General features: G+C 38.1%; 1 protein-coding gene and 1 non-coding gene across 2 annotated transcripts; one reads left to right on the top strand and one right to left on the bottom strand.

Moving 5' to 3' along the window:
* Positions 1-13,096: 13,096 nt before the first annotated feature.
* ASXL3 (ASXL transcriptional regulator 3) lies at positions 13,097-148,586 on the bottom strand. The gene is made up of 13 exons (XM_051611836.1): positions 148,508-148,586; positions 120,749-120,831; positions 120,123-120,125; positions 90,178-90,286; positions 88,744-88,855; positions 75,459-75,580; positions 62,892-63,009; positions 61,849-61,968; positions 56,684-56,847; positions 31,588-31,684; positions 30,998-31,103; positions 24,501-26,454; positions 13,097-21,813 (listed from the first exon to the last, which is right to left on the bottom strand). The coding sequence occupies exons 1-13, from the start codon at positions 148,559-148,561 to the stop codon at positions 18,124-18,126; spliced, it is 6,732 nt and encodes a 2,243-aa protein (XP_051467796.1). The 5' UTR covers positions 148,562-148,586; the 3' UTR covers positions 13,097-18,123.
* A 64,918-nt stretch (positions 148,587-213,504) lies between these two features.
* On the top strand, positions 213,505-213,575 carry TRNAG-CCC (transfer RNA glycine (anticodon CCC)). The gene has a single exon. It is a non-coding gene; the product is annotated as a tRNA-Gly (tRNA).
* The last annotated feature ends 18,911 nt before the right edge of the window (positions 213,576-232,486 follow it).

Raw genomic sequence — 232,486 nt, 5'->3', positions numbered from 1 at the left:
GTGTTACCTAAATATCCCATAAACTCCAACGGCTGCTGGCTACAAAGCCATCACAACAGCCCATTCTTGTGCTAGCACTGTGAACCCCTTGCAAGCCACAGGAGGGGCAGTGAGGACAGGTATGAAACACTGCCAACCAAGTCGGGGCTGCCTGGAGACAGGAGCTGTAGCTGGAGCTAGAAGTCTGAGAAAGGACAGTGCCCGAGATAAAGGGATTCTCTAGATACCAAAATACCTCTCTCTTACTTTGCTCTGTGTCACACTGAAGAAGCAGGCTCTCACCCTCCTTGCACAACTGATTAGAAAGAAAAAGTCAGATTATTTTTGGTTTCAAACTGAAAGAGGGTAGATTTACATTGGAGATTAGGAAGAAATTCTTTACTCTGAGGGTGGTGACACTGGCACAAGTTGCTCAGAGAAGTTGTGGCTGTCCCCTCCCTGGAAGTGTTCAAGGCCAGGTTGGATGGGGCTTTGAGCAACCTGGTCAAGTGGTAGGTGTCCCTGCCCATGGCAAGTAGGTTGGGACCTGACAATCTTAACCAGTCTACAATTCTATGATTACATGACATGGCCTAAATTTTTGTACAGCTTCACACTGTAATTGCCTTCTCACACTGCACAGGCTGGTTTTTGTGCAGATAATCCGAAGGAGTGCACCTCAGTTTGGGCAACTACAAGGTTCCAGTTCAAACAAGCGAAGTCTGAAGACCCAGGAAGACCTCAGTGTCCCCCCCTCTCTCTGAAGATCCCTTCTACCACCTTTGCTATTTCCTCCCTAGGCATCTCCTGCTGTCAATGCCTTTGTCCTTTGATCACTCCAAGGAGAGAAAGAAAAGTGCATGATCCCTTCTTTACTTATGAGCAACTGAGGAGCAGCAGTTGTCCAAACACACAGAGGAAAAACATGTCTGAGTGGTGCAGTCTGGAGTTACCTAAGGGACACAATGCTCCTTAATCACACATACATTTCTCAGCTCCTTGCTGTGCCTCCACTGTTCCAGGATTCACGGCTCACCCTTTGCAAGGCTTTGATGGTCTTGTCTCAGTAACTATGGCTGAAAAGAAAAACAACACCCAAAAGATATTTTTCCCACCAGTTTATATCCTTGGCTGTTAGACTGGAAGCCTCAAGTTATCTGTCCTGGCCCCCGCATTGCTTTATCCTTTCTCTGCTGCCCTGGCAGAGAGCTCCCCAACATCTGCATTCCCAAGGTGGCCCAACGAGGGATGTGGTAGAACTTATATGTAGAGGAAAAGAACCAAGACTAAGATACTACAAATTAACAGCTGGGAGGGAGGGTGAAAAATTCTCAATCTCTAGAGATAATCAAGTAGATGAAAATAAATCCTTCCCACAGGGGGTCACTTATTTGGTACAGAAGCACATTATGGATCACAGCACAGTCACGAAGAGCTGTAGGAAGAATAGCTTTTTTCCTAGTCCTGGAGAACAAAAAACAGTAATTAAAAATAGCAGGACAGTATTCAAATACTCTTCAAGTTTTCTGTCTCTTTTTGGGTACTAACAGAGAACCTCTGACAAGATTTTCCAGGTATTTTCTCACCTGGATATGTTTTCTTTTAAACAAAAAGGTCTATTACAAAAAAACAAACATGAAAGCAATGTCCCCAGCATGAACAAAAATATTCTAGGTTACTACTATAATGACAGCCTGAATGAAAAAAAAAAAATAATAATCCAAAAAGAACTAAGAGTTTTGTTTGAAAAAAGCTCAGAAGAAGAAAAGAAGAGAAAAAGGCCCTTTGACCGTCTTCTTGTCAAATCAGGACCTTGGTCCTGCAGCTCTCCAATTCCACAAATAAGTTTCACTGGCACTCTCCTCTGGTGATGAGAGGAACAGAATTTTAACTACCAGCACCCCGATGCTGTAAGATCTCTGTGCCCTATATTTTTATCTCTTGAGCACTCATCATGTTGTGTTTTCAAGGGAAAAATATGGAGCTCAATGATGAGAAGAAAAAGACACTATAGAGCAGCTGCAGCTGTAATTGGCTGAAGGGCTAACAAACGACCTAGTATTCTTCGAGTGAGGATTTATCCAGCTGCTCACTGTTCTGATTAAACAGGACTAATCCATCAGATGAAAATTGCTTTGCTGATTCAAGAAATAAACGTACCTATTTCTTATTTTTTCTTTAATTTTATTTTTAGAAAATAAAGCTCTGCTTCTCTAAGCCTAATGTTTGGTCTAAATTATTCATGGGCAATTTTGTAAATTACCACACAAACCTACTCCCATAGAGTTCTCCTATGAAGCTGCTGTGTCTGATCTTTACTTAAAGTTGTGAATTGAAACAAAGCACAAGATGAACCACTAAAACTCCCTAACTTCTCTTTCAATGAATATATTTCATACAACTTAGAGTTTTTTTCTGCTATTTGACCTCTGAAATAGGAAGCTTGATTAGCATTTGAATGATCACAAGATACACATATCATTGCTCCATTTCAGATAAATGCTTTGCATTCCAAAATAAATACACCCGATTAAATTGTAAGCAATATGACTTCTAAAGTAATTTTAGAAATAATCATTAGAAATAATGTAGAATGAATGTTAAAACTATTGAACCTTTGACAATCCTTACCTTATTCCAGTCCTCTCCTGATTCAGCATCTCAGCATCCTGCCCTTAAATCCTGGCTGGCAGGCAGGCTCCCTTTTCCCCTGAACTAATCAGTGTGAACACTCCAGCCACAGAGCAACACCTTTTGCTATTTTGCTACCACAATAGTGGGGCATTTTCCATCTCACCACCATCTTTGTCTTTGCCTTCCTCACTCCTGGAGTGAGGAAGACTCCTTGCCAGACTCAAACCTGGAGTGTGCTGCTATTAATATTTTCCAAAACTGCATGTTTTTTTGCACTGAAATACATGACAAATCTTCCCTCTCAAGTAATTTGAGAGCTTAACATGCATGCAAACAAACAAAAAAATCTACCAGGGCAGAATTTTCTTTCCCCCATTGCTCAGGCGACCTTCATCGATATCATGTTTTGCTTCTGCACATGAGGCTGAGGTCACTTTTCAGGATCCTGCTCCCTCCCCACCAAGGCAGAGATTGCTGTGGCTTCCCTTTTGGGACGTCTTTACTATTGAAATCAGTAAAGAAAATGGAAATGCAAGAAGGTTCTTCAGATGGGACTGTGGGAATGGACCCTTAAAACAAGAAAAAGACCAAAGATTCAAGACTTTGTGAATATAAAATCCAACTTCCAAGTCTCTCTTTATTTACAATAAATGGTGTAGTTTTGCTACCAGAGAAATGAAACGACAGAGTTGTAAACGTGACTAGTATTTCACCCGACAGCGGTATCAGAAGTAGCCTGCACAAGATCTAACTGGCCAGACAAAAGGACAGATTTTGGTGGAGAACTGCTTGCTGGATCTGACAGAATACCTGTTTCAAGTTGCACATCTCAGCATTAGAAGAGTTCACCGTTTTATTCTGTTCAAACCAATAATCGCAAACTCGCTACAAGATGGCTGTTTTTAAGTACACAAACAATCAAAAGAATAAAAGAGTATATAAATATTTGCTTTTGAATGTAATTAATATTCTTGTTAATGAATCAGGAGTGTGAGTTTTGAAATAAACTATAACCTTGTCTTAACAGCAAAAAATAGGAGATAACATTAGCAAAAGGTGCTATACATGTTAAGTGCAAGTGAACATTATTACAGAAAGAGCAGTGTATAGATATGGTCCTTTAGGAAGAAAACCAAACTTACGCAACCTGCTGTCTCACCTGAGGGACCCACTCCCCAGCCGCGGGTTCTTTTTGGCATTTCTGACATTTGTTTCTTGACTCTCTTTAACATCTCTGAGCCCCTCGGGACTGAGCCCTCCCGGCAGAACAGGAGAGATGGCAGCAGCTCCTGGGATCGGGTTTCACTGGGTAAAGTGCTAAAATTGGTGGTAGTCAGCTCCCTGCTAAGATCACTCCCGCCTCCCATTTTCATCTTGAAGCTTGGATGAAACCTGTGCTCTGTATAAGGTTCTAAAAAGCTGATCCAAAAAGAAAAGTCAAGGCTTTTACCATCATAAGAAACGCAGGCTCATAACATTGTGATTCTTCATCCTCCTCAGTCAAGTGAAGCAGAAAAAAAAACAACCTATGGGCTTTGGTAAACACATCTGAATTTGCCATCCTGGATAACTGAGTACTTGACTGAAGTGCCAAGTAGAGGCTAATACACACTTACAGGCTACTAATCACCTGGTTTCAATAAATCCAATATAATAAAATTGACAGATGCTGTTTTACCTACTCAAGTGATTCATGAAAGGCCCAAAACTGTGATCCTGCAACAAGATGTGCCATCTGTGCTAGGGTTTGGTTATTTGGTTTTTTTAAAATAAAAATAACTGACTGACAGCACATTATTTGCCTTGCACAAAATGAGAAGCTTGCCATCTTCACCTATAGAGATAAGGGAATTACTGGCCTGGGCAACTATTTTCCTATCCATTATCTACCCAGACTGTTATTTTGCAAATGCTGAAAAGAAAGAAAAATAAATCAAAGAAATAATTGAAATTTAAAGCAAAATTAGATGTTTTTTTCATGTCTCCTTTTAAAATGATGTTAATTGGCATGCATTTTTAATGACAACATTAGCAGCGAGTAATAAAAAGTCAGCAGGATCTACAATTGGATAAATAACAACACACTAATGATAATTACATAAACCTTCTGTGTAGTGACATGCGGGTCAGGAATTGAATTTGCACTCTCAGATTAAATCATCTATCAGATCCCCACATGATCAGTAACAAACGTCACTGGTAGGTCTCCTTCTCCCATGTTCAGAGTGCTCTCATAGGTCTCTTTGTTAACATCCAATAAAAGATGATTCAAGGCCAAATCTTGACACGTAAAAGTGCTCAGGGGGAGTGTTGATAGCAAAAGGGTAGCAACATTTGAGTTACAAAAACGAGCTTATTTCAGAAACTTAAATAATGTAATTTCTACTCCATAATTAGGCATTTAGAAGAGCCTTTCTAATAAAAAAGGGTTGACTTAAATACATGTGTTTATAGTTATATATTGGCATAACTGCCTTGCTGAAAAGGGACCCCTTTTGAGTGGTTGACTTCACAGGGAAGATTTAACGACTGAGCAAAGAGTTTCTGAATTACTGACATCAGGCCAAATAGGAAATGATTGAAGTCAAATTGAAAGGTTGCCTTTAGTTTCAGAGGAAACACACAACTTTACATCTACTTTTTTCCAAATAATGGGATATGCTTTCTTGTCATTATAGAACAAGCTGACAAAGCAGCTGTAAATAATTCTCATATGATCAGAAGAACATGGTGCTTCCCAACTGACTTTAACCTGTGGTATCAGAAAGCAATTGGCAGAATAAATCACATAACATGGGCTGTTTGGGAACCCTGAAAATGGCATCTGCTCTGCCTTGTGTTAGGCACAGGTAGGACAACTGTTTGCTTACAAATCCTGTGGTCCTGAGCTACACTGACATAGCAAAAATGGAAGCTAATCTAATAGCTGTTGTATTGAGCATAACTAGCATCATGTGAGCAGCTGGGAGCTGCAAGGGAGAAGGTCATCAGTTGCTCTGAGAAGATAACAGCTACTTTTAGCCAGCTCTAAAACTGGTGGAGCAACCCATTGCCTGCCAAAAATTCAGCGCTGAAGGAGGTGCATGGAGGAGCCACAGGGAAGGAGACATTTTAGGGTGTAGAGGTGACCGATGCCAGAGTGGGGACCACTTCAAGGGGCTCAGGATGACCCATGCTGGGCCAAGGGCACCCCTGAGGGACCATGGCCATGGATAGCATGAAAAATGAGGCAGAAAATGAGCAAGGAGCAACAGAAAGAAACCATGAGGCACATGACCTGTCTGTGGGCTCAAGGAATTAATAAGGAGGGACTGAGCGTGATTCGCAGCAAAAACAAGACAAGATGACACTAATAAGAGGAGAGCAGAGATGTGTGCCTTAGGATGAGCCATGGAAAGTGGAAAGAAAGTGGGTTTTCTCATTTATGTCCACCCCTCTCCACCCATACCCGCATCAGAAGATGGTGTTCATAGGCAGTAAACTAAATCAAGTAAAAATTCCCCCAGCTGTGACTGTTTTTGCCCATGACACCTGTGTCTTTTAAGTTGTAGTTGTTGAAATAGAAAAGATCTATCGAAATGTCCTGTCAAGACTGACTTCTAAATTTACAATGGATGATGAAGGATCCACCACAACTCTTGGTGCTGCAGGAATCATAGAATCATAGAATCCTAGGGGTTGGAAGGGACCTCGAAAGATCATCTAGTCCAACCCCCCTGCCAGAGCAGGGTCACCTAGAGTACATCACACAGGAAGGCGTCCAGGCGGGTTTTGAATGTCTCCAGCGAAGGAGACTCTACAACCTCTCTGGGCAGCCTGTTCCAGTGCTCTGTCACTCTTACAGTAAAAAAAATTTTCCTGATATTCATCTTAAACCTCCTATGCTCCAACTTGTATCCATTACTCCTTGTCCTATCACTGGTCATCACCGAAAAAAGCTTAACTCCATCGTCTTGACACTCACCCTTTACATATTTGTAAACATTGATGAGGTCCCCCCTCAGTCTCCTTTTCTCCAAACTAAAGAGACCCAGCTCCCTCAGCCTTTCCTCATAAGGGAGATGTTCCATTTATCATTTATCAGTTTACCATTTATCAGTTTCCTTGTTAAAAAGGTGTATTTTAAATTGTTCAGTTTAACTTCGAAGCAATACATTTTGTTACATCTTCAAAAACTAGAGCGAGCTATTAATAATCCTTGTTCATGCCACTTCTTTAACTACCTTAAGTATTCAGATTTATATAAATAATTAGTCTCTTTTGTTCAGATGTTCTAGTTTTTTAATAATTCTAGAGTTATTTGGTGATTTTTATCAAGTTTTCAATGTTATCCTTTAGTTACAGACACCTGAATTGGTGGGTTTTAGTAGTAGACGTACAAAAGTCAAAGAAAGAGGTAACACAATCACTACATTCCAATTTAAATCCAAATAGGATTGTCTGTTGCCAACAAAAGATACACTAATTTGTTCAACTCAGTCTATTAAAATTAAAGATTACACATGGAAGGGTAATGATTTTTTTCACTCAGCCTTTGTGCTTGCAAATTTACCTTGGACCAGTATTTGCTCTGTTAATTTGATATGCTGTTACTCAGTTTTCATGGAGAAAGCCATAGTTTCTTGGAAGCCAATTTGTATTTTTGAAAGTCTGGGATCATTCTCAGAAAGGATACATTAAAAAAAAAAAAAAAGCTTATAATGTATCAAAGTGCAATATGCATTGAAAGTTAAATAATGGGGAAATGTAGACAGGAAAATATTTCCAACAAAATGTTAAGAATTAGCATTTTCTTCCCAGAATAACTTGCCCAACTTTTTCCTAGCACAAAAAGCACAAAATCAGGTTTGACCAGTAAAGGACATTAAAAACAACACAAGAAGTCACTCAAAATACATCAACAGTGAGAGGAACATCAAGGTGCCAGTTGGTCAGCTACTCAATGGAGAGGAAAGGCCATCCCTAAAAATGTCGACTATAACCAGATAATTAACACAATTGGTACCAGAAACAAAAGGGTACCACCTCAGCCTTGAATAGGATAGACAGCACTTGTATGAGCTGTAGGTTTTAGACTTGGGCATAATGGACATCATTGGAAGGCACTTGAAGGGGTGGCTGAATCAGCCACAGGGCCATCAGGAGTTACCTTCCAGAACTCCTGAGAACAGGTGATGCAAGGAAGACTGGGGAAGGATAAACATAATAACCACCAAACTATAACCACCATAACCAGAAGAGGGGAAAGGAGGTGTGGAGGGAATTAGCTTTATTTCACTCTCAGAAAAATGCCAGCACAAGTAAATGGTTTATAAGCACCCTTGGAGATAAAAAGTAAACCAGCAAGAGTCAAGATGAATTTGTCAAGAAGCAGCTGGGTGAAGCCAGTCGAACTTCCTTCCATGACCGAATCCACACCATGGACTGAGGAACAGTAGATGTCACATCTTGACTATAGTTAATGTTTTAGCACTCCTCCCACCACATTTTCATAAGTAAATCAGAAAAATATGGTCTAGACACAACTGTTACTCAGTTAGTCAAATGTGGGTGGAAAACCACTCTCATACAGTCGCAGTGGCAACCACAGCAGAGTCAGTCCTGGCACAGCTCCAGTTCCTTCAAGCATTTTAGTTAGTGAGATGGTTGACGGGACAACCAGCTCTGAGTGGAGACTGAGCTCAGTGACCTACTGAGGGCCCTTCCACCTGAACCCTGTGATACTGTGGTCTTGTTCCCTGAATTTGCAGATTATACCTACCTGGGAAATACTGTTTGCTTGTTGGCAGGCAAGATTAGAATTTAAGATGATCTTAACAAGTTCAAGTTATTATTTAAAAGCTTATGATAGCACTAAGAGCTGATAAATAGAATATTCTGCACTTAGAAATATTTAAGTGTTCAGTGGGGAAGAAGCAGCTAGAAGCAGTTTTACTAGGAAGGATAGAGGGGCTATTGGGACCAACCTGAACTCCAGACAAACAGGCCATGGGCAAACCAAACACTGTTCTGGGGCACAGGAGCACAACTGTAGCCTCTAAGCCTCTCTGCTGTCTCAGCTGAGATAACATAGTCACTCTGAGGAACTGAACAGCAAAAGGATTTGAACTAACTGGAGACAGTCCACAGAAGATCAATGAAAATGGTAAGAGGTTGGAAAATATGACCTATAAAGAAAGGGTGAATATTAGGATTGTTAACTTAAACAGTGGAAAACTAAGAGAAGCAAATGAATAGCCTAGCTATCTAATAAACTGCTGGAAAGAGGAAAGGAAAAAGTTATTTCCAGTGTCCGTGAAGTGTAGATATGACTGAATGGGCCTAAACAGCAGTAAGGAAGATTTGGGTTAAACGTTAGGATAAGCTCTCTAATTGTAAGGACAGTGAAGTGCTGAAGCACACCGTGTGCCAGGAGGCCCTGCAGAGTGGGTGAGGCACATCACCTCCAGCAGCAGCCTGGGCCTGCTGCAGGGCAGGAAGGAGAAGTTAGTCTTCAGATTCTTGGCAATCCTATTTTTCAGTTTCTATAATATATGAATATCAGACTTCTTTTTGAAGCACAAGTACCCTAATATTTAATCCTGATTTAACTGCACTTCATAGCCCACTTTCCTAATGCCTTACTCTCCCTCAGTAGTCCTTAAATAGAATCTATTTTATTTTTTTTGTAACCATATCATAATCATCAGATGCCAGAGAGAACAATCTCTTGTGACTGACACCTCAAGCGTATTTCTTGCTGTTCCTCCAAAGCGTCATTTCATTTTCTGCCCAAGTCTCTATAAATCCTTTTTTATTAAATATGCAAGTACCATTGTCACTAGTGTACGCATCAATCCTCTTTGTCACCTACATACTTCATGGTCTTCATATTATTTCTCTGAAAATACAGAAGGTGTAGATGGCAAAGGTCTGTACCTCAAGTCCAGTGGTAGTCTAAGAAGTCTCTTGAATCACATGGCTATTTTCACTGACTTTTATTTCAATTATAAAGGAACAGAAAAGACAAATGCCTGTTTTCCCCACACAGACAAATTCTGTTCTAGGTACCATGACACTCTTGACACTGAATGTGTTTCTAGATTATTTTTTAAACTATTTTACACAGTGAAGACATACATCAGACGTGCTTGGCAATGCAAGCAAGGACTTTCTTGGAACAGGAAACTAAAGTAAGGCTCTGAAATTCCTATTTTAGGAAATAAAAACAAAGACCCTAATTATGTAAAATGCTGAGCACACAGTAACTTTTTAATTTCCTAACCAGAAGTATTGTAAAACACCACCAAACAGCCATTTTAAAGAACCTAGCCATCAAATTTTGTAATGTTATATTATCAGCTAGCTGTGAATCTATTTTTCCTTAAATACTTAGATTTCATTCCCAATTTAGAGGTATGAACAATGTTCTTAATATTCACAAGCCTACAGAGATGCTGAAATTTTAAGAGAATTGGCAGGATTCCTTGTTCCAAAAATATAACTCCACTTCTTTTCACTAGTCTTATGCTGACTCTCCCTACCAATACTTACTCTTAGTGACAGACTGTCTGCTTTGGCTGTGTTTTCCTAATACTCTGAGGCCATTTATTTGGACTTGTGGAACTGTAAATGCTCACTTCTGGATGAAATCCAAGATTATGGTCTATTCTGGCTGCTATGGGTCAGCTCCTGTTCACACTCATTAAAAAATTTGAGGCTTGGACTTTTCTACTCAATAACCTAAAGGAAATAAAGGAACATATGTTAGGATTATCACATTTTCAGAGCTAATTTTATTATTTTCCTCAAAGACCATGCTGCACATGAGTGAAGAGGGTGAGGAACTGTGTACAAGTCTCTCTCCCACTGCCCAGATTTGCTCCTTTAAAAGACAGAAATGCACACAGCAGTAGCAAAGATTCTGCACAATGAATGTAGTAGGGCTGAGAGTTCCCTATCAGGGAGCGTGAAAATGTAATTTGCAGGATAGATCTGAGCAGTTGGGAAAGAACTGGAAGCAAATAAGACTGTTTACAGCAAGGCCCAATATTTTAAAAAGATTTAAAAAAAATTAAAAAGGAACAGAAAAAAGTATCTACTCCTTTGTATTAATATCAACAGTCAGTTGCTTAGCATCACAACATTTCTTATTAATAGAAGGCAGTTATCCAATATATTCAGCTTATTTTCAGATGTGTTTTTCCACACAAGATCTTAAAACTGTCCTCTGCCCTGCTGGTCTGTGCATCAGGATGCTCAGCAATATTGGAAGAAAGCTCTCAACTTTTTTTTTTTTTTTTTAAAGACCTGGAAAGAAGGCTCTCAAGGCTGAACTAAGCTCTATGAAACCAGGACAAAAGACACAGAACAGAAGGGCTTTAGAGAGGTGACCTGTACACAGAAATTCACATTTATCCAGGGTGTCATTAGCATCCAAAAAATACACTCCAGGCATTTCTCCCCCATGGATATGTGAAACAACTGCAAAGCTCACCACTGCTGCTAAGTCAACAGGCACCTACCAGGCTGGGACCGTGAACTTTCAGTGCTGAAGTGGCTGTCATTTAAATGAGATACAGAAAAACGCCTTTCCTCAGTGTTTGTAATGTAATTGTATAGTACCAGTGTCCAGGTATCTGAATGATCTCAACAAGTGTTGCTTAATTTCAATGTCTAGCTCAGTTTCCATAAAAACCTGTAGTGCTAATAAGGTACTGTTTCCACAAGCAGGTACCAGCAGGTATCAGTGGCTGTGACCTTCCTTATCATGTAAAGCTGTCTCCAAGGTGGTGCTGCTCAAAGATACTGCTATTTGGTGGTCCTTCAACTGCAAGCCATGTCATCCAACAAAGGCCAGGCTTGGTAACGGCACACACCCTTTGCACACCAAGCAGTCACAATACCTTGGTATTTGTTTGTGAAGTGCCTTGATATAAAGAGCCATGTTGCTGCCTCTCTTCATCTACAAGCGGCAAAGGACACTGCAAGAAAAAAAATAAATTAAAATGCCCAGGCTCTGACCTGGGGAAGAATTTTTTCCAGTGTATCAGTACTTCACTTCCATAGACTGTACAACTCAGTGCTTTCAAAGGTTGCCAAAGTTGCCAAGTGTAGGAAAGGATGACGTGAGCCTCAGGGCATAATTTCTACTGAAAGCCAAGCTGCAGGACTGGGAGGGAAGGAGGGCTTGTTTCTCCACGCTCTGTGGTTTTGCTGAGGCAGGGGAAAGCTGAGGAGCGGGAGACCCCAGCGGCGTGTTTTCTTCAGATGCCATCTGCTGGCTGAACCGACTCCCTGAGGCTGGGCTGACCTACGGAGCACACGCCGACCGAAAGCGAATGATGAGGATTAACTTTCACATGCACAGCCCTTAGCAACACCACAGAAAAGCCAAACACTCATGTTTTAGGATTGAATAAAAACGGGCAGAAATATTTGCCAGGTTTTAAAAAGAAAAAAAAAAAACATAAGGAAAAGGATGAAAAATAATATTCAGCTAGTACAGATTTAAGAACTTGATTTCCATTAGTTGAAAAATTGTGAAATTAGCTTGCAAGTTCCTGAGTTCCTGATTTTGTACAGCCTCATGCAAAGGCAAACATCTAAGCAGAACTTAACAAGTTAAATAAACTGCATGGCAGTACTAACTGAGGGAGTTGGCCAGATGGGTATTGGGTATGAAAAAACAGGTCATTGGATTATAAACTACATGGGGTGGCACTGTGTTCCTTCTGGATGTGGACAGCTTTTGGCAGAACGGGCTGCCATGTGCTGCTAACAAGGCCCTCAGATGGTACCACATGTGAAATAATGATGACAGGAGGCTGGACAAAAGATGGTGTTTCAGAAGCAATGTTCTGGTTCTTCTGAGCAGGCCTACGAGAAACCCATTTGTTGCCCGCCCACTAACAGTTGCACCCTCCCTAACCATCAGTACTCCAAGCTCTCTTTGCAGGGGAAAATGCTGAAAACTTCTTTTACATTTATTTTTTTTGTACTGAATTTCCATTTCAGAAAGGCCTTCCAGAATTCAAAGGATAATGCCTTGAGGAACATAACCTGGACATTTAATTTCTTCTGCTCTGGGGATGAGAAATGATGGAGGTGTATGCCTGGGCATGGAGCTGTTAAACCTGCTCCAGACAGGGCTGCAGATGGAGGCAAAGTGCTAAAATATACCTGACATGAACTACTCAAAGTGACATAATCACTTGTGTCCACAATGTTACTTACAACAACTTAATGTACAACACCTACTTTATTTTACTAGTATAAGACGATTAATACTTGACTTACATCAGAAGTCATTCAGATTATGTCTTTCATCACTCTCATTCAAAAATCCTTTACAAAAGGACTGATTTTTCTCTCATATTTCTACTTCACCAACTTGTACATACAATGGATGTGCACAAGCAGGATCTCCTGCCTAAGGCACTAAACATAAAAGAAATAAACCAATGACAAATATTATTTTATCTCTTTATTTTTTTTTCCAGAATATTTTAATATTGAAGCCCAAGTTGGTATTTTCAAGGGATAGGAAAAGGAAAAAGGGAATAGAGAGAAGTTATGAAGACAAAATCATTTTATTTAAATTATGGTTTTGTGAATGGTCATTTCCGTAGGCAACAAAATGTTGTTTTCTTAAAAAAAAAAATTAAACAAACAGCACCATTAAAGAAAGCATGATCCCTGAATTCTAAACAAAACACTGTCTTGAAACAAAAACATTGCTAAAATGCTTGTTTCACCCAGTCACGTCTGGCGGGGTAATAAAGTGAAGCATAACAGCATTAAACTGTAGCAATCCGGCTGAAACCAACTACACCCCCTTCTGAAGATTCAGAGAACCACCTTCCAAGCTTGTCCTGTGGGAATAATATTTTCTTTGGTTAGAGGACTGAAGGAGGGTATTTACTTCACTGAATGTAGATAGAAAAAATACCTATGCACATTTGGGATCTCCCCAATAAATCTGTATTTCTCATGCATGTTACGTATGAGTGGATTTCACATTTGCTGTTATACTGCAGGAGTAATACTGCCCTATAAAGGCAAAGAATGGCTAATGTTGAACAGATGTAAACATTCAGAATACTGACAAAAAAACCCCAAAAACATACACACAAAAAACCCTGTACTGAAAATGTGAATCGAGTTAAGTTTCCGTAAAGCAGAAAAAATATTTTACAGCAATACAAGAGAATTATGGCAACAAAGTAAAGCACTTTTCTTGTAACATTCATGAACAGTACAAATACAACAAAGTTATTCTACGGACTAAATTATTCTTTAACTATCAAATATAGTACAAAGCGAAATATTATGTGCTATAAAAGAAGCAGCTCCTTAAATTAGACTAAAAAATGCCTTTTTTGTTCTGTTTTGTTGGTTTTACAGTGACAGAGCATGATGACCGAAGACAACAGGATTTCATAGATTCAGAAACATTTAGCTACACGGGTCCATGATAAATCCACTGAGTATTTTGTTGCTCCCCCCGCCGTGCTCTGCAGAGCCGCAGAAGACGAAGCGCTGCGCTGCTGCCAGGAGGCTGCAGAAGTCAGTCAGTGCTCAGAGCAGGGCCGCTCACCTGTGTCAGCTAAAATGATCCCTTTCGGTGGCACCTCCCAGCTCGTCTTGAGTGTTTGTCCTGGCATATACTTCACCACACCTTGGAGAAACTGCTAAACCAGAGGCTACAATAACAATTCTGAAATTGTGCGTGTGTTTATAAGGGGAAGGGGGTGCAGCATAAGGTAATTTTACTTCAGAAATTGCATTATAAAGCACCATATGCACTAGCTTAAAAACAGTGCGAGGAATTGCAGGGCCCTGAAAAACCATCTGCGCGACCTGTAGCTTACCCTGACAACATGCACCACCCTCAAGAAGAAAGACTATAGAACAGAGAATATACCTTTTGCTTTATGGCTCAACCTTGACTTTTGTCTTTTAAATGCTATTTCATGTACTAGACCTCAGCAGATAAATAAAATGCAAACAGGGAGCATCCAGTTCACCATTTCTTTTTTTTAATTTTTTTTTAAATTTTTTTTTTCCAAAACATTATTTCAAAGGGAATTTCTGCTTGGAAAATTATTTCAGAACAGGAACACACACACACACACACACACACACACACTGCAAATGCCCTAACATTATCTTGCATATCTCACAGGTATGCAACTAAATCAATAAAAGAGGGAGGAAAGAAAGAAAAAAAAAAAAAAAGAGTGTTTCTCCCTCTCACCCAAAAGTGCTGTTCCAGGGGTAGGAGTGGGGGAATAACTATGGAGATCTTTAAAAAGAAAAGGTAAATTACACATGCTAGACATCAGGACACATAGGTATGTACACACAAACATATGAGCAGTGTGTTCTTAAGTAATTATTTCACCGCTTTTCAGTGCATAAACTATTAACACCCTATGGTGCAAACTGAATGGCCATTAGAAAACAATGACATTGGGCCTGAAACCTGGACAATTAAACAAACAAACTAACAAAAGAAGCAATTGAAAATTAACCTCTAAACGTGATTGTTTTCTTATTGAAGACCAAGGATTGCTCTTCCCCAAGCATTTGTGTGGTACTAGAATCCAAGTAAATTTGTCAGTCACATTAGGATTCAGTCAGGCTCCTATATCACCACAGTTGCTTCTGAGTATTTCAATACCCATACATTATAAACAATTGTAACAACCCTTCATGACTGTTGCTAAGTAATTGGTCAAATTTATTCCTGGTGCAACTCCAATGACCCAAAAATTAAAGGAGTGGAAGATTTTGGTCAGTTGTGTAACACAACATAGCACCATCCAGTCTAATGCCATTCTAAATAACATTTTATCATGACCTCACACATGCAAGTTGCAATCCTGATACAAAAATGACAATATGACATGAATGAGTTGTCTACCACATTAGTCGCATTCTTATCTTTTGAACACAGTAAAACTATTTTGTGGCCAGAATTTATTTCTGAATTATGTCAGTCAATACAAGAAGTGTTTCAAGATGCAAATACAAACAAATACTGACTTATGTGCTGTGGACAGGAAAACCTGAGCTAGAAATGAGAATTCCCAGCAGGCTTAGAAACATTGGTCATTAGAAGTCCAAGACTGGTTGCTCTCTTTGTTTTAAATAGAAGTATCCTACCTCTACCACCTATAAATACAACACAATACAATTCCGATACAAAGGCTCCTCAAATATGAATTTGATATGCATTAACTGCCTACACTCATGCTTACTCATGAGTATTTTCCAGTCACTGTTTTGCCAGCAGCTGGAGTAGCACTGGATGCTAATTTTCATGTGATTACTTTAAGGTTTTTGCTTGTCTGGCTTATTTTCTTACCAGAAGACCTGAAAAAGCTGTTTCTTAACTCACATGTCCTATTAAGGAGCACTTTTGTATAGAAAAAATATATTATTGTATCAGCAACAAATTTGTTAGGGTAATTATAAATGGTCTTTGTACCACACAGTGTCAAAAATAAGATTGATATGTTACTAATTACAATAAGAGAGAAAATCAAGGTGCACCATAAAGCTTCCTATGACAGGAATGTACATTGTAGATATTCCAGCTCACTTTTAAGACAATAAATGGCATTTATCATGTTTGTGAAAATGGTGTCACAAGAAATAAATGTGGTTCCTCCATTTAGTAGACCCTCACTAATGTATATCCCTGTCAGGGAGACTGGTCACAGCTTATGAGTAAGTACGCAAACAAAGATCATATTTAAAAAGTAGAGTGTAAAATGTAGGATACTTCTTATTTCCTAAATGTAGTTCTATCATTCTCATTAATATTTCTGAATGCAACAGTATGCATCATAAAATCCAAGCAGTATTACATCTCACACATTCTTACTACACTGCTCTCCAAAAATTGTGGAAGGAAAATCATGAGCAGACTGTAAGGTCTTCAGATTAGTGAGGTTCTACTGTAATGGTAAAAATAACATTTCTCTCTGATGCTGACATTTGGGCAGACCCAACCACACACTAGCAGATGGATGACTTGCACTCCACATTTTGTGATCTTGAAGTGGGAGTAAAAAAAAAACCATCTCCCCAGCAAATGCATGTGCTTTATCCCTTTATATTATTTTCCTTTTAGGTGAATACGGCCTCCAAAATATCATTTTTCTTCTCTGCTGTTATGGTGGCTAGTGCATCTGGAATGCAGCTATAGTCCTAAATGTCAGTACAGTACTGGATAAATACTGAAGGTTAGCTTAAAGATGCAGTATCCCTTTTAAAAATGCCTTTTTGCTTCCAAATTTCTAAAAGGGGTCTGAATTCCTTTGAGAAAAACAAACAAACAAACAAACAGTCAGAGCTGTAAGTAATTCCAAGAATTACTTCAAATGGCAAAACTCTGAGATGTTATTTAAAGTAACTCACATAAGAGGTAAAACAAATGATAATCTAATATTCAAACAATATGCAATTAGAATCTTTCCTTATTCATTCATCGTAAGAACACCTCATTTTTAGGCCACAGAAAGGCAAAAACATCCAGAACCTATTACATAAGTCTGACATTCTCTCTATACATTTATATCTGGGATTGACAATTCAAGTGGACAGAGTAGGGAGACAAATACAAATAAAGATTATCTGTGTGGGAAACCAGAAGAGAAAACAGGTTTCTAATCCCCAGTAGATAAGTTACTTTCTCTGGACTCTAATGAAGCCAATGTGATTCCAGTGTTGGTCCCACTAACCCACCACATATACAAATCTTTCTGAAGGAATCAACAAGAAGAGATGAGTAAGACTTGAGTTCCACAGTCCCTGTCAGGCATGTAAGGAAACTCCTCTAACAATCTAAATTTCTCTTTTTTTATTTTATTTTTTCCTTTTTTCTAGGTGGAGTGACTATATTTTAGACCTAGATAGTGAAAGTCCTTAGAAGAAAACAATCCTATCAGCAGAAAAACTGCAAACCAACTTAGAAGCTACTACAGCTGCTACTCTGCACCTTTGTAGTACCCCACTCAAAATAGTCACTATTCAGTGTTATTCATTCTGCATAGTTACTCCACTTCTTGCAGAGTTAATTCTTCCACTGATATTTAACCTGCAGATTGCATCAGCCATCAAAAAGTGGAGAAAAAACGTGCTGCACTTTGTGCAAATAAATAGAAGCTATAAATGACATGCACTAATGCCTTTTTGTTTCTTTCTTTTTTTTAACACAGCAAGAGAGCTCATGGAAGGTCCAGTAACAAGGCTTTTTTTAAAAAAAAACAAAAACACAAAACCAACCCTACTTCTACAGGTTTCCTCTTCTCCCCAGAAAACGGCACTCAGGCAGGAATAACTAAATTCTGAAAGCACCACGGGGAAGAAAATAATAATAATTAAAATAAGAATAATAATAAAAAACCCCAAGTCAATTAACTAGTTGCAAACCATCAGTGGCCTAAAGGGTTCCAATTCTCCGTTCCTTTGTCCTGCACTCCCACGCTGATCAGGGATACTGCATCTTTGATTCAGTTCCTACCGCACAACCAGACAAGCTACACACAGTTTGGAAGGCCCTATGCAGTCATCATGACAAAAGGCTCCGCAGCCTTTGCACACGATCATGGCTTTCAGCCTGCAGGAGCATTTCAGTTCCAGTTCATCGGCATTGCTGCTGTCAGCAAATTTCTGAACCGGGATCTGGGCATTCTGATTAGGCAGACCTGTGGCAGTGTTTGAGCCACTTCCTAAAATCCCAATCGATTTCTCAATTGCAGATGCCGCCCTTTTGAAGCTTGTGCTACCGAAGTGTATTGTTGGGTAATTCCCACAGAGCTGCTGCTGCTGCTGCTGCTGCTGTTGCTGCTGTGGGTGCTGTGTCTGTATTTTCTGAGCAGCAAGTTGGGTAAAAGGCTTCTGTGGCTCAGAGAGTAAATAGGAAGAGAAATCTGCATTTTTTAATGCAAATGCTTTTAACTGTTCTTTCACTTCGTTCTGATCATAGGAAGCTTGCTTCATGCCCAGTTCGCAGCTGCTGCTTAAACCTTCCTCAAAAGAAATAGGTTCAGATTTTATATTGCTACAGATGCTTGCTGGCTGAGGCCAACTAAGTCTTTTAGTGGTTTCCATAGTAACTGTCGGTTGTTTTTGATCAGAGGGGACTTCTGCATTTGGGTGAGGGGGGGGAGGAGGTGGCAGGGGCGGAGGGGGTGGAGGGGGATGCACTAATGTTTTGCTCTGCAGAGTCTGAGAGGCACTGGCAATGTCATCACCTTCCTTAATTTGAATATTAGGGGAAAACACGCTTCCTAGCCTCAGCTGGTGAGCTGCTGTAGAAATATTCACATCTCCCAAGCCCTTCTGTTCCAGGTGTCTGCTAAAAGTAAATGCGTTGCAGCCAGGTGGGCCTTTTGAAGTAGTTTGCAACAAAGCTGCCGTAGGAATGGGGCCTCTTGCAGCCATGGACATTTGGTAAAAATGGTGTCTATGTGAGGTACTAGCATCTGCATGAAAGCTGCCATTTTTATCAATATGAAATAAGCTCTGCTGGAAACTGCATGAAGGCAGAGGCCTCTTCTGCTGCTTGATCTCTGGGCTGTGAGTGATTTGGTTCTGAATGGCATGTTTGCTCAGCCACTCCTGCTTAAATGACTGACCATGCCCTAGCTGATTCATGCTGGAACTAATTACACAAGGAGCCACTTTAACATCTGTGTCCATTGACACTTTCCCAGGCTCACATTTAATTTGAGCATGTTCCCCTACAGTCCTGGCCATCCTCTTTTTCGGATGGTTTTCACGCTTTCTGATTTGTAGAGGGGCTATGCTGCCTGTTGTAAACCCTTTACCATCTGGATTAGGAGAGTTGGAAGGATGTTCAACAATATTTCTCTCGGACACTGCTGTTTTACATACTGAGGTAGTTTGCAAAGGCAAGGGAAGCCTGTTAATTTCTAGTTTGGCTCCTGATCTGGGCTGCGGCAGCACTTTCTCTAGAGGCAGATTGCCTTGCAGTAACTGTGTCACTAAAGGATTGTTGGCCTCCACTGATGACAAGCGACAGCTAGAGCCGCCGGGACCGGTAACTCTCTTCAGGGTATCTGTTGTCAGGGACAGGGAGTCTTCCATGGAGTCCGCAATGGATGTCTTGGAGGTCTGTGGTGGCTGCACACTTGTGGCTATTTCTGCAGCCTGGGCAGGCATTTCAGGTCCTGTAAAATCCTCAGTGTCCATCCTGAAGCACTTGTCAGACTCGTTAGTTTCCGATTTCACAGGAACAGCAATGCTCGGCAACAGACTCCTGGATTGCAGTTCTGACATCTGTGTGTAACTGGAAGGTTCGGTTTTGACATTTTTTAAGCAGTTTTGCTCTGCGTATTCCTTATGCTTATTGGAGTTAAGATGGTTGACCACTGGCTGGTCTGTACTCATTGCCTCTTCATCATGCCAACAAATTCTACTGTTAGTGTTATACTGATTGGTACAGGCAGCATCTGCTTCATTTTTAAATGCTGAAGGACCTCTTAATTGCTCAGCAAAACCTTGGCTGGGAGTAACCACCTCATTTAATTTATCTTGAGGAGCAAGAGGCACTTCTCGAAGACTTGAACAACCTGCCTGCAAGTTCTTGCTGTCTTGCTTTGCTGTGATGGTGAGAAAGCTGGAACTGTGCTCAAGGCTTTCATTAGAGACCGCTTCAGGCCTGCTTATGACAGACACCTGAGGACAGGCTATACTTTGTAAGGCAGCTTCTGTCCTTACAGGTCTGCTCTGCAGGTCAATGCTGTTCTCTGCATTTTCAATAGAAGAAGAAAGGGACAGACTGGCATTCAGGTTTGTAGTGTGGTCAACAATGACTTTGCAAGGTATAGACCTATTCATGGCAGTTTGTGCAAAGCTCACTGGCTGAGGTTTACCAGAGAGATCCATTCGGTTTCGTGCTCCAGAGCTTTTTTCTAAGAGATCAGCATTTAATTTAGTAGCATTTTCATAAGAGCTTATTGTCACCATGTTACCAGTAAACATTGAAATGGGTGGCCTTGCAACAGAATCTGCTACTGCAAGCGCCTCGCTGCAACTTAGAGCTGACCTAGTGGTCGTGTGAATGGAGACAGTGCTTTGCTCGTTACACCCAGTTATGGCTATCTTATCAGAAGAAAACCTGTTGGTAGTCCCCACTGGGGGAATCAGTACGGAACTACCAGAGAGATGATTTGGCAACTTATTTGCAAGAGATGAAGCTGGCACCACGGTGGCATAATGACTGGAGACTGCGTTACTCGCATTGCTACTTGGTATCGGCAGCCTCTTCTCATCCATGGCGTTTGATAAGGCCGCACTGTCTATGGAGACTGGTACGTTACTGTTATCAACACATTTTGGTCCAACAGCTATGCATGGAGTATCAGCCCCTGGGATGGTTTTCAGCATATTGATATTACACGCTGAAACTGCTGTGTTTGCACTGTCAACAGACATTAAAACAGAGGATTTATCAACAGAACTTGCAAAAGAAAGTTCTTTAATTGCTCCAGACATAGCAGTGCTGCAAACAGACACAGAGACCGAACTTTTATTATAAAGCACTGGCACACTGTTACTTTCAGTAGAGGTAGATGAAATAATTTTCTCACACAATTGTGGCATAGGTATATTTTCATCAGAACTGTGCACAGGTATCTCAGTAGCAGTCTCTGGTAATGTGGCTGTGTTAAGTGACTGCTGCAACAAAGTGGTGGTCTCGCGGTGATGAGCAGACTTGTTGCTAGGGGACCTGCAGTTAGGATTAACTATAATGACACCAGTAGAACCTTCAATCTTTGTGTCAGTAGAAGCTGGTATCTCCAGAGATGAGGTACTTTCCTTTGAGCTGAACTGCGACTTGGATTCTTTATTAGTCTGGAGTAAATGAGCTCTGGCTTGATGCTTTGCAAATAGCTTGGCCTTTGTTTGCTCCTTGATGTGTGCCAGTGTTCTTGTCTTCCCACCTTCGCATGGGGTCCCCATTGCTCCAGAGACTATGCTCGCAGCTGCTGCCACGGCTGCTGCAGCTGCAGCTTCTCTTTGGGCTCTTGCTTGCTGAGCTCTTGCTTTGATATCTGCAAGAGTTCTAGCCCCAGTGTTTCTCCCGCTGCTGACCGATGTACTTGGGGAAACCCGAGGTTCTGGTTTAGAAACAGGTTGGCTCTTGATGATAAACGGTGGTCCAATTTTTGAAAGCTGAATCTAAAGGAAGAAAAAAAACAAGCCACAGTAATTTTAATGAGATCACTGACTTGCTAAAATCATCAGATGTCTTTCAAAGGGTCAGAGAAAGGTAATGAAGGGAATTATTGCTCAGTGCAGCTGGACAGAAAAATGCTACAAAATAATGCTAATAGACTCCAGTATTTTATCATCCTCCAGCATGAAAAACTGACACCATATTAGCCTACTCACATTGATCCTTTTGACAGGAAGAAAGATTGAATTGGATGACAACAGATGCTTATCTGACACAATTTGTCAGACCTGTTTTATATGCAGTGTATCTAACTGAGATCATCAACAAGCCTAGTGCAGTGATACTGGAAAAGAGCCTACAAATAAGCACTTGCTGAAAGCGTGTGAAAAAATAACAATCATGTAATGCATTCGCTCCTTGGTCTCCAATGACTAAGACATTAGGAACAGCTTGTCTTTTACTCATATACCAGACAACAAATCCTGCCTTTAAATAGGATGTAGCAGTGTCTCCACTGAGCCTGTTTTTCATGTTACACCACAGAGCACTTTAGAGTAGTGGTATAAAAGAAGTAAATCACCAAAGAATACACCTTTCCCTTCCTCACTCACAATTTTAAGAGTCTTGCTTTAGTACATCCCTGAGATATGTCCTACACTACGGCATTTCAAAAATTAAATACTCAAACCTAAAAATATAAAAAATGCAATAACTAAAGTTTTAAAGACCTAAACATTTAAGCAAAATGATAACCTGTAAAATGACTGGGATTATTATTATGTTTCCAATTAGGCACATCTGTTTTCAGGATTAGAGATTAAGAGTCCTGGGACCACTTTATAACTCATACATTCTCTCAGACTATGCAAAGGTTGGCAAAAGTAACTTAAATATCTTCAAAGCAATGTATGTTTATTGGCTGTCCACAGTAGTAGGACTTAGTGGTTAATGCTGTGATTACTCTTCAGAAACGGACTAGGAAGAAAATGAGGTGATATTTGTAGAAAAAGTAGTTGTTGGGTATGATGGGAAGTAAAACCCATGTATCAGAATGATGTAGAACTGGGGTTGTTTTTCAGGATAGTGGGTTTGTTGGTGACATAACCCAAGAGCCAAACATTTGTTACACAAAAAAATATACTAGAATTGATTGTCCAAAATTATTCTTTTAAATGCTTGCCAATTTTTCAGTATTCTCATTCACTGGCTGGAAGCTTCAGGGAGAATCAGTTCTTAAGACTGTGCAAGGCTGACAGCATCTGATTTTCCATAAGAGATGAGTGGAAATCAATATCTAGATGGTACTGAAATACATAACCATTTATATAACCATACATTTTTATGCTGGTCTGGAGGGCTGGAATACTTTAGTTTTCCCAGGAGCTAATTTTTTGCTTGTAAATAAACGCTCATGACTAATACTGTGAGGCTTTAACATTTACTTGAAAATATTTTTAAGAATATCACAAACTCAGAATACTTTAAAACATTTTGCTTTCAGTTTCAGTAGCACCTTTTCTCAGTATCCACTTTGCATCACACCAGAACCGCTAAAGGAGTGCTTGAATATTTTTATTATTATAGTTATGACCTTTTTCAGTTCCCTAGTGATCTATTTTCCTTTGTCCTTAGAGAGTGATTAGAATTTATTAGGCTAGATAGAGACCTTCCAAATATGAAAGCACATCACTAAACTTAAAATGGGCTAACATCCAATTGCATCACTGCTCATAAAAATAAATTAGTTGAAATTCGCTGCCACACTGGTGATTAAAACAGTTAGCCTATTTGCCCTCCTGGCCATATTAACAATGTTCACTGATTGCAGCAGTTAAAAACAAAAATGCAGAAAAGGGCAATTCTGAATATTCAGGAACTAGGATTGCAAAGTCAATGGCTTAAGTTCAGCAAATTGGATTGGCTGATGTCATAATGTACAAAATTAAAAGGGTCAAAACTCTGAGCCCCTATAGCCTAAATCTATAGACACCTCTGTTAGGAAAAAAAAACCCACAACAAAATGTTTTCAACTGGAATTAATTTTCTTACATAGCAGAATGATACACATAAAAGTGTTTGGTTAGTTGGTGTATCTTTTTTACCTTTTGCTTTGCCATTAACAAAGATACCTATACATATATCAATTAGATACTTCCCCCCGATAGCCAGGTCTTTGCTTTCAATTAATTATATGGGGGAATCTTCAGCCTGCCCCATGCTCTGGACTTGCAAAGGGGTCTCCAACTATTCTGACTATAGATTCTCTTCCTGGATTAAGGCTCTTGATGGTTTTTTTTAGTATTGGCTATGGTAACATTTACTATTCATGCTTGCTGGAGAAGTAATCTGCAGGAGAACAAGCAAATAATACAGCTCGGGAATTAGAAAAACAAGTAGCACTGTATAAACCATGGGGAAGCTCTTGAAATAGATTAAGCCATGGATCCTGGACAACCTTCCCTCCCACAAAAGCAATTTTGTAGCAAAGACCCTGAATGAACAACTATAAGTATACTCATATCAGAAGAAATCTGGCATGGTAGGAATTTAACAGGAAAGTGAGACCATCAGTACTAACACCCCTCACATCTCCACAAAAAATACACCACATGCTGGCTCTGCATGCAGTCAGCAAGAGGGAGATAATAAACCTTTAGTTTTCAAGTCAGCCCCTTGTTCCTTTCTTTACCTTAAGTGGTGGAACTCGGGGTTCTTCTCTGGGTGGCTGATCTTTATCAGACGGACTTGTTGATGAAGCACTACGGTTAGGCTGATCATCATCTATTCTAGCTCTCTTCTCTTTGAAGATTCCAAAACTGTGCTGTTCTGCTGTTTTCCTCTTTGGGATCTCTGGGTCTCTACTTTCATTCCTCACTTCAGGTGATTTTGTGGGTTCTAATGACTTGGAAGAATGTGAACTCTCTAGACGGCTTTGGTTGCTACCTGTCTGCTTGTGAGATTTACTCCTGCACACTTCAGAGAGTGTAGCTTTCTCTAGAGATGAGGTATATAGTTTATCATGTGGCTTTGTTGGAAGCAATTCAATATTTTTGCTGACTGGTCCTTCTGATAAGACAGCTACCTCTGATGGCAAGAGTGTTCCTTTCTTCTCACTTCTTTGCTGAACACTGTGATTTTTAATTTTGATCACCTCTGGAGGCGAGTGTTCTGGTATGGATGCAATGTAGGGTTTCTCAGTTTCAGAATGTGACTTACAAGGCTGATGACTGAGGTTTTTGCTTTGGGACTCTTCCAACACTGAAGTATCAGGTATAATTGCTAGTGGACCAACTTTCAGATTTGCAGGGGCACTCTGAAGTTGCTTTGGCTGAATAACAAGATTCTCTTCTGGAGCCACTTTAGGAATGGTAGAGCTTTCTTCATTCAAAGTGGGAAGGGAGTCTTCCAACAAACCAGGTGATTTCCTTTGTGGCAGAATTAGTCTTTCATTGCTTGGGGAATTAGAAACTGGAGATGTCTCTGATGGAAGAGGCAAACTATTTGCCACAAGTGTTTCAGAGGTTAGAAGAACAGAAGATACTGAAGATGTTTCTGATGCTAAAGGCAAATCAGACATTGGAGATGTTTCTGATGTTAAAGGTAAATTAGAAGCCGGTGATACCTCTGATGTTAAAGGTAAATTTGACATCAGAGATGCTTCTGAGGTTACAGGTGAAGTGGACATTGGCGAGATTTCTGACATTAAAGGTGTGTGCAAGTTTTCATCCCTGGCCTTTTGCTGAATATCGCCATCAATATTTTCAGTACTGGACACTTCAGATGAGCAAGCTGTTTCAAGAGATGCTGGAGTACAGGGTTCCTCTGAAGTCGACTGAGTGTCTCCTCCAGGAGAGGCAATACAAACACATGGTCCGTCTGGACTTCCAGAGGAAAAGGAAGTTTCAGAAATACAAGCATTCTCAGACAGCTGTTCCTCGGGGTCACTTTGAAGCTCCATATCCACTGCAATGCCTCCACCAGTGAACAAGGAACCTTCCAGAGCAGCATTTTGCATTTCTGGTGCAATTAGCTCTTTTGCAGACTCAGAATCCTTCTCTGCTGTATCACTGACAGAGTTTGTGGATGAAGCTGATCGTGCTGGTGATATGCAATCTTCCAGCTGATCTATCACAACTGACATCTCCTCCTGAGGGCTTTCTGACTTCAACTCCACCTTAATTTCAATGTGAGATACAGTATCAGTTACATCATTCATCATGACACAGGACTCAGTGCTGTCTGCAAGCTGTACTGCCTCTGTTTCTTCATTTGTGCCAGCTGGACTTACTGACTCCTCAGAAAACTCATGTTCTGTTTTATGGTTCTCCTCTTGGCATTCACAAATACTTGTCTCAACCTCTTCAGCAATCTCCTCCTGAATGAGTGATTCTTCAGGTATCAGTATATCCTCAGAGTCTGCTGTTGTATCCTTGACAGGAACCTGTTCCATACTACAAAGAGATGGACAATAATCTCCCTCTGGTAAAGGTGGAATTTTAGCACCTTTCTCTTCTTGGTCCTCAAAGGTTGCTTGCTTAGAAGGACCAGGTGTGCCAGAAGATCCACATGAAGAATTGCTTTCACTTTCATCATTATTCTGCACTGCAGTGAGTTTCATAGATTCCCCTCTTGACATTCCCAATCTAAAGAAAAGCACAAAAATTTAAAAGGTTTTTTCACCACAGGGATGACAATAGAATAGGGATTTAGGGTCAACACAACCAGTAATGTGACTTAAATGCTGCACATTAAAGAAAAACCTGCAACTAAACCTACTAAGGAGAAGCATGTGCTTCAATTTTGTAATTTGACCGTAATTTCAAATTTATGATGAAAATGAAAACAATTTCACTTCAGCCTCCTTTTGCAACTCAAGTCAATTATAAAGATCTCAACTGGCAGGTTGTGTGATTTTGCTCCGTTCTTTCAGCAAAGTAAATACTTCATTTAAGAGAAAACCATTTCTAAGTAAACAGATCTATATGTATAATATTAATTAGATTTCACTGTAATTAAAAAGAAGTTAAACATTCTTAAGGAGGTAAAAAGACACACATTTATCAACTATGCATTCATTATCAGGGATAAAGTACAAAGGAACCCTTCCTATGTATACTTCTGAAGATTTTCTTACCTTCTGAAATGTTAGTTTAAAAGAAGTTTTACTACTTTCTCAGAATAAAAAAAACTTCACAAAACACAACCCAAAGGCCGAAAAAGAAAGAAAAAAAAAAGATTATTTTAAAATATGTATGTGCTCTGACATCCTCCTTTCCTCCTAAGGACAGTGGGACGTACAACATCTGTAGTAAGATTTTTCAAGCAGACTTTGTGCCTCAGTAATTCCATAATTGTAGAAAAAACCACAAAAGCTGGGATTTAGGCCTTAAAAGACATTTCATGGTGTTTAAGGATTTCCTAATCTAATTAACAGATTTTTGTTCCCTGTTCTCTTTTTAACCAGACAACACAGAATAATATGGAAATAAGTGAGCAAAAAAGATATTCAGAAATGTTGTGAGATAACTCGCCAATGTGCACTTGGAGGATATAAAGACTATAAAGGCCCATGTATATTGAAGTACAGAATAAACATGTAAAAATCCAAAATCTGTGGTTGTACTCTCAGAGTAATACTGCCTACTACTAGTCACTTGATATGTATAAAGTCTCCCCACACCATCAATATGCTGAGAGCAATCCAGAACAGCAAATGTATACCTCCCACACTGAATGCATTTCAGATGATGTGTCTGTTTTCTATACAGACTATAGGTTCCATATATAGTCTAAGTTTAAGTTATAAGTTTAGTTTATCTAGGTTTAGGTGAGTAACTTCCTTCCTCTAAAATTCTTTGTGTAAATGAGCAAAAGTTATTTCAGGAAAATGAGGAGGGGAAAGTAATCCACTGCATTACTGAAAACCAAGTAAGTGGTCTATTTTCTCTAGCTGGCTTACATCACAAAAAGTAATTGCCTGATAGTTACCTTTATGGAATGAAAATCAACAAAGTAATGAAAGACAAGATAAAGGTGAATGCAAGTGTCACAAGGACACCACAAAAATATGCACATTCTAGTAACATACTGAAGAGGAAAAAGTGTAAGAAAAGTAAGATAATGAAGAAATAATGCCAGCAGAGCACATACAGAGTCTTAATAATTTCTTTGCAGTATAGAAAGTACTACTATCTTGAAGAAACTACTGCAGTGAAGAAAAAGCTTTCAAAAGGACAAGGCTTAAGATCACCATGCTTAAGGCAATCTCAGATTACAAGACGAGCAGCTGATGTGTCTTCTTCCTTAGAGAAAAGGACACCAGAAGTTTGCAAAACAGCACAAAAATAGGAGCACAGCAGTAAATGGCCATCAGTGAAAGTGCTAAGGACAGGATTCAACTGATAAAGTAAATGCAGTCATGAAATAAAAAAACTAGCTACTCAAGGATGTATGGATGCTGATATTTTGGTGCTGTGATAAGTCGTAGCAAGGGAAAAAAAAAAAAAAAAAAGAAGAGACTAAATTACTAAATCAGCAATAAAATTTGGAAGTCTACCCAAAATTAAAACTTTGATTTAGTGAGCTGGCAGCACTGTCCTGACACATAACTCCCTCAAGAGTGGGAAAAGAAATAATATATTGAGACAATATAGCACAACCCTTGCAATCCTGAGGCAACAAGCAAGAAGAATGTAGATTTCTGGCAACATGCATCACCTGATCCTAGATAAATGACTGCAGAATGAACTTTTTGTTTTTTAAAGACAGTCAGACAGAGGAAAAATGAATAACCCTGAGGAAGTGGAAAGAGAATATAAACAGATTGAAGTAAACTACAGCTGACAGTCCCATGATAAACAGTCTGGGTACAGATAAGAGTAAACACAAGAAACATAATGTGCAGAGTTAAGATGGAAGAAGCACTCTCTGAATGGCATAATCTGTGGAGTGTGTAAAAATGTTTACAAAGGTTCTGCATCTATTAATGGTCCTTCTCTAAATATAAGGTGAAACTTGAGTTTATTTATGGAATATTAAAATATTGAAGTAGCTGAAGTCAGAGCAATAATACCATTGACTGTAAAGTGAGCAAGGTAGACTGCAGGAGACACCCATTTTGCAGACAGTGCATGTGAGAAACAGCTCAGGAAGGCTTCAAAATTTGCTATTTCAGATGAATCAACATAGCTGAAAAGAGACAAATCCAAATCATACTCAAATCAAGTTTAAAAACCAAAGTGAAAAAAGGTGAGAGAACTTACACAAGGTGGAAACTATAGCAAAAAGCTAACACTCAGTCAGAAAATACTGATAAAAAGTACTTGAATCTGGCCTAGCAGCAAAGCAGAATCTGCCTACATAACAGCCAGGAAGAAGAATGCAAGTGAAACAACACAGGCTGGGGAAAGGGCAGGAGGGCCCTGATTCAGTACTGTAGTCAAAATGGAAATTATATGCAATGTGACATTTTGCATAACAATGTTGATGTCAGGAACCTATCAACCCAGATGACACGTATCATTGCAGACCAAGTAATTAATTATCTGCCAACCATTACAGTGTCCAGCATTCAGCCAGCACAGCAGGACTGCTGGCTCTGTAAAATTTTTAGTATAATTCTCTGTGCGTGTGACAGTCATTTGTGACTGAGGAACAGGCTTCAGCTAGAGCGAGGTGCTCATGCTTTGCTGGTACAAAACTTCTACTTCTTGCAGAAGGCCCTATGGCAATACCTTACATGGCCCTTTCCTGTAACTGACTCTTCTCTTGACATGCATAATGAAGAGCTATTATGTTGCTTACCTAAAAAACTAATTGATATTTTTTTATACTACAAGGGATCAACACATGGACTATGCTGAGGTCTCAAAGCTGTTAAGTAAGACATTAAGCACTTAACAATAAGAAAGTCTGCCATACTAAGACCCTATATACCTTTTATATGTAAAGCATAGAAATAGTATTCACATTGGGAGAAAGGACCTAACAAGGATATGCAAAATAAAAAATTAAAAAGGATCTGTCCATTTGCTGCTGTTTTCACTATATTTCCCAGTGGTCCAAGGCCGTGGATTGTGAGAAGTAGCAATGCTACTGCAGAAAGCCTTTAGTTAATGCCTCAGTCTTTAAATTAATCACTTATATGAAGTGTTCCCCATGCCCTGGATTTCCTCAGTAAAAAACATCTAACAACAAAACTAAGACATCTCATGCGGTGACATTCCCATGGCAAATTTTTATCTGCTGATTATTATGCATAAATTCCATTTAAAAAATACCTGAAAATAATATTTTTTAAAAAAGCACTAACTTTTAAAGAATTTGTTTATACTTTATAGTAATTAATGCTTTTAATACTTTATATATTTAAAAACAAAGATGCAGTTTACAAAGATGTAAAGGATTAAATTTTTTAAGCAATTTTTTAAAGGAAGGCTCATTAATTTTAAAAATATGTGAATCTCCTTAAATTTTGGTTTTTAAGAAAACCGAATATAAGAACTGAATCTTCAGCTGCTGCAGATTGCCATCTCTGTATCATCACCAATGAAATTGTGCTGACTTGCCCCAGTTGTGCACCTGGAGTGGTATTATCTAATCAATTCTAGTTAGTTAAAGGGAATTTATATCTTCTTTGCATCTTACTTCTATAATCAGACTAGTAATTGTCACTTTCTTTTGTCGCTAGCCAATATTTCTTCTATGTCCTGTATTCTACTCCAGCAAAGGGCCAACTCAGTCTAACAATAAAAAACTATTTGAATTTAGAAACTCTGCAACTAGCTTAGAAAAAAATGAAATAAAAACACAGTACAGAAATATTTTTACTGGTCTTCTAGTCTGTAGAAGCTGTATTTATATTCTGCAAGAGGAGTGAATTGCCCTAATGTTATCTTTTAAAAGGTAATTAGAAAATACTCACGTGCTTGAGCCTTGTGTCTTAAGCTTTTCTAGGAATGAATTTTTCTGGATGACTTATGAACCTTTTAAAAGGCAATTGCAATTCAAGTGCAGACACACCACTGTAATTCTCCCCACAACTTCTTGTACTGGAGAATTACTGCCTTTGATAACCGCTTTATTAACTTTTACAGCATATGTTCGTGATATGTGAAGCAGGGAATTATATTTTTATTTCCTCCTAAAAGAAAATAAAAAATTGCTTTTATTTGCTTCAATACTTACTTTTCACCATAAAACCTTTCAAAGAATTTTTCTTTCCAAGGTTCTGTTTTCTTTTCCTTTTCAATCTCTTGTCTGATGCGCAACTGCATTTCTGGTGTAAATTCTCCTAAAAAACAAATACTAACATATTGAATAAAAGTTGTCAAGTATTAGCTTAATATGGGAAATTATAAATTACAGATACAAAGATGACATACAGTGATTTCTGTTACAGTCATCCAAGGATTCCAAATGAAAATACTGGAAACCAGAAATGAGTGTGACAGAGAGAGATTTTATTTACCACATAACTTCACTATTTCAAAAGTATATTGGTAGGATTTAGTTGCATGCATTATGTTTCCAAGACTGGGTGTGCTGAAAAAGCTTGTGGTGTGTTTTTTTTTTTTTTTTCAACTGTCAAAATAAGCTTCCACAGCAAGCTGTGAAAATGTACACCAAATTCAAAATGGAATCAGCAATTTTTCTTCTGCTGAATTACCGGTGTATTACACTTTCCATTCTAAAAGTATTTATCAGATGTAGGAACAGAGACATTCTTCATAAAAACAATTAACCTTCAGTAAATCTGAGAACAAGTAGAGAGTTACCTTCTGCCAATCGCTGTTTCCACCCCTGCGCTGCATACGCGAAGAACTCATTATTCAGAGCAGAACTACTGAGGCGCAAAACTCCATCACTTCCCATCTAGAAAATAAGCCGATGGTGGCAGAAGATACTGTCAGAAATAGTGTCAGCTGAGACCATGAAGAAACAGAGTTCCAATTAAGGGAATAGAGAGAGGGAGTGGGAATAACAAAGACAATTACTTACTATTACTAAACCAGAACTTTCATTATAGCTGTTACTGTAAATGCAAGTGGGCTAATCCAGCATCAGTGTGCTCTCCTCAGTCACCAGCATTACTGACAACTCAGTTTACAACTGATTGATGTGTTGTAATCACAGCCCTCTATCTTGAGCCTATGTCTAGTGCTATTGTACACAATCAAAAATCAAGATCATTATTGTGCTTGTGCATCTGCCTGGAGTTAAATGTAATGAAGACAGTGTCTTTGCTGATTTTAAATAAGCCTAATAGTCATGTTAGCTAACATGCTGTACTGGCATAACAGTGGATGACAGGTAATCTTAACAAAATAACTGGTGTAAACTCAGCTTTTAAAACTAAAACTACTTTCAACATCTGTCAAGAATTAATTGATAAAACACCATTAAAGGTTTAATCACAGTATTTTCTACAATATTTTTTAAAAGAAATCCAACAATTACACTTTGTTTTTTCCTAATAAAACTTAATGCTTATTGGCAGGTTGTCTGAGGGTATGTCTTATTATTGAAGGACTCCTAATAACTAGAAAAAGTAATTACATAAAACAAATTAGTACTGGGTATCACCTCTAGCATAATAAATGAACACAATAAAAAAAACCAAACAAACTGGCAAATGAATAGAAAGAGGAAACAGCAGAAGAGGTAACATTGCTAGAACAAACAGCCTTAGTATTTTACACCTTTAAGATAACTAAGAGATAAATGTTTGACAATACTATTTGTGATCTAGCAGTAAAATCCATCACATTTTCCAGAATATTAACATATGTTTTAGCTACATAATATCCCCTAATTCTCAGTGCTTGTTCTGAATTGGAACCAGAAAGAAGCAGATGTGTCAGAAACATGAAATGATATTTAGCTGTATCTCCCTTGCTGAGCTCTGTATTTCACTGACAATAGTGGCTCTACTTTCAAAACAGTCTTTGCTACTTTAATCATTCCCTAGGTGACATCCTGTCCCACAATAATCTCAAGGGAGTAAGCCAGAAAGATGGAAAGTAGTAAAAAGAGAGATAGATTGATAAGCATGAACTCTGCAAAATAGGCAATGCTGAAGGCATTTGGTTACAGCAAGAAAACAGCAGACAGAAGCAGGGTCCCTCAGCAGGATATGAACCTATGGCACTGCTGCCTGGGATTTCTGGGTACATGGCATTGTTTTACCAACAAGTCAGGATTTGCATTCAAGTAGGGTGGATATATAAGGCTTCCACGTTTCTCATGATGTGGGTTGGGGAATACATGCATATTAATTACAGATAAGCTATGACTAATTGGAAATAAACAGTGAAATATGCAGGAGAATCAGCAAGAAAATAAAATTAGTGAGACAAGAGAAGGACCATAAAGAACTTGTACTTATTGTTTAAATCAAACTGGTATGACACATTATTTTATTTCACTTTTCACATGATGCACAAATGAACTTTTCAGTAAGTATTTAATTTCAGAAATTATAAAGTGATATTTTTAGATACCAGTCCCTCTTACATCTGGAGAAACCAACCAGTGTATGGCCGAAAATAGCACTTAGACAAAATCCTAAAAAGGTGATGCAAGAAGTTACAAAGAAAAGAATCACAGGTTACTAAATAAACAATTATTGGTTACTCAAAGGCAAGCGCTGAAGTGACCTTTATTTTCAACATAAAAGGAGACGAAATAGTAACACCCACTTCCATCAATGTAGATTCTACTCCAAACTTTAGTAGACTCAAGATTTTATCCCTAAGCCTGACAGTGTTTTGCAGTAAAGAGTAGTATGGAGATGACATTGTTATTATCATCTTTAACTTCATTTAACTGTCGGCTGTCTCTGAAAGGCATGGTCCTCCTGAAACTCCGTTGTTCAGCTGATGGCAAGTAGTGTAGCCAAACAACTAGCCAGATTAACAAATCTGTAGCTGTAGCCAAGTGTGATTGAGCTATTGCACTAGGCTGCATAAATCAAAAACATTATGAAGACCACCAAATTATATTACCATGTGAATACAAGAACGGTATTAACTTCATTGTAACCCTGTTAGTGATAAGGACATGAGAAAAGAAAGCTTTGTAGGAAGAGTTATCGCATCTTTTATTTTACTGGCTAATATATTTTGGAAAAAAAAGTGCCAAGTTTTTGGGTGCACAATTTCTTAGAAGGTACGAAAAAGAAAGTGCAAATCCGAAGCTAAATGCTAGTAAGAGGTTCAACCAAATTCAAATGTTAACTAATCTACCTGAGATAAAAGCACAGGCTGGAACTCAAGAACAGAAAGCAAGTATCTGCAAGGCCACAGGCAAAGTTCATTAGTTCTTGTGGACAGGAAAAAAAGCCAAGTAGTAAGTAAAATGCCAAATGGAAGTAAAAACACAAAACTAGAAGAATAGCAAAAAGGGAGAATGAGAAGACTGACCTAAGAAAAACAATAGTACAGGTCAACTAGCAGTGGAACAACAGATCATTTATGGACTTCACTGGAAAACAGATGCACACTACACTAACAACCTTAGTTACGAATTGTTGGAGCTTACAAGTACCAGGGAACTATGTTCACAAGATTGCAAATACAATGTTAAGATGCTTAGGTTACAAAATCTATAAAGAACAGACTCAAGAAGTCACTGCTGAGTTCATGATAGTCACTACCTTTGCTGAATGGGCAGAGAAGGACCTTCCCTGAGACCTGTGTTCATGGACCACAAAACTCATGGAAGATTTAAATAGCTAGAACAGCTGAATTCCAGACTTGGAAGGTCTAAGATGTCTTCCTCCTACAATATTAGCTAACCACCTCTACTGAAATCTTGTATTACCTCATCCAGAGAACACACTTCCATGTAACTCAAAAAGTTGAAGTGGAAATGGAAAATCTTGAAGCCAAATGGTGTATTTCCTTCTCTATGCTCTGATGATAGAATCAGCATAATTAACCACTAGATGTAAATTAGAATTTCAAGAAACATCTCAATAAAGCAGTTTTTAAATACACTATTAATTTTTATGATATCTAAAAGATGCTGTCCAACAGAGTGTGTTAATGATCTGGAACAACAAACATGTCTTACAAAGTTTATGTTTTATTCTGTTTTTCTGATCAAGCACAATGGTAGAATGTTGTTTTCTAATTAATACTTCTGTGCAGAATTCACAATGGCTTTTAAAAGTTTTTCCTTTTACTGAAAGCAAACAAAAACACCCACCCAACCCCAAAACATTATCTGCTAAAACTGAACATCGGTTTGCACTACAAAGCCAATGGCAAACACTTATCAAAGCAACAGAGTAATCTTTCTAAGAACAACTACTTCAATTATTTTCCTCCAAGTTCCACTGAAATTATCTTCTAACAAGGCAGGGATTATTTTTGTAGCTCAACCTGAAGATGTACACTGATGGTTTATTAGGAATATAGCAATTACTGCATAGATGTATACTGGTAAGTTTTCTGGCTAGAATGTTTGAAGACAATTTCTCTCTCAAATTATTCAGTTATCCTAATGTATTTATAAAACTTCTAATGATCTAATGACCTAATAATTAGGTCCTGTGTAGTATAACATTTTTTACATTAAAGCTTATGTGTAAACATCTCACCATTTGACCATAATACCCCAAAATACAAATAAAATTAAAAAAATCAGAGAGAGGAGTGAAGATTCAGCCAGTGCTTAGTACCACTCAAGCAATAATACACTTTCTACAAACTGCTACTAACCCTCATTTTATATTTTATCTTGGGTGAAGTACAGTCCTATAATTCAGATTTTCCCAAAGGCATGTGAAAGGAATTATGAGCAAAAGACAGAAGGTATAAGAAAATACATTATGACACTTCCACATTAAAGCCTCCAACATATTGAAAATGAAAAATTTAGCAGCATTTATATCACACACAGGAAATACTTCGTTTTATTTATGTATGTGGAGAGACAAGACTGCCATTTTATAACACGGAACAAATGTTGGGGACCAGCATCAAACTGACCTGTGATGTCTGTACTGTGCAAATACAGCATCTGAAGGTGCGACAGCCTTAGTGACTGACTTTCTAAAGGCAAAGACTTCAGAGAGCTGGCTAGACAATATACCAGGCATAGCTCATTTTACACCTGATGGTCTTAGAGCAAAAGTTCACAGGTGACAGGGAAGACCAATATCTGTATTTCCTCCCCGAAATCTCTAATACTAAGGGGAACTCTCTCCAATAAACAGAACTGTTTGTGTTCCACTACAGAGAAACAAACACTTAATTTAGATACCCTGCGTCATCACTCTGGAAGAGCTCCTGTTTCCACTAACAGTAGAGGATGCATGAAGAATATTAGGCTTGTTAATTAGGGCCTCTATATTTGCTATCTAAGCTAGTCAGCATGAAACACCTGCTCACAACCCGAATTCAAAGGGAACATCAATAGTTATGTTGTGTACCAGATGTTCTCTAGCTCCACAAAATCCCTGAAGGATTAAAAATTGCTATCAAATATAATAAAAAGTGAGAGTAAGTTTTAGAAGAGATTGAAACAACCCAATGCATGTCTCAACATGCACAAGTTTCTACCAATTTGACATCCTCTGAATGCAAATGACTGTAAAAAAGGTGAGCACTTTGGAACACACACCTTGGTGATTAATTTTGTGCTTTTCTTCCACATCATTATATTGGGTAGGCCAATCACATCCAGATTCATATTTTTTGATCCTATAAATTTCCTCCACTTCCTACTGGTGACCACAAAGTCAGATGCATTAATTGTTTCTTCCTGCCACAGTGTCTTTGTCAGTACGAAACAGATCTCATAGTGCTTATGACCAAGCTTGGTGGTTCATGTTGTAACAGGATGAATTGCCTTCTCTTTAAAGTCCCTGTGTTTTAAAATGGGCTACCTACTCAGACTACATTAGCCACCCAAATACATCTGTAAGCAGTAACTATTTATGGCTACCAACTATCTTATTAGCAAATATTGATCTTAGGCCTGAGACTTTACTGCTTGTGAAACAGTATATGTAACGGAGGATAAAAAGTGTAAAAGTAAGTTTGGCCCAATTGTGCCTGTTTTGCCTGGGAAACAGTTTATTTTCTCCATAGTAGGTAGTATGTTTTGGATTTGTGGTGAAAACAGTATTGGTAATTCAGGGATGTTCTCATTACTGCTGAGCAGTGCTCACACTGTATCCAACCCCTTTCTGCTTCTCACCCCACCCCACCAGCGAGCAGCCTGGGGGTGCACAAGGGATTAGAAGGGGACACAGCTGGGACAGCTGACCCCAACTGACCAAAGGGATATTCCATGCCATATGATGTCATGCTCAGCATATAAAGCTGGGGAAGAAGTAGTAAGTGGGATGGACTTCTGGAGTGGTGGCATTTGTCTTTCCAAATCACTGTTACCTGTGATGGAGCCCTGCTCCCCTGGAGATGGCTGAACTCCTGCCTGCCCTTGGGAAGTGGTGAATGAATTCCCTGTTTTGCTTTACTTGTGTCTGTGGCTTTTGATTTACATATTAAACTGCCTTTACCTCAACCCATGAGTTTTCTCACTTTAACCCTTCCACTAATTCTCTCCTCCATTCCACCAGGGAGCAGTGATCTAACAGCTGTGTGGTGCTGACTTCTACAGTGTTACTGTCAAAGGCACACAAGGCTAGACCTTACAGCATTATACAAACATCACTTAAAAAGTAATGGAGGGTGGTGGCATTTTTGGCTGAAATTCAGTTTAAGATTAAAACAACTAATGTAAATGTCTAGATGTGGCCTAGGCTTCCAGTCTCCTATTACAATCAACAGAGGTCCAGCTGATGCAGTCAGTGGAGCCTAGAGGACTACTCAGCTGACCAGCAAGTTGGCATCTACTTTACAGTGAGTCAAATAGCTCTTCAGGCTCTTTGTTCGTGTATTGACTTGATCTGCATCATCTGTTATGGGAGTTTAGACACTTGCAGACACACTAATTTACATGTCTTCATTTGGAAGTGAATCAATACCAACCTTCTGTGTGCCAAACTGCTGAGAAACTGGATACAGGAAAGCTACAAAGTGGTAATACACTGCAAGAACAGAAAGGTGTAACAAGAAAAGCACTGACCAAATGAATTCCTGCTAATGCTAATAAAGCTCAATATAAAACGCAAGGCAATGCATTTCTAAAGGCCATCTACCTTGTAATAAACTACTGAAAACTTAAAAAAAACCCCTCCCTTTGCCACACAGAGTAGAATTACACACAAGCACTGTGGATAAGTTTGTTCTTTAATGTGAAGGTGGTGGATCACTGGAACAGGTTGCCTAGTGAGGTGTTGGAGGCCCTATCCCTGGAGACATTCAAGATGAGGTTTGATGGTGCTCTGAGCAAACTGTTATAGTTGGAGATGTCCCTGCTTGTTGTAGGGAGGTTGGAGTAGATGACCTTTAGAGGTCCTTTCCAAATGAAGGCATCTCTGATTATTACTACTTCATTAAACCTATTCTAGTTTTGGTGGGGTTTTTTTATTCCAATTTAAAATCTCTCTTCCTTATTCTCCTCTTTAGCTTACCCTGGGAGGGTAGTGGGGGAATAACAGAGTACATATGTTATTGTTATCACCTGGTTATCGGCTAAAACTGTGACACTTTCATAAATGCAGAATTAGTTGGGAGAATCCACAAGAACTTGATGCTAGTGAAAAAGGAGTTAAAGAAATCTCATCGGTTTTAAAATAAACAATACCGAACACATGGAGTGCAAAGCCTCCTGCAAAGGAATAATGGGGATTGTACAATGAGACCACATTGTCTTAGTTAGGATCTCACTGTTGATCTCACAGCATGAAGGAAATGAAAATGAGGTCAACTTACTAAGCAAGAATACCAGCAGAACATGGCATAATGGGCCAATATTAGACACAGTTGGCAAGGGACTCATCAAATTCCAAAAGAAATAATGCTCTAAGTGCATTAGGAGCAAGAAGATGATGAAAGAAGTCCACTGTGCAACACAGGGGAAAAACTAGAGGGATACAGAGACAAAGCTAATGTTGATATTGTCCTTTTTTTTTATCCATCTTCAGCACAAATCTGCTGCATTGAGGTGCTTAATGCAATTAATAACAGCAACAAAAGGCAAAAGGGTAAGATCTCACCTTTGACTGTACAAGCAAGGAGCCTAAGAAATAATGGATTCAAATAATCTGTTAAGTGTCCAGTTATGAATTTATTTCAGAACCGTTAAAGGCTGGATTTCAGAGCAGTGAAAAGGAAAACTGCAGAACTATACGTGCTAGCTAAAGGTATACAGCATATATGTCTAAAGAAGAGGATAAGCACTGCTAAGGACTCACAGACTAAGCCAGCTTCAGAAGAACTCTGTAGTCTACACATAGACAACCAGTTATTTTTTGAGATGCCCTGGGGTGTCCTAAAGATATTAATATAAACACATTCTGGGCACATACAACCCAGAACCTACAGGGGACTTACAACCTTTTGAAGAAGTTGGGTACGAGACTACATACCAGAATGCATCTCAGTTGACACAAGAAGCCTGTGTTTAAATATCTTTTTTGCTCTCCATGTCTTGAAGCTCCTGAGAACATGTGTGTTCTGGTTTGGTTTGGTGCGTTTTTTGGTAGCGGGGGAAGGGCGCCAGGAGTGGCTCTGGTAAGAAGCTGAGAAGCTCCCCCTGCTCCAAAACCAGCCAAGGAGCCATTAGAGGGACAATAGATATGTTTCAGCAATTAACATACGAAAGAACATCTATAACACCTGAGCAGAGAAGGACTTGGGGGGAGAAGAGCTGTGCTAGAGGAGGAGAGTGGTGCTGGTGGTTGGTGAGGAAGAGGGGGAAGAAGGTGCCTGAGCAGAAGTTTCCCTGCAACCCATGGCGAGATGGCAGCTGTCCCCCTGCAGTCATGGAGGAACGTGGTGGAACATTCCCTGAAGGCTCCAGGAGGGGTGAACTTGGCCACTGGATTTGGATTTTGTGGCCAGAGGATTTGCTGCCAGTGGACTCTGGTTGTGCAGATTTGGAAAACACCAGTGCAAGGGAAGTTTGTTCCTGAAGGAGCCCGTGACTCTGTGGGAAGCCCAGGCTGGAGCAGCTTGCTCTGGACCTCGTGGGAAGGACTCATGAAAGAGAAGTTAGTGGAGGACTCTCTCCCATGGGAGGGACCCCATGGGGAAGCAGGGAAGGACTGTAAGGAATCCTTCTTCCTGAGAAAGGAGCGGCAAGAAGCACCAGCCCATGAACTGACTCTAAACCCCATCCCCTGTCCCCCTGTGCCCTGGGGAGAAGGAGGGAGAGAAACCGGGAACAAAGTGATTTGGGCCCAGGAAGAAGGGAGGGGTGGGGGTAACATACGTAAGAACTGCTCTCTGTGTTTTCTGTATCCTGTGTGTGTTTGATTCGTGTGAAATTAAATCACCATTTTTTCCCCAAGTTGAGTCGGTTTTGCCTGGGACCTTAATCGGTGAAGAACCCTCCTTGTCCTTTGTCTCAACCCATGAGCTTTGTCCTCATCCCAGAGTGTGTGTATGTGGAGTTGAGTGAGAGGCCATGTGGCTGTTCCTTTTGTTGTCGTGTTGGGCCCAGACCACGACAATGTGCAATGATTAAAGCAGAAGATGTCACACTATACACAACTGCCTGGAAGTTAACACTGAGTTGAGCAACAGCCAACACAGATTTGTCAAGAATAGGTCACGTCAAGTCAGCCTGTTTTCTTTCTGACAGCATAAAAGGCCTTGTAACAGAAAAGAAACAGCACAAGTTTTATATCTTAACAATGCTGTGTCATATGACATTTTATTAAGCAAAGCTAGGATATATAAATTGTAATTGGGTGGCAGAACTCTTTGATTAGGTAACTATTGTTCATTTATTATCAACTGGAAGGCTGTGTTTCAGAGGCATGATAAAAACAAGGAAGGAATTTGCAAATAACCTCAGAGAGGGACAGAGTACACTGGAATCTACAACTGCAACTGAATTATCTTGATGGATTTCAGTTACTTTGGAAACAACAGGGGTAAGTATAGCATTGCAATACTGGCAAATGCAAAGTTTCAGACTCTTGTAGTAATACATATAAAGAGAAATAAAAAATGAAGAAACAAAGTGGGTATGCGATGCTTCTGTAGAAAAGTATTTGTGGTTTATGAACACACAGGCTGATCACAAACTGAATATAAGTCAATCTTGCTATTAAATTGCAAAGGTGAGCACAACACCAGAAGTTATAAATGGGAGCACTGTGTAGAAACACAGAAGTCACTTCTGCTCTCCTTGGCGTTACTTAGCACTTGAGCTGGAGTAATACGCTCAATTTTGATTGTTGCAACTCAGAACTGGTATAAAGACAAAAGGAGAGAAATGAGGCTGAGCATAGATTTTAGGTCCTAGATCTGCAAAAATGCATTACTAATGGCTGCTTCTCAAAAGAAAGAAACAAGGAGATGCAGAATGGTTACTACCATCAGGTTTGAGGGCTATTGCAAAATAAGCACAGTAATCTCCATGCTTGCCATGGAGATGCAGAACTTAACAAAGAATAACAGAATTGCAGCAAGAGTGTGGGGAACAGGTTCAGATTAGACAGAGAAGAGGAAATGTTCTAACAGTGAAAACAATCACTAAACTTACTTGGAGAAGCTGTGAATTCTCCCATCACTGAACAGCCAGAAAACCTTTTAGACAGTATCTACCAAGAAAAACAGACACTGTTGATTCTGCCTTAGTGTAGAGAAGACTAGATAGATTGTCCTTTCTTTGTGTATTTTCCATGTCAAGATATAAAAGATGCTAAAGCAATTTTAAAATGAATTTGTAACAGAGTTTCAACATTTACTAAGCTAAAGGATAGTTATATTGCCAGCTATTACACCACCACTAAAAAGAAAACTTTAAAAGGGCTCTTGCATGCATTTATTTCTCCTCTGACCAACTGCCAACCTCCTTTTTTTAAAATAAAGGTGCTAAAGTCAGTCCTGGCATTATGTCTTCAAGGCAGAGGCCTCTAGCCTCTTAATGCCCTTCCAATGGAGTGCTCTATGTGCTCTAGTGTAACTGACCACAGCTCATGATTCATATCTGAACCAACTGTTTATTTGGAGTGAATGACCTTCATAAACACTGTGATTTCTCAGCTAATGGCTCAGCATTTCCAGCATGTGATTTGAACCTTAGATTGCAATTAGTTCCAAACAATCTTAAATGGATGTCATAGAATGGAGCATTGCACTGTCCTCTGGTTCTGCTTGTATTGCAGACACTCAGTTTTCTTTCTCAAGGGCAAACATGTGGTGTCAGCCACCACAATTATGCTTCATGATGGCTGGAATGAGCCTTACTCACTCATCATCAACTCCTTTGCTAGCAGTTGATAGCTTGAGGCATAATCTGGCCTGCATCAGAAGTAGTGTGGCCAGCAGGAGTAGAGAAGTGATCATCCCCCTGTACTGGGCACTAGTGAGGCTGCACCTCAAGTACTGTGTTCAGTTTTGGGCACAGAAGAGACATTTTGGTGCTGGAGCGGGTCCAAAGAAGGGCAACAAAGCTGGTGAAGGGTCTGAAAAACAAACCCAACAAGGAGCAGCCCAGAGAACTGGGGATGTTTAGTCTGAAGAAGAGGAGGCTGAAGGGAGATCTTATTGGTCTCTACAGCTACCTGAAAGACGGTTGTAGCCAGGTGAGGGTCAGTCTCTTCTCACTAGTAACTAGTGATAACACAAGAGGAAATGGCTTCAAGTTATGCCAGGGGAGGTTTAGGTTGGATGTCAGGAAAAACTTCTTTACAGAGAGGGTTATTAAGCCCCGGAACAGGATGACCAGGGAAGTGTTTGAATCATCATCCCTGAATGTGTTAAAAAATCATACAGATACGGTGCTTAGGGACAAGGTTTAGCAGTGGGCTGGTAGGTTAGCAGAGTTAGGTTAAAGGTTGGACTGGATGATCTTACAGGTCTTTTCCAACCTGAACGATTCTATGAAAAGACAAATTACTTTCTGCTCTTGAGGCTCAGTGTGACATCCCTGTCAAACAGACTTCTCATTAGCCCAAGAACCAGATAATATCACTGGGAAATACAGAATGGCTGAAGAGTAGTGTTTTAAGGCCATACAAATTTTTTACAGAAAAATAAAATGTTACCATCACAAATTGGACCAGGCACTAAAAAGGGGAACAGACCTTATTACTGTATGTGCTCTTGTCAGTCTCTGGACTGTTTAATGTCTGACTGACACATTCTTCAGACATTCTAACAAGATCTTCTTGCGCTTATATAAGCCTGAATTCTACATAATAAAGCAAAACAATGATTCTCCTGTTCATTACTTTGGCTAATGACCTGGGAACCAATTATGTCAAGGAGTTCTCCACAGCTACAGCTCTCCCTGTCAAGTAATATTAGGCAATTATAAAACTTAAATTTTATCCATTTGAAAAATACATTTAAGTGAATTTGCATGCATTTCTAGCATGAAAATCATTGAGGGACTTTCTCCATTTCCTACAGAATACTGCTGACTGTTCAAGTATGCCATTACCTAAGTAAAAGTCATTTTTACACTTATACAACTACCACTCAAAGAGATTGTGATAAATGGGACCAAACTAACAGGATGCTCTAAGAGTTGGCAAGTCTATAATAGAGAATGAGTGTGAATGTGCTTGGGTAAGAAAAGGAAAAGCAGCTGTAGTTGTCACAAAACTCCCTCTAAGTTCTGTTAAACAATGGCTACCTTTCTCATGATAGTGTTTCTGCTACACAATTCAACATAAAGCAAAGGTACTATATTTTTCAGCAGTCAGTAAATAGGAGAGTGGTACCACAGGGTAACAGTATCAGGTTGAATTAACCCGTGATAATTGCAAGGAAGAGATCACAGATAAAGCTTATGAAAGATCCCATAAAAGCCAATTACAAGGAAAGCTATCCAATAAAACATTTCTATTTCTGTTTAGCTTAGCTGGCATAAGACTGAAAAAGGGGATTATTGTTATCCATAAAAATTTCAGTCCATTTAATACATCTGCCAGCAACCAATACTAACTTTTAGTATATAAAAGACTTCCATGGGTTAGTTGCCTATGTTATGAAATACAGCACTTGACTGTTATTAAAGTTGCTGGTCTTTCCATTTAGTTTGGTTTTGGTAGATTAAAAAGCCCAAATCCAGGTATTTTTATTTGGATTTTTTTTTATGGCTCATGTACATTTTGGTGCCCTTCTCTGGATTCTTCCCACAGCTTTTAAAGTGAACTGGCCCTGCTTAATATTCAAGGTGATGACTTAGTATTACTTATTTAATGAAAGGGTATTTTCATTAAAGCAGATGTTTCCACTGAGCTGTCCCTGATCATGACCATATAAAATCTCAGTTAGAAACTAGCAGTGGAATAACCCACATTGTTATTTCCAGTGCAAAATGGTGTGTGTTTTCCTACACTAAAGCCCCACTGCCACCATTAAGCTTCAATTTCTAGCTTAGACTGCCTCATTACAGAACTCCTCAGTACTAGATTACCTCTGGACTTTTGCATAAACCTCACATGGTTAGGGAATGGCCAGAAAAAGGCAGAGCTCAAGAATCCACAGGAAGTACCTGTAGGTGTGACAGATAATTTATAATTCCCTCAGAACTTGCAGGCAGCCACAATCTGAAGATCCAGAATCAGGAACTATATGGGGACAAACTAGTGGCACCATCAGGTCCTGAAAAAGAACTTTGTGAGGGGCCCAAGCAGGAAAGCTGAGAACAGCAAAATAAGAACATCCCTAAAGGAAGCTGCCACATAGTCAACAGAAAAATAAAACCAGCGGATTTCAATACATTATTATATTATTAGCTGCTCAGGTTTGATTCAAGAAATTAAGAATCCTGTAAATTGGATGCTAGGGCAAAGTAGAGCCTTGCATATTATGTCAATGTAGGGGAAAAAAAAAAAAAAAGAGACAGGAACCTATCATCTTAAAGTACAAGCTTTTCATTAATCTGCAGAACCAGAATGAACCATATTGAAAGCCTGTGCCTCTGTGGACAACTTCTTCCAGTGCTTACCCACTCTTGCTGAGGAAATATTTTTCTTGATAATAAAATCAGAATTTCCATTTTTCAGCTTCCATCACTTCTAATGCTATTACCATGTGCCTCCAAGAAGAGATCTGTCTTTCTACAATCTCCCAGTACCTAGATGTAATCCACCCTTTAGAAGGCCTTCAAACACATATCTTGCTCCCCTTAAGGGCAACCATGACCCTTGTCTTCTCTGCCTATCTTTTCTCAACTGAAGCAAATTTTTGTCAGTGCTTTTCATATACATAAAAAAAGGGAAAATAAACACATGCAGAGAAACACACAGTATCATGTTGGAGAGAAGCACAAAAAGTGAGGGTAATATATAGTAAAGGAGTTGGTAATTACCAAGTGTAATATAAAATGTTGATTTCAGGTCTTCAGGACACAGATGGTAGGAATGTGGAAGCAGTGCAGTTGGGAAGCTAAAGAACATTTAAAAAAACAGACAGGGCTTGCCAAAAAACACAGGGACAAAAGGATAGCAACTGTTTCTTTTCCTGAAGGAATACTTAGAGGCTCATCTCAAACACAAAAAAACTCATGCCCACATTTACTAACAGGGCTATGATTTTGTGGAAAAAAAACCCTATCCTTTCTCAAAACAGTTTCCATGTATTTAAAGACAACAATGGAAGACGTTCAGGGTTTGAAGTAGGTAAACAGGAGTATAAGAAAATTGCTTCTGACAAGATGCAACTATCAGGACCTTTGTGCTGTTGTGACCACAAAACAGTTACAGTAAAGCTGAGAAGTACATGAATAATAAGACAGACACATTGAACACAAAGGAACAGAGTAGACAGCAATACATGGGTCTGATTTAAGAGCTTCTCTCACTACAGCAAACTCAGCCATCCCAACTTCACGTTTTAGGCAGGTGACATGGAAAGCTTAAACAGTCTCTCACAGCAATTCTTTTGTAACACAACTCAAAGGCTCATGTTCACTCTGTATAATCTCTCTTCTATGGGTCTCACCTTTTCTCAGTAGAGTGTAACTTGACCTAGAATACGGCTGAATTTTACTTAGTCCTGATTACAAAGTTATCAAACCTTATAAGAAAAACTCTTGTCAACACCAGCTGATCATCAACATAACATGAACAGTTTGTCCTTGAATACAAAATGAAAAAGACAGACTCTAAAGACAGATGGTGAAAGTAATTCTAAATATTACTTGATCCTTTAAAAAATAACCAGACTAAACTTAGATGTAAAGCATCAAAGGATGAAAAAGAAAATATCTACTACTATAAGAATAATTGCTTCAGTCAAGAGGAGAAAAGGAAGAAGAGGCTTTTAAAGAAAGAAACAAAGACATTTTCCATCTTCACTAAAGTGGGAAATACGCCGAGTAAGACTGAAGAATTGCAAACATATGTTTTCAAAATGAAATGTGACTTGTTAATTTAGACCTTGTCTAAATCAAGAAGACAAGTAGGATAGCTATATTCATTCTGATACACTGTAGTGTCAAAAAAAGACAATAGAATCCAATCTGGTTGAGTTTAGATGCAAAAAATTGAATGAAGAATTTAAGAGCAATAAATCTGACAAAATGAAAAGATAAAGTATCTTTTAAAATGAAGGAAAAAACAAGTAAAATATAAGGAAAACCAGAATATGTAGAAAAAAGTACCTTCTAAGTCCATTCAAGTTGCAGAAATTACAATTAAAATTTATTTTTCCATTACATCCATCATACAAGTACCAATCCCAAGCATGTCAGAACATGTGACAGTATTTATAAAGGTACTAGAAGAGGCACATGAGTGTAGAAATAAAAGGTAAAACAGAAAACATATATAGACTGTGATCAAGGCAGGCACATATGAAAATAATTTTAAAAAATGATACTTGGAGACTGTGAGAAAGTAAAACATTATTAAATTATCCAACAATGCTTTTATGTTGAAGAAGGTGCAGAAAGAGAGGTTTAAACAGCCAGGGTCTATTAATCTAGTTTTTGATAAAAATATGGCATATGCCTTTGACCCCAATAAGCAGAATGTGAGGGGATGTCACATATGAACATCTAAAATTAGTCAGTCATTTTTGATGAGTATCATAAATGAAAACCCTGTATCCAGTTCCTTTTCTCTAGGCATTAAACATTGCACCCACATGCAAAAAAAAAACACACCCCAAAGACTGTGTGTCCTTAACACAAAAGAGAGCAAGCTAAAGGAAAGTCGAGTTTAAATAATTCAAAGAATAGCAATATTCTCAAATAATTAGGAAAAGAACTCTCAACCTCATTTTCCTTTCCATTTAAGCAAAACAAATATACTGAAAAGAGAGGGAGAAAGGGGGAGAAAGAGAGGAAAGAGAGGGAGGAAGAAGGTGGAAGAAAGTGTGAAGAGAGGGAGAGAGATTGTAGCAGAAACTTAGATGAATCACTTCTGCTTGCTCTTTTTTTTTTTTTTTTTTTTTTTACTGCACCTGCATCCAACATCTTTTTTCAAGCCCTTGGCTGTCTTCAGATACAGAATTGCAAGGAATGTTCTGTTCTGCATCTAATTCCAAGGCAGCCCTACAGTGGCAACACTGGAGGCACTGCAGACCAACTCATATAATTTAATTATTAGTACTTTGCAGCAGCTGAAACACTGCACACTGCAGTAGTGCAATGCATCCTTAATAGCCACATAATTTGAAGCATGGCAGTCACTTGTGTCCATATGTTACCATTTTTGTCCACATATTATACTCTCCTAACACAGCTCCTAGCACAAAATCTTTTAAAAAGGCACTGGAAGGGAGGTGTTTTATCAATTTAACTTTTTAAAGTACTAATAATTCTGTCAAATGTAAATGGAACCGGTGTTGCATACAAGAGCCTCTTTTTTAAAGCACTAACAGCTGTGCACTGTGCTTTATAAACCTTGCTTGGAAGGAAGGAGAGTGGAACAAAAGTTTCACTAGTCTGTATCACTCAAACAACCATGAGTGCAGGGCTCATCGCACTGCAGAAGGAATTATGGAAAATTATGCTGCAGCTTTGGCTCTTGTATTTTCAGTTTTCAGCAGGCTCAGCACCATTGCTGTGTCCTATTAGATGTTCTAACGGAGTTGAGCCTTGCTAGAGACATAAGGAATTGCAATAGTTCTACTAACATCTCGACAACATTTGTTTGTAAAAGTGAGGCATGTTTTAAGCATGACAAGAGCTTGTAGCCAGGGCTTTAGAAATGAAACGAGCTTACTCAACATGGATACAACACGGTGGAAAACACTGATTCACACTTCTGAAATACAGTGACCAGGCCTGCAGAAAAACAAAAACCTGACACTTAATAAAAAATGTAAAGCTTCTTATTCACATATATCGAAGTCCTGACATTGAGGAGGACCTCTATGGATTACTGCAAACAAACAAGAATCAGTCACAGCAGCCAGACTGCAATCCAACTGCAGCAAGCCTTACTGGACTGCCCTAGGGAACCTAAAAGAATATTCCTGTAGTTGAAGCCAACAGGGACTTTGAAGTAAAGTCTTTCAGTCTTCAACTCATGTAAAGTGAAACTGATGTTTGTTATTAATACATGACTGTGAAATGTGCAGATACATCATCCCCACAGCTGCATTTGGTAAAAAAGGTATTAACTTGCAGCACAAGAGGGGCCAGTCGCAAGCAGTAACCTCTCTGAACACCCCTGGCTAGCTGAGCTCAGGAATCTGAGCCCCAGAACCTTATTGAAAAGCCAGCTGAAATGCTTTGGAATTTCTTCATCCATCTAGTCTATAATGCACCTACATTAAAAGATGTACCTAACAAAGACGTACAAATAAAGCACATTATAACACCACCATGCTATCAGCATTAACCATTAAAACCAAAGAAAAAACGTCAGTTAAAGGGAGAAATGTGTCACAAAATGACCTTCAATTACTAAACACACAGGGGTGCCAATTTAACAGCTTTTTAAATATGCTTAGGAGCAGAGGACATATGTTATATTTAACATTCTATTAACATTCTGTTGCAAATGTTCTTGTCTGAACTAAGTGCTTTTGTCATCACCCTGAAACTATTTCAATGTAAAACTCAAACATTTAGAGGAACATAATAATAAATATTTGAAAGCTACTGATGATAGAGAACTGACAAGGACAGCTGAAAGGCTCCAGTATTAGCAGAAAAGGCAGCTAGTAACTTAACATAACCATTCAGCTACTACTATACAATAATTCCATGGAGAGAAATGTAAAATGAACCTGGGAGCAAATAGTACACACAGGACTAATTTCTGCAGTATGATGTCTAATAAAGAAAACACTGGAGAAGTCCAGCAAATGGCAAATATAATCCTCAAGTTCTGATGAAGTTAAGAAAGCAAACAGGAAGATGGTTCCACTGCTACAAGGAATGAACTGTGAAAATAAAGCCTTGCTTACTCTCTTTGAATATAAAACTAATAAACAGTAAGATACCTACTAAATAGTATTTATTTTATTCTTTTGATTACAAAGAATAAAATAAGTACTAAGTGTCAGAATGGCAGATTCCAAACCTCTCTCCTTGTCTTTTATAAGCATAAGACTTTTATTTACTATTCTTTACTTGCCCTCTACTACGGAACTCAAACTGATGTGCTTGAGAGTAGGAGTAATTTGTGCACATCAAACCAAAGTTACCTTTCTTTATCATTGCTCAAATCATAGGAACAGATATTAAAGCTGATTCATACCACATGAAAGCAAAGAGGTTTTGAAATGGAAGTCTGCATATAGCCTCCCCAAAATTACTTCCAACTATTTTAAACAGAACAGAGAAAATCACTAACTGAGATCAACCTGTGCTTTTTTCCAATGCAAGGTGAGAGGAAATCTATACAAGGTGCTATAATCAATCTGGATGTGTCAGCATCAAGCTAAATTGAGTAGGCCAAGACAGAACCACAGAACCTATGCTGACCTTAAAATGAGAGGATGCTGTAAAGTTATTACAGAACAAGAATACTGGCATGGACCAGAGAGATGGTTATTATTTTGGGATTCACTGATTTAAAAATGGAAAGAAAGAGATTAAGGTGTTTTTTGACAAATTTTAGAATCTTTTGACTTATACATCATGTTTTTCATTTTATTAGATTGGCTTACTCTAAACCTGAAATATTCACTACTGCACTTCTGCAATACTACATGGCTTAAGTATTTCCCTAAGAATATTTCAGTTTAGACTTTTGATTTTAAGTAATGACCTCAACTTTCTATAAACTGTAGATTGATTCAGAAAATAAGACTGCTAAATTTCTTTCATAAAACAAGTAAAGCTAAGACAAGATATAGTTTTTATTGCTTTAAATGCTCAGGTTTTGTCAGATAAAATGGCACTGCAGCCTAACACATGGGTCTGAGGAGGCTTTGAGGTCCTTTGTGTTTGTTTTGACAGAAGGAAATTCCCAGCCTATGTGAAAGGCCAGGGCAAACCACAAGAGGGCCAGAAGAACCCAATATTGCCAGAAGAGAAAACACAGGACAGGGAGTTAAGTTCTAAAAGATCAGAAAGTAGTTAAGCATTTGCAGTGTCTGGAAAGACACATTTTTTCAAAGCATTCAGGAAAGAACATTTCGTTCAGCTCTCTAAGGATGTGTAAAATCACTAAAGCTTTCTGCTCCTATTCAGACGAGGCACCGCTTTCTCTTCTTAGAACCTTACTACAATGGGTGTATTTCCCTTCCTTTTGCCCATATTCTAGGTGTTAATAGCAGGATTTGACTCCCCAGTAGCAGCAACAAGGAAAGCTGGTGTAGACAAGATATTGCCAGCTGCCATTCCTTTTCAACAACCTGTCATATAGATCAGTTACTCATCCTTGCACAACACATGTTTAATTAATATTTAAAGAGGCACTGATGCAGTATAGCAATCTAGATACAGAGAAACTTCCTGCTTTGAAGATGAGTATTTGCTGAGAGGTGGTCAGGAGGCCTTCTGTTACATGTAATCATCAGTTTGATGCACTAATACTAGAAGCAGGTATTTCTTTGATGAAAATTCCATTGTCCTTCAGCTGCAGAATGTTCTAATTAGAGCTGAAAAGAAAAATACTTTGCTAGTTTCTATATTCATATGTTTTTATTATTGTCAGCTTAGTTAGCTCAGTATCCTGGAGGATGACCCAACAGGCTTCTGTGTCAGCTGAGCTTTAAGGTTTCTGAGCCTTTGAGTTCATATAGATTAAGAAAGAGCTGAAAATCTGGACATTCACATTTCAGACATGAGTTTCCTAGCACTTAGTGATGCAACACTTTGCAGCAGGCTGCTAAACAGCCACATCAGGCTCACGGCTTTTTCCTTAAATAATGTCCACGTAAGTCACTCTGAACCTAGATGAAAGCAAATAAAATCCTTGATAAAATGTATCTACCACAACTGTCAACCTGCTCCAAATTTATAGGCATTTTAAATACAGAAAATTACACACAGCCTTCATTGCAACTGAAATAAAATGTAATATACAAGCTGAAATCAATTTCAAGTGTGAATAACTGATGACACAATTAATGTTTTCCTAAGGGAAAAAACCCAAACAGTGATGCTGCACTTCCACCTTGTCAAAAGTCTAGCTGGAGTAGGAAAAACGACAGCACCAACATCAGCAAAGTTGTTCTCAAATTCTTCCATTCAGGGACATCTCTCTAAAGCTCTTTGTTCCAGGGGATCCCATAGCTCTTGTTCCATAAGGAGCTCCCATGGCTCCCTGATAGCAACCGCAAAACTTGAAAACAGAAGAAAAATCAGAAAACACATTCCATGAACCTCTTGACTTGGCCCTGAACTATTTTGAACAGATTAGGCTAACCAGGGTTGAGAGATAAGTAATTTATTTAAAAAAAACAACTTGAATGCAAAAATAGAAAACCTCAACTCCCTTAACTAATGGTTTCTAAAACTGCTTATTCAAACTGACATATGCATGACGAGTTTCAGCTCAGTACGATTGAAGGAGGAGGAGCTATACCGCCCAGAAAAATGGTGTTTATGACAGAAATGACAAAAGATCATTCATCATAGGGCTTTCCTATGTGGAGCAGTTAATGCAGCCTAAATGAGACTGCACTTCATTAGTAATTTCTTTCACAGATCACTATATATACACAAATAGTGTAACTCTATTAGATTTTTATAGTGCCATTCATTACAGTACTTCACATACTGTAACCATACGACAACACAGCAATACAGAGTTCTCTGGAGAAGACAGCAGCAGCCAACTGCAGAGGAGCAGATAGGGAGGAAACACTTCAGAGCTAGAAGAGCAGGAGTAGGAATTTTCAGACAAAACAAGGAAAGGACAATATGAAACACCAAAACTGACCTCTCAGAGGTTGGCAGCTAACTCAAAGAATGGTCTTACACCATTTTTGCTTCTCTGATGCCTCATTTGATTTAGACTGTAGAAATAAAAGAGGAAGACTGAATACCCTTGCATTGTCCAGTCGGAACAAGACAACAGAGACTGGACACCAGAGACTCCCACGAAAGCTCCTTGGCTGGAATCCTCTCTCCTCTCACTTGATCCTTGAACACTACACTGGCATTTTCCAGTTGCCACAGGAAGGAAAATACCAGTTCAATTGCTTTCCTCAGTTCGTATCTGGGATGAAACTGTTAGGCATAGCCAAGGATGTAATCCTAGATATCAAGAAAAGGGATGCAATTCTTTTTCTACTAAGGCCCCTCAAGGTGAAGATTTGGGCCTATTTCATTCCCCACTCAAAGAGAATCCTCAAACTATCACACTTAAAGGACAAACATTTTCATTGGTCTTCCAGAGATGAATGGAGGCTTCTGCTTTCCAAATAGAATCATAGAATCATAGAACTATTCAGGTTGGAAAAGACTCTTGGGATCACCGAGTCCAACCATCATCCCTACTCTACAAAGTTCTCCCCTAAACCAGATCCACCAACACCACATCCAAACGACCCTTAAACACATCCAGGGAGGGTGACTCAACCATCTCCCTGGGCAGCCTATGCCAATGTCTAACCATTCTCTCTGTGAAGAATTTTTTCCTAATGTCCAATCTAAACCTACCCTGTTGCAGCTTGAAGCCGTTCCCTCTTGTTCTGTCACTGACTTCCTGTGAAAAAAGACCAGCATCAACCTCTCTACAATGACCTTTCAGGTAGTTGTAGAGACTGATGAGGTCTCCCCTCAGCCTCCTCTTTCTCAAACTAAACATTCCCAGCTCCTTCAAGCATTCTTCATAAGATTTATCCTCTAGGCCCTTCACCAGCTTCGTTGCTCTCCTCTGTACTTGCTCCAGCACCTTGATATGTCTTTTGAATTGAGGTGCCCAAAATTGGACGTAAAACTCCAGGTGTGGCCTCACCACCCCCTCACAGGGGGACAATCACCTCTCTCCTTCTGCTGGCCACACTATTTCTAATACAAGCCAGGATGCCATTGGCTTTCTTGGCCACCTGGGCACACTGCTGGCTCATATTCAGCCGCTTGTCAATTAGAACCCCCAGGTCCTTTTCTGCCAGACACTTTCCAGCCACACTTCCCCAAGCCTGGAGCGTTGCCTGGGGTTATTGTGGCCCAAGTGCAGGACCTGGCACTTGGCCTTGTTGAAGCCCAGACCATTAACATTAGCCCAACAATCCAATCTATCCAAGTCTCTCTGTAGAGCCTCCCTATCCTCATGCAGATCAACACTCCTGCCTAGCTTGGTGTCATCTGCAGATGCACACTAAATATGGTTTGCTACACAAACCAACAGAAAGCTGTAAGAAGACAACAGGTGGAAGGATAACTGTAAATATCTCATGATAAAACTGCTTTTCTGTGACTAGTTTACTTGCAAAGTATAAGTGTTCATATATGTAGTGCTGGGCCTTTCAAATAACACCTGCAATGTATGCACTATGTGAACACTTTCTGAAACAAAAATTTAAAAGAAAGGCACTGCTTTTAACTAGTGAGGTACGACTAAACTGAAAAAAAACATTGTCTTGATTTTCTTGCAAAAAACTGCTTTAAGAACCCTGATAAGAAAGTAAACGGCCTGTCAGTTCTAGAGCCTCCATTCTTAAAAATAATATCTAAAGTAAGAAACTCCTATAAAAGGCTCCTGTATTTGAAAAATAATGAATTAACACTGGGATCTTTGATAGCTGGAGAGAAAACATTATTTTACTTAGCAGATTTTATTTTTTTTTTTCATCTCTTCCGGTAAATTAACTAGAAGGAGAAAAAAAAACTATCAGGAAAATATTTGCTGGGCACTACATTAAAATCTGTTTTACAGCAGGGAAAAAGGGTCTCTTAAAATCTGTCAATACTGACTTTGCCTTGTGGGAGCTTAAGAATACATTTACATTGTTTCTCCTATGGCTCTGGTTTTAATTTCCTTTTTCAAATATTCCATTATCAGAGTGTATAATTCTAGTCCACAACATACAGTACCTAATTTCATAAGAGGATGAGTAAATGTACATCAACACAATTTTTTCTTTCTCTTTTTGTCTCAAATTAAATGCCACGGAGCCATGGCTTTTCACATACTGATCTAGGATGCAGGTTTTAATGAGCCACTGAAGTGACCTGCATTCTCCAGTTATTACATACAAAGAGGAATATTGACCATCTGCAACAAAATTATAATGCCTTATTTGGGCAAGTTAATTTGTCTGAACATTCCATATTGTAATTGGTAAGACTGTTTAAATTCAGAAGTGAGGCAAGTGTGTAAATGACATTAATTTGGGCTCTCTTTGCTATTTTAACTGCTAGACATGCTGGAAAGATCTTTTTTTTCTTGCTCTAAGAAGGCAGAAATCTAAGCAACAAATGCAGGAGGACCAAACATTGCAGGAAACAGCATGAAATTGAACTCTTATTTCTATCCTGTTACTCTCCAAATTATTCTCCTCAACAGAAGTGGTTAAAAACCCACATGAGCCTACATCCATGAGCTCTGAACAAGAACTTACAAAAGGTGTGAATGAATGGAGTCAGTGCACTGGAGCTGAGCAGCTCCATTTGTAGGCATGTGTAAAAGGTGGGGAGGAGAAGAAACTAACAGGACTGATATTGACCTGGACATTGCTGGCAGAGTGCCTAGGAGGAACACAGATGAAAAGAGACTCAAGGTAAATAAACTCTTGAAGTTTATCTTCATAACAGAATTGTCATAGTTGGAAAGGGCCTCTGAGATCACCAAGTCCAACCATCAGCACAAAAAAAACAAACCAAACCAACCAAACAAAAAGAACCAAGCAGTAGAAATCACACACACTCCACCAAAAAAGCACCCACAAAACCCCCCACAACCTTGGCCACTAGAGCATGCCCTGAAGTGCCACATCTACACATTTCTTGAACACCTCCAAGGATGGTGACTCAACCACCTCCCTGGGCAGGCTGTTCCAGTTCCTGACCACTCTTTCAGTATAGAAATTCTTCCTAATATCCAATCTAAACCTCCCGTTCAGGTCATTTCCTCTGGTCCTATCATTACTCACTTGGGAGAAGAGGCTAACACCCACCTCCCTACAATCTCCTTTTACGTAGTTGTAGAGGGCAATGAGGTCTCCCCTCAGCCTCCTTTTCTTCAAACTAAACACCCCCAAGTTCCCTCAGCCACTCCTTGTATGATTGTTCTCCGGACACACTCCAGCAACTCCATGTCCAGAACTGAACACAGTATTCAAGGCATGGCCTCACCAGTGCTGAGTACAGGGCATGACCACTTCCCTGCTCCTGCCGGTCACACTACTCCTGATACAGGCTAGGATGCTGTTGGCCTTCTTGGCCACACTGCTGGTTCATGTCCCTGTGCCTGTCCAACAGCATCCCCAGGTCCTTTTCTGCTGGGCAGCTCTCCAGCCACTCTTTCCCAGCCCTGTAGTGTTGCCTGGGGTTGTTGTGACCAAAATGCAGGACCCAGCACTTGGCCTTATTGAACCTCACACAACTGGCCTTGGCCCATCAATCCAGCCTGTCCAGGTCCCTCTGTAGAGCCTTCCTACCCTCTAGCAGATTAACACTCCCACCCCATTTGGTGTCATCTGCAAACTTACTGAGGGTGCACTCAATCCCCTCATCCAGATAATCAATAATGGCATTGAACAAAATTGGCTCCAAAACTGAGCCCTGAGGGACACCACTGGTGACCTGCCACCAACTAGATCTGACACCATTTACCACAACTCTCTGGGCCTGGCCATCCAGCCAGTTTTTTACTCAGTGAAGAGTACACTTGTCTGTGCCATGATTCACCAGCTTCTCCAGGAGAATGGTGTGGGAGATGGTGTCAAAGCCTTACCAATGTCTAGGTAGACAATGTCCAGAGCCTTCCCCACATCCAATAGGTGGGTCACATGGTCACAAAAAGAGTTCAGGTATGTCAAGCCAGATCTGCCTTTCATAAACCCATGCTGACTGCCCCTGATCCCCTGGATGCCCTGTGCTTACTGTGTGAGCTCACTCAAGATGAGCCTCTCCATGATCTGTCCCAGTATTGAGGTCAGACTGACCTACCATCAGAAGGAAAAGCTAAAAAAGAGATTTGGCAAGTTTGGAAGATCTGCTGGACAGTTTCCACTTAGACAAATCAGAAAGCTGCATAGTTTTTAGAAAAAAAAAATAAAGTAGGAGCTGGTTTATGCTTAGATAAACTTTACAGTAATTCTACAGCTAAGAATTTTACCTATGAAATTATGGAAAATTTTCTTCTTATTCTTTTCTGGAACAATTTCTAGTCAATCAAATCAGCCTCTGCAACACACTTTACGCATTGTAAAAAAATTCCATTAAAGAAAGAAACATTGCAATATTGCCACTTACCTGTCTGTCTACTTCTGGAAGCAAAAGCAAGAGGTATTGTTGAAAATGCTGAGGTAAAGAAGCAAATGTGTGTTTATTTATTAAAGCCCTCAGGTTAGTGTTGACTAGAATAGATCCTGGTGTTTCTATGTCAATATCCTCAGCTTTGGTCCATTTCAAATGTCCTGGAGTAAATAAGCAGAAACAACTTTAAACATAAGTAAGACAATAAAAGCAATTAGTTTTAAGTTTTTAGCTTTTATTTTATAATACAGTAAGCTCCAGAGAAACGGTGCTCTAAGAGAAACACAGCCTTTTCTAGGTGTCTTAACAGCTTTTTTTATATTCTCTTGAGCTCTTACAGGATCCATGTTTCAGTTAACATCACAGCTGTCTTACTTCCAGCTCAACAGACCAACTCAACACAGCAGCAGCAGAAAATTTTCCTGTCGTGTCATCAACATAATTACAAGCATCTATTTCCAAGCAAAAGACTGCTTGATGAGGATGATGTGAATCAATCACCATAGAGTGCTGCTCTTCCGCCATGTTCCACATCTGCAGTGCTCTATGGCCTATATAACTTGTCACACAGCACCTGCTAAAAACTACCTGTGTGAATAGACAGTGATCATAGAGATGAGAATATTTAATGTGCTAAATTAGTGTCTGAAAACATGCATTTTTCAAAAATTTTCTAAGAACCTATGATCTAAAATGATCAACACACAAAAGGCAGCAGCAGAAATTATCAGAAGTTTAGAAAACAGGGTCTATGAGCTAAAACACAAACCTGAGTACAAGTCAGATAAAGACTCAGCAGAGGGAAGGGGAAACACATAAATGGCTGATGCACAGGATTAAAGAACAATTTCTTCTTACTGTCCACAGTGGATAGCAAAGGTAACAGGTTTTAACTCTGGCACAGTAAGAAATATTTCTGTGAAAGTATTGAGAAAAGAGAGCTTTCAACCACCAAGGACAGGGAGACACTAGATTAGATCCATAGGGAGGCATTACAGTCTCCATCAGTAGAAATCTTTAGGAAAATGTTAGACATATACCTGTCAGGAATGACAGGGGTATAACTGATTTTGCCCTATTTGACGAACAAATTAGATGACCACTGGAGGGTCCTGCCTGGTCTCATTTTGTTATTATTTCTAGGATAATATTTAAAAGATACTTTTTAAAGCTCCTTGAAAAGCAATTACTGTTTCCTGTTTCAGGGTATATACACATTGCTACAGTCCTTTTTTTCCTCTCTATCTTAACATATGATACTCAATATAAAAATGGAAGAAGTGGGTAGTCCAGGTGGCTGGAAAAACTCAAAAGCTTCAACCCCTCCCACAAAACTCCTCCAGGTTTTGGTCTGTTGTACTTTCAAATATTTCCAAGATGCTACAGAAGGGGTATTAGCTAAATCATAGACAAACTCCAGCAGAATCTCTAAAAAAGAAATGGAAAAGAACATCTTACCGCAATAAGCAATGATGACTTATAGCATTTACAAGGTACCTCTCAGCAAGGATTATAACTGAATGTTAGGAAGAATAAACGTATTTTACAAATGGGGGAATTTGGGCATACTGATTACTAGGAACTTCTGAAACACTTCAAACTATTTAACAGTAACATTAATAAAAAAAATGCAATTACACTTTAAATTTCTTGGAAGGCCTATAGTGGTCTCCCCTGAAAAGCTAAAACCTCACCCACAAAATGTACAAATTAAAGAAAACGCAGCAGATTTGTACATTTTAAAAGCTGCCCTCAGCCACAGCCTACCACTAACATTCCTGCTATTTCCTTTTGCTTTTCAGCAGGCAATATGAACTGAATGAGACAAGGATTACTTTGCACTCAGCGCACGATAACCTTTTCCAACACATATTTCCACAATACTGTATTTCAGTACAGCAAAGACCCCATTACAAACAAATGAATGTCCTGTTATAAAGGACAATTGTATGGAAGAAGTCCCCATTTTCATGAATGCTTCACAATAAACTGTCTTCACCATCTGTTCCACCCACTAAATATAAATGCAAAAAGAACAAAGTCCCGAAGCGTAACACAAGTAGTATGATGTATCTGATTTTAATGCCTGTATATATACTCTTTTCTGTAATCAATACAGAATAAACATCCCCATCTTCTTAGTGACTCCAAATTGGAGTAATAATTTTCCCCAGCTAATGCATCATATCCTATGGACGGACATACACATAGAGATGATCCAAACTAAACGCAGATATATGACTTCAAAGTCAGTAACATTCTTCAGTGGCAGGTATTTTATAGTGTGAAAAGCTCCAGACAGTATCAGAAAATCAAACCTAATCCTTTGTGCCTTGGTCACACGTTTCCTGATTTATTTGACCTGCTGCTGCTTGCAGGCTACTATGGAGGTAGTATCAACTCATGGAAGAAATGTGTATATTATTCCTAGGACAACAGGCCAGTAGTTCACTGTGGATAGCCAACATAGCCCTACCATAAAAAACCAAAATCTGTTCAGAAGAACAAGTTATTTCTCTTGCACCATTCCTACAGCTAGTTTAGGACCTATACTGCAGCTCTCAAGTTTGTAATCAGTTTTAGCAAAGTATTTCAGAGTAATATGGAAAGCAGTAGTTCTGTGGAATATGACTAGAGTATGGCTCTGAGAAGAGTTATGACAAAATGTATGCCAATGGTTTTTACATTGTTTTCCACAGAAAAAGACATTTTGAATTCTTATATAGATGCTACCAGAGTTTTTGGGAGTCATTGCCCAGATCAGAAATATAACCTGAAAGATGAGAGACAAACTCAGGCTTACAGCCTTAGAAAGTAAGAGATTAGTCTCTTCTAAGAAACAAAAGGGAACACTATAGTTCTATATCACAGTATAAAACTCAGAATAAGAAAAGGACAGGAATCACATAGTTGGCAGAATCAGTTAACTAAAATGGGAAGAAGTCATCATAGTCAATGGGTGCTCAGAAATTCTACAAATCACAAGCAGTGAATGTTGGAGAGATCAGCACTTTTGGACAATCAGCAATGTCTGGAACTGCATAGTGCACTATATAGGACACTGGACCTCTTCTCAAAGGTGCTCAACAACTCTCCTATTAGTATCCCAAGTAATATTATAGGAGAAAAATTTCAGCAGGCACAAGAACAGAAACCCTTAAACCTTACACAAAGTTCCCTGCATTCCAAGTGTGGTATCCCAAAAGGCCAGAGGATTTTTTCTGAAATCCACAAAAAAATTTAATTAATTCATTTTACATTTGGTATCACTTGACAACAGTTGCTGAAATACCTGAGGATGGGGATGTATGTGTGTATGAAATTATGTATCTCGGTCCTATATAGAGAGAAAAGTTATGGGAAATAATCTAAAGTTGAACATATCTTAGCATAGCAGAAGTTGTAATACTAAAGAAATATTTTCATTTTGGAATAATGCTATTTGATTGACACAGAGAATTATCTATCCATGCGTGACTGATGAACAATCTGCAGAAAGATCATATAAGAAACCAAAAAACACTATAAAGGGGGCTTGTGACACAATAAGGCTTGTAGGAAACAACTTGCCAGGAACTTGCAATAGCATATTTAACAACAAATCTATGATATTTAAGAAGCATGTTCAAGCCATTTTACAGCTATTTTATGTAGTGCTGCATCCAGCTCTGGAGCCCCCTATGCTAGAAGGACAGGGACCTGTTGGAGCATGTCCAGAGGAGGGCAATGAAAATGATCAGAGGACTGAAGCACTTGTCTTATGAAGACAGGCTGAGGGAGTTGGGGCTGTTCAGCCTGGAGAAGAGAAGACTCCAGGGGGACCTCACAGCGACCTTCCAATACCTGAAAGGGACCTGTAAGAAGGCTGGGGAAGACCTGTTCACTAGGGCATGTAACGATAGCACAAGGGGAAATGGTTTCAAGCTAGAGAAGGATTTATTTAGGTTGGAGATTAGGAAAAAGTTATTTAGTATGAAGGTGGTGGATCACTGGAACAGGTTGTCTAGAGAGGTGTTGGAGGCCCTACCCATGGAGACATTCAAGGTCAGGCTTGAAGGGAATCTGAGCAATCTGTTCTAGTTGGAGATATTCCTGCTTACTGTAGGGGGGTTGGACTAGATGACCTTTAGAGGTCCAACCCAAGACATTCTATGATCCTATAAATATAATACTAGGCTGGATCATTAATAAAGAAGAATAATTTTATCATCACAAAGGCAGATATTTAATAATTTTTAGGATGATCCAGTCACAACAAAAAGCTTGTTTGTTAACTTTTCCACTATGGCCAAATTGCAAAATACTTCTCTAAATGATGCAGCACTATGCTGACTGCAAAAAGTCCTTTGTATAGATAAAGAAACATCTATGTAATTATTCTACTTTACTTTAGCCAAGACAAGAGTCTTATTGAACACTACATTTTCTGCTCCTTAGGGAACATTTCCAATTATATTTCATGCAGAGCAGGAAAATCTGCTGTCACATGGAGCTACTGAGAATTTACTCTTAGCATCTCTTCAGAGAAAATACTTCATTAATTACAGATCATCATCTATGAATCTTGCTAAAAAACCCAGAAAATAATACTACAAACTGTATCTACAACCTCAAGAGATGTAACTTCAAAATAATTAAGATTCCACTGAAGAAAAAATCAACCAAAGAAAGAAAATCAACCAAAGAAAGAGAATCAACTAAAGATGATGTGCCAAATCTCTATATGACATGGAATAACGCAAATGAAGAAAAGAGGGTTAACTTCTAATAGGGCAGCAATGTAAGCAAATACACTGTTATCTTTGGGAATAAATGCATATTAGATCATAAGCAAATTTATGAGGAAGAAATAGTATTTGCTACACTCTGCCCACAAAAAATCATAATGCAGCAATGATAAGCTAATTGCTAAATGACCTCTCTGCCTGCATCTGCTTAGGTCAGTCAAACTTTAAAAAGCAGCTACAGAAGACCACTCTGTGGGGGAAAAAATGTCCATGTATTTTCCAGGTACCCAGAAAGGGAGATCCCTTCTTGAGAAAGGGTCAGTTGCTGAGTTTGAAAAAGTGACATAAACTGGAGAAATAAAGCTTGTATAGAGAATACAGTTTAGAAAAATATCAGTATTACAATAACAAGGTATTTATTTTACTCCTACTCACCTAAACCAGATTTTTTTAACCTCTTTAAGTGCTGGCTTGTTTGTTTTCCAGTTGGAGACTTTTGCCCATGTTTCATCTCTTTATCAGAACCATCTGCTTCACCATTTTTAGATTCAGACCCTTAAGAAAAAAACAACCAAACATTCCAAACATGATACTGATGCACATGTACAAATAATCCCCCCGAGAACCTCTGACACTGTAAACAAAACAAAAACAGGATTTAAAAAAATTGACATCTGCTTGCTGAAAGGCAATACACCTTTCTGGTCACAATACAATTCCTCATCATCAGAGGAAATGGAAGAAAAAGCTCAATAAATCAATTAAGTGCTGAAACTGAAGTCTGCTGAACACTGCAGTCAATAAAAATGTTCACTGATCTAATAAAAAGAACGTTTTCCTATAATGCCCAAGAGATATCTTTAAAAGTATTTTAACCTCAAGTTATGGGGCAGTAAAGCAAGCTAAAGGTGAAAAAAAAATCATTTCTCTGTGAAGAAATGCTTATAGAAAAGATATGCCTGGAAATACAATTGTGAATTTGTGTTAAACATAGAAACCTCTTAAAATCAAGCAACTTAACCACCAGACTAAGGTCAAGGTTATGCTGCAGTGAGATGCATGGTACAAAAAGAAGAAAAGCTAACAAAAGGATCAGAGTATTGCAATGCAGAACTGACACGTAAATTCACATTCACAAAGAAGCTTGCCTTTCCTCCCCCCTCTCCTCTTTTTATGGCACTGAATGCCAGCATGTGGTCCTCCATTAGAGTTCCAGAGCTAAATAAAATGTTACTTTGCATTCTTTTAAAGCTGCTGCTATTACCAATTGTCATTTTACCATGTGCCTTCAGTTTTTTATTGAAGAAAAATCTCCATCCTTGAGACACCAGATTTGATAAGGAAATAAAGACATTAAAACAAAGCCACCAAGTGGAAATATTATTTCAGCAGTTTCAAATTCTGTATGCTACACAGCTGATTCAGAGGACTGCTCTGTGACTAGTGCTGACTTTGCGAATGGTTCTTTAGCTATTTACCTGAAGGTGAATCCGACTGCTCATCAGACACCTTTAATGGTGTCAAAACAACACGAGGAACAGTCTTGTTTACCATCATTGAGACTCCATTTCTTCTTTTCTGCTGTTGTCTTAAAGCCTACAAAAACGATAACAAAACATAGAATGTAACAAAAAATAATGCTTATAAGTTAATGACATGCGACATTTCTCTACCATTAAACTGAATGTCTTAAAATAAGCATAATTTACATAGCTACTGACTTGCCAGACTAAACACTCATCCCCTTTATGTAATTTTCCTTTAAAATAAAAAATCAGACTTCTGGTTATAAAGAGAAAGAAGATGCACCTTAGATCATTTTCCAATACAGTTTTGACAACAAAGAAGCACATAACTGTTTGCTCTACCTTAACAGCACAACATGATAACCCATGGAATGTGAAATTAAGACTTCCAAGTAAAAAAAATATAAAATAAATGTTTCAAAGCCAGAATAAAACTATATATGTCTGCACATCTCTTGCAGGTGCATCCTCTCCAGTATACTGCTCAGTCAATCAAGTTAACACAGAGTGTCATCAGTATGTACAGCATGTAAGGACTACAGTATTGATGCACTCACTCAGCCGTGAGTAGTGCTGCACAAAATCACTGAACATGGCAGGAATCATTTATTTTTGTGAAAGGAATCAGTCCTAATCTTGGAAACCTTGCAGCACTTGGCTTCTGTCTGCTTGACTTTGGGCATTAACCTTCAGAACACGAACATGATGGTGTTCTGGCAAATCTGGGGGAAAATGATACAAGAATAAATCTCTACAGTTGGGACTGCTTTGTGTTTCATAAATGGATCAAATACAGGGTTGATAATGTAATACAAAATATAGAAAGATTAGAAATAGCAAATACCTGTCAGACTGTTTTATATGGAAAATGAGGTATGATTAAAAACATCTTAAGACATACAAATATGAATACTTCCCAATTAATACATTTGCAAGCACTAAGATTCCAAAATTAATCAGAATGGGCTGGGCTTAATACAGATCTCTCCTATCCTTCTATTTTTCTTCAATCTTACTGTGCACTCTTTTTGTGACTGTGATTTGTGTTATGATCTTAAGGGGGATTTATTAAAGTAATCCTATATCAACAAGGAACATATTCGGTAGGAATGATCCCTGTAGGTTTGTGAGCATGAATGACTGATGCCTTATAAGGTTTAAGTCTGTAACTTCAGTTAATCTGTAATATCTTTCCAAAATGTTCACATAGCTAAATGATAATAATAAAAATATATCTGGAAAAAGAAGAAATCGGTATCACTCTATTCCTCTAAATAACACACTGCACAACATAAAATACATCAAGCCACACAAAAGCTATTCCATTGATTAACCCCTTTTATAGTACATTTCTTGAAAGACACACAAACACTGTGCAATAAAAAGCAAATTAGAACACTTGAAATCAAACAAAGAGAGGAAGCTGGTCAGATCTGCACTGAACCAAAGAAGCAAGCAGAAAGCCATGAAGAACATGAATACTTCACACATTTTTGAGACAGAAAATTCACAGTGGTATTGAGCAAGTACAGCCAGACTTGTGGACAGAAAATTCCAAAATATTAACATTTCTCAAAAATTCCCCCAAATTCCCAAAATTATCCTCAGTGCACAGTCCTGCCAAGCTAAGTGTCAAACCGGGTGATTCTTATTTAATACTATTACCACTGAGACAATAACAAATAGTCCAGTAAAAATTAACTGAAAAGACAGCCAACTTCTGTGCTAAAGGCATACCAATATAACCACAACCCAAACTTCGTATTGTTGTGCCCCACAGCCTGATTTGTCTGTTGAAGAGCAAAGAGAAGAAATATCCATTCTTGGTGTCATCCTCCCTAAACAAATGAGTAAAAGCCCAAATGATGCCCCACGTTCTCCTCCAGGTTCCTCCTGACCTTTCAAGACAATTTCCATCTCTACCAGGAACCCCAGCCTTGTTGCCAGCATTCATAAGGAAATACATTTTTAAAGATTTATACAGTCACTTTGACAGAGGTAGATTCTTTGCATAGCCTCACAGCTGATTTTCAGTGCTTTAGACTGAACTGCCATGAGTGAGAAAAAGTAAGCAGCAGAGTATCCTCCACCAATGACAGGCAGTCAGCGTTTGCACACCTGAGGTGACACATGTGCTGCTGGAGTGAGGGCAGCAGTACCCAATCTTTGTCAGGCATACTACTTACCTTCTTTCGTGTTACAGGTAGGCCACTTGTGGACCTTTAAGCACACTGATGTTGCACTTCCAAGAAGCACAGGCCACCCCATGCTCAAAGAGCATTAATGCAAGACAGTGTGGCTCATCCAGCACTCTCCAGACACTCAAGAGCCACAAAAGTGGGAAACACAGCTAGGAGCAGGCAAACATTGCTATCAGAACCATTTACTTTGAGGCGTAGCCCACTTCTGAGCTACGGACTAAACACCTCAGGATGTGAGGATTAAGGACAGATACCATTTCCCTTTGACACACATTTGCTTTTCAGACTTTCTTTTTCCTTAACATTCATTGTACCACTGCTGATCCCTCCCCCATCTCCCTCAGTTTCACAATGTCAGGAAGTGATCACCAAGCAGGACTCATTGATAAGTTTGAAAATCAGTCTATTCAGGATGACTCAACCTTACAGTAAAAGCTACACAAGAGGCCACCTGAAATACAAGTTGTAGAATATAAAAAAAACAACCAACAACAATAAACCATGTGGACATCAAAATACATGTCAAAGTTTTAACACAAAATGCCAATGAATTCCGCTGTGCCCAGAGAAGAGACAAATAATCATCCCTATCTTTCTATCTTTTCATTTGTCAAAGGAAAGATAAGAAGCAAGGCAGGAGGGTACAAAAGTATCCGGTAAATAATCCAATAATCAATTTGCAGAGTAGAGAGTTGGCTGAGATTTTGCCCAGTCATCCTATTTAGTGAGACATACTATTCCCAGCTAATCACAACAATTCTGTGTTAAATTCTGCTTTGAATTTAAGGCTGCAGGGTTTGAAATTTTGCATAGATAAGACTGCATGACAACACTAGGAGCAACACAGCAGAGGGAGACATTTCTGTCTGCTGCCTGGTTACTAGTAAAGCCAAACAGCAGAAGTGGTTAAATATACACCAAGGACACTCTATGCAGTCTCTGCTGAGGATGAATATGTAACTTCTCTACACTTAGCCTGAGGGATATTAATTTTAGGATACAAGACTACTGTAGGATAAAACACAAATCTTACATCCCAAGATTAATTCTACTTAGCTGGAAAGTCAATGGGATTACTCAAAGTGAAACATACACCAAACACCTTGCTATATTGAGCTTTTCATGCACAAAGCTAATTTACTGCTTTCCCGGTCATCAGGACCAAATAAAATTCTAGTTTTGGTTCTTCTGGTGAAGGGAATAAACACAAAGTAGATGAGTCAAATTTGCAGCTAGCACTGAAGAAAATGAGAAATTTTATAACTTATTCCAAAGAAGATTTTTTCCAGATCTCACCAACACAAACGACATTAGCATCTTTTACCAACACAGCCTTTTGCATCTCATCCATATTTAGAGATATATAACCTCCTAGCTGGGCTGCCTACAGATCTGCAAGAAAGAGCAGATGATTCTACCAAATGATAAGGTGTCATTTTCACTATGGAAAGTGAGAAACACATATAGCACATACGACAGCTTACATAAAGTATATTTTTCTTTAATGGGACTCTATGTTTACATTTCAGATGTATTAAATCACTTAGTCCTAAATGCTTGAGTGAAAAAAGCTTCAAGTTGTAAATTCCTAGAACTGGTAACAGTTGAAGTATTTTGGAAAATGGAACTACCATCCTATCTGTACAGCACATAAATAAAAAGGGAAGAAAATGAAAGTTCATGTGGTATAAAGGTTATATATTAAACACTCTCTTAAAATCACCACCAAAATATAATACTTACATCCAGCCCTTAAGAGCAGATTTGCAAAGAACATCTGTGAATCTCTTGCACGTAATAAGTAAGAAGAATTCCCAATATTCCCACTCATAAAAATGAACCTGTGACCATCTGTTGAGTAACACTGCCATGGTCATCATACAGGGCTTGGCATAATGATTTGTTTAATGAAATTACTTTTATTGCCAAAGTCTTTAAGTAACCTATTAATCAAAACTCAAAATAACTGAAAAGATGAGAAAACACAAACTCGGAAGATGGATGGCAAAAGAAAAACACCATGCAATTAACAGTGATCTTCTAATTCCAAGCAGTTTTTTATAAAGAGGTGACAAGACAAAGTCTCCTTCTCTTTTTTTTATTTATGAACCTGCTGGCATGTAGCAGTGACTTGGAGGCTTCATGAATGCCATTATCTGTTCTTAAGAATAATAATTTCATATTATTATTTCACAATTTCATCAACTAAATGTTGACCTTAACACAGGAAAGAGTTATTTTCCTGTGTGACAAAATGGTTGACTCTCTTCATTAAAAACTAAAAAAGAAGTCTTTAAAATAGGAATTATATAAACTAAAATGTAATAAGAAAAGGGAAAAATACTACCCCAAAAGAGCACCAGAAGCAAAATGTCAAGCTCTGTGCTCTGATTTTACTGCTGCTTGGGATATTTTTTTTATTTTTCTTTCCCATATCTTTTCAACTCAGAATGAAAAAATGCAGCGTACAGAGAAACCATTAATGAAGAAAACTACTTTCATTTGAGCTTCAATACATGACATGCTGAGAATGTTAAAAATTAAGTTATTAACAACAAAGACATGTAACACACTTCGTTGCATTAAGCAACATTGTCCCAGATTTCTATTTGTTCCATAAATGCCAAGGCTGCATTCTGAAACTCCCATCATGAAACATAACCTTTGAAATTTCACACATTATGGATCAGAAATGTAAAGCTATGAAATTCATCCGTTCTGCAATGTGAAAAACACGAGCTGTGACATTCAGAGAAAAGTCTGTTGCACAAAATAAATAACAACTCTACATCATGGTCAAGGATCCCAAATGGTCAAAGAAGAAAGAGATTTATAGTTTATCACTGATTCACTTAACGTCACCATAAAATTTTCTGTTTGTCCTCTCTCTCACCCTCATTTTGTTAGTAAAATTACCAGCCTTTAATTCCCATGTCTGTATTAAATTAAAATTTCTCAGTGGCAACCTGTTTCCTGGATACACACAGCAGTAAAAATAAAACACTAAGCACCACAAACCACAAAGAATAAACACATTGTTGTTTTTAGAATGCCACTACTTCTCATATTAAACATACATGAAAAGTACTTTGGTATAAACATGCAAATACAAGATCAAAACAATAATAAAGATGTCTTCTTAACACTCAGAGCCAGAGTTGCTGCAGATCATGACAGACTGCAAAGTAAACATTTTTGTTGCTCTCCCAATCACAGAAACAAGAGGACAAAAAAACGTGATGTGTTCAATGACTGTTCTGACTTGCATGTGAACAAGGATGATGATGTCATTATGCATTGACTCAGTGACTTTTTTTCTAAAGAGAAGAGTGTTGGATTTTTGAAAATTGTTTGTATAGCATTAAACCAGTACTATCTATAAGCTGGTAAGTACTGTGATTTATGAGGAAATCTGTTTTTTGGCACAACAAAACACATGAAGGTAAGGAAACAGTTTGTAGAAAGCAATTTTAAACCAAACTAAAATAAAGATAGCAATGTCAATACAGAATCTTAAAACAATAATCAATATCTTCCCTTAGGTCAAATTTGCAAACACACTCTGCGCAGGGTCCAAAGCATATTGGTGGGGCTTCAGGGCAAGGCTGCCATACTCCAGATAAAATACCCTGTCATATTACCTCTCGGAGAAACAGGTGCATCATTTTACATTGCACCAAGGTAAGAAGTTACAGTGCAATGCCTTTCTACATTGTTTCATCCTGGGTTCTACTAGGTGTCCACACACCCTGAGCATATAGCCTTGTGGGGAACTCACTCAACAGCTCCTGGAACAACATTTGCAGGTAGCTGCTCCTCAGCATTTTGTAGGAGGCTACCTAGAGCTCTGAAGAATTGTGAGCTGCTGCAGCTCCTGTCTTTCCCTGAAAAAGCCAACCATTTCTAGGGTGCAAGTCAAAATCAAGGCATGATTCATTTTCACCTGAGTATAATTTCATGTTATAAACTATTCAAATCAAAAGCTGTTCTTTTCATATGGCCCAGAAGAAGTCACTAACTTAGACACCCAACTGCCACTATATGGAAAAATCAAGTAAAATCACTGGAAAAGCTTGACCGCTACACACCAAATAAAATGAGAATTGCATCTCCAATTATGATCTTTTTCATTAATACAGTAGCAATGACTAACCCATCTTAAACAGTTCCCTGGGTTAGTTGAAGAAAGACATTGTCAGACAAGTGCAAGTCTTAGAACTAGGCCACTATCATCAGCCAGTCTGGGACTTGGGACAAGCAACTTTATCTATAGAATAGAACAAAGAGTGCTTTCGACCTATATTTGGGAAGGATATTCCACTATGTAGCAGTGGTAGATTTAAACAAAGGTAATGTTCATGCCAGGACATATTTCAGGTAAGGGACACTTGTCCTACAGTGAGGTGGTAGAGGGGCAACTACACTTCAACACAGTAATGTTCTAAAGTTGCTTCAAAATTCTTTTCTCAAGAGTAAGAAATTCTGGAAAACACATTTATTACAACAGAAAACATGCAGGAGAGCTGCACAGAGCATGCTATGCAAAAACCCCAGAGGAAAAACAAACAAGCAGAATGCTTCAGCAACAGGGAGCTAGTTATTAAAAATGGATACAAAAAAGATTACAGGGATTGTGTGGATTCCTGTCAAGGGCTGAGGACCAGAAGAAAGTCCCAAAAACACTGTCTTGTGTCTTACCAAAGTACTGTGTTGAGCAGCTGGTACATGCTGCCCATGCATAGGGACCTTTAGAGGGACATACCGTGCAGCCTGCCTTCGGGCAATGCATGTATTCCCTGAAGAGCTCCTGCTGGAACTCTTGCTCTTCCAGGTTGTTTTCCCCATTATGCAGTCTCCCTGCCATAGTTTCTCTGTCCTCTTCCCTAGACTTGTCTTGACAATCAGAAAATCAGTTTAGTTTATCATCTTCGAACTTCCATTTTCCTGAATGCATTTTGTAAATTCCACTGTCCCTTCCCATGTCTCTCTAGAAGTCAAAAAGCAACATGTTTTCCTTGTTTTCCATTTGTCGACAGGAAAATTTGTCAAGAAGCATCACTTATGTCACCAGACATCTGATCAAATGCTTCAGCTAGGGAGCCAGAATTCTCCAACTGTGGCCTTGGTAAATTTGTAGCATCTGAAATGAAACATAGGAAAATGGTTAACAGAGACACTGAGAAACTGCAGCAAATTCTCTATACCAAGGAATTCAGTACAAAAAATACCTCTCAGTTCACAGTGGATTTTCAGAGCCTTTCAGGAAGACACCCTGTGCTCAAATTCTAAGTGATAAGGACATAATCATAATGATCTCATCTGTCATCTTTGTTTCTTTGGGGGGCAAGGAAGGGAAAGGTGGGCAAGTAAATATATCAGGCTTAGATCAGAACGTGTGAGTGAACAATTGCTCAAATGAGTCAAAGGACAAGCACCACAAACAGACTCTGACTGGATTCATTTCTATAGACAGCAAAATGCTTCAAGATAACCTGCATCTGGCTGTAGTCAAGGAAAGAAGTCCTAACAGAATGCATGTGGAGGGAGTAGGACTGGTGAGTTTGCTCTTGTTCTTCTCTCAAAGCAAGATAAGCAGTGTGCCTGAGCTGAAGACAGGAAAGCAAATCCACACCAGCATCAAGGGAGATTAGGATTTTACTTTCAGTGCCAACCTAGGCACTTGGACACCTGTGTCCTTAACAAACAAACAGACAAAGAAATCTTGATAAACTAGTCCTGTGAATTTGGGTAAACCAGGGCTAAATTTCACTGTACACCATTCTGCTCTGAAATTTATTATCTTGTTGCTTCAGGTTGTAGGTTGTTTCTAATAATCATTACAGTTGTGCTTAAAAAGTCAGCTTGAAATGTTATTTGGAGCTGTACAGGTCTAATGTCCTATAATTCAGAAGCAACACATTGAGCCAAACCATAACTTCCCCACAGCCCTCTTACTGCTTGGGGCCTGACAGCATCCACTGGAAAAAGAGGGGTGTGGAGTTGCCACTTCTACTATAGGAACAAATCATATGGATGGGTGCCTTCCTTCTCCATAAAAAACCTGCATCTACCCACTTTATGACCAAAATAGTGGCACATATATGAACCCAGCCACCAAGCATGCAGACAAAGCCCAAAGTTAAGAAAAACAAAACAAACCAATGTCAGTAACATACCTTGTGTAGACTCCCTTATTTCCTGAGCTTCTCTCCTCCCAAACCCACTTGGCTGCTGTTTCTGGAGTTTCTGTCTCTACAAAGAGATCTGGATGCCCAGCACAGTCTCAGACATGTCCTGGTCTGTATTCAGATTCTGAGTCTGAACGGAGTATCCTTCTCTTCTCCCAACAGAAAATTTATGGGTACCCTTCTTGGTGCTGATTCCAAAGTGCCAAAAGTGAGGCAGGATTTTCTTCCACGTCTGGGAGTTCTACTATCATCCCAGACACTGTTATAGTTCATCTTCAAGTTCTTTATCCTCTCTTGGTACTGCCCCAGGAAACAACTGGTGCACTGATGGACAAGGAGCTCTTACACTTGGCTATCAGAGTCCAACAGACACTAATACCACCTCAATGTCCTGGATATTCACACATGCTCAGTGTTACCTACATGAGGTCAGTTTGCAGGTATGATCGTTTCTTCTGAGAAATGTTCCAAGAACATCCTGATAGATACAGACAGATCTGTACATAGCGAAGAATTAAAAAAAAAAAAGTATCACCTGAAGTCAATGGAACAGAAACTGGACCAGAGAGGAGCATGGTAGATACTATGCCATGACTTGATGTCCGTACTTGAGTTAGGTCCAGATTAAGAATAATTCACACAGTAGTGTGACCGTGTACCACTGCTAGCAGATGCAGATGTAGCTCAGTACTTTCCCAGGAAGAGATCCTTACATGGGTATGCTTGCCAAAACTCTTGAGTGTGAACATGAAGTAAATCAGTATGGACCTGATCAGTACTGACAGGAAATCAGCATGTGACAGCATGCCTTAAACTTTCTTTTCAAATGTACTAGATCAGCAACAGCTGGGCACACATACCCAAGCACTTCCAACAGCAAAAGGGAAACAGAAATCTGCAATATCTGCCATCAGAAAGCCAAGCATAAAAGGCAGCTCTACACCATAGATTCTTTTGTCTAAACCCTCATGAATGGGAACTATTTTGTTGGACATTACCCTCAGATACTACACAAGAGCGAAACTGAAACTCTTTCAGAAATGAAAAAGAAGCACATCCAGTGGTAAAATTCTCAAAAACTTTCTCCCAACAAGGACACTATGGAAAGCAGTGAAGTTTCCGGACCAAAATGGCAGCCCAGCCTTTGAAAGGTGAGGAGATAAGGTCTGAACTGTGACACAGACCTTGTGAGAGTCCACTGCAACTGCAAACCTTCCTAGCCTCTGCAAAGTAACGTAGATCCACTGCTACCTGAGAGAAGTCAAGACCAAGAGCCAGGGCTCAGAAAATGCCCTTTCCTTCGAGCTCTGAGCATAGCTCAAGAAACGCAGTGTTGTGACTAATTTAAGTCATGAGAAAATCCTAAAATGCAAGCCATTAAAAGAAAATGTGATATTGCTCTTTGCAATCTAAACCCAGGAATATACCTCTATAATTCATAAAAATCAAACCATATGTAAATCCAGCATATAATACCAAGGAGAATTAAATATGACCAGAGTTGTTAAAAACAGTGGACAAAATCTTCTAATTCTAGCTCAGATCTTCAAGCAGTACTGTACATTATCAACTTGCCTCTCACTTTTAATTGTTATGGATTACAAAACAAAGAGACACAAGACCGAGTGAATGTGAAGAAGCCACTATTTTAAAATCAGTTGAGTAGGAAACTGTTTGAAAGACTGTCTTGCATGTTCTCATTCTGTGAAGGCCATTTAGTAATAGAAAAAAAGCAATAGCTAGGGAAGACCCCATTACGACATCTATGTAGTATATCTATGTTTATTATACTATAAACACTTTCTGAGAGCACAATGATGGCTCATCTTCTGTTACTTCAGCATGTAAGTCAGTATTAGTTGGAGAAGCAGTGCATAAAACCATCTAAAAGGTACTACAGGTTCTTCTTTGTACAAATTTCAGGTATTACATATCCATAAAAGTAACAGAAAGACTGGAAAGTGGAAGAATAAATTTCCAACAGCAATTTTATAAATAAAATCACTGTTGAAGTTTTTCCATCTTTGCTACAATATCAAATTAAATCAAATCTGCAGAGTGCATATGGCAGTAGCCAACAGCTCAAACTTTCCAGAAAAAAAGCAAAAATCCTCTACTATTACACAATACAAATGTCCATTTGTCTAACTCGCAATCTAGATAAAACATTTTACTCATAGCTGTAACACTACTACTCTTATACTCTGAAGCACAGGACCTAATTACCATCAAGTTAATTAAAACTGATTTCTTCTTATCGATTACTTAACTTTCTGATGCTGCTTTACCTTACTGCCTTAGGGAATGTTTTCAAATATTTTCATCAATGCTATAATTTTTTACATTAATTAAGCTATTCTGATTGGTTTGCCCTTTTAAAAACTACTCTCAATGCTATATGCCTAGTAACTGACAAATAGTAGAGTTTGAACAGTTATACAAGTTCAAACATTTGTGGCTTCACTCTTCGCAGAGCTACTAAGATGATTAAGGGAGTGGAACATCTCCCTTATGAGGAAAGGTTGAGGGAGCTGGGTCTCTTTAGCTTGGAGAAAAGGAGGCTGAGGGGTGACCTCATCAATGTTTACAAATATGCAAGGGGTGAGTGTCAGGGAGATGGAGGTAGGCTCTTCTCAGTGATGACCAGTGATAGGACAAGGGGTAATGGGTGTAAATTGGAGCATAGGAGGTTCAAGGTGAATATCCGAAAAAATTTTTTTACTGTAAGAGTGACAGAGCACTGGACAGGCTGCCCAGGGAGGTTGTGGAGTCTCCTTCACTGGAGACATTCAAAACCCACCTGGATGCATTCCTATGTGATGTACTCTAGGTGACCCTGCTCTGGCAGGGGGGGGTTGGACTAGATGATCTTTCGAGGTCCATTCCAACCCCTAGGATTCTATGATTCTATGATTCTATGATTCTTTTTTCCCCCTTATTTCCCTCTGCCCATTCTGTTCACCCCTAAGAAGGTTCATGCACTGCAAAAGATCTTGACAGAAATTTCCAAAGAGTGTCTTTTTCACCAACTATCCACACAGTTAGTGAGCTGCATCGTGCCCACTGCTCAATTTTCCTGACTAAACAGATGTGAATCCCCAATCTAACAACCCTTTCCAGTCCTCAAAGCCTGTATGTACAAGATAAATCTATGTAAATTATAAAGGTCTATTAATTGTAGTGGATTTTATCTCAAGCGGCATGAAAAACTAAGCACAAATACGTGTTTTGAGAAGGTGATTGTGCATAGGCTTTCCTTAACTTAAGCCTAAATTTAAGCCTAAATCAACAACCCTGCAAAAAAGCACCCCATTAAATACTAGACTTCCATTAACCATAACTAAGAGAGCAGTTATGAGAAAAAATTAAAGCAATGTTGTCTCATTAAGCTAACACCTTATAAATGCTGTATTTCTGTTTTAAGGTTTTTACAAGACTGTAAGAATTCCTACCTACTTGAAATTGAGAGGAGATAATGATAAGTTTTTAGTTTTTCTTTTTCATTCACCCAGCTGTAAGCTGAACTAATTTGGCACTGTTGGAAAATATTTTTCATATTGTTATGCTTTCAGTTCATATCTGACTTTCAGTACCCAGTTTCTGTTGCCAAGCTTTACTATTTATCATGCAACCTAAATCATCCAAATAATGAGTTCTTCAAAACACAAAAACTACGCCACTTTTGTACTCTGTATAATACAGTAGAAAAGAAAAATTACTTAACAGACCATAAAGAAAAACTGAACAGCAAGTACATCCAGATTCTTACCTCTCTCTCTCTGCAGAATGTCTTTCAAATATATATATTTTTTTTTTCATTTTAAGCCTCACATAAAATTTCCAACACAAACGCTTACATAGGAAAAGCAGGGGTGTGATAATAGAAACAATTCTGCTTGGTTGAAAGGCACTTAAAAAACCACCAGTTTCACAATAAATAGCAGGACTGCACCATCAGTAAAAAAAAAAAAAAAAAAAAAAAAAGAAGGAAAAATCCTAGCAATACACCACTAAACAAAGCACTAAGAATCCTCAGAAACGCCTTGAAATTCTGTTGAGATCTTACTTGTATAAGACTGACACAAATGCTACAAGGGAAACCAATTGATTACCAGTCAATAGAAACTTACCTGCTTCAGTGCTTTCTTTGTGTGCTGCTGGAAGGAAGATACTAGCTTGCTTTGCACCGGTGTATTAGTAAGGCTTGAATCACGACTGGAAGACATTTCTTCAGATGTCTGCTTTGGGCAAACTTTATATAAAGAAAAAAAAGAAATAAAAAAGTTCACTCTAAGAAATGCGAATAATCCTGAGCTCCACAGGAGCTGGAAATCCAGCCATATTCTAAATAAATGTATTGCTTTACAAATATTTGTACCTCATCAGACCCTTTCTATGCAGTTCTGGAGGACTTGAATATTTTGCCTTTCAGGTCCTGAAAGGTAACTGAAATAGTTTAACTACGATTTTCACACAGAAGCTAGACAAAAATTATTTTCCTCACCAAGATGTTTTTAATGGATTAATATGTGTCTAATGTGAATTTATACAAGAGACACTGATGACCCCATGTTCCAGAAATATTTATAGATATGTGAGACACAGAATAAGCCTCCTGGTTAAAAAGAAAACAAAACATGATTAATTGTTTTAGAAAAACAGCTTTACTAAACAGATATGAAAGCTGTGAAAATAGCTGGAGGATCCTATTAGTCCTGGTTGTCAAAAAGTTGGACTAAAAGAGCTGTAAAAAGCTTTCCACTCTTTATGCCTTGCCTTACTATTACTCTCACTAGTGTCCTGATACAGCCCAGCTAAAACAGCATTAGCATGAACCCAGAAGGTAAGAATCCTTTTTCCCATTCTCCTCTGCTGACTCATTTCAAGTCTGTCTTCAAGTGCTGCTTGAAGCTGGTTTTCGTGCAGCTGTATATATTTTTCCAAGGCTTGCCATACCTTGCACACCTACCAGAAGAGCTTGAAGGCACTCAAAGCAGCCGCACAGGCACGTGTCAGAAATAATTTCAGCCCTATGTTTCTGTTTGCTTATAGTTTTCTCCTCCCATCCTTCAGTGGGATGAGCAGACACCTGAAGTAGCATTCTAACTCCCTTGCCTTTAGCAGTGTTTCACAGAAAAAAAATATTAGTTAATAATCATTTAGTTACCAAAAATTAATGGACACCATGAGATTCATGCGTTTTGGTTAAAATTTGCCTAAAACTGGTTTTCACAGTGAATGAATAAATAATTCTTTCTTCACAGAGAATGAACTCTGTGTTATGGCAATAGCACTATGTCAAGATAATTTTCATATTAGACAAAAAATTTTCATTAGCAGATAAGACATATCTGATTTTGTTGCAAGACTTATAACTGATACTTGTCACTTTTTCTCCCTATACTTGAAGAATTTATCAAAATATTTAAGGAAGCTGCAACACAAGACAGGTTCTTAGCTTACAGCATCACCTGGTTTGGATCAATCTTTTCCACATGATGAGCCAAGCCTACTATCAAAAACTTAAAGGAGCAGCAAGGTGTCAGCAGAAAACAAACAATAGCTGGTTTTTATAACTCAAATCACGCAATAGCTAACCTCCTGAGACAAAGAACACCTAAACCAAAATAAGAACCTGACATTTCAAATTACCCAGCTTTTGTCTATTCTTTCAAAGAGTATTTTTTGACTGTTTTCTGACAAAGTCTGACAGTCAAAGCTCTGAAGAAAAAACAGAAATAGTATGAGCACACAAACCTCAGAGTTAAAGAGAGGAGAAGAAAAAAAAAATTAAAACTGTTTAAAGAATGAAAACTGTTATATATACTTAACAGTCCCTCCTAAGAGAGAATACAACATGAACTGTCATGAAAAACCTGTTCCTTCTCTCCCGATGACTGCTACTCCTATTACCTTCTTTTTAAAATGGCAAATTCTGGTTTTCAATATTCTGATTAAGGACATTATCCAAGACTCTCCCCTGTTTATTTTGGTGCTATAGTTCATCCTGGAGATGTTTGGCAACATTAACTGATGATGTTCAACATTGCATCTGCTAATGTCACAGCCATGATAGAGTACAGGAATAAAACTAAACACAGTTCTATATCCATCTTGTTCTTTCATTAATTTTGCTCTTAACAGTAAACCCTGCTACTGTCACAGTGTCTAGTATAAGCCATACTTCTTATTTCTATCATTACTTCGATTTTACTTAAATATATTATCAGTCTATTGGCTTCTTTGGCTTCCGTTTCCTTAAAGCTTTGACAACAAAGTTAAACCAAGGAACAGGGATTGTTCTTGTGGGTGAAGCAACTGGAACTGAAACCCACTGAAACAATAAATAGTTTTCCATCACTGTGATCCCTTCTGCAGGTACAGAAGGACCTCACTCTAGGCTGGTTCAGTTTAGTGCAACCCAAAACTAGTTCCCTCAGAGTCCTGAAAGACCAATTTTTAGTGTATAATAAAATAAATGTGTTGATTGGAGAAAGTAAACTTAATTTATTAAAAACAAATTATACTTCCTTTCTAAAATATATTTTGTACATAATGAATATTTACCTGCATATATCCAGTAGCTTAAATAGTAAGAAGCTATTTTAAATATTGTTTTCCATGTTTTAAGTAAATTAGCATTAAAAACCAGTTTGACACAAATCATGGCTATAAACCTAACCATCCAGTAAATAAGAGATATCATTGCCTATTTTAAAAAAGTAGAAGATACAAAGATACAAAGATCAAAAATCTAAACACATTATCTTAATTTATTTAATTACTTAATAAGTTACACAGCCTATTCACCTTATTAGCAAAAAATAATGCTAAAATTGATACACAGGCTTTATTCAGAAGATAAAAATATATCATTTACAAACCATTATTAATTTGCTTTTCTGTAAGAAATGAAATAGAAACATGAGAAAATTAATAAATGCATTCTTTAAAACATGTTGTGCAACGTAGTAATTTAAATCAATCTGTGCCAAAATCTCACTATAACAGAATGCCTGAGACCACAGAAAATTGCATTTATTTCTTTGTTAATTTTTGAAGTCCAATTCTTTTTCTTGAATGAGTCAGAAGATGACAGAAAAATGTGTTTGAAGTGAACACTGATGGTCCTAATAATAATAATAATAAAAAAGCCTTAACAATAGTGCAGGCATTTCTGCTACGGAAATAAAAGAACACAGTAAAAGACAAACAAATTCAAGAAGAGCCAGTGATCTTTGTGCATACATCCAACTTTGAAAAGGTGCAACTTCTTTGTCCATAAGCACTGAAGATGCATGCATATTACCAGATCTATGTTGGCTTGAGAAGCTTTATCAGAAAAGAATGCTAAAAATAAAGTAGATGCTGGGGAAGAGAAAAAGAACCCTGGAAGAAAGTAACAGATGAAAGAAAAATATTTGGGTAGCAAATAGAGGATTCACCATTATTACTACAGTAGAAAAAGAGAACAACAGCAGTTTTAAGCCTACAGGAGGCATTTCCATTTTCATGGAGAATAATTAGGCTCCATTCTTTAAATTGGCTTCTTCAAGGGCCAGGGCTGACTGAAGGAATAAAGCAAAAACCAACTATTCAGCCATTAACTGTTAGGTTATGAGCTGGAAGAGCAGGTGGGTTTCTGAAGATAAGACCTCCTTAGTGAGTGTTCAGAGAGTGTTAACATGAATGATAGAATTTGACTTAGTTAGCAAAAAGAGCATATTAAAAATGTTTTTAACAACTTCCATTTTTCTAAGACCAATTTTGGTAATTCTTATGAAAGGCTATAATCTATAAAGTGCAGTAATGATATCTTTTAATTTCAGATTTTATAGGCTATCTCTGTAATTTTTTATCACCTTTTGCCTTCCCCACCCAAGAAACAGGACACCTATATAAGACATTAGATGATGTTTTTCTTCAAATAAAGTATTTTTATAGGAATACAACTTAAAATTATTCTGTCTTACTGCAATTGAAAGTTCTCAGGAATAATTATAAACAGATGTATAGATAGACAGAAAAATTCCTAGAGTGCTTTAAGCGGCTTATTTTACCAAAATAAATAGTACAATTAATTCCAATTTCAGACAGACTATACTGATTCAAAATCAAACCAGTAATACCAACAGCAGTTCATTTCTTTGTTACAGAAACCACAGCAGATGAGAAGGATTGTTTACTAATGGCCACATTACAAAACACAAACTAATATTGCTACCATATGCTAAAGACTAGAGTCTACTTCAAGCACAAAATATATACACACACTCTGGAGCTACGAAAATTAATGGAGAACTCCCTTAGGAAAACATGCACAGAAAATCTCTCTCTAAAATGTCCATAAAATTCAGTATTTTCTTTGGGTGACACAGATCTATACTTGTATTGACATAAGTGGTCACGCTTTGCCAACACAGATGTATCCAGTAATTCACCTCCATCACTCTTTGATCTCCAGAGCCCAACTCACAAAATTTGAACAATTCAGAACTCGACTGTTGCCATCAGCTCTTCAAAATGAAAACCAATTCAGGAGTGCGTTAATTGTGCAAGTATGCCAATGCAAGCAAAAGCAGATGCATATATCAAGGGCACTACTGTGACTATAATATTATTTTTGAAAAGCAATACTAGCAATGTGAAATGATAAGTAATATTCAATAGTATTTTTTGTCAAAAGACATCAAGTACCACATCAGCTTGATAGCTTACACTGAATCACATTATAATCTCGGCATGCTTTTGAGCCCAAACATTTCATATAGCTTTGAAAACTGTTCATTCTTATTCCAAAGGAAGTCAACATTTTCTACTAAAAATATACAACCTATCATCACTGAGCCACTGGTTTCCTAGGCCTCATTAACTCTACTGTACAGCAAAGAAATACAGATGAGAAAGATCTGTTCTTCAAACTCCACATCATATTCTCTTATTCTTATGATTCTTCTCCAGTGCCAATGAAACAAACATAAGTTAAACTTGATACTGGGTACAGTATTTTTATTTTATAGCTACTTGAGTGGAGATGAAAAAACACAACATATTAAACTAAAATGAAGTGTAAAACTGTCTCCTTCTGATGTGTCATCCAAAATCTGTATGTTTGAGCTACCCTGTTATCAGCCTTCTGCTTTAGAAGAGCCCGTCTCAAACGCTACTGTTGCCATGTGCAATGGACATATTCAGCAGAATCATCGAATATTATTCCCAAGAGAAAAGATGCTAAGGATAACAGGTTTCCCTGAATTGTCAGAAATTTCATTCCTGGAAAGGAACTGAAATGTGGACTCAGGTTTCAAACAGTAGTGAATATTCATTCTTCACTACAGGAGTTACCACAGTGGTGTCCTAGTCCAAAAAACACATGGTATTCAAGAGCACTGTAGCTACAAAGACAAAATTTCAGAATACAGCTTGACTCTGATCCTCTATCAGCCATCACTTCATCTACTATCTCTAAGAAAACTGCCTAAGAAATTAATTCTGCCCTTTCACATCTGCAATTGAAGAGCTTACAATTTCAGCAAGTGCTGAACACCAGAGTGTCTCAAGAGGAGTTGCACATTGCTTATATTTGGGCAAACGCCAGAACGGATGTTTGGGTTGGGATGCATGAGGGAAGTCACACTACTGTAGGAATTACTACCTCCTCTACAGTTACATCATTGTGACTTGCGACAATTCTTAATCAACAGTGCTCCAGGGCTGATGGATTAGCCCTGCCTTCAGAAACCCCAGGGACAAATGCTTTTTGTGAACAGAACATCCTATTGATGGGCAAAAGGATACTACAGTAATAATTTTCCTAAGCAACAGTAATTCATAGAATCATAGAATCATAGAATCCTAGGGGTTGGAAGGGACCTTGAAAGATCTAGTCCAACCCCCCCTGCCAGAGCAGGGTCACCTAGAGTACATCACACAGGAATGCGTCCAGGTGGGTTTTGAATGTCTCCAGTGAAGAAGACTCCACAACCTCTCTGGGCAGCCTGTTCCAGTGCTCTGTCACTCTCACAGTAAAAATTTTTTTTCTGATATTCATCTTAAACCTCCTAGGCTCCAATTTGTATCCATTACTCCTTGTCCTATCACTGGTCATCACTGAAAAAAGCTTAACTCCATCTTCTTGACACTCACCCTTTACGTATTTGTAAACATTGATGAGGTCACCCCTCAGTCTCCTTTTCTCCAAACTAAAGAGACCCAGCTCTCTCACCCTTTGCTCATAAGGGAGATGTTCCACTCCCTTAATCATCTTTGTGGCTCTGCGCTGGACTCTTTCAAGCACTTCCCTGTCCTTCTTGAACTGAGGGGCCCAGAACTGGACACAATACTCCAGATGCAGCCTCACCAATGCAGAATAGAGGGGGAGGAGAACCTCTCTTGACCTACTAACCACACCATTTCTAATGCACCCCAGGATGCCATTGACCTTCTTAGCCACAAGGGCACACTGCTGGCTCATGGTCATCCTCCTGTCTACCAGGACCCCCAGGTCCCTTTCTCCTACACTGCTCTCTAGCAGCTCAGCCCCCAACCTGTACTGGTATATGACATTTTTCTTCCCCAAATGCAAAACTCTACACTTGCCCTTGCTGAACTTCATCAGGTTTTTCCCCGCCCAAGTCTCCAGCCTGTCTAGGTCTCTCTGAATGGCAGCACAGCCTTCTGGTGTGTCAGCCACTCCTCCCAGCTTGGTGTCATCAGCAAACTTGCTGAGGGTACATTCTGTACCCTCATCCAGGTCATTGATGAAGATGTTGAACAACACCGGTCCCAGTACCGACCCCTGAGGGACTCCACTAGTCACAGACCTCCAACTAGATTCTGCCCCATTGACTACAACTCTCTGACTTCTTCCTTTCAACCAGTTCTTGATCCACCTCACTGCCTGATCATCAAACCCGTACTTGATCAACTTATTTACAAGGATGCTATGGGAGACGGTGTCAAATGCTTTACTGAAATCAAGATAGACCACATCCACCGCTCTACCATCATCTATCCACCTAGTAATTTCCTCATAGAAGGCTATGAGGTTAGTCAAACATGACTTACCCTTGGTAAAACCATGTTGACTGCTCTTGATGACCCCCATCTCCTTGATATGCCTAGAGATAGTGCCAAGGACAAGTTGTTACATCACCTTTCCAGGGATGGAGGTGAGGCTGACCGGTCTGTAGTTACCCGGGTCCTCCTTCTTACCCTCCTTGTAGACTGGAGTGACATTTGCTATCCTCCAGTCCTCAGGCACCTCTCCTGTTACCCATGACTTACTGAAGATGATGGAGAGTGGACTAGCAATGACCTCCGCCAGCTCCCTCAGCACCCTTGGATGCATTTCATCCGGACCCATCGATTTATGGATGTCCAGATTACTCAACTGATCCCTAACCCAATCCTCATCTACCTTGGCAAACTCCTCCTTTATCTTGACTTCATCTGGGGCTATATGAAACTGGGGCTCATGGGGAAAGCCTGCAGGAGTAAAGACAAAGGCAAAGAAGGCATTCAGCACCTCTGCCTTCCTTATATCCTCTGTCACCAGGGCACCCAACTCATTCAACAGTGGGCCCATATTGCCTCTGGTATTAGTTTTGTTGGCTATGTATTTGAAAAAGCCCTTTCTATTGTCCTTAACCTGACTTGCAAGGTTAAGTTCCAAGGAGGCCTTAGCTTTCCTAGTTGCCTCCCTACATTCTCTGACAACAGTCCTCTATTCCTCCCAAGTGACCAGCCCCTCCTTCCATGATCTATAGATTTTCCTTTTCCACTTGAGTTTGCCCAGTAGTTCCTTTTTTAACCACGCTGGTCTCCTAGCTCCCTTATTAGATTTTCTACCCATTCGGACACACTGATCCTGTGCTTGCAAGAAGTGGTCCTTGAATGTTGACCAGCTATCTTGAGCCCCTTTACCTTCTAGCACCCTGTCCCATGGGACTTCCCTTAACAATTGATTGAGGAGGCCGAAGTTTGCTCTGTGGAAGTCCGGGGTTCTGGTCCTGCTGGGTATTCTGTTCCTCCCACACAGGATCCTGAACTCCACCATCTCGTGGTCACTGCAGCCAAGGCTGCCATTGACCACCACTGCTTCAACAAGGCCCTCCTTGTTGGTGAGCACAAGATCCAGCAGTGCTCCTCTTCTAGTCAGCTTGTCCACCATTTGTATTAAGAAGTTGTCGTCAATGCACTGGAGGAACCTCCTAGACTGTGAAAGGCTGGCTGTATAAGTCTTCCAGCAGATATCGGGGTAGTTAAAATCTCCCATGAGGACCAAGGATTGTAGTTGTAAGGCTGCTTTCAGCTGCCTGTAGAAAGCCTCATCAACTTCCTCATCTTGATCAGGAGGTCTCTAGTAGACCCCCACAACTGTATCACCCATACCACCCTGCCCTTTAATTCTTACCCACAGACTTTCAACTTGCCCCTCATCAGTCCCTGCACAAAACTCAATACATTCTAGCTGCTCTCTCACATAAAGAGCAACTCCACCACCTCGCTTCGCCGACCGATCTTTCCTAAAAAGCACATAGCCATCCATGGCCACATTCCAGTCGTGTGAGCTGTCCCACCATGTCTCTGTTATTGCTACCAGATCATAACCCTTAGCCCGCACACAGACCTCTAACTCTTCCTGTTTATTCCCCATGCTGCGTGCATTGGTGTACAGGCATTTCAGGAAGCAAGTAGAGCACACTGGTAGGACCAAATCCTCCTCCTTAGACCACCTTCCTTCAGGCCATGGTATGTTCCTCTTGGGCTTGTCCCTAACAGACCCAGTTTTCTCCCCTTCCCCCTTCACATCTAGTTTAAAGCTCTCTCAATGAGCCCTGCTAAGTCCTGCCCCAAAAGCCTTTTCCCCCTCTGGGACAGGTGCATCTCACCTGCCACCATCAGGCCAGGTGTCTCATAGAGCAGCCCATGATCAAAAAAACCAAAGCCCTGCACCATTCATTCATCAGTAAATTCTTCCTGTTTACCGCTCCACCCATTCTTACAGGAGGGATGGAGGCAAACACGACTTGTGCTCCAGACCCCCTAACTAGCTGTCCCATGGCCCTGAAGTCTCTCTTCATTGCCCTTACATTTCTTGTAATAATTTTGTCACTGCCAACCTGAAAAATCAGCAGTGGGTAGTAATCAGAGGGATTTACAATACTAGAGAGTTTCCTTTTAACATCTCTAATGCGAGCCCCAGGGAGGCAGCGGACCTCCCTGTGGGATGGGTCTGGTCGACAGATGGGCCCTTCTGTTCCCCTCAGAAGGGAGTCACCCACCACAATTACCCTCCTTTCCTTCTTAGTTGAAGAAGTCCTAAGGCGTGGAGCTGAGCAACAAGTCCTAGGTGGTTCACTAGACAAATCTATCACTCCAACTTCATTTTCCTGTCCTTGAAGTACCAAGGCTTCATACCTATTCTTCAAGGGCAATTCGGAGGGCAGAGGGGGTTGGGAGGGTTTTTGCTTGCCTCTCCGAGGACAGACCTCCCTCCATTCCTCCATGTCCCTAAAGTTCTCTCCTTCTGTCTGATGACAGGCAGGGAGGGGATCCATCACTTGTTCAAGAACCTCTTCCTTCTGCCCTTGCCTCAGGGTTTGGCTCCACCAATCTATTTCGCTCTCACATTCTCTGATAGTTCTTAGTCTTTCAACCTCCTCTGTCAGTCTAACCACCTGCCTGAGGAGATCACTGATTTGCTCACACCGCACACACGCGGTGCCACTGGCTCCCTCTGGTACCAGTGCCAAGCTCAGGCATTCGCTGCAGTCAGAGACCTGCACAGCTGCGTGCCTGCTCAGAACCTCCGTCTGAGTTCCCATATCCTTTTTCAATACGGTTTTAGGGCGTGTTGTGACCATGCTTGAGAAAGCTACCGCGTGCCCTCGCGCTCTCTGCCCTCGCGCCGCTTCCTGTGAAGGCCGCTGCCGCTCTCCGCTCTGTGCTGCCGTGTGCTCAATTGGGATTTTAATTCTTTTACCAACTGCATCTTTTCACGTTGCCCGTGTATTTGAGGGAAACTGAATTTATAAAAGGATATGAGACTGCTAGAGAGCTTCCACAGAAACCCCACCTCAAACAAAATCAACTGTAGTCTGAAAAGTTTAAGATATGCCTTTAGACAAGGTGGGGAAAGAAACAATTCTCCACAGCATCTGAAAAATCCTGAGGTGTGGCCATTCTAGTTGTCAGTTTAGCAATACTGATGTGGAGTAACAGCTTTTGTCAACTGTGAGGAATTTTCATATTATTACACTAATAAAAGTGTTCAGTAGTCTGCATCTATACTGGGAAAAATGTGCCTGCTGGGGAATAATGTAATTCTTCTCTGTTTGAGTGTCAGTTGGTACTTTTTACTCTGAGAGCTGGAGACTAACATCTAAAAGCCCACAAACAGACTGAGGCTGCTGCTTAGGGTTTCATCCTCAGTTTCCAGCTAACTTTAAAGCAGCACTTTCTAAACTCTTGCTAAACAATTTCTGATCACTCTGACAGAACTGGGGCCTCTGGTCTCTACCATAGTGGAAAAAATAGCAAATAAAAATGCAATCAGATGGGCAATTAAGAATACAATGTGCAAACAGTGTCCATCCTCCTAGATACCACACATACTAGACTGAAGGGAGGAGACATTTTATCTATTGACCTTTTCTAAAACACAAGTCAGAGAATTTCATATTTTTTGTACTGAATCAGATGTTATTTTTTATGTGACAGAATACTTTTCTGGAAGGGTAAAAAAAATCCCAGCTTTAGTGTGAAAAGTTTAACTGATATTGTTAAATTTGGTCTGTTACACCAAATATTTTTTATAGAAATACCTTATTTAAAATATTTACAAACCAATGAAGTCACCACCTCAGCTCTCATAAACTAACTAGGCTTTCCCTCTTAAATTTCCCAGTGCAAAATTTGTTCACTCAGGGGTTCTTATATTTCTCTTCTAAATCCTTTCTTATTTTTCTTAATTATTTCTTACAGCTATAATGAAAGTCATACACTAGTAATCATTTAACTAGTGCTATACTCAAAGGAAACACTGTGCCTATATTCTTTAATCAATACTACCAGAATTATAGTTCAAGAACTGCATTGGACTAATTAGCAAAGGCATCTCAGTCATGGTCAGTTTTCTGTTGTGATCCTTAAATGCTTTTCAGAATCACTGATTTATTGAGTATATGTTTCCACTGCGCAAATATGACCTTTTCCTTAACTTTAAAGTGTTTAAAAAAATAAATCACACTGATGGACTGTAATAATTTACAAGACAAGCAAGAGGAGTCTCAATATTATTATTTATTATAAATTAATTTAATCAAGAGGATTTTAAAACGTATTGGCAAAGATACTGAATGAAGAGTGGTCTAATCCCATCCTCAATAGAAGAGCAAAAAGAGCTACTCTGGATGGTCATTCCCACGCCTTTGCAGACCTAGTAATTTGTAATTTTCAATCCACTTAAAACTGGTTGCATTTCTTGGACAAGGTGCTGTTTTTAACCAAGCATTCTAAACTGTAAATTAAATCACTTAGAGGATTCTACATATATATCAATATATCTTTAACAACAGAAATTTCAGCCTGAAGAAAAGCTATTATCAAACATGTTTGACAAAACTGTTCTGTATCAGCTGACCGATATAAGATGTGCTGTCTTCACTTCTTTATTGATGATATCCAGCACCAATCTCTCTCTACCCAATACTCACTCTTGCCATCATAGTTATTGTTTTTAAATATATCCACTGCATGACATAAAAAATTTAAAGTGTCTTGTTTTCAAAAAGTTAAATATATCACAGTTTTCCTGTATTTGTTAAAGATGAAATTACGAGGGAAAGATCTTAGCTTTAAAAACAAGCAATGTGTAATTTACTTCTCTACCCCAAATATTTAAAAATGCTTCATTTTAGCAGCTGCTCTTTTATGTCACTGTAAGTGCTAGAATTATTTTTATTACTGTAAACTGTGAAAATAGTATGCAGCCTCCTCCTAGTCAAAACCCAGCAATTTTCTACTTCTGGCATTCTGGCATCCTTATTTACATCCTACCACTCCTAAATAATTGCCAGGTTTTTGCCATGATTTTTGTTTGATTATAGCAAGTAACATTAACTTTTGCTTTCCTACCTGTAACTGTATTTACACTGCTTTTCACTGCTGTATTCTTCCTGCAACTTAGGGAAGTGTACATCAACAAACTGTCTGAGTATCAGACAAGAATTGTTGAAGAACTACAAATATGTGTGTTCACTTATACATGCAATACATACCACATAAGCACATAGATAGGCAGACTCTGTTAAGTTATAGACATAATATATCAAATAAAATTAAGAAGCAGAGCCAGTTAATAATTCTTGTTTTTCCAAGGAGCTTCAAAACTTCACCACTAGAACCGCAAAAACCTGTCTTAGGCTGTTCTGTTCTATCACTGAGCCAGTTGTGATTTTTCAGTGCTGCTTGCAAGCAACACTGAAACAGAAGTACCAGTCCTATACAGGTGCTGCATGAAGGCTAAGTACGTTGCTCAAGATCGAAAAGGAAGCCTGTAGCAAAACAACATGAGCTGGGCCTTTTCATGTCCTAGTTGTTAAAAGGGCACCCTCTCATATACAAAGACAGCTAAGACAGTAGGCTGCGGTCCAGCAGTGGGACAGGTTGTGAGGGAGCAGCAGAAAAGAACAACCAATCAAGGAAAGCCTTATTTCCAAGGTCCTGTGAGGGCTGATTTTTGTACAAAGTATTCACTTAATAAGCAATACATTAGTGTAGTTTTAATGAGAAGCGCATTCATTTCTATTACTTGCAAGTAATTGTAGATGACTGAAGAACTGAGTTTTCTTGATGAGCAATTATTACCTCTCAAAAAGAAAAGTTATTTCTAAGGCTGTCATTTCAAGTTCATGTAATGTTTCAGTTTGTCATTATCTCAGAGACACAAAAATGCACAGGATTTGCTACTTCAACATGTCTTTATATCAACACTGCACTCCAGTGAATCTCTACCTGAAAAAAACCAACAAAACAAACTTTTGTCCTGTGCCCAGAACTCTACTGAGGGATCAAGCCCACACTCCCACACTGAAATCAGTGAGATGTCTGTCCAACAACTGCAAGTCTGAAGCCCAGTAAAGCAAATTACTCTTTAGCTGTGGGGCTACTCAAAATACACCCAACAACCCAACTACTTACTCTTTGTCTTTTAATGGAAGTCAAATAAAGGCACTTGGTGTTCCTGATCTCTTTGAAAGGCCAGAAAAGAGAGGGGAGTGACTCAAAGCAGTTCCACTGAGTACAAAGCACTACTTATACTGTTTAGAAATCACACCGTGAAAATCTTAAGTGAACGTACTTTTTATTTTCCAAAAATATGCCCTCTAATATTGAAATTAAAACACCTACCACCATTTCCTTCTCCATTATTATTGTTTGTCTCAGCCATTTCAGTGCCATCTAACTCAGAATCACATCCTAAATCCAATGTTCCATCAGTAGGACATGTTGATTCTTCTTTCTAGTTAAAAAGAAAACTAAAATTAACAGGAAAAAAATCAACCATGATCCTCCTGCATCTCCAAAAATAGAATACTGCAGTGTACTCTCATGCTTGCATTTCAAAAAACAGAATAAAATTAAATACGCTTTGAGTTACTTCAGAGAAAGACATAAAAACAAACCATCATGAAACAACTTGCAAAGCAAAAGCAAACTATTTTGTGAAGTCATAACATACTATTTTTTTTTAAAGTCAAATAAAATGCCAGATCTTCCACTTTTTTCTTTTTTTTAACAGAAACAGACTTGTTTTGCTGTTAAAAATCCTAGTTTTCCACTTGAGTGTCCACAGCACTGCAGCAAAACACAAATCCTTTAATGTTTCTTTTCTGCCTTTGCCTGTTTCCTGAATTCAGATAGCTGAAGCAACCTGGAGCTTACAAGCATAGGAGTGATTCTGAATACCTGGATTTGTGCCAAGAATATCTCCCGTTTTAAAGAAATACAACCAGCATTTGTTTCAGTAAATTACGAAATGGATCTTCTGAAAACTGTTCATTCTACCTCAGATACACATTTTTTTTTTTTAGATAGTGGAAGCAGGCAATTTTATATAGTTCTATTTTTAACAAACTTTTACATCAAATTAATTACAAAAGACCCTTTCCCCCAGCCCAAAATTTTAACTGGCTACATTTAGACTGCCAAACACAATCTCACATTCATGTTTCTCACCTCTGCCTCACATTCCTCCACTCCTGTTGTGAAGCCCCTCTAAGTCTGATCAAGTACAGCAAAAAAAAATTTGCACCCACAGAAATCATCATATACATACCAAAAAAGAAAAATAAAGAGAAAAAGGAATAGAAACAGCATAAAGGTAAAATTCTATCTCTATAATTACATTCCTTCTCAAAAGGAATGATGCAACTTGTAAACTAAAAGCTGATATATATTAGATTTGCAAATAATTTTGCACTATTCAAAACTAAAACATTAATACAATTATTTAATAAGAAAGTCAGTGATCCTCTTGAGCTCACTGCTCATGAAACAAAGGCCTTTTTGTGAACAACTCTGACAAAAACAGCATTTTAGTTAAGCTACATGTTTTTTATACTGTATGCCAAATTCAGGAACATACATACGCTTTCTAGGATAAAACATTCAATGCTTACTTTCATTATAAATCCTTTTAAGAGACATCTGAAAGCAGTTAGAAGGACTATCAGGTCATTTCCTCTCCAAATAATCTAATCTGTTTACCTTTATATCTATTGAGACATTCATAAGATGAATTAATAGCACTATGTACTTTCCATATACAAAATTTTAACTTACTCTGAGAGCGTAGAGTCCCGACTTCCCAGGGATTTTGAAGAATGTTCCATCACCTACACGAGTGTTAGTATGAAGCATTGCATTCAGGCAAGCTAATGGAGAGGTTCCACTGAAAAATAAAATTGTGCAGTCCAAGATTGAGTGCCTCTTGTAAAACTACTCCCTTGGTCATTTTTTTTAAAAAGTCATGCTTGCCTGGCTTTTTTTTGCCTTTTTTTTTTTTTTTTTTTTTCTCTCGACCCTGAAAACATCTACATTACAATAACAGGCCAGTTTCAAACTTAATCATATGCATCTGTCCCTTAGGCTCGAGGCAAAAAGTCTGTGAATTATAATTATGTTTTTCTTCATATAGCAACCAGCTCCACATTCGAAGAGAAACAAAGTCCAAATATTTATGTGAAATTACTTCGTAAATAACACCATGAAGCCTCATTTTTAAAATCTTGCAGACAATGCGGCTGCTGCACACGAATGATCAAAACAGTACCAAGTTCAAGGGCAGCTGCATCCCATAGGATGAAAGGCAACAAAAGAATAATAAAGAGCCACATTTAAAATTAAAAGTGTTATATAGTTAAGCTTTCTTCTGGCTTAACATGGTCAACATGCATTACTATCCATAAATACAAGCACATTTGTACCTTCTATGAAGCACTATCTTTTCTAATTAGAGTGGTTTTAGAGATTAAGAGATTGACATAATCTAGGTAGTAATTATAACACCACTGTGGAGTGCATGTTAAGGGACTATTTAAGAAATACAACACATTAAGAAAAAAAAAAGAGCCCTTGTACAGATATGTCTTTGCAAAATATGCAGGCTTGCATCTGAAAAAGAAGCAAATGTTTCTACCCTAGCTACACTTACACTATTCTGACAAGATGATCTTAGAAACAGTGGGGAAGAAGGTAGTCATAAATGGATTTTATTTTAATTTAAAAATTAAAGTATAGGATTTATAGATGCACTATAAGATCCTGCCCCCATTTACTGACTAAGGTACATAGTGTACTCAGGGACTGAATCTGAAACTGTGCTTCTTCCCTGGGGTCCCCAGCCTGCACGCATGCTTATCTTTAGCCACGTAAATACATTCCACTTGGCTAAGTGGAACAATGCCTGTGCATTAAATTAAGTGTGTTGCTAAGTATATCAGAATTAATTATATACTCAACGATAAACCAGGAACAAGGCTTCAAAAGTCCATCAAAAATTACTGTTCTTTATTATGCTATTTTATAGTATAACATCCAATCTTTTTTGAAAAATGCAATTTTTTTATAAATTAATAAAACTGGACTTAAATTGTCATCTTTCATATGATGATGCTTTCTGTTGATTTCCATGGCTCTGTTACAATAAAATTAATCTTTATTGTACGTGTATTAAAATAATGGTAAGATGGATAGTATGGTAATTGCTCTTTCAGTAAAATTTAAACTTGAAAGTGTTCTCAGGACAGGAAGACCTATCCAAGATAGTTTATTTACTGTTGGTCACTTAATGCATCACATTACTACATTGAAAATAAAAAAGTACAAGTAAAAAAGCTGCTTGTTGATAAACACATCAGATACTAATTTTATTAATATTCTAAATGTAATCATGCAATATGAAAATTCTGACAAGTTTTTGTTGCTTCTTCTCCCCTCCTGCAAATAAAACCAATTCCACATTTGGTTTTGTTATAATACTATAAGAGCATAGAAAACTAAATATGCTAAAAATATAATGATACTGCAAGCAGTAGCAAGGAAAATATTAAAATATTCAATTGAATTTAACGATCACTTTAACTACTTTTGGAATAAGTGGGATACTTCTCTTTACACATTTTCCTTATTGTATTAATGTTTGACAAGCAAAGGCAGAAAGTGCTTAATAGAGCAATTCTGGTTTTGTAATTTCTTCCATATGTTAATATACATAACATAAAGCAATTTTGACTCTCAGTCTTGGATCTTTTCAGTGAAACATTATCACAGATTAAGACTTTTCTCTGCAAGACAGAAAGAACTTGCTGACTGTGCAATGGAAGACAAACTCAATATATCAAGAAAGAAAACTGTGTGCATGTATGAAAGATTTGCATCCTTTTCCTATACTGATGCAAATACTCTGACTCCACGCTTATTTTTAGATATTATTAACCAATTAAAATGATACAAGATGAATGAACCCAAAACAGAACATTTGGCAATATCTCATGATGACTACTGTGCTCATAGCAGATATCTTAATCTTCCAAGTCTAGCCAACTGGCAAGTGGACAATAGAATCTACTCTCTGACTTACAAAGCAATCCGTATCAGCTACTGAGCCAAGAAGTACTTTCACTACTGTTATGTTTCTTTCATACAGATATCTGCAATTCCTACATAATTTGGCATGCAAGCAAAGAGCTATATCCACCCTTCTTGAAAATTGGAATTGCGTATGTCTATAATGGGCACAAAACAAACCACACATACTTAAGTTGCAAATTAAATTATAATCTGGACACTGTAGGACAGGATTTATTTCAAGCTAGCAGCTCAAACTGAAATTTCACAGTGTCCTTTATCGCTGCAATTTTGATCCATGTTAACCAATGATTTGCCTATTCTTCTGTCAACACAGGAATCCTTAAAACACTGTATTGAAATTCCCAAACATTATCCACAAGGGATGCTGGAAAGACTTGAAATACATGCTATCACAACCCACGGGACTGCACTTAGAAAAGCCAGCAATCAAAGATCCCATGATGCAGACTGATGTCTGAATCATAGAGCAGTTTCTGAGGGATCCATACTACTTATTGCATGCTTTTTAAACTCTCCTGCAGCCTGAGGACATACTCATTCTCCTCAGAGCTGCTGGCATGTATTAATACAGCAGCCAAGGACTGACAAATATAAGGCTGAGTATCTTTGAATGTGAAAAATGGCACAGTTTGGCCCAAGTTCTTGAAACACTTGAAATTAGTTTAACTTTGACTCAGATAAATTAAACTGGATACAATAGCATTCTACTTCGTAACTTGATATCTGTGAATTTTTAGAGCTATAACATCTTTTAAACCAATATGCTGCAAGTTTTTTGCCATAGTCTACATGCTAGGAATATGTTTATCATTTACAGGTATCAGATGCAGAACTTTCATACTATTTATCATTTTTGGGGTGAAATTGGTTTAAATCATTGGGGTATTATAGAAGTTATTTATATACGGGAGTTACCCTCTGTAGCAGTATGTCTTTAAGACTGATCACCTTCTGCTTGTATGGTTATTATTATATGCATTTACATATATACATACCTACAAGTAGTATACCTACACCTATGCACTTTCAGAAAGATTTTAAAAAATTAAAAGTTACTTACTTTCTGTAAAGTTGATATGAAGTCACAACAACCAGCAATAAAGGAAAGAGAAAGAATTACTGATTAGCTTTCCAATATAAAAGTCGTTCATACAATTTGATCACTTAAAAGACATCAAACACTTTAATATTCCATAAATGTTACTCTCCAGAATCACTCTAAATTGGTAGTAATAAACATACCCTTCTAAATACAATCACAAAATTTCCATGCAAGCTTCTCACCCCAAGTCTCCCAGTCAGAGGTATCTCCAATATTTTGTGATTCTGGGCTCCCTCTACTGGTCATGCAGACCGTGTTACCTAAATCAAAATGCCGGACTACACAGTCCCTCTGTACACAAAGCTCTGCAAAAACTTGTAGGGGAAGGACAGATTTAAGTGACTTTCTCCCCTCCACCCTCCTCGCAATCCTACAAAGTGTGTACAGACACCAGTAAAAACTCAACTTATTTTTACATTGTAAATTTCTCAAACACAGTTTTGTTAGAAAAGCCCCCAAAACTTCTATGGTTATTCTTTTAATTCTAATGGTGTTTCAAGACTGCTTGCCAAGAGAAAACAATTATGATCTTGGCAAAAACATTGAAATGTTTTAAATATGGAAAATAAATTGGCTAAAGCCAACCTGTCCAGACAGTGAAAATTTCCCGACACTATACAGACAAGGCACCTCCGGTCCTGCAGCAGGCAGCATTTCAGCCACAGCCCCCTTACATTTGCTCGTAGCCCTCCCCCAGAGCTTATAAGGGTCCCTGATACATTCCCAAACTGAACAGCAACTGCTGTAAGAGGAGCACTTATCTGTCATAAATGTGATTGCCATTTATTTGTTTGAGATCATCTGCTTGTTTTATACAGATCCATAAATAGTCACAAGGGAGCAACAATTTTTACTCACTGCTGGAAACAAAGTAAAACCAAAAGGCTTCAAAAGGAATTTCTAGACTTGATACAAAGTCACATAGAATAAAATATGCTTATAATGCTTGCAAGTTACACCAACTTGGGGAGAGGTTTATTTAAGCTCTCTGGAAGAAAGGCCCTGAAGTAAAAAATACCGTGATGAATTGGAGACAGCATTTAAAATAAAAAATATGAAATTCAATCAAAAGAAATGCTAAGTGCAATACGATGGGACACAAAATCAAATCCAGAAAATGCATATTTTCCTGGTAAGTTGAAGGGACTGACACCAGCAGTGAAATGGATCAGAAGGTAACAGTATGTGTCAGCCAGATTGTTGGCCAAGAGATGTACAAGATGAATATTCTCTTAAGACCACTGCTAGTGCATATCTATCAAATTCTAGGCCTATTTAAAGAGAAATATAGGCAAAAAGTATAAAGAAGAACAAGAGTAATAATAGATAAAGAAACAAAAACTTATGAGGGAAGGCTGTAGAAAACACAGTGTGGTGCAGAAAACAGCACGCGTAATTGCAATTTTTCAGAAAAATGTAAAAGGCTGTTGGAAGACAATGGAGATAAATGTTCTTTGTGGCCACTGGGGGAACAAAAAGAAAGTTCACAGGTAGTCTAAAATTCTGAATGTAGCTGTTTTTTAATCAACACCAGAACAGAAGAGGGAAGTGTGTAAAATGACCTTCATCAGAAGATCAAACGTGCACCAGTACTGGCTGGTACATATACTGGAAACTGTCCCAATATCAGCGTTTGTATTGAATGACTTCTTCAGCATGCATACAGCACTGTACCCTAGGATTCTTTATCTCTTTAATTAAAAAAAAAAATAAAATTATTTAAGCCTGAGGTTAACCATATACCCTACAAATACTTTTCCCAATGTACAGAGCAGCCAGAAATGCTCAAGAATTGACTAGAGACGTCCAGATGCATGCTGCTTGCTGAAGTGTTGTTTCACAGAGCCATGCAGGCAGTCCTGGATGCCTGGTGTGATGCAGCCAAAGCAGCAGCTTTCCCATAGTTTCCATGGATCCGTGTGCCCATGGTCTTGCTATCGTATGCCAGCAAAATATCTAAACCTGCCTTACAAGATTGTAGCCATGACCAAGCTTGGGAATGACACACAAAAGCACCAGGAACCTAGGCAGCAATAGCAAGACAAGAAGATAGATGTCCTATGTATCAAGAAGATAGCTGTCCTATATATCAAGAAGACAGGCAAACTGCCACTGACCACCCTAGAGCCGCTCTTCCTCCCAGCCTTGCTTGACTGAGCTGGCAGTGCTGCAGCAGCACTGAGGCCAAGGAAAGCCCTTCCAACCCAGGTTCATGAGAAAGAAGCAGGAGAGGTTCAGTGAACAGAAGACAGGAAAAAACACAACCCAGATATTTTACTGTATTCAAATGGTACAGGCATAGAATCCTTCCCTTGGCACAGAGGGAAGCAGAGAGCACAGAGTAAATGGCTGAAAACAATGCTGATGAGTGCAAGATTTCCTGCCAACCATCAACAAGCTTTTCAGCAATAAAAGCTTCAAGTCAGTCTAAGCAAATCAAACCACATGCTGATGAAGTCCCCACTGTCCTCTCTTCCCTGGTTATTTTGTAGATCCCTTCAAAGGTAGACCACAAGCAGTATACTTGCTTTCTCATCCACTGTGTTCTAGGTAAAATTTCATTCAGAGCCATCCTTCTTTCAACAGACAGCAAAATCATGTACTAAACACATTATTACAAACAAAACCAATTTAACCAATTATCAAACTAAATTTTATTTGAACAATCAATTCAAATCTTCCTTCTGATTTTTCTTCATTTATTTTCCTATTGCAAAGTAAATTCATTCATTGCTTGAAATGATTAGTATAAACCCAAATAAGTAGAGATTTAATATAACAGTACTTTTTAATTGGGAGACTATAAATGCATTCAGCAATTATCTAACTAATAAAAATTAATCTAAGGCTTATTTTCTGATGTCAAAATAACCATGACATTTTATTTACTAAATCAGTACAAGTATGCTTACTTCTGTTAAGTCACCTTTTGAAAGAAAATGGAATTTTATTGAAAGAATCACTTTTAAATGCTGAACAAAAATACATGAGATGTGTTGGATAAAAAAAGAAAAAAGGAGAGTTTTGAAATATTACATATCCAACATAATTTATTAAATAATAAAAACATATTTTTTAAGTGGGTGGTAGGCAGCTAGGGAATAATCTACAATTTTTATATAAAGACTAGTGAAACTGTACAGCTGGTAGATCATAAAGACTCACACAAAGTTTTTATTCATCTTATTAAGTTTAAAGGGACTCCGAATAAGAACTACAAAAAACACTCCTGATACCTACAGCTGATGTGACTGTCAAAACTATGTTCTGAAGTCTTAATCACTTAAATAATAAAGTCATAATAAATAAAGTCTTTAAATGTTTGTTTGTTAAAGTTTTATATGAACTGAAGTGCATACAGGTAGAATAACATTTATGAAGTTTGAATAAATTATACTTAAGGTTTATTCCTAATAAAAGCTCCTGCAATTGGATCTTTAATTGTATTACAAAGATTAAAAGACAATTCTTAAAACAAATAAATCTGTATTTTAAGCTTGTTTTAAATAAATTTTATCCTCATTAGCCAAAATGACCATCAGTTTTGTTCTCATTTGGGCAGTAAATGTAAAGTAAATTTTACATCTCTGGTCATACTGATGCTCCACATGTAGCATCTGATTTTAAGCCTTCAAATACCACAGACACAACTACTATTCCTGGGCAGAGCAGGTAAGCCAGAAAACTCACAGCTATCAGACAAGATAGGCTGGTACAGCTGGTTTGACTGTAGTCTCCCAGACTGCAAACAAATCCCAGAAGACAACAGGGAAAAAGACCCATTATATACAATGCCAACATCACTTCATCCTCAACCCTCTTCTTGTTTTTCTAAACCAGATGAAGACAAAGGCTAGAATATTATTAGCAAGCATGATGGAAAGAACAAGGACCAGTACAGATGTGCTAAAATGTAACACATGCATCATAGATACCTTGAGTCTGTCTCACAAACTAGCAGAACTTACTTATCATCTTCCACTGAAGGTAAACAAAGTAGTCAATCTCAAGTATCTAAAGCAGAAGAAAACAGTGATGAACTTGAACCTTGCCCTTTGTAGTTTGTGAAGGCATTACATGCAGCTGGAATCACCAATGACTAAAGTTTCTGATACATTACCAAGAAACTGAATCTTTTTGTTGGCTGTCAAAGGTGAAATTATATGGAGAATTACAAGAGAGGAATTAAATTCAAGCCAGGTATCACGAAAGGGTATTTTTGCATTCCTTAGCAGGAAATCCCATTTACAAACTCAACTAGTTTGGTTTCACATTTTGAATTCACCAAACCTGGAATGAGGGAAGGAGATGGAAGTGAAGCTGCTTTCACAGAACTAACAGGTGTCCTCCATCTCTTGCCAGACTGCCTCTGAAGCATTAAACAACGCTGTCAAAGCAGCCACCCGAAGAGACACACAACGATTATTCAAGTCTTCTGTGAAAGGATATACATAATAAACAAATACTGGAGACTGTGCCACTACCCTTAAGACTATTTCTACCACTTCTAGGATCGTCTTACATGAACCAATCTCTCCATGAGCCTTTCCTACATCTATACCCAGCCATTGTACACACTGATTACGTGGTATTAGCACACACAATACAGCACAAGCACAATAAACCTCTAGCCACACATCATGATGTAAAAACCAGGGTGGACAAGTGGCGAAACTATTAGCTGAAGGCAAACATGACAAAACAACAGGGAACACCGGTAAGGAAAGACTGGTTTGTTTCTTTGAGAGTTCACCAGACTGGCTGCATTCACCCACAGTCAGACACAAGGGACTAACTGACCACACAATCTAAGATGATACTTAGTTTTCTTCGTAAAGGAAAACTCTCATGCATGACTACTCATAAAATTTTATCCCAATTCCCTTTCAGTAGCTAAGAATTTGGCTCACTTTTGCAAATGATGGCATAGATGTAGCTTTTTTTAATCTGTTAGCTGTATTGCAGCACCACAGTATACCTGATACTTTTTCCCTCTGCCCTGTACATTGGCCTTTGATAGACATTTCAATCAACTTCAGCACTTCCTCCCTTACCTCTAGAGTACTCAGCGGTCTAATGCCAGGGAAGTGGATTCCCCAACACGGGACATTTCTAAGATTCAGCTGAGCTGACCATTTTGTCTAGACTGGTTTTTCCAAGAAAGCTTGGACCGGATGATCCTTGTATTCCATGATTCTAGTACCCTATAACACTGAAAATGAATCTTCTTGATATCTAGAGCAAAGTGTACTGTATCTCCTAGTGCTAGAAGCCTGGAAAAACTGATGGTGTCAAACCTGGTGATGAACAGCAACAGTAGCTTTATTACAACTTGTCTAAAACAATAAAATTAAAATCCCCAGGAACTAAAGTTCATTGCAAATCTCAATACTCCTTAAGCCAGGGAGGACTATTTTTTTTTTTTTTGCTTTGTTTTGCCTTGGGTTTTGATTGCTTTTTTGTTTGTTTGTTTGTTTTTCTTTGGTTTTGATTGCTTGTTTGTTTGTTTGTTTTTCTTTGGTTTTGTTACTTTTTTGTTTGGTTGGATTTTTAACTATTTTCTCTCACAAGAAAGCACTTACATACTAAAGTTTCAGAACATGTGTAAAGCTTAAAAGTGTTCCTGAACAGAATTTTACGGAGTTATTGTCATGGATTTCCCCCTGAAAATATATAAAAATTAAAAGAAAAAACTTATCAAAGGAAAAATTTCCTGTGGAGATACAAGTTTACTCTTAACTTTATAATGTATTTGAAAACAAGATGCTACCAGTATAGCAGAAAAATTTGAGAAGAAAAAAAAAAGTGTACATATCATCATATCAATACCCCATTATAAACTGCAGACAGAAAGATACAAACATGCTTGCCTGAAATTTTAATATGACTTCCCCTTACTTTTGCTGATTATCCTTGCCCTTTTGTCGGTCACGCCTCTGAGTAGGTCTCTGAATATCTTGAATGTTCTGAAAAGTATGCTTGAAACACCATGACACCTCCTTAAATTATATTCACATATGGCAGCAAGCATTCCATGACCAGAAAGGAAATGAGAATACGAGTTTTATGGAGTATATTTACACTTTCCTGTGTTCCAAACACCTGGGGAAACCCCAGGTTTTTATTCTCCATGAAGAAAAATTTCAAATACAGGATATAGAGTAAAAGTATCGCTGTACCTTGAGTCCCTAGCATTTCGTTAGATGTAGTACAAATAATACAAGAAAAAAACAACACTAAAAAAACCAAATAAATAAAACCACATGCAAAAATAAACAAACAAAAACAAATGAACAAACCACATGAAAGACACATGTAAAGATTAAAGAATACTTTTTGAAATCATCCTAAAAGAAAAGTGTCCCAGGAAGAAAAACATCCCAGAAGAACAAGAAATCAGTATGCATCAGAGCTGGCCATGACAGCAAAGGTGTCATCTATACTGAGAACACCTTCCTCATTCAACACCACATGAAAGAAACTACTTGATTTCTTTCTGTAACAAATTCTTGTACTGGTCTAATAATACAGTTCTCTCTGACAGCTACTTCCTATTCAAGAACATATACTTTTTCTTTTCTCTTTTAATAAAATATTTCCTTTTACTAGTTTTAACTAATTTCATTAAAAAGCAGTAGTACATTTGTCATAGTTTGCTCTATTATTAATGATCACCATGAAGGATAAAATTATAAAGTAAAAAAATAATTCTTGCTACAAGAAAGGAACTCTAGAGTAGAGGTTAAAAAACTGCTGTCTGAAAGAAACGATGGTTTTGATACATATGTCTTATTTTAGTATCAGATTTCACAGGCCCTTGTGGGTTTTAAATACATATGTTTAGAAAAATGAAGTAATGAGTGTGCTACAATCAAAAATGTACTAAATCCAAGAAAAACATTGCCACAAAATATGCTATGTATAAAATAAATAAACCCACACCCCACCCTTCCAAATATTCTTGGCTTCAAGTTGGGTGAAGCTTACTCCTAAAAAAAAAAAAATTAAGGTGGAAAGTAAAGTGACTATGCTGAACAAGACAAAGTAATCACTGAGTGCCTTTTGGCCTCTAAAATACAATCATCCTACACTAGGGACCCTCTACGAAGTTATCCCAAGTTCTTTGGCTTTTTAATAGGCCAGTCTCCACAACTTTCTCTGTAGTGATTCAAGAGTATCTTGTGTGTTACTGAGATATAACTGGTTAGTCAAATGCAAAATAAAAATACACCCCCATCCCCCAAAAAATGTTACAGCTATTTGAAAGAACATTCACCTTCACCAAGGTTCACAGTCATATAATCGTAGCCTGATTTACACTGGAAGGAACTTCTAGAAGTCATCTAGTCCAACCTCCTGCTCAAAGCAGGGCCATCTGGATCTGGGCCTTGTCCAGTCAAGCTCTGTGCTGTCTCCAGGAACGGACACTTCATGGCCTCTCTGGACAACCTCCTCCCATGATTAACTGCTCTCATTGAGAAAGCATTTTCCTGAGTATCAAATCAGAATTTTCCATGTTCCAATTTGTGTCTGACGCCTCTCATTCTTGCTTCTTGTGCTGTCACTGTGCAACCTCCAAAAACAACAAAAAAAAAGCCTGGCTCTGTTTCTCTACACTCTCCCATTAGTGAACAGCAGACTGCCATGTGTCCCACATGAGCCTTCTCTTCTCCTGTGTGAACAAGTCCACCTCTCTGATCCTTTTCTCATACATCATATACTCTGCCCTCCAGTCATCTTGGTGAACCTTCACTGGACTTCACTTTGGCATATTAATCTCCTTCTTGTACTAGGAAATTCGAATTCCAGAAAGAATACTCTTCCCTGGTGACCAACAATAGGACCCAAGGGAATGGTAGGAAGATGTGCAGGGGGAGGTTTAGGTTGGACATTAGGAAAGGATTCTTCACCCAGAGGGTGGTGGAGCACTGGAACAGGGGAAGGGAAGCAGTAATGGCACCGAGCCTGACAATATTCAAGAAACATTTGGACAAAGCCTTCAGGGACATGGTGTGAACTTTGGGGTTGTCCTTTTCTGGGGCAGGAATTGGACTTGGTGATCCAGGCTGGCTGAGGAGGTGGTTGAGTCACCATCCCTGGAGACATCTAAAAAGACAGATGTGGTGACAGGTTTAGTAGTGGACATGGCAGAGTTAGGGTAGTGGTTGGACTCAATGATCTTGAATGATACTGTGACACTGTAACACCTTTGATTGAAACAGTTCAGGCAAATTTTCATCCACCTTATTGTCCACTTATTGAGTTACTATCTCACCAATTTGACTCTGAAGATACTATGGGAAATTATGCCAAATTTATGACTTCTGGCAATTTCCAAATTTCCAACTGCCCTATCTCAGGAGTCTCTATCCACAGCTCATTCCAATATCCTTTCTAGCCATCTCTTTTTCACATTGCAGAGCCTTGATTCTTGCCTCTGCAAAGATCCTGTTGATCTCCTGTTTGTCCCCTCTTGTGCTCCAAAGTCTGTTAATCCCTCCCAAAGCTCCTTCTCCTGGCAACTCCGCACCTTGACCAGAGTGCAATTCCCTAGGGTGAGGCCAAAACCCTGCCCAGTGCAAGTCCTAGACACAGGAGTACAGCCCAAGATCTGGAGTTCTCCCTGGCATAAGGCATCTGATGTGCCAGGAGCAGTTGCTGGTGACCCTGCACATCAGTACCATCACTGCACAGTCCTAAGCAGTCCCACATTGTCCTGAGCTAATTTTCTGCATCCCTTCCTCCTACTCTTGGACTAACTACTGTGATAACTGCTAGGTCCCTTAGCTCCCTCTGTGTCCTGGGCTCTGGGCTCTGCATTCTTGCCCACCAGTTATATAGCTTCTCCTTAAGTATTCATCAAACAGGTGCTTGACACTTTGATTAACAGTCAGTTGAAGACAAAATACATAGGAAGTCCACAACCAGCAACTATCCAACAAAAGCTGTCTGTAAGAGCTAACAGAGGCAAATGCCTACATAGGCTAGCCCAAACTTGCAGCAGCAAGACACTGCAGCTTCCAGAAGGAAGAACTCCCAGAATATTTTTTCTGAAGTTTCCTGAAGATGCCTGGAAACTGCTGCAACTGCTAGGTCCCCGATTAGCTGCCTCTACTGGAGATCTGGCAACAGAGTGACAAAACACACTGCAAACAACAGGACTTCTAAGCTGCTGCACCATCCACAGAAGCAGCCCATGTAGCATCTGACAGTGGCTTCATTAACTGTTGCACAGTGAAAAGGGAAAAAGAAAAGGGAACAAAGTGTTGCCAGCAAACCACTGCAGTCCAAGTCTAGTTCAGAAGACTGAGCAGGACTTCCACTTTATCATGCTATACCAGGAACATAATCCTGATGCAGTCACAGCTTCCAGCCACACTCCTCTGATTGATTAGAAGAATCTCCATCTTTTCTTATCCTCCACAGGAGGGACTTTTGTTACCAGAGCTGTGTCACTGACAAGACACCACTCTGCAGTTATGCCAGCAATAGTGCATCTGTGTAGCTGCATGGAAGACAATGGAGTGCTTTCTGCTTTCACCAGCAAGGTTTGCACCAAGATTAATACTGGGTTCACATCACTTTCAGCCAGCTCTGTCACTTAAAGCAGCAGCTTGAGTGGCTTCCCTATAAAACAGACCACATGTTCCTGCCTCTGTAACATGTTCTCCCTGCCCTCCTCCCCCTGCCTCTCTCTTTTTTTTTTTTTTTCTCTTTTTTCATTTTTTACTTTAAATCTTGATTATTTCCCCAAACAGCCATGTGAATGCTTGTGCCAGCACCCAGGGAGGTGGGCAGCCCAGAACAAGAAAAACAGCTTGGAGAGAGTGGGATTATTCTTTCGGTTGCCATATTGGTTTACAGTAACTGGAGAAGGATGGCCGCAGACTGACACAACTAGTTCCCATTTCAGACTTCTCAGAGCAAGGCCTGTATTTCACCTTTTGTTAGTAACACAACATGCTCCCTGCAGCCACTCCCAAACCTACACGCCAAATGCAGCTGGTTGGCCTGAGCTGCAACCCCTTGGGTTGCTACATCTGGCACCAGAAGACGCCAAGGAGGGGAGAAGCAGAGGTACCACCCCACTGAGCAAAAGCAGAATTACCAAGCTTGAAGGAGCCTCAAACCCCTACACGTTCTTCCATTTGAGCCTAATGTCATGTCCCTGCTCTCTCATGTGATTTCAATGCAGTTTTCCAGTTTCCATTAAAACCAACTGCAACTAAGTTTATAAAATCAGAATAGGTGCTTACATACCAACATCTCCTTCCACCTTCCCCCAGTAATGAAAAGGCCAGAGGCAAAACACAACATGCTGTTAAGACCTATTAGAATTAAATGTTAAAAGGTAAGCATATTTCAGAGAAAAGGTTTAAATTGTGACATATTTAACCATTCAAAGGAAATAAACAAGTATTGCTGAGCAAAGTGCACTAACTACTGCACAGTTTAAAACTATTGGTTATATTTTATGAGAATCAAGGATTTATTCTTTCACTTCAGAAATCTGTAAATCTTGAACATGCTACTCAATGTTGAGCTACCAGACTGTAATGAGAAGATTACTTTATTAAATAATATTTCTCCCTGATAGAAAGGCCAGCATTAAAGCAAATTGCTACGCTGAACTTAAAAGTGATTTATTTTTCCTTCCTTACCCTTGCTAGCAAGAATCATATTAATTTGAGTTATCCTAATTAAATTGTTTAATTAACTTTGCTCATTCTCAAAAATTGGCACACACCAACATGCTACCCTGACTGAGTTTGTTACATTGTGCCATTTCAGCCACACCATCCATCTGCTTAAGTAATCAGTTTTACAAATTAGTAAGAAAGTTTTTAATGCTTATAATTTCTATGGAAATTTTTACCTGGAAAGATTCTATCTATTCACTGAATGGCAATGCTAAAACCACCAAAGCTGAGTTATTTTAATATAAGGATTTTACAGTTTCACTTCACGGAAAGTAATTTCCAGGGTCTTGGTTACCACATGCCAGTACCACATGCAAGCTCTTCCAGTCAACTAAAATTTTTAACATTGCTGCTAACAGTATTCAGTTACAGATTCCTCAACCACAATGGACTTGCTTGGACTTGTTTCCTTTTGATTCTTTCTTTTTTTTTTTTTCATTTTCCTGTCTTCTTTCATTTTCCTTTCTGTCGTCTTTTCTTCCATTCTTCCCCTTTCTTTTCTTTCGCTCACTTCTCTTTCCCTTTTCTCTTCCTCTTTTTCTTTCTTTTTCTCTCTTCTTTCCTTTTAAACTTCATTCCCTCCCTCAGTTCTCCTCTCCCTCCTTTAATACTCTCTGTTCTTTCATTTCAGATTTTTTCTATTACTTTTCATTGTCTTCTCTCTTTTCTTTCCCTGTATTTATTTTCTCTCTTTTTTAACACTTCCTTTTTTCTTTCCTCTCTTTCTTGGTTTTCTCTTTCTTTTTTTCTCTTCTGTTTTGCTCTTCTCTCTTTTTTTTTTTCCTTTTATCTTATTTTCCTTTTTTTTCTTCCCTTTTCTCCTTCTTTCTCTTCTCTTACCTCTTTTCTTCCTCTCTCTTTCTTTCCTCTTGTGGTGGCCTAGCCTTGATCAGCAGCCAAATACCCACCCAGCCTCTCAATCCCCCTCTGAAATAGGTAACAGAGAGAAAAGGGGATTAGAAAGCTTGTGGGTTGAGATAGACAGGGAGATAGCCTACTAGTTACCATGAGAGACAAAATAGACTTGCCCTGAGGAAAACTGATTTACTAATTTTCTCAATTCCTCTACTTCACCCTCACTGAATGGTGCTGAGGGTTACAATCATTCCATAGCAGTCTGCTCCAGTCTGGGCTCTCCATGGGCAACAGCTCCTTCAAGAAATATCCAAATGCTCCAGCGCTGGGTCCTCCATGGCCTGCAGGGCAACCGCTGCTCTGGCCCTGGTGCAACTCCTCCTTTGATGACCTCGGTTTTCACACTACTGTTTCACACTCCCTTTTTTACCCTTCTCTTGTGCCTGAGTGCTGTTTTTCCCTCTCTTAAATATGTTACCACAGAACCATCAGCACTGCTGAGGGGCCCAGCTGTGCCCTGCGGGGGTCAGTTGGAATCGGCTGAAGCTGGCTGGCACAGCCCCAGGCTCTCCTCACAGAGGCCACCCTGCAGCACCCACGGCCAGTACCGTGTCAGGTACAACTCTTCCTTCTCTCTTTTCCTCTTCTTTCATGTCCCTTCCTTTCTCCTTTCTCTTTCTGCTCCTCTAAGTTTTATCTTCTCTCCCTGTATTGTTTTCTCTCTTCCTCTTCTCCCTTTCCTCATTCTCTTCTCATTCTCTCTTGCTCCCCCCCTCTCTCCATCCTATAATATCCTATTCTCACAAAAGAATCATACTTCTTCTAAAGCAGAAGCATAAAATAACAACCCTGTTTACAAAACAGGAACAACTGAAATCACTCAATTTAATTTTATTTTTGTTCATTTCTAATCAAAACAAACAAAATATATCATTCCTTATTCCTTCTCAAAAAAAATCAGGGAAATCTCCACAGCTTTTTTTCTTTGTTTCTTCTCCCTAATTTTCAATCAGGGCATGAATTCTAACTGTATGACTTTAGAATTTTGAAACTAAATGTCAAATTCTGCTATAATTACATAAAAATGTCATTATTATTTTTAGCATCCAAAACATTGCATCCAAACCAAATGGAGAAAAAGGAAGTTAAGAACCATGAGAACATCCCATTTCTGCATCTTCAGTTCACATCCAGTTGACACAAAAAGGACTTCTAAAATCTATTATATCATGTGAAAGACTGACTGAATTAAAAGAAACATTTCTTCCCTTACAAAAGCTTTTTCTCAATACATTTGTATTTGAAGAGTAATTCAGCACTTGAGAATGTTCTACTCAATCACCAATACAAGCAGAAAAATCAAACTGATACAAAGAGTATGGAAGCTGACAGAAATCGCAAATAAATACAGATGCAAAAGCAAATCATTGTTTTCTGGTAATATTTTTTCCAACAAAAAAACCTCCATAAGCCAGATAATACTTTCACACTTTATAATACATGTAACTACTACAGTTTTACTGACTAATACATGTGAATTGTGTCCTTAAAATACTTTTGTTAAGAGCTCTTACCTTTAAGGAAAGCCTGAAAATAAATACAGAATGAGCAATCACAGTATATCTTGTACCTTTAAAAATATAACAACATATGATCTATTGTATTGGGTCAAATTAAAATATTTGGGTGGACATGAAATGTCTAAGTTATTCTTGTTGCACATAAGGGAGTTTAACTTGGCAAAACAGCATAGCAAGATGTTCTTTCCTTTCCTCAAAGGCCTGAGCAGATACTTTTATTTTTGTGTTTTAACTTACTCCAGCTGTTGCAATTCATATTATTAGTAGATTTCCTTATTCTTTTTTTGACTTACACAGCTCACTAAGTCTGGAACCGAGAGACTTAAGTTTCTATTTAACTGATAACAAAATGTCGGTCTAATTTCAAAATGACAGAGATAATGTTTTAAAGTTGTAAAAGATTAAACATTGATTAATTTATAAAAACAAAGCACTGATAATTAAAACAGATTTTTAGACTGGCTGTTTTTGATGGGCACATAATTCCATCTGAAAGCAAGCTAGATTCTGCTGAAGTCATTAATAAAGTCTCTTTGAATGTAAGGGCCGAGACACACATTACATAGTGTAGCATTAGAAATATAATTTAGTCTTAACCAGAAATTGTTTTCTTTTAGTCATCCTGATCACTGTGTCTAAATATTTTTGTTAAATAATTAATTTGTAAGCATAATATGAAAAGAATTGACAGTACTAACAAAGACATGAATACCTGGACCATAAACCTGGGCACAGATAATCTTGTTTCACTACTATTTTACTGAATAAATGATATTCTGATGCAATTGTTTATAATAATATCCTTAAGGTACTGCTACAAACAGAGTAAGGCTAACGGTTGTGTTAGGTTTAGTGGTGTTAGTTTTGGATGAATGGAACAGGCAGTTTAGACTACACATACAGTTTGAAATTGCCCAATTTTCACTGGCCAAGAGAAGATTCCCTGACTGAAAGCAAGCATTCTGAAAGCAAGGCTCAGTTAGCTTGTTTTTTTCTTTACTAAGTACTACCTTCCAGCAAAAGAGCTACTAGATCCCGTTTTCCTTGTATCATATTTCCTTTTATCATTACAAATAAAATCAAAAGAAATTTTGCCTCTTATAGCTACTGAGAGCAAACAGCAAAACAGTTCTTAGGAATCTTTTGAGCTCTTTCCCATAGTCTCTGCTACTGGAATAACTGAGCAAAAGATGTATTTGAGTATAATTTTGTGATTTACCACTTTATGTCCATATAAGCGCATGTATATGTGTACAAAGGTGAATTTATGTCTGTAGATGTATTTACACATTCAAGCACATAAACACGGTTTCATAAATTCAGTATTTAAGTTATTTTCTTTATACTTTATTTGACATATAAGTTTCGGTTCTCAGCTCTCTATTGATACTGTAAATATTTGCCAGACACACTATTACTGGTTCTAGCATAGAGCTATCATAAATGATAGCTGATAAATGCAGGGTTTCTTTGAATTACAAACAGAAGACAGGAGCTTTCTATACCAGTGAAAGAGAAATCAGATCGTGAATAAGCATATTTTTCCTTCACATGATAGTATGTTAGCAAGCAAAAGATGTTTAGGCACTTTTAAAAATTGTGTTTTGAAATGAAGGAATCAAACATAATTTAATTTCACAGTAATTAAGATGACTTAACTATAAGTATCAATATATGAAGTGGAATTGCTAACAGCTAGCCTTAGATAGGAAAGAAATTCACATATGTAACAAATTTTCTGAAGTATTATGGTTGGATCTTTTTCACAGTCCTTGGACAGTGACATTCTGAGTCTTTTTGTGGTCTTGATTCTGTAAAAACCTACATGAAATATGCCAGTGCACGACTATAAGAGAACTAGCAAACTTTTCAGCTCATGCAATATGAAGAGAAAAAAAAGAGGAAAAAAAAATATTTCTATATTTTCACCTTCAGTTATGAAATGGTTTAGATTTTAGTAGACTGAAACACATACCCATATCTTCGCAGACACATAAAGACATCCACAGCAAACTGTTCCAGAAAATAAATTATCACTAGAAAATTATGCTTTCATAGAAAGCCTGACAATGTTTCCTCTTTTGACATTCAAGTAAAACACATTTAATTCAGTCTGCCAGAAATGGCTATGCTTCTGCTCTGTGAAAAATACACTAATGATGAAAATAAGGACTTGACAATTTACTGAATATGAAGAGGAAAATTTGTAATGAATTGCCTGCATTGTAGTGTTCAGTTTAGGCTCTTTTTTTTTTTTTCTTCTTTTTTTCTTTTTTTTTCCCCCAGTTGCTGTGAAATACTAGAAATAGCATAAAAAAAGTTTATTCCATTTTATGGGATGTTGCACATGTCACTCAAGACAGAGGGCTTAGAAATAAAGACAAAAGTCAGCTGTGGGATATATGAAATTCAAAACAGTAATAAATAATAGGTTTAAATACTAACTTTCCAATACAAGAAATAAATACAAAGAACAAAACAGAAATGCCAAAAAAAATCCAACCCAAACAAATAAACCTCAATTGGCAACTAGCAAGTTGAAACCTAGAATAATTCACCTTAGACTTATAAGAAAAGCAATTTCATAGGTTACTCAGATGTTGCAACAAAAGCTCGTAAATCCATTAAGCCAGGCATGTCTTCAAGTTCTGGGCCAGATTTCAATTTTCATTGCAGGTTTTAAACTCTCAACAGATTAAACTCTTTTACTCAGAATATTTTACCAGAGTGTTCACTCAAAAGGTGACTGCTTCTAGCTAAAGCCTCCATATCATTCTGTGTTTGAAAGTTTGACATAATGGCTGCTCCTGACAAGCTTATGTATTGAATCACATTTGCCCAAACACTTCTTAAAGGAAATACAGCAGATTATTCTTGCCTCTTCTAAGCACAAGAGAGCTGAATAAGGTTGCTGGCTACTCAGCAGCAGTTCTCACATTTTGCCCCTAACAAGCATACACCGATTCTAAGCTCTCCTGCAGATCTTATTTCTGAGTTTTATTTTTAAATATTAGTTTATTACCTATGTATTTTAATGTTAATACGTAACAGATCTCCATTTCAGAACAATGATGGAAAGAGAACACATTGTGTTAAATCTCAGTTTCTCAAAGATATTTTTTACAGTTGTGGCTCTGGACAACAATGGACAACTATTATTGGAAAAGCTCTACTATGTCTTTTCTCCTCTTAAAAAGATGCTGGCAAAGCAGGCTGATAAAGGTAGTAAAATGGAAGAACTTGCATCTACCTACCTTCCACATAGTCATGGTTCTGCTTACAGAACTGCAGGCAGACTTTGGATAAAAAAAGAAGGAAAACACTTTGTAGACTGTGGAAAGTTTAAACTCTTAATTCATTTAAAAAAAGAAATCAGGCTTAAAGCACTACACTAGCAGTAAACTTACTATACACACACATGCATAAAACCAAACTGAAACAAAAAAAACCCAACCACCAAAAAAAACCCAAACAACCCATCACAAACAAAACAAAAAACTTGCACTCTTGGGAGGCTGGATTAAAGATCTCCTGAATATTTCCTAACCTAGCTGTGTGAGTATCTGATTGTTTTGAATGTGTTTAGATCTCTTGGATATCTCCCTATTAATAGTAATTTCTCTTTCTGAAAAGGAGAAACAGACTTTAGCGTAGCATTACTTTTTGAAATACAGAAACATTAAAGAAAAAAGATCTGTAGCATAATTATTTCAATATTGCTAAAAGAGAAGTTACACTTTCAAGGAGAAATACAGGAAGGCAGTTATCATATAGTAAATGCTCTAGGATAATACTGTGCACATGGTAGCACCAATTTATAATGCAGGAGGCTTCTCTTTCCATCAGCCTGAACTACATTACCACTTTCCAGCCCCTTTCAACTAGTCGTCTACACTGAGAAACATAACATAGTAAAAAGAAAACACAAATTATTACAGCAAACATCAAAATACATTGATAAAGGAATTGTTACGCTATGCAAAAAAAGCCAACACTGAACTTGAGAAATTCACAGTCACAAGTGATGTCCATCTACTTCAAAATAAGATGTCTTTTAATAGGAAGTGCTTTCATTACTGCACAAAATAACTAGCAAATCTTATAAGATCATCAGCATCTGCACTGCTCTCCATTATTTGCTACATTTAAGTTGTAGGATGTCTGCTCGTATTAAAAAAGGAGTATCTTTTAATACAGTGTTAACATAGTACAAGGGTCTTAACTTCAGCAAATTGGGCTGTGATAAAGATGACTTGAGCATGCCTTCAAAGATAAAATATTTTTGCAGCATGGACCTTTAGAAGTTGAAGCATGTTTATGACATCACAAAATTCAACAACCATGATTTTCCCTATTACAGCTAAATAAATTAACTTTTAAAGTGTACTTATTTCCCCTTAATTATTATAACTTGAACATCTAATGAACATATGGGCCACTCTCCCTCACCAGTAAAGCATCAAACACATAAAAAGCTTTATACACTGCACTAGTGTAATGTTTTTTGAGAAAATATAGGTTAGGCTTTACTACCTAACTGCACAAGTAAATTAGAATACTTTAATAGTACCAAGGAAGCAAGTGCGTCATGAAGATTGGACTCCTGTTTTCCCAGTCTCTGCAGAACATTTTGCAGAGCTGCTAATAGATTGAAAGCAAACAACTTTATGGCAGATCTTTTAAAAAACTCTTTAAAAAATAAAAAAATCTAGCAGCACTATTTCCTATTACTTCTAAGAAAGGTGGAAAAGTGGTTAGAATATATGTTTTAGCATGAAGACAGAGAGAACTATTGCACCAAACAGAAAACTGAAGTACTGAACACTGTATGAGCAAAAAAGTATATGGAAAGGCAACAGCAACAAAATAACTTTTAAAAAGGTTATATTTAAAAAAATATAATAAACTGTTCTGAAATCTCTGCTCACCTGAACATACAAGAACAAGTTTCAAAACTATGAGAAATGAGGAGCAAAGTACAAAAGGAAAAGCCATATGAACTTTTCTGAACTGTTGTAAATTATCTATGGATGGTCCCAGATAAAATGATGGAACTGCAGGGGTTTTTTCCTCATAATTGGTCCTGGAACCAAACTAAAGAAGGGAAGTTGTTTGGTCGTGAGCCAGAATGTGAAACAAATACTGAAATCTGGAATGTCTACATTCTGTAAATTAAAAAACACCAGGCACATAGAATGGTCAAATGAATGGAGTTTCACATGTGGGAAGGAAAAAAGGAAGACAGCAGACTGGCATAACTGGAGACCACGGGATTGCTGATCCAATTTGAGAAAGAAGATCCATGTAGCAGAAACTCTTGGGATAAGAGATTGCATGCAGATGGGAACTAGTAGAGAGAGTGCAACAGCAATGCCATTTTAATGGACATGACACTTGAAGCAGTGAAGCAGAGGACGAGGCGATATTCTTAGCTTTCAAAAATACTATTTTGCCTTGGTTTCCACCCTCTTTTTACATATGCTTGAGTAATATTCTTAACAGTAAGAACAGTATTCTCCAAAGTATTCTGTGTCATCCTACAGAGATTCTTTCTACTTACATTGTACCATTTACCATCTGAAATATTTCCGGTATTAGATCCACATCTCAATAAAACTAAGAAAGGAACTTGCATCTACAACACAAGCAGTATTTCAGCCTACCTGTAACAGCTGGGGCACCTGCTACTACATGCATAATGCAAAAAAACCCACCCGAAACCAAACAAATAGGCAATTTTATTAAAAAAATGCATGCAGACTGATTTTATTGGACTGTTTGTTGAAGTTCCTAAACAGAGACTCCACTGTCCTGTGAAAGGAAGCATAGAAGCATTAAAACAAAATACCCTAGATAATTTCTAAAAACTGAAATGTGGAGCAAAAATTAAGATACTGGTGGTTCAGGCAAAAAGAAACATACATTCACAGTAAATGTCTTATACTGAAATGTATCTTTTATAGGTATATACAAAAGAAGAAGCAGCATCACTAATAAATAAAAATACTGTTGTCTTTGCAATTAGCTGAAGGAAAAAAAATGAGATTTTATTATTTTACATTTGTTCCATTAGCACCCAAACCCAGTCTTCCAAGTCCAAAGACAAGATTATCATTGGACAGACAAAAGCAAGCTGGCTTCTAACTAATCACAACACACCACCAACAACTCAAGAACAAAGAGCCCTGATCTTAGGCTTGAGTTAACACCATAGTTGTTCTAGGGCTACATCACAATCAAATATTGAAATAATTACCAAAGAGGTGACACGAATTATGCAAGTTACAGTTCCAATGCTGGAATGTACTAATGTAGGAAACACACCAGGTTTTTCCAGGTTAGACATCACTCTGGCATAACAATGCTGAGAATGCCTAGACAAGGAGTAAGCCTGAGATTTTAAGCTGGTGAATTGCTGCCATCACAACTGCCTACCAAATTAGGTGGTTTGATGTTACACTGGAAAGAAGAGCATTTTGAAGAGGTGTCTGAAGTGAATTTATGCAGAAAGACAAGTTGTACTGAAAGTTTGTTTCTTTCACTGCTCTACACTCAAAAGCATAAAAATAAAACTTAATAATGCCAGGCAAAAGAATGCAAATAGCTTTCTCTCTCTCTACCAGTCAAGGCTTCCTTTCAGCCCATTGCAGGGAATAACTACCTTCAAGACAAAACAATACACTCCTCACTCCTTCAGCTGAAGAAGCTCCTACATTCTTTCAGATGTATGCAATCACAGAAGACTCTTCAACTGTGCTCTTGTGTTAACAACCAAAGCCATAAGAGAAAAACTTTCTTTAAGTGAAATTTTTAAGAGCTTTTGGTTATTGGAGGCACTTGATTCTTTTTATTTTTTTTTTCAGAGAAAGGAAGTAAAATGTTCTCTGTCTACATGCATACACAATCAAACAGGAAACCTGAAAGTGATAAACAAGAGAAGACAGTTGCCAGTTCATTTAGCCTATTTACAGAAACAGCAGCATTGAGAATAGGTTTTATTTTTAAGTCAATAGCTCTACGGATGAAGTATGCAAGGGCTTACAGAGACATTGTCGAAAAGATCAAAGGATTCAGAAGTGACAGTAATATTTTCAGGAGCACTGTCTCACTTCAGAGCTAAAGACAGGCCCTGCAAGGATCATGTGTTTTATTCCATTGATGACTCTGCTCAGCAGTTCAAAGTGGGTTTAATTCTAGCAAACCCACTAGTTTAATATTCCTGCACAAAGACTGTGAATCTGTAAGTGTCTTGAGATTTATTAGGTTCATACTTCGCTACTTTCCTAAGCTCAGAGACTTCATATGTTATTATATCATTCATGATAGGTATTATCAACACTGTGGAGTGCAGAAGAAACAGCACTACTGCCAGGGGCAAGCATCTCTTCTTAAGTCTTCTGAAATACTGTCACAATAAATCAATAGATAGCTTAATCTTGTGTAACAAAAGACAAAATATGCAGAGAAAAAAAGAAGGAGCAGCTAGAACTGACGCCATGATTATTCTCATAGCTGAAATTAAGATCAACAAAGAAACATCAAGGGAAATAAGTTTAAGATTCCTACTAGAAAATGAAAAACAGAATGAGACGAACCTAAACAGAGTAATTAAAGTTCCTTGACAATACAGAGGTCAGTTACTTTAGCTGAACAGCAAAAATACCGCTGAATTCTCCATTCCAGTGTTCACAGTCCTGAGTCTAAGGGAGAAGGAAAGTAAACCGCCAGCATAATCTGTGGGCTAAAGCTGCACTCCAAAAAGTTAAAGGTTGCTTGTCCCATTTTGAAAGTTTATTGGTTTTTAACTTGTACTTAGAATCTTTGGCTTTAATCTTATCCAGACAACTCAATTTCCCAGCCTCATCAAGTAGAGGAGAAAGGGAACTACAAAAAGCCAAGACATAATCTAGAGTTATTAGCATTAAACATTTATCAGAATTTGGCTGGATATTCTCCCCTAGGACTCAAACAACATGCATGACCCAAGTACTGTAAACTGATCTAAAAAATTAATAGAAAAATATAGACCAAGGGACACATTAGTTTACTCTCCTAGTTCAAGGCAGGATCAACAAAAATGTAATTCCTGGTAGACATGTATCTAATTTGTTTTTAGAGAGATGTAGAGTTTCCTCTCATCTGCCCCACAGCTCATGACAGAAACCAACTGTACCTGTTAGAAAAAAAAATCCTTTTTTAAACTCAGGTCTTCTTTTCCTTAATCCAAACAGCTTTTTCATTCCAACTTCTCTTATTTTTTTCTCCCTGGTAATTTTAAGCAGTCTTCAATCAGTCCTATTCTTCATGAAGCTGCATGCCCCAAACAGTAAGGAACAGATAGGTTATTCCTGGTCATCATGCAAGCAATTTCTGAGTAATGGCAATAGAGAGCAAATCCAAGGATGGCATTACAGTCAGAGTCTAATATAGAAAGATATCAGCAGAATTAGAGAAAGAAGCTTTTTTTCTGTGATAATCAGCAAAAAAAATTAAAACACATGACCTATTTAAATACCATCATTATGACCATGCCGGCAGCTCTTTGGAAAAGACATAGGGACAGAAAAACATCTGGGTAGTTCCTGGAACTGTGCTGGGAACAAAAAACCTTGAACAGAAGATGTAAAGAGAAGATAGAAGGGAAGACAGTACTAGGTTTAACTTGAACCAGTGGAAAGAAGCTGCTGAAAACTTTGATAATTCATGAAGGGATGATTCTTCATTTTTAGGAAAATACAGGAGAATGCAAAAAGAAGAAAATGGGTTTCTGGAAATTAAACTTGCATGCACAAAGACTGTAAGCACACCAACAGATAGGCAACTGGCTTGCTCTTCCATGAAGGGGTGGCACTGAGCACTTATACCACAAGCACAGGAACACCATTTCTTTATTGACACCTAATTAGAAAGATGTCTATGATTATACAGCTACGAAAAATAACACAAAGAACAAACACGGAAAAACTGATTAGATTATAATTAAATAAATTAGATGTTGTTAGATCAGTTAAATCTGTTGAAATTCACGTAAGGTATTTAGAGCTGACTGGACTACTCTCAGAATTACCAATAGTAATTTTTGAGAATTTGTACAGGATAGCAGTGATTCCAAAATACTGGAAAACATCTAGTGAGTAGCTTTAAAAAAATGAAAAAAGGCAGGGTCAAGGAAGTAGAGATGCAGTAACTGAATTGAAGTTGAGTTGAGTAATACACAGACCTGTGAAGAAAACATTACTTCAAATCTCTGAAAATACTCTTTATGACATAATAGTAGACCCTGTAGTTAGAGAAGCAGCAGTAGGTATCATATAGCCTGATTTAATGAGTCTTCAGACCTTGTCTCTCATGGGGCTTTCATAAGCAGAGAAATATCATGCTGCAAAAGGAAACAAATTCTAATAAGCAGATGACAATAAACTCCGAAAGGCTGCATCCATGCTTAAAGATAAGACTATATGTTAAAGCAATCTTAATACATTGCCAGAAACCATCTGCAGAAGACATGAATACAATTCAGTAAGGGGAATTCCAGACTTTAACAGGAATAAGTAACAGCAGAAATACAAGATGGAGAACAACTAGCAAGGCAGCAGCACAGAAGGAAAGAAGCACTGAGAACAGAGTGGATCATACTCTGACTAGCAGTCTGTGTCTCACCAGCATAATCAGCAAAATCTCATGCTAGGATGTATAACCAAGTCTAGAAAATTACAATGGGATAGGGAATTGTTTTCAAAAGAATGGGACCGTGGATGCTAGGAAGGAAAATCCAGAGAGCACTGTGCACTGGGGTGAGCTGCTGTCTGTGCTCTTTGTAAAGAGATTTCAGTGTCCAGGACTGTTGACCTGACACTGTTCACTATCAGCATAGGCATGAATGTAAAAAAACTACTTCTCCCTCCTCCCCCACCTCCCCTGATTTTATACATCTCAAAAAAGTTTGCCTTAAAAGTTTTCACTTCTTCGGAGTAGCAGAACTGCCTACCTGCTGACCATTTTAACAACCAACCATCACAACAGGAAAGATACGTAAAAAAACAAAACTGAGCTGTACATCTCCAAGATAAAGGAAACATGTCTCATAGGACATGTCAGCAAGTTTTTATTTTAATTTCTAACATGCATCTGCTTTGTAGCATTGGAACTTTCCTCCTACTGTATTTAATTAGTTGAGTAATAAAAAAGTGCAACTTTGTATCTTTATTGCAAACAAAAGAAGCAGAATAATCTTAGTGTCCTTTTAAAATATTACACCTAATGACAATGAGATTACTGAAAATCATGTTATTCATTCAGATTTACTACCACAGCAAAAAGCTTTAGATTGATTAATACTGCAATATATTTGAAGAATTACTAAGCCAATTAATCTCATTCATCTATAAATGGAACAGAAGAGAGGAAAATTTTTTAAGAACTTACTTTAGGATTGCCAAGGTTCTACTGACAATGATAATCGATATAAAGGAATAAGTGAAGTATATTAAAGTAGTAACATATTGCTGGTGCAAGTTCAGACTTGAAGAAAACACAAATCAATACAGAATAAAATATGCCAGTGCTATTCTACTGCTTATAACCAGGTGACTGCACTTCATAAATCTACATCTCTTGCTCATCTTAGCTGGCTGTACCACAAAGAACAGGAAAGATCATCTCTAGTAACAGCATAGGTACCACACTGGTGTATAGTCCTGAAATGAGTCTTGGAACAGCCACCCTGACAAACTGGACACTGTGCTCTGTATTTGCGTGGGTCAGGCATCATTCGATAAGCCATCTGGACACTCTTCACAAGTGAAGTCCCCCCCGTTTGGTAGTCACCTTGATAAATGGGGCACTGTCCTTATTCGATAAGGAACAGTGGCTGGTGAGAGGAGCCATGCAGAGGCAGAATGCCTTCTTGCAAAAGACCATGCACAAAAATAAGGGTCATTGCTCAGTCAACCCTGTTGGGGGTAGAACAAATGAACACCAGGACCTCAATTTCCCACCAACTCATCTCCAGAACATTCTCGAACCCAGCACTGAGTCTGCGCAAAGCAGAGTCTCATCCAGGAGAGATTTGGCCAGGTAGCATAAAAGAGGCAGACTTAAAACACTTGGTGCACACACCCACCATCCAAGGACCACAATGTTATGCTAAGATTGTTGCTAGATCCGAGGGTGGTGACATCTTTTCTATCTCCTTTTTCTTCATCTGTCTCTCTTTCGATTTCTAACCCTACTCTTGGCACGTATGGGTAACATTGTTCACAATTTTGCTAAGTTTTGCTGCTTGTAACCTGCTGTTTTGAGAATAATATTATGTGTTTCTTGACAAGCTTTATAATCCTACTCAACTTTAAGTAAAGCTGTGTTTCGTATTACCTCCTGGGTAATGGTCATTACCCTTAGAGTACTGCACAGAGGATTATAGAGGTTAACCTCACTGAATGGGTTGTTAAAAGAGATTAACTAAGAGAAGGTTAACCTTGCCCCAGGGGCTGTTAGAAAAGGTTAACTCTACCTGTACCAAACAGGTGGGATGGGTCTGAACCTTACTCTAGCGTGACTTGAGTGTGACAGAACAACCGGCAGAAAGATACTGAAAGAAATTGCAGAGCTGAATGAAGTAAATGGCAGACTGTAAACTCAAAACAAAGTGAAAACAAAACATTACGTACACATGAGCCCAAATAACAAATATGTATATGAAGTAAAATACCTTGTTGGCTCCTATTAACAGATAGACACCGAGATAAGTTTCCAGGTTTGTGCCTAATCAATACTAATATGCAGCAGAAACACAGCTTTTACATGAAATTAGATGTTAAATGAATATCCAAATACTTGGAAAAAAAAAAAACAAACAACAAACCTAGAACCAACATTTTTTGTTTTTACAATTGCGGAATTTAGAATTTTTGGGCCAATCAGTTTAGGATGACCTAGCCTATAACATAGTACAACATTTCTAGTAAGGAGTAAAGAACATTGAATTTTATCCTTCTCAGTTATCTAGATACTCATGATCATGTGGCATCCTGCAATCTACTACACATTCACACATACCTGTGCATACCATGCCATGGATAAAAATCAGAACGAGACCTCATCAACCTCTACAACTACCTGAAAGGACATTGTAAAAAGGTAGGCGCTGGTCTCTTCTCACAAGTAAATCGAGATAGAACAAGAGGAAATGGCCTCAAGTTGCACCAGAGGAGTTTTCTTAGATTAGACATTAAGAACTTTTTCACTGAAAGGGTTGTCAGACATTGGAACATGCTGCCCATGGGGGTGGTTGAGTCACCATCTCTCTATGTGTTTAAATGTCATCTAGATGTGGCACTTGCGAATATGGTTAAGTGCTGGACTTGGTAGAGCAGGGTTAATGGTTGGACTCAATTATGTAATTGAAGGTCTCTTCCTATCTAAGTGATTCTATGATTCTATGAATTTCCTTCCTGTTCCCCTGCAATCCTCAGTTTCTCAGTAATTGAAGAGATGAAAGAAATCTAGCTTTGAACCTCTTTAAAAGAATATTTCTCCTATTCCTTCTGCAGCAACTAAAAGGGTTTTTTATATTTAAATCATAAACACTGCCTTCACTACCTTCCATAGGCTTTGCACGTAAAATGTTACTCACACACTTTTCAGGGAAACAAGAGTTTTTTAAATTACAAAGAGATGCTATTATCGGGCGTATAAGCCTTTTCTATATAGTTGTCTCACATCACAAGATGTTAGAAGAAGAAAGCAATCTATCCACTACGTGAGAAACAGTATCTTAATAAAAATAGATTTTCAAAGTTAGATTCTCTTGCTTTTTTTGTTCTTCTATGCAAATTCTTGCAGCATAACACACATTTGGACACTCACTTACAAAAGTTTTCATCCCCTTGTTTCTTCGGCATAATTGCCAAATATACTTAAAACAACTTATTCACAGGAACTAAAGCATTTATATCTTTAAAGGGTAGCAAATTCAACATAGTCTTGCATACCATCTCTTTTGGACTTTTACCAGAATACAGCTGTTATGAGGCTATCAACAAAGCAGAGCATAGTGATGCAATGCAAATGATCATGCAGTGTTGTTTTTTTTTACGAATAATAGTGAATTCGGTAAAAATGTGCCATGAATACTTCTGGTTCACCGGAAGAAGCTCAGGAGTAACACACATAATGTGTTACTGATCCTCACCATGGGCTTGTCCTAGATTTTAAGTTCCACAGTAAAAGAATTGAAATACAAGCAGACGTCTCCCTTCGCTTTGAAACAGCAAAAAGTATCAAACCAATCCATTAGAATACATTTTTTTTTACTTTTTTAACTGTTGCAGAAGTGGAAACTGCGTCTTGTAGGAGACCCCACCAACCAACCAACCAGTCTTCCTTAACTCATTTTACTTCCTTCCCAAGTTTCCATCTCCCAGTCACTAGGAGACCTACTAGGTATTCAGCCACCTCTGAGGAACAAGAAGCTGCATATTCATCTGAACCAGCACCATTACAAGCAATTCAGTATCCAACATCTGCAGCCACACAGACTAGCTCAGTGTTCAAACACCCCTCTCCTTCCATTCCAAATTCTTTATCAGCACAACCCTTGCTACCACAGGTAGCAGCAGCATGTCATAATGAAGATTTAAGTGCCATGCCACAAATCCAAGTGAGAGAAGGACTGTGTTTAGCTCCATCTCAAGCTTTCTCCATGTACATGGTGGCAGGGGCAACACAATCATCAAGCTTCAGTCCTTAAGCAAGAATGAGACGTAGCACTGGGCTGTCTGAGTAGATCACACTGTCTTTCTAAAGAAAGGCCACTGAACTGGAGCTGGCCCACAGATTCCTTTTGGAAGGAAGAAAAGTTAAGCCAGTCACTAACCATTTTAAAAGCCTTGAACTAACAAACAAAACCAACCATATATATATTTCTCATTTTGGCACTTAAAATTAGTTCAGCACTTTATGATTATATCTACTGTTTCTAGATGGTTTTAAAGAGCAAAACCACAAAACACGTAAAAACTGACCTTGTTTCTTTTAACCCTTCTTTCTGAATGACTTCCAGTATTTGTTTTGCAGTCATTGGTGAGTTGGGGTACTTTTCCAATGCCTGAAAAGAAAGAATAAATGTATAAGTGACAAGACACAGGAGTCCTATGAATCTGAAAGGTTACATGATTATTCAGTTTTTACTTAATCATTTGTCATAGGAAGGGAACAGTAGTGTTGAGACTGGAGTCCTCTTTCTGTTGGAAGGCCAGATACAATCAAAAAAACTGCAGCAAGGATAAAATTTACTTGCTGCTTTTGTGCATCACCTGCTACCTCTACCTAGGAAAAATTCTTACCAGGTTCCAAATAAAAGAGTTGAAATATGCAACCAATGTTATGATACAGCAACATAATTCCTTTCAGGCAGGAGGGAATAAAACCCCAAAACAAAACAAAAAGAGAGACAGCTAGTCTTCTTTTTTAAAATTTTTATTACTTCAAAACTATTTGAGGTAATTTCATTATTCTACACTTAGGTTTTGTTATGACCCCAGGAACAAAATTGGCTAAAACCTTCAATTTGTAGAGTAGGAGCTACAGTGAGAAACTACATAGATAAGTTTCAATTGTAAAATGCATTTTGTTTCTAAAAACAATGAAGAATGAAATAGTCACAACAGTCACAGCACACAAGATGCTACATGACAAGAGTGCATTGTGTTTTTCCAGTTCAGCTCATTTTTCTACTCCTTTGTTTTTTCCAATTGAGCCCAATATAACCCACTCCTCTTTTCAGATACAACCACCTTGCACATTTCTGATTTTCCACCTCTTTTTTGTCCCCATCAGTTCTAAGCTATTAAACAAACAGAGACTCTTTTGCTCACGTAAAGTGCCAGACTGACAGCCCTGGAAAATGAAACCTTTCAATCAGCAGTAAAAGGTGAAGCACATGCCACAGCAATCAAGCTTCCCAGAGTATCTTGCCAACATATCTCATCTAGAACTTGGCATTTCTGCCCCAGGTAAATAAGAAATCAGTTTGTTCTCCAAATTAATCCGATCCTGAGCTTCTCTTAGTAGTTACCAAATGATGGCAACTGTGAAAGTAGCTATTACTATGTGGATACCTGCCCACTAGGAACTACAGACATCATCACATTGCATCATGCAAGTCATCAAACTGTGAAGGGTGCTTGCCAAGGCTGTAATTCAAGTAGCTCAAGTAGTCTCTCTACTCACTACAACTTGACCAGCTCGGCTCTCTCCTGTCATTTTACAGTTCTAATCTACTACTGCCTGTTCTCTCCTTTTGCAGCCAAAACAGAGTTTACCAAATCCTTCAGTTCTTTGTTACAGATAAGCTTTGTATCCTTTACCTTTCAGTTCCACAAAGGAAAATGCAGAAGTGAGGGCTGTGCTAGAAAGGTGTGGGAGCTGAACTGAGCTTATCTCATGTACATCAATAGGCAAGATTCAAAAGGGACCCATCAGGAAGAGAAAACCAAAATGTGACTTGAAAGGAGAAAGAAGAGTGAGTAGGAAAGAGTACAGCAATGAGTAAGGACAAAAGGAGCTACACGGGTCTGGGAAAAGGGCCACTGAACAGCCAGGGAAGCTAAATGATACAATATGTTCGTGACCAAACCACAATGACACATTGGAAAAACGACAGATTAAAAGAAATAAAGTAAACAGAAGATTAATGGTGTGAAGAGACAAAAACTGAAACTTCGACATTCAGAAGGAAGCCAAAGACAAAGGATGAGATAAAGTCAGAATACACCAAAATAAAGGGGAAAGAAGAGACTTGAACTGGGAACATTCAAGAGGGCAAACCGTTAAGGACAGAAAAGGAAACTACACTGTACTGGACATGGCTATGAAGGTAACTGTGTGCACTTGAAAGCGGGGTTACTCACTGTGGAGGATTCCCTGTTTCTCTTCCTGAGTACAGGCCCCTCAGCACACCTGGGCAGCTCCTCCCTGCAATTGAGAAAATTTGGGTAGCCCTGTCCCCTTCTCTACGATATCACATCCTACTCTATAATAAAGTCAATAAAAGCGCCAAGTATAACCACATGAGTTTGACAGTAATGGGAAGGAAACAATAAAGCTACACAAACATCAGAATTCACCCTGTTCTGGACAATGGGAGAAGGGAGAAGAGTTTGTGCTGAGGAAGCTGCACTGAACTGGTTGGGGAAACAACAGCCAGACATATGGGTGGGGAAGATCATCTTCACCAAACAACAACAAAACCAACAAGCAGGATGTATAACACTACTACAGAAAGTTTAATCAAACCCACAAGGCAGATTTCAAATACCACAGTATGAAGTGAACATATTCAGGGTATAATGACAAACTGAAATGTACTGAATAACTGAAATGTTAGACAGGCTGAAAGTGCTGGAGCAAACAATTGCCCATTGTATGGACTTGTTTTATGCTGGACATGTAGCTTGGGCTGCAGTTCATATACTCCATGAATTTAATTCTGTTCATCTAACTCTTTAAATCCTGCTACTTAAAGAACTGCTCATATTCTAAATGAAAAACATTAATTCTCCAATTCAAACACTGCTTAAGTTTAAAATCCAGTTTTCTTTATCAAAATAAAGATTAATTTAGCAGAGAATCTGAGTAAGGATGTTTTTTTCTGCCCCTTCCACCAACGCTATCATCTGTTCCCCCCTCCCAATTTTAATCTAAACATTTATCACAGTAAGAAAATAAGTATTTGCAAAAAAATTTAATTATAATCTCATTTTCCTCCCCCAGTTATGGAAAACAGCATCAGAGTATTATTTAAGAGTCTGTGAAATAATGAATACACTGAACTGATAACTGCACTAGGGTCTTTTGCCAGGGTATCTAACCATTAAGACTACTAAAAGCCCACAACACCTTCTGCATTTCTAAGGCCTTTAAAAATAATATTAGAAATTCAAACTGAATTAATGACTGTGCCTTAAGCAAATAAAAAAAATTAAAATGCAGTAGCAGAGTTAAGTCATAGACTTCTTGGTCCGAAAAAGTAACGCAGAACAGAGGAGGAAGCCTTCATCTGTTTAAAATATCTTTCTCCTTCCTCCCACTCCATCCACCAACACTAGTATCGTGTAAGGGCAGTGACTAATAATGCTGAAATCAGAACACGACAAAGTACTGTCAGGAAGAGTATGATTCTTTTGATGTCTTTTGTTAAGGACAATGGCAGAAGAATGGTTTGCACTGACTGCAACCTCTATATCACAGAGGATCAAATATGCTCTATTTATTCCTGCCATTCAATCATAGCCTTAAAAAGGGACAGCTGCTAAATAACTGGGACAAATAATTTTATACCCATCAGGACAATCTGGAAGAGAACAGAAGTATTCATTGCACTGAACATATTCTTGGTGTTCATTCAAACCCTGCTAAATGCCTCAAAGAGAAGACAACTCAGATCCTACCCAGCACAATGGAAATTAAACCTTCCAGCAAACAGTTGCAGCCTGACAAAGTGTGATGTTTGTATCACCTACATGTATCAACCCACAACTTCAGAGACATCCAGTAATTACACAGATGCCACCAACACATACATTCCCAGTTTCACTGGAAAACTCATGTCAGTTCTATGGGACAAGAAGAATTCCAAATTTCTTTTCTCCTTATGGCATCTATCAGCTTCCGCACACTGACAACTGCTCAAAAAAAATCAGTTGCCACACTGGGGAAAGAACACTTTCCAGTGAACTGTTAACAAGAAAACTCTAGACTCTCAGCTTTGAATAAGAGACAAATCCCGAATACTCAGCTTACCTACAAAATAAGAAGAGCACCACTATATAATTGATGGAACAATTGTTAATTGTTCCAAGCTTAATTTATATTCACAGCTGCTTGTGAATACCTGAATCAGATCTGCTGAATAGTTTACATTTCAGCCACTAGAGGGAACACAAGCAGTAGGACAGCGTGAAGAAAGGCGAACTAAAAAGTCAGCTTTCTTGCCAACCATAAACGTTCCTGTAGAAAGTGGGAGGCTTTGCCAAAGAAGCCAATACTCCTGCAGCTATCAGTTATTACACTGACAGAAGAAGATTCTTCTAAACAAGAAGCAAGTGTGGTCGGACACTGTGCTGTGGTCCAAAAGCAGCAGGCAGAGCAGTCTAGGGGGCTTGTTGATGCTGATGGTGCAACCACAGTACAATTAGCTGGAACCGGCCGGAGCCTCTTCCATTTCTGGAAGCTGCCTGCAGGGATCTGAAGGTCAGGTAGCTGGCAAAAATCAGGATCATATTATCATATCTGTTTGGTCAAACTATAGACTGTGCCACTACTCATAAACTGAAGCAATCATCTTTAGAACATTATTTAAATAATTCCAGAGGAGAAAGAGGAATAGTACAATTATTGTCAGCTAAATACTCAACAGCTAAAATACAAGACAGGCTGAACTGCACAATAGACAGTCTTTACTGCCCAAGGACAGCATGGTGAATAAAATAACAGAAAAATAACTTTCCTTCTCCTAAGCAGAAAATATATGATATTTTCTAGCCACCCATTACTAAATTAATTAACTGAAAGATGGAAGCCAAAACAGGGTACAAGAACAGCATCCTGGAAAAGATCCAGCATTGTCTTTTCCAGCTGCTTGTGTGAGGTTGACAGGACTGAATTCTATTGTGGGAAATACCCCACTCAAATCCCTTGTATTCATTTTTGATTAACAGCTTCAGTCATTGGGGAATTATCAGTAGCCTGGTAAAAGTTCAAAGCCCTTTGTGTGTAGAAAGATGGTTAAATGGTTAGGGGAGGAGGGCAGGGTAGGCTACAGAATGGGAGAAGAAAAGAAGGGGATAGAGATGGATGAAGAGGAGGCAACTGTGAGAAGATCAAGAGGAGGGAAGGTACATGATATATGAAAAAGAAGAAAGAGGGATGGAAATAAGAAGGGAAGATGCACTACAATCTATTTTAACAAAGAGATATTCATGGACCTCTTAGTGATGGTAATCAGGAGAAAGCTAAAGAGTAGTTTCCGAGTACCAAAATATTAAAAGAACCTGAAACAGGAGTGATGATTCTCCTGGTAGGACTTTTGTCTTGAGAAGTTGCAGTTACAATATGGAAGTTATAAAATCTGAGTGGAGGAATGTGTATTTCATAAGATAGATATGTGTTTCAAGGTATGCTTCATATGAATTTATCTCTGTAAGCATTGCTACAGATAAGAAAAGTCAAGCAAGGAAAAGAAGTAACATGAAAAGAAAGCAACACATAAAAACAGAAATAAAAATACCTAATGCAGAAATACCTAAACTTGCTGAAATATGTTGGTTTAACATCAGTTATGCACATGCTTGTTGTTGGTTCACACTTTTTTACACCCAAGAAACATTGTTCCCAGCCCTCTTCCAGTCAAAACCTCTTTAAAGTTCCTTTGGCATGAACTACAGGGAATAACTGGGAGAGTGTTCCCTGCAAGAGAATTTCTACTATAGAACTTGCTTGCAAGTTGGTCTACACCACCTAGATTTGCTAAGCTGCCAGAGAGATTAGGCGTTATCTTCTCCCAAAATACTGAATGAAAAGAAAGAACAAGAAAGAAGCTAAATTATTTCATTTTTCATTCCATTGCTTTGACTGGCTGGTTTGAGGCTTGTTTTGAGATTTCTGGACCCTTTTATTGTCCTTTTTTTTTTTTTAGTTGATCTATAAAGTCATATTTTAAACTGATAGAAAGGCAGCATCAGTCCTTTAGAAATTCCAGATAAATTGTACACTTGACATTTTGAATTCAAAAGAAATTGGATTACAAATCAGTTAAAATTAAACATACAATTTTGCTATTCTTTTAAAAGGCACAAGCTCTATCAGCAACGACATCTTGCCATTGCTAGTGGCCTCACACACCACACTAGAAAACACAGGGTAAAGCTTTCAACCCGAAACAACTGACTTATAATAACTTATTGATCAGGTCTGTCATACTGAAACAAGGAAACCTTCGTATTTCTTTCTTCACTAATGCAATCAGCCTGTCTGAGCAACAATGAACTTTCACTTAAAGGCTCTGTCAGCACAGATCCATAAACACCTCGGTGACTATAAAAGGATGAACCCAGTGAGCACAGAGAATCCTATCAAATTTCTGTAAGACCAGGATCAAAGACACACACACCCTAGTGAGCAGGATGTCAAACTCGCTACCCCAGTATATGTTCCATTATTAGCAGCAGGATTACTAGCAATGACTTCAGTTCAAGTAATGAAGCATCCAGATTCTCAGAATGACTGCTCAATTCTCATAGTGCAGTCCAGCCTCCAGACTTCCGCTTAGCCATACAAGATGCACTTCCTCTTGCTCCCTACCACAGTATCCTATTGCCTCTCACTCTGTCCAGCCCTTCTCTACTCTTTTCTCAAAGTGATACCCTCATCTTGTGAGGTGCTGCAATTATTGCCAGCTTCCATATCTCGCACCCTTCTGCATCCTTACTAAAACACCTTTCTTCCCTTGTCTCTACCACAGTACACTCTCACAATACATTCCTATGTCCTCTACCTCCTGAAACATGAGCACACCCACATGGATGCAGTTCATTGCTATGGGTTCCATATGGGTACAAAAGTGCTACCTAGGTTGTCAGTACCGAATAGCTAGCTAGCAGCACATTATAGGTCCTAGGTGCCAACAAGAAAAATTGTATTGTGAACCTCCTGTGGCTTGTAGACCATATTATCTGCCTATTCAGTTTAGAGTAAAAGTTTTTACTTCGGTATCAGTGCACCTAGCTGAAAAACATGAGTCCAAGCTGTTCACAACTATGAATCATGATTTTACAGAGGAGACTAGAAGCAAAACACAGCTCTGCCACCACACATCTCTGCCACCCAAAACCATTACTGAAATCTGCACTCATTCGGTGATCATACACACCATAATTCTGGAATGCCTCTAATTCCAGTAGGGATAAAAGTTCCCCTTTGACACCCACTTCTCTACAAAAGGCAGAGAGGCCCTGCCTAGGTGACTAGAACTAATGGAGTGGAATGGATATGAGTGCCCTGTCAGCTGCCTCTATATTACTGCTAACAGAGGAAAGAACTACCACCAGTGTCAATACATTCATCACATTCATCTCCACTGAGGGAATAAGAAAAAAAAAATACTGAGAAGCCCCAAATCCCAAACATAGTCACTTCCATATATGCTGTTTTCTCCACTGAAAGTTGGTACACATTATTTTTTTCTGAGACACTGAAAGGTTTGCTGTATAACTCATGTTTCAACATAGTAAAATTAAAAAAAAATCTGAAGAGTAAAACTTCATAGAAAAATCAACAATGAGAATGTGTTTGTTTTAAAAGCCTTCATCACTTAATTTCCTCAGGCAAATGTAATGTGTAAGGGTTACTTTTAATGTGAGAACTAAAATTCCCACTGGCTACTCTCTGAATGCACCATATTTAACAGGAGATGACAGCTATGCCAGTTTTCCTGCCGCTGCTTTACTATCAGAGCTTATCTTGTTAGACAGTGTCCTAAGGATACAGATCTAAAACTTGGAAAAGGCAAAAAATAAAATGACAGAAAAGAAAAAAGGAAAAAAAAAAAAAAGGATGGCAGAATACAAATAACATATTTTTAACTGTGCACTCTATCTAAATATCCTTAGATATTAGTTACAGCCATTTTAAGTATTTCATCCAGGTAAAACTCATGCACTAAAAGGGTAAGACAAGCTTCATACTAATAATGCCACTGATTCCACAGTACCATGAATGTACTTGACCAACCAAAAAGCACTTCTATCCATGTTAATAAAATATGGTTAATGACAGCAAACATAAAAACTGTAAAATTATACTTCCATTTTAATTCTGTCAGATAGATGGCACAAAACTACCTCATTAAATTTACAGCACATTTTGATGTTGAAGTAAAAAGCCAGTGTAAGTCACATTTATACTCTTAACCTCACAAGGCAAGTCCATAAACTGCACAACTCAGTTGTTTGCCCTGTTCCTCAATCACAACAGTACACACAGCATCACGCACTTCAAATTAATAAGCAAGCAGACAGGCAGAAAATTACAAAGAACCTTTCCTAGTAATTTTATCCCATAAAGACCAGAATGTGTCTAATGCATGGAAAACCTGGAAAGAAATTCCTGAGAGATGTACAGCAAATGATAAAGCCGGAAAAATTAAAGCCCACCTTGAGTCCACCTGTTTAAGTACTGGAGGCAAAACAAAAAGAGAAATCTCCACAAAATGAAAAATTATGAAAACTTTGTGTTTGGGGGGTGCTCTTGCTTGTTTCTTTTAAATAGTAGAGTTATTCTTTCTTGTCAGAACAGATGATACAAAAGAGTAGTCTTAAGAGTCCTTGGGTATTATGCAGTATTTTCTTCCAAAGCTTACACAATTACTTCACATCTGTTTTCATTAGTCTGAATTATGACATCATTATGTACACAATAGAGTTCACTAGCACAATCCAGATCTACCGCTCTGAGAGCAGATATGATAAGCCATGTTTTTGAACTAAATAAATACAATCTTATAATAGAATGTGTAAAGAGAGACTTCTTTTGTTAGCTGTCAGTGGGATTTTGCTATCTCTGTTAAATATATAATGGTTAGTGTCATAACAAACATCAGCCATCGTGTTATGGCATTTATCTTCACAAGTGAAGAGAGGAAAGGCTACTGTGATTTATTCCATCTCTCCTCATGAGACGATTAATGTCATAAGAGATTAGTTTTCAGTACTGACCTGTACACAGAGCAAAAATACAGGGCTGGAGTGGGATGCTAGGCAGTTTTAATTGCCACAAATTTGGAAGCCCACATATCTTACAGATGGTACAGTTGACAATTACTCATCTAAGATTTTCAAAAATAGGAGAGTATTTTGCAGTACACTAACTCGTACCCATTTTATGTAATTTATTTGTTCAGTCCTTCTTATCAGTCTTTCCACATAGTCCTTTCCCCATCCACCCACACTTGGCCTGTTAAATATATCACTTACTGAAGAACTGAAGTCCATACTAGTGGTCTTTAGTGATATTTGGTAGCATCTGTTTAAAGGTTTGAAACATTTAACAACTATTGCTAAGAAATATTTGTCACAATACAGGCAGGTTAAAAAGAACATATAATGACTCTGTAACTGTGTGTGTATTTGTATATAAATGTATAAATAAGACTTGGGATAGAAGGAGCAGCTTTTCTCAAGTTTTGGGAAAAGTTACACGCTCACTTCTTCCTAAGGGCCTCATAAAATAATCTGACCATCCTAAATTTAAGCTAATAATCTTTCAAAGGCCTTTCACTTCAGAGAAATGAACATATAGTATTTTGTTTACATGCTCCCCACTTATTCTTGTGAAAGAAAATACTTCAGATTATACTGCAGGGGAAAAAAATGAAACAAAACATGACAAGCAACAGTTCTATTAACAGTTCTATTTTTCCCCAAAAATGGAATATGAATTGTCTGTGTTTTCTTTAATTCTCCTTTTTTGGATACTGCTAAATCATTCTAAGCTAGGTAAACTTTAATATTTGATACAAAAGCCTTTTCTGTTAAGACCAGCAAATGTTTACCATTGGTATCTATCAAATAGAACAGGTTATTAAAAAGCTCTCACCACAAAATGTTATCTTTACATAGGCTTCTCAAGTATTGACTTAAACAATTTTATCAGGCTGTTAATCACATTCACATATAATGTTATCAGCAGCTGAGACCAGTCCTGACAGTGAGACCAGCAAGGTAATAGGGCAACATTATGGCAGGGAAGAATTATCATGAAAGCCAAGGACATTTCTTATTGGTGGTAAGTGGACAGGAGAGAAAAATCAATGGGTCCTCATCAGTACAACTGCCTACCAGCCGGATGCTGATTTCCCTTAGAGAGTTAAGTCAACAGAAGAAATCACTTGGCATAAGTAAACAAATTCAATAGGACCTCCAGTCTACAAAGAAGAAAGCTGAACTGTGACTTCAAAACTGGAGTTTGTAAGGAGACAAGATGCTGATTGTTAAACCAATAGTTTGTAACCAGATCTCCAATCAAAATACAGAACATGTCTTCCCCCATGGAGGGAAAACCTGAAAATGTTCAGGATAATCACAGAATCAAAGAATGGTTTGGGTTGGAAGGGACCTTAAAGATCATCTAGTTCCAACCGCCTGCCATGGGCAGGAACACCTCCCCCTAGACCAGGTTGCTCAAAGCCCACCAGACCTGGCCTTGAAAATTTCCAGTGATGAGGCATCCACAACCTCTCTGAGAAACTTCTTCCAGTGTCTCACCACCCTCACACTAAAACATTTCTTCCTGATGTCTAGCCAAAATCTACCCACTTCCAATTTAATAATCTGCATTATTCCGAGCTACAAGGCTGGCTGATACCTCCCAAGTCAAGCTGGACAAGCATTGACCAGGTTACAGGGAGAAATGGCCATCAGCCATACACATCATGCAACTGCCATCACAGAATACCAGAATCTCCACAATTGGTCAACAGAGAGGAATCACAGAAGATTTTATAAAGCAATAGAAATACCAAGACTTCTTACAAAACCTGGCCTCCTGTTCAAGACAAGCTTTTATTTTTAAGGGTCCTTAACATCACAGCGTATATCCTAAGATGCCTCAGTATACACTGAACAGATACAACTGTTACCTGTCAGGATGGTACTGTAACCCAAGAAAAGCAAACAAAGACCAAATAAAAGATGCCAGGCCTACAGTATATTCAGTCATGGTTTTTGTTCTCTTTCTATGAGCACCAACATACATACATATGAGGATTTGAGTTTTCCCAAAGTCACATCTCAGCAAAGGTAGCAATAAAATTGTCAACTCCTAGGAAATGCTACTGGCAAATAAATTCAACATCTGTGGGGGTCTAGGCACATCATTTTAAAGTTAATGTTTTAGAAGTTGATAATATTACATGTTTTAGCTACATCTTCCATTTCCAAAAAATAGCTAGCAATAAATGAACAAAAAAATGAAAACTGTTCTACAGAAAAGTTAACTGCCTCAGCTTGGGCTTCTAGTGCAACTAGTGATGTCATACTCTACCACTGAAATGATGAGAATTAGTATGAGATTAGCTTTACAGTTCAAATACAGGAATGCAATCTTCCTTTAACTATGCCAGATTATCTCATCCAAAGACATAAAATTATACTTAGGAGATTTAGATGCTATGTCCTCTGAAGTTACAAAAAAAAATAAACCAAGATGTCCAGAATCACAAGATAACTACTACAGTCTCATACTCAAGCATCACATCAGACAGATTTTTGGATATGAGAGATTCTAGGAGATTGAATTTTTTCTTGCTGCTTTAGAGGTAACCTGGGATAGATAATTTGAAACCCATTCTGAAAATTCCATCAGAGATCTTACTACCAAATAGATGAAAGAATATTTCAGAAGATAAACTGGTCAGTTATTTCACAGGAATTACTTAGAATTCCAACAACACTCCTTTGGCAGAGATACAGGTAATGGACTTTGTTCTAAAAATAAAAAGCATGCAATGTAATCAAAACACAGTATTTCATTTCCAAGCCAAAGGTCTTGTCTTTTACAGAAAAGAGAAGACAGATTTTTTTTCATCTTGGTGTTTCATTGTGATCCTTACATTCCCAAAGTTTGAGAGGAATCCAAACCTTAAAAATGAAGGTCTGGAGACTTTAGCTGGTTATCTAAATAAGTGAAACACTAGCTAAACAAATAAATAACCAAATAAAATGCAATTTTGTCTTGAATCCAGAAGGGGTATTTTTTCCTCATTTCTTTCATTGTCAATCATAGATTTTCTTTCCTTTCCCTTCAGTATATTTGCTATTCTACTTCTCACTGATAAAAGAATTTCTCCCGCTCTTCTTCACTGCTTCCCAATATGGCACTACCATTTTTCTCCCCAGAATTACATCATTATTACCCAGACACACACTCTTTTTACCACGTGAGATGCCAATAGACATAAACCCAGTTTCATTCTCTTCTACTAACTGCAGAAAATATATGCAAGTACTAAAAGTAGTAAGCTTCGTAACTATTATTATGCATGCATATAGCACTGAAAACCTCATTTTTTTCAGAACATTCATCCTCAGAATGCCTTCCCCAGACCCCTTCCTTCCTCCTCTATGCCCATATTTTTCTATAAAATTAACGCAAAAATTTAACAACACTCTAACCAACACATGAAGCTTCTTCCTATAACAGTTTTAAGAATGCTGATAACAGCAAGCAGATGCAGTGATTTAAAAAAATTTAAAAACCTCTCATTCTCTTTGCAGCTTTTTCAGAAGCATTTCCCAACAACCATGCATATGTAACAACCCCAGTTATCTAGGCAGCCACTTTTGCAGATCTGGCTCGGAATAAAGACAGGAGAATTACTTTATTTAATGTTACTTGAAACATTCTCCTACAACTCAGACACTAATATAATGAGTTAGTGCATGAAAATCACAGAATCACAGAATCCTAGGGGTTGAAAGGAACCTCAAAAGATCATCTAGTCCAACCCACCTGCCAGAGCAGGGTCACCTAGAGTACATCACACAGGAACGTGTCCAGGCGGGTTTTGAATGTCTCCACCGAAGGAGACTCCAGAACCTCTCTGGGCAGCCTGTTCCAGTGCTCTGTCACTCTCCCAGTAAAGAAGTTTTACTGATGTTTAATTGGAATCTCCTATGTTCCAGTTTGCACCCATTGCCCTTTGTTCTATCACTGGTCATCACTGAAAAAAGCCTGGCTCCATCGTCCTGACACTCACCCCTTAACATATTTGTAAACACTGAGGAGGTCGCCTCTCAGTCTCCTTTTCTCCAAACTAAAGAGACCCAGCTCCCTCAGCCTTTCCTCATAAGGGAGATGTTCCATTCCCTTAATCATCTTTGTGGCTCTGCACTGGACTCTTTTGAGCAGTTCTCTGACCTTCTTGAACTGAGGGGCCCAGAACTGGACACAATATTCCAGATGCGGCCTCACCAAGGCAGAATAGAGGGGGAGGAGAACCTCTCTTGACCTACTAACCACACCCTTTCTAATGCACCCCAGGATGCCATTGGCCTTCTTAGCCACAAGGGCACATTGCTGGCTCATGGGCATCCTCCTGCCCACCAGAACCCCCAGGTCCCTTTTTCCTACACTGCTCTCCAGCAGGTCAGCCCCCAACCTGTACTGGTACATGGGGTTGTTCTTCCCCAGATGCAAGACTTTACACTTGCCCTTGTTGAATTTCATCAAGTGTCTCCCCACCCAACTCTCCAGGTCTTGCTGAATGGCAGCACAGCCTTCTGGTATGTCAGCCACTCCTCACAGTTTAGTGTCATCAGCAAACTTGCTGAGGGCACACTCTGTTCCCTTATCCAGGTCGCTGATGAAAATATTGAACAACACCGGTTCCAGTACTGACCCCTGAGGGACTCCACTAGTTACAGACCTCCAACCAGATTCTGTCCCATTGACTACAACTCTCTGACTTCTTCCTTTCAACCAGATCTTGATCCACTCAAATCACAGTATAAAACTGAGACTGTCCTCACTAAGGACAGATTTTCTTTTTGTTGTTGGTTTTTAATTTAATGGAAGTGTTAAAGATTTCATTATTTATAGTAAGATGAGAATGTTTTAATGTCAAACAGTCTATATCCAAGCAAAGTAGGTAATCCTACAAATTAATGGAGATGCAACGTAAGAATTATTTAATTAGACATTCATCTACAAAAAAAAATCTAACAGATCCCTGAATAAAAAAAAAACAGCCAAAACTCACCTAGGAAAACTCATTTGACAGACTAAGATATCTTAGGGTCTTTCTGGTTTGTTGTTTTGTGCTTTTTTTCTAAACAGATTAAAAGACACTAAGCCAATGCTTTTCTGATCTAACTTCCAAAATCCATACAAAACATTCTTGATCAACTGATTCTATTACTCCTTTTTTTTTTTTTCTTTTTTTCCCTAGTTTCCCATCTTCTATTGAAGTTTTCAATCCATAGCTCACATATCAGTTCAAAGACTACCCTTTTGGAGTCCATGAAACACAATAGTTCAAATGATTGCTCAGACACTGACTTTATCCTCAAGGTCTTTCACTCTGCCCACTTCTCTCATTGCTTATCTCTTGCCCTGTATCCTGCACCCCTTAGTCAATCAAGTATCCATATTTCCACTTCTCCCGCATTTATTATCTCTTTCAGTGGAAAACTCCCCAGACAGCTCTGTATGAGTTCTGCAGTCTCCTCATCAAGTGCTGTTGCTGCTACCAAGGGCCTGGAGGCTAAATTAACAACCCACAATGGTTACAGTGAACATCAAACATTTACTGTGAGGGGCTGTTCGAGGCACAGGTACTAAGTTCCCATGGAGGTACTTCGTAAATGCAACAATCATGAACTAAGCATTTATATAACATGCAGTAACTTGCACACCAGACTGATAAAAATCTCCACGTTTATATTGTGAAGCCACAAGCTTCTAGTCCTTAAGTGCTTTTACAACTCCAAAAAAGAGCATGTTTTAACATCATAAGCACTGAGTGGGGCTCACAGTTGTTGGAAGACTGTATCATAAAGAGCATGAAAGATCCTTCTTCATGAGATAACTGCAGTGTTCAAGTTAGCTTAAAGCATTTGTTCCAATTTCTTTCAGTATCTGCTCTTTGGGGGCCAATCCTATACTCTAGAAAACACAGCATTCACTAATAGACTTTTACTAAGCAGGAACATCAGTTGCAGACAAAGATAGAGGTTGGTTATAATTGACAAGATCCACTCAGATGGGTAGTTCTCATTCCAAAAGGGCCAGGGGAAATTGGCAGTGAGTCAGCTGATCCCTGAACACTGACTACATTTAAGCATGAAGAATTTAATTTGTAAGGCAGAACAACCACACAACTGGACCAACTCAAGAGCTGGGAGCAGTGTCCATTTCTTGCCACTGCTGTCCTCCTAAAGGATGCTGGAAACCAATATTTGACATTTATATATATATAAAAATATATATAACATTTGGGCTGCTAAATCAGGAATTTGAGGGATCACATTAAAACACGCAGTCCTTATTCTGTCCTTCCATCAAATATTTCATATTGGGATACCTGGCAAAAAGCATTTCAGCTATTTCCTGGGAGGCCACTGTTGTATTATGATCTATATTCTAAGTCTTCAGCTGCACAGATGTACTGGGCAAGGTGAAGTAAACCATCACAAGACTCTCCACCATTATTTTAAAATACTAGCAGCCTTATAAAAGACAGCTTACGCTCTATACTACCACTTCCCTTTTCTCTTCTGTGATCTGGCCTGATGGACCCAAACACTTGCTGAGCTGTCCAGCCATTCTGCTGACATGTGCTTAACAGGCAGGAGATGTTTAATAATGTAATACAACTTGACAGCACAGCATCCCAAGAACAGGGAAAAATGAAGACAACCAACCTGTTTGACAAGGATTGCTAGTGTAGCAAAATTGGCTACACAGATTTTTCTTATTCTTGGAAAAAAAAAATGTTTCAAACCAAGAGACCTCAGCACAAGAACAATCCAGGTAAATGTTTGGTAGTCCCTGAAATCTTCAAGAACATACACACTTGTGGAGCCCTAGCTCATACTGAAACCAGTAACAAAAAGGTATTAAAATGTCTTCAGCAGTCCCTTATTTGAAAATGTCTTAAAGAGAGATTTACTGAGCTTTTTCCACAGTTAGACAGCAAGTTCCAATAAGTTATTCTACTTTTTTTCTTTTTAAAACAGAAGACGAGTCCTCACAAGATGTCTCAAAAACCTGCATTACGAATGAAACAACTTATAAAATAGATTATAATGCATTAAGCACTACTGCTGTAAGTACAATCCTGCTGCAGCATTGCTACATCAAACTGCCAAAAAAATCCAGAGACTAAATCCAAAAAGGCCTTGAGAAATCAGGGAATGTGAATGAGCACCATTAAATGGATACATAATTCTTAATCTGTGCAAGAAAACTGATGTTTTCTGTCTTGTCACTGCCAGAAAAAAAAAAAAGTTAATGATGCATTTGAATTCTAAATCATGCCCATCAGACAACTTTTCATAATTATTTTATTCTCCTAGTTCTCCCATTTTTAAGTAGGATGTGAAATTCCATGAAAAGACAAGATTCTGCTAAAGGCCAGAAAAGCCCTTCCTCCTTGGTAATTAAAGTTACCAAGTGATTTTATTGATTTCGCAAAACCAAAGCTAATTTGGGGCATGCGACTTATTTTTAAGTCTAAACAGACAAGGTGACCTTGAGGACCTTTCCAACTTCATCTTCTGTGATTATCATTCTATCATTATCAAAGTAATGCTCTTATTAAGATGCTTTTCCCACTCTAAACACTGAATTACAAAGAGGTTCTTGTTGGTCTTACTTATATAGGATTTCTAAATGACAAAAATGTCAAATCAGATTAAACAAGCTGGTGGGATCAGAGAGTGTCATAATTTCAAGTCTGCTGGCACATCTTGGTCCAGAAGGACAGCAGGTTATGGCTAATAAGGGTCTATTTTCTCCCATTACCCTTGCAAGGAAATATTGGCAGATAAGCATAGTGACATGGAACATACCATGCTTCTCTGAAACAGCAATGCCAATATATAGCCTAGAAGCTGGTGGTTAACTGGGAATTTTGAGACTTAAAAATAATTAATATTTATCCACAACCAGACATCAATAGATGTACTGAAACATCTGGATGTGGAATTTGTTCAGTTAAAACTGATGGAACTGAAAAGAAAGAATAATGAACAGAAAGTGATCACTTAATGAAGGATGAAGTCAAGTACTTCAACAATACACTTATAATGGTAGATCCTCATCTTATACAAAGAAGGTTCAAGTTGCAAAGGCAAGAAATCATATGGGACATGAAAACTGACTGTCATTTATTACACTCTGTAGACATTTCACAGGGCATCTCACCAACTATAGTGAACCACTGTCTACAGTTAGGTAGGTTCTCCAAGCTGCTAAGAGTCAGTTGTGATTGAGCTAAAACTTTGACCTTCAAGTGGTTGATATATACTTTGGTTAAGGCTCTTTTTGCTCTCTAGAGATCAAGTTATACAGGAAGCTAACCAGAATAAAGCACTATAAATCCTGACTAGAACAGCTGCTTCTCTGAATTCCTGATTCTGTCTATATTTAACCAAGATCATGACAAGAAAGAGAGAAAATGGCTTCAGCATTAAGTTCTCCAAATGAAATAATCTACTAACTCAAGACACTTGACTGTCAAGTAACAGTTTTAAGGTTTAGAAAATGTTATCAGTAAGCCAGCCTGTGCTCTACAGGATGAGACTCCCACCCACAGGATAATGACCTTAAGCGTTGAGCCTCTATGAGCAGCGAAAAGATTCTCATCATCACATGTTCAACTAGACCAATCTAGGTACACAGGAGGACAAGTTTTAAAACAGAATATGTAATGTGTGCCTTCTAATGAAATTACTTTCTGATACTCCAAACCCACAAACAATAATCTAGGACATGACCTGGAATGTCTTCTACAAAGAACTATAGCCCAATTGTAGCAAGACTCTCCATCTCTCAATATGCCTGCCTCAGTTTCTCTCTCTGATTTGACTGCTTTTTTGTCTCTCAATTTTGCAGGCTCAGGCCCAGAGTGTAAAGATTCCCATGAGAAAGGAAGGTGCCTAGCAAGCTCTGACCTGGTAACAACCCTGAAAGGTACAAACAGAGGCCAAGCTGATGTTCATAACACCAGCTGCTCTCCAGTGTTGAAGAACACAGAGCCCAGCCCAGCCACAACTAGGCCCAAAATGGAGATAAACTAAGAATTAACAGATAAACAAAAGAGTTTGCTTGGTGAGAAGAGGGCCTTCTTGGATTTTTCCATAGTTCTCCTTTTGTTCTCCAATGAGAGATTCTGGAGTTATGGCTAAATAGGTAAATTACAACAGTCAATCTACTTTATTCTGTAAGAGCCTGGCCCCATCTCTGATTTGGAGACTTCCCATTCGCTTTCCCAGGAAGTGTGCTGTACCTTCTCCTCTCCAGCAGGGACAACTGCCAGAGAGATTAATTCTTAAGAATTAAGACCCACACAGGAACACCCAGCTGCAGCTGAGTGTGAGAGATATTAACTCCCTTGCTGTCTTTATTAGTTAACATTAAGCAATCTTTCATCATTATGTTTTACATTTTATGATTCTAGAATCCTTTCAAAGTCCATAATTAATGTTGTAGGCCTAGTATAAAACTTAGCAATAAGTAAGTTGCCAACATTTTAATGGTTAACCATTATTGTCTGATCTAACTCCTTCTAGTACATTTTGTTGTTAAGATACCTTTTGCATTCTAACCTCAATTCCTCTTTTGATCTCCCAATTTCCACACAATTTGACTGTGCTTGTGCCTTCTACTTCAAAACAGTTAAGACCCCAGTGTTATTTGCAGTAAATCTTTTTTCTGTGCATATACGTCTTGACTGCTATCTCGCTCCATTCGGGACACCAATCCTGATGATTCCAGAGTAACAGACTGAAGAGGGGCTGCCAAATCTTGCACAGGTTGTCAGAAACTAAACCCAGTGCTACCCTACAAAACAAGCTCCTCAGACACCAGGATACCACAGGATATCCAGGTACAGGATACCACATGAGACTTAGAACGTGTAATGTAACAGCTGGATCCCATGTTAAAAACCTCGTGTAAAAGTTGCCCTGATACTGAGGAAAGCTACACGCCAGGGTCCACACAGACTTAGGCCTGTGGATCTCAAACCATTAAGGAGAGTTGAATGTTTAAAGAATTAAAATATCAGATCCCCCCTGGTTTCCCGTTCCAATGTCAGAAACGTCAGAGCTTGCTTAGACCAAAACGAATGGTGATGTTCTAGGTCCCTCCAACACTACGTGTAACCTCCAACGCCAGTCAGTGCACTGACACCAAAGATGCTCTAGGAAGAAGGCATGAACTGCGTGATGGCTTATTAATTGTCTCCTGATACTGATGATGTCTGTGCTAAAGCACTATAGACATAAGCAGATATATTTAGGTAGTGGTCTGCTTAAACTACGACATTCAGAGAGATGTGGGTCATCCCTTCAAACCAAGATAAGAAGGCACCTCTCTACCCTTTGTACATTCCCAGCAGGTACACCTCTTCCCAATAAACTAAATCCAGCAACAGGGAACTATCTCACAGGACTTCTCAAAGAAAGAGCAGCCTCAGATGGCCAGTTCATCAATTATTTGGGTTTCTTTCAGGAGGGTGACTGTGATTCAAAGTTGGTAAGAAATTAAATGGGCTACCTATGGACAATCTGTTGTCCTTGAGCAGCATGGGGATTTGCGACCTGAACTAACAGGCTCAGCTCTATCCCGGGTTGTTCTTCTGCCTTTGCGTTGGAAGCTGACTGTTCCAAGGTGAAGGCTAAGAAACTTGACTTCTTCAGTCTGAAAGTTCTTCAAAAGGAGCCTTTGGTCAGTTTCAACAGGAACCCATGGAGTCATAATTAAATAATTTCCACTAATCACATCTCTCAGATCTTGAAAGCAGAAAAGAAGGCCACTATTTAGCTATTGCTATTTACAGGGAATGCCAAGATTATCATCATACCCAAGAAAAGGGGAAACATTTTGAAGCTTACAGCATTTTAAAAAAAAAACTATTACTTCAAACCCAAGAGGTCAGGTTCAGCAAATTACTCTCCACATGACTGTAATCTGCTGGTCACAGTATAAGGAACAAAGAAAGGCTCCATTAGGAAGTACAGTGCCTGGCTTTCCGTCTTGAGGACAGCACGGTACTTGGTCCAGACTATGATGCTGCAATGACATGGTTTGATCTGGGGAATTGGTGAACTGGGCTAGCAAATCTAAAGCAACCTAGCTGTGAGGGGTAGGTAGGGCTTTGGGTGTGGGCAGTGGAAACTATTTCACTGTGATTCCACCTGCAACTGACCAAATCTTGTTTCAGAGAAACTTGACAACTACTGGAACAAGAAAAAACAGGTCAGATATTTCAACAGAAGTATGTTGTATGACAAGAAAATATTGGTCCTTCTACAGAGGAAGGTAAGCCAGGTGCCACGGGAAGCATTTGCTTTAACAGTGAGAGTTAAGTGGTACTTTAAGGCACTGAGATCCCCGTCACATTGTTGAGGAATGCTCAGTTTTAGGTTCCTGTAAGGATTTTCTCCTGTATTACCCTGCTTTGATAGAAGTAATATGACATTACTGAGAACAGGCCCCATTCTCAAGCTGGGTTCCTGGGTTCCTGCCTTCCTTAAGGGAGTGGAACTTCTCCCTTATGAGCAAAGGCTGAGAGAGCTGGGTCTCTTTAGTTTGGAGAAAAGGAGACTGAGGGGTGACCTCATCAATGTTTACAAATACGTAAAGGGTGAGTGTCAAGAAGATGGAGTTAAGCTTTTTTCAGTGATGACCAGTGATAGGACAAGGAGTAATGGACACAAATTGGAGCATAGGAGGTTTAAGGTGAATATCAGAAATTTTTTTTTTACTGTGAGTGACAGAGCGCTGGAACAGGCTGCCCAGAGAGGTTGTGGAGTCTTCTTCACTGGAGACATTCAAAACCCACCTGGATGCATTCCTGTGTGATGTGCTCTAGATGACCCTGCTCTGGCAGGGGGGTTGGACTAGATGATCTTTCGAGGTCCCTTCCAACCCCTAGGATTCTATGATTCTATGATTCCTCCCAAAGGTCTGTGATGCCAAGGGTTAAAGGGCTGCCTTACAATAAGAGGTAAAAACTTGTTCTTCTCAATCTGCCCTAGAACAATGTAAAAGGTGAGCTGAAATAATTATTTTTTTATTTTATTTGTAGACCACCATTCAAAGTAAAAAAACATTAAAACACACTAATTTCTGTATTATTTAATACTAACAAAATAAATAATGACACTTAAAACACAATCATATAAGGTTAAAAAAAAAATAGTGCAGGTTCAGCCTTGTCTAACAAGTGCAAAAATTACTTTGAACATAACAAATTGGAGGAAACTTTGGAGCAAAGCAAAATAAAATACAGCTCTTCAAAGCAGCATTGATTGTGGATCAAAGGGAAAGGCCATCCCAAGGCACAATCTTTCTGCATATCTGAAATAGAATTAACTCAGAAAAAATATGGAAATAATAGCAGGTCTCTGTTAAGCCAACAACAAAGAAAACCTTAATGCCGTAAAACAAAGTTATGTCAAATCTCCAATTTTTAAAGACACACGAAGCTCCTTTCATACCATGCTTTAAAACATTATTTATAGTAACAAAAGCAAAGACTTAGGATAAAAGTCAAAGGGATTATCATCAATGGTCTAGCAACATAGACGTTTCCCTTCCAATTTTTTGTCTTTTATTTGTGGTCTTCAAATATGAAGACGTAACACAAAAATACTCCCATACCACTATACCATCTGTTTCAACTACACTATCTTAGCAGACCAGACAAACCAACAATCAGCCTTTGGACGGCCAGCCACATTAAACAGTAAAATGCAAGGTAACAATTCCAACAGGATTTTGTTGCTTTTCATGGGTTTTTTTTTTTAGCATTGGTTTCCTTATTTAATCAGTATAATTTTATTAAAGTTTACAGGACCAAGAGAACAACTCTTAATTAAGAGCTGGAGCCTGTCAGGGGACTAGTGCAAGAAATTCAAGAATTAAGGTATGAATACTACTCGCCCAATATGCACATGTCACCTGAACCATGAGGACTGTTCATAGCACTGTAAAGCATATAGTCTTCAGTAACATAAGAAAACCTTTCTTTCAGAACAGAATTTGGCAAAAAAAAAGCAAAAATAGTGGAGAGGAGATCCAACACATGAATAACCCAACAAGTACTTCTGCTCTCATTCCTGGAATTTTCTTCTGCTTTACTGTCAACTAGGTAGAGACTTAACTGAACTACGTTTCAAAACACCACTTACAGGAAAGAGACCAATAATACCTGCCTAGCGGATGAGGGAAAGGCTGTGGATGTTGCCTATCTGGACTTCCATAATGCCTTTGACACTGAGTCCCACAGCATTCTGATGGAAAAACCGGCTGCTCATGACTTGGACAGGCATGCTCTCTGTTGGATAAAACACTGGCTGGACAGCTGGGCCCAAAGAGTGGCGGTGAATGGAGCTAAATCCAGCTGGTGGCAGGTCACAAGTGGTGTTCTGCAGGGCTCCAATGTTGGGACCGTTTCTGTTTAACACCTTTATCAGGGACCTTGATGAGGAGACAGAATGCACCCTCAGGAAGTTTGCAGATGACACCAAACCGGGAGGGAGTGTTGATCTGCTTGAGGAGAGGGAGGTTCTACAGAGGGACTTAGACAGACTGGATGGATGGGCTGAGGCTAGTAGTATGAGCTTCAACAAGGCCAACTGCCAGATCCTGCACTGGGGCCACAACAACCCCATGCAACACTACAGGCTGCGGCAAGAGTAGCTGGGAAGCTACCCAGTGGAGAAGGACCCTGGGGTTCTAACTGATAGGCAGCTGAATATGAGCCAGCAGTGTGCCCAGGTGGCCAAGAAGGCCAATGGCATCCTGGTCTGTATTAGAAACAGGGTGGCAAGCAGGTCTAGGGAAGTGATACTCCCCCTGTACTTGATGAGGCCACACCTCGAATACTGTGTCATTTTTAGGCACCTCAATACAAGAAAGACATCGAGGTGCTGGAGGGTTTCTAGAGATGGGCAGCAAAGCTGATGAAGGGCCTTGAGAACAAGTCTTATGAGGAGTGGCTGAGGGAACTTGGGCTATTTAGTCTGAAGTAAAGGAGACTGAGGGGAGACCTCATTGGCCTCTTCAACTACCTGAAAGGACATTGTAGATAGGTAGGTGCTGGTCTCTTTTCACAGGTAAATAGGACAAGAGGAAATGGCCTAAAGCTACACCAGAAGTTTAGGCTCAACATTAGGAACTTTTTTTTCTCTGAAAGGGAATGGGCTGCCCAGAGGTAGCTGAGTCACTATCCCTGGATGTCTTTAAAGGTCTTCTAGATGTGGTGCTTGGGGATATGGTTTAGGGGTGAACACAGTAGAGTAGGGTTAAAGGTTGGACTTGATGATCTTAAAGGTCTTTTCCAACGTAAATGATTCTATGATTCTTTGAATAAGGGAAAGCTATTAATAAAAATAGTCCTTTATAAAGTGCTACCATAAACTACCACCCTTCATAGGCAGATATTCTATGCTTCTTAAATATGATGAGCTCTGCATCCCTGAAGTGAGCAGCCTCTTCTCATTTTGTTTAGGACTCTTCAACATTTCTATATAAAACAAAAATCAAAGGATCATATCTGACAGTCAAACGATAAAAGTTGGATCACTATTACCTACTTAAAACTTTTAACAGGTCTGTGTGGCAGAGTATCCTTGGACATGTTTTGTCCTCAATATTTTTCATTTAGCCTTTTTTTTAGCATTAAATTATTAAGAGGCAGAATTCACTATTTCAGGACTTCCGGCAACTGCTTAAGAGTCATTGTGAGTTTCAGAACTGCCGTAACTAAACAAATAAGAGTTTTGTCAACTGAAAGGAAACACTAAAAATTGGTTAAAGTACGCAAGTGTTTAACCTTTCTACGCGATTTTTATGAGTTCCATATATAATCAGAAAACAACAATATGGTTTAATCAAATGAGGATCAACTGAAAGACAGAGCACGTTTCTCCTCCTTGCTTTAAATATTTTCTTTTGTTCTCATTCTTTTAAGTGTTCTATCTTAGTCTATCAGGCACAAAAAGGAGAAAATTCATACGGAGCTAATGCCCAGGTTGTGCATTTGCATTGCAATAATGAGTTGACATACAGGTCTAGATCAAAGATACGTCTTTTGGCGGGTTGTAAAGACAGGCTGCAATTTTGTCCATAACAATGCATGTTCAACAAAATGGGTTCTGTAACATGAACTGTTAGTGGTATGCCACCATTCCACTGTTTCTGCACATGCGTTCATTTCTCAGGAATGCTTGTAAGCTGGGCTATGCCTTGCCCTAAGATAAGCAGACTTGTACGAGGAAAAAAGCAGTATGTCACCCACAGAAAGATTAAACTCTCTGCAGGAGACTTCTTCCACAAAACGTAAGTTCCAACACAGGGCACACCAGCAGCTCCTGTTTTACTGATTGTATCACATATGCAGTATTTACAGCAAGCACTGAATATAATGGGAGTTCTTTCCTGCTTGTGTTTTAAAAATTAAGGGAACAGCTTAAAAAAACCACAACACTGCATCGCAGGAACTTAAGTTTTCCAACATCCTTTAATCAAATACCAAGAAACAGCAAATGCATCACTGACTGTCAATTTTGAAGCCTAACCACTTAGACTTACACATTACAATGCATTTAAAGACTGTCATGTAATACATTTTTCTAAAGTACTTCTGCTTCTTGCTTTGTGAATGTGGGAAGTGGAGAGCTGTGTAATGATTTCAGGCTCCAGTCCAGTTCTTGTATTTCTTTTTATCCAGAACTATTACATGGTGCATTATGACTTTCAATATAGATTGAATATAGAGACATGACCATATCCGTTTCTCCCATAATTACTGTGAGAGAAACAGTATTAGAGAGTGAATGAGGCAAAAGTGTAGCCACAGAAGAAAGATGATTTTATGACTATGAAACAGAACCACTACTGAGACGCTATTGGTACTGCAACTGCCTCTCCCACAGATTTCCTTCACAGCTTAGAGTAAGGTATTTAATCTTTCCATGCCTCACTCTGCATGGGTAAAGCAGAGGTCAAAATACTTAACTTCACAGGCATGTTGTAAGTATAGAAATATTTTAGTTTTTGGAAAGCTACTGGGTGTTGCCAATAATAGCTATCTATGTATTATTGAAACCTAAAAAATATATAATAGCACTGAATGTGAAAGGTGTATAAAAGATGAAGCATAGCACCTCACATCAAAGAAAATAAAACAAAAAATCAGCAGCTCTAGTGAGCGAACTTAAAAGTATTTTGGAAACCAGCATGCGAGTACATCTTTTAAAGTCTAGATTGCAATACAAGGATGTGGACAACAGAGTGAAAAAGCAATGCCAGCAACATTACCTCTTTCATTTCAATACTTTTAGCACTTCACTTTGAAAGCCCTATATTGTTGTAATGTAAGGACTTTTGCAGAAAATTCAACACATAAAAATCCATACATTTTCTCTATGTATTAATTCAACCTCTTGTTCCTAAAAATAATTCAGCAGAGTACAATTTTACAACATATTGATTTAGGTAACTCATGAGTCGTTTTTTTGTGAGTGGGTATCAATCACTTCATTGTTTATGTGTCGTTGGAAAGAAATTGATTTAATCAAACCTTGCAGTAATACATTATTGATGTATCCCAAGAAAACGAAGGCATAATGAACCATCAGGGTCCTAACATAAAAACACGGTTAGGAGTGGCAATTTTGGCTTCAGTCTTTCACTATGATTTGCAAACATCTGTCACTATACAAGAAAACCCCACTGCAAGACTGTAGTTGGTCTGAGCAGCACTACATATTATCCGCTTTATAGACCTGGGACAAGTTGTCCATAACTTGGCAACCCCAGAGGCTGGACAAAACCACACTGTGGACTTTGTGTAACTCCACCACTTACATACTGCAGTGTATCATTTTTACTCAATTTTAGCAAATCATTACCCTTTCGGGGGGAGTGTAAACTGGTATGACATCATGAAAATAAGCAAGTCTTAGCCCTTCTCCTCAGCACTGGCTCAGCCTTTGTTCTCCAAAGGCTTTAAACTTTTCCATATATTGGACCACATGGGAATAGCAGTTTTACTTGATACACAATAAAATGTCTTTATGCGCATTTGTCAAATCAAATACAGCTTATAGTGGCAACTGCAGCAGCAACTTGAAAAAGTTAAAATAGCATGTGATGTATTTTATAGACTTTTGCATAAATATTGCCAGCTTAAACCATGGAGAAACTGTAGCAACACCCACTGCCAAAATTATTTTGGCTGAGATGAGTCTTTTACTGCAGTTAAACTTTTGTTAAAATGATGAGAAATAAGAGAAGACAGTAGTGACACTGTATCACAACATCTTCACTAAAGCCGCATTGTTACAAAATGTTGTAAGATGCACAATAAGCCATATCAGAATTTACCACTGACCAAGCATACGAGAATATCTCAGTACAGCTTACAGAGACATCTATAGGTAGTGTCTTCCTAATACCTTATATTTATTTATGTAGGAGAGGCTGAACTTTCTATGTAGCAATTCATATAACATGGTAAAAACATTTTTACAAGCAATGTGCTTCACAACCAAACAAATAACAGCAGTAAGATACCAATGCCCATTACCAAACACAGATGCACCATGATCACAGACACGTTACTTAAGCAATTAATTCTGTTTCAGTGATGGATAAAAGTTAGTGTAGATACAAAAAGCAATACAACCAGCAGCCTGTCTTTCTAGCTTTGTCATCTTTCTACGCAGTTAACTGAAGCTGAACCAGACCCAACTTTGCATTAAGACACACATACAAACGTGGAAAACCGCACACGCTGTATTGTGCTTAACTGTTTGTTGTAAGATTCCTAGAATGGACGGAACCCACACATGCTCTGAAACTGAAAAGCAACACAAACGATGTGCTCCATTACACTTAGCAAACAGTCATACAGAAAAATGGCAACAGATACAGTAGGGTAAGGGAGACAGTTTCTTAATGAAGTGGGAATGGAGTAGGTCTCCAGAGCCACAGAGTCGTTCCAGAAGTGGGTTTGATTGTCCTGGATACTTCCCTGCTCAGTGGGGGAAGTAGAGAGGGTGAGTGAAGGGAAATCTCAGGGCAGACTTCTCTCTAACGTCCTCGCCCCTCACCCCAGTCCTCCTGCCCGCACTAAAGGGACGAAAAGGCAACTCCCGGACATTTCACTTTCCTCTAGAATTAAAACGAGGGATTTTCTTGGGATATCTGATGCACGAACTTGCAGAGACGGAAACAATCCCAGGGTTACACACACGCATGCAAAAGAAGAAAAGAATAGGCATTTCCTCACACATACACCGAAGAAGGGACGTAGCTATTTCTCCTCTCCAGGCGGGGACGGGAGGAGAGCAGAGAGAGGGCCTCCCGTACCGCCAGGCTCGGAGCGGGCCGCCCCGGCCCCGCCGAGGGGAGGCTCCCCCGCACCGACACCCCGCACACGGAGGCACGCCCGAGCTCTCCTCACGCTGGGGGCACCCCGGCCTCTCCCGGCACACCCCAACTCACGCACAAGCTCCCTCGCACACTCCCTCCCTCCAACCCCCTCCGACGCACTGGCACCCTCCCTCTCTCACACACACGCACACACTCCCGCACGGGCGCTCCCTCACACTCACCGACACTCCCTCACACATCACGCTCCCTCACACACACACACACACACACCCGCGCTCTCCGTCACTCTCACACAGAGTCCCTCACACACACCCGCTCCCGAAGTCTGTACACACACACACACACACATATATATATATATATGTGCACACGCGCTCACACTCGTCCTTTCTCTCTCCCCTTCCCTCCCTCCCCCCCGCTCTCCCTCCCCTCACACGCACGCTCGCCCCAGCGGCCCCAGTCGCCGGCAACAAAGCGGCGGGCAGCGCGCCGGGCTGGCGGCGGCGGGACGCGCGCACAGACACACACACGCACACGCACACACACACACACGCGCGCACACACGCACACACACACAACGCTGCCGCGGCACCTACCAGGCGGGCAGCCTCGGCCCAGGTGCGGTCCTTCTTCTTCCTCTTGTCTTTCATGTTTGCATCTCATTGAGGTGGTTCGGGGGGGCGGGGGAGGGGGGGGGAGGGCGGACCGGGGGTTGGGGGTGGGGGGGGCGGCCCGGAGGGGTTCCGCACGGACAATGATACGGTGACACCGAGCTCTGGAGCCCCCGGGGCGGGAGGGGCGGGGGCGGAGGAGGAGGAGGAGGAGGAGGAGGAGGAGGAGGAGGAGGAGGAGGAGGAGGAGGAGGAGGAGGGGAGAGGGGCCGGGCGGGCTGGGCTCCCGGCGGCGGCGGCACAGCTGACAGCTTGAGGGATGCTCCGCTGCGCTCACAACAATGCGCTGTGACGTCACGCGGGGGAATGGCGCCCGCACCGAACATCCCCGCGGCGGCGGCGGCGGCGGCGGCCGCTCGGGCGCGCGCCCGCCCGCCGCCAAGCCTCGCGAGAGCCGCCGCGCGCCGCTCTCCCCGCGGGCCGGGGGCGGCGGGAGGGGAGGGGAGGGGGCCGCGCGGCGGGACTACAGCTCCCGTGGTGCAGCGCGGCGGGCGGCGCGGCGGGACTACAGCTCCCGTGGTGCAGCGCGGCGGGCGGCGCGCCTCCCCGGGGACGGGGCGCCGGCGGGGCGGGGAGGCGGGCGCGCGCGGGGGCCGGCGCCGCAGCCGCCTCGGGGCCGCTCATGCTCCCCCCCCCCCCCGCCCCGGGCCGCCCGCACGACGCTGCTCTCCTCTCTCCCTCTTTCGAGACCCAACGCGCGATCGGCAAACCCGGCCGAGGAGCGGGGGGGGGTTCAGGCCCTCCCCCGGCGTGCGGACCGCCCGGCTGGCGCGTACTTACGGCTGGGGCAGCCCGCGGCCCCGGCGCTGCGGGGCGCGCTGCGGGGCGGCGGCGGCGGCGGATCCCGCCCGTGGCCTCTGCGCGGCGTGCGGAGCGGGGTGCCGGAGCCAGCTGGGCGAAGCGGAGCCTCGGCAAATAGATGCCCCCTCGGAGGGACCCGGCCGCAGCGTTTTAGCTCCTTTTCGTGTCGGAACAGGAAAGGACATCTTGTTCCAGTGGAAACAAAGGACTTGGTGTGCTGCGGCTGTAAAGCTGATGGGGGGGTGGTTAATTTTGTCGGTGGACCTACGATTAAGAGACCCACGAAATGTGAGGCAAAGGACTTAGCACGCCTTCCTGAACAGAGGGATGTTGTGCGTTTTCTGCCCTTCTCCGCCCCTCCCCCAGCACGAAAGTGTATTTGGAATGCTATTGAAACACATGCGGCATTTGTTGTTCAGACTGAAATGAGATAGAAATCATTCAGACTTGTGTATCCATCTGTTCAAGCCTCTCCCAGCAGCACCCCTGCTCTCCCTTGCCTTGTTGCCTTCGTTAACATTAAACCTTATTTTCCCAGAAATGTACAATTTACTGGGGGGAGGGGGAAGGAATCACTCCCCGCTACCACAATGCTCAGGCTGTTTTACCTAGGAAAGGATTGAGGCAGTCCTGAAGGAAGCAGAGTTGGTGACCCGATAGCATTTCAAAAACACTCGGGAAGAGCACTCGGGTGGTGTATGCTGTTCCAATTGCAGAAGCATCCCCCTTCTCATCACAGAATCCTAGGGGTTGGAAGGGACCTCGAAAGATCATCTAGTCCAACCCCTCTGCCAGAGCAGGATCACCCAGAGCACATCACACAGGAACGTGTCCAGGCGGGTTTTGAATGTCTCCAGCAAAGGAGACTCCACAACCTCTCTGGGCAGCCTGTTCCAGGGCTCTGTCACTCTCACAGTAAAGAAGTTTTTTTTCTGATGTTTACGTGGAACCTCCTGTGTTCCACTTTGCACCCATTGCCCCTGCTCTATCACTAGACATCACTCATCTTTATGTTCTAACTGGAAATTATACATTGAAGATAGTTGTTCACCATGGCACCTATCCAGATTTCATAATTTGTTTCCATTTAAATGAAAATAAAAACATTAACATAACAACATTTGTTAAAACAGCTGCTTCTAAATTTAGTTTTGATTGCAGACAGTACAGTATCGATCAGGGATTTAAGTATGCCTCAGAAATGTTCTTGAGGAAAATCTTGTTGCAACTGGAATGTTTCAGGTTTGACAGTTAGGTTGTGTAAACATGTTTACAGTATCCAGTTGTCAAAACAGCTACATATTCCTTTATGATTTACTGAATGCCTTCCTTGTCACCTAAAGAACATTTAGACGTTAAATGCTTGCTATTATGATTATTTCTTTGTCTATGTTTTGTTTCTTTGACCTTGTTTTCTGCCTTTCATGTCTCTGTCCTAATTTTTTCTCCCTTTTGCATTTCGTTGCCTTAGTAACTTTCTATTCCTATACCATATAGGCTTCATTCATGTCTCATCCCCCGTGCTAAAAGTCAACATCCTTAGTACCTTAACACTGCCTTTGAAATACTCCCCTTGTTTTCAGTATTGAAACTACAATGAAACAAAACAAGCATAGGCAGGTTTACCAGTCGCTCCCATGGTAAGTGGCTGGTTTAAGAGTGAAAGATGTTCTGCATTACTTCCCCATCTATTCACAGCTAGATGATGATGCAGTTGTTGATCCAGTTGATTGACGTACATCAGCGGGCTGGAACACCTCCACTATGAAGGCAGGCTGAGGAAGTTGGGGTTGTTCAGCCTAGAGAAGAGGAGGGTCCATCGTGACCATATAGCAACTTTCCAATACTGAAGGGGGCCTTCAAGAAAACTGGGGTAGGGCTTTTTACACAGGTATGTACTGAGAGGACAAGGGGCAGTGGTTTGAAGCTTAAAGAGGGGAGAGATTCAGGTTGGAAATTAGGAAAAAGTTCTTTCCTATAAGGATGGTAAGGTGCTGGAACAGGTTGCCCAGGGAGGTTGTGGATGCCCCCTGGTCTTCAAGACCAGGTTGGATGGGGCCTTGAGCAACCTGATCTAGAGGGAGGTGTCCGTGCCCATGCAGGGAGGTTGGAACTAGATGATCTTTAAGGTGCCTTCCAACCCAAACCATTCCAGGATTCTATGATAACATGAACTGAACTTCCCTTAACTGTTGCAGTGTTGGATGCTGGATGGGGAGAACATTTTTTTAGGTAAAGAGAAGTTTCGGGGCCCGGTAAAGCTAGTCTGACTTTGTGGGGTTTTATGGTTTCTTTGGTTGGCTTGTACTGTTGCATATTGCAGTCAGAATCATGCTTTCATCTGGTATTTCTATGGACACATGGAATAATATTTTTAGATATGCATCCTGTCTACTCAGATAGTGAAAAAACTGGACCAGTGTCTGTGCTGTTATTGTTTTGGTTTGGTTTTGCATCATTCCTACCAAGTCCAGGTGCTCTTAAGTTCCTTCTGTTGATCACATGCAAATGGTTGGAAATCATATGCCTACAGTTATGACTACAGCACTGACTTTACTGCAGAAAGAAAATAATTTATGCTGTTTCTTCTATCAGAGCAGAGAGCCAGTGTGCATTTATTATGCTTTCATTATGAAAAAAAAAAAAAAAAATTAAAAAAATTAATAATAATGTGTGCTCCTGAAATGAAGGGGTTCGGGGTTTGGTTTGTTTTCTGCAAGAAAAGTTTTAGCTGAATCCTCTAAAGATTGCCCAGCATACACGGAAGCCAAGTAACTCAACAGAACAGCATACTGCTGCTTTAAGGAAGTTAAAAATAATGTCTAAGTCTGGAAGCACAGCAGAAAAAGGTCAAGTTCAGCTTATGGAATAGAGCTTTGCCTATTGATTGTAGATAGTATTTACTGGATGAATTGGACCTGACACTACAAGAGATCATCACCGTTGCTAGTCTAACTGAATCGACAATAGCAAAATTGAGAAATGGTGAACTACAGCCTAACTGCAGCTGCTGGAGCTATGGTAAAAAGCTCAACATACATAGCACGTCTATGTAATGTGTAAATACACTACTGCTGTCTCCACAGCACATTGTAAACCAGATTGGACAACCTGCAAATACTGCAAAAAGATGTTATATTAAAATAGATGGTTAATTTCTACCTAAGCAATATTTGTGTGAGTTACAGTGCTAGATGTTACTGTTATGATCACATATACAAGTAGTTATTTATTATGGATGCATTTGTGTCCAGTTACTTTCTGTTAGATCAGAAAAGAATGGCCATATACTACTAAAATAATATTGGACACTGGCTTCTGAGTTTCAGTACTCAGTGAATGCATTTACTTGAAATGCTATGGAAGTTTGACACTTGACAGATCTAGTGAGCTACGTGAAGAATATTGTTCTTGTTGTTTCCTGCATATAAAGGTGGCTTTTGATACATACTGCTGAGTTCTTTATTCACCAAAATTCCTGTTAAGCAGAAATCTGTGACCCACACTGCACATACAAATATGTATGTGCATTGCTTCAATACAACAAAACACTGCTGCAATACAAATTCCAGTTTCAGCTGTTACAAAAGAAATAGTATCAGCTATTACATGGAAATGCCATATCTGTGCAGAAGGATTTATTCACAGCATGACAATTCAATCTAATGTGCCACTTCTACAATGGAAATTATATTCTCTGCAATTGAATGAGAGATGCTGAGTCACAAGATAATTTAAAAAATAGTCCAGAATTATAGTAATGGAGACACTGCATTTTCTGAATTAGTTTCAGCATAGTGGTGACAAAATGCAAACCAGAATACTTGTTTTTGTGTGGATTTAGGGAAGCCAAACAAAGCCCCAGTGAGTGGCAGTTAACCATGTACAAATACTGATGTCATAGTTGCAAAGTATGTTTTCTACACTTGATTTAAAAAATACATATTACTAAGTATTCAGACAGTGTTAGTTTCACAGCATTTATTATACTTAATGGACTTTTCTCTTTTAATCATATGCCATATGGACCTGAATCAACATCGAGAGTTTTAAAAATATGTTAATAACTCTTGATAAGAAGCTGTCGTGGCTTGTGCCGAACCCGATAACAAAGAACTATGGCCCTTTACTCTCCCCCTCCCCGCCCCACAGACACTGTGGGATCGGGAGGACAAAGGCCAACTAGAAGCTTGTGGATCAAGACAAAGGACAAGGAGGGTTCTTCACCGATTAAGGTCCCGGGCAAAACAGACTCAACTTGGGGGGAAAAAAATATTAAAAATTCACACTAATCAAACACGCACAGGACACAGACAACACAAAGGGCAGGGCTTGCATATGTTACTCCCACCCCTCCCTTCTTCCCTGGCCCAAATCACTTTGTTCCCAGTTTCTCTCCCTCCTTCCCCCCAGCAGCACAGGGGGACAGGGGATGGGGTTTAGAGTCAGTTCACAGGCTGGTGGTTCCTGCTGCTCCTTCCTCCTCAGGAAGAAGGATTCCTTACAGTCTTTCCCTGCTTCCCCACGGGGTCCCTCCCATGGGAGAGAGTCCTTCACAAACCTCCCTTTCTTGAGTCCTTCCCATGAGGTACAGTCCCTCAGGAGCAAGCTGCTCCAGCCTGGGCTTCCCACAGAGTCACGGGCTGCTTCGGGTACAGTCAACTCCCCTGGCGCAGGGTCCTCCACAGCTGCAGATCCAAGTCCATGGGCTGCAGGTCCACTTTTGCCCCTCTTGGCGCCTTCAGAGGATGCTCCGCCGTAATTCTTCTCCATGGGATACAGGGGTACAGCTACCACCTCGCCATGGGCTGCAGGGGAACTTCTGCTTGGGCACCTACTTCCCCTTCTTTGTCACTAACCTCAGGATCTCCACTCTGGCGCTGCTTTGCTCTTCTCTCCAGCTCACCTCTTCTTCTGCTTTCAGGTCTTACAGCAGTTCGCTCATATGTAAATCGCAGAGGCACATCTATTGTCTCTCTAATGCTTCTGGCATTGGACACCTGAACTCGGGGAGCTTTTAGTAATTTCTTACAGAAGCCACCCCTGGGGCCCCTCTCCTGCTACCAACTATGCCGGAACCAAGCCAGCACAGAAGGTCAGAATCTAGTATTACAGGGTTGATGTTACTGTATATGGAAAGGCTGCTGAAGCTCATGAAAAAAACCCTACAGGCTGTACTTCAACGTGTCAATACAGAAGAGCTGAAGCTGAATTTTAGTAAATACTAAATCAGATGCACAGAGTGGTCTTTTCTTCAGCATGTCGTCCTTGTCTATCTGGACTGGAAAAGGTTGTAGGACATGTAGAAAAGCTCACCCTTCCCAGAAAACAAAACAAAACAAACAAAACAAAAACAAACAAACAAAAAGGGAAAATAATTACAACCATATTTTTCAGGCCTCAAATCAAGGTATACATTGTCTGTTCCTAACTGCAGTATTTGTAGAACCATTAAGAAGAATTAGTTTTAAAATCTAAAATTTACCCAAGACATACCTCATCATAGCAGATTTTCAAACAGTAAAATCTTTGATTGTGAATAGTCAATGTTTATGCTGTTGTCTTCAGCGTTCAACACAGTTGTCATTAGTTCTGTTTCAGGCCACAAACAGCTACTACTGTGAATGCTGAGCTATTTCTTTTTACTCCCTCCTGGCCCTTTAGAAGTTAGATTAAAATTCAGGTCTTTTTTATGGAATCATAGCTGAACTCATAAACCTGATTCCAGCTAACCTAGGGTCTAGTTTGCCCTCCCAACAGTTAAGCAGTGGTACTCCCAGTGTGGAGAGCCTACCCAGCAGTCACTGTCCAGACAAACTATCTCCAGGCAGCACTTCCCTTGTCTATGCTGGCCATCACATTTTCATACTACAGTTGTGGAGCTACTTATACCCAAATCCGTGGGGATAATTTCTACAAGAAGACCATTGTATTTGAACCAAGAACAGTTGACAAAATACCATAAAAGTCTTGGAAAGAAAACATTTATTTGTGCGTATACTACAAAAGAGTAGGGAGCCTGCTTCTAAGGCACTACTCTCCAACTGCATACAGATCACACCTCCTGGCAGTTCTGCTAATGACAGGAAGATTCAGAGGAGAAGGAAATGTCTGCAGATGGTTAGCAAGATTACCCTCATTTTTATTTGACACAGTTCAGTCAAATAAAAAACATAGCAGCTGATAGTTTTCTCATCTGCTCGTTTTTAGATGCTTATCTAGTTGATTATATGGAAGTTGTTGCATGGATTATAAATGCTTGCTGCAATTACAGGAGAAACAGTTAAAGCTGCTTATAGAGTTTGATTGAACAAAAATTGCATATCTTCTAGAAGGTGATTCAGGAATTCCAGATGTGTGGATGTTATTCCAATACCATGTTTCAGCCTACAGAATGAATTTCACCCATGAGAGAGAGAAGTAATAAAATGTTACATAAAGTCACATGGCATTTTAAGGAATTGTGAATGTGTCCTGGAGCAATTAGAAGCAAAATTTATACATCGTGCTCATGGTAAGTCTCAAGTTGTCAGAACAAACCAAGAATTACAGAGCAGGTTTTGAGGGCCAGAACTTGGTATGAAGGACTGAAGCTTCCTTAAAATCACTTAGCAAAATTAAGACAAGTGACTCATGCAGTACCATTACAGCCTATCATTTTATTCCATGAAAGACTGGCATCAGAGCCACTTGGGGCAGTTACTCAAGCTATCTAGCTGTCTTTCTGTGATAGACAACATAATAAAATGATCAGAGAGCATTTAGGTTGTGTGACATCTGCTGCTATAATCGCTTTCTTGTCTGTTTGCATTCAAGAAGAAAAGCTGTAGAATTAGTCCCATTTAACTTTTTAGAATGTGTAGTGTTTTCTGGGAATACATGTAAACCTTAAAGCTGATGAAGAGCTAGAATGTGAAGGAGAATTTTGAAAGTGACTTTATAGCTAAGTGGACAAAAATCTTGGAAGACCTTCTCGATGCACTAATTGCAAATTTAAGGAGTAATACACAATGTAATCACATAAATCACTTCCTAAACTAGTATCTGGAGAGCTACACACACTGAGTTAAATGTTGCTAGGCTGAGGATCTCTAAATGGATCATAGTAGCACAGATACAAAACACACAGTCTAACAGCATGGAGAATAATAAAGACAATCTAACAGCAAGAAAAGTAATAAAGATGGGATCTGCTCTTGTACTTGGGACCTACAATTAAAATCTGGGTTTGTAACTACAAAACCCTGGAATCCTCTGAAAGGGGAGTCAGAGTTTTATCTTGTCTCTAAAGCTCATTGGAGGAAAAGGACTACATGCATATAAGCTACCTGAGATAAGTACACACCTGCTCACACCTGCTTGCCAAGGGCAACTTCCAAATATTTTGAATTGTTTGTGCATAATAGATGACTTTACCTTACCTTCTCTGCTTTACAAGACAAATGAACAAGACAATCTGGCCAGCCTTCTGGTAGCTGCAGCTGTCTGTACACATCAGAAACTTTTAGATAATAATGAAAAAATAGCACTGAGATAAAATGTTAGCTTATTAACACCACAAACTTCGTAAAGAGGATGCGGTGATGCAGTATTGTTGATAAACAGCAGAGGGCATTTCTCAGATGTGCTGATGCAAGATCAGCAAATTCAGTCTGGGGAATCTCTTTGTGGGTGTAGTCTAGGCTCTTGCTGCAGACCTGGTGGTAGTTTTTCTCTTTCGCTGTTCCTCCATGGCTATGGAAGCAACCATCAGTTATACCACACAAGATACTATACTTCAGCACAGGTCAATAAATAACTCTGGTTAGGTGTACTATATTACGTTTCTCTAATTGAGGTGTGCTGACTCTGCAGGAACAAGAACCACCTTCTCTCCTGAAGTTAAGAGAAATCTACGTGGGCTTGGAGCAACTCTGCTGACTAAGGCCTCAGCTCTACAAGAGAGTCCATTCACACCAATACTTGCAGCATCAGTGCCATTTTGCAGAACGACTTCTATTAGCTATTTAAATCTAAAAATTGTAAAAGCCAGATAAAGAGCAAATAAAATAAGTATTAAAATGACAATATTTTCTTATTATCAGTAAAATATAGGTTTTGTAATCTGGGGCAGGGACTGATCATCGGCAGTGTGTTTGTAGTGTGGCTACCATGTCAAACACTGTTCTGTAGATTTCACAATAATATCAATACATATGTATTTAAGATAAAATTATGCTCATTTACATGCTCTTTTAAAACTGCTAAATAATAAGTTTAAAAATCCTGTGACTATCACTCAAGAAACAAAGACTTAATTAAAAGCATACCAGTGGGAACAATGAGGTTAAAATTTCCATGTCAGAGTATTTGTTGGTTGCTTCTTCGGTTGTTCTTCTGGTTTAGTCCTTAGCTACCCTCTGCTACATCTCTCAGATGAACTTATGCCCAAAATAGGGCATTCCAAATGCTGTTCCTGTGAGCCCTCCATTTTCTACAGTCCAGCCATTCAACCACAGATCACTTATATAAAGATATTTAATAAATATATTAAATTAATAATTTATATAATCTTTTTATATTTTCTAAGAGTTTTCCACTGTACCTAAGAAGTAAATCTTTTATTTCTATTCTGTATATACAGTTCACCTTGTTCATTATAGGCTACAAAACCAAATTAAAATGTATTATCAATACTGAACATACGACATGTCACAGTTTAGTTGGCATGTATTGGCTCAATGACATTTCAAAGTTTAAAGCAAGATGAAGTCTAAAGCCCTTGGTATTCCCTGATCTTTACCTTTTTCATTTTAAATATGTGAGTAGCCCAATGAAGTTCAGGAGACTAGTTGTGTTAAGAAAATGGTTAAACATTAGTAGAAGCAGGCTTCCAGCATGGGAGGATGTAGTACATGTATTGAAAACTACTTGGCTGGATTGCTGTGGGCACATGGAGGAGACACATGCCTGTGATGTCTGGATCTGCTGTTTCTTTGTAAGTTATTAAAAAATCAAAAGCTTGTGTAGCACTTCCCTAGTATGCCTAGCAGATCTTGTAGTAAGATATAGTTAAACCTGAGTAAATTTAAATTTGAATTTTCTAATATCTCTTTAAAATATCCTTTTAAAAATGTGAACTTATAAAGTTAATTCTGCCTTAAGAAATTTTCTTTTAAATAACCACTTGAAAATGAATCAAACACTCCCTCAGATTGTTTTCTATATTCTTCTGGAATTAGCACCCTTGGATATTCATTTTCAGTACTGAAAGTTACCTGTGTAACTACACCGTGTTTTATATGGCCATTGTGAACTTTATGGATTGGAAACACTTTCACTACATTATGACCAGTTACTGGAAGGCTAATTTGGAACATTTAAGGATTTGCATGGCAGATAACTCATTTTTTTAGAACCTGAGGTTAGTGCAGGGACAGGAAGTAAGGGTTACAAGGCAGATTATAAGTGTGCAATTCATAATAAAGGTTTGTGGACTGTGAGCTTTTTAGAACGATTGCTTCAAATAGCTAGTTTTCAGGTTATACTCAAAAATTATAAAGAGCAGAGCCTGTAGGGAAGTTATTTTGGGAAAAGAAAAAATCTAACACGTTATTAACAAGAGAATATCACTTATGATCAACTGCTTTTATAGTTGGTCTATTCAATTTGCATTTAAGAGATGATTAAAATAATATTATAATTTTCTGCATTCATACTGCTAGAATTTATGGAAAAGGAAAGAAAATAGTTATGCATAATTACTGAAAATGGTTGCAAAGGAATAATATGCTGCACGCACAGCATCTACCCTGCCTTTGTAAAGGCCACTTACATATATGTGGGAGAAGTAACTGAAAGAAAAGACTTTTTATACAAAAACTGAGAAATTGCCTTTCTTGATTTGATTTACAAGATCAAAATTGGTTATTTATAAAAAACAAAGTAACTGGTAAAAGGAGTGCATTATAAGCAGTTTTTCAGAGCATACAACAATGTTCTGTATTAATAAGCATTGCGGGAATGAAAACATCACTTATACCAATCCAGATATAATGATATTTCAGGTAGAAAAATTGGAGTGTTACAGCTCAGCAGCAAAAGGCCTGCTGTAAACCTTCCTTAAACAAAACACTACATATGCTGGCTAAATTCTTAGATGGAAATTTGGCATTGAGCAAGGGGCCAGCTCACAACCTATACATCATTTACATGGCATGGCAGTATACATTAGCTGCCATGCAATAGAATCCTACAGCAAAAGCACAAAGATGTATTTTTAATCCACCAACTGACAGAGATTATGCCATTTTTCAGATGATTGCTATTCACTAAGCAGCTCAACAACATACACTGCAGCTGCATCCAGTCCCAGGTCCATTCAGCCTATAATTCCATGCGTCCTTGCCATTTTAAACAAAAATGGTTCCTTTTCAGTTTTCCAAATTGGGAGTAGTCTAAAGTTACTATGAAGTATACAATGCTGATCCTCTAATTAACTCTTTCAAATACGAGCTCTGTAAACATTTACACGGAGGATTCATTGCATGCATCCATGAGGTGATCATAAGAAATGCTTCTCATGCTTACAGGCCAAAAATTAGAATTAGACTCAGGCAGAAATGCCTTTATCCAAAGTCACAAATCCCGGAGCTTTTCCCCAAAATTTTCATTGCATGGAAATGCCTGGAAAGTCCTGTGGAGCCTGCCTGGTGTGCTGCCCATTCCATGCATGCTTGCTACCACACTGCTTTTGTGCATACCTTCTGTGAGCAGTCAGGCAAGGCACCTAAAACTACCTTAAAGATGATAAACATGGTATGATGGGACTTCTGGTTACAAGTTGTGCATGTACATTAATATATTGAAAGAAAATGGTCTACTTGTAATAAAAAGGGTTAGCGAGGTGCCTAGTACGCCATCACTGCTTGTGAAAAATAGGAATGTGTTCTCATTTATTTACTGTAATGTTGTTTTTATACTTTTTAAAGAGTGTATAAGCTAGTTAGAATATAGAGATTTTCTTTGATAAGATTAAGTTTCACTTAAAATTACTCTAGCTTTGCTCTTGTGGTTTATCCGTACGTTATTAAAGCATTTTATTTTTCTTTTGGCATTTCCTCTGTGGGAAGAGATTGGAACGAGAGTTTCAAGTTCCAAAATAAATGAAGGATGGTTATTCTGGTATGCACAAGAAAAACTGTGGTCAGTGTAGTCAGGACGGCAAGCCAGATTTGATTTAAAAAAAAATCATATGTGAAATCCCATGAGGCACAGAAGAAGGATAATGTTCAAATTGAGATGCTGCACCATCACAGAAATTCAGCACTCAGATCCTGGCTCCACTCCCTCTTTGAATCCCTGGAAATCAGTTGCTTTTTCTCTAGCACAGTTCTCTGTCTCCAACTAGAGATATTAATATTTCATTTCTTCCTCTATTTGTCTTCCTTGCTTATTCAAATTGAAAGCTTGTCAGAACAGGGACTGAAAATCTCTTGGTATGTATAGATCATAAAATAAAGTGGAAACCTGATCTTGGTTTGGTCTATTAGGTTACCATATGAAAGAATTTCTAGGTATTTTTAATATATATTGAAGTAAATGGCAGTTGCATGATATTTGAAAAAGACAGTCTTCTCAGTATAAAATTATTACCTCATCTTTTTTTTTTTCCACACATAGGGAAAGCCAAATGTTGAGATGTGGCATGTGAATAGTCCACTCTGTCAGACAGTGGGAGAAGATTGTCAGCCGGCCAATGTCAGCAGTTTTCTAGATATTTTGCACAACTGGAGCACTGCAAAGATATGAACCAGCAATAATTTTATCAGGCTGCAGAACTGAGTGAATGTGGCAATTCTGTACAACACAGTTTTCAGCACAAATGCAAGCATAAGAATAAATTCTTGTATTAGTAGCTGTATATCCTTTCTAAGGAGAAATCTCTTCCTTTCTTTATTTTTAAATAAGAAAGACTAATTTTATAGCTGGATTTTTAATTTTCTAATAATTCAATTTTCTGAGCAATTCAAGACTTTGAGAACATTGTTACTCCTCTGCTGAGTTTCAAAGGGCTCCTTAAACTCAATTCTTCCCAGCTGTCACAATTCTGTGACTGAAAACCACAAACCCAAACATTGTTAAATACAGTCAAAAGGTTTAAATTCAGGTGAAGCTGGTCAGGTTTAACTTGAGGAAAATTACTCTTCAAAAAGGTTTAAATATGAGATCCCGAAGAGAAATTCAGCTGTAGATTTGATTATACTTTCATTACCAGGATCTGTGGAACCAGCATGGTTTGCCTTCCTTATAAACCTCTGCTTTCCATTATTGAGGTCACACAAGCTGATTTCAAAGTCTAGAGGTATTTAATAGGTCTAAATTATTTGTATATTATGCCAGGGAGAGGTACACAACACTGTTCATGCTCTTCACTGTCCCCAAATAAATATATGCACTTTTCCATTAAGAGAGGTGGGGTTTTTTCATCAGCAGTTGAGAGGGAAAGGGTAAGAGGATGCTTGCCAGATTAAATAACTTTTTGTGATCAAAAAGGGCAGCATAAAAAATTATGTGTAAAATGCAGTTTTTTGACTCTCTTAGCTGCCAGCGTTTAATTTTTTTTCCAGATTGTTGTTCTTTGAAAATGTAAATCCTCAGTACTCTTTGAACACTAGCAGTAGTGTTCTACCCTCTACATTTGGGGATTTCAGCTTTCAGAATATTATTCCATCTGGAACTTATAGGTTTTGACCTCTTTTTCCTAAAGGTCAGATTTCAATAGTTTTCCAGAGTTCAATTATCCACATGTATATTTCTTCCATATTTTAACAGTCTTAGTGTATTCCATAATTGGTTGATTAAAAATGTAAAAAGGTTGACAAGCAGAACAGTTTGCATTTATGCATCTATGATATTTATACTTCAAATGGTTCCCTGACATTTTATTTGGAAACTGGTATGTTCTTCTTCCAAATAAATAATTCAGATAGCATATTACATTTTTTGTGACTCAGGAATGAAAGTCAATACTATTCATAGTGCTATTGACATGCCTTCTAGTCATTTATGGAATAATTATGACCATATTTGGGATATGCCTATTCCCTACATTTCTGATTTGTCCTCCTCCAATACATCTTGACAATGTTGTTGTAATTAATGTATATTGTACAGACTGAATATATTTAAGACAGACAATTTGATCCAGGCAAATACATTGAAAAGATAGCACAGCTGTTTGGAGCTCACTTTCTCTGAGAGACTTTTACAGTAGACATTTGGTTCATAATGAAGGAATTCTGCAGTTTTGCCCCTTATTCTTAGTCCATGAGACCATGAATGGTAATTTGTACTGAATCATTATCTAAATCTGTTTAAGCCTCTAAAGAATTCAGATGATACATATATGAAGCGCTTTATTTCAGGATGTGGGTGGTAGGCAGTGTTGTACATATATGGAAATAATTCTTCAATAGCTTAGCCAAACTTTATACAAATGTCTAGCCTTATTTATCAGAATTTTCTCAGATTTTAATTTTCTTGGTTAAAGGAATTACACAAAGATATAAACTTATTTCCTCCTTGGTGTTTTTATAATTCTTATGAACTTATTTCCTTGGTGTTCTGTATAATTTATAAACACCTCCTTGATGTTCTGTATAAGTGTGTTAATAAAAAAGAAGTGTTACTCATGTTGAAAGAGAAAATATTTCAAAGAAAACTAACTTCGAACTGACTTCCATGCTAATTTAAAAATGGGGCATTAGATTCAGGGGAAGAAAATCAATGGGAATTTTGCCCATTGACCTCATGATGTCAGAATTTTTTTTCCGCACCTACTATATATATAAGCTGGGAATGTTGATTTTACACATCTTGTTGAAATTCACATTTCTGTAGTACATAGCTCATGGCTGTAATTCCATGAGCCTTAGCATTTGTGAGGGCAGTGATATTATCAAGTAAAAAACACAATTAATGCTTGTCAGCACATGTAACATTTTATAAATCTACAAGCATGTTGTGATTCATTATCATCTAAAAGCAGAGTTCCATCAGAAATGACATGGCTATTCACTTTGTGAAAGCAGCTAATTTAAAAACATCATTAGAAAATAACAGATTGGTCATGTTCTGTGAACTGAGTAACTGAAAATATAATTAAAATATCACTATTTGGTTTATTGAGAGCAATAAACTTAATTAGCAGACTCTTTTTTAAATTGACAGTTTTCTTCAGGACAGCATGGATAATTTATTTAAACTAATTCCTCAAGAAAATTAAGTATTAATTATGAAATTACTGTTTCATAATGGTACCATAAAAATGCAGATCAGATACAGATAAAGATTGGCATTTTTAATTGTTTTTGTGTGCCGCTAATTTTCTTTCATCATAAATGAACACTGGATGACTTTCAGTCATTAACAAGAATACTCCAATAATATTAGAGGATTTAAAAACCTTGACTATTGCTAAAATGTATCTTGTTACAGTTACCTGATTATTCACAGAATTAAGAGACTAATCAGTCTCTGAATATTGATCAAAAAATCAGCCCAGAGAAAACACATATAAAAGAATCCATGGTAGACTACCATAATTACACGCCATTTGGTAGGTAGAACTGTTATTAAATCCAGAGTGGGAATTCCACGGGGAATTTTGACTAATTTTGTTGTAATTATTTAACATAATTTTTATATGGTAGGAATTGGTTTTCTTTCTTTTTATCTCTGGTCAGAACTTTCTCTTGTGGGAAGGCATAGAAGAGACTCTCTGATTTGGGAGGATGTTCATGATTTGAATGTAATAGAAATATAGGCAGTACAGAAATATATGTGAGCTCCATGCACCAAATATATAAATATATAAGCTTCCTGTACCAGTGAACATTTTAGCTTATTTCCACATATATAACAGCTCTAAAAACTGCCAGGGACAGATTTATTATGGGAACACTAGCCTTTTTTAGAAAGAAACTGCAGAACAAATATTACTAGTACATTGTGAGACCCACAAATGAAGATGTGATAGGTAATGTATTTCTTTCTGAATGCCCACATAACCAACAGAACGTTACTTTGTGTAGATTTTGATTTTGTGCTCTGAGAAGTCATTACAGAAGAGCTATTCAGAGAAATGAAAAGGTAAATCTGGAATGGGATATTTTTTATTTTTCAAAATACCATTTTGGTGTCAAAGCAAATAATGTCTACATCATCAACAGGAAATAACTGACTTTATTTAAGGAAAAGGTTTCAATTTGATACTGTACATGTTTTTTAAATACATTGTTGCTGGAAGTATTAGCAGTGCATTTGTAGGTTCTGATTTAGAATTACCTTCCTCCACCTCTAATTTGCATTTTATTTGAAGTAAATTTTCAAATTCCAGCTGCATGTACTTTCACATTTTATTTCAGATAACTCCTTTGTCAGCCAAGCACTTCTTCCCAAGACTCCGCTGTGCTTCCTGTAGGCTGAATCTCCAGTATGTCTCTTGGTTCTCTCTTGTGCTCCAACAAAGTAGGTAAAAATCCAGATGATAAAATAGGGAATCTTAATGGAATTGGAATTCTAGCTAGATGGCTACCACTCTTCCACTGTCAAGGTCTAGGTGATGTTAGCACTTTCTGAACACTCCTAATAATATATCAGTTCTATTTTATCCAATCTACAACAGCTTTTATTTAATCTGTATTTGCTGCAGTATTTTTAAAACTAAAGGTCCTGGCAGGATCTTGCTATGGAACCTTTTAGTCTGGAAAAGGAATTGTGTTTTAAATAGGCAGAAAGTACAAAGCCACAGCAGTGGTATATCCAAATTATTAAGTACATTTTTAATTACCATAAATAAAGTAAATATTTATTTAAAGTTTAATATGATCTTTCTTGAGATGTTCACATGGCTCATTTTCAGCTTTAAAATAAAAATATTTTAATACTTTGGAATATATTTAACAAGTATAGCAAGTACTAAAAGTAGGATTAAAAAGGTAGCAGTTTACATGCTTTCACAGAAGGATATGAATAGGGAATCAATTTTTTTCTTTCTCTTTCAGTCTTTTGTCACATATACTTCTAGTCAACTTGGATAGTGGGTAAAATAATTCATGAGCATAACAGTCAAAATAAATCAAAGAAAATTCTGCTTCTGTTTCTCCACAATGTAATTAAAACCTTCAGAACATTTGCTCAAAATCTGTTGCATATATATTATTTAGTCTTTTGCTCTCACTGGATACTGTATCATGAAAATGTACTGCAAATATAAAAATATAATTTTAATGTTAAGTAATATCCATAGTAAATAATGGTGTGAAATAAGAGTGCCACGTTCTCCAACTAAAACAGATGACCTGCGGTTTAGACTTGCATGAAATGTTCACTATATTAAAAATTCATTATATTCATTGTAGAGATTTCTGAAATTCAGAAAAAAAAAAAAAGTCTGTTTCATTATTAGATTCCTTCAAAGTTTTCCTATGAGGCCTCTTTTAATAAGAGTTCAAACTATAAAGTATAATTAAGGTTGTTAGAACATCGCTGCTGTGAGTACCTCGGCCATTGTCAGTGTGCATGATATAAGTCTGCATTATCTAGAAAACATGCTGATAGTTAGAAAACATAATTGCTTTCTTATAAGTTACTAAAGTGAAAGAGGTTTGATCTGCTTTTTTCTTGAAAGTCAATCAAAATTATGTGATTTAAAGACCTTAGACCTTCTGTGACATAAGTTTTGAATTACAATTCAGACAGGGGAGATGTAGATTTGAGTATATCAGCTTCAGCCTGAAAAAAAATTAAGACTGTTATAAAAAACGATTATTCTTTTTATCTATCTTTAAGTATTTTCCTGAATTTTCATTTAAGCTATTTAATAAATAATTTAAAATATTATTGCTTGCCATATGTGAGAGATAAGATTAAATTATTGGCAAGAATTCAGCTTTTAGACAGCTTCCAAGTTATTAAACACTTTTTGTTGCCAGGAGTGCACTTTAGAAAGTATTTATACTGGCTGTTTTTCTCATTGTTAAGTTTATTGTAAATTCTGTTTAAAAACATGAAAATGCATCTCAAGTTTACACTATTGTTTTCTCCTCCTGTTACTATTATATTGTGTATAAATATAGTGGCAATCTAGGATATATTCAGGAGCCTGTCCTGGTTCAGTATCATCTCAGGATTGCTTAGGTAAGGAAGGGATCTTAGGGAAAAAATCTGGAAAGAATACTTATGTTTTCTGCATTAATTGTAATAAAGTCTTCTAGGTTCAAGGTTTGTTTGATGAATATGTGTTCTTTTTTGTGTGTGGAGGTGTGAATACATTAATTGAGATGTTAGTCTCAATTTAGTACTGTGAAAGGTTTGTCTTTGCCCTTGGTGAGCTTTGTATGTCTTTTTAGATAAAGATTCATGATACTATATTGTTGAAAAGAAAGAATTTTAAAAAGGGAAGTAATGGCACTGAATCAATGGAATAGCAACTGGTAGTGGCTTCCTAATAGGTAATTTCTAGTTAGGAGTGCTGACAATCTAGTATTAATGTACATATTTCTGGATTATGTAAAAACACAAATCCATATTTTAATATTTCATAGGCACAGATGTATTTCTTGGTAAGAAACCGTGGTTGCTGCTGTCTATTTTAAATTACTTTGTATATATTATGCCTGTAGCATGTGTTTGTGTGCATTATCTTCACATGCCTCATCTTGTTTTCCTGCTCTGATCTGAGCAGGGAATTTTCCTATTTAAATTCACAGCAGCAGCTTCTGAGCTATTAACAGCTCACAATTCTGTCCCAAGAATTTGCATATCCCACTTCATAGTGGTAGGAAGAAAGTATCTGTCTCCTGTACTGTGTATTTTGATACCGGATATGGTCTTCATCAGTTGTTCAACACAAACTAACTTGACCCAAGTGAGAAACTATATTCCTTTAGTGACAGCTTCTTTTTGACTTAGAGGAATCAACAAAAATTGGCTAGAAAAGTTTCTGCAGCTTACACAGCCTGAATTTCAGCACATAGGAAGTCACAGTGACAGTGAGAGGCCATGAAAACTGTCATGTGTAAGGGTATGTGTTTAGACAACCAAGATACCATCTCTAAGCATAATATTTGGCTTTTCAGCATTGCCATAGCTTTAGTCTGTTCTGAAGAGCTGCATGAATAATTGAATATTTGCCTTCTCAGCTAAAGCTAAAAAATATGTGGAATTAAGTCATAAAGAACCAAATTTGTGGCTTTTCACACTAGAAACCAAAGTTCTAAGCTAAATTAAACTTCCTGTTTCTAACACAATTTTTATTTTCAGGCATAAGTGACCAACCCAGATGCAAGAAACCCATATCTAGAGTTTCTTTCTACCTTGAAGAGCTCTAACTCACATTTTCAATCCCACGAGGAATTAAAACTACGCTTCGCAAAGTCTGACTCAAATACTTCAGCATTTCACACAGAATCACAGAATAATTGAGGCTGAAACTGACCTCAGGAGATCATCTGGTCCAACCCCCCCGCCTAAGCAGGGCTAGGTAGAGCATTTTGAGACCATAATAAAAAATGTGAGATTTATAAATTTCTGAAAAATCCTCTCCCTCCAGTTTTCATATGAAGCTATTTTCCGTTGCTCGAGTATCAATCTGAAGTGTATTGTTTTGACTGCAATTGACTAGTCTTTTTCAGTTATTAATGTGATTTGAATAATTACAGCACAGCATTAATGATCTGCTTCTGCACCTAGACACACACAAGTCTATGGGGCCAGATGGGATTTGGCAGCAGAGCTCGCTCAGCCTCTCTCTATCTTTTATCAACAATCTTGCTCAAGAGGGGAGGTCCCAGATGACTGGAGCTGGCTAACGTGATGCCCATCTACAAGAAGGGCTGGAAGGGCGATCCCAGGAATTACAGGCCTGTCAGCCTGACCTCGGTACCAGGAAAGATCATGGAAAGGCTCACTTTGAGTGAGCTCACACGGCAAGTGCAGAGCAGCCAGGAGATGAGAGGCAGCCAGCATGGGTTTATGAAAAGGAGGTCTTGCTTGATCAACCTGATCTCTTTCTCTGACTGTGTGACCCACCTATTAGATGAGGGGAAGGCTGTACATGTTGTCTACCTAGACTTTGGTAAGGCCTTTGACGCCATCTCCCACACCATTCTCCCGGAGAAGCTGGTGAATCATGGCACAGACAAGTGTACTCTTCACTGGGTAAAAAACTGGCTGGATGGCTGGACCCAGAGAGTTGTGGTAAATGGGGTCAAATCTAGTTGGTGGCAGGTCACCAATGGTGTCCCTCAGGGCTCAGTTTTGGGGCCAGTTTTGTTCAACGTCTTTATCAATGATCTGAATGAGATGATTGAATGCACCCTCAGTAAGTTTGCAGATGACACCAAATGGGGTGGGAGTGTTGATCTGCTAGAGGGTAGGAAGGCTCTACAGAGGGACCTGGACAGGCTGGATTGATGGGCTAAGGCCAATTGCATGAGGTTCAATAAGGCCAAGTGCTAGGTCCTGCATTTCGGTCACAACAACCCAGGCAAAACTACAGGCTTGGGGAAGAGTGGCTGGAGAGCTGCCCAGCAGAAAAGGACCTGGGGATGCTGGGTGACAGCTGGATGAATACGACCCAGCAGTGTGCCCGGGGTGGCCAAGAAGGCCAACAGCATCCTGGGCTGCATCAGTTCTGAGCCCCTCACTATAAGAAGAACATTGAGGTGCTGGAGTGTGTCTGGAGGAGAACTACCAAGCTGGTGATGGTTCTAGAGAACAAGTCATACGAAGAGTGGCTGAGGGAACTGGGAATGTTTAGTTTGGAAAAGAGGAGGCTGAGGGGAGACCTCATTGCTCTCTCCAACTACATGAAAGGAGGTTGGAGTGAGGTGGATGTTGGCCTCTTCTCCAAAGTGAATAATGACAGGACCAAAGAAAACGGTTCTTCAGAAAGTTGTGACAGGGGAGGTTTAGATTGGACTTTAGGAAGAATTTCTTCACTGAAAGCATGGTCAGGCACTGGAACAGTCTGCCCAGGAAGGTGGTGGAGTCACCATCCTTGGAGGCATTCAAGAAACATGTCAATGTGGCACTTCAGGGCATGCTCTAATGGCCGAGGTTGCAGGGTTTTTTGTGGGTGTTTGGTTTTGTAGTGGGGTGAGGATTTTTTTGTTTGTTTGCTCTGTTTGGGATATTTTTGTTGGTTGATTGGGTTTTTTTGTGTTGATGGTTGGACTTGATTATCTCAGAGGTCCTTTCCAACGATGACAATTCTGTGATTCTGTGATTATAAAATTGACAAATACTTTTCATAGAATAATATATAAGATCCAATTAAAAATCCTTCAAAAAAATATCTCTTTTGTGTCCTTCTGTGATTTATTATAGAACACTTGCTGATTAATGCTCTTTCCAATGATACAGCTGCTTTGAGGTTTCATTCATACTTTGCCCTGAAATGTAACTGCAAAAACTGGGGATGTGACAGCAGTACTATATCCTGCAGTACACTTTGTTTTCCCCCACCCTAATGTATTACACAGTGGCTATAAGTGTGACACAGGAAGAACCTCAACCTTCCTCCATCACACTAGGAGTTTCTGAAAGTTTCAGAATGGGCAGCTCATTATGCTAAATATAGTAAATTTTGCACTGCTTAATTTGTAGAAAGCAGTCATTTTTAAGTGAACCTGGGACACAGATTCTATATTCCCACATAAGACAATACTGTATTATGAACATTTTGCATAAAGGCTGAAAATACAAAACCTCTTTAAAAGGCAGCCTCAGGGACTGATTTTGTTCTGAAAATGTACTTAATGAAGATGGTTTGCTGCTAAATTAGTAAATTTTCTCCTTAAATCCGCTTAAACATTCATAGTGCATATAACAAGCAATTGGAGGGAGGGATCAGCTTTCTGTATTCCTATTAGTATGGCAGGGTGAGTAGGAGTATCTTGCTTCTTAAACATTGCCAAAATTTGTGTTAAGGTATAGTCAGTTACACTTTGCATATATGTAATTAGAGACACAAGTTTTTCATCTAACAATTTATTGGTGATGAAGCATGACAAGGAAGGAAAAAAGAGAGGAATAAATGCTGTTCTAGGTTAACAGCATTTTGGTTCAAGGCAGTTCCAGCCACTTACACAAATCAGACTGGGCGATTCCATCCCATCTCTTAAGAGACAGCCCAGAGAGGTAGCACAGGAGAAAGGAGCTTGTTCAGTGTAAATTCGGGTTATATATGTTATATATGAGTTATATATGATTTTAGGTACCTCATTCTGAATGAAAGCATTGGGTTAAGTTCCTAATTACCAGTTAGGTGTAGGAATACTGCTATGGATTCTGGCTTGGTGTCTTTTCTGATGTGGCTTAATATGTCTCCAATATTTGTTCTTTCATCTTCTCCATTAGTGAAGAAGATACATAATGCTGTGCTTGCTTTTGTCATTTTTTATTGTGTGTACAAATTTCTCATGCTGCAGAAGGGCAGATTAAAGAAGTGGATCTTGAATTTCATTATCACAATTCAGCATTCAGCTAACAGCTTGGCTTCTTACAGCTTCTGTATGCCCTAGCAAAGCGTATGTAGGCTGCAAGAAATGGCACAATTGGTCCACAAGTGGAAGAAGCCTACAGAAGAGTAAAATAATCCATATGTCACCGTTTGACTCAGGTCCAACAACAATGCTCTTGATCCCCTCCCCCTCCCACCCAGGTAGGGAAGGAGAGAGAGAAAAAGAGAGAGACTCAGCTGGATTGAAAACTAATGAATGATATAAGAGAATATATACAAGTACATACAGGTGTGGGCAAAAGCCTCTCACCTCCCCCCACCCCCGGCAACTCCCACAGCACTTCCCTCAGATGGGACAGTCCCAAGGAATCCCGGAGCGGCTGCTGGAGAAAGCATAGAGTGATGAGGGTCAGGAGAGCTCGAGGTCGAGGGTTGACGATGATGGATGGATGGAGTCCTTCCCAGACGCCGGCCATGGACGGAAGAGAAGGGAAGAAGAAGAAGGAAGGAAGTTGTCTTCTGTGATCTCCAACCTTCCCCTGAGCCTACGTAGATACATGGAATGGAATATCTCTGGCCCATTTTGCTGTCCGTCTAACCCAGCCTCCCATGGGGGGGCCACAGCTCTCCCCGCAGTGTCTGAGCCGGCAGAGCAAAGGCACCGCCTTGAAGGCCCAGCAATTACAAAAACATTCCAGTGTCTTATCAACCTAGCAGAACACACAGTTGCTAGTTAAAAGAAAGCTCACTGAAAGAAAAAAAAAAAAATCAGCAAAAGAAAAACTGGCTTAATCCTGGCTCAAACCGGGATGCCATACTTTACAGTATAGTGCCTTTTTGCTATATTCCCTATTGTGTCATTTTACATTCTCTGACTTGTAAGATAAATGTGTATAAAAAATCCTGGAACAGTGACATAGAGTGAATCAACAGGATTTTTCTTAAGTTCTTAATTAGTCTTTAATGAGAGTTAAAGGTTATGAGAGAGGTGTAAAGAGATGTTCACTGCAAATAGTTGGTATCACACTAATTAGCAGTTGATGATCTCCATGTGGCTTTTTACCCATCTTATATATGCCTGTAATTCCACAGTTGTAAAATTTAAAACAGCTTCTCAATATACCTATACATGAGTAAAATATTATGTACTTAGTCCTGCTTCTTTTAAGCAACTTTGAAATCCTAACTTTTAAAGTGTTTCTCTGTAAAAATAATCTTCATGTTCTTCTAAGGAAAAAAAAGCACCAGGCAATGCTTTCTATGAGATGAATGAATATATTAATACATTCTTAAGGCTTTATTCCCCTTTATGAATAAATTATGCAGCTAACTACAAAGACACTCAACTTTTGGGTAAATCTAGATTTTATTAACACCATGTACATTTTTCAAATGTATCATATAGCTGGCAGCTATCTAAATGATTTTTTCTTTATTTGTTTAAGAAATCTATAACTAAAGATGACCACAGTAATTTTATAACAAATATCAAAAGATTAGACAACATTTTCTTTGTCTCACAGTACATACCAAGATCAGTAACTATTCCACAAGATCAAACACAATAAGGCTAAAACTTGTCAGACATTTGTGACTCAAAAGAGCTCCTTTTGTTGCTTCTAGAGTGGTTTCCTTTTTTCCTTGGAAAAGCCTAGAAGAAGGCAGAAACTGTGTATTGCCAGATAAGTTGTTATAAATCAAAATGCAAGAAGTATGTGCAACAGCTTGGGGGTCTGAAGCCCTGATTTTAGCTTGGAAAAATAAAAATGCAGTATCTGTCATATTTACCTATCTCTTTTCTTCAGTCCTGGTAAAGGTAATTACCTTAAGGTTAAAATTGTAATTTCAAACCCTATAAAAATATAGGAACATGATATTTCTTCTCCTGATAATTTCTGTCCCACAGCATTCTTGAGTACTGAAGGGTATTTTTTTGTGCTCTGTAAAAGAGTATTTATTTTAAGATATCTACCTCAATGCAATATTATTAGAGAGATAAGGGTAGTTTTGAATTTCAAAATGCCAATGGTGTTAATTCCATTCATTGCATGAATCACAGAATGGTTAAGGTTGGAAGGGAGCTGTGTATATCATCTGGTTCAGCCTTCCTCCTCAATCTAGAGCAGGTTGCCCAGGACTGTTTCCAAACAGATTCTGAGTATCTCCAAGGATGGAGAAACCACAGCTTTCCTGGGCAACCTTCACAACAAAGTGTTTCCTGATGTTCAGAGGGAACGACCTATGTTTCAGTTTGTGCCCATTGACTCTGGTCCTGTCACTGGGCACCACTGCAAAAGCCTGACTCTACCCTCCTTTTCTTCCCTTCAGGTATTCATATACATTGAGGAGTTGTCCCCAAGCCTTCTCTTCTCCTTGCTGAAGTCCCAGCTCTCAGTCTTTCCTCATAGGACTGGTGCTGTAGTCCTTTCATCATATTCGTGGCTCTTTGCTGGGCTCTTCAGTACATCCGTGTCACTCTTGTACCGAGGAGTCCAGAACGGGACACAGTCAGTACTCCAGGTGTGGCCTCACCAGTGCTGAGTAGAAGGGAAGGATCCCCTCCCTCATCTTGCTGACAACAATCCTCCTAATGCAGCTCAGGATGCCATTGGCTTCCCTTGCTGCAAAGACACACTGGTTTACCTGGCCCAGTTCTATTAAAACAAGAACTACTTACATCTTGTCTTCACTGAGATTATATTGAGGAAGTAAGAGGAGGTAAACACTTCACCACCCTTCTGTTTTTTTGTGGTTTTTTTTTGTTGTTGTTGTTGCTGTTGTGTTTTTTTTTTCTCATAAAAATTATATAGGCTGAACTTGAACATACTAGAATGCACATAAAAACAAGACAAAGAAGTGATGAGGACACAACACAGGGAAAATGTCCTAAATTCCTCAGACTTTTTTCTTCTGACATGGTACGTGTTGAAAGATAAAACAATGGGTAATCTAGGAATAAATATAAGTGTGCTTCAGTTCCAAGGTACCCTTTGCCTATTTGCCTAACTTAAGCTTCCTACCTTTAAAATAAGGAAAAACAGAAAGCTGAACAAATACTTCTCAGGAGGAAAACCTCAATTTAATTAAATCCCATTTGAGCCCTCTATGAGTTCAAGTCTCTACTTAAATTTGAGTGAAATAGCTTTTCACATCATTATACTATTATGCAAGAATTTCTAGGATTGGATTTTAATAATATGTCCTGGCAGCAACCATGGGAACTGGTCTGGACCAAGTGGGTTAGTAGCTAATAATTTATATAGGAAAGAATTAAACAGGGAACGATTTGCTTTATTCTTCGAGACATTACTTCTCAAATTATGGACTGCGGAGCATTGTCAACCATTATAAATATTCATTACACAATCAACCTCAGCAGCAAATCTTTCATTGGAAAAAGCAAGATGACTGGTGAGGCCTCACCTCAAGTACTGTGTACAGTTCTGGGCCCCTCACTTCAAGAAAGATATTGAGGTGCAGGAGCAGGTCCAGAGGAGAGCAACAAGGCTGGTGAAAGGACTAGAGGGAAAGTCTTATAGGGAGAGGCTGAGGGAGCTGGGGTTATTTAGCCTGGAAAAGAGGAGACTCAGGGAGGACCTTACCACTCTCTTCAACTACCTGAAGGGAGGTTGTAATCACATGGGGACTGGGCTTTTTTTCCAGGCAACTAGCAACAAGATGAGAGGGCATGGCCTCAAGCTGCTCCAGGGGAGGTTTAGGTTCGATATTAAGAAGTCCTTCCTCACGGGGAGGGTGATTAGACATTGGAATGGACTTCCCAGGGAAGTGGTGGAGGCACTGTCCCTGGATGTGCTCAAGGAAAGGCTTAGTGCCATGTGGTGGTGTCAGGTCATAGGCTGGACTTGATGATCTTAAAGGTCTTTTCCAGCCTTGGTGATTGTGTGATTTCACGGCCTCACACATCCCCTCGCCCACTGCCCCAGGCCCCAGCTGCCCCCTTTAGGCAGTCAGCAGAGGCTCATAGAATCACAGAATGGTTTGGGTTGGAAGAGACCTGAAAGATCCTCTAGTTCCAACCCCCCCCTGCCACGGGCAGGGACACCTCCCACCAGACCAGCTTGCTCCAAGCCCCATCCAACCTGCCCTTGAACACTTCCAGGCAATGGGCATCTGCTGCCTTCCCCTCCTCCTGCCGCCCCGCGGCGGCCCGGCCGGAGCCGCGAGTACCGACAGGCGGGGCTGGGGCCGCCAGACAGCGGGGGCTCGGGCGGCGGGTGCGTCTGGGGGTGCGGCGGGTGCGTCTGGGGGTGCGGCGGGTCCTCGGGCGGCCCGGCTCTGGGCTGCCGGCTCCGCAGGGAGGGAGGACGTTGCCGCCTCCTGCTCAGAGGGGCTCCGGGCGGGGGGCTCCGGGCTGTCGGGCTCGATGCGGGGCGCTCGTAGCCGGACAAAAGCCCCGAGGTTGTATTTTATTGCCGCCCAAGCGAGGGGCTGGTCGGGTGCTGCTGGCCCCGGGCCGGCGTGGGAGGGAGCGGGGGGCCGCGGCTGCGCTGCCCGTGCCTGCGGGCTCCGCGGCCGCGGAGGGTGCGCGGGGCCTCGGACCCTCGGCGGTGGCACCGCGCCTTCGTCGCTGCCGTGGAGCCCCGCTGGTGGCCGCCAGCGGCTCCCGGCCCCCCGAGGGATCCCGAGCCGCGTTCACCCGCACCGGGCGGCGTTCGCACTTCACGCTCTCTTCCTTCACCGCGTTGTCGTGGCAGAAAAAGTTACGGTGACGGTCTTGGTCTTCAGGAGATTTCACTTCGGAAGGTGGCTGACGGAAGCGAAAGTCAGGCGGAGCACTGAAGTGGAGGCTGCATCCCCCGCTGCCGAAACGTTCGGGCTTTTCTGCTCTGGGAAGAGGTTCGGTCGGAACGGCTTGTGGGGGCTTCCAGGATTAATCCCGTTTTAGCGTTGCAATGCTTGATGCAGCAGCTAAAGCATCTTTGGGAGATGTGATTTTTCAGCTTGTATGCCTAAATGAGATCTGCCCTCTTACTGCTGAGTTCTTTACTGATTGGAAGAATACAGTAATTTTTATGATACGTCACTTAAAACAGTTTTAAGCCTTCCTTTTCCAAGTTTCAAATACGTAACATTTTGCACTGCCTCAAGAACATAATTAATCACTGCTGAAGAGGAGACTGATTAAAACCTAGATTTTTATTTCCCTTTCAGAGGCAATTAGTAATTATCCTGTCTACTAGGTTTTTTCCCCTCCTTAGAAAGCAAGATGCATAAGGCTAGAAAGTATGGAAGGGTTTGATGTGGGCATTATTCCAGAATTTCATTGCCTTCCAAAAGCTATTGTATTGTTTTTTGAAGCATGGACTCTCTTGGTTTCCCTCCATCATAACACCATATCAAAGTAGAATAGACTTTAAAAACCTTATGGAAGGAAGTGGTGGCTGTTATTACAATGGTAATGACTGACCTTTGATATCTGTTTTGGTATTTCTTTGGGAAAATAATTATTGAGGAATGGGGGAATTAATGACAGAGAAAATTTAGTCGACGTGTTCTAACAGCTCATAAGGTTGTAAAGTTTGGTTACACTCCAGTCACGAGTGCCTACCTAATATATTGAGGAAATATATATAAAAAAATTATAAAGCACTTTAGGCTTTACTGTTATGCCTCAGCAGAACATAACCCAGACAGCAATCCCTTCTTGTGTTCCTGTATTGACCATGGTGAGATGTATATTGGAAGCTGAGGAGCTGGTCGTGATCCCAAAGGAAAACGTAGTATGTGGTCGTTTTGGGACTGATCATGTTGTTTCAAATTGCCCCAGTTGGAAAATCGAGTATGTTCTCTAACACAATGAGATCTTTTTTGAATATGCTTTTGGCAATTCAGAGATTTAGTAAGGTGTTGGAGGTATTTGATTTGCAGTCCTTTAAGTTTATTCCTCAGCAGCTGCAGTGTGACTGTCTCTAGTGGGACAGTGCCACTATTAGAGAAATCAACAAAGTGGATCCATGTGTCTCTTAAGTCTCTACCCTACTGAGGGGCTTTACATTTTTGTAAATGCTCTCAACTTTTCAGAGCATACAGCTATGTGAGATTAGAGGTTTATGCTGGTAAATTATATGAACATCTGTTCTTTTGATGTATATTTGATGGTCTGCTTTATAGGTAGCCGTTTGTAAGCCTTTTTGTAAAGATCTTTCAGATGGAGTTAAATAAAAAGAGGGCATGGTAGGATTAACTGCACTCTAGATGATTGTTTCAAATTTCATACCTTGCATAGTAGGGACAGGTAGGTCTGAAACTGTCGACATGAAGACAGCAGGAGGGAAAGGGTCCTCTTTGGAAGAGCCATGTTAGAACTTTATTTCGATTTGGTCATGAGACATAAATACCCTATTCCTCTTCAAGTGCTTGATGCAGTTTTGGATGAAATTACTATGTGAAAGATTGTCATCCACAGTAACATCAAAAGTTAATCCTGCAATAGTGGCCAAAAATATTTGCTATCATATTTTAAGATTACACAGAAGTTTTAGTGAAATCAACCTAAATGTAAGATTGTTTTCCCTGGTATTTACAAGTTGCCTGCTGAAATTTTACACTTGATGTTAGAAGATCATTTAGAGTAGGAATAGAAATCAAGTTGGTTAAAAATGGTAATTATTTGTAAGGTGATAAAACCTTCTAATGTAGAGATGCCTACTTACCTCTTCAAACTTTCTGTGGGGTTCCGGATTTTGATGAGGTAGATCGTAGTAATTCTTCTAATACTAGGGTAAATACATGCATTTTAAAAGACCTTTGTACAGACATAGTTGATCCGTCCCATTAAGAAGAATGAAGACACTAAGGATTATGCCAATCTGTGAATACGGATAAGAAATTAAACTCTCTGTCTTGTAAAGAAAGGGTGTTTATATGACCTTTGAGCTGTGTATATGGTGTGAACTATTACATATTTGTGAACAATTCTGTGGTGAAGAATAAATTTAGAGACAAAATAAATCCAGGAAAAAAAACCCTAAAGTTTCCTGTGTTCTTTTTGCTGAAATATGTAATAATTCTCAAATAAAGTGGTTTGTTTGGATTTTTTAAATATTTATTTTTTCATTTTACTGTGTGTTTTTAGCTTTGTTTGAAAATTTAAGTTGAATTACTAAATCATGGAGCACAAACATTGAGTAAAGGTAATGATCTCATTTTGGAAGGTAGGTGATGAGAAAGAATTAGTTTGATCAAGGAGCAACTCCAGTCAGCTTGGAGATGTTGTTGATATCTTAATTGACCCTAATTGTCTCAGACCTGTCATCTTCTAAAGTTATATTGCTGGACACGTACAAGAATATACTCTTAATGTAAGCTGCATTGAATTCTGTAAGTTAATATTTCCTTTAATGTTGAATCCTTATTAAAAAGCAGTCTGAAGGGGTATAATTTCAAAATATTATTCTATTAATTTTATTTTTAAAAGAGATTTCTCTATAGCATCAAGAACTAATTAGTTTCTAGGATCTGAGCAGTGCCACAAAATAAGTCTTGGTCCAACTGAGGAAGAGATTGTTTGTAGTTATGCAGTCCTCGATTTGGAATTTGGCAAGATCTTCTCTTCAAATTAGAAAACACACAGATGCAATTTCATATTATTTAGTAGTGTGTTGTGTTCCCTTCTTAATTTTAAATAGATTGCATGATCCTGCCAAATTTTCAACTCGTTTTGTTTCTCTGATCTTTGCAACTAAACTATTTATATAATAGGCATAATGGCTAGAATTACTATTTAACTTCAAGTCCCTCTGAAACATAAAGTAATAAAATACATACAGGTTAAAATGGAAAATCAAATAGAAATAGATCAGCATTTTAAAATGCTTATTTCTCCTTTTTTTTTTTTTTTTTTTTTTTTTTCTTTGAAAGAGCACAGTATTGTCATGTTAGGCACAAACTGTGTTTTATTCATGGCACTGTAGAACAATTAATATACCTGGTGAATAATACTGAGAGCGAGGCCTTACTACATAATTCTTTCTCAATTTGGACATAATGTCTTGCTGAGAGGAGGTGCAAGCACTCTGGAGGACAAGATCATTGAGAACAGGATGTAAATCAGTAAGAACAAGGACAAAGGACTATCCATAAGCAAAAATAACATTTACAGAGAAGAAAATGCTAGGTAAGGTAGAAGAAGACCTGTTGGTTGAAGCACTGAACATGTAAACAAGTGTCATGCTGGTGTGACAGAAGCCAAGGGTTATATCAGCATATGAAACCAAAAGCATTGCATAATACTTCCATTCTTGGTACTGGTGAGGCATCAGCTGGGACCTCTTTAGGATACATGTCTGGAAAGACCTGAACTGGCTGGGGAGAACTTGAAGGAAGAGAGTGGAAAAATAGTTGGAAAGTATAATCTCTAGGCAGGCATGTGTGTGTAAAAAATTAGAAGAATTTGGTCTGTTTAGTATAGAGAAGGAAAGAGATAGCCTTTATCAAATGTTTAAGAAGTTGTTTATAATATGAAGGAAATTATTATTTTCCATGTCTACACAGATATGACAAGGAGATTATATTATACATTAGGATGGCTAACTAATGACGAGGAAGTTAAGTCTGGTTTAAGTTTTGCCTAGACATCTGGTAGAAACTGTCACTAAAATATTTTAAAGGAGATTTGACAAGAATCCACCAGAAATAGTCTAGATTCCTTGGACTTTGGATCTTTCGATCCATGGAGGCATTATTTTGCAAATGGAATCACATTGACATTCTGCTACACTTCTGTCATTACTGAAGAGAAAATAAAGTTTCTATCTAGTTGGACCCTTTCTGTTCTATCATGGAACTTTCTAAGTGCTCAATTAAATAATACATTTCTTTCATTCATCTATTATTCCTGGTTTCTCTTTTTTACAGAACCTGTAATATCCCTCAAAATTTGGGCGGATAAGTTCATTAAGACCTTGACCCATTCGTGCCAGGAAAGTCTGAAGAGATAAGGTAAACTGAAAATTCTAGAAGCATGATATAGTATGCTAATAAAATTCTTGGACTTTTCTTTTGTATTTCTTTGTTGCAGTGTTTTGGCTGATTAGAATTTTGTGCAGCTTAAGAAAACACTTTTAGTTTTCCCAGACTGAAAGCTTTCAAGTAGAGATGATCTTCCTGGGTTGTTTTTAACTATTATTTGTTTGTTTATCTGTTCTGTATTACCAAATTATTTCTAAAATCGTTTGCTTGTATTTCTGAATATGAAAATGAAAGGTACTGATGTTAATTAACATGATAAGTATAAGGTAGATCTGAAACAACAAAATCAGAACTAAATTACTGAGCAAACAAAGCTAGACAAGGAAAAGGATGAAAGAATTCTAGTGTTGAAGCAAAACCATAGAGAACCAACTTTGCTACTGTTCATCTGACCTGTAGGGTTGTGGTTTTGTTTTGAGGTTGAGAGTTTTTTTGAGACATTTATTATTCTTTCTTGGAGCTGATAAGGAAGTGAAGAGGAGTTTGTAGCTAATTCACAGGCTGGTTGAATTGAGTTAATTTGTTCCTGTTGAGCGCTTGTTTTATAATTCTGCTGAGAAAATTATGCTGTTGTAAGACTAAGTGTCAGCATGCCTGGAGTGCTTTTTTGCTTTCCTACTATTTCTTGAAGCTAAAGAATTAAATAAATTTATCCTTATTCTATGTGAACCTCATTGCATGTGAAAAAAAGTAAGTTTGTCACAGGCTGTTGGGGATGCTTATTTTTGCTGAAGTTTCTTTATCCATTTCTGGATGTTTGACTAATACAAATTATTATTATAAACATTTTGAATTTAATAACAACAACAGAACCAGCTTAATTATCAATAAGTAAAAAGATAACTTAAACAGTACTTAATTAAATGGTTTAATAGAATGCAAGAAAATATACTCTAATTATAAAAGAAAAGTGAATAAGTGAATTGAACAAGAATATGTTGCATTATGTCTATAAATACTTGATCTATTTTTTTGTTTCTTCATTACTCTATTTTTAAAAAATCGAGTTAAAAAGTGTCTTCATTTCTAAGGCTCAGAATAAGAGATGTGATTTGTTTGAACATATGCAGCAATTATGCCAAAAGTAAATTTCTTCAGTTCTGTGGTTACTATGGTAACCAATATTCACTGTATTTCATTTAGACATATACAACAGAATGGAAGATGGTGGGTTTAAGATTGCAAAATATTGTGCTATAGTACGTGATATTTTAATTTTTTGTAAGGGGACAGATCAAATAACTAACATGCTTAGTTGCATGAACGTTGGTAGTAATCACTTTTAAAACGTATTTGAATGATTCTTGTGGTAATAGAATTTCAGATTCAATTCAATTCTAACAAATTAATTGAATTAAATTTTTGTTTGAGCAGGGAGAGTGTTCCTACCACTGACGGTTCTCTTTGACCTCCCAGGAATAAGGAAGAGAGTAGTAAATCTATGTTTTGTTTCTGGCCTTGGAATGTGTGAGGAGGCACTGAAGTAGTAGATTAGGTAGCACCTTTAGTGAGGGATAGTTACATTTTATATGAAACCGTGTCTCAGAATGTGAGCAGCTCTGAAGGTATTTATTGTCTCAATACTGCTTGGGATTCATGTCATGAAGGCAGAACTCAGGAACAGATAAATACAAAGTGTACATTCATGACTATGGCACAGAATCCCTGGATTGAATTCCCTTACCTAGCACAGATTTCCAGTGTCCTTGTTCTTCATCCATTTCCTGTGTTTTTTTGTTTGTTTGTTTAGAATTAGTATTTTCACTAATATCTGAGTAGAAAGAATAAGGATTAAGTTTATTTGATTTGCAGACAACCTAGCTGGAATAAGCCACATGAATAGTGGAATATTGGGAAAAAAAAAATTGAATTGATTTTGATACAGAACAATTTCAGGGATTTATATAATAATAGTGAGATCTCAGCTTTCATATTTTTAGGTTAGGATACCATTGGAAGTTTGTGAGAATATGATTTGATCTTAACTCCCTTCTTAAAGTGGCTGTTACAATGGACTAGTTTTTGGAATCTTATTCCTGTAAAAGGAATAAAATACAATAAAGAAGCTAAAGATTTTGTCCTGTCTTTGGTTGCTTTTAAAAATAATTCTCATGTTTTTGTAAAAGTTGGTGGTTATACTAGCCAGCCTATAAAGTTCTACATGGAGCGTTGTTTTTAAGTGTGAAACCTGGCTATCACTCTAACACATTTTGATGCTGGAAACTGCTATTTAAACAACACTGTGTACTGTTTTGAAATATCTGAACTAACTGTAGTTTTGAGAAATGATCTCAGCAATGTTAATCCCTTTCTGAATCTTCTGAAATAAACCCAGGCTGCATTTCAGTGATTAAAAGCATTCACAGAATGACTGGAGAACCAACAGAAATTGTGCAAAAAATTCTAGGACCCTAAAATTGAATGGCAAAATGCTGTGTTTGCAGAAAGTGAACACTTGAAGGTCAGGAAATTATACAGCAGAATGAAGATTGTTCATGGAATGCTAGCTTCTTTTAACAATGAATTAGTTTATAATTTTTGTTTATGCTGATTGCATATTGGAGGAGGAACTATCCCAACACAAAAGGCATAGTCAATATCAACTGACAAATTATTTCTGTTAAAGTACCAAGAAAGTAATTATAATGCTGTATGTGTTTACTTCAGCTTTAGTTGTATTTAATGATATATACAGTGTACACACGGGTGTATATATATATTTATATACACATGCCTGATGAAACATTCACATCTTTTCTCCTGCTTTATGGACTAGCATACAATGTCTTTTAAAAGGTATACTGTAATTATATGACTAACATAGTGGTTAACTTTGTCAGACTGAGAAAGTTAGTTTGAATTCTGTGGAACACACTGTGCAGAATACTACTTCCTAAGGCCAGAGGTGTGTATTGCAGAATTGTAAGTGCTAACTCACTGAATTTAACTTCTTTTTTTTCTGGATAGGATAATCTGAAATAAATTTTTTTTCATTTGTTTTTTGAGAGCAAAACTGTGAGCATAAATAATTAATATTTTAATGTATCGGAGCTAAGATTTTTAACAGGTACTAGATTAACTACATCCTGACTAGTTTTTTTCCAAGCCTCAGTTTGAAATGATACCTTTCTCGTCAAATTTGTCTAATGTATTTTATTTTCCAGTGGGTTGTTATTTACAGTTAAATGTTTTGCGTTGTATATATGATTCCTTTGTCAGGCAAGTGATGTTCTCACAGTTTTCTTAACACATGCTTACATATCAGGTGATGGTCTATTCATATCTCATTCCATATGTATCACCAGCTATATAAGCAACAACAAATTGAAGTTGTTACACTTTTTTTTTGTATTTCATACTTTTCTATGTAGCATTTTTGTCATCTTTCCTCTTTCCTCTAGGGGTATTCTGTCTGTCAATACTTTTTTTTTTTGACTTACTAAGAGTTTTGGATTCTTTTGTACTCCTCGTTGGAGCTGATATGGTCCATCTGGTCTGATTGTCAGGATGAGCCTGTAGTAGAGTAGCATATTGCTTTGCAGAGTCCAAGAAGCTGACATCCTGTCACAGATACAGTTAAAAATTCCTGCTTGCCAAATGGGCATATTTATTTGAACAACATTGAGTCCTGCCATTGGAAAGAATTGATTCATAAAATTGAAAAAGCCATCAAACTTGAAAAAAAAACTTATTGAAGTGCAAATGACATGCAATAACGGCTCATATAATGTATTTTCCTAAGGGGAGCTGCATAGTTATAAATGTGGTGACTTGAAATTTTGTTGTATGTATTATGAACTTGATTTTTTTAAAAAAATCTTTTCATAGCTTTAGTTTCAAAGGTTCTGTTCAGTTTCCAAGCCAATTGGTTTGTTACAATAACAGAGCAGTAACACTGTCTGCATTGCAGGGCATGGAAGTTCAAGTAGAAGATCAAGCATTTCTTTTGGCAAGCTTGGTACTCTTACATTCTTCTAACATCACTTTGGAATAAGCTTGAGTTTGGTGGATCAATAATCTGAGATGTGGATAGTGTGAAAAGCATCTTTTGGTCTTGCTCTTTATTTTTTCTGTCAATCCAGTTGGACTCTTAGGCAACTATTTTCCATTTCAGAAAATTTTGAATAAACATATATCTATTTTTAATAGTACTATTTGCAAGAATATGGAATGCTAAAATTTATGATCTATGCAGAATTTCTTACCAGTATTTTATATTGATGAAGACTGTAATATTGGTTTGCCCACCTGGATCTCTTTGTTATGGTACAGTTATTTGTCAAATTATGAATTTTAAAGGTGATAAAGTATTCTGGTAAATCACCTCAACTTGATTCCCTAACTGAGTGTTCAGACAGTGTTAGTTTCCTGAATTATGCAAATTAAAAATAAAAAATGTTTGCTTTGTTTGTTGTAGTAAATCTGAGTTATAAACTTCTATGCAATAAGTAGATTATTTTCCTTTCTTACATGCCTTCTATTCATTGAGAGAACAGTGTTTCAAACTACAGGTTTATGGACTTTCATTCTATTGAACTAAAAGTCATCTCCTAGGTTATCCATTTTGGTTTTCACATTTTTCCAGTTACTGTTGGTTATCACTGTCATGATAGAATGAAAATAACCTTTATAATTTTAAAAGCCAGGCCACATAGGTTGAAATTTTGCTGTCATTTTTATATTTTGCTTTTTAACTATAATTTCATTACTTAAACAGGACCCACTGTGTGATTTGTAGTTCCATCAACCATTTAATTCTTGCTTTGTCTTACAAGTAAAAGTGAGAATGGATTTGACAACCTTTAAAAATACTATGTGAATATCACTGATGGAATACATTTTTATTGATGAAAATAAGAGTTTTAAAAATGTGCATGTGTGTATATATGTATCTGTATTATTATTTTTCTAATTATTAGGCTGAAAAGTGCTACCAGCAATAATGTTTGAAATACAGTCATTTTCCTGTTCTTCTAAGGACAACAATGAGCCATTGTTGTATGTCTGATATGTCTCCTATTATGCAGTTCATAAATAGTTTAATGAAGGGCTTACATTTAATGCATAATAAATTAATTATATTTTGTATTTGTAATATTATATAACACTAGTCCTCTTTCTTCATTCTTATCTGTCATGCTGCTTGAAAAACATTCATACAAATTATGCATTTGTAGACTATGAGTGTCAGTCATTGACTTACTCATGTCACTTCATCCTTTAATGATAGTTCAGTTTTCTATCTGAAACCACAGTTGGCTGCATTTCAGTTGTCCTTTAAATTTAAATTTTAGATTTTAAGAAAATGGTAAATAGTTCCACTTTCTCACTGCATTATATTTCCAGTTTGTTTTTATAAAGGGATCTGAAGACTTGCATGTAAAAATGTTTGCATTTACCAAGGAAGACCAAACCAGTAAGAGAGTACCTTTTTTTACTAAAACTGTTCAAAAATTTCAAATTTTTCTAAAATGATGGTATTGTTAGTTGCATTAGTGATGTAAATAAAATAAACATAATTTTTACAAAAACAATAGTGTTCATTTAATAAAATATAAAAATAACAGCAAAAGCAACAAAATGAAGTTAATGTTGGTCTCAAATTTCGAACTTCTGTATTATGCTTCAGAGTACAACAAAGATACAAAGTCTAATCTTTGTTGAGGTTGTGTCATGTAGGCATCCTGTGAAGGTTTCTGGATCTAGAAAAAGGTAGAGCAACATCCAATGAAATAGGTCTTGATACTGACTTTAGTGGGCTGTCTTTTCAAACAAAATCTTGGAAGCCATCTTCTCCATTCCAGTAAGCTTGTTTAAGATGAACTAAAGTTAAAAGAGCCTTATGTGACCTACTGACTTTTAATGTTTTAGGCAGATGTTTTAATTAAGACACTAAGATTATTCTTTTTTTAAAAAAACAAACCAAACCAAACAAAAAAACCCCACAACTCCACAGACTGTATATAAAGGTTGTCCGGTTGTATTTTACTGTTTAATCCCTATTACTGTTATTGTTATTTTTGGTTCATCTCCAAGGCACATGAAAGTGTTGTATCCCCCTGGACATAATTAGGTTAATGTTTCATGTTTGTAGGACAGCTTCTTAGACTTTCTAATAGCTCTGCTGAGAGGTTTCAGTGTCTTGTTCTGGTTCCTGACACCTTTCATTAGTGACCCTCTGCAGTCACATTCCCATTATTGGGAATAAATAAATAGTTAACATTCAATATTAAATAAATAAATAAATAGTTAACATTCAATAACATGCCACAGTATCATTTATTTAGGCTAACAGAGGCTAAGAGAGTTTAAAGAAGATATAATCGTGAAATCTTCATGTTCTCACAAAACTGTTCGTTTATGTCATGTAGCTTTAAATTCCCAGCACGGGAACTACTGTTCTGAAACTTCACCCCTTCATAAGGTTGGAGCAAGGATTTGCTGGAACTAAGCATTGTATATGTAAGAGTCGAAGCTTGTCTCTCAGGTCCTTTGACCTTTTCTCTCTTGCTCTGGGCATTTCTACAGGAGCTGCCACCTTTGCCTTTTTGGGTTCTGATATTGTTTTTTCTGTATCAACAAAATTCTTGCTGAGGACTAGTGTAAAATCATCAAACTCGATTAGTTTGGAGTTAATTATCTAAAATGAGTAATAGCAAATTATATTTTGACCCTAGTCCTATTATCTCATCTCTTTGAAATTACTCCTTCAAGTGTTTTCAAATGTCTTTCATGTTTGTATGACATTGTATCAAAAAGGAATAACATTTTGTGCACAAAGTTTGCATCATAATAGTTGTAGCTGTTGCATTCTCTTAGTTTCAGGGCCAAAGATTACCCAATTCCAAATTTAAGGAAGAAAATCAGGTATGAGAAAATCTTGTATCAGCCCACATGTGAAGTTTAGCAGCCTCCTGAATTCTCTTCCTTTCTCCAGATAAGAAGGAGGGGATCATCACAAGGCAACATAGCTGTGCTTCTGTAAATACTCCATTACCCTGTATTAACAAAGCTATTCATCACCTTCAAGAATTAGAATTCCAGATGGAGAAAGGTATTAAACAGGTATATTTACGGCTGAAAATGGCTGGATGCTTTTTATCTTTATAGAAACAAGTATATTTTTAAATAAGAATACCCTGCTGATCTTTATAAAATTTAACTTCATGTTGTATGTACTCTCCAAAATAGTGCCCAGGAGATTAATTTACTAGTCATGATGTGTTTTTCATCTTCTTAACAGTTTTGGCAAATCAAACTATCTTATTAAAATCCATATACGACAATATCATAACATACTGTCAATATATCATAAAGATTAGTAAATTTGTATATGATGACTCAGATGCACACAGAGTCAAGTTACTTCAATATTAACTGTCTGCAAAATAGTTTTTGATTATAATCTTGAGTAGATAGTCAAATTGAACTGTTTGCCATTTTCTGTCACTTATAGTAAGCAATCTTTTTTCCTGAACAGTACTTAACAATTCCTTGATTAAAAATTTCTTTACCCTGGTATTGAAATACATGTATTTATAAATGTTACAGTTCTTTCTCTAGCAGTGCATGATGTTTTCCTAGCCTATATAGATTTTGTGTGAATAGAAACAAGAATAAGTGGAAACTGAAAAAAGGGGTAGGTAGATGAAGAAAGAATGCAATATGTACTGTTTTAAAGTATAATAAATCTTCCCATTAAATTACTTGAGAACATTATTAGTATTATTTAAATAATTCACTTTTACTGGAGAAGTGTTTTCCAAATGTTAATAGATTTTGCATATTTCTACATGGCAGTAAGAAGGTCTGACTGCTGCTTGTACAGATAAGTTACATTTAAATAATTTATGTCCAGTACTGACAGTAATGTCATAGCAGCACATCACTAAAACTCTCTTAGATTAGTATTCCACAAATGCTGTTAAATTGCAGTAACCTCTGCAGGGAAATTACTGCAACTGCAACACAGATATTAGAAGAATCCAAAGTGCATGAACTATAGTCATATCTTGATTTACAGTCTAGACATTGATTTTGTAGGAAATTTTATATCGCTTCATTCACCTTTATTTAAAATAATGTGAGAACAGTGAAATTATTTTTATGTCATAATTTTGTCATCAATACACATTAATTAGATGGATAAGTATTGATATGTCCAAATGTTTATTCCTTTTAATGTTAGCTTAAATTGTTTCTATAAATATTGCACCTATTTTTCACATCTCTTTTAAGTTGTTGTTGCTTAATATACAGAGATTCAATATAGTCCGAAGCCTCTACATAGTGACATCATTATAACTATGAGATGAGAAAAGGTGAGTTTCCTATATGTCATGTCCCATAAGTTGGTTTTGGCACTGGAATGTCCCACAAAGTGGGCATGGCTCCCCAGAGGTGGGGGCCCAAACTAAATATCATGTTCCACAAAGGGGGTATGGCGTTATATCTCATGGGTAGAGCTCTCCAGAGGTGGGGATCAACCCAGGGAGATTTGGATCCAAACCTCCTCTCAATCTCTTTTTCCAACCCAGTCAGCGAGATTAACCTCTAGAATTCTCTGTGCAGTATTCTAAGAGTAAGACCGTTAACCAGGAGGCTCAAACAAAACATAATTTCATTTAAATTGAGTAAAATTATAAAGCTTGTCAAAAGGAGAACATACAAAAATATCACTCTCAAAGCAACAGATTGCAACTAGCAGAACTCCGCAAAATCGTGCTCTCAAGACAGCAGGTTACAACTGGAAAAACTTAGCAAAATTAGAAATTATGTTACCCTTATGTGCTGAGGATAAGATTAGAGACAGAGAGAAAGGAGAGAGGAGAGAGAGAGATGAAGAAAGAGGGGATAGGAAAGATACCATCCTTGGTTCCAGCGATGATCTCAGCATGACGCTGTGGTCCTTGGGTGGCGGGCGTGCACCCCGAGCATTTTGAGTCTACTTCTTTTAGGGCACCTGGCCCTGCCTCCCCTGGTGGGGCTTGACCTACTTTGTGCAGATTCAGTATTGGATTTGGGAGTGTTCTGGAAAAGAGTCAGTGGGGTACAAGGGTCCAGATGATCACTTGGCCACCCCCAGCCAGGTTGACTGAGCAATGACCTTTATTTTCATGCATGCACTCTGTCCTTAAACAGGACATTTGCCTTTCACAAGGTGGCCCTGTGCCTCCGTAGGGCTTCTCTTGCCGGCCACTGTTCCTTATCAAGTAAGGACAGTGTCCCATTTATCACAGAGGCTGCCAAAGGAGGAGCTCCCTTTTCAAGGACAGTGTCTAGTTTATCAGAGTGGTTGCCAAATGAGGGGCTCTCCTGATGAGAACACAGTCGTCCAGGTGGTTATCGAATGAAGCCCCCACCCCAGCACAATGTCCAGCTCATCAGGGTGGCTGACAATTATTATTTTGGGGACTCTACACTGTAGTATGAGTATTTCGTTAATGGTCTTAAAAATCAAAATTAGACACATATACTGAAATTGCTATACTACAAATACAGCAAGTTTGGATTTTACTTGTCTATATATGAATTATTTACACCTCTGCTAGTAAGTTAAGTATTACCAGCAATGTGTTCAGTTGACACGGAAAACCTCATAAATTCTTACCCTTCTAAAGAGGAGAGACAGTATTTTCACTGCTTTTGAGGAATGGTCCCTGACTCTTTCTGGTTCCTGAACTGTGCTTGGAAACTGTTTGGGAATGTGGTAATGTCCCTTACCACAGGTAGCACCAGTAAGATTTAGTAATGATTTAACATCATGGTGCGAGTGATCAAGTTGCTAGGCCCAGAAAACTTCACTGGCCATTCTTAATTTACTGTTGTAGACGTAGCCCTAATGAAGAAAAAGCAAATGAAGTTTAAAAAGAAGCTCTGCTGTTGTTGTGAGATGAAAAACAAATTACAGAGGTTGAGTTAAAAAAGAATTAAACATCTTAATAGATTTTTAAAAAACATTCTACAAAATTGAGCAATATGTAACATGCATGTACAGAAACTGCATTTTATTACCAACCATTTGGAGATGCACAGCTTTTAGGAATTCAAGAACAGTGTAATTATTTAAAAATGTTAAAAAGCATTGATCTCTATGTCTACTAATTAGATCCTATTATTATACAAAATTCAGTGGCCTACTATGTTTTTTGTTAGAAAGCAGAAAAATGTCTAACATCTGAGATGTATAATTGACCTTATGTTTTCTTATTGCAGTATGATTACATGTTTAAGAAGGACAAAATACCATGGTAAGAATCTTACATACAAAATAATGCATTTGTTTTAATTTCAGGGTCCTCATTTTAAGCTCTCATTGCTTTAGGTTTTGGATTGGCATGTGGTATATAAGTATTCTGAATGTTTCTGGATGCTTACTCTGATATTTGTGAAGTTCTCTGAGTGCTGTGTAAAATTTTCTGCATTTGCATTGAGAGTAAAATTTACTCTCATTTTAGTCTCAATAGACACAGGGAGAAGACAAGTAATTGAAAAGAGTAGGGAAAGAATTTGGATGAAGCCTTCATTTCTTCATCCCGTGCTGTAATAAGATGGGGGAAAAAAACACACAAGATTTTTTTTAAATTTTTTTCTTTCCCAGCTTTCCAATAGTGCATACTGATAAGATTATTACCAAATGCATGATTTGTGTTTTCTGTGTGGTTTGCCAGCTACTTTTGTTTAGCTTAAAAAACTTTCCTGTGCTTGAGTGACAAAAGTGCCTTGAATTGCGCTCTAGTGTTTGCCCATGTATCTTTAAAGTTAGAGAGCAAGAGAGATGCCTTTTCAAATCAAAACAGAACATGATTTCTAAATAAAAAATGACTTGAATAATTGTTTTTTCTAGATATGTCTGCACTGCAGTTATGTGGAACAGAGTTGTTGAAGGTTATACATTTAAAATATAATTTTCAGATGTAAATTTAAAATTAATTTTAAAACCTAATACTCATCAGGTTTTCCCTAAATTTTACATATTGGCTGCATGTATTTTAATATATATCAAAGAACTCAGACTTTTCCTGAGTTTAGGATACAATACAATACAAGACAAGATCAGAAGGCTGGAGCACCTCTGCTATGAAGACAGGCTGAGAAAGTTGGGGCTGTTCAACCTGGAGAAGAGGAGGCTCTGAGGAGACCTCATAGTGGCCTTCCAGTACATGAAGGGGCTACAGGAAAGCTGGGGAGGGACTTTTTGCAAGGGCTTGTAGTGATAGGATAAGGGGTAACAGGTTTTAATCTGAGAGACGGTGGATTTAGATTAGATATTAGGAAGATAATTCTTTCCTATGAGGGTGATGAGACACTGGCACAGGCTGCCCAGGGAAGTTGTGGATGCCTCATCCCTGGAAGTGTTCAATGACATGTTGAATGGGACTTGGAGTAACCTTGTCTAGCAGGAGGTGTCCCTGCCCATGGCAGGGGATTTGGAACTAGATGATCTGTAAGGTCACTTCCAACCCAAACCATTCTGTGATTCTACGATTTCAAAGCTAAGTACTCAGAAAGTCTAAGAGCAAGTCTGAATGTGAGACTTTAAATTGTGTTATTCATTATGTAGGCTACATTATGATGTAGTTCTATTAAAAGAGGTTAAAAGAGGAGCTTGCAGAAGATATCTCATACACTGAGCTTGTCCTGGTTGTTTTGCTTAACAAGCTGTTTATTTCTCAGCATATTTTTACTTCATGTCAGATACACTTTTTGAGTTCTTTTGTGTTTGCCAACATATCTAACTCCTGTTTATCAAATTTCTGCTTGTCTATCTGATTTTTCCATTGTTGCAGAGATTTCCCTCCCCCCCCCCCGCCTTCTTTAGATGTATTTTCTGTTGCTCTAGGAAGATTTCAGTAATATTTGTTTCAGTCTGGTTTTGACCTAGGCTTTATGTCTGCTAATTCTTCATGGAAAAGGAACTTTTTTCTGGAGTTCTTTTAAATATATATGTTTGCATTATGCATGCATGTGTGATGTAACACTGTGACTGTTGATATCCTTTCATCTTAGCTGCATATGAAGGACCTGTATGTGCTCTTGAAGTCACACCTGTGGGCTTAAGTGGGTGGTGGGTGTCCTTCATCCCCTTTTTCTCAACTCCAGTAGGCTAATGAGCCTCTTAAGCTCACATGAGGGCTATAATTTGGTTGTGTTCGTCTTTGACTAGTTACTTCTTTCCTCCTCTCACTTGCAGATTAAATTTGTCCTGATCTCATTTTAATGAAGCCCTTCTCATCTCTGCTTTTGAGTCTCTCAGATTTGAAAATACTGCCTGTTGGAAACTGATTAAGTCTTAAGCCTTGATTACTTTTTCTTCTTATCTCTAAAAAAATATTTTTCTTCATTGTTGACCCTCAACCTTAAACTGATAAAACAAACTACATCTGACCTACAGTGACAATCTGTCTGTGTCTGCACAGATACATCACTAAATGCTTCCACCATTTAGAAGAGGCTGCAAACTACAGAATATCGCTCCTGTGTGTTCAGAGCTTGGGAAGAGTAACAGCTTTTCTACAACACTTTCTTTTTGGCATATCACTAAGGCTCGGGGACAAAAATGTAAGTTCTGTGTGAGTACAAGATGTAAAGAAATCTGTCTCTTTTATTTCTGTGAAGAAATAAGAGAAAGCATACAAATGGGAATTGTACAAATAGCGATTCTTCCGTATGACTTGCAGGTTTTTTTAACAATTATTCCATATAACTAGCCAGCATTTAGATGTATGAGATTCCAGAAAGGAAATTTTGACATAGTGAAAGTAATATTTACCTAACAATGCTAATTTAAATTCAGTCTAGATGGTGGCTTTTATCTACAGAATAACAACACATGTCAGTGCTGAATATATTAAAGATACCTCGTTATCATTATCCACTAAGTTGGATTTTAAAGAAGCTGATTTACCTTGTGAAGGTAAAAATATTTCATAATCATTAGTCTGAGTGGTAAAAGTTACTTATCCTCATTTAATATATGCTTCTAATTTGTAGTAATAGTTGTTTATTGCCTGTTCTATGTCTTTTGTAAATCATGTGAGTATCCTTTGAAATCTGTGTGTATCATGTCAAGATGAAAGGATGTTACATTTTAAAAGATATATTTACTACTATTAAATTATCCTTTTTACAGGAGGATAATTTACATTTCTGTATTTAGATTAATATTTTCTTTTAGCCCATCTAGGACTTGAACCAGCTAACCTACTTATTTTGCTTGTTGGAAATTCTAGACTTTTTGAAAAATATAATTTCTGTAAAACAAATAGCTGGATTGCTGTTACAGGGCATTCCTAATGCACATTAAGTGTAGAGTTCTTTTCTTTACAGTTTACATCTTTGCTCAGATTATATGTTTTTGAATGAAGTTTTAAATATAAAAGAAATTGTGTGCAATATTTTTAAGCCAAAGTACAACCTTTTAAGTACTATTAGCTTGAGACAATCCTGTCTGTAGTAAATTGTGTGATAACATTTCTGTTGATAGAAGTGAAGTCAAAATTTCACTCTAGATTTTAAGTAGTTAACCTTTTTTTCAATGCTTGTTGTATTTAATCAAAATAACTTAGATAATTATTTGCTGTGGAATCAAAATGGAAATGTCTTGGACTCTGCAGCTTATATAATCCCCATTTTTAATAGATCACAACAATGGGTAATGATCACAATGAATCTTTTATCAAAATGAATAACTTAGGCATTTTTATAGCCAAAATTAATAGCGTTTAATGTTGGTGATTTGTGTGTATTATGAGTAAAAGGTTGAGATATTACACTGAATATTCTTAGAACTCCAAAATTTGAGTGAAGTAATTGGTATTTACTTAGGATAATAAAATGAGATTATTGTTCTTTAAATATTTGAGATAATTAGGATCTTGTCTTATTATTTGGATGATTACTTACCTAGCAATGAGGCAGAGGTGAAAATTCTGTACCGTCTATATTAATACATCTCTGTTGCACTCTTCATTGGAAATAAGCTATTGAATGTGGAAGTTTTGTTTGTCATGAGTTGCACTTACCTTGAGAGATGTGAAGAGGGCAGCTTTATGTTGAGAAAGAGGCTGGAATAAAGAGTGTATGTATTGAGCCATCATAAGACAGAATTATAAAGTATTTTTAAGACAGCAGTGTAACCAGTTGTGGTTACTGTAATACATGTGAACAGGCCAATTTTGTGTTGAGAATGAAACTGGAATAAAGAGCATAGGATTAAGTTTTCATAAATAAATATTTTAAAATGTATTTTTAAAGACAACAAGGCATTAACCTTGAAGCAGGAAAAAGAAGCTTTACTATTGGAAGTTACTGAACTAATTAAGCAGCTGGAGGCTATCGTGAGGAGGCAGAAGCAGCTTTGGAGTTGGAGAAACAGCAAAGGAAAATGCTTAGAATAACAATTGATTGTATGTCACTTTGGAGGCTTCAGCAGCTCCCTGCAGCTCTGCAAAAAGGATTTCTATTGAAACTGAGAAATTTGTTGTTTTTCACTTAGTTCATTACCAAACATAAGAGTTATGATACTACTATGGCTGTGCTTGCTGTAATAGGAGTACAATATTTACTCTTCTGAATCTGATATGCTTGAATATAAATCTAGAAAAAAGATACAGAAAGGACTATGGAATGTTCATCTTTGTTTGAGAAATAGCACAAGAGTGGACAAGGCACTCTTTAAGACAATAATAAGTATTCAGTTTGGGGCAAGGAATAAGAAGCTGAAGCAGAATTATAAAATAATAGATTTGAGATAAATCATAGATTAAATTACAAAGTAAAAAAAAATAGATTTATTTTGAGAAAAACTAGAATGTTATGAACGTGAGTAAAGTACGTAAATATTTAGTAGGAAGTGTTTATGTAGCCATTGATAGGTCTCCTTGAAATCCCCGTTTCTAAGGATGTTTACTATTACCTTTTGTGATGAACTGACATCTATACAGTAGAATTAAAAAGAAAAAAAAAAAGATAAAGAAAAAAAGGAGCCACTTAACAGCTGCTTTCTCTTTGTCTTCTGCCTTATGATCAGAAGCAGGTACCATCTGAACCTAGATTTACAGAAAGTTGCCTAACTTGTAACAGCAGATTCCTGGATGTAAAATCACAACTGGTACTCTAGTGCATATCCTGGTACACGTAATCCTGAGATCTTCAGGAAGTACCTCACAATCCAGAGTGTGGTGACAGTGGAAGAGTCTTCTATAACTGTGTTTACTGATGGGTAAACACTGAGTGAAAATCACTGAATGAACAAAGAATCAGAATTAAAATTAATTGAGAAGTTAGAAACTGCTTTCAGGAGAAATTTCTGGCAGTGGAAAGGTCAGTTGTACAGAAGCAAAGAACTACAAGAAGAGAAGTTTGATATCATCATCTTAATTATTCAGCACAGTAGTTCAGCATTTGAGCTTTTTAATGTACTTGCCTACAGGGATGCAGCTGCAAATAATTTTTTCATGTTGCTATATGTTCCTGTTGCTTTTATTTTAGTGTTTAGCGTTGTCTATAAATATCAAATATTTGGAGTAGTGAAATATAATAAACACATTTTCAATTCTGTAAATATATTCAATGATACAGTATTTAAAAAAAAATGCAAAATAAACAAACATGCAGTTTGGCTGTGAAGATTAACCAGCTCTTCTCCCGTGTTTGATCAGTGGGCTATGTAAGTATGACGTTGTGTCATTGGAGTAAATTCGTAATTTTCAGGATTATAAGTTTTCATAGTATTATCAATATGATAAAAAATTAAGCTAAAAAGGAATTGAAGATAAAGAGACCCTTAGGATGTAGCAGTTATCTCTAACTCAAGCATTACAAACCCAGGAGATTAATACAAGTTTGTATGACCCATTCAGAGTAGACACTGGATCCTATTATTTCATCATATTGCCCTTGATTTCTGTTATTACTTTTTCCTGCTGCATCTGTGTCCTGGCAGCACACTGAGGCAATTGCAGTGACATAACCTATCTTCAGAAATTACTTTCTCTGAAATATAACATCAATCCAATGTAAACTACATTTTATTCATCTTAATGTTAGGTATCACTTCATATGATGTCAAGAAACACTTATTTTATACAATGTCTCTTTTAGTCACAATGAAATAATAATTTTGTAAATTTGTGATGTGTTAACATAGAAAAATACATCAACTGTTAAAGGCTTGCATAGAATATTCCACAGCTACTTCACAGGGCTAAAGAGCCTTTTTTTCCTCAGTAAAATGTGCTTCTCTCTCACACAAATTTATGGCCATGTTTGCTGCTCTTGAGACGTTTTCTGATTTTTTTTCCCTGTCTGATACTCTTATTTCACTTTCCCTAGTTTCATGTCAATAATTTTTCCATATATAGCATCAGCTGCTGCATCTCTAATAAGCTTTTTTTTTTTTCTGAGCAAGTTAAAACATATTATGTCATTCAACAACTAGTTGTCTAGTTGTGTATTTTCTTGTAAAGACCCATAGGAAATTTATGCTGAAGCGTGAAAAGCAGATTAAATTGTATTAAGACTGACAATACTTTTTGGTTTGTTGCCTTTGAGTTTCTAGCTTTAGTTTCGCTTTCTTGAAGCCACATTTAGTTCAGAAAGTGTCCCCAAACTGAAAACTGTTGGTATATTATGGATGTGGCATTTATACTTGCCTTGTTCTTCTTTTGTATCCACATAGGCCTATTGCTTGAGCCTAGGAAGCTCAGTAGAGCTGTTCTTGTGTTCTAATACCCTCCTCTAGACATGCCTTAAGGCTAGGTGTTTTAATTTTCTTCACAAAAGCAAAACCACCCCTCACTTTGAATATATGCTTGAGTTATATATTAGGATTACTAAGTATGAGTTTCAAAACACGCTTCTAATGCAGTATTTAGTGATGTCTTTTGTAACTAATCTTCTTTTTTCACCTTCAAAGGGGTTTACAGCAAAAGTTTGCAACTCTTACATTTAGGATTATGACAAGATATTTCCTAACCTCACTAGATATTCATGGTGTCTCTCAGATACTCACATTTTTTAATGCTAATTATCTTTTTAACAAAATATGAAATGTGTCTTCAAGATATCTTGGAGCTACAATGGCCTTGTGATTTTAAAAGCCGTCAGCTGCTACAGGTACGAAACCAAATACTTCAGATAAAAGCAGTCAACACAAAGATTCAGGAGGAGATAGACTTCATGAAGAAACACAGCCCTCTGCTGGAAGAAAAGCTGAATCTAGAGAGTGAAGCTGCGAAGGAGATGTTACTGGCTTATGAAAAGGTAAATACAAAGAAATGAAGGTTCTTTTAGAGCATTTCCACTACATAGGTGCATGCCCTTCTAGAGAACAGCTGTCTTTTGGATATACTGAAGTCTGGTTTCAATTTTGTACCCAAAGACTCTGAGCTGTGTGTCTGTACCACTACCTAGAGGCACTCAGTGCAGACAGAATCCAGGGGGGATAAGGCTGTTGGCCCTTAGTAAATGTCTCTTAAGCAGATATGGGATTTCATTCTAACTTTGTAAATTGATTTTATGTGGATTTTTTCATAGGAAAGGCAGAAGGCACATATTTGGTATTAGCACAGACTCTCCTCAGATTTCTCACAGACGTCAGCATTTGTTCCAGCATTTAGAGATTTTAGAAGCTGTCAAAAATGTTTGTGAGATTTAATTATTTTAAAGTAAATTTTTCCTAATTTATGTTTTGATAATAATGTATCATTTGTTGATAATAAATGCCTAATGTGGATAATGTCAGGCTGAGTAATCAAAGTGTAGTAAAGTTATAGGTAGCTTAAAACTTATGTCTAGAAAGGGAAGGATACTGTGTGAATTCAGCTACAGCTTTTAGTGCTAATTACATTTTCTATATATTTTCTATACCAACTTCTTTTAGATACAAATCCAGATATTATCTTTTAAAAGACATTTACAGTCTAAAAACAGTCTTTTGTTTGTAGGATTCTTAATAAATAATGTTTATTTTAATTTTGTTTTATTTTGAACTTCTCATCTTTTAAGGACTCAACAGTCATGTTAAAATACTTCTAAAATTAAAGCGCTAACTGCCTATTATACAAGTAATATGAGAATTACCATGAATGAGTTCTGACCTGTGAAATAGTTCACAGTTCTATCAGTGTTAAGAGATATGTTCAAAATACTGGCTAATTAAAATCAACTTTGTTATTTTGTTTATTATTTTGTATCCTGTTTTCTTGTTATTGTCTTACGATATATTGTATGCAGTTAAAATATTGAAGTGTGCTAAAACGCAACTCAGGAGGCAGACTTAAAATATTGCTTTTAAAATACTATTTTAAATAAATACTCTATTTGAGAGGATTATTTTTTTCTTTCTTTCAAAAAAGTGACACTACATATTGTAAAAATGATTTGTTATGGTAACTTATTTATATATTTCATTTCAACAAAATTTCTAATTGTCAAACTAAATATTTATTACTTCTATTCTGCTCTAATTTATATGCACTTCATTACTGAGGTTCATTTTTATCTCCCATGGTCTTAAAAAAGCAGCTGATACTTAATTCTCTTTGCAGTTAAAACGATTATTTATTCTTGAACCTCTAGCCTTTGATATCTGGAGAACTAGTTTGAGCAGTGAAGTGCTAGATAATAAGGAAGACTTTATACCATGTTGTTTGTTTATATTTGTAGTATTTTAAGAAGCAGAGACAGCAGATGTGCATATCTCTATATGAGAGTTGTTAGGAACTGAGTGTTGCAATGCTGTTTATACCACTGAAAATTGTATTTGTTGTCTGCATTATCTCAGGCCCCTCTTTTACATGCGTGACTGCCTGTCTTACACATCCTGTAGGAGATGTTTAAGTTATGATTCTGCCAGATTACTGAGTGAAACTTCAGTGGCTTCTTTTAACATTATTTCTTTCTTTCTGCTCCAGAGGTCACTATCTTCCCATGGAAGTAGCCACCTTTGCACAGTAACTTCAAAGTTTTGCAACATAATGAAAGCACTCTTGCTAACATTTCTTTATGCAATTTTACAACACACATTCTCTTGTCTTTAGCTGGGTTTGTATCTACTGCAGAATATACAGAATTTGTTTTCAAGTTGTACGACATCACGAAGTACTACTTTGACTTTAAACTTCAATTATTAAACTGCAAAGAATCAGATAAATCTTGAAATTATTTTTTTGTTTTAAACATTATGTACTATTTTTATATTATGTCTTTCAGAAAACTTGTTTTATTTTCTTAGGCATTAAAAATAGATGACATTTGTTGTGAACTAGTGAAAATCCAAAACCAAATTGATGAAGAATCTGAAAAGAAGATAAAACGTGAGAAAATTAAATATGCTGAGATGCTCTGGAGTCAATACAAGTAACAGCTATTTGATATGGTATTAGAATGTTCTGTTAATTTTAATTGTGAAAATCAAACTATACAAAATTTTCTCTTAGAAGTATTTAAAAATTTTCATTCTTGTAAAATTTTAATGGAGAGAACTATATGTAAAAGAAGTGTTTGCTTTGCTTGTCTTAGCTTGCGTTAGCAGAATAAGGAAGGGATAACATCCTGAAATATACCCAACTGGAAAGTTCCATAAATCAATTCCTAGAACATGCCATTTTTACCTTGTTTTACTGACTTATAAATTTTTCATCCCTGTAATAGAACTTTTTTGCCATCATTATTATAGACTACACAAATTATTTGCACTAAACATCAACATTTATCCTAGTACGATCATTGTTTTATAATTATAACTTGCTTTTTAACTTGCATATTACCCAGAACTATTATAGTCGGCACCACACACTTCTGAAATTATCAAAATACCTCATGTGTTGGTTTTTTTGGGGTGTTTTTTGTTTGTTTGTTTGGTTTTGTGGTGTTTGGTTTTTTATAAAACAAACAAAATTACTATAACTTAATTGGATTGCAAGGTACAGGTTTTCTGTTTTTTCAAGGCACAGAAGTTCTTAGATTTTAAAGAAATTAGGGCTTTAGAAGGGTGTCTGTTACCTAAAGATACATGTATCGTCTCAGGTTAGTGCCATATTTCTTCTACAGTCACAGAATCTTAGGGGTTGAAAGGAGCCTCAAATGATCATCTGGTCCTACCTCCCTGCCAGAGCAGGATGCCCTAGAGTTGGTCACACAGAAATGTGTCCAGGCAGGTTTTGAATATCTCCAGAGAAGGAAACTCCACTCTCTGAGTAGCCTGTTCAAGTGCTCTGTCACCCTCACACTGAAAAAGGTTTTCCATATCTTTTTGTGGAACCTCTTATGCTGCAGTTCACACTCGTCACCCCTTGTCCTATAATTGGGAGCCTGGCTCCATCCTCCTGACAGTCACCCTTAATGTATTTATAAACATTTAGGAGGTTGCCCCTCAGACTCTTCTTACTCTTCTATGAGCCTTTCCTCATAAGGGAGGTGTTCCACTCCCTTAGTAATCTTTGTGGCTCTGCGCTGGACTCTTTTAAGCAGTTCCCCGTCGAACTTGCTAACAGTGCCCCCTGTTCCCTCATCCAGGTCATGGATGAATATTTTGAGTAGTACTGGTCCCAGTACCAACCCCTGAGGAACTCCACTGGGTACAGGCCATGAACTAGACTCTGTCTCATTGACCACAACTCTCTGACTTCTTTCCTTCAACTAGTTCACAATCCACCTCGCTACCTGACCATCCCAACCACACATCTCCAGTTCAGCTGTGAGAATGCTGTGGGAGATAACATCAAATGCTTTACTGAAATCAAGGTAAACCACATCCACTGCTCTACCGTCATCTATCCACCTGGTTATGTCCTCATTAAAGGCTATCAGGTTGGTTTAATATGACTTCCCCTTGGTAAAACCATGTTGACTGCTCCTAATAACCCTTTTATCCTCGGTATGCCTAGAGAAAGCCAGAAAAGGCCTTGATGCTGCGTGAACACTGATGAACAACGGCTGAAACATCCCTGTGTTATGAACACTGTTTCCAGCACGAATCTAAAACAGCCCCGTAGAAGCTACTATGAAGAAAATTGACTCTGTCCCAGACAAAACCAGTATACTTATACACAATTGTAATTACTGTATTCTCTCAGTGATATATCTTTTGAGGGTTTCTCTACCAAGGAGGCCAACACCAAATCCTGGAATAGTTGTAGTTGTCAGAGTTTAGGGTACTCTGAGCAACCTTTTTATTTGGTGTACAAAACAGGAAGAATTGTTAGACTTTTTAACCTGTATGTAAATGTTCAGTAATATATAATAGAATAAAAGAAGGCACACAGTAGAATTCGAGAGTAAGGTATTACGGTTCCCTCTGTGAAAGGACCCACCCTCAGAGGGACATAAAGAAGAGGTCATAGGAGCTGTAGCTGTTTCCTGTTGGTTTTATATTTTCATTTCTTTGCTCAAGAAATAATTTGAATTGATAAGTGTGATTGTTTTGCTTACCTTTTATGGTGCTCAGTAGCCCATGGTAAAGAGTTGCACCTGATTAAAATAATGGGGATTGGTTTTATCATTTCCAGTTTCTGTAGATTGCAACATTTCAGCAACTTTATTTCAAAAATGGCTTAGTGCTCAGGGACTTGAAACAACTCTTTCAGTCCCACAGAAGAAGTACTTACTGCCTGCCTCAGAATCTTACAAGTAGTTAAGCCTGCAGCACAAAGTAACACTGACTTTTGCAAAACAAACCACTCTTGCAGAGTATTTTGAGGCAGATACCAGCCTCAGGAAATCATTATTTTGGCTAATCTGACGGGTGCTTTTGATGTCTGCTACCCAGGGAGATCGGTGCTTGCCAGTCAGCTGGAGCAGAAACCTTATTGACACATTCTTGAGGAAAGGGAGGTGATTTAGATGCAGTAATCCTGTTTCTTTAAGATACCATACCACTGTAAATCTCTTTTCCATTGGCACTAAACTGAAGAATTAAAGAAAAATCATGACTCTTCCTGTAATTATACTTTAGTATGAGAGCAGGAGGCATCCTGGGTGACATGAATTTACTCAAATGATTTTGCTGCTTGAGAAAGTCCAGTCTTGCACTCTTAAAGAGTTTGTGCACTGCTTATAAGGTCCAAACTGTCTGTGTCCCAGCAATGATGTGTTGGTGTAGGATATAAAAATGTATTTTTCTGTCAGATGGATAGCTTAGCAATACTAAGGAAATAATTGTCTCTCTCTGACTTGTTTCTTTTGTTGGCATGTCTGACTTTTTCCTTTTTTGATTCTAATCTTCACATGAATTTCGTGGTCTTTTTTTTCTTGAGTTTGCGAGAATTTTGACACTATATTAAAGTTATTTATGCTAATTATATTTTATTATCTCTAAGATGAGAAGGATTCACAGTCAACATGTTTATGCTTAGTTATATCAAGCTTAACTTTTTTTCTTTTTCAGAGCTTGATTTGCAATCTGGAAAGAATATTAGTATATTAAAATAAAAATGGTGGGCAAAAATATAGCTAAACCCCAAGTATTTTATTATACAGAATGTAAGACCATAATTCTGTAATACCAAAGCTTGTCAAAGCTGGAGTGACTTCTGGAAGTGATCAAGGTATTCTCTGATTAAAATCACTACTTGTATCTAAACAAAGGAAAAGGTGTGTAAAGAGAAGAAGATAATATGTACTTTTGATAGATATGAAGCTTTGAATGCAAGCTTCACAGTGACTTCACAATGTTTGGAGTTTTAATTTTAGCTTAAATATGTATAGAGAGATGATCTGATCAAATGCTCATTAGCTCTTCCATGGGTTCCAGCTGAGAGAAATCAGACAGCATCGACCCTGATTCTGTAAGTGGTAGAGTTCATCGAGAACCTCATGTTTATTTTAATTATGGGAGAGATCAGGTCCTGAGTAAGAAGTATTTACCAAAAATGTTCTGTGATTTATTACCATTTATTCATACACGCTGCAAATCAGTTTAGTGTTTCACTGGCCTATTTAGTGTTCTGTCATCTTGTCTGAATTGCTAGCTGCTGGCAAGAACTGTTAGCAATGGTTATAGTGATCCATTGCTGGAGGTGTTTTTATTGTGTAATAGCAGAATAAATAATGTTAAATGCATATTTTTTCACTTACTTAATTCTATTTTTTTGCTGTTCCAGCATATACCTACTGATAAAGTTTATTCCTTATCAATTAATATTTACAAAGTGTGGTCAGCAGGAATTAGTTATTCTCTTGTATGCACAATATTGCTATGCATTGTGATTCTTCATCCCTGGCCTATATCCTATATAACTTCAGATTTTCACTTTGTTCCTACCTCCTATCTGTTTTCTGAAGCAACTTGCATTATTTTCCATGTGCTTTCAAAAGATTTCTGTGTTTTATGACCTTTCCAAGATGTCCTTTGGATCCTTTTCTGTCATATACTTTTCTGAAATTGATTGAAAGGTAAACATTATTCCAAATTAAGCCATGTCAATGACTTTAACAAGGATGTCTGACTTTCATTTTTTATTCTAATGCTTTTAATCCTATTTCTTACTTAGTCTAACATCTTATTTTCTTTAACTGTGCTAAATGTTGAGTAAACTTTCCAAGTATTTATGGAAATGCATACGTATCTTTCTTCATTTCATACAGTTGACTTAGAACTTTATGGTGTACTGATTGCTTAATCTCTCTGACCTTGTACTTCTTTTGAGTTTGGACACTAAATGGTACGTGCTGTTGTATTTTCCAGACACTTAGTTTGTCTTGAATTTTTTCTTAGTTTCTTGGTTCTTTTTGGCCATGCCTATTGTAATCACATTATATGCAGACTTTTAACTTCACTACTCCTTGCCCTTTCAGATAATTTCTAAATACACCAAAGCAACAGATATAGGATTTTGAGATACCACACTGTTGACCTATTCTTTCAATTAAAATTGATTGTTTCATCTTATTTCTGCTTTTTTCATTAGTGTTAATGTATTTCATCTCGCTTTCTGACCACTTCCATTTTCAGTATTGTTTTCTGAGGGATTTTGTTCAGTTCCCTTTAGAATTCTGTCACTGAATCAGAGCTGTCAGCTGGCTTAGCAGTCATAGGGCAGTGTGGGCAGATTTCCTGTTGTGTTTTGTAGTCTTGGTGGAAATCAAGGATCTTAAGTTTGTTTCATGTGCAAGAAAGAAGGTTGGGTGATTTCCTGTAACAAGCCTTTGTTTGGAGATGTTTTAAAATTGTTTTACGGGAACTCTTTGTTCTTTTGAAGCAAGTAATAATAGAAGTAAAATTCCCATGATAATGGCAATAGGTAACTAATACTGGCAATTCATCATAGTTCACATTTGCAAGCCACAGTACTCGTGGGGGACTTCAACCATCCTGGTATCTGTTGGACAGACAGCACTGCAAAGCACAAACAGTCCAGGAGGTTCCTAGGGTGTGTTGATAACTTCCTTCTCCAAGTAATCGAGGAGCCTACAAGGAGAGGTGCTATGCTGGATGTTGCTCTCAACAACAAAGAAGAGCTGGTGAGGGATGTTAAGCTCAAAGGCAGCCTAGGTTGTAGTGACCATGAAATGGTGGAGTTCAAGATCCTTAGGGCAGCAAGGAAGGCTCACAGCTAGCTTACTACCCTTGACTTCAGAAGGGCAGATTTCAGCCTCTTCAGGGATCTGCTCGGGAGAGTGCCATGGGGTAACATCCTGGAGGGAAGGGGGGGCCCATGAAAGCTGACATATTTAAGGATCACATTCTCCAGGCCCAACTAGGAGGAAGTCAGGAGGCTGGTGTGGATGAGAAGCAATTCGTAGAAAAACTCAGTCTTAAGAAGGAAGCATACAGAGGATGAAAGCAAGGACAGGTACCCTGGGAGGACTACAGAGAGGCTGTCTGAGCAGCTAGGGATCAGGTTAGGCGATCCAAATCTTGCCAGAGATGCAAAATAGAATTTAAAAAGCTTTTATAGGTTTGTTGGGGGAAAAAGGACAGCCAAGGAAAATTTAGGCACTCTCCTAAAGGAAAGGGGGACCTACCTATGCAGGATATTGAGAAGGCTGAAGTTCTCAATGACTTATTTGCATCGGTCTTCTCTGGCAAGTGCTCCAGCCTAATAGCAAAGGTCTTGGCAGGTGAAAGGAAGGACTGGGAGGACAAAGTACGTCCCACTGTAGTAGAAGAACAGGTTTGTGACCACCTAAAGAACCTGAAGGTGTGCAAGTTTATGGGACCTGATGGGGTCCATCTATGGGTCCTGAGGGAACTGGTGGATGCAGTGGCTAAGCCTCTGTCCATCATATTTGAGAGGTCATGGCAGTCTGGTGAGGTTCCCACTGATTGGAAAAAAAAGGGAACATAGCCTCTGTTTTTAAAAAGGGGAAAAAAGAAGACTCAGGGAACTACAGGCTTGTCAGTCTCACCTCTGTGCCCAGCAAGATCATGGAGCAGATCCTCCTGGAAACTCTGCTAAGGCACACAGAAAATAAGAAGGTGATTTTTGACAGTCAGCATGGCTTCACTTAAGGAAAATCATGCCTGACTAATTTGGTTGCCTTCTATGATGGGGCTACAGAGATGGTGGACAGAGGAAGAGCAACTGATGTAATCTACCTGGATTTGTGCAAAGCATTTTTCACTCTCCCACATGACATCCTGGTCTTAAAACTGATGAAATGTGGATTTGACAGATGGACCACATTGTGTATAAGCAATTGACTGGATGGCGACACCCAGAGAGTCGTGATCAATGGAAAAGTATCCAAGTGGAAGTAAGTGATGAGTGGTGTTCCCCAGGGGTCAGTGTTGGAACCAGTGCTGTTCAACATTCTTTTGTTGGAGACATGGACAGTGGGATTGAGTGTATCCTCAGCAAGTTTGCTGATGATACCAAGCTGTGTGGTGTGGTCGACATCCAAGAGGGAAGAGAAGCCATCCAGAGGGACCTTGACAGGCTGGAGAGGTGGGCAAGTGCCAACCTCATGAAGTTCAACAAGGCCAAGTGCAAGGTCCTGCACCTGGGTTAGCACAACCCCAGGCACAAATACAGGCTGGGGGGAGAATGACTAGAGGGCAATCCTGAGGAGAAGGTCTTGGGGGTGGTAGTAGATGAGAAGCTCAACATGAGCCTCCAGTGTGTGCTGGAGCCCAGAGAGCAACTTCATCCTGGGCTGCATCAAAAGCAGTGTGGCCAGCAGGGCCAGGGAGGTGATTCTGCCCCTCTTCTCTGGTCAGACCCCACCTGGAATACTGTGTACAGCTCTGGAGCCCTCAGCATGGGAGAGACATGAACCTGTTGGAGAGGGTCCAGAGAAGGGCCATGAAGATGATCAAAGGCCTGGAGCACCTCTGCTATGAAGACAGGCTAAGAGAATTGGGGCTACTCAGTCTGGAGAAGAGAAGGCTCCGAGGAGACCTTATAGTGGCCTTCATTACATGAAGGGGGCCTACAGGAAAGATGGGGAGAAACTTTTCACAAGAGAGTGTAGTGATAGGAAAAGGGGTAGTTGTTTTAAACTGAAAGAGGGGAGATTTAGGTTAGACATCAGGAAGGAATTCTTCACCATGAGGGTAGTAAGGTGCTAGAATAGGCTGCCTAGGGAGGTTGTGGAAGCCCCATCCCTGGAGGTGTTTAAGGCCAGGTTGGATGAGGCTTGTGCAGCCTGGTCTAGTGTGAGGTGTCCCTGCTCATAGCAAGGAGTTTGGAATATGGTGATCTTGAAGGTCATTCGAACCCAAGCCATGCTATGATTATATTCTGTGATTCTATGATTTATACTGATAGAAATATACCATGTACATTTTCTGTTTCACCTCGTTAAGTGTTTTCTTATTCATTCCACATGACAGTGATGTAGACTGTGGTGCATCTCACAACCTGTTTTGATTGTGTGACTTTAAATTAAACTAAAAATGCTAATGATGCAAGTGTTTTTAGGAATATCAGCATTCATGGGAAAAATTCGAGTAGCAGACTTTTTCTACCCTACTTTTCCCCCCCCCCCAGGAATTTGTTAGACTGGTAGTTTAAAGTCATACATTACAGAGGAAGTCGACCCCTTCAGCTGCTGCCATCTGAGGAGGACTAGAATAGCGTGTGGTATTGATAGGTGTGAGAAAGACATATCTGTGATGGCAAAGACTTGAAAGACTGTTCTGCAATTGATAATCTTTTATTTATGTTCAGTGCCATGAGTGCGAGAGTGATGGAACCTGCATGAAACTCGAAGTACTGAGGCTGGGGTACATCACACAGCAGTGTCTGTTATTTCACACATACTCACTGTGGCCGGTAGTACTGTATTTTTCTGAGGTTGCACTCAGAAACTTGTAGCTGACAGGTAGTATGAGAAGTGAATTATGGTCTATGCCTGCTACTTGTCTGTAATAAGAATAATTCCAAGTATAATTTATGTTTCTTTCATGGATAGTGGGCTATAAGAAGGTAGAGGTGTTTGAAGTGTTAGTTTTCATGCTTGTGTTACATATATTCTGTGACATGTGTAATGTGACTTTGCAAATAAATCTTTATCACTAGACAGAAATCTTGGAAGCAAATAAAGGAAGACTGTTTATCACATAATCTTGTAGGAAATGGCTCTTGAATTAGTGATGGGTCCCCTCATTATTTTTTCTGTTGTTTTTCTGTGTTTAAGTATGCAAAACTCTTTCAGGTTTTATTCTGGTTGTAACGCAGTAGGTGTCTCTAAAATTCAACTACTGCTGGTCTTAGTTCTGCTGCAGTAGATTTATTTCACCATTTAAGACATACTTTGGAATATGTTAGTGACCAAGATAGTCCTTTGGGAAGCATAGGGAACACTCCTCTTTTCTGCCTGCTGAAACAATATTAAAAATAATAGACAAGCAGCAGCAGTTACTGTTAAATTTTAACCTGATGTCCCTCTATTTCTTTTGCCTTTCACCAAATCCGTTTTCAAACACAGCTGTAACAAAACGCCTGCGCACAATCTATAACGAGGCCTGAGAGTGTCTTGTGGAAGTGTTTTCCTGAGGATTGTTGTAGTTATTATTATCTCTTTTCGTGATTATGGCCAGTTTTCCTTCTTATAGTGCTAATAAATCTGCTATTCAGAGTGAAAGTGAAGTCCGCATCCTTTCTGACCTTGCCTGCTGTCTGTGAGTTCCTTTTTACGTGAGGAATTGATGTCAGTAAAAAATTAACTTCACAGATTATGTCCACAAGATGACAGCACAGTGGATCAAGTGAATATGGTTCAGAACTAGATTCAGCCCCTAGCAGAGAAAAAAGCTGGCTCCTATTTTGTTTAACCAACATGTGAGGTATGAAACAAAGTATTTTGCTTAACTGCATCAATACCTGCTGAGAGGTCCTATTAGAAGTTGTAATATTGGCAGGCTGTTGAAGTGCAAGTGAACTGGTAGCATGAGTAGTTTTGATACCTGGCTGAAATTGCATAAACCTGCCAGGGTAGATATTTTGAAATTCTCTCATGCGTACCTGTTCCAGAAATGGACTAGAGAATCAAAATAAATCTTTACTAATTCAGATCTGCTTTACATTTCCCTTTATGGAGAGGGACTACCTTGGAATATTTCCAACTAGATGGATTCTCTTTGTGTATTTCTATTAGGAAAGAGTTAAAGCTTTCTGAATCTATTTGGACTGAATACTGTATGAAGTTAAAAGAAACATAGGAGAAGATTATAAAGGATGAAAAACACCTTGAGGACTTAGTGAAGCAAAAAGCAAAAATCCAGGAAGATGCAAAATATTGGAACAGCAAAGTGAGTCTTGAATATTTATAAACAAGCAAGTAAATTAGTATCTTTTATTGAAAAGTACATGAATGCCTGAATATTTTGTATGTTTAGGAGTTAAGGTCCTCTGTAAAAGTAAAAATACAAATACTGATTTAAAAATAAGAAGTGGTATATTCTATAGAACTCCTACATTCATTATTCTGTTGTAGTATTAATTTTAAGCTTTGTATTTTAAAAATCATTATATAATTATAATTTTACATTCCTTTTAGTGACCTGGATATTTCTAGTTGTTGAATGCCTATCTGCTTAATATTGGTTATCTTCTTAAATAATCTGGAAATAAGTGTGCATTTCATGAGAGAGTATAAATGTCCTCTTGAATAGCAGATTTTTTGACCTGAGATGGCACGCGAGAGTCCCTTACAGCATGCAGAGTGATACCCTATTTTACTTAAAATTTCCCCATTTTCTCCTATATTTGTCCATCATTCATTTTGAAATCTTGTTGTTCTAGGCAGTTTAAAATCTGAACTGGAGTTCCTCACTAAGAGCTTTCAATTAATTGACAGCTCCATGAGTGGAACCAGTAGAAGAAGCCTAAAGCAGGATTTTGATGCCCACAACAAAAACTTAATACGTAGAAGTGTGTGCATATATGTGTGTATGTATATATGTATGAATGAAGTATGAAATTAATTCTTTTGTAAATGCCCCTTATTGTTGTGGTTTGTGCATCTGGATAGCTAGGTCCTGCTAAGGATCCAGCGGATTCTAGGTTGAGTATTTCTGGGAAGATGAATCTGTCAAGCCTGCCCAGAGCTTAATAAAAAACCCCAAAGCACACCCCCTATAAGAGTAAAGATGCACTCATATTAGCAGCCAGTGGGCACGTTCTTGCCGTTTGCTTCCAGCTGGCTATTACAGTTTTCTTGCACCAGCAGTTGCTACCAACTGATATGCAGAAAACCACTATTTACAAATAGAACCAATGCTTATTAGTGAACCTTTATTTTTTTCTTGCTGGATTTGGTTCCAGCTGGGTTTCCCTGACCAGTAGGCACTACTTGGGTACTAAGACCAACACAAGGGAAAGACAAGTGCGCAACAGGGATAAAGTGGAGCATGGAACTGCTCTGTTTGGTGACCATCTTTGATTTGATTAATTTGTGCTGAAGGTGAGCCAGAGTTAGGGTTAGCTTAAAGCAGTTCTGTTATTGTCAGTTTCCTTCAGAAACATGACTAAACCAACTGACTGAGCGAATCTTCACAAATAATAGTGGATTTCCAGAAATCTCAAAGTTATTATTTTGTCTTCCTAGAAATGTTACTGGGACCATAGAGTTATTTTGGGAATCAGGAAAATATTTAGATTATTTTCAGTGACTTCAGTGAGGTTTTGATTGGATCCAAATTACAACATGACATTTTACGACATGTTTTTTTCTGGCTTTTTTTCCTTTTATTAATGAATGCATTTTTTTAATTTCTGTATAACCTGATGGGAGTGTTACAACTTTTGACACTGTAAGGACAACTCTGAATTTTCTTTCTTCCATTTTACCCAGATTTGCATTAAATCCACTTTCTGTAGCCCCAATGTTTTTTCTCTTCAAAGATTAGAAGAAACCCTTCTTACAAAATTAATCTTACACTTAGCTATTCCTCCTTTGTTATTTTGTCTTCATTAATCACCTCCATTTCAGATAATTCTGTCAAAATATTTGCTCTAAAAACATTGAAAGAAGGAAAAAAATTCTGATTTGTGTTTTTCCTATGTACCAGCAATTTAAAAACTGAAGCATTTTACTCATGCTTAATCTGTTGAGGGTGTTTTCCTTGTAGATGTAACCAATTTATTTGTCATACTTCTAAACTATATTTTGTAGAATATTTTACATATTTAAAGACTAAACAATTTGCTTTTAAATATCCTTTTTCTAGAATAGTAAAGGTACCTCTTTGCAATTTTTCCTCACAGATCATGTTTTATAATCCCTAACCACTCGTGTTAGGACCTTTGTTGCCAAACTTGTTAGGAAAGTACTGCCGTTCAAGGACAATTGGCAGAATCCTAGAGAAGTGCAACACAGTTATGACATTCTGGATGAGATTACAAGACAAAGCCTGTATTGTGTCCCTCCTTAGCTACTGGAACATAGTCACAAGGTGTTTAATGTAAATCTGCTCTTCACCAGATTCTTGAGGTAGCACTAGGAAAGTAACATGCCACTTACAGTACCTTTGTCCCTATTTTGGCCTGGTCTTCCCACATTTCCCACTCTACCCTATGCCAACATCCTTATCAACCCTAATTCTGCTTGGACATATTTGTCTTTTGGTCCTATTTCAGTTAGACCCATATCTCTATGGAGATTGTTTAGGTAAGTTTTGCCATGTTTTTTTAGCCTCTGCAGAGGGAAGAGAGATGAAGGAAACAAAGTTCATCAGGCTCACTGGGAGGAGGCCTGCCTTTATCTAAAGCCACTGTAGAGGTTTTCCTTATCATGTAGATGCTTGGTTCCCTGACACCCTTATTTTTCTTTAAGCTCCACTGATTGATCTATCATTGAATCTCTATGAATCTGTATTAAGTAAATAGGTACATTGTGATATTAAGGAAAATCTTGAGGCTGAGAGGAACTTCAGATATTCTGTTTAATTATACCTCATACGTCATGTATGGATTAGCAGGGTGTGAATGTATGCTTACTGGTGCTGTGAGTCTGAAGATTCTGCTAGGATACGTTGCAATGGCAATGTGCATATAAAAAACATAGCATGAAATATCTCTAATTACTCTCTAATACCCTTATTTATATTTTTTAAACCCTGTTCAATTATTACAAAAAAATATAGGAGATATTTGTATTACTTATTTTACAAAATATTTTCCAGATAGAAGAATTGACTAATAAAATAGCTGCCCAAAGAGATGAGAGTGTAAAAGTATCAGATGCTTCTTCTGAAGTTTTGAAAGCTATGGAAGAAATAGTAAGATTTTATTGTTTTTTTAGGAATAAAGTAAAAATGCTTGCATGCTTGCATTTTCTGTATCGGCCTGAAATAATTTCAGTTTATGCCAAAGGTGTCATAATGTTTTTATGCTCATTAGAAGTCCACCAGAGAAAGTGATCTACAGAATAAAAAGCAAAAGATTTTAAATCTTAATGAAACATTGGGCATTCTGAAACATGAAAATTGAGGGAGAAAATGAAGAGGTTTTGAAAAAAACAATGGAAAAATGTAAAGTCTGCAGTATAAAAATAGGAAGCAAGCATTATTTTTTCACTGAAAGCATGCCTATATAAGTGAACCTTGCTGTTTTTTTTCCCCAAGTATTCCAAGACCTACCACCAGGTAGCTTATGATTCAACTTAGAAGGATCTAAAACATAAAGTTTATGCTGACAAGTATTTCGGTGGGGAAAAAAAATCCAATTACTGGGGGATTTTTTCTCCAGATAAACATTGATCCTTCATCTGTGTTGCCTTTCTTTCATAGTATGTTAATCAACTTGGTTGAAAGAAGCTGAAGAAAAACTGAGAGTTCGACCTGATATGAGGTGGCTGTTATTAGATTAAAAAATATTTTTATAATCATAGATATTTTAGAAGGAACTTGTGAAGCCATGTAGTCACTATCTTCCCAAAAAAGATTAGCTATACTTATACCCATTTTAAGAAACAATCAGATGAAAATTTTTATAGGCTTTCCAGTGTTGGCTGTTTCAGAACTTCCCTAGAGAAAGTGAGTAGTTAGTTGCTCAGTGACCTTTTGTCAGTGATTTGGAATATGAGATATTTTCTTCAGGTAATTTCTTTCTGGTGGATAATTATTTTTCCTACATGGTCTACTGTAAGTATTGTTCATATGAGGACATCATGGAACATATGGATATATTAAAAGTGCTTAATTAGGAGAAATGCATGTGTTGGAAAGTATGTGATTTGTAAGTCTTCCACATGTGGAATTTAGATAAACTAATCTAACTCTGGTGCAATACTTGATGAGACCTGTTTCAGAATCAGGTCACAAGACCACAAGTAAAAAAACTTTCTGTTTCGAAAGTGATATGGTTGTGGTCTGAATAGTTCAAGTTAATATTCTCAGAGACTGTAAGTTTCAGAAACTAATAACTAACCAGAAACCATTACCAAAAGTGTATGGAAATTATTTTTTCAGAGTTAGATTTACAACTGAAGTTTCATTTGGTAATCAGAATGTCCTTGAACCTCTCTTTGCTGGGTGGAGTGTTGATCCCATCTAAGTATTTGGTCTTTGACCTAAAGGCATCATATACTGTACCTTAACAAATTCCTCATTTGCCACTGATTCTTCATAACATTAATTTCTTGACCTCCTTCATCAGTCTGTCTAACTGGTAATCCACTTACAACTCTTGTAAGTCATGGTTATGTCACAGCCCTGGTTTACTACTCATATTGATATTGTTGATCTCTATCTATCTCATTGCTAACCTGGCTGGTGTGCAGGAAAGCTTAATCACTGTATGTGATAGAGACAGACCTATGAAAGTCTAAAGAATAGAACTATTATTACTGTCTAATGAGACACCTCCTAACTAAGTGGTCTTAGACTTGGAAGTACAAGAGTACAGCTGCTTTTGTACTACCCCCTTCAGCCAAAAATCTCTGTTGCTTTCTTGTTGATCTTTGATCATTACAACTTAGGGAAGATTCGGACTGTTCACTTGTGTACTCATGGCTATAATTTCCCTAATGTGCTTGTAGTAGATCTTGATCATCTCCAGTGCTTTAATTCAAAGGGAACAAGATCTTTGAGATCTATGCAAGTCCTTTGTTTCATCAGCTGAAAAAAGGATCCTTTGTTTTTAAGGACCATCCAAATGGATAACTCTCTGTGCAGCACTTTGGACACTAGGATACATAAGGCAGATTTAATAAGTGAAAGGGCACCACAGGAGCACCAGTGGTGTAGTGGTATCATGCAAGATTCCCATTCTTGTGACCTGGGTTCGATTCCCGGCTGGTGCACTTTTCCCATCTTATGCAAAAGCTGCTAATCCCACAGCTTCTAAATAATTGAATCATCCTGAGCTGCTCCTAAGATCTGTGGTCACACCACAGATGGTGTCAGATGGTGAATATGGTCCTGTACTGTTTCATGTAGAGCTTGATTTTTCTGGTAGGGTTATTAGACCTCCTGTAATGTCTTTGAAAAATGCTTGTATGTGGATTTTTATAAATTAGTTAGTCATGGCTGTAAACACAGGCAGGATCTTACAGGTGTGTGACATTGCTGAAGCCTCCAGGTTATATTTACTGGATTTTCAGTTCTATCAGGAATAAGTTCCTGTGTCCATTGGATTGGTGAACTACTTGGGAAACACAGAGAGCTGAGTCTAGGTATGGACAACCTCTTAAGAGAGACAAGGCAGTTTTAATACATACTACATACATGGTATATGTCAGGTATAGTTCAATAAGATGCATATAGACAACGTTTCCTGTCCTCTTGCTTTGTGCTTCTGTATTACTTGAATTTTGGCAAGTGAAATGAAGTTGCAGTGGGCTTGCACTGTCTTGGAGGTTTTTCAAGGACTATATAGAAGCTACTGCTGGCAGTAAGACTATGTGTTTAGGAACCAGCAGTTCACATGCACTGAAAGTGGAATGTGCAGAGGTAGTATGTGTATTAAATAATCCATGAAGTTCAGTCCTCGTGCAGTTAGAAATCTTTGGGTTTTGTATGGTAAATTATGTTTCCTTTCTTTAACTAAGCAAATTACATCCTATATTAAAGGAGCTGATTTTTGAGAGAAGTGTCCTGGCCACTATTTCAGCTAAGGAAATGTGTGATCAGTGCCAACGTGTTGCAGGTTTGCAGATTAAGTACTGGACACAATCTTGTATATCCTGGGAAGATCGTTACAATAGCATTTAGGTTTATTGTTCTTATTCAACAGATACACAGTGCTAGTAAAATTTATTTTTCAGTATTCCTATTCTTCTACAAAAAAAAAATACCCCGTTCCATCCAAGAATATTAAGTTCTAATGATACAGACATTATATTCTGTCAGACAAAGCAATATCAAAGTTTATCTGTGGGTTTTTTTGTATTGGATTAAGTTTGGCTTTTGCTGTATAATCCAGTGATCTAAACAAATGGTCTTTTAAATTCACCTCTGTTAAACAGTTAACTTCTACTGAAAGAATATTTGTATGCAAATAAATTAAAATTGTTGTATGTGACATAAGAATTCTGCATACTTAGGAATTTGAATTCACCAGCTGTATGACTAACCTGTACCACTGCACTGGTGTGAAGTACCCTAGACATGACCATTTATTATAAGATAGATGAAATAAGACTGTGTGACCAATTTCAACAATTTCAGATGAAAGGGCTGGGGTTTTTTTCTCATCCAAAAATGGTATTTTTATATTATATTCGGGAAGAGGGGCCCACGAAAGCTGGTTAATATTCAAGGATCACCTCCTTCAGTCTCAAGAGCAGTCAATTCCAATGAGTAGGAAGACAGGCAAAAATGCCAGGAGGCCTGCATGGATGAACAAGGAGTCCTGGGCAAAACTCAGACACAAAAAGGAAACATGCAGAAGGTGGAAGCAGGGACAGGCAACCTTAAGGAATACAGAGACTGTCTGAGCATACAGAGATGCAGTTAGGAAAGTCAAAGCCCAAATTTAATTTAATCTGGCAAGAGAGATCAAAGGCAACAAGAAGGCTTCTGTTAGTTAGGTCACAAAAGGAAGACTAGAGAAAATGTGGGCCCATTGCTGAATAAGGCAGGGAACTTGATGACACAGGACATGGAAAAGGCTGAAGTACTGTATGCCGCCTTTGCTTCATTCTTTACTAGCAAGAGCCAACCTTCAGGAATTCCAGGTTCCGGAGACCAAGGGGAAATGCTGGAGCAAGGAAGATGTACCCTTGGTGGAAGAGTATCAGGCTAGGGAATACTTAAGCAAACAATACACAAAAGGCCCTGATGCGATGAACTACTCTTGGTTGTTGGTAAAGATCCTCAATGGCACATTCAGCCCACTTCTTTCCTGTTAAAGACAGAAACAAAAGAATGATTTCCTAGTGGGAAATAAATGTTGTACTCAGAACTACTGTTTTAATTGTAGTTCATGTTTATTTTAGGATAAAGAGGTTCTTGAGATGCATCTTGTATTTCTTTTAAGGCAGTTTTAAAGTTCTGTTTCAATGGAACCTATTTTTTTTATTTTTCTTCCAAAGCCTCTTTTTTTCTGGGTTAGACAACCTTCATATCCTTGCTGTTAAGAGGGTTTTTGTTTTTTTTACTAGTAGATCAAAGCTCAGTGATGATGTCAAAGACAATGTTGAAAGTGCAAAAACTATCATTATCTACTGACTGTCAAAGTGCATAACAGTTCAGATTAGACTGTTCTGAGATAGCTCAAAGGAATCTCCTAATGCCATTCTAGTATAATGCAGCAGAGGTCTAGAGATATTAGTGGTTTTCTGGGAAGCCTGTCCATTCCACTACCAACCATGTTGTCACCTGAAACATTATCCATAATTTCACCAATATTGTGCCATTCCCTAGGAATTCAGAAATTCAGTTTTATGTAAGACCTGCCCATTCTGAAGAACACAGCTGCTGGTACAGAATATTTATTTTTATTTATTTATTTGGGTGAGGGGAGAAGTTTGGAGTGGATGTATACTGAATCTTGTCTTTCCTAACCTTGAAGGGTGTCAATGAATTTTGCAAAGATTTTGTTCCTTTTTCCTTCTCATTTTTCTCCACTCATTTAAATTGTATTTATTTATTCATTTTTTGTTTAATCTAGGAACATGACTCTGGTGATTATGATTCCCATCAGAAAAAGATTTTCATTCTTGACATTAGTATTTATAATTTTAATTTATCTTTTTCTGGAATTATTTTCTATTCTTTGCTTAAATAATACTGTAAATTTCTTGTCTGCTACAACATTATTTTTACATTTCGTAGTATTGATTGCTGATTCTTTTGCTGTATTTGTGTTTGCCAGTTGTTCTTCTATTCAGCTTTTCCTAACCAAAGACTTCCGACATGTGCCAACTTAATGGCCAACTTTTCCTTCATTTGGAAGACATTTTTAATCACCTTTACATTTGTTACCTTTTGCTCTATTAATGATGTGTACTTAAGAGTATAAATATTCTTTTAGACTGTTTTACTTCTACTTTTAATTCTGTAATAATTTTAATAAACAGGCCAGGATTAAAGAAATATATGATGAGCTAGAGGAAAAGCAGAAAGAGAAACTCAAGAAAGGAAAGGAAGATATGAAGAGAAGACATTGAGAGATAAATAGCTGATCTAGAAGCAAAATTTAAAAGAAATAAAGTTACATTTAAAGATAAAAGTGAGGTAAAAGTAGTAGATTCTGGACCACTCACTAGCATATTTTTTGTCATGATTGGAAAAATAAGAGGAAACAGAAGTCCATAGCTCAGAAGAGTCGGATTTTACAGCTGTGCAGTTGTGCTGTGATACAACATAACAAAACATGTCATAATTCCATCCTTATTTTTGACCTTGCTTTCTGTATTAGAAAAATCTGTCTCTTTTACCTTCTGGGAGGGTTCTGAGGGGCTTGGGTTGTGGGGGTTTTTGGGTCTCTTTTACCAAATTTGTACTTGATTATTTCCTTTGTTCTACTTTGCTTACTTATCAGCTGAAGAGAGCAACTTCTCAAAGCCTTTTTTCTATAAGGCATATGTGCAAATCCTTGCAAACAAGTCTTCCCAAATGTGAGCTGCCTTGTGCTGTAGAAATAGGTGGACATGCATTGTTTACTGTAATGAGTTGTTTTACAATGTAGAAAAGTATCCGAAGCTTCCTGATTTTTGGCAGAGGAAATAAGTGTCTTAAGGACCTGAATTGAAAATACAGCAATCAGTGTGAAAGAAGTAATTATTTCTTAAGTGTCTGGAAGATGAAGGAATTTTCATTGGACCTTACTGCCAGAAATTCAAAAGCAAAATGCCTTCATTTGTGTTTCTAAATCAATAGGAAGCAAAACTATGTGTTGATGGCTTATGTCCAAAACTAAGGATAGTTTTCCATAAGCCATATGCTTGTTACAGAACATTCTCACAATCAAGTAAAATCAACATCTTTTGAGCCTGTTCATTTTAGATAAAGGATTTTAAGATTTTTGCTTAACGTCTAGGTAAAACAATTTCAGTGGCCTCAGCAGGATATTTTTTTTTTTTCACAGAATCAGTCTGTAGATTTATAGTTCAGTTATCCAACTACTAGTAAAACGCTTGTGATAGGAGACTGTCTTATCTGTTTTTTTAGTGTTATTCTATTTGAAGGGTTCTTAACATAGCCTGCACGTAGTAACACTTCACCATTTTCAGAGAAGAGATGGAGGATGTTGAATAGTTTGAGTTCAGATAACAGATTGTGTGATAGTGTATTTTTGATGCAAGTTTAATATGTCAAATTGAAAAATAATTAAAAAAAATTCCTCTAATAGCTAACAGTATTTTCAAAACAACGCATTAATGTCAGTGACTAATGTTGTTAGCCCTTCCCCAACTAAAACTAAGTAGAAACAATGTGACAAAGATCACATCATTAGTTTCCCAGAAACCTAGAGAGGTGTGGTGTAAGTTATACATCATGGTCCAGAGCTGTTTATTTGCTTCTGTTTGAAGAGGTTTGGAACAGTTTGCACAAGCAGATTTATATGTGAATGATATGTGAAAGATACTGGTAATTTCAAGGAAGAACTTTCTTATTGAGGGTTGAAATTATAATTTCAGAATGGAAATATTAATGCCTATTTTCATATTCTATTTTGTTATATACTCTAAATGGAATTCAAATCTTTCAATAATATAACTATTATAAAATTTATGTAAGAGTACTTAGCAATGTAAAATTTTCTTTACTATATGTATTAAGAGTATCTTCTAGTATTTAATGTTTGGAACTCGCACTAATGATGCAAATGAAATCGATACAATAGACAAGAAGTCCTGCTTTTCTTGAGCCACTAGTTACAAATAGAATAGTTACAAATAGAATGGATTAATGAAAAATTAAAAAATTACGTATCCCAGTATTTTATTTTCTTTCTTCTTCCTACTTTTGCTGGCTGTATTTTTCATGAGATAGTGATAATAAATAATAAAGATTTATTTTACCCTTCACATGAATTCCACAGAAGCTATTCCAAATACAGATCTTGATTTCAGAACTTTATTTGTAACTTCCTTGGCAGAAATAAAATAAGAAGTATGGGGAGCAGAATAAGCAGTGATATTTTTCTGTAAGATGAGAAATAATGTATGAAGTAGCAGAAATACTTGCGATTGTAAATGTACATTTTTTCATTCCAAATGTAGATTGTGTAAGCTTATATGATGGAAAATCTGGTATGGAAAGAAAAATAAAAATAAGCTTATGATGAAAACTGTTGAAGTATTTAATGTCATACATTTTCTGATTTCTCTAGAATGTAGGACAATAAATTTTGAATACTAACATGTCTGTTTATGCATAAACTCTACAGAAGCTCTCCTGCTTGGATTAGAGTGTACAAAAGCTAGACGAAGAGCAGAAGCAAATTGAACAACTGGAACAAAGAAGTATCATGAAACAATAATTAAATTATATACAGGTGAATAATTTAATGCTTGCAAGGCTTTTTTTGAAGTATGTTTAATCTCGAAGGTTAAGCTGTCATTTCTCCACAGTTGTCTTGGAACTAGAGACATACATACAGTGTATGTACTATTTTCTGTCTCTTGTGTGAACTAACCTATGAGGTCCATAGCCTTGAGACAGTGTAGAGTACAAAGCAGAATTGATATTGGGGTCATTGGGAAGTCCTTTGCTTTCTTCATTTGCTACACTGGCTCAGATTGCTCGAGGGGCTTTAGAAACACAATAGAGAAAATCAATAAAGGACGAAAAACATTCTAGTATAATAAGAAGTGCCTGCTGATTGCATGTTTGCTCAGCAGATGGCATCTTTTTGTAAATGATGGCTTATACCTGCTGTATCAGTTGCTAAACTGTATAATCCACCAAAGGGAATTATTGAATTTCATTACTGAACTCTATGCTTTATACAAACATGGTTGTAAGCATTAGAAGAAGCAAGCATTTTCTTTCTAAGATTCTGCTCATTTTTATTATGCTTTCATTTGCATGTTGTATAAACTTAAGTTAGACATTACATCAGAGATGAGTCACATAAATTAAAAAAAAACAAAGAGAGAGAAGCTTTCATATTGTTCAGAGTAGCTTTCATGAATCTGGTAATTTCTATTGAAAAAATCTGCAACTTCCTATATATGACAGAATCTTAAATTAAGGATTGGGAAATTCATCAATTCACATCTCTTCTAAAGTTGGCAAGGAAGATGGAGTTTATGCATCCCCTTCTGTTAGAGATTGTGCTCTACCAAACTTGAGGCTTACCAAGATATTTTAGAACATGTGGAAATGACTAATGAGTCAGCATACAGATTATCAGTAGTTCTACAATGCTTCTCAGTGCATTTATTTCCTATACTTTATATTATTATTTTTAATGCTGCCTTTTCTATGAACTGTGAGTAACTGTAACCATTAATTACCCCAGTATTATTTGAGGTGGTGTTCTAGAGGAACATTAGAGGAGTGTTCCAAGTGCACGAAATAAAATGATGTACAAAGCCTGTTCTATGAGATCTGTAGAGCTCTGAACTGGTAACAATACTCATATGCCTTAAATGTGGTATTCTTAGAGCCTAATGCAGTTCCTTGATTGTAGCAATTGAAGTTTTGTAAAAGGGAGGCTTTACAAAAGAGGCTAACTTATTTTTAATAATAACTCACATTTTTAGCTGTGCAGGATCACACTGTATGATTCTGTTAATTTTGTCATATTGTTTTTAAGAAAAGTGATTTAAAGTTATATTCAGAGATTTTAGTGCTTTTCCATCATTAAGACATTGGCTTGTTTAAAGCTCGTCCTATGTGTAGCTAAAGAAATGGCTCTGAATGCACAGTATTCTTGGTACGGGAGTCATCTAGTCTCCAGCTTCCAATTTATCAAGCAGTACTTCCAATCCTTCATAGTTTACCTATTTTAGAACAAATTGAATCACACCCTGGAAGGGTGGACTGGACTGTCCAGGGTACTGGACTGTTAACCACTCTGGCAAGCCATAAGGAGTGGATATGCAGTCTATCAATACTTGGATCACAGAATGTAAAGTATCTCACTATTTATTTTTGTTCAAAAACCTGATTGCAAGTAATAGGTATCAACAAACATAATAGGTACCAGATTGCACTGACTCCATGGCTTGTATTCCATAAGCTTGGAAACCAAAATTTTCAGGTTTTATTTGTAAAGTATCAATTTTCTTGATTAGAAAGTCCTGAAAAAAGTGCAGGAAGGCGAAGAGACAAAATTCTTCTTCATTAGCAGTTTTGTTCTAACACAGGTCACATGTGGACTCTGGCAAAAACCATGCCTTGGCTTCTTAGTGTGCATGTTTATACCTGTCACTGATGCCTTAATCATCTCAAATTTCATCATTTGTAAAGTTTAAGACCCCAAACAGATCATGCAGACATCCTGTATATCATAGGCTTTCACATTTCCCAAGTTCTCCTGGTACGAAGCCTAATATGATATTTCCTTAGAGGTTTGGGACTCTCTATGGGCTGTTCAGTTGCATAGGGATTTGCATTAATTACCATATCTTCATTTTCTTCCTAATGATTCTGTGTTCCTGCAAGACACCTTAAATTTCCATCTAATTCTATACAGATACATATTGCACTTTTGCAAAGTTCAGAGGCCTTAAAAACATCATGTTCTTGTCGTACTTTGCACACCTGCATTTCTGTGCTAACATCTGTTGTAAAAGCTTTGATTGCTCATTTTTTACAGCTACCTTTTAGGTATACCTGTAAGAAACACTTCTTCCATAAGGAAGAAGATCATTAGACTGCCTCAGGCTGCTGCTTCAGAAAAATGGGACAGCATCTAAAGAAGAATTTTTAAAAATACTGATCTTTATTTAAATACTGTAGTGTATTCTTTGCCTACTGAATTGTGAGGCCTTGAAATTTGGTATTTATACGTGTGCAGTTAAAATATACGTGTATATGTGTATATATAAGGACAATCAAAAGGTATTTTCCTCCCTCTTAATTTAATCCATTTGCATAGCCGCTTACAGCCCATTAGTATGGGTTACAAAATCTAATGCAGCAAGACCACTTTAGAAGTATCACCCAAATAGGAGACTCCCACGTGTTTATTACTGCTGAGCTGCTACAGTGCTTTATATACTCATTGTGAGGAAGCTGCAGCTTTGTTTACCAGATACTGTTATCTTGAAACCAGAGTGTGTTTGTGTCATGAACATTTACATTTTTGGGATTCTGTGACTATCAGTCACTTTTGGAATGAAAAAGACGCTACATTTTATCCTATTTATCTAATTTCTACCTCTCCTAGGAAGACAGGCTGAGACTTGGGGTTGTTCAGCCTCAAGAAGGCTTTGGGGAGACCTTATTCTGGCCTTTCAACATATAAAACAGAAGGTGACTTTTTGCCAAGGCCTGTAGGACAGGACAAGGAAAAGTGTTTAAGCTGAAAGATGGTAGATTTAGGTTGGATCATAGGAAGAAATTCTTTAGTGTGAGGGTGGTGAGACACTGGCACAGGTTGCCCAGCAGAGTTGTGGATGCCCCCTCCCTGGAAGTGTTCAAGGCCAGGTTGGATGGGTCTTTTAGCTAGCTGGTCTGGTGGGAGGTGTCCCTGCCTATGGAGGGGAATTGGAACTAGATGATCTTTAAGGTCCCTTCCGACTCAAACAGTTCCTTGATTCAGTGATTCTATGATTTAATCTTGCTTGTGCAGAATAGGAAGTTTAGTAAAAACAATTTTTAAAGATTTTCAGCATCTTAATGTCAGCATCTCTTTGAAATGTGTGCTTGTAGCCTGAGGAAAGTAGGCAGGGATTCAGGATTCTTCTTCTCTGTGCTTTAATCTTCAAATCTCTGTAGTACAGGACAACAATGTTATGAAGTACTTGGTGTCTGAAAGAGAAAAGCTCTCTCTTTAGGCAACTGAATCAATCATGCCAGTTTTCAGATAATGAGTAGGCCATATTCTGCCTGGATAATGTAATCTGAAAATACTGATTTTGCCTGAAAGTCAAGAGGTTTAGGTATCTGCCTAAGAAGATACTACTACATTTTGTAAGTACTTTGATGATCTAGCAGTAAAAGCTAGATCATCAGTTAAGACAGTTAAGACACTTACTCTGCATACACTGAAACAAATAGACCTAGACTTGGGAGATACGTGAAAACTGTTACTTTTCACTGTCGTAAATAAGGTTTTTTATGTGTGAGGCAATGACTATTTGCAAAACTTTTATATATGAGAGCAAAATGAAAAGATAATATGTATTTTACAAAGATGGTGGCCTACAAACATACATACATCTATACAAAACATAGGGAATGGGAGAAACACAAGTGCCATAATAAAATGTATGGATATATAGTAGAAGAATTGTGCAAGGAGCTGGACAACTCTAACTGGATGTACAAAGCTCTGCTCTTACAGAAATGTATTTAGTCCATTTGCACTAAGTGCTTCAACTGCCCCCTCTGAAAGTTCTTTTTCTTTGGGTATATTATTTCATGGATTGTTGCCCAAAATCATGTGCTTAAAATACAGTATTTGGAAACTGAGCCCTGCCTAGTTTATGTGCTATGTATCTTTTTATCCCCAGGAAAAAAAATAATTTGCTTCCATTCAAATTGCTGAAAAATCTCATGCTACAGAAATTTTAAAAAAATAACTTAAAGAACTGAATGAATTCCAGAACATGAAGCAAGTATAGATGGAAAATGCAGAAAAATCTTTCACTGATTTGGGGCAAGACCTACATGTTATATGAATTGTAAAAGAAATTCCACTTTATTACTATTACAAAAGTAATTTTATTATTTTACATTGCTATTTTGAGAATGCATAAAGCACTTTTCGTCAATAATTTGAAAGTATTTTTATTTGGTAACTCTCGTAGCTTTAATGCATCTATAGAAGTTATTAATGATAAATTGTCTGGCTACAAAATTGAATTTCAGGCATCAGAATTACTTTTGGAAATCTGATAATATTCATGGTCAGTTGCATCCTTAATTAATGGAGGATTCCACTCACTCCATGTTTTCTCTGGTTTAAGAAATGTGGACCTACACTTACTGTGACTGATGAGTCCTGAAAATAGTCTCAAAGGGCTCTATCCAACTGATAATGCAGACAGCCTTCTAGGCCACACAAGCCTTGGAGGGCCATATATGCTGATTGCACAGCAGGCTTACTCTTCAAGGATAAAGGTGAACCTGCTGTGCAATGTCAAAGAAAAAGCAGCTTGGATTGTTGAATTGTACAGGATGACTAAATAGTGAAAGTGATCCTTGTATCATTATACTACAGCTCCCTTTCTATTATCTCCTTCACTTTAAGTACTGTTGTTACTGAAATCGCTCATTTAAAGAAATTATTCCATTAAATTCTTCACTGGGGGGGGGGAAATAAAAAATATATTTTCTATGTAGATATTTTAGCTGAATGTGAGGGGCTGGTTATGAGTTTTTTCCAAAGTCTTTATTCAAACAGAATAATAATAACAACAGAATAATTCAGAGTGACCAATGTGCAGTAGAACCTACTGAGCTTCAATAAAGGGGAAGGCATCTTTCCATGACTGAAAATGTCTTCTCTTTATTCTACAGTGCTTTAGCCAGTAGCTTCATATCAGGGACATGTTATATTCAGAATTTAAAAAAAAAGGGATAATATCAACACAAAATGGCACCAAAAGCAATCCCAGCAGTTCATTGTTTATATATAGCTAAGAAGTCAATGTCACTTACAGAGAGAACTTTTCTTGCAAATTTTCCAACTTCTAGAGCTAAAATAGATAGAAATGAAAACTACACTTTTCTTGAGAACATGCTTTTAGAGATCCCATATGCTAGAAAGAACTGTAAAGTAAAAAAAATTTCCAAAAAAACCTCTCTGACTTCCAAAGTATGCATCCCAACTACTAGTATATTCTCCTTCCTTCTTGTCATTCTCTGAACACAGAAGGTTCAGGATACAGGACATTCTACATTATGTGACTTGCTGAAAACTGACAACAGGATTCTTCCTCTCTGCTTGAGGGGCAAAGGAGAAAAGTTTGGGGTTGGCATGTTTTAATTGCTTACTTTTTCTCATTAGTGAAGATTAATGGTGAGAATATTAAAAAAAAAAAAAGTTCTTTCAGGCTGATACACCTTATTCTATTAATGTTTGCAATAATCTGACATATCACATGGCATTTAATCAATCTATCTTAAGAAACTCTGCTCTAGCTATTTCCTGTTAAATCTGGTGTTATGCATACAGTTCAATATTAAGTAGACTTAACTAGTTAACTGGTCTTTCTTCTTTTCATAAAAGTGCTGATACCTGTCTGACTTCAAAGAAAAAACAGCAAATAAAAGATTAACTGTTTTTATTTGTATTCTTGTCTATTATTTTCATATTTTTTTTTTAGCATGCCATCAGGCTAACTCTAGCCTGATCTGATGAAGAATCTTGAGGAAGAAAAACCATTGCCTCCACTTTCAATCTTCACTATTGTCCTTTTATAGGTACTTTTTACCATTATTATATAATTAACACCTCCTTGACTTATTATTGTTGACCATTAATGCAATAATAATAGCCACTAGAATGAAGTAGAAACCTTGACACACAGTTAACAAAATCACGGTAATTTGAAATAAATACTTTTTCCACAAAAAAAAATGAGTATGAAACTGCAAAATTTAGCCTAAACAGCTAACCAAGTGAAAATTATGTGCCACAGATATCCTGCCTAGAAACCATCTTATACCAATGACTTCTGCAAAATTCTTTTTGCAGTTTCGGAAGACATAAACACATCTTCATATCTGAAATTAAGAATGGACATGAAATACATTCACTCCATTTTTTTATCTGAGTGGAGTTTACTGTGAATCAAATTAGAAGGATGATGAGCAAATCCTGTGAGTTTAGGGTCTCTGTTAGGAGCATCCTTACTTGTATTGGAGCCCCTACCACTTATATCAGTTCCCATATTGTGTGCCTACCTTCAGAGAAAAGGAAATAAGGGCAGGAAGCAAGTTAAGGGGATGTACTGGAGATCAGGAAGGCTGGAAGGGAGTTTCAGTGAAAAGGAACTCTAATTTCTGATGGATTTCTTAGCACCTCTTTAGGGAAGTCTTTGTAGACACTGATTTAGAGAAGATCTTAGATGCCCTAATTTTCTGCAAAGGGGATTATTGTTCTGCAGGGAGCTGCAGAAGGGACTGTGAGGAAGATCTTGTGGTCTCCAGAATTTAGAACTAACTTCCAAAACTCCTAAATACATGTGTTCTGTCAACTATCAGCTAATTAATAAGAAGGATAACAGCTTGTTATTGGTGTCAGCTGTTCCTAACTTGAGAGTAAATGGATCCTGAGCTGTCAGTGTAATCTTTATAGATTTTTCCCTAACTCGAAGAGTTTGATTTTTTTTAATTATTAAAATAATTATTTAAGTCTTAAAATAACATCTAATTTAAACAACAAAGCCTTAAAAATAGGAAAAAATAAAGAAAGTAGACTTAGACTTCTCTCAAGTTCCCTTTTTTTGTGTGCTCATTGTGATACAGTCTTTATTATTCAGTCAACTGTTACATTACCTACAAGGCAGAAGTTTAGATTATCTTGCAGAAAATAAGTTAGACACACATTTTTTTATATATGTTTCTGTCTAAAAGTAACAGAAATGCAAACCTTGAGAGAACCAAATTTTAGTACAAAGGAGAAAACTTCTGAAAATTGTTTAACTTTATATATTTCAAATGCACAAGTTAAAGAAATCATATTAGTTATGGACAGAAACAAAATGCTACACAAGTGGTGTGTAGCTCCCACTTCTGGTCCCAATGCATTATAAAATAGTGGTTACCACTAGTCATGGCCTCATTTTGTGTCACATAATATCATTATTTGAGCAGATACTGTACCTGTAGGAGTGAAGCAGCCCATATTCTAGAAAGGTGTTTTTAAATTCATGATGTTTTTTACAATGTAGCTCAATCAACTCACTGTGTATGGATTGATAGGCAGAGTGTCTTTAAGTGGTCTAAACATTCATTATGAGCTCCACCATGTAGGTCTTTGGGTTTTTTTAAAGGTTATCATTATTTGCGAAAGACTCTTCTTTTATCTATTCTAAAAATAAACATTAAGCCCACAAGTAAAAACTAAAAAACAGTAGAGAAGAGTATCTTGATTACTTAATGGAATATATTTTTTTTCTTTCAAAGGAAAAATTTATATGACGTGATGTTTAAGCAGCAAAGTGTTCAGATGGTATTTAATCATCTCCAAGATGAGCTAGCAGAATATGAGAAAAGTTTAAAGCAGGAAGAAGAACCATACAGAGAGTTACTACAAATAAGAAAGGAAAACCTGAAAGACTCCAAAGGGAGGATTATCAGAGTTGGGTTTCTTTAGGGAGAAGTGAAACAACTCTATTGCTAGTTCTGTCTCTTTTTAGTTCTATAAAGGTACCAGCTATATCAGAAGGTTGACATATATAGTATCTTCTTGTCCATATGCAAGTGTTTTCAGTGAAATAAATTGCTCTTTTTCTGTAGGAGAATTCTTATTTCTGTGAATAAAGAAGAAATTCTGGGAAAATTATAAAACTGTTAATTTGCTTTGGCACTTCAGATTTTTTTATTAATACTTAGGGCTAGTGTATTCTTTCTCTTCCCTGTTTTCTTTTGCTTTGATTTGTAGATAACTCTGGGAAGTAAAAGACAATACATGGCTTCTTCTAACTTGAAAATCTATTTCTCCTTTTCACCAAGTGAAAGTAACAAACAAATTTCAGGTATTTTTTACTAAGATTGCCATCAATAAGTTTCAATTTCAAATCATATCATTTACATGTTTCTCCTTTGGGGAGACATTCCCAGATTAATATTTTTGCAATTCTATCTGTGTTAAAGATAATTAAAATACTCACTTTCAATCTTTTGTTCTTTACTTTTATGCCCATCACATGCTTTTCTCTGCCTAGAGCAGTTTAAATGAAGTAAGCTACTCAATTACACTCTCTTTAGTATTCACTTTTACTTCCTATTTCCAATGTGTTAACTTATGTTGTTTGTTTTCCCAAAATCTGTACTCATTGGAAAAGGGAAATAGCAAAAATAAGAGCATTTTTTAAAATAGAAATTGCTAATTTATTACTTTTTATAAGGATACTAGTCATGTCAAAATACTGTATTTGGCTCCTTTGTTGTGTTAAATTAATTATGAGGACAAAAGTACTTGCCAGTATGTTTATATGCTCATCATCACCTTAACTTCAAAAATAATGCTGAGGATAATTTACTGAGGTACCTTCCTTCTCTCCTTCTCTAGGATATAAAGATTTGTTTTTCCTAACATGTACTGTTTCATCCTGTCTCCTCTCTTCTCCCATCTCCTTTACACATTGATTTATGGGTATTTCATGAAGTACAGAGCTCTTAACAGTACTTTGTTATTAATATAATGTTGGAGTTTTGAGATCATACCAAACTTTTGGTAGCTAATTGTAAGTACAAAAATTATGATGCATGCTTGAGCGCCTATTTTAGTTTTTACTGGAAGATATTGCTGGTCTCTGTCTTTCTCTGCCTCCTGACATCAAGTTCATTTACTCTCTTTTTTTGACTAGTCAGGATAGACTAACCTGGTGGTAGTAAAACCTAGCAAAGCCAAATATTCCTTCAGTAGCTTATGGATAATAAAAAAATTTCAGCAGGGTCATCATTTTACTACCCAACAGGACTGGACAGAAGGCCTAGTACCATTGTGTTGAGGAAGTTTTTGAGGGGATTTGAACTAGGTTTTACAAGAAGGCTCTTCAAGGAGGCTAGCTGTGATTTGCAGAAGTTGGCCATGACTTTTAGGATGACCAGTGCGGCTCTCTGGAAAAGGTCACGTTGACAGCTTTTAGAATTTTTTCCTGACAGTAAGAAGTCAAATCATCTACCTTACTTTGGTAAATTTTCTCCTTCAATCAGACTCAAATGAAAAACCATTTACATTCTGAATTTTTAATTGAACAATTTCCATTGAAGTCCTGACTTCAGGTAACGAGGTACAATGATTATGAGGTTTTGTCACCCAGGGTCTGGAGATGAAAGCTGATTTACTGAAGTAGTAACGGAGCACGCATCTTAGACCAGTTTTCACAGTCTTTGCTTCTCTGAGTCTGAAGCTGGGTGAGACTGTTCAGTCTCCAAATTATACGTAACTCAATAGGAATAGACTAATATTTTTAAGGTGACAGATGGGTGGCTGAAAAAGCAGTCCTCAGAGGATTAAACCCCATGGGGAGAAAACACTAAAAAAGCAATGCACTAACTTCTGGAGTACACAGAGTACAGAGGAAGCGGCTCAAGGTGTTCTGATTTAGGGTCTCTAGAAATTCTTGTGAAATATTGTATTGAATGAGAATTGTCTGTCTTGATAGTTGAAAAAATTAAAATACTTTGTTCCAAGTGTCATGAAGTAGAAAAATTAAAAGGGAGTGTTTACTTTATAGCCTATGAATATTTATGGTTATGTTATGGGTATTCATAGCTAAGGTGAAAACAAAACCTCAAGTAATTTAACGTAAGTTACATCTTTTAGTTTGGGAGAAGTGCTGTTAGATGCTTTGGTTGATTCAGGGCCACGTTTAAGCAGGAAAACAAACTCTTGACTCTGGAAATTGAAAGTTTATTCATAGTTTCTTCTACTTCAAGATAAATGCATACGTACATGTCAATACAAAAAGTTAGAGATGCACAGCTAGCAGTAGAGTTAGGAGGTTAGAATTGCCAGTCATCCTCATTATCTCATTTTTAAGATGTACAGGTATGAGCCATTGCACATGATGCAAAAGAGAATGATGCAGTAATAAATGGAAAGACAAGATTGAAAATGCTAGCTTCAGATCTATGAAAATATCCAATAAGAAGTGCTTTTTGTGATGACTTTCAGATTTTGTGAGGGTGCGTGAGAACAAGAGGGAGGAAAACCTTTTTGCCTACTAAAAAATGCTTTGGATAGCTTGGCAGGAAGGGGAAAGAGGGTGACATCTTTATTCAAACAAGAGGTCAATCTCTTGAAGGCTATGTGGGCCTGTTAAATCCACAAGGGAGATTAAACAATCTCTTATCAAGAGATAAACTGACCAGAAACTAGGTGAGAAAATTAGGGACGCTTATTGCGAGTGTTGTGGAGGGAAATGGAGTTGAAGAATGTTCTTGAGTCGGGACAATGTGCATAACAACTAGTGGCTTCAGCACAGATCAAGACAGAGAAGGAGATTTTGTGGGGAGACTCTTAGGGTGCACTAAGGGGTACAAATTGCCTGATCATGGTCAGGACTGAATAGGATGAGAAGCTGAGGAATCTGTGTGCCTGTTGCTGACAGGAACACACATCATGTGTGATTTGTTTGAAGAACTGAGGCACTGATGTGCAGACCTTCTAGATTCTGTCTTCTCACAGGAGAAAGGGCTGTCAAGTGAGGAGACCGTGACACATGAATGTAGCAGATGTCCCAGCTCAGTAAAAGGTGTGACTTCTGTTAAACTAATATGCATGCTACTAAATGTGGCAAAATTTACCTATGTAATTATGAAATTATACCTTACAAGAATATGTTATAACTGTGCTATTTGTAACTACTCTCAAAGCATCTCATTAGCTTATGTTCTATAGAGACACTACAGTCCCCAAACTATCATATTGCTGTTTGGTTCAGTGCTGATATGTGCTATATTAAACACACAGATAAGAATTCTTTGACGTAGCAATTCATGAGTGTTGGATCATGTTCAGAATGATTACGTTGTGTCTTGTTTTCTTAACCTCAAAACAAGCCTGCTTGCTCTTATTTTCCACTGCTAATGTGATTATTGTACTTTCAATTAAAGTAACTGTACAAATTACTACTGTGGTTTTTGAAGACTGAACAAGATATTTTGAATGACCAAAACTCTTGAAATGTGATAATCTGTCCTCTTTAGTATTTGCTATTGGACACGTGATAATATATTTATGAAGTACAGAGGTAGAAATCTTTAAATTCAGACCTGCATTTTTGATAAACACACTAAGTACTGTTACTCAATGCATTAACAGATATTCTGATACTTTGATTTTATTTTTGCTTTGAAATACTAACAATATCGTAAATTCCTGTTTCTATTAATTAACATTGGTCTTTTGCTACAAATCCCTTGCCACCTATTAATTTATTTTACTTTTGCACTGTACCTTAAAATTGCATCAAGTTCAGCAATGTTTCATCTAAAACTGAGAGTTTCTCAGCTATAAAAAAGGGCATTTGTAAATTCCTTTAATGGGATAACAATATTCTCTCCTTATCAAACTGCAGAAAGCAAAAGAGAGGGAATATACTAAAAAAAACCCAAAACACCTTAAATTTTATAGATAAGAAAATAAGTTTTGAATCAGTTATTAATAAAAATACATAGACTGCAGATGTTTGATCAGAATGTTTCTACCTTAACCTAAATGTTTTAAATTTTAGAACAAATTAACCTGTTCCTTTGAGAAGTTTCTTTTTTTATAGAAAAGCATTTTCCATCTGGGGAATGATATATCAGAAAATCCATGACCAGTTCTAACATCTAGTCATGATCTGTTGTTTCATCAGATATTGAGAGTATTACTAATGAAATGATCTACAAAATGACATATTTCAGAAGGGATTGTTATAGAAATATGGTAATATACTGCTGAAAGCTGAATTATAAAACAGGGGGGGGAAAAAGTTGTATCCAGGGGGCTATTTATCATCATGGTATTAGGTAAAATCCACTGGGTGTCTTTTATCATTTACTATTTATCTATTTGGGTCATCTTTTCTTCCAGTCATTCATTTCAGTCTTGCAGCACAAATACCTTCAGAGCAGTTTCCATCTCGTACTCTCAGAATATACTGTTAATCAATATTAATGTTATTGAAAAACTTTGTTACCACATATCCATGTAGACACAAGAGTTATGTCTGAAGATGCATGACAAAGAGGATTTTTTTAATAGCTAGAGAGCCATTGCTCCCCTTAGGCTATTTCATGTGTGTGTGGGGTAAGGATAACAAATAGTCTGGCTATAAAATTGTCTTTAATTAGTTGACTCAGTGGCTTCCAACAGTGTGCTCCACTGGTATGTGGGACTCCTGTGCTATAAGATAGTCTTTTGAATCTTACTCTGTGCTCCTGGGTTGTCTCAGTGTACTGACTTACATGCTGTCCTGTGGGAAGTGCTGGCAGTATTACCCAAATAGCCATCCCACTGATTTTATTGGGTCATAGGGAAGTCATATACCTTCCCTTCTGAGGAATATGCATAGCTAGAGGTTGGGTGCCAGGACAGTAATAATACTCTTAGTGAAAATCAAATGGATGTGAAAGTGGAGGGTTAATAGAAATGTTAAGAGATAGTTTTATGTTTCTTCATTTAAAAACAAGCCATATGCATAATAATTAAAAGCAAATTAACCCTCACGTTATTTTAAATTGTATCAATGAGAACTATTGAAATGGTCTAAAAATTACTTTCTAAAAATTAAAACAATGATTCATTATTATGTCTAAAACCAGAAAGGCTCTTTCTAAGATTGCAAAATGGTTTTAATTAGAATTTCTTCACTCAGAGGATTTAAAAATACTTTGATTTTTGCCAAGGATGCTATTCTGCTTTGGAAGAAATTATTTTCTACATTTTCTATTGTGGGTGTGGAAATTAAATAAACGTTTTCCA

This window comes from Apus apus, chromosome 2 (assembly GCF_020740795.1).
Source record: "Apus apus isolate bApuApu2 chromosome 2, bApuApu2.pri.cur, whole genome shotgun sequence".
Lineage (NCBI taxonomy): Eukaryota > Metazoa > Chordata > Aves > Apodiformes > Apodidae > Apus > Apus apus.
This window is presented reverse-complemented; position numbering and strand designations above follow the sequence as displayed.

What these genes read in the sequence shown, in the direction of transcription:
- ASXL3 (XM_051611836.1), bottom strand. Translation starts at nt 148,561, where the DNA reads ATGAAAGACAAGAGGAAGAAGAAGGACCGCACCTGGGCCGAGGCTGCC. An exon ending in CGGGACTCTACGCTCTCAGA is followed by an intron (nt 88,856 to 90,177) that starts GTAAGTTAAAAT and finishes CTTTTTAACTAG; the next exon opens with AAAGAAGAATCAACATGTCC. An exon ending in TAATGGAGAAGGAAATGGTG is followed by an intron (nt 75,581 to 88,743) that starts GTAGGTGTTTTA and finishes CTTTATATAAAG; the next exon opens with TTTGCCCAAAGCAGACATCT.